This window comes from Rattus norvegicus, chromosome 6 (genome assembly GCF_036323735.1).
Source record: "Rattus norvegicus strain BN/NHsdMcwi chromosome 6, GRCr8, whole genome shotgun sequence".
In the NCBI taxonomy this organism is placed as follows: Eukaryota; Metazoa; Chordata; class Mammalia; order Rodentia; family Muridae; genus Rattus; species Rattus norvegicus.
In genome coordinates, this window is record NC_086024.1 from 138,130,559 (window position 1) to 138,418,916 (window position 288,358).

Genomic DNA, 288,358 nt, shown 5'->3' on the forward strand with positions numbered 1-288,358 from the left:
CTCTCTCACACACACACACACACACACACACACACCTGCCGAGTGACTCACTCTGTGCAGGGTTGGCCCTCGGGGCACATGCAAATGGATGTTTGTTCCATGCAGAAAAACATGTTTCTCATTCTCTGAGCCAAAAATAGCATCAATGATTCCCCCACCTGCAGCTGCAGGTTCACCCCACCCTGGCCAGGTTGACCAGCTTTGGGGATGGGGCTGGGGGTTCCATGACCCCTAACGGTGACATTGAATTCAGTGTTTTCCCATTTATCGACACTGCTGGAATCTGACCCTAGGAGGGAATGACAGGAGATAGGCAAGGTCCAAACACCCCAGGGAAGTGGGAGAGACAGGAAGGCTGTGTGTGCTCCAGGTCCTGGGTCTACCCAGAATCACGGGGATGGTGGGCAGTGACCCTCAGCCCAGTCACTGGCTGCTCCACTGGAAAAATCCTGGCCTGCCTCAGCCCAGCCCCACTCCGCAATCCCTCCACAGACAGGCTTGGCAGGCTGGGAGCTAGCCTGTGGCCACATGGACACAGGCCTGTGGCTCCAGCCTGTGGACTGTGGGGTAGAAACTGCACTAACCTGTCACCTCCCTGGCTTGTCACTGGGTCTTCCAAGATGGTGTCTGACCTGTCCCACAGGCTCTCCTCTGTCTCCCTCTCTGGCCACCCCTGCCTCTCCCAGCTTAGCCTCTGTCTCTCTCTGAGTGGGATTCTTTCTGCTCAGTCTGTTCCTCAGTTGCTGTATCTCTGTCTCTATCAAAACATAATGCTTTCTCCTCTAACACCGTGTCTCTCCTCTTTCTCTCCTCTCTCTCTCTCTCTCTCTCTCTCTCTCTCTCTCTCTCTCTCTCTCTCTCTCTCTCTCTGTATTATCTCTGCCTGTGCTTTCTTTCTCTAGGTGAGAGAGAACATCTTCAGGCATCTCTCTGTCTGTCTGTATTTCTGGCCTATTTCTCTGTCTTCCTATCTTTTGTCTTTTCTGTTTCTTGATTTTTTTTCTCCGTGTCTTTCTCTCTACTCTTCTCTCTCCCTCGTTGTTTCTCCATCTCTGTTTCTCTCTTTCTCTGTTTCCTGTCTCTCTCCTTGTATCTTTGTGTGCCTATCCATGTCTCTCTGCTGTCTCTTTTCTCCGGAAAGCAATTTACTAAAGGAACAATCATGTCTTTTCCCTGATGTCTGTTTCCGTCGGGCGTCTCCTTGTCTCTCCCTGCAATCCTGTGCTTTTCTCCCTTTGTCTTTCTCTGTCTCCATCTCACCTTTATTATGTCTCCCTGTCTTTCCTACCTTCCTGACTTTCTGTCTCTGGCCCTGAGTTCCTGGCCTGAAAATGGCCAAGAAGGGAAACACCACTCTGTGATCACACCTACAAGATCTGTCTACACAGCAGGAAGACAGAGAGGGGACACTCTTTCTAGAAAATTCCCCATTAGCAGACAAAGAGGAATAAAAGGAATAGAAGATGTTGTTGCATAAGGTTTTGTGAAATAACACACTAGGAAGAGAGGCCTTGGTCTACATAGAACTCTGGCCAGTGCCCTAAGTGTGTGCACTCTGTTGACCCCAGGCCATTCCTATATCTGAGGTCATGCCGATCAAGCATCTCTGGCAGCCACCGACACAGCAGCCGCAGTCACCAATACCAAGGAGCAGCTAGAAATGGGAGTGAGCCCAAGGAAGACCCCACTGACCCCTGACAGAGGGGTATGAGCATGCTTGTGCGTGTGGATGTGAAAGGCACAAGATTGTTGTGTGTGACAGTCTGAGACCACCACATTCCTTGCTCTCTGTGCCTGGCATGGTTTACAGTTGAGGACAGTGGTGGACCAGGGCAGAGCCTGTGTGAGCTATGAGAGTCAGGGAGAGCAAGCAAGGCAGGAAGACATCAGAGGCTCTGGTTTTCCAACAGTCTTCATGGTGATGATTCAGTGGGCACTAGATATGTGGCCCAAGCTAGGGCCATGAGCAGGGCCAGTATGGGTTAGGCCTATGGATGGACAAACAGCTTCAAGACCTCTTTCTGCTTGTCCCAACATGGAGGAACACTGCAGAGCTTGTCCCCCCCCCCCCCGTACTCTGAGCACCCTGTATACTGAACATGTTCTGCTACCCAGTATCTCAGGCCTCAGTCCTGAGACCCAGTCCCACAGCACAACCATTTTGATAAGCCCTCCAGAGTGATATGCTATGGGATGATGTGCAGCTCCATCTGAGGGCCTGTGGGAGCCAGGCCAGCCACCTCCACGTCCCCAGACCCTGTGGTCCGCTCAGCCCTGATTACTCTTTTCCTCTGTCTGGCCTCTGGGTGTCTTCCTCATGAGACAGCTGTCACAAACTCAGGCTCAGTCAGAGCACAGCCTAGACTCTCATCATACAGTCCCAAAGGCTCCTTCATGCCCCTGTCTCCCTGCCTTACCCTGTCCTGTGGCCCTGCATAGACAGTTGTTCCTGGGCAAGCATAGGAAGAGTGAATGCAGTCCCCCTTCCCACAGACCCTAGCCCTCCAGGCCTCTAGCTCTGTGACCTCCTGGTGCCCATCAGTCTCCTGGGGCCACATCACTCTGCATGTGTTTCTCACTGGCTGTATTGAAGCCTGAGACACCAGTGTTCCAAGGATGAGGCCCTGTTGTACTTACATACCTTCTACAGTCCCCAGGACTAGAGTCTTACCTGCCTCTGTGTGACTCCCTGATGCCCAGAGGCATGCCCTGCTATAGACAATTACAATGAATTGGGTAGAGGGTTGGTTGTGTTCCCACAGCTTTGAGAAGTGTAAGAAGCACACCTGGGATGTCCAGTAGCCTGGAGCAGCCATCACTGTTCTCTGAACAAAACTGACTAGCGCTCTCTCAGCTCTGCCCACTGTCTTCTGCACCCTTCACACTTGGGCCTGACCTGAAGCCTGCACCAGGGATAGAATGTGCCAGGCAGACTGTACCAGGGAGACTGTACCAGGGAGACTGTACCAGGCAGACTGTATCAGGGAGACTGTACCAAGGAGACTGTACCAGGGAGACTGTACCAGGCAGACTGTACCAGAGAGACTGTATCAGGGAGACTGCACCAAGGAGACTGTATCAGGGAGACTGTACCAAGGAGACTGTACCAGAGAGACTGTACCAGGCAGACTGTATCAGGCAGACTGTACCAGGCAGACTGTACCAAGGAGACTGTACCAGGCAGACTGTATCAGGCAGACTGTATCAGGCAGACTGTACCAGGCAGACTGTACTAGAGAGACTGTACCAGGCAGACTGTACCAGGCAGACTGTATCAGGGAGACTGTACCAAGGAGACTGTACCAGGGAGACTGTACCAGGCCGACTGTACCAGAGAGGCTGTACCAGAGAGACTGTACCAGGCAGACTGTATCAGGGAGACTGTACCAGGGAGACTGTACCAGGCAGACTGTACCAGAGAGACTGTACCAGGCAGACTGTATCAGGGAGACTGTACGAGGCAGATTGTACCAGAGAGACTGTACCAGAGAGACTGTATCAGGAAGCCTGTACCAAGGAGACTGTACCAGAGAGACTGTACCAGGGGGACTGTACCAGGGGGACTGTACCAGGCCCTGCTCTCAGACAACATCTTTTCCTGAATCATCACATGGGTTATAGGGCCAACAAGAGGTGGCCCTGTGCACGCTATGTAACCAGGTCCCATGGGAAGTGTCTAGGCTGAGCTACCCTCGGTGTGCTACTCTGAAATCAAAGGCCTGAAGGAGAGGGAGTGAGTTAATGGGTTTGGGATTTGGAACAGGGAGGCAGGTGATTTGTGTGTCTGCGGGGAACTGGGTGTGAGTGTTGTGGCTATGTCTCTGAGGAATGTTCACACATGTCTCTGTCTTCTGGTTCATGGCTTTCATTTGAGAGTGTATGTGTGTGTGTGTATGTGTGTGTGTGTGTGTCTGAGAGAGAGAGAGAGAGAGAGAGAGAGAGAGAGAGAGAGAGAGAGAGAGAGCGAGCTTCTGTGCTCCACATGCATGAAGGATCCTTCAGGGCACCCTGGAACTGGGATTGCAGTATGAGCTGCCATGAGCCTGCTGGGAATTGAATCTGGATTCTCTGTGAAAGCATCCAGTGCTCTCAACCCTTTTGGGGTCTCTGTCTCTTGCAGTGTCTCCTCTCAGACTCTGTCTTCTGGAGTCACTCTCTGTATGTATTGCCTCTGTGTCTCTCTCACCTCCTACCCATTGCTCTCAAAACTTCCCTGTCCCCTCTGTTCTCTGTGTCTATGAGTGTCGGTGTTTTGTTATCTCTGTCTGTCTGTCTGTCTGTCTGTCTGTCTGTCTGTCTGTCTGTCTGTCTGTCTGTCTGTCTGTCTGTCCGTGTGTTTCTCTCTGTCCCCTCAGTCCATTACTGTCTCTTTCAGTGGCCTGTGTTTCTGTCTTTCTCTCTCTGTGGAGCCCTGCCTGTCAGCATGGACTCTCCATGCTGCATCCCGGGGCCCTGCTGAGCTGACTACTCCAGATGACCTCCAGAAAAGGGCATCGAATCCTGTGCAGCTGGAGTTACAGATGGTTCTTAGCTGCCACGGAGGTACTAAGAATCAAGCCCAAGTCCTCTGCAAGAACAACGTGTGTGGTTAACCACTGAGCCATCTCTGCAGCCCCACAGTAGAAACTTTAAGGCCAGATGCCTGGATAGACAAAGTCCAAGTTCTGAAAGACCACATCTCTCAACCCAGGGTATTACACCCAGACAATGATTAAAATTCAAGGGGAAATAAAAGCTTCCCCTAGCAGAAACAGAAGAAAGGTATCTGTGACAGTAGGCAGCTCTCCAGAGGACATGGGGAGTAATGCCTCAGACTGAAGAGAAACACCCATACACATGAGGGGACATGGGCTAAATCAAGCGTGAGGAGGTGTGGGGATGGGAAGTGCTGGGTGGCAGGAGGCTTAGCCCCAGTGAAGGGTTCCTGCATTCAAATCTGCAAACCTCCACACAAGAAAAAAACAATATGAGGGGACATAGAACACAGGCAGCTTGAAAATGGAGGGAGGGGGATTTCAGATTTAAGTGGGAATAGGGGGATTGGAGGATTGGGGAAAAGAGAAGGTAAAAGTTGGATTAGGATCCATGAAGAAGCCTTATGGAAATCCACTATTTTGTAAATGAACTAACATTTATTAAGGAATTTTAACTCAGTGTATGGCTGGGTGAACAGTGTTGTTTCCAGAAGAAATGGGTTAGATTGTGTGTGGTGGCACAGGCTTTAATCCCAGCATGGATTAGAAGGCAGAGACAGGAGGATGTCCCAAGTTTGAAGCCAGCCTGGTCTACACAGGGTGTTCTAGGATACCCAGGACTACACAGAAAGCCCGTGTTATACATAGAGAGATGTAAGTTGTCACATGAAACATGGAGGCCTACAAGTTATTGATCAGGAAGTCTCCAGAGGAATCCAAACAAAGCAGGCTGTTCATTGACTATGTTCCTGGCTGTCCACCATGACTAGACAGTAAGACCTTACTGCTGAAGGTCCACTTAGTTTGATGCCGAGCAGAGACAATTCCACCTGCCCCATCCAGGAACTCTGTCCCTGCTGCCTGGCTTTCCTAGCATGGAGGCCGCTGTGCCTGCTGTTGTAGGGTGGCAGAGCTCAGTGCTCTCATCCAGAGCATGGAGTGTGGTGAGCCTTGGGTGGACTTCAGTCCCTACCTCAGCCTGTCCCCTCATGGGGACACTGTACAGCTTGTCCCCACCCGCACCCTGAGCACTCTACATTCTGGACACCTCTGTCACCCAGTGTCCCAGACCCCAGGCCTGGGCTCCCACCTCCCAACATCAGCCTTTCAGACAGATCGTCCAGTGTGAGAGGCCCATGGCATGGTGTGCTGAAAGACCTACAGCCACAAGTGGGACACCTCCTGCCGGTTAGTGAGAGCCAGGCCTGGTTCTCAGATCTGTGTCCATGAAGTACATGTCCAAATACAATGACAAATGGGTCATAGCTGCCTCTAAATCCTCAGATCCTGTGGTGCCCTCAGCCCTAGTTACTCCTTTCCTCTGCCTTACCTCTGGGTGCCTTCCCCATGAGGCAGCTGCCACAAACTCAGGCTCAGTAAAAGCACAGCCTAGTTCTCATCACACAGTCCCAAAGGCTCCTTCATGCCCCTGTCTCCCTGCCTTACCCTGTCCTGTGGCCCTGCTCAGCCTCTGCTCCTGGACATGGGTGGGAAGAACCTAAGCAGTCCCCCTTCCCACAGACTCTAGCCCTCCCGGCCTCTAGCTCTGTGACCTCCTGGTGCCCATCAGTCTCCTGGGGCCTCATCACTCTGCATATGTTGCTCACTGGCTCTCCAGAGGCCTCAAATCCCTGTGTCCTAAGGATGAGGCCCTCTTGTACATGCCTTCCCCTCTCAGTCCCCAGGTCTAGAGTCTTACCTGCCTCTGTGTGACTTCCTGATGTCCAGAGGCATGCCCTGCTATACGCAATTACACTGAAGTGAGTAGAGGGTCGGTTGTGTTCCCACAGCTTTGAGAAGTGTAAGAAGCACACCTGGGATGTCCAGTAGCCTGGAGCGGCCATCACTGTTCTCTGAACAAAACTGACTAGCGCTCTCTCAGCTCTGCCCACTGTCTTCTGCACCCTTCACACTTGGGCCTGACCTGAAGCCTGAACCAGGGACAGACTTTACCAGGGAGACTGTACTAGGCAGACTGTACCAGGCAGATTGTACCAGAAAGACTATACTAGGCATCCTGTGCCAGAGAGACTTTACCAGAGAGACTGTACCAGGGACACTGTACCAGGAAGACTGTACCAGGGAAACTGTACCAGAGAGACTTTACTAGAGAGACTGTACCAGGGAGACTGTACCAGGGAGACTGTACCAGGGACACTGTCCCAGGGACACTGTACCAGGGACACTGTACCAGGGACACTGTACCAGGCCCTGCTCTCAGACAACATCTTCTCCTGAGACATCACATGGATTACAGGGCCAACAAGGGATGGGGGCTGTGGACCAGAGATGCATGCTGTGTGTCCAGGCCCCTTGGGAAGTGTCCAGGCTGAGCTACCCTCAGTGTGCTACTCTGAGAACAAAGACCTGGAGGAGAGGGAGTGGGTCAATGGGTTTGGGGTTTGGATCAGGCAGGCAGGTGCTGTATGTGTCTGTGTGGAGCTGGGTGTGAGTGCTGTGGCTATGTCTCTGAGGAGTGTTCACACATGTCTCTGTCTTCTGGTTCATGGCTTTCATCTGAGAGTGTGTGTGTGCGCCACTGCCTTCATTAGAGTGTATGTGTGTGTGTGTGTGTGTGTGTGTGTGTGTGTGTGTGTGTATGTGTGTGTGCCACTGCCTTCATTTCAGTGTGTGTGTGTGTGTGTGTGTGTGTGTGTGTGTGTGAGAGAGAGAGAGAGAGAGAGAGAGAGAGAGAGAGAGAGAGAGAGAGAGCTTCTGTGCTCCACATGCATGAAGGATCCTTCAGGGCACCCTGGAACTGGGATTGCAGTATGAGCTGCCATGAGCCTGCTGGGAATTGAATCTGGATTCTCTGTGAAAGCATCCAGTGCTCTCAACCCTTTTGGGGTCTCTGTCTCTTGCAGTGTCTCCTCTCAGACTCTGTCTTCTGGAGTCACTCTCTGTATGTATTGCCTCTGTGTCTCTCTCACCTCCTACCCATTGCTCTCAAAACTTCCCTGTCCCCTCTGTTCTCTGTGTCTATGAGTGTCGGTGTTTTGTTATCTATCTCTGTCTGTCTGTCTGTCTGTCTGTCTGTCTGTCTGTCTGTCTGTCCGTGTGTTTCTCTCTGTCCCCTCAGTCCATTACTGTCTCTTTCAGTGGCCTGTGTTTCTGTCTTTCTCTCTCTGTGGAGCCCTGCCTGTCAGCATGGACTCTCCATGCTGCATCCCGGGGCCCTGCTGAGCTGACTACTCCAGATGACCTCCAGAAAAGGGCATCGAATCCTGTGCAGCTGGAGTTACAGATGGTTCTTAGCTGCCACGGAGGTACTAAGAATCAAGCCCAAGTCCTCTGCAAGAAGAAATGTGTGGTTAACCACTGAGCCATCTCTGCAGCCCCACAGTAGAAACTTTAAGGCCAGATGCCTGGATAGACAAAGTCCAAGTTCTGAAAGACCACAGCTCTCAACCCAGGGTATTACAGCCAGACAATGATTAAAATTCAAGGGGAAATAAAAGCTTCCCCTAGCAGAAACAGAAGAAAGGTATCTGTGACAGTAGGCAGCTCTCCAGAGGACACGGGGAGTAATGCCTCAGACTGAAGAGAAACACCCATACACATGAGGGGACATGGGCTAAATCAAGCGTGAGGAGGTGTGGGGATGGGAAGTGCTGGGTGGCAGGAGGCTTAGCCCCAGTGAAGGGTTCCTGCATTCAAATCTGCAAACCTCCACACAAGAAAAAAACAATATGAGGGGACATAGAACACAGGCAGCTTGAAAATGGAGGGAGGGGGATTTCAGATTTAAGTGGGAATAGGGGGATTGGAGGATTGGGGAAAAGAGAAGGTAAAAGTTGGATTAGGATCCATGAAGAAGCCTTATGGAAATCCACTATTTTGTAAATGAACTAACATTTATTAAGGAATTTTAACTCAGTGTATGGCTGGGTGAACAGTGTTGTTTCCAGAAGAAATGGGTTAGATTGTGTGTGGTGGCACAGCCTTTAATCCCAGCATTTATTAGAAGGCAGAGACAGGAGGATGTCCCAAGTTTGAAGCCAGCCTGGTCTACACAGGGTGTTCTAGGATACCCAGGACTACACAGAAAGCCCATGTTATACATAGAGAGATGTAAGTTGTCACATGAAACATGGAGGCCTACAAGTTATTGATCAGGAAGTCTCCAGAGGAATCCAAACAAAGCAGGCTGTTCATTGACTATGTTCCTGGCTGTCCACCATGACTAGACAGTAAGACCTTACTGCTGAAGGTCCACTTAGTTTGATGCAGAGCAGAGACAATTCCACCTGTCCCATCCAGGAACTCTGTCCCTGCTGCCTGGCTTTCCTAGCATGGAGGCCGCTCTGCCTGCTGTTGTAGGGTGGCAGAGCTCAGTGCTCTCATCCAGAGCATGGAGTGTGGTGAGCCTTGGGTGGACTTCAGTCCCTACCTCAGCCTGTCCCCTCATGGGGACACTCTACAGCTTGTTCCCACCCGCACTCTGAGCACTCTACATTCTGGACACCTCTGTCACCCAGTGTCCCAGACCCCAGGCCTGGGCTCCCACCTCCCAACATCAGCCTTTCAGACAGATCGTCCAGTGTGAGAGGCCCATGGCATGGTGTGCTGAAAGACCTACAGCCACAAGTGGGACACCTCCTGCTGGTTAGTGAGAGCCAGGCCTAGTTCTCAGATCTGTGTCCATGAAGTACATGTCCAAATACCATGACAAATGGGTCATAGCTGCCTCTAATTCCTCAGACCCTGTGGTGCCCTCAGCCCTAGTTACTCCTTTCCTCTGCCTTACCTCTGGGTGCCTTCCCCATGAGGCAGCTGCCACAAACTCAGGCTCAGTAAAAGCACAGCCTAGTTCTCACCACACAGTCCCAAAGGCTCCTTCATGCCCCTGTCTCCCTGCCTTACCCTGTCCTGTGGCCCTGCCCAGCCTCTGCTCCTGGACATGGGTGGGAAGAACCTAAGCAGTCCCCCTTCCCACAGACTCTAGCCCTCCAGGCCTCTAGCTCTGTGACCTCCTGGCGTCCATTAGACTCCTGGGGCCTCATCACTCTGCATATGTTGCTCACTGGCTATCCAGAGGCCTCGAATCCCTGTGTCCTAAGGATGAGGCCCTCTTGTACATGCCTTCCCCTCTCAGTCCCCAGGTCTAGAGTCTTACCTGCCTCTGTGTGACTCCCTGATGCCCAGAGGCATGCCCTGCTATAGGCAATTACACTGAAGTGAGTAGAGGGTCGGTTGTGTTCCCACAGCTTTGAGAAGTGTAAGAAGCACACCTGGGATGTCCAGTAGCCTGGAGCGGCCATCACTGTTCTCTGAACAAAACTGACTAGCGCTCTCTCAGCTCTGCCCACTGTCTTCTGCACTCTTCACACTTGGGCCTGACCTGAAGCCTGCACCAGGGATAGACTGTGCCAGGAAGACTGTACTAGGCAGACTGTACCAGGCAGATTGTACCAGAAAGACTATACTAGGCATCCTGTGCCAGAGAGACTTTACCAGAGAGACTGTACCAGGGACACTGTACCAGGAAGACTGTACCAGGGAAACTGTACCAGAGAGACTTTACTAGAGAGACTGTACCAGGGACACTGTACCAGGGACACTGTACCAGGGACACTGTACCAGGCCCTGCTCTCAGACAACATCTTCTCCTGAGACATCACATGGATTACAGGGCCAACAAGGGATGGGGGCTGTGGACCAGAGATGCATGCTGTGTGTCCAGGCCCCTTGGGAAGTATCCAGGCTGAGCTACCCTCAGTGTGCTACTCTGAGAACAAAGACCTGGAGGAGAGGGAGTGGGTCAATGGGTTTGGGGTTTGGATCAGGCAGGCAGGTGCTGTATGTGTCTGTGTGGAACTGGGTGTGAGTGCTGTGGCTATGTCTCTGAGGAGTGTTCACTCATGTCTCTGTCTTCTGGTTCATGGCTTTCATCTGAGAGAGAGAGAGAGAGAGAGAGAGAGAGAGAGAGAGAGAGAGAGAGAGAGCGCTTCTGTGCTCCACATGCATGAAGGATCCTTCAGGGCACTCTGGAACTGGGATTGCAGTATGAGCTGCCATGAGCCTGCTGGGAATCGAATCTGGATTCTCTGTGAAAGCATCCAGTGCTCTCAACCCTTTTGGGGTCTCTGTCTCTTGCAGTGTCTCCTCTCAGACTCTGTCTTCTGGAGTCACTCTCTGTATGTATTGCCTCTGTGTCTCTCTCACCTCCTACCCATTGCTCTCAAAACTTCCCTGTCCCCTCTCTTCTCTGTGTCTATGAGTGTCGGTGTTTTGTTATCTCTGTCTGTCTGTCCGTGTGTTTCTCTCTGTCCCCTCAGTCCATTACTGTCTCTTTCAGTGGCCTGTGTTTCTGTCTTTCTCTCTCTGTGGAGCCCTGCCTGTCAGCATGGACTCTCCATGCTGCATCCCGGGGCCCTGTTGAGCTGACTACTCCAGATGACCTCCAGAAAAGGGCATCGAATCCTGTGCAGTTGGAGTCACAGATGGTTCTTAGCTGCCACGGAGGTACTAGGAATCAAGCCCAAGTCCTCTGCAAGAAGAAATGTGTGGTTAACCACTGAGCCATCTCTGCAGCCCCACAGTAGAAACTTTAAAGCCAGATGCCTGGATAGACGTAGTCCAAGTTCTGAAAGAACACAGCTCTCAACCCAGGGTATTACACCCAGACAATGATTAAAATTCAAGGGGAAATAAAAGCTTTCCCTAGCAGAAACAGAAGAAAGGTATCTGTGACAGTAGGCAGCTCTCCAGAGGACACGGGGAGTAATGCCTCAGACTGAAGAGAAACACCCATACACATGAGGGGACATGGGCTAAATCAAGCGTGAGGAGGTGTGGGGATGGGAAGTGCTGGGTGGCAGGAGGCTTAGCCCCAGTGAAGGGTTCCTGCATTCAAATCTGCAAACCTCCACACAAGAAAAAAACAATATGAGGGGACATAGAACACAGGCAGCTTGAAAATGGAGGGAGGGGGATTTCAGATTTAAGTGGGAATAGGGGGATTGGAGGATTGGGGAAAAGAGAAGGTAAAAGTTGGATTAGGATCCATGAAGAAGCCTTATGGAAATCCACTATTTTGTAAATGAACTAACATTTATTAAGGAATTTTAACTCAGTGTATGGCTGGGTGAACAGTGTTATTCCCAGAAGAAATGGGTTAGATTGTGTGTGGTGGCACAGCCTTTAATCCCAGCATTTATTAGAAGGCAGAGACAGGAGGATGTCCCAAGTTTGAAGCCAGCCTGGTCTACACAGGGTGTTCTAGGATACCCAGGACTACACAGAAAGCCCATGTTATACATAGAGAGATGTAAGTTGTCACATGAAACATGGAGGCCTACAAGTTATTGATCAGGAAGTCTCCAGAGGAATCCAAACAAAGCAGGCTGTTCATTGACTATGTTCCTGGCTGTCCACCATGACTAGACAGTAAGACCTTACTGCTGAAGGTCCACTTAGTTTGATGCCGAGCAGAGACAATTCCACCTGCCCCATCCAGGAACTCTGTCCCTGCTGCCTGGCTTTCCTAGCATGGAGGCCGCTCTGCCTGCTGTTGTAGGGTGGCAGAGCTCAGTGCTCTCATCCAGAGCATGGAGTGTGGTAAGCCTGTAGATGGACTTCAGTCCCTATCTCAGCCTGTCCCCTCATGGGGACACTCTACAGCTTGTCCCCACCCACACTCTGAGCACTCTACATTCTGGACACCTCTGTCACCCAGTGTCCCAGACCCCAGGCCTGGGCTCCCACCTCCCAACATCAGCCTTTCAGACAGATCGTCCAGTGTGAGAGGCCCATGGCATGGTGTGCTGAAAGACCTACAGCCACAAGTGGGACACCTCCTGCTGGTTAGTGAGAGCCAGGCCTGGTTCTCAGATCTGTGTCCATGAAGTACATGTCCAAATACCATGACAAATGGGTCATAGCTGCCTCTAATTCCTCAGACCCTGTGGTGCCCTCAGCCCTAGTTACTCCTTTCCTCTGCCTTACCTCTGGGTGCCTTCCCCATGAGGCAACTGCCACAAACTCAGGCTCAGTAAAAGCACAGCCTAGTTCTCACCACACAGTCCCAAAGGCTCCTTCATGCCCCTGTCTCCCTGCCTTACCCTGTCCTTTGCCCCTGCCCAGCTTCTGCTTCTGGACCAGGCCATGAGGAGCTCAAGCAGTACCCCTTCGCACAGATTTACTCCCTTACACCTGTGGAACTGTTTTCTCTCGTGTGCTAGGGCTACACCCTATTAACTGGCTGAACGAACTGTTTTTGGGTGTAGGCTCTCATCTGTCCAGAGACTTATCCATTCTGCCTTTCTCCTTTCTTTCTTATCGATGGAGGCTGTCGTCTTACTGGTTCTGTGTCTTACTGAGGTTCTTAGACTTAGGTATAGTTACCAGCAACAAAGCAGAGACCTGGGTAGTTCCCCTTGACCTAGAGCTGAGATGAAAGGCCAAGCCTGGCAGCTGTAATGTTCCTCAGCCACCATATCCCTGAGCTCTATCCAGAGTGCTCCCATCTGCCATCTGATCTCCCCCATCGTCTTCTTCACTCTGTATTTGGACCTTAGTTGGACAAATCCTGATAGGGTTCTATCCCTTAGTACATGCTGACCACAGACGGTGTTTACTGCATTCAGTTAATTCCCTCTGAAGCATGACCTGGGGTACAGGGCCAGACAGTGAGAGCAACTGTGGACCCAGCCTCAGGCTGTTCAGTGAGCCCCAATCAGAAGTATCCCGACTGAGTTACCCTCAGCGTGCCTTCCTAAGGACAAAGGCCTGGAGGAGAGGGAGTGGGCAGACCTGTTTGAGGTTCAGACAGTTGTGCAGATGCCGTGTGTGTCTGTGTGGAGCTGTGTCTACGTGTTTGTAGGTGCATGGCTCTCATCGGAGTGTGTGCCAGGGCCTTCTTGTGAGTACCAGGTGGGCCACATTGCTGCACCTTTGTCTGTCTCTTCTCGCCTTTTCTTCCTTATGTCTGTCTCTCTTGCTTGCATGGGTCTTTCTGTCCCTGTGTCTTTCTCCTCTCGTCTTTGTGTCTCACCTTTCCCTGTGGTTACCTCTCATCTCTACATCCCTTACTGTCTTGTTTTCTCTGTACTTCTGTGTCCCTTGATCCCCTTTTCCATCTCTTACGTTTGTGTGTGTGTGTGTGTTAAGATCAAGCTGTACTCTGTTTTAAATTCCTCCATGTTGTGTCCCTTGCCCTGAGGGATTTCACTGTTTCAAATGGCCCTTGACTCCGTTTGGAAGATGGGCCGATGACTGGGCACCTTGGTGGCTATGTAAATAACGTCACCTTCCAAAGGCACAGCCTGATAAATAACTTATCCCTAAATTTGGTGTCACCCTATAATTTTATTAAAGATAATTAAGACTATAGAAACACATGGATCATTAAAAATCATACCAGGCCTGAGAATTTATTGTACACGTCCAACTAAAGGGAGGTGCCACATCCTCACCGGAACCCATGAAGGGGAGGACACCTGACACTGTGATGGCAATGGCTCCACTAGACTGTCACTTGATCACCTGGTATATACATCAGGAGATCCAGAGGCCGAGAATCTCCGAGTGTCCCAGAGCCTTCTTTGGCTCACTATCTGCTCTTGACATGGTTCATTATGTGAGATTGGACTGTCCACTCATTGGTCTGTCTGGACTCCATTCTGTCCATTGCCTGTATGGTCTTTAGCATCCTGAAGGTTGCTTCTGTACTGGACTCAATCCTGAGACTCAGTTTAGGTTTGATCTCTTGACTCTACAAAGAGACTCCACTGGGGCCTGTAGCAGACTTCTACTATCTATCTTCTATTCTATTCCGTAGATACTTCTGTTCTCTGCATAAAATTTCTTATCCTGTTATCTTTCTGCATGCTTATCAAGAAGTAGTCTAGAACCAACTGCAGTGTGGGAAACATTCAGGGAGGTCATATGCAGTGAGGGAGCCTATCTGTGGAGCCCTGTCTGGCAGGAATACACTCTCCATTTTGCATCACCAGGGCCCTGTTGAGCTGACTATTCTAGTTGTCTACTAGAATAGTTGTGTGTCCTTGGGTGATGCTGGCTGACCTCAGGCTGGCCTTGGCTGGCCTTGGTTGACACTCCTTGACACTGAATGACCCTGGGAAGACCAGACTTAATCTTAATTGGACTTGTTCTCATTGGGACAGAACATGGCCTCACTAAGGCATGACTGTGGATGGTTGTGGAGAACCTTGAGTGATGGGGGTTGGGGCCTTCTCAGTCCCTGTCAGGGCTCCCCTGGCTCTGACCCCTCATCCAGCCCCAGACCCACCTGGCCTGGTCCAGGGTGGTGTGATTCTCAGAACAGTAGCTCTGTTTTGAGGCACCTGGGCTGAGATAGGCTCAGGATGACTCAGCTGGCCTCAGCTTGGAGCTACTTTGAATGTTTCAGCAGGTGATAGAAAACAGAGACTTCAGAAGAAAGAAAAACAAGATGCTAATGTGACCATCCCTGCCCTACCCCCACACCTGCCCTGCAAACCTTCTCCACAATGCTGACCCCACATCTGTAGACCCCAGGCCAGAGGCTCCAGCTCACAGGGCCTGGGCCTGCTTTGTTTCCATGAGCAAAAGGGGTCACTGTCCCAGTTGCAGCCCAGTATGTGAACAGTGTGGTGGGGATTCTGGAACCTTCTGCAGGAATCCCCTGAAGAGATCTTCCTAATGAGAATGAGGCTTGGAATATCAAAGGGACTTCTTGCAAAATACCACTGATTCCTTGGGTCTCAGAGAATGGATGTGTGATGAGGACCAAGGTCCAGGACCAGTGTTGATAAGCAGAATTTGGGGCTAGAGTTCAGGCTTAGAAGTTGATGTTGAGGACCAGGGCCCAATGTCTAGGTCAGGGCCCATTGATCAGTACAGGACCTAGTTGTTAGAACCAGAACCCAGTACCTAGGACTAGGGCCCAGGGTCCATGCCCAGAACTCAGTGCCGTGGACTAGGGTCAAATGTCCATGACCAGGGCAAAGAGCTAGTGACCAGAATCAGGGCCCAGTTATCAGAATGTGAGTCTGATTATCAGAACCCAAGCAGACTGGTGGAGACCAGGGTTTAGTGATGAGGACTGGCACTTAGTGATCAAGACTGGATGTGGTGACAGGAATCAAAGAACACTGAGTTGGTCATAGGTGCCTCAGTAGAGAGAAGCTCACCAAAATGCTAAGCCTTCCTTTTCTGAAGGAGCAGAGGGGTTCATTCTTCTTGGAATAAAAATTAACCACAACTAGCCTACTGCCGTTACTTTATTCAAACATTATACAGAGTTAGTTGGGGCTGGGAAAGTTTTCAACTACCAAAGTCATCTTGCCCTTGCTGCGAGAGAGAGCAGACCACCCATACAACTCTCAGCCCTTTTCAACTATGGCTAGCCATAATCAAACGTAAGAGTTCTAAGTCTGCCAGGAGTGTTTAGGACCAAGGTGTGTGCAACTGCAAACCTTAATGTAGTACCAAGTGCAGATTGTCCAGGGAGACAACATTTCTTCAAGGTTCAAACAGCCTCAAAACCATTTCTCAGCCTTTCCTGACTAACCCAAAACATAGCAAAGGTCTGCCGAAACATTTCACTCAAAGCCAGATGCAAAGGTTTTACCATACATTTCACTACACATTGTTTAGAAACAGGGTTCAGTGATCAGTATCGCGGCCCAGTGATTAGGAATGGGGACTAGTGATCAGGTTAGTTGTTAATGATCAGAACCAGTGATCAGTGATCAAGACTAGGCTCAGGAATGAGGACCAAACCCATTGATCATGACCAGGATTCAGTGACCTGGACCAGGACTCAGGGCTCAGGACTAGGGACCAGTTATTGGAACGAGTGGCCAGGACCAGGGTTTCATGATCGTGACTGAGGTCAGGGATCAGGATTATGGTTCAGTTACCAAGATAAGGCTCAGTATTCAGGACCAAGGTTCACAACCAGGACCAGTGTTTGGCAAGGGTGTTCACAGAGGCCAAATGTTTAGAAGTCAGGTCCAGAGATCAAGCTAATGGCCTGGTATTGGGTCTGAAGAGGCCACAAATACTTGTTGAAGTCAGTCAGTGTTCATCTTGGCTACAGCTACACACGGTTGTCTCGGATACTAGACAGTGGTCACCCTGTGTCTGCCCTGCCCAATGCTGCCACATTCTATACCGTAAGCAACAGTTTAGCATGGCACCACCACACTATCTCTGACCCCCTCACCCAATCCTTTGTTAACTTTTGTTTTTGAGAGTAAGAAACTGTGCTTTTGCACCAGTTTATTGCTCAGCAAAGTATGGGAGTCGGGTGGGAAGCTGTCACATCAGTCTCTGAAACATAGAGGACTTTCTCCAAGCTTCATCCGTGCAAAGACACAAGTGGTCAGCCAGAGGGGAGGATCCTGGAGTTGGGTTATGTCTTTGCTTTTGCTGAGGTCTCAGCCTGGCTTCTGGAAGACTGGGTTAAACCCAGGAAGTGCTGCCATAATTTCCTTCTACTTCCTTCCACTTCCTTGATGTCTGTGAAGGGTTGCAAGGCCACATGTGGAGGGGCTGAGTAAATCCTCAAGGCCCCTGCCCCCACCCTGTACCCCACCGTCTCCATGACAGCCACCTGTGGCTGGCTCCTGGTCAGTACTGGGGGACCTCTTTGCTGCCAAATGGGCCTCGTACAGTTGTGACGGTGAGTGCTGTGCTGTAGAACAAGCTCAGTAGGAAGAGGGTGAGGAAGGTCACAGCGGTGGGCCACAGACTGGCACCCGGGGTCTCTTCCTCCAGGATGTCTTGTGACTGGTCCAGTATCACGTAGGAAGGTGGCTCTTGGCATTCTGTAAGACATAGATGACCTTCTAGATCCAAACCCATGGGGATGGGGGCTCAGGCTTAAGGCCTCTGTTTCTATGCCCCCTTGGGCTTTGGGGACGGTGGTGGCAGGGGTTCCTTATCTCTGAGAAGGGACTTGTTCTGGGATAATGAGAAGGCAGGGTCCCAGGTAAGGGGCTGGAATCCTTGAAGTTCTTGAGATGCCCCCCAAGACCTGACTCTCTCTCTTTCCCTCAGGGGATCTTAATTAGAGAACTATCATGGTAAGAGAGTTGTTTCTGTCTTTGAGGCTCTGAGAAGAGTTTGAGCCCAAGGCCACTTGTCTCAGACCTCTCTAGACATTTAGCAACACCTCACAAAAGCCCCAGTTCTTAGGTTGAACTTGGCCTGGGTACTAGGGTTCGGTAAGATCGGACACTCTCAAACAGATACAGGCCAAGGTGATTTCTGGGCCGAGGTTGGAATACCAAGGGGTGGACATGTGGTCAGAGGATTCTGTTGCATTATAAAGAACTTGGGGGGGGGTTAACCAACACTAAAGTCTCCCGGTAGAGACAACCCCACTGCCCTCAGAGTCTCCGCGCATAGAACTTTGATTTTAAGTGGAGGTAGGGACTGTGTGCCGATACTCAGTCACTCATATTTCTGTCACTGCAGCCATCCATCAGTCCATCCACCATTCCCATCATTCATCTGCATATCCACCCAACCTTGTTCCAGTCACTCACTCATCGCCTCACCCACCAGCCCCCCTCTCTCGACTATCGTGCTCCTCTGTCTTCTCTCCCTGTGTGTGTTCAGTCTTTCACCTATTGGCTCCTCCTTACTAGAATTCTGTTTTGGACCAGGCCTTGGGTTCCATGGGTGGCTATCGTGCTTTTCTGGGTCAGGTTTCCAAAGCTGGCCTGTCGCTTTTGCTATCCTCGGGGAAGTGGACTTTCAAGCTGGAGGGTATCCAGGGTGTGCATGGGCCTTGCTCTGACAGCAGAGGGAAGTTGCTAGAAACCAGGCCCCTGGAGAGGTTCTGAAGGCCCGTGAGACAGGAGCAGGGGCCCCACTGCCCTCTTGTGGGCATCTGGGTGCCAAGTGTACCTGGTTGTAGAACTTTGTGTTCTAGGGGTGCCCATGGAGGAGGCCAAGGCCTGTGTGAGAGTGGTCTCTATGGCCTGCTCCTGTCTTTTCCCAGCTTGCCACATACCCTGTTTCTGGTTTGTTATACTTGGGCTCAGGATGGGAAGGGAGACTTAGGTTAGAAAGGGGCCACCTGGAGGAGCTTATAGACTTGTCCATGAGTTGTCATGGTTGGGCTTGGGAGGGGACTCCCATTGCTTTCCAGAAGCTGCGTGTGGGCTGTGAACTTCGTCCTCCTCCAGGGTTCGGGTCTGTGTGAGTGTGCAAATGTATGTGCGTGTATGCCCATGTACCTGTATGCAGACCAGGGTGTATGCCCATGTGCATATATGCAGAGCAGGGTGCTGCTGAGGGCTGTCTGTGCCATGTTATGTCTCTTTCTCATGAGTCAGTGGTCACCCTGAGTGGCTATGCACGTCTCCATTCAGGGCTGGCCCACTGAGGGTGGGTGGCATCTTCTTCCCAGTGCCCCTTGGATTCATCTCCTCACTCCTCTACCGTTCCTATTGTGACTCCCAGGCAGTACCAGCCTTGGTCTTGCTACTCTCTTGCTCCATCTATCCCTTTCTTGTTTGGGACAAAAGCTGTAATCTTATACTCAGACAGCCACACCACCATTCAGAAGTACCATTCAGAGTACCTCTGCAGCAACCCACTGCTCTTGGGACTCTCCCCTGAGGTTTGCCTGTCTTGGCTGAATCTGCTCATCTCGGACTTCACCCCCATTCTCACCTCCCTTTCATTGCACATCCACCTGGCAGGTACACACACTATAGGCACACATGTTTCCACCAACATGAGCATACACAGATACGTGCACACTCATAGGCATACACAGACACACATGTGCTCACGGGGACACAGATATGCTCACACTTAAAGGCGTATGCACTTATGCCCATATACATACCTATATAAACCCGTAGGCACGCACAAACTCACTCCTCTCTTGTTACACACAGGTACACACGCAAAGGCACTCACTAATACGTATACATGCATACACATATACTCTAGGCATGTAGGTCCTTCAGAGTCTCTGAGGCCTTACAAGCTCAGGTGGTGGGGGTTCCTCCTTCCCTGGGCCCTGACCCCTCCCAGTGTTTTGTAGACCCTAAGGATGATGGACAGGCACTGGATGGAAGTGCAGGGATACTTTGGATGAGCACAGAGTTTATTTAAGGAGTAGGGGCAGGCAAGGTGGCTCAGTAGCAAATGCCATCTCCCTCTGACATGATCACAGACACGTTGACGTTGGTGGGTTTACCCGACAGACGGTCGATGGTCTTCTGGGTGAAGCTCATGGGCAAGGCCTCGTGGCCCACCATGCAGGAGTACTGGGCACCCTGCTTCCAGGTTTCAGCTGACACACGCAGCACGCTTGTCACCAGGTAGGTGATGGCTCCTTCGCCTGGCTCCCTCAGGGGCTCAAACACTAGGTAGCTTTCAGAGGGCAGCTCCTCATTCCCTTGTAGCCAACGCACCAGCACATCTTTAGGGTTGAATCCTCGCACCAGGCATGTCAGGGACACGAGCTCATTCAGGGCCAGCTCCTCCGACGGCGGCGGTAGCAGGTGGACCTGGGGTGGGAAGGTGTTTTCTGGAAGGTAGAAAGAAGAGTTATGGCTCAGACAAGGAGAGCAGAGACCTCTCTGCCCTTCCCTTCTGGGCAGTTCTTTGGATAGCTCCAGTTTCCCTCTGTGACACAAGGGCCTGAGCAGCTGAGCATCTGTATTAGAGGAAGAAAGCAGGTACGCAAGCAGGGAACATCATACAATGTCCCAGGTATGCATCTGGGCCCACCTGTGACTTTGGCAATTTCGCCGGTTAAGGGGGTCTCAAATTCAGGGTGGGTAGCTGTGCATGTGAAGGTCTCTCCATTGTTCCAGCGCTCGGCACAGCCAGGCAGGACGCTGGACACAGTGTAGCAGCCACAGGAGTCCTGCACAGCTTCCTTCTGCACTGCATCCTTCCCAGTGGTGGGCTGCCAGGTGAAGACGGCTCCCGTAGGCTCTTTCAGGCCTCTCAGAGTACATGTGAGGCTGGCCTCTGAACCCAGGAGCAGGTCCTCAAGGGCTGGCCGTTGCAGTGACAGGCGAGGGCGGCAGACTAAGGAGGGTTTTGGACCTGTAACATAGAAGTTTTAGCAAATCAGAATAGTCTCCTTTTCTCCTTTGCTGTCCCCTTTTCTGGATGTTCTGAGGCCTCTGCTCCCTCTGCCTGTTCACACCCCCTCCCCCCATCCCCCATGGGAGGTTTCTGAGTGGGATGTGTGCTTCAGAGGGGTATATGGGTCCAGATACCAGGTTAAGGTAGGACTTAGCCCACCCCAGACCCCCCCAACCTTCTTTACCAGGGCATTCCACACTCAATTCTCTGACGGGGCTTGTGTTATATTGAACATAGTATTTCACAGATGTTCCTTTTGGGCACTCTGCAGCTGGCAATGTCAACTGGCTGCACATGGTGTATGGCCCAGAGGCTGGGGCAGGTGGGAAGTTTATGACGCTTATATCCTTTCCACTCTTGCCCCAGGTCACATTCATAGTTCCGGATGGGAAGTAATTCTGAATTAGGCAGCCGATTGTCACTGGGTCGCTTGACGGAGATGGTGGGGGTCTCAGTGGGTAGATGGTGGGATCTTTCGCGGACTCTGGAACATAAAACATGAGTGAGATAGTAGTCCTCACACTGCCCATCTTGAGACAATCTCTGGAGAAAGGACCATGCCTTTTTCTTCTTTATACCGGAGAACCTAGGCCCAGTATCACATAGGGGTTGCATCATGTACCCGCAGTTGGAGCTGACCGACTGGCTGCATAGATTTTGAACGTGACCTGCAGGTTGTCTTTTTCAAGGATCTGGCTAGATGCCTCCAGCAGGGCTTGTACGCACTGTGAGTGTCTTTGTAAACATGGCTATGCTCCTGAGCAGTCTAGCGCCCCAGATTTCTGAGCCCCACTCCTGCTTGGGCAGTGGGTAGAGCCGTGTTCTCAGTCCCAGGTTAGGAGGTCCAGAACTGGTGGGCCTGAGCAGGGACGGCCAACCTCAGCCAGCACAGGGCAGGAATGGTTGGGGAACAGCTGGCTTGGAGGTTACACTGGGGGGTGGGGGCCATTTTGTTGTGTTTTTACTTTATACTTGCCTTGTCCTGGCTTCAGACCCACCACTCCAGCCACCTGCCCATCCACCCAGCAAGCAGTGGACCAAAAGGCCAGAGGACTAAATCTGAGCAGTGGTTCTGTCCATGTAGGCACTATCTACAGGTACATGTGAGTTTCCACCAGGTAATCAGGGAAGGAGAAGAGGGCATGAGAATTGGACACTGAGTGGCGTGGCTCCGTTCATATAAGACAAACTGAGGCCACAGTCTGGACCCATGAAACAAGAGTTGGTTCACATTTACTCCAAAGTCTTTCTATTACCTCAGCACTGAGGAGAACAAACCAGTAAAACTCAGACTAGAGCTGTGAAGACGTCCAGCCATGCGAACTCACCCAGGCTAGCTTACAGTCCAGTGTAGTTCAGCCAGCCTAATTTATGTTAGCTCATCTTAACCAGCCAAACCAAGTTTAGCCTAATTCCAGCCTAGCTCTGCCTCATTCTGGCCAGCCCAGCTAGACTATCCAGCCCAGCTCAGCCCAGCAAGGCCAACTGAACCCAGCTCAGTCAGTTCAGCCTATCCCTTCCCATCCCATCCTAGTTCAGCTCAGTGTAGCCCATTCCAGTCTAACTCTGCCCAGGCTACACTAAGTCAGCCCAGGCTAGACTAACTCCAGTTTGGCCCAGTCCAGCCCAGATCAGCAAGCCCGTTTCAACCTAGGTCACGTCATTACAACTAATATGGGCATATTAGGTCAGCCCAGACGGTATAGCTAGCCTAACTCAGCCCAGCTCAGACAACCATGTCTAACCTACCTCAGAGCAACTTTAGGTCGGCCCAGCCTAGCTCAGCTCAATTCATTCTAGCCTTACTAAGTTTATCTCAGCTCAGCTCAGCTCAACTCGGCTCATTCCAGCTCAGCCTGGCCTAGTCTAGCTCAGCCATTCCAGCCTACCTCATGCAGCTCACCCCGGCTCATCCCAGTTTAGTTTATCCTAGCCCAAGTCAACTTAGCCCAGCCCAGCTCAGCTCATCCCAGTATAGCCTAGCCAGACAGTTCAGTGCAGCCTTGCTTTGTCCAGGGCTTCTCAGCCCATTTCAGTCCAGCTCAGTCCAGCTCAGCCCAGCTCAGTCCAGCTCAGCTCAGCCAATCCTAACCTAGCTCAGCTCAGCCCAGCTCAGTCCAGCTTAGTCCAGTTTAGTCCAGCTCAGCTTAGCTCAGCCAATTCCAGTCTACCTTAGCTCACCCAGCTCAGTCCAGCTCAGCTCAGCTCAGCCAAACCCAGCCTAGCTCAGCTCAGCCCAGCTCAGTCCAGCTCAGTCCAGCCTAGCTCAGCTCAGCCCAGCTCAGTCTAGCTCAGTCCAGCTCAGCTCAGCTCAGCTCAGCCAAACCAAGCCTGGCTCAGCTCAGCCCAGCCCAGCCCAGCTCAGTCCAGCTCAGCACAGCTCAGTCCAGCCCAGCCTGGTCCAGCCCAGTTTAGCTTGGGTAGCCTAGTCTGGTTTACCTCCATGCAGCACAGCCAAGCCTAGCTGAGACCAGCCCAGCTCAGCTCATCCCAGTATAGCCTAGCCGGACAGTTCAGTGCAGCCTTGCATTGTCCAGGTCTGCTCAGCCCATTTCAGTCCAGCTCAGCCCAGCTCAGCCCAGCTCAGCCCAGCTCAGCCCAGCTCAGCGAATCTCAGCCTAGCTCAGCTCAGCCCAGCTCAGTCCAGCTCAGTCCAGCTCAGTCCAGCTCAGTCCAGCTCAGCCCAGCTCAGCGAATCTCAGCCTAGCTCAGCTCAGCCCATTTCAGTCCAGCTCAGCTCAGTCAATCCCATCCTAGCTCCGTCCAGCCCAGCTCAGTCCAGCTCAGCTCAGCCTAGCTTGGATTAGCCCAGCCATCGAGCCCAACCCACCCTAGCTCAGCCCAGCTTGGCCCAGCACAGCCCAGCTTAGTCTGGGTAGCCTAGTCTGGTTTACCCCCATTCAGCACAACCCAGCCCAGCTGAGACCAGCTCGGCTCAGTCCATTCCAGCCTAGCCCAGATCATCCCAGATTAGCTTAGCTCATCCCAGCTCATTACAGTTCATCTCAGTCTAGTTTAGCTCAGGCAGCCTATCTTAGACCGGTCTATTCCAGCCTAGCTCAGTGAGCCTAGCCTAGCTCATCCCAGCTTAATCTAGCCTATCCCAGCTCAGTCCGCCCCATCCCAGATTAGCTCACCTCAGACCGGTCTAGCTCAGTTAGCCCAGCCCAGCCTGGTTCAGTACAGACCGTCCCAGCCGATTTTGGCCAGTCCACTCTAGTTTATTCTAGCTTAGCACAGCCCAGCACATTCCAACCCAGCCAGTTTAGCTTACACTAGCCCATTCTAGCCCAGCTTAGCTTGGGATAGCCCATCCCATCCCATCCATCCCCTAAATATAGCTCAGGTCATCCTAACTCATCTCAGCCTAGTCCACCTATTTTAGCTAACCCCACTCCAGCCCAGCTTGACCTAGTCCATTTCAGCAAGCCTATCCCAGCCTACACCAGTTCAGATCAACTCAGCCTAGGTTAGGCCAGCCTAGCCAAGCCCAGGCTAGATAAGCTAAGCCCAGTTCAGGCCATTCCAAGTCCAGTTCAGCTCATTCTAGACTGGTTCAGTAAGCCAACACTAAGCCTATCTTTTTCCATCTCAGTCCAGTTTCCATCTCGAATTTTCTCAGCCTCACCCAGTCTACTTAGACCAGGACAGCATAGCTCATACTAACCTGGTCTAGCCCAGCTCAAATCAGCTCCATTCATGCCAACCAAACCCAGCCTGGTGTAGTAAGGTCAGCACAGCCCAGGCTAGTTTACTGTAGCTCAACTCAACTTAACCCAGCCTAGCCCAGCTTGGTCTGGCTTAGCTAGCGTTCCCACCCCAGGCCATCTTAAATCAGCATTCTAGTCCACCCTAGCTTAACCTAGCTCAGCCCAGTTTAGCCCAGTCCACCTCATTCTAACTCAGTCCAGCTCAGTCTAGTCCAGTTTGGACCAGTCTAGTTCAGTTTATCCAATTCTAGACTGGCTTAGTTACCCAAGTCAGGCCATCTTATCCCACCTCAGCCCAGTTTATCCCAGCTCAACTTAGCTCAGTTCAGCTCAGACCAGTCCAGATCAGACTAGCCCAGACCAGTCTAGACTAGCTCAGTCAGCCCAACTTGGCCTACCTTGTCCCAGCTCAGCTCAGCTCAGTCTCATTCACCTCAGCTAAGCTTAGTTCAGCTCAGCCTGGCTAAATCCAGCTCAGCTGAGCCATGGCAGCCCGAGTCACCCCCATTCTTTGTTGATGCCTCCTTATCCTTGCCTCAGTCTAGCCTGGGAGTCTCTTGTTGCTGCTTTCCAGGAAGCTGAGTTTCATCCATTTTTCTCTCTTCTCTGCAGCTCAGACCATGACCCCGCCTCGTGCCTGTGTTCATGTCCTGTATTCCTCTGGTTCTTGCTCTCCGAATCACCTTCTCCTTGCTAATGCTTCTCTGCCTTATGTTCTCAGGTCTGGCCTGGTTGAGATTCCCCAGTGCACCAAGGAGCAGAGCAGTCCAGATGGTACCGGGACCCACCTGCTCAAGGTTGTTGAGTGTCATTCATAGGGGAACAGCCAGGCCTCCCATGGCCAGGTGGTCCCACCCTGAAGGTCCATTCTCATGGCTAAAGGCCGTCTGCCCTACCGGAGAGAGCTTAGGACTGGGTGAAGCCTTGGCTGGAAACTGGTTTTCTCTGTGTGTGGTTGCCTGTGGATGGGTCAGACTGAGCGGTGAGGGGGCTGCACGACTGTGTGTCTGGCCCCTGGATGGGGTCCCTCACCCACTTCCTGTTCCACCTCCACATTGTGGCCGCTTACCTCCACGTCATGTCTGGCCTGTGGTCTGGCTGTGGTGGAGACAGGTGTGTCTGACCACACGGGCCTGGATGGGGCCAGGACTCCACATGCATGGCCACAGGGGTAGGTTGGGCAGGAGATGCAGGAGGGAATGAAATGAACATCTAGTTTCTCAGAGACTCCAAGGCAGAGATGGAGAGGGAGAGGACAATTAGGGGTAGAAGGGAGACCTGAGAGCTTGTTGTCAAGGAGCCAAAGTAACAGGGCTACTCCAGAGGGGTCCCTAAGCTGAGGGGGGCCTCAGAGAAGAGCTTTGAGGTCACAGGGTTGACAACGGGGTGAGGCAAGTGTCTGGAATGGCTTGTCACGAGCTGTGGCTACCTCCATGGCTACGTCCATGAGAAAGTGGGTGCCCCAACTTGAGGACCAACATGGAGGTCTGTAGGTCACAGTTAGGTGCTACCCTCATTTGGATCCCATCTGCCCTGAGTCAATTTCCTATCACAGCTTTCTCAGGATGGGCCTTTGACCTATGGAGCCTCTTGAAGATTGTCAGGGTAGGGCTCCACCCTTCATATGATCCTCTACACATCCGACTGTCCCCAGTGTCCTCTCTCCACAATGTCACTCTTTGTAGATTGTCAGGGTAGGGCTCCACCCTTCATATGATCCTCTACACATCCGACTGTCCCCAGTGTCCTCTCTCCACAATGTCACTCTTTGTAGCTTGCCTCTGCCACTGTGCCTCATTTATACAACAATAGGACTCTGGGCCCTCACACCACAGTCTTTGCCCAGGAATGGCCCTGTCTGGGAGAAAGGTTGTAAATCAGTGGGTATGGTCAGGTGTGTCAGTGGTGCTAAGTGTTGAGTTGGGGAAGTTAGCCTTTTCTGGGTTCTTGGATAGATACTTCGCAGAGGAAGGGCTCCTGCATCAGACTTAGAAAGTGTGGAATAAACTGATGTCCCCCTAGCCTTTTATCTGTGAAGCTAGTCAAAGATGTTGGGGAGGTAGAGAGGAGAAAGCTTGGTCCTGCCCTCCAGAGATCTGCCTGTCTCAAGGAGGCTCTGGAGGTCCTGTCATCAGGCCAAGAATGCCCTGGAGCCATCAGCAGTGGGGGACATTGTGGTTGCCTGTCTTAGTCATTTCTGTTGCCGTTAGAGAATACCACAGGCTGAGTGGCTGCCAGTGGCTTAGTCAGTAGAGGCTCAAAGGTGGAAACGTGAAGCAGGGTGCTGGTATAGTCTTTCTGGTTAAAGCTGCTTCCTAGTCCACAGAGGCTCATTTAACGCCATGTGTCCAGCCACGAGGCCGCTCTCGTGAACCAAGCACCTCCTTTTGGTCTTAGGGTTTGCCATCCCGAGTCAGAAGACACCCTCACAGGACATCGTGCTAACATGGCATCACTGGTTACAGTGTGTCATCAAGGATGTGACATGCACACTTGGACAGGTTATTCAGGCTGCAGCTGTCTGCGCACAGCAACGAGGTGGGACTGACGTTGAGCTGACGTCCCATAGGTACATTTTCTATGTAGGGTTACGGTGGCCGAGTGTAGGTTGTGGTTTTATCTAAGCACTTGTGCCTGCTCTTGTTAGGCAACCCCTCATGAGCCTCCCCCATTGGTCTTGACCAGTGTTGGGCACGGTACTTCTGTTTTGCTGCCATATTTCTGTTTTGACACTTTGATTTTGGAGAATGCAGGCCCTGTTTACCCCCTAGGTCCTGCTTCTGTCTCTTATGACTCTTGTCACCAGGTTAAAGTCCACTAGCTAGTCCTTGATGACCTCGTCTTGAGATAGTTACCTTGGTCACATTGATGAAGAACTATTCCCAAGAGGCTACATTTATGGGTTCCAAAATGTGATTATGTCTTTTGGGGTTTTCCATGTAGCCCTCCATGGTGGACTGATAATGTAGGAATAGAGAAGAAAGCGACCTCTTAGTCTCAGAAGGTCATTCATTCATGGTATGTAGAAGCCAGGGTCACTGTCTGGGTTGTCTAGAGTGAGTCTAGCTCTCTGTGGGACTTTCCTTCCTTCTAGTTGGGATTTGGTAGGAGTTCCTGCCACACCGTGTTCTTTGAGCTGAACCCTTGCTGCCCGTGTCCAGTGTCTATGGGGTCTCGTGGCTTGGAGGGATAGTGATTAGAAGAAGACACTGAGCTATGCCTCAGGGATGTTGGTCTAGGAGCTGGTTGAGGAAGAGGCACCTAGGCCTCAGCTTGGCAGGGGATATGGCTTAGGAGAATGTGGCAGGAGGACAGGGTGGTCCACACCTGGGCTTCCTGAGACAATGTGTGTCTAAGTACAAGACCGTGCAGATCTGTGTTTTAAAGCATCACGTGTATGTGTGGTCCCATGTGCCCACAGGCATGTGCCACATGAGTGGGTCTGCGCAAACTACGTGACTGTGTGCGTGGTATACATTTGATTGTGAGCAATGGTTTGCAGCATGAATGCACATTAGTAAGCTGGCCACACTAATGGCTTGGGACACATCCTAAACAGAGCCTCTTTTCTCATCAGAACAGTCATTCTCCCAGTCCTGGGTCTTCTGCACCCAGGAGGGGTAGCTTTCTGTGTCTTTGCCATCTGGGCCCTACTCCAAGGCCCGTAGAAGCCGGACTCAGCAGCAGAGGGCTCAGATGCCTGTGGACTATGGCCTGATCCCGGCTGGTTTATCCCTATCTTAGTTCCCCCAAAGTCCCCTGGTGCTGAGCTTGACACCCCAGTGTGGACCTCTTTGTGAGACTGTCACTTGTGATGACAAGAGTGTTTGGCCAACTGACCCTCAAAATGGTCTAAGTAGTTCTCATGCCTTTCTTTACCCAGGGCCCAGCAGGGCCACACTCACCCTAACATCCTTCTTTCTAGAAGTGTTCTCACCATTGAAGCATTTTCTTCAGGAAAAAAACAGTGACTGCTGGTTTTTCCGTCCCATGAAGAGGTCTTTCTTCTTAGTCCCTGAGCAATCATTATATATGAGAGAAGCCTGTCTTTTGTCATGTGAGATCATGTCTTGAGGATGGCACAACCCATTTTGGATGGTTCTTGTACACTTGCGTGCTGTTACCTAGTCCCTCTAGTGTCCCAGCTTGGGTCAGGGGACTGGCCTGTCAGTCTGCACTTACTGGGTGGGCAGATTGTGGTCTTGAAGAGTGACCTGCAGCCAGGTTCCCGGGGGCCCAGCCCTGATTCCACCTCAATTCCCCTGGGAGGTGAGTCTGGTCAGCAGGAATGATGGACCGGATGGAGACTGGGGCAGAACTCTGTGGTTTGAGGAGGATGGCATAGAGGTGGATGTTTAATCCCCAGGCTCTTACCATCTGGTCCTTGTCCATGTTCTTGGGACCTGTCATCACCATAATGGTAGCCTTAAATACCTTCTCAAAGCACTCTCAGGAGTTATGGAAAAGAACTTTACTAAAGAGACCAGAGACAAAGTAGGACTGCCAGGCTGGGGCTGGGGTTGATGGGGCCTCAGAGCTTGAGTCTGCTGCTGCCCTGTGGGAGGCTCCTTATCTGGCAGTAGGACGATCTGCCTAGGCCAGAGGTCTGTCTGGAAGCAGTGGGGCAGGATTCCTTCTGAGGAGCAAGGGTCTGGACTTTGGGTTGATTCTGAGTGTCCCAGCTTTGACTCTGTGCTCTAGGTGGGGCCTAGTGGGGACTCTAGGCTCTGGGTTCTTGTGCTTTTGTGGTTATTCAGTCAATATGGAGTGACCCTGATGCTGAAAGACCTGGGTGACCAGCATTTGATAGGTCAAATTGAGGCTCTTCAAAGTCCTGTCTCAAAGTATCCATGCGGGACAGCCCACATTGCTGCCCCAAGCCGCACCTTCTACATGTTGACATCTCACCAACTCTGGTGCCTTTAGGGGTCTCTGCTCCCACCTACCATCCAAGGCAAACAGGCACCTCAGGAGGCTCAGACACACATGGCTGCAGGCCTGCACGGGTGCTGGCATCGCATCTATGCCCTGGTCTGGAGGATGTTGGCATAGTCTTGGAAGGTCTGGGGTGTATCGTGCATCAGTGTGGAGAAGACCCACTTCACCTGGGGGAAAGGTGTATGTGAGGATGGCGCTGCAGCTTGGCCTAGACCTCCCTGACCCACCCACCGAGGTGCAGGATCCCACCTTGAGAACAGTGACAGTGGCCCCATAGCTCACACTGAGCAGGAACAGGCTGATGAAGATATAAGTGCTGGTCCACAGCTCTTCCAGCTCCTCGCCCTCCACCTCTTCGGTACATAGGTCCTGGATGTCTAGCTCTGGGATGGGGGGACCAGCCAGTTAGCGTCCCCAGACTCCAAGTGACAGTGTGGCAGGGTGGATCCCTCACTGGTCTCAGGCAGTCCTGGTGAAACTGGAGTGGCAGAGCTCCCCATCCCACTTGCTCTGGGACTGCTCCAAGTCTCTGTTCAGCCCTGGAGGCAGATGTCCTTTTCCCCTGACCCTGACTGCTCATTCCCTCTTTCTACTCCAGTGCCCACCATGACCCAGTATCTCCCACCCTCAAAAGGGCTATCGCTAGACAGCATGATGAAGGCTACCTGCGGGGTGTGTGTGTGTGTGTGTGTGTGTGTGTGTGTGTGTGTGTGTGTGTATGTGTGTGTGTGTGCATGCATGTGTGTATGCATGTGTGTGGGCATGTGTGTGTGTCTGTGTCTCTGTGTGTGTATGTGTGTGCATGTGTGTATGCATGTGTGTGGGCATGTGTGTGTGTCTGTGTCTCTGTGTGTGTATGTGTGTGCATGTGTGTGTGTATCTGACAGGATGCCTCTATACAGCCTACAGAATTGCCTTTTGTTCAGAGTGCCCAGGGCCCTCCAGGAAGGGCTCTAAGCTCCATTTCTAAGGCCTGCATGCACACTCTGGCTCCAGGAATCTTGGTTGTGATATCTGAGGAGCAAGTCAGGACACATGGACTCCCAGCCCAGACTTATAGGACTCTAAGGTAGACTACTGGCCTTGTAGGAGCTCTACTCCTGCCTCAGTCTCCCTATAATCTGGTTTACTACTCTCTCCATACAGACCATCTTCCTGTCTCTGGTTTTCCACAGCTCAGGCCTCCACCTCCTCCATCTCTCATGGCCTGCAGTGGGCCAAAGTATAAGGATTGGCCTGGAGGCTGAGGTGCTGGCCGACTCTGCCATTGGTGATCCTCAGAGGTATCTCAGACTCAGACACTTGTCTCTGGATATGGTGGATGTGTACGGGCTTGTGTGTGTGTGTGTGTGTGTGTGTGTGTGTGTGTGTGTGTGTGTGTGTGATGGGAGCCACTGGTCTCAGGTGTGTGAACCGTATGTGCTGGTGGTTGGTGGTTGGGCGTGGGATGGGCGTGGGTATGTCTTGATTCTGGTCTCCTCATCCCTCTGGGCCTGAGATGGATGCATAGCTTGCTTTGGGCTATTGCTAAACCAAAGAGCATGATGAAGCCTACTTGGGGTGTGTGTGTGTGTGTGTGTGTGTGTGTGTGTGTGTGTGTGTATGTATTTATGTTCGTGTGGGTGTATCTTACTGTCTTAGTGTTGTAGAAGGTAGGGAAGAGTGTTCTGGGAGCTGAGGCCACAGGAAGAAGACACTGGTCTCTCCCTCAGGGCGTAAGTCTTCTGTTTTTATTTTGGACTCAAGTGTAAAAGGTAAAGGACTGGAAACAGACTGAAGCCTAGCGCAGGCCACATGTGAACATGGGTGAGGTGTGTTGTTGTGTCAGGTGGCTGCAAGTGTGTGCTGTTGGTGGAGTCTCTTTAAGACTTGGTGGCCTGAGTGTTTGTGGCTCTGTGTGTGTGTGTGTGTGTGTGTGTGTGTGTGAGAACATGGCATAGATGGGAGAACCCAACTGTGTGAAGCTGGCTTCCCATTCTGGGCCTTGGGATGACTTTGGGTTGAAAGATGAGGAGCACCAGGTTCTGATCCGGGTCTGGTATGATCACATGGCACACAGGAGGTCAGGGCCGTAGGCTCAGCCTCAATGGCTGCTGAGTACAGAGGGAAGGAGCAGGGCCATGCTGACTTCTGCCTTTCCAGATGTTGACTTTGGCTGTTTCTCTACCTTAAGGAGTTCCAGCATCCAGGAATACCTGGGAGCAGGAGCTTGCAAGACTGAGGGGTGGGTGCCGAGGCCTCTCAGGTTGGTTCATTTTACCTACATCTCTAGAGACCACCTCTCTGGCTCTTTGGATCCCTTTCAGGTGCATGATACAGTGAAGGGCAGGAAGGACCAGGGTTATCTATGCTGAAGCCCTGTGATGTCCTATTTGTCAAATACCCAACACATAGACAGATGGGTGAGCCATGCTTCACTCCTGTCCCTCTCTTGGGGTTTCCCTTCTTTCAGGCCAAGATACTTCTGCCCACAACCCACCTTCCCCGAAGAAGGGCACCCAGGGCTCTAATCAGGCACTGAGTGTTTATTGGGGTGGCTTCCCAGTGTTACAACAGTGGGCAGATGTCTGCCATTCACCTTCCCCATCACAGCTACATGGAGGCCTGGGAGGGACGGAGGGAAGTGTTACCAAGGCTCTTGGATATTGTTCTCTCCAGCTTCCTGGGTTCCCGAAGTGCCTCATGGATCACTCGGCAGGTGAACTGTTTTGTCTGTGTCCAGAGTGCCTTGGTGACCTCCAGGCGGCTAAAGATGAAGAAGCGTTGGTTGGAGCCATTGTATTTCAGAGGTGTCGTGGTACTATGTTGGCTTTTGGGGATCAGCTTGCTATCCTGCAGCCACTGCACAGAGATATCCTCGGGGAAGAAATTCTGGATCAAGCAGGTGAGTGTTCGTTTGTCCTTCTCCTCCTCCTCCGGTGGCAGGAACACATATACCTCTGGGGCTGAGCGCTTGCCTGTGGGCAGACACGAGTTAACCAGTTAACCGTGCCATCTGAACACAGAGAAGGGCCGGCCCACTCTCCATCTCCTGTGCTCACCTGGGGCCTTGGTGATGGAACGCACAATGGGCTTGGGAAAGTGAGGGTGGTCCACTCTGCACTGGTAGCCTTCACCTTCGATCCAGTCCTTGGCATCCACTGGCAAGATGGAGGTGATACTGGTTGTGGCATTATGGTGCTTGGTACTCCTCTGGGATGCCGAACCTATAGACTTCTTACGCTCTCGGACCCACGTCACGGTGATATTCTCCTCACTTTCCAGGTCCAAAACCAGACAGGTAAGTTTGGGAGTCCCATTTTCATACAGGTCGAGGGGACTGGGTGGGATCAGGTAGGTAATCACACCCCGGGGCTCATCATCTGTAAGAGAGGAAGGGCTGCGTAAGAGCCTGCCTTCCCTTCAGAACTCTGAGGTCTCAGCATCAGGCGAGTGTGGGCCTACCTGAGCATCTCCGAGTGTGGGCCCAATAGTTCTCGCCTTGGGAGGTGACCTTGCAGGTGAAGGTGCTTTCAGACATCCATTGCTGCTGGGTGATGTTGAGTCTACTGTAGGTAGAGGCTAGTTTGCCTTCCTCCTTGATTAGGACATTTTGTGCATGTGTTTCATATATCTTCCGATCGTCCATTAGCCAGTGGATAGAGACATCATTTTGGATGTGGCCGTAAACAAAGCAGTACAGCTGGATGGTGGAGTGGAATGCGTTGGGGTCGCAGGATGAATGGAGTAGATCTACAGTGGGCTTGGTGATGTTGACAGGTCGAGCTAGGGCAGAGGCAGTGAGCTGTGAGTATCTCCCTAACCTTATGTCCCCTCAAGCCTCAAACCAGGCCCCTGAGTATGTTGGGTCCCCTGGCCCCCTGTTATAGGTATATATGAGCGGTCCTTTCTGCTCTGACCATGTTCCCTCTTGTGGTAACTGTAACCAGCTCAACCCTGCTTACCCCGGATAGTCAAGTCACTGACGAATGTGGATGGGGCATGTGTCACGTGGCAAGTGAAGTTCTTGGCTGACTTGCCCCAGCTGGTCATTTGGCTGGTGGTGGTCTTAAGATCAGAACCGATAGACGGGAAGTTCATGGTGCTCGTGTTCAGGGAGTCTGAATACCAGGTCACAGTCACCGGATCAGGGAAGTAGTCCTTTACCAGGCAGCCCAATGTCACCGAAGCCGTGTTTTCGCTGCTACAGGGCTTCAAGGGATAGAGTGAAGGGGCCTTGACAGAAACTGTGGGACAGGAAGGACCTAGGTTAGATTTGTTTAGATCACTGCATGCCTGCAGCATAGGGGACTGATTAGGGCAGCTGTGACAGGAGCAGGGTTCTGGGGATTCTCTTCCAGTCTAGGAGACAGTCTCCTTCTGGGTCTTGTCTTCATTCTCTAAACCCAAGCACAAACCCAGGGAGGCCCCTGATTATTGATGCTCTGCCAAGCTTTGCTCACTGCCCCTAGCTGGCTTAGCACAGGGGCTTCCAGGAGGGCTGGGTATGAGCTTTGGAGGAAGAGGCAACTTTGCTCTCTTTCTTGACTGAGAACTTTTGGGGATGTGTGTGTTAGTTATTTCCTGTCTGTCCTTTAAGCAGGGTGACAGTGGTATTATCTCTGATATGCCCATAAATGAAGCAGGAGAACTGGGTGGCAGACTGGAAGCCATTAGGTTCTCAGGGTGAATGGAGTAGCTTTAAGGTAGGCTGTATGATATTGCCAGAGGGACCAGGCTATACTTTAAATCCAAGACACAGGTACCCCAAAGGGCTTGGGAACCCAGAGATCCAGTGAATTACTTTTGTATCTTCCGTCCCCACTTTTGGGACCTGGGGATTCAGAGCTTTCCCAGGAGCACCAGTTCCTTGGCGAGACACATTAAATCTGTTTTGGGACACATTAATGACAGAACTGTGAGACCCTTGTTTCCTAGGGCTATTGGTCTCAGCCTTTCAGATTCATGGGGCTCTTGGCTTTACCACAGGCTAACCTGCAAAGTGTTCTGCCTCCTAGTGACCTCTGCAGATCCTAGACAGCACACAGTTAGAGAATACAACCACTTCAGAAGCCACCTTGATGGCTGCCTAAATTATTCTGGAGTGCCCGCATGCCCGTGACATTCTCCTGAGCCTGGGGCCCAGTTCAGCTCTGTGCCAGGCCCCCAGAAAGCATAGGATATTTCTGATAAACCTGATTGTCTCTACCTACCCTGATATAGTCTGGCTACTATATCAGGACAATCTTCTTGGAGAACAGTTAAAAACATCCATAAAAAATTTCGAGCAATCTATTTTTTTTTAAATTAATTTATTTTTTGGATTTTTTTTAAACTTACATTTCAAATGTTATCACTTTTCCCCCACCCAACCACCCACCCCTTTCCACCTCTCTGTCCTGACATTCCCCTACACTGGTGTGTGTGTGGGGTCCAGCCTTGGCAGGGCCAAGGGCTTCTCCTCCCTCTGGTTTGAGCAATCGATCTTAAACACAGTTCAGTTAAGCACCAGAAAGTTCAACTAGACCAAAAGACCTATAATAGTTTGGCCTAGTCCAGCTTGACTCCTCCTAGCCTGACCTATCCCAGCTTAGCCCAGTTGGTGTAGCTCAGGCCAGTCCATTCCAGCCTGTCCCAGTTCAGATCAATAAACTCATGCAGCCTGGCAGAGCTCAGCATAGCCTACCCCACTTAGCTCAATCCCACCCAGTTCAGGTCAACCCAGAACAGCCTGGAATGATCTAGAAGTACCCAATTCAGCCTAGTTCATCTCATAGCTCAACTTTGCTTAGCCCAACAGAGCTCAACCCCAGCCCAGTCTACCTTAGTCCAGATCAGACTAGAACAGTAATTCTAGCTCATCCCAGTTCAGCCTAGCTTAGCCTAGCTCAGTTGGGCCCAGTTGACTCTTATTCCAGCTAAACTCAGCCTAGTTCAGCCCAGCTCAACTAATTATAGTTAATCCAAGTTCAGCTCAGCACAGCTCAGTTCACCCTAGCAGAGTTCAGCCATCTTATAGAAGTCTAGCCCAGCTCATCTCAGCTAAATTCAACCTAAACCAGTTCAGCCCAGTTTAGCCTAGCTCATTCCAGCCTAGCCTCACTCAGACCCACTCAGCTCCACTCAACCCAGTTTAGCTCAGACAGTCCAGTCCAGCTCAAGCCACCTGATCCCAGATTACACCAAATCAGCTCAGCTTAGCCCAACCCAGTCCAGTCCAACCAACTCCAGCTCAGCCCAATTTAGTCTAGCTCAGCCTAGTCTACCCGAGATAGCTCAGCCCAGTTTAGCCCAACCCAACGTAGCTCAGCTCAGTCTAGCTTAGCCTTCCTTAGCTGAGTTCAGTTTAGTTCAACTCAGCATAGCCCAGCCTTCCTCAGGCAAGAATAGTCTAGTTCAGCCTAGATCAGTCCACCCAATCTAGCTCAGCCCAGTCCAGCTAAGCTAGATCTAGAGTGATCCAGGGTTGGCCCAGTGCAGCACAGCTCAGTGAGGTCCAGATAAGTTCAGTGTAGTCCAATTGAGTTCAGTCCAGCCCAGGTCAATCCACCTTAGACAAAACCAGCTCAGCTTAGCTCAGCTCAGCTCAGCTCAGCTCAGCTCAGCTCAGCTCAGCTCAGCCTGTTAAATTTAGTGTAGCTCAATACAGTCCAGCCCAGCCTAATTCAGCTAAGCTAAACTTAGCTGAGCTTGGCCTAGCTTGGTCTAGCTCAGATCAGGCCAGATTAGTCCTGCTTAGCCCACTTCACCCAAGTTAGCTTAGCATAGTCCAATGATGCTCATCCAAACTCAGTCCAGGCCAATCCAGTCCTTCTCAGCTCAGGGCAGCCTTACTTAGCTTAGCCTAGCCAATTTTAGGCCAATTTAGCCCATTCCAGTTTAGTTTTGTTCAGCTCAACCCAGTCCAGCTCAGTCCAGCTCATCCCAGCTCAGTCCAGTTCAGCCCGGCTCAATCCAGCTCAGCCCAGCTCAGCCCAGCTCAGCCCAGCCTGGCCCAGCTCAGCCCAGCCTGGCCCAGCCCAGCCCAGCCCAGCCAAGTCCCTCCTAATTTAACTCAGACCTTTCCAGCCCAGTCTTGCCTAGTTCAGTGTAGTTCAGCTTAGTTTAGCCCAACTAAAAATCAACCTAGACCATCCTGACTCAGTTTAGCCAAGCCCAGTTTAGCCAAGTCTAATCCAGCCAGTACAACCTAGTTTAGCCCAGTCTGGTTCAGCCCAGGTTAACTCAGTGTAGTCCAGCTGAGACCAGCCCTGCCCAGTTCAGCCCAGATCAGGACATCTCAGGTCAGCCTGGCTCAGCCTAGTCCAGTCCAGTTCAATCTAGCCAGACCAGCCCATCTCAGCTGAGTATACCCCCCATCTAGCTTAGGCTAGCCCGGCTCAGTCCAGTTCAGTCCAGACCAGACCAAACAATGTCAGCTGAATATACCCCACCTGGTTCAGTCCAGTCCAATCTAGCTCAGCCTTACCTAGCCAAACCTAGCTAAACCCAGCTAGGCCTACTTAGGCCTGCTGAGCCCAGCCCAGCCCAGCCCAGCCCAGCCCAGCCCAGCCCAGCCCAGCCCAGCCCAGCCCAGCCCAGCCCAGTCCAGCCCAGTCCAGCCCAGTCCAGCCCAGCCCAGTCCAGCCCAGCCCAGCCCAGCCCAGCTCAGCCCAGCCCAGCCCAGCCCAGCCCAGCCCAGCCCAGCCCAGCCCAGCCCAGTCCAGTCCACTCTAGCCCAGCTCTGTCCAGTCCACTCTAGCCCAGCTCTGTCCAGTGCAATTTAGCTCAGCCTAGCCCAGCCCAGTCCAGCCCAATCCAACCCAGTCCAGTCCACTCCAGCCCAGCTCTGTCCAGTGCAACTTAGCTCAGCCCAGTCCAGCCAGTCCAGCTCAGCTTAGCCCAGCCTATCCTAGATCAGACCAGGCTAGTGTAGCCCAGTTCAACCCAGCCCAGTTCTGCTTAGTCTAGCCTAGTCTGATTCAGTTAAGCCCAGCCTACCCTAGTTTAAGCTGGTTTAGCCTACCTATTCCAGGCCAGCCCAGCCCAACACAAACTAGTCCAGGCCAATTCAACTCAGTCCAACCCACTTTGCTTGGCTCATCCCGGCTCCTTCCAGCCCAGTGCAGCACAGATCCCACTCCTAGCTTAGCCCAGGTCAGCCCAGCTTTGTTGTTAGTTCATCACAGGGCAATTCCTTGCTGTCACTCGTTGGCTCTGTCACTTGTTATTGCCTCCTTGCCCTGATGGTTTGCAGGCAGATTCCTATTCAGCTTCTCCTGGCGTTTTCTGAGCTTCTCACGACATCTTCAGTTTCTCTTGGTTCAGCCATGTCTGGTTGAGATCCACAGTCCCCTGTCTTTGTGGATAGCGGTAGTAGTGTCTAATAACTGTGTGCCTTAATGCAGAGGAGTGACAGCTGAAGGACAGGCAATGACCAAGAGACTCTGTCCTTGTTAGAAGGCAGCCCAGGTGCCCCCTTCCCCATCCAGGACCCTGTAACCTGTTTGCCCATTCTCCTTGGGCAAACCCTTTGGCTCAGGGTCCCACAGGCTATGATACCTGAGGTCCGCTGGTAAGTGGCTGTGGCTAGCCAGGCTCTTCTCATCTGCAGCCATCTCCTGTCCCTGTGCAGGCTCCCAGACGTTGTGAATCTTTAGTAACCATTATTGCATTCGTGCCCAGATGGTAGTACCTAGGGGCCGCTCTGCCTCAGTGCCCTCAGCTAAAAGTGGGGTGGGAACCCCCGGCCTTAGCAGCCTTGGAAGTTCCCTTTTTTATTCTGTTCTTGGGAAGTTGACTAAGGGACAGTGGCGTCTCAGGTGAGGCCTCTTTCTAGGAGACACACCTGCACGCTCTGGTCAGGGCACTTTTCGTTGTCTGGTGTTCTGCACAGCTCTCACGTTAGAAACTTGCATGTTCCTGCAGTCACGATGCCTGCCCCTTTGGAGTGCTACTGCCCTGAAAAGGGACTGGACTCAAGCCATTGCCTTTTCTGTTCCCTTGGCAGTCCTTCGGGGCAGTGTGGCAGTCACGTTGTAAGTTATTAACGATACACAAAGAGGAACAGCCTGTGGGCACGATATGACACGCAGGGCCTCTGATAGAGGCCCCCTGGTTCCTGTCTCAGCTTTGGAGCTGGCATGCTAGAGACAGTGGGCTTCCCTGGTAATCACTCACAAGTGGCCGCCCTTCGGCTTGGGGTCCTCTACTTGCTACTCTGGCAAGGACAGAGCACATCTGGGGAGTAACTGGGTCTCATGGAACACCATAGAAACAGCTAACGTCTCTTCCAGGCCTGTGGTCTACGTCTGCACTGAGGGAAGGGGAGAGGGTAAAGATGGTGTGTGGGCCCAGCAGCTTCCCTGGGGTACTAGCAACATCCGTTTTAACTAACGCTTTGTAGAGCAAGTTCATCTTTTGAGTTCAGGGTTTCCCTCTACATTCTGACGTCTCTGTAGGCCCACAGTTCCCAGGAGTTCCGTGAAGACATACACATAAGCTATAGGAGCCACTAACTTAGCTTGTGAGTGTTGGATCTTGAGAGAGGCACACGGAGATTTGGGGAAGGGTATCAGCGCCCCATCCCTTGGACCCTGGGATGCAAGGGACTGGGGGACTTAGGCTTTGCCAAGTCTGACTTCCACAGAAGGGTGTTTAATTGTATTTGGAAGACATCAGAGAGCTAACTGACAGTGGAAGAACCAGGTAGGCCCCGGGCTGGCCCAGGAAAGTTAGTTAGGGACTTTGGGAACACGGGGTGTGAGATCTGAGGGAATTGGGGGTCTTGCCTGGTTTTATCTCTTTCAGATAGTCTGAGGTGACAGGCTTGGCCTTTAGCCTAACAGACCTGGGTGGGAATCTGAGGGGTAAATACAGAGTTTCCTGGAAAGACTTGTGGTTCTGAGGGAAAACACAGGGGTGAGGAGCCTTTGCTCCAACTGGATCAGGTGCTGCTGTCTGTGGTGTGCCCCGAATAGTGGGAAGGACTCCATCTCCCTCATAGCCTGAGGACCAAGAAACTTTGTGTCCAGCCTGCTTGGGCCTGATTCTTCTTTGACACTCAGCTTATGCTGGGCTGCTGGTTCTGAGTCCTCAGAGTGCTATGCTAGGTGGCAGTGGGTGGTCCTCTGGAAGGAGAGGAGGCAGTTGCAACTACTTAAGCCTTAGGGTTACACTGGGAGCTCTCTCTCCTTCCTGGTTCAGACTCCACGGTGACTCTTCTGGTTTTCAGGAATCATCCTCCCTCCCCCCTCCTGCCTACAGGCTGATCATTCCATTTCTGGCCATCAGTGTCCACAGTGGCCCCAGCAGCATAGTGGCTTTAGTGCCCTTGTCTTGCCCTACCTAACCTTTATTCCACCTCCTCCTGTGGGCCAGGACTCCAGTGGGATCCTCCTTTAGTCATTCCCTTGAGTGGTTCCTTAACTCAAGCGATCATGACAGATCTGTTCCTGAATGGGCCATGTCCAAGATGTGCTGTGTGTGTTAGTGTATGCGAACTCATATATGTGATGTGGGTGTGAACGTATCTTGAGGGCCAGGGAAAGGTCTTACTGCTACCCCCAACTCTCTAGTAGCTCTGTAAGTCTCAGAAGTGTGCCTTAGAACAGTGTTATTTTGGTGACTGGGTGGAGGTGAGATGGACGAGATTGCTCAGCTCTCCCTAGGATCATCTGCTAAGGGATGCCAAGGACCGTAGTGTAAATGTAACATGTCTTTATTGGGCATAGTGTAATGGTCACCTTTTCTTCATGTAAAATGAGCCATTAGGGGCCAGAAGGCTTGACCTTTTGATGTACTTAAGTTGGCCTTTTTCTATATCTAGTAGTCTTAGGTCTCTTTTAGAGACTGGTGGAAGTGTCATCATGGGATTCTAGGTGCTTTGAATACCTCACAGAGCCCTGAGGAGACCATATTTGAGCTGCAAAGTATACAACAATCATGGCTGCTGCTGAAACCACAGCCTTGTTCCAACTACTATGGCTCCAGCCTCTACCATGGCCTTAAAACTCCACTCCACCTATGACCTCCAGGTGACTTCACACACACAGCTCCAGAGGACCTTGGAATAGCAGCTCTCAAGGTCAGAAAGGAAGAAGAGCATCTTCCCTGGTGGCTCAAACCACCTGATTATTAGGGTTGGGAGATACACGGAGGGGGCACCACTGGCTCAGAGGTGAAAGGGAGAGGGGATGGGGGAAGGATCTTGGGAGGGGATGATGGGGAGAGGGGTAGTGAGTGGGATGTAAAATAATAAATAAAAAATGAATAAAATAAATAGAAATAATAAACACGCAAGCAAATTAAAAAAAATCCTGGTTATGTCAGAAAGAAAGGTGAACATATTTGAGACCTGCAATCTGTGCAAGGGCTGTGATGGGTTCATACGGGAGGGTTGTGATTGGTGAGACTGGAAGCAGAGCACATGCAGGGCTGTCTTTGTGGGGAGTATAATCCACGCCATCATGACCCTATACTGTCTCTAGATACAGTATGTTCCCCACTATTCCTTGAGGCTTCTCTCCAATGGATGACTCCTGATCCAAGTGTGCACCCATTAGGCCCTGATAAAGGCTTTCCCCAAATGGTCTCCAAGTCTCCTTATTTGTCATGGGTAGAGTAAGCTGTGTGGCTGTGCCAAGAGCAGACAAGGCTCCAGGTTTCCAGCCCTGAGGGCGACAGTGGCAGGAAGTAGTTGAGGAGCCAGTAAGCCATTGAGGGCAGCGTCTACAAGAATCTAAGGTGATGAGGGACAGTGGAAATATTGAGAAGACAAGCTGAGAAGAGTTGGATGTAGAGGGTGATACAGGAGAACGAGTTCCAAAGCTCAGGAGCAGTCACTTAGCTGCTGGATGTCAGCTTTCTCTATGCCAAAAGCAGCACGCCACCGGGTGTCCAAGTTCAGTGCCATAGCCTCTAGGTTTGCAAACCAGCAGGCAAGTCTCTTGAATGCAAGGCCATCAGTGCTAAGAGAACCATTCTTTAGCTGTCTGAAATTTCTCAAATAGCCAGTGGTTTGTGATGGAACACGGTAGAGGTGGAAATGCTTGCCTATATGAACCCTTTGGGTGACTTGGAGCTGGGAGCCAGGATGACCAGATACCTCAAAGAAACTTAAAGGGTGGGGGGCTTATGTGCTTAGGGCCATAATGACAGTGGGGTTGTGTGGAAGAGGCTATTTATTTCTTGACTGATGGGAAGTAGAGATAAAGGGAATGTAGTGTCCAGGGTCAGATGTAATGGCCCATGCACACCCCCAGTAATCTGCTTCCTCCACCTGGACTTCTTACTGTTCAGCATTTTTCTATAATGCCACCACATTCTCACTCCACCAAAGGGCTAAGTCAGAGCCCCCTAAGACCTAACACTTCTGGAAAGTCCTTCATAGACACCTCCACAGGCATTCATTCCTTAATCTAGTCAAGGCGAACCATAAAACTCTAAGTCTTTATGTGTTATCCCTCTGTTGTCTCTTACGTGTTATCTCCCTGTTGTCTCTTATGCGCTGTCCCTCTGTTGTCTCTTATGTATTATCTCTCTTCTGTCTTTTGTGTGTTATCCCTGTGTTGTCTCTTATGTGTTATCTCCCTGTTGTCTCTTATATGCTGTCCCTCTGTTTCTAACTACATATCATCCTAATTGTCCTCCAGCTCTGTTGTTTGTTGTTTATGGGTTCATCTACCAGCCCTCTCTCCGCCATCTCCCACTACTTGTGCTTCTCTGGAGAACTTATCTTCGAAACCCTGAAACAAAATCTAACATAGAATGGTATCAGGTACAGTTACTGGATACATTTACTTCAAGTGGAAGATCAGGATTATTACTATTTTTAAAGATAAGGTTGGTCTCTAATTTGCTATGTAGACAAGAATGACTTCGAAAGTCTCATCCTCCTGTGTACGCCTTTGGAGATTTGGGATTTGGGATTGCAGGCATGCATTACCACATTTGGTTTATTCTGTAATGGAGATCAGATCCAGGGCTCCTGCATTACAGACAAGTACTCTAACAATTGAACTATACCCTTAGCTCAAGACCAGAAATAAAGCATTTATTTTTGCTTTTGGGATTAAAATATGGTTATATCAATAAAGGCAGTAGAAGTCTAGTACAGGATACTTTTGGTTTCTACCTGCACCCGGAGCTGAACCGCTCCCACAGCTCTCTGTTCCCAAATCCTGTGGGGGAGAGAGATGGACTCTCAAAAGTGTGGACAGTCCTGAGAGCTCAGAGGAGACAACTACTTCTGCTGACATTCATGGACCAAGAGGAACCCACCTAGTGCCCTCTGTGCCCTCTGGACATAGGAAGCTAGGAGCAGTCAGGGGCAGAAATCTTCTGGTTTCTGCCTGTGTCCAGAGCTGAAAGCCAGTTGCCAGAAGTGCTGACACACCTGAGAGCAGAGGTAAGACCAACACTTCTGCTCCAAGCGACCTGCCTGGTGGCCTCAGGACACACAAACCCAGGAGCAGCTCTCTGTTCCCAGATCCAGCTGAAAGAAAACAGGTCTACAGGAGTGCTGACACACAGGCTTACAGGAGGGTCAAGCCAGTGTCAGAGACAGCAAGACAATCTAACACCAGAGACAACCTGATGGCAAGAGGCAAGCGCAGCACCTAAGAAAGAGAAACTAAGGACACTTGGCATCATTAGAGCCCAGTTCTCACACCAAAGCAAATACTGGATCCAAACACACAGGAAAAGCAAGATTTGGATTTAAAAATCACATCTCATGATGGTGATAGAGGACTTTAAGAAGGACATAAGTAACTTCCTTAAAGAAATACAGGACAACATAGATAAACAAGTAGAAGCCCTTAAAGAGGAAACACAAGTAGAAGCCTGTAAAGAGAAAATACAAAAACCCCTTAAAGAATTACAGGAAAACACAATCAAACAGGTGAAGGAATTGAACAAAACCATCCAGGATCTAAAAACGGAAACAGAAACAATAAAGAAATCACAAAGGGAGACAACCCTGGAGATAGAAAACCTAGGGAAGAGATCAGGAGTCATAGATGCAAAGAATCCCCAACAGAATACAATAAATAGAAGAGAGAATCTCAGGGCAGAAGATACCATAGAAAACAACCATCAAAGATAATGTAAAATGCAGAAAGTTCCTAACCTAAAACATCCAGGAAATCTAGGACACAATGAGAAGATCAAGCCTAAGGATAATAGGTATAGAAGAGAGTGAGGACTCTCAACTTAAAGGGCCAGTAAATATCTTCAACAAAAATTATAGAAGAAAATTTCCCTAACCTAAAGAAAGAGATGCCCATAAACATATAAGAAGCCTACAGAACTCCAAATAGATTGAACTAGAAAAGAAATTCCTTCCATCACATAAAAGTCAAAACACCAAATGCACAAAACAAAGAAAGAATATTAAAAGCAGTAAGGAAAAAAGGTCAAGTAACATACAAAGGAAGACCTATCATAATTATAGCAGACTTCTTACCAGAGACTATGAAAAGCCAGAAGATCCTGGGCAGATATCATACAGACCCTAAGAGAACACAAATGCCAGGCCAGGCTACTATATCCAGCAAAACTCTCAATTAACATAGATAGAGAAACCAAGATATTCCGTGAGAAAACCAAATTTACACAATATCTTTCCACAAACACAGTCCTAAAAAGGATAATACATGGAAAACTCCAACACAATAAAGGAAATTATGCCCTAGAAAAAGCAAGAAAGTAATCTTCTTGCAACAAACCCAAAAGAAGAAAGCCCCACAAATACAATTCTACCTCTAACAAATATAAACAGGAAAGAACAATCACTATTCCTTAATATCTCTTAACATCAATGAACTCAATTTCCCAATAAAAAGACATAGAGTAACAGACTGGACATGTAAAGAGGACCCAGCATTTTGCTGCATACAGAAAACACACCTCAGAGACAAAGACAGACACTACCTCAAATGGTCTGAAGAAGCAAGCTGGAGTAACCATTCTAATATTGAATAAAATCGACTTTCAACCAAAAGTGATCAAAAAAGATAAGAAAGGACACTTCACATCCATCAAAGGAAAAATCCACCAAGATGAACTCTCAATCCTGAATATCTATGCTCCAAATGCAAAGGTACTTACATTCATAAAAGAAGCCTTACTAAAACCCAAAGCACACATTGCGCCTCACACAATAATAGTAGGAGATTTCAACATCCCACTCTCATCAATGGACAGATAATGGAAACAGAAACCAAACAGAGACATAGAGAAACTAACAAGTTATGAACCAAATGGATTTAACAGATATTTATAGAACATTTTATCCTAAAACAAAAGAATATACCTTCTTCTCAGCACCTCATGGTAGCTTCTCCAAAATTGACCATATAATCTGTCACAAAACAGGCCTCAACAGATACAAGAAGATTGCAGTAATCCCATGCATCCTATCAGATCACCATGGACTAAGGCTGGTCTTCAATAACAACAAAAACAACAGAAAGCCCACATATACATGGAAGTTGAACAACGCTCTACTCAATGATAACTTGGTCAAGGAAGAAATAAAGAAAGAAATTAAAGACTTTTTAGAATTTAGTGAAAATGAAGGCCCAACATACCCAAACTTATGGAACACAAATGAAAGCAGTGCTAAGAGGAAAACTCATAGCTCTGAGTGCCTCCAAAAAGAAACAGGGGAGAGCATACATTAGTAGGTTGACAGCACACCTAAAAGCTCTAGAACAAAAAGAAGCAAATACACCCAAGAGGAGTAGAGGAGTTTGAAGAGCCCTTCAAACTCAGGGCTGAAATCAACCAGGTAGTAACAAAAAGGACTATACAAAGAACCAGGAGCTGCTTCTTTGAGAAAAGCAACAAGATAGATAAATCCTCAGCCAGACTAATCAGAGGGCACAGATAACGTATCCAAATTAACAAAGTCAGAACTGAAAAGGGAGAAATAACAGAATCCGAGGAAATTAAAAAAATCATCAGATTCTATTACAAAAACTTAAGTTCAACAAAACTGGAAAATCTGGAGGAAATGTACAATTTTCTAGATGGATACCAGGTACCAAAGTTAAATCAGGGTCAGATAAACCATCTAAACAGTACCATAACTTCTAAAGAAATAGGAGCAGTTATTAAAAGTCTCCAACTAAAAAAAAAAAAAAGCCCAGGAGAGGATGGGTTTAGTTCAGAATTCTATCAGACCTTTATAGAAGACCTCATACTAAACTATGCCCAAACTATTCCAGAAAATAGAAACAGAAGGAGCACTACCCAATTCCTTGTATTAAGCCACAATTATGCTTATACCTAATCCACATCAAGACTCGACAAAGAAAGAGAACTTCAGACCAACTTCCCTTACGAATATGGACGTAAAAATACTCAATAAAATTCTCACAAACCAAATCTAAGAATACATCAAAACAATCATCCATCATGATCAAGTAGGCTTCATCCCAGGGTTGCAGGGATGGTTTAATATACAGAAAACCATCAACGTGATCCACTATATAAACAAACTCAAAGATAGAAACCACATGATCATTTCATTAGATGCAGAGAAAGCATTTGTCAAAATTCAACACCCCTTCATGATAAAAGTCATGGACAGATCAATAATTCAAAGCCTATACCTAAACATAAAAAAAGTAATATAAAATGTAAAAGTAATATACAGCAAGCCAGTAGCCAACATTAAACTAAATCGAGAGAAACTTGAATAATCCCACTAAAATTGAACTAGACAAGGCTGCCTACTCTTTTCCTACTTATTCAATATAGCATTCAAAGTCCTACCCAGAGAAATCAGACAACAAAAGGAGGTCAAATAGATACAAATTGGAAAGGAAGAAGTCAAAATACCTCTATTTGCAGGTGATAAGATAGTATATAGTTAAGTGACCCGAAAAGTTCCACAAGAGACTACTTAACCTGACAAACAACTTCAGCAAAGTGGCTGGGTATAAAATTAACTCAAACCAATCAGTAACCTTCCTCTACTCCAAGGATAAAAGACTGAGAAAGAAATTATGACACAATAGTCACATATACCATAAAATACCTTGGTGTGACTTTAACCAAGCAAGTGAAAGATCTGTATGATAAGAACTTCGAGTTTCTGAAGAAAGAAATTGAGGAAGATCTCAGAAGATGGAAAGATCACCCATGCTCATGGATAGGCTGGATTAATATAGTAAAAATGGCCATTTTGCCTAAAGCAATCTACAGATTCAATGGAATCCCCATCAAAATTCCAACTCAATTTTTCATAGAGTTAGAAAGAGCAATTTGCAAATTCATTTGGAATAACAAAAAATCCAGGATGGCGAAAACTATCCTCAACCATAAAAGAACTTCTGGGGGAATCACCATCCATGACCTCAAGCAGTACTACAGAGCAATAGTGATAAAAACTGTGTGATATTCGTACAGAGATAGGCAGGAAGATCAATGGAATAGAATTGAGTACCCAGAAATGAACCCACACAAGTATGGTCACTTGATCTTTGACAAAGGATCTAAAATCATTCAATGGACAAAAATTAGCATTTTCAACAAATGGCGCTGGTTTAACTGGAGGTCAGCATGTAGAAGAATGCAAATTGATCCATTTTTATCACCATGTACAAAGCTTAAGTCCAAGTGGATCAAGGACCTCCACATGCAATCATATATATTCAAACTAATAGAAGAAAAAGTGGGAAGAACCCTCGAACACATGGGAACTGGGGAAAATTTCCTGAACAAAACACCAATGGCTTATGTTGTAAGATCAAGAATCGACAAATGGGACCTCATAAAACTGCAAAGCTTCTGTAAGACAAAGGACACTGTCATTAGGACAAAATGGCAACCAACAGATCGGAAAAGATTTTTTATCAATCATACATCTGATAGAGGGCTAATTTCCAATATATACAAAGAACTGAAGAAATTAGACTCCAGAGAGTCAAATAATCCTATTAAAATGGGGTACAAAGGTAATCAAAGAATTCTCAGCTGAGGAATATCGAATGGCTCAGAAGTACCCAAAGAAATGCTCAACATCCTTAGTCATCAGGGAAATGCAAATCAAAACAACCCAGAGATTCCACCTCACACCAGTCAGAATAGCTAAGATCAAAAACTCAGGTGACTGAGTGAGGTAACCCAATCACAGAAAAGCACACATGGTATGCACTCATTGATAAGTGGCTATTAGCCCAAATGCTTGAATTACCCTAGATGCCTAGAACAAATGAAACTCAAGACGGATGATCAAAATGTGAATGCTTCACTCCTTCTTTAAAAGGGGAACAAGAATACCCTTGGCAGGGAAGAGAGAGGCAAAGATTAAAACAGACACAGAAGGAACACCCATTCAGAGCCTGCCCCACATATGGCCCATACATATACAGCCATCCAATTAGACAAGATGGATGAAGCAAAGAAGTGCAGGCCGACAGGAGCTGGATGTAGATCGCTCCTGAGAGACACAGCCAGAATAGAGCAAATACAGAGGCGAATGCCAGCAGCAAACCACTGAACTGAGAATAGGACCCCCGTTGAAGGAATCAGAGAAAGAACTGGAAGAGCTTGAAGGGGCTCGAGACCCCAAAAGTACAACAATGTCAAGCAACCAGAGCTTCCAGGGACTAAGCCACTACCTAAAGACTATACATGGACTGACCCTGGACTCTGACCTCATAGGTAGCAATGAATATCCTAGTAAGAGCACCAGTGGAAGGGGAAGCCCTGGGTCCTGCTAAGATTGAACCCCCAGTGAACTAGACTGTTGGGGGGAGGGCGGCAATGGGGGGAGGATGGGGAGGGGAACACCCATAAGGAAGGAGAGGGGGGAGGGGAATGTTTGCCCGGAAACTGGGAAAGGGAATAACACTCGAAATGTATATAAGAAATACTCAAGTTAATAAAAAACAAAACCACAGGCTGAGCAAGCCATAAATATAGACCAACAAACAATCTTCTTCCATGTCTCTCTAAAAAAAAAAAAAAAAAACTCAGGTGACAGCAGATGCTGGCGAGGATGTGGAGAAAGAGGAACACTCCTCCATTGTTGGTGGGATTGCAAGCTGGTACAAACACTCTGGAAATCAGTCTGGAGGTTCCTCAGAAAATTGGACATTGAACTACCTGAGGACCCAGATATACTTCTCTTGGGCATATACCCAAAAGATGCCCCGACATATAACAAGGACACGTGCTCCACTATGTTCATTGCAGCCTTATTTATAATAGCCAGAAGCTGGAAAGAACCCAGATGCCCTTCAACAGAGGAATGGATACAGAAAATGTGGTACATCTATACAATGAATGCTTAGCTATCAAAAACAATAACTTCATGAAATCTGTAGGCAAATGGATGGAAGTAGAAAATATCATCCTGAGTGTGGTAACCCAATCACAGAAACACACACATGGTATGCACTCATTGATAAGTGGAAATTAGCCCAGAAGCTTGAAGTACCCAAGATACAATCCACAGACCACATGAAGCTCAAGAAGAATGACGACCAAGGTGCAGATGCTTCAGTCCTTCTTAAAAGGGGGAACAAAAATATGCACAGGAGGAGATATTGAGACAAATTTCTGAGTAGAGACTGAAGGAATGGACATTCAGAGCCTGCCCCACCTGGGGATCCAGTCCATATATATACACCCACCATAACTAGACATTATTGATTAAGCTAATAAGTGCATGTTGACAGGAGCCTGATATAGCCGTCTCCTGAGAGGCTTAGCCAGAGTGTGTCAAATACAGAGGCGGATGTTAGCAGCAAACCATTGAACTGAGCATGGGGTCCCTGTTGGAAGAGTTAGAGAAAGGATTGAAGGAGCTGAAGGGTTTTGCAACCCCATAAGAACAAACAATACTAACCAACCAGAGCTCCCAGGGACTAAACCACTACCCAAAGTGTACATATGAACAGACCCATGGCTCCAGCTGCATGTGTAGCAGAGGATGGCCTTGTTGGGTACCAATGGGAGGAGAAGTCCTTGGTCCTGCCAAGGCTGGAACCCCATCCCCCCCACCCCAATGCAGGGAAATGTCAGGGCAGGGAGGCGGGAATGGGGTGTGGTTGGAGAGGGGGAACACCCTTATAGAAGAAGGGGGAGGGAGATGGGACAGGGGGCTTATGGACGAGAAACCTGGAAAAGGAATAACATTTGAAATGTAAATATAAATTATCCAATAAAAATATGATTATATCATTTCCAACTTTAATTTCCTCCCTCTAACATCGTCTTTATTTTTTTACCTGTTGTCTCCACACACACACACACACACACACACACACACACACACACACACACACACACACAGACATTTCTAAATATGTATTTACAACCAGGACTGGCATTTTGATGACATCTGTTTTATATCTTTGCCAGGGATAAGTGTGGCAACAACCTTTGCCAGCAGAGAAACAACAGCACTGTGTTGTTCTTACTTCCGTGTCTACTATAGTGTCTGGTCTCTTTTCTGGGGTCTAGGTCAAAGGAACAAGTAGTTCTGGAACATGACATTTTGGGGCAAAAGAACAGAACTATATGGACTCACTCTGTGGCTGCTCTCATGTACATCCTGACTTGAGGCTGAGGTCTTCCTCCTATGGGCAGATGCTTGAGTATGGAGTGAACAATGAGAGAGCTGATAGTAGGATACATATGTGCTTGGGCAGAAAACAGGGAGGATGGCTTCCCTAAGTCCAGCATATCCTTTGTGCCCGGCAGCCTGACTCTCCCACACTTGCTATGTCAGCCTGACTCTCCCACACTTGCTATGTCAGCCTGACTCTCCCACACTTGCTATGTCAGCCTGACTCTCCCACACTTGCTATGGCAGCCTGACTCTCCCACACTTGCTATGTCAGCCTGACTCTCCCACACTTGCTATGTCAGCCTGACTCTCCCACACTTGCTATGGCAGCCTGACTCTCCCACACTTGCTATGGCAGCCTGACTCTCCCACACTTGCTATGTCAGCCTGACTCTCCCATACCTGCTATGGGGGGCCCATCCACTTGGTCTTCTTCCTCTATGTGGTGTCTGTACCCTGCCTTGGGGGAAAGATCTTATGGCTACATGGTAGGCGTGGGGAAGACTTTAGAGTTGAAGGGTCAGCACATGGACCTACTGGTCTGCACCATTGGCCAGCATCATATCCTACTTTGACCATCTACTTAGTTCCCAGCACATAACTATGCCAGATTAGAAGACTAGTTAGGGGGTGAGGGACTTGGTGTGACTTCATCACAGATGCTGAACAGTTGGATAGAACTGCAGGAACATGAATCTGGAGGGACGTTCTTGTCCCCAGAGCTCAAGCTTCACTGGAAGATGGACACACATGGTCACTGAGTGAACAAAGCTAGCACAGTAGTGGGGCGCCGTGCTAGGTGGGATGGGGGCAGTCATGGAAGAGAGGTGGGTGGTGTGCTGAAGGTAATGGGGTAAACACAGGAAGGGAATACAGTGGATCTGTGTGTGCAAAGCTTGAAGCATGGGAAGTGTGCTGGGCCAGGGTGGCCAGTGCTGAGCCTGAGGCCAGGAGTTCTGGGAACTGGCAGACATGTATGTTCTTGTAAGAACTTGTGTGACTGTGTCATGTATGCTGTGGCTACTACATGATACCACACTGTGATGCCCATGTGGACATGTCTGTGACCACACTATGATGCTCATGTGGATGTGTCTGTGTGTGTTTTCCGAGACACTTTTTCGTGTGGTTTGTGTGTACACATGTCATGTGTGTACACATGTCAAGTCTCATGCAGGCCCATGACCTGGTGCTACAATCGGCGTTTGTGTCATGTTATGATTCCCAGACTGTGACAGAATGCAAGTGGGTCAAGTGTCAGTAGCTGTCTGGTCAGTCATGGCTACTGGCTAGCACAGGTATTCTGCAATTGATGTCCCCTATAGAAGTCATAAAAGATATATATATACATGTCCACCACAGGCATCATGTGGGGATGTTTCACACACATATCATATGTGGTAACACACGGTATGACATACCTACGTGTTATGACACAGGACACACACCATGGATGTCACACTATAGAGGTCAGGAGGGCAGGACTCAGATAGCTTTTACCGAATGGACACATTCAGTAAAACACAGCCTGAGATCAGTTGGTCTCAGAGATGGGGGCGGGGTCAGAAGGTGTGTCCAGGGTTATGGCACTTGTGTCTATATGTTTATAGTGCTGATGGAGGTGTAAGGGGTGGGAGCTATGGTACGTCCTGCTGTGGGAAGCCCCTGCTGCAGGACACCAGGAGGTGGTGGGTGATGGTGCAGGGCCATACATACATACATACATACAGACAGACAGACAGACAGACAGACATGAGAGAAGGGTTTGGAGGTGGCGAATCTGTACTTTCTGAGACCATGCCGTCAGTTTTGGTTTGGGACCATCTTCCAGTAAGAGGTTGAGGCAGGGCTGGAGAAATGCCTCAGTAGTTAACATTTACTGGTCTTGCAGAGGATATGGGCTCAATTCCCAACATTTGCTCCAGGGAAGACAACTAGAGAAACAGAGCCAGACCTAAGAGGAAGCGTGGGCAGGATCTCACTGGTCTCACTGGCCAGTTGGTGTTGTCTGGGTGATTAGCCTGTCTGTGTGACTCCCATAGGAGTAATGCCATTCACGCAGCTCTGTTCCCTTCTGTCCTGGCTAAAACAGAACTGTCCCATGGAAGCCACAGTGGTGTTGGTCAGGTTGGCTCCTGTCTCTGCTGCAGCTTTGTTGACCTGATCCTTTTGTCCCTTGTCCAGTCCTTCATTCAGCCTCCACCATCACCTACACAGACCCAAACAGATAGAGTGTCTAACAGCCAAGGCCACAATCTGAAGATGTCTCAGCTACTAAATGCCACCTGGGAAATACTGGGAGATGATAACTGCCCAGCCAGCACCCGACTCCTGCTCTCGGAGATCAGTAAGCATCGGATGAGGAGGCCTTTGGTTGTGAATCATCCCATTTCTTCCCCTGCCGATGTCTGTATTTTCCATGTCCCGGGAGTATCTGGGCCCAAGCCCCTCCACCACAGTGCCACACAAAGATGTGGAACCTGTATCCCTTGATCTACAGAGTAGCATGGAATCCTGATGTCAACCATAACAGAAAACAGACATTGCAAACACCAGGCTACCTCTAGTAATCTTTTGCTTCTCCAACTCTGTGGAACCTCCACTTCTCTCTACAAATCCCTCACTCTCCCTTAGGAACTGTCACCTCAGTGTAAGTGGGAGGGGCCCCTGTTTGCCCTCAGCTTTCTTCTGGACAGCACATTATCAGTCTGTCCAGTTCATCACGGTATACGTCTCTCCCCTGTGCCTCTCTCCTGCCCCTTCCTCCTGGAAACCATGGCTGAATCCTATCTCAGGACGAACCCCACACGATCTGATCCTTACTTGACTAGCAGGCCTTTGGAGGTGACTTGGGATAGAGCTGAATGCTGGATGGGTGAGACTTTGGGATGTTGGCATGGGGAAGGGGCATTGTATGTAGGAAGCCCCAGAAGACTCACCAATTGACATTTAAATCACCAGGACCTCAGACTATGCCTATGTTTGCAGACAGGATCATAAACTGGTAAGTTATGATTAGGGCTAGGATGCACCTCTTCCGGCCTGACTGTGCACTTATGAGAAGAGGCTAGGACGCGCGCGCGCGCGCGCGCACACACACACATACACACACACACACAGAAAGGGGGGGGGCTCTGAGGTCACATGGAGGAGAAGACACCTACCAACCAAGGAGAGAGCTCTCCACCCTGTCAATGCCTGATCTGGAACTTCTCTGGACATGGCTTGAGACAATGAGCACCAGCTGTGGAGGTAGCTGGATCCATGTCCTTTGCTGACTCTGTAGCAGCCCAAGGCCAGTGAGAGGCACATGCTTCTCTGCTGTCATGGGACCTTTGTCTGGCTAGCCTAGGGTCTACCCTGGGCATCAGCCCTGCTCCACAGCCTGCCCATGGCAGCAGAGCAGTCTCCAGCTGGGGAAAAAAGCTGTGTGTGTGGAGGAATATGCCCAAGCTTTTTGTGGCTCTGGTAGGGCTGGAACCCAGCCATGAGGGACCCACTGAGGGAACCCTGGGAGGACAGGGTCAGGAGGGATGTGCATGGCTAATTGATCTGTTAACTGTGCCCTGTTCCTTGGTGTTAGGGCTAATCCATTAAGAAGGGACACCATGAGATACAAAATGTTAAAAGAATGTTTTATTGTTTAAAATGCCAAAACAACAGTGTGTGTGAGTGCACACACACACACACACACACACACACACACACACACACACACAGAGAGAGAGAGAGAGAGAGAGAGAGAGAGAGAGAGAGAGAGAGAGAGAGAAAGAGAGAGGGAGGGAATGGAGAGGAAAGAGAGTGCTTAAAGACATTCACAGTCTAGAAAAAAGCTGTTTTAAAGATCCAAGTTCTCTAAGCATTTCCTACCAGTCACAGAAACGCACACTCTTTCTTTCTGCCTGGATGCTCTGGCTTCTTATTGGCCATGAGAGGTAATGGAGAAGTAGATGCAGGGCTACTCTCCACTGGCCACAGCAGCCCTGGTATTCCAGGTCCACTCTCCTAGATGCTTACTGTAACTGTTGTTTTCTGCTGTAAGTGGTCCAGTCTGGAAAGCAGGCCTGCAGGGCAGATCTGCGGCACTGTGACTGTCTTCTAATCATCTGTTCACACCCTGCCCACTGTTCTTTCCCACCCGCCCCCCTCCCCCCATCCCATTTTTTGAGCCCAATATGAATCTTCTCATCAGGGCCCTCTCCTGGAGGTTTTCCTGCCTGGTCACCTCACCAATACTCAGTGGTCTGTGCACTTGTCCCTGCTAGGGCTTTGCGGAGGTTACACAAAGCAGTCCTCCTGTCCCTGCAGAGTGTGGATGGAGTCTCTATGGAGGTGACAGTGGCCTTGTCTTGAGGTTGCGTCGTCAATGGTGTCTTCGGATCGGATCCTGAACCCAAGAGTCCAGCATGTTGAGTGGGTTTCGGGAAGAGAAGACTGCACAAGGAGCTTCATCTCGGGGAGGCTCATCCCAACAGTTTGAGAAACATAAACCCCTTACTCAGCCCAGGGTTCACAGAAGTACCGGGAAAGAAGGTGTCCAGATATAACTGGTTCAAAGGCTACCAGAGTGAAGTGACTCTTTGGGGCTGTGGCGACCATGGTCTTCCTAGCAGATGTTTCCTTTCAAGGATCTGAAAACATTGCTCTTTCTGGGAAGACCCATTTCAGACACGGCTGATTCCCATGGAGCTCGACTCAGGCACCGTGGACTCCCAGCTCCTCTGAGGCAAACATCCTAGAGATGGTTCTTCTGGTCCCAACCAGTTAGTTTCCTGGCAACTGCTGTGGAGGTGCTGTTTGGGTCTGGGGTATAGCTCATTGTCCACATGATCCTCCAAAAGGAAGACAGTCTAGAGTTCTGGATCAGAGTCACAGGGCTAGAGGGTGGCACTGTCAGACGGCAGTGTGGCCTCCACATTAGGCTGCACAGTAGGATGGATGGGGTTGTGCGGGGCCCAGGAAGCTCATCCCAGAGGAAGTGGCCTAGGCTCCTTGACCAATCATGTTTCTGTAGTCAGGGGAGATTGTCTGCTTCAGCTCCACCACTGAGGAGAAGATCCACTTTACCTGTGGGGAGGTGGGAGTAAGTCAGAGAACACACCCATGCTTAGGCCCTTCAGCCCTGTGGGCAAGACAGAGGCCCGTCCCTCCTGCAGTTCCTTTCATACAGGCAGGAGACTGGGGATGGCAAGGGGTCAGGGTGACATAGACTAGGAGCCGGTGTGGAGACATCGTGGGAGTTGAGGTTGAGATGGTATGAGGATAGCTCAAAGAATACATGGTGAGGCTGATGGGGACACCCAGAGGGGTAGCATGGTAGATAGCAGGGACGTCATGAAGGGTAGTGTGGCATGCAAGGAGGTTTCGTAAGACAGTATGGAGATCACATAGGACAGCAAGAGAGATAGAATGTCAGACAGTATGGACGCCATGGGTAGCCACACAGAGCAATGTGGGACGGCTCAGGGAACGGTGGGAATGGTGTGTGGGGCAGAGTGGGGACAGCAAGGGAACATCCTACTACGTCAGGAGAGGAGTGTGAGGACATCGCAGGGTTGACACAGGCATCACAGCAGATGGTGGGGGATGGTGTGGCTGACCTTGAAGAGTGTGATGGAGGCACTGTAGCACACACTGAGCAGGAAGAGGCTGATGAAGATGGTGATGGTCGTCCAGAGCCCGTCCAGCTCCCCGTCCTGAGCCTCAGCACAATCATCATCCACTTCTAGCCCTGGACAGAGAGGGCAGTCAGAATTTGTCCCAATAAAGTGGGGGGCTGGGAGCAATTCCCCATGTGGCAGAGGAGAAAGCTCCATTTGGGCTGGGCCAGCAGAGTCTCCCTGGGAGACTTTCTACTCCCTACTTTCCTTTCTTTTCCCTCTGGGACATCAGTCTAAGTTCCCTCCGGCTGAGTTGGATAAGGCCTTGGGGTTTGCCAGACACAGTGGACCTCATGGCGGCCTGGATTGTGCAAGGGCCCTCTCTGTTTGCAGTACAGGAGAAGGTGAAGGGTCAGCAGGGCCTGTGACCCCAGTGGACAGTGGCTATACAGCTGGTCTGACCCTTTACCTGTCCCTCAATCACCAGCGGAGCCTGTGCCTGGTCTTGCCTGAACTTGAGAAAATTCCAGAGTGTGAAGTGACTCAGACCATTATGGCTCTGGGTTGTATAATTCATGTGGGGTTGAAGCGTGACCCTGAGGTACCAGAGACGGATCTGGCTTCAGAGGACTTGTGCTGAGCCTAGAATGCAGTGACCTTAGAAGGGGAAAGGTGTGTCTGGTTGTGATGGCAGAAACGTGGGCACTCAAGTGGTGGTTGTGGGTATCCTGATACACTGCTGGGTGTAGGTGCTGTGCAGGGCACACAGGCGGAGTCCTGGTGTGTTAAATGTGTGTGCACATGTGCACGTGGATACATGTGCTATACGGACTGGATGATGTTCGGCAGGCTGATTTGAATGGGTCAGGATTCAGTATGCATGTGGCTAACAGACCCTCCCTTTGGGCGGCAAGAGCCATCTGCCTCAGTCTCACGTGGCACAGGCATGAGTGGGCAGTCTGTATGGGTGTGCAGACCTAGCCCATGAAAAGCTGCCTGGGTTTAGTTGAGTGTAGGGATAGCAAGGGTCTCTGGCACGCCCATGGCCATGTGTGCAATAGACTCAGAGAAACCCATAGGCAGAGGAGTGGGACATGGGGATAGGAACAGGCAGAGGGTGGTGGAGTTTGTGTGTTTCTTCCCTTGGAGGTTTCCTAGGTGTATCTCTCCGTCTGGCAGCTGCTGGTTAGTTTGAAGTCAAGGAATAGGCACTTCCTAAAGCTAAGCCCCAACACTCCAGGCCCTGATGACTCATGAGCTCTGAGTCTGGCAGTGTGGAAACCTCACTCTCTTCCTGAAGACAACTCTGGCCTTAAACCCCAGCCAGACCTTAAAGCCCGTGACCTAGGCTCTATACCCCGGAAAGAACCAGGACAGTTTTGCAGGGTCCCAGGGCAGTGCTGGGTGCTTTATTTACACAAGGGAAGGGTGGAGATGGGTGTCAGTGTCCCTTAGGACCTGAGAGCTTTCTGGGTGCCGTGCTCATTTACCCGGAGGCCGGGAGATGCTCTTCTCCACGTGGTGATTGTGCAGACCCTCGTGGACCACGGAGCAGACGAAGGGCGCTCTGCTATCCCACCTGCTCCTTTCCACATTGAGCTTGCTGTACATGAAGAAAGAACCGTCAGAGTCCATCACTGGCTCGGTGTTCTTGTAGTTCTTTTCTATATGCCCGTTGCTGGTCCACTCCACACCGATGTCGTTAGGGAGGAAGCCTGAGGTCAAGCAGGTCAAACTGACCGTTTGCTCAGTCAACTGCTCTGTCGGTGGACCCATGACGTATACCTGTGGTTTTCTGACTAGCCCTGTGGGGATAGAAACAGACACAGAGGTCATGGCCGTCCACACGGGCATTCATTCTTATACCTATCCCAGTCCCCAGGCAGTCGGCCTGCAGCTCTCACCTTTGGGTTTTGAGATGGTTTTCTCGATGGGGCTTGGGAGGGCTTTGTTGTTGACCTTGCATTTGAACTCCTTGCCGCTCATCCAGTCCTGGTGCTGGATGGGGAGGGCACTGACCACTCTGAAGGTGCTGTTGTACTGCTCCTCACGGGGTTGTGTCTGAGCTGTGTGTACTTCTACGTTGTTCACAAACCAGCTGAACTGGACGTCCGGCTCCTCCTCGCTCACATCCACCACCACACACGTGACCTTGGCGTTCTGGGAGATCAAGAGGATGTCCTTGGGCTTTGGCGGGAAGATGAAGACAGATGGTCCACCCAAGAGTTCAGGAACTGATGAGGAGAGATAGAAATGGGTCAGTACGTGGCTTATCCTGCAGTGCTGGGATGCTTACAGCTCTTGCCATCATTGTGGAGCTGGGGTCCAGGTCTAGTGACTTACCTGGGCATTTGTGACATGTAGGGCATGTAGGGCATTTGTGTCCAATGCCGCCATTTCTGCGCTCTGTAGAGAGAAGACTGGATGTTACTGGGTTTTCAAGGAGAGAAGGCACCAAACCAGAGAGGAAAGTTTGTCCCTGGTATGATCCTATGCATGACACAGACATCTATACCAGAGGATCATGTCTTAGGGGGTGGGTGGCCATAGGCAGAGGCCTCCAGGAGGCCTCCAGGAGGGAGGCAGAGACAGTGTCTCCCGGGCTGAGGCCCCCTCCCTGGTGATGTCTGCCCACCCTGGTTGGTGTAGGCAATCTAATGCCTTATCCTCACGTCTAGTGAGCCCCTCGTCCCCTGGTTGTCCTCTCACCAACTTTCTTGTCCACCTTGGTGCTGCTGGCCGGGTGGGCTACGTTGCAGGTGACGGTCTGGCTGGGCCAGGTGCTGGAGGTCACTGAGCTGGTGAGAGTGTAGAGCCCAGACTGCAGGACAGCTGGAAAGGTGTGCACATCGCTGGACAGGGCTCCAGAGTTCCAGGTCACGGTGACTGGCTCAGGGAAATAGCCCTTGACCAGGCATCCCAGAGTCACCGTGGAGCTGGTTGTATCACCACATCCAGGAGCCAGTGGATAGACAGATGGGGCTGTTGTTTGGGCTGCAAGAGAGGAGGGAGTGTGAGCTTTTCCAACATGCGTGGCCTCAGATATTTGGAGAGGCTCTGGCCTTAGCTTTGCTCTAAAAAGACTGTGTCTTCTCAAGTTGCTCTGGGGTAAGTGGTGTCAGCAGCTTCCACTTCTAGACCCTGCACTCTGACCTTAATTTTTTTTTAGGTATTTTATTTTAGATGTATGACTATGTGTACTATGTGTGTGCCTGATGCCTGTGCTGTTAGAAGAGGGTATTGAATCTCGAGAAACTGGAGTTTCTTACAGATAGTTGTAAGATGCCATGTGGTTGTTGGGAACTGGACTTGGGTCCTCTGGAAGAGCAGCAACCACTGAGCCAACTCTCCAGCCCTAGGAGCCTTGATCTTTCAGTGATGAGGCCCTTCAGAAGCCCCTACTGAATCTACTAACATTACACAAACTCTGGCTCCTAAATCTGTGCCCTAGGTCTCTATCCGTGACTTTAGCTCTCCTTGGACCTTGCTCCCTGCTTCCTGGGGATTACTACCAACCCTCTACCCTACACCTTCTGTGTGTGGGCATCCTTTCTGTCTTGACCTAGCTGGCCACTCTTGTTCTACACAGCTCAGTGCCCCCTGATGAGACGCTGATGAGTGCAGACACCTTCCTCCCCCACCTCACCCTTCGCACTGCCCTGGGTTCTCTCTGACAGTGCTAATGTTACTGGGCACATCCCAGAAGTGTCCCTTTCTCTTGCCGGTAGCTCTTGAAATAGGAATGTATGCTGCATTATTCAGGAAGACATTTAGTCCCCTTTCCCTTTTGAATCTGGTTCATTCTTTTTTACTTTTAATAGCACATTCCCCCCCCTTCTATATATCAAAACTCACACTGAACAATGAGTTCTTGGTTGTGAAAGAGGATCAGTTTCTCATCTATCTTCCCTGCCTTTGCCTTCATCGAACCAAACCACACATAAATTCTTGATTCATTCTTACTCTGGGGACCTTTCTGGTCTTTCTGCCTCTCCTGTACACTACCTTCCTCAATCCCCTGCTCAAACTCTGAGAGTTACCTTGCTCTTCTTCTGTGGGCCAACACAGGCTACTTCGTGCTGTCCTAAGAGGTTTCACTTCCTGCCTTATGTTCCCATAAGCCCCTAGGATCTGAGCGAGGGGTTCTGATACTAGAACTTTAACCTGTAAGATTTGTCTGGGAATGTGAGCACCAGGGTCTTTTCCTGACTATGTTCCTGCTCAATCAGACACCTTCCTTGGCCCCCAGCATCCTGAAGCCAAGCTCTTCTGCCTGAATTCAGTAGAGCCCTGAGTCCTTTCCCATCCCTTTTCTCTTCTCTCCCTGTTGTCTCTTTTCTTTCTTATCCAGCTCACACACAGCTACTCTGTCTGCCTGAGCTCCTGCTCTCCTCCATGCCATGAGGTCTATAAGGGAGTTCCCAGGATGATCGCCATTCCCCAAAGAACTCCCAAGCAGAGCTTTTCACTGTTCTTCACTCTGAGATAAACTCCTAGACCCCCCGAGGATCTCACAGTCTCCCGTTCTCCCATGCTCTCCGCTGTGGGAGCTTTTTGCTCTACTTTGCTCATTTAACTGTTTTAGCCTCATTAGCTAACAGGTGCTTAGCCCCTTCAACACAGTCAGAGCAGACAGCCAGAATAGTTCCAGCCATGAGCTCTTGGCTTTCTTATTCTTTTGTCTGTTGCTCAGCCCCTGTCAGCATGAGGTCAGGGTGGTTAATTCACCCCTCTCCCACTAAGTTGCCCTTCTTGCTAGCCACCTAGCCTCATCCCTGTCTCTCACACCCTGCTGGCTACAGCTGCCCCATTCCTGTTGGTCTCCTTCCCTCCTTCCTGGCTGCTCCATTGGCCTGGACAGGATAGCTTGGAAACCTACCACCTCTCCTTCCTCTGTGCTTTTGATTCAGTGTCTGAACTGAGCTCCCAGATGTCCCTGCTGGGGTTACTTCCTGGGAGTTTCTTGGATCCCCATCAATCCTATCTTTCCTTGCTTTCTTCCAGGTGCTTGATTCCTTTTAACTTTGCCTGTTCCAGCTCCCCTGAAGATTCGCAATCCAGTCCCCTAAGTGCCTAGGGTTACCGTGGACCCCATTAGCCTGCCTCTACTCAAGCCCCTGAACCAAGCTGCTGGGTTTGGTACTGCACATACTGCCAAGGCTCCAACCTCTATAAACCTGCTGGGACTGTGTCCCCACACACCCCAATAACACCCCAGCTCTTCAGTGGCTACTTGGCTGGGTCTTTCATACTCCTGTTTTCTCCAGCTCTTCTGCAGCTACATGGTCTCCTACGATCCCACCAGCCCCAAGTCCACTGTAACTGCTCAGCTCCATCGCCAGAGCTTCTAGGGCTTCTCTGGGGTGCCACTCCCATCCGACCCAGAGCCCTGCCTCAGCCCTTCCACAGATGCTCGGCCTGGTCCCTCACACTCCCACCTTCTTCAGCTCCTCCATAGGACCTAGGATCTGTTTCAGCTCCACTACGGCTTCTTGGTACACTTGCCTATATTTCAAAGTTTCCCTATAACTGCTGCTTCTGGCCCCTCATATGTCCACATGCCCCAGCTCCCTTATAGGTGCCAAATCTGGTCCCCCACATCGCTACTTTCCCCAGGTTTCCCATGGCTGCTGGGTCTGGTTCTTTACACCCTGACAACCTGTTGCAGTTGCACCATAGCTTTTCAGCGTGCTCATCTACACTCCCAAGTTCCACCATAGCTACTGAATCTGGTCCCTTACACTCCCATATATCCCAGTTCCCCATAGCCACTATGTCTGCTCCCTTACACTCCTACCAGCCTCTGGACTGCATAACTGGTTTATCACATTTTTACCTGCTCCACTTCCCCCATAGTTTCTAGGTCTGGTTCCTTACACCCGCCCTCACCTGCCCCAGCTTCCCTCTAGCTGCTAGGATTTGCCCCTTTTCATCCTTGCCATCCCCAGCTCCTCCATAGCTCAAGGATTGTTTTCTCACATTCCCACCTGCCCCAGCTCCCCACAGCTGCGAGGACTGGTCCCCCACATTCCCACCATCCCCAGCTCTCCCTTAGCTGCTAGGACAGGTCCCCCACATTCCTATCATCCCCAGCTCCCCCACAGCTGCTAGGACTGGTCCCCCACATTCCCACCATCCCCAGCTCTCCCATAGCTGCTAGGACTGGTCCCCCACATTCCTACCATTACCAGCTCTCCCATAGCTGCTAGGACTGGTCCCCCACATTCCTACCATCCCCAGCTCTCCCATAGCTCCTAGGACTGGTCCTCCACGTTCCTACCATTCCCAGCTCTCCCATAGCTGCTAGGACTGGTCCCCCATACTACTACCATCCCCAGCTCTCCCATAGCTGCTAGGTCTGGTCCCCCACATTCCTACTATCCTCAACTCTCCCATAGCTGCTAGGACAGGCCTCCCACATTCCTACCATCCCCAGCTCTCCCATAGCTGCTAGGACTGGTCCCCCACATTCCTACCATTCCCAGCTCTCCCATAGCTGCTAGGACTGGTCCCTCACATTCCTACCATCCCCAGCTCTCCCATAGCTGCTAGGACTGGTCCTCCACATTCCTACCATCCCTAGCTCTCCCATAGCTGCTAGGACTGGTCCCCCACATTCCTACCATCCCCAGCTCACCCATAGCTGCTAGGACTGATCCTCCACATTCCTACCATCCCCAGCTTCCCCACAGCTGTGAGGACTGGTCCTCCACATTCCTACCATCCCCAGCTCTCCCATAGCTGCTAGGACAGGTCCCCCATATTCCTATCATCCCCAGCTCCCCCACAGCTGCTAGGACTGGTCCCCCACATTCCCACCATCCCCAGCTCTCCCATAGCTGCTAGGACTGGTCCTCCACATTCCTACCATCCCTAGCTCTCCCATAGCTGCTAGGACTGGTCCCCCACATTCCTACCATCCCCAGCTCACCCATAGCTGCTAGGACTGATCCTCCACATTCCTACCATCCCCAGCTTCCCCACAGCTGTGAGGACTGGTCTTCCACATTCCTACCATCCCCAGCTCTCCCATAGCTGCTAGGACAGGTCCCCCATATTCCTATCATCCCCAGCTCCCCCACAGCTGCTAGGACTGGTCCCCCACATTCCCACCATCCCCAGCTCTCCCATAGCTGCTAGGACTGGTCCCCCACATTCCTACCATCCCCAGCTCTCCCATAGCTGCTAGGACAGGTCCCCCACATTCCTATCATCCCCAGCTCTCCCATAGCTGCTAGGACTGGTCCCCCACATTCCTACCATTACCAGCTCTCCCATAGCTGCTAGGACTGGTCCCCCACATTCCTACCATCCCCAGCTCTCCCATAGCTCCTAGGACTGGTCCCCCACATTCCTACCATCCCTAGCTCTCCCATAGCTGCTAGGACTGGTCCCCCACATTCCTACCATCCCCAGCTCACCCATAGCTGCTAGGACTGGTCCTCCACATTCCTACCATCCCCAGCTTCCCCACAGCTGTGAGGACTGGTCCCCCACATTCCTACCATCCCCAGCTCTCCCATAGCTGCTAGGACTGGTCCCCCACATTCCTACCATTCCCAGCTCTCCCATAGCTGCTAGGACTGGTCCCCCACATTCCTACCATTCCCAGCTCCCCCACAGCTGCTAGGTCTGGTCCCCCACATTCCTACTATCCTCAACTCTCCCATAGCTGCTAGGACAGGCCTCCCACATTCCTACCATCCCCAGCTTCCCCACAGCTGAGAGGACTGGTCCTCCACATTCCTACCATCCCCAGCTTCCCCACAGCTGGGAGGACTGGTCCCCCACATTCCTACCATCCCCAGCTCTCCCATAGCTGCTAGGACTGGTCCCCCACATTCCTACCATTCCCAGCTCTCCCATAGCTGCTAGGACTGGTCCCCCACATTCCTACCATTCCCAGCTCCCCCACAGCTGCTAGGTCTGGTCCCCCACATTCCTACTATCCTCAACTCTCCCATAGCTGCTAGGACAGGCCTCCCACATTCCTACCATCCCCAGCTTCCCCACAGCTGAGAGGACTGGTCCTCCACATTCCTACCATCCCCAGCTCTCCCATAGCTGCTAGGACTGGTCCCCCACATTCCTACCATTCCCAGCTCTCCCATAGCTGCTAGAACAGGCCCCCCACATTCCTACCATCCCCAGCTTCCCCACAGCTGAGAGGACTGGTCCTCCACACTCCTACCATTCCCAGCTCTCCCATAGCTGCTAGGACTGGTCCCCCATACTACTACCATCCCCAGCTCTCCCATAGCTGCTAGGTCTGGTCCCCCACATTCCTACTATCCTCAACTCTCCCATAGCTGCTAGGACAGGCCTCCCACATTCCTACCATCCCCAGCTCTCCCATAGCTGCTAGGACTGGTCCCCCACATTCCTACCATTCCCAGCTCTCCCATAGCTGCTAGGACTGGTCCCTCACATTCCTACCATCCCCAGCTCTCCCATAGCTGCTAGGACTGGTCCTCCACATTCCTACCATCCCTAGCTCTCCCATAGCTGCTAGGACTGGTCCCCCACATTCCTACCATCCCCAGCTCACCCATAGCTGCTAGGACTGATCCTCCACATTCCTACCATCCCCAGCTTCCCCACAGCTGTGAGGACTGGTCCTCCACATTCCTACCATCCCCAGCTCTCCCATAGCTGCTAGGACTGGTCCCCCACATTCCTACCATCCCCAGCTCTCCCATAGCTGCTAGGACTGGTCCCCCACATTCCTACCATCCCCAGCTCTCCCATAGCTGCTAGGACTGGTCCCCCACATTCCTACCATCCCCAGCTCTCCCATAGCTGCTAGGACTGGTCCCCCACATTCCTACCATCCCCAGCTCTCCCATAGCTGCTAGGACTGGTCCCCCATACTCCTACCATCCACAGCCCCCCACATAGCTGCTGGGACTGGTCCTCCACATTCCTACCATCCCCAGCTCCCCCATAGCTGCTAGGAACAATCCCACACATTTCTACCATTCCCCAGCTTCCCCACAGCTGCTAGGACTGGTCCCCCACATTTCTACCATCTACAGCTCACCCATAGCTGCTAGGTCTTGTCCCCCACATTCCTACCATCCCCAGCTTCCCCACAGCTGCTAGGACTGGTCCCCCACATTCCTACCATCTACAGCTACTCCATAGCTGCTAGGACTGGACCCCACATTGCTACCATTCCCAGCTCTCAAAAACTGCTAGGTCTGGTCCCCCACATTCCTACCATCCCAGCTCCCCCCATAGCTGCTAGGACTGGTCCCCCACATTCCTACCATCCCCAGCTTTCCCATAGCTGCTAGGACTGGTCCCCAACATTCCTACCATCCCCAGCTCCCCCCAAAATTGCTAGGTCTGGTCCCCCACATTCCTACCATCCCCAGCTCCCCCCAAAACTGCTAGGACTGATCCCCCACATTCCTACCATCCCCAGCTTCCCCACAGCTGCTAGGACTGGTCCTCCACATTCCTACCATCCCCTACTCTCCCACAGCTTCTCAGAATTTTCCCCTAATCCCCTGGGCAGCTCTGAGACCCAAACTGTGACAACTGCTACCTTATCTTTACAGATGCCCAGCCTGTCTCCCCAACTCCTTCCTCCTCTAGAACTCCTGTAAAGCTCTTTCTGGTTCCTGGGGGTGCCCTGGACCTCTCTTAGCCACACCTGCCACAGCCCTTGCCCCCTCTGTAGCTCCTTAGCTTGTTTTTGTGCCTTCACCAGCCTCGGCTTACCTATAGCTCTTTGGCTTGGTCCTCCCAACTCCACCAGCCCCGGATTCCCTGTAGCTGCTCTGCCAGGTCTTCTGAGCTTTTGGAGTCATCATGGCTCTCTACTACTCTTACTGTCCTTAGCTTACCTGCAGCTGTACTGCCTTGTCCCCTCCTACAGATATACTACTGCCTGGTCCTCTCCTACAGATATACTGCCTGGTCCTCTCCTACAGATATACTACTGCCTGGTCCTCTCCTACAGATATACTGCCTGGTCCCCTCCTACAGGTATACTACTGCCTGGTCCCCTCCTACAGATATACTGCCTGGTCCTCTCCTACAGATATACTGCCTGGTCCCTACCTGCAGCTGTACTGCCTGGTCCCCTCCTACAGATGTACTACTGTCTGGTTCCCTCCTACGGATGTACTACTTATTGCCTGGTACCCATAGTTCCTCTGGAAGACTTTCTCTTGAGAAATTTACCTTCTTTCAGCTTTGTTCTTGGGATCTGCTATCCAATGCCGGGAGTCACAAGGGCATCCACTCTGACTCTAGCTCTTTCTAATAGGTGTATCAGTCCTCCCAGGTGAACGTTCCCCATCCCCTCTTTACCAACTCTCTCAATTCTGTATGCCTCTGCCCTTGCTCCACTGGGTTTTCTTTTCTCTGTTGGTTCAGCTGTCCTGGGTCCACCGGCCTCTAGGCCTGGCTAGACCCTCAGGTTTCCGGGTCTATCCCATTAACTCCTTGAGGCTTACTCTGGTTGTCTGTAGGTGGGCACGGCTTTAGTGGTCTTGGCTTCTGTCCGTGGAAAGTCTGGTGTCTGCCTGGTTGGCACCAGGTTGCAGGTAGGCACCTTTTCTTTGCAACAGACAGGCCCCTCTGTTGGGGCTGATCTGTCAACTCCTCATCCTCCTGTGTTCTGCCGTCTATTAGGTCTGGAAAAGCTCACTGCTCTCCCTAGGCTGTGGCTTTCTCCAGCTTCTCTGCTGACTACATTCACGTGTGGAACCTTGTGACTGCTGCTCTTTTTGCATTGGTGCTGGGCTGCTAACAGCCCAGCTCTGAGATCTGTCTCATCCTTCCAGGATTCACAGTCCTTGCCCCAGAGGTGTGAACATCACACTTCTCCCAACCCAGTACAGACTAAGAACAGGATCGAAACTGGGTGACACGGGACACTTCCTGAGGTTCCTCTTTCTTCTGTTGGTTTCAGTGTTTGGGGTAGGGGGAGACCAGGGGGAGTCCAGACATGGTCTGGGTTACCTCCTGTAGGGGTAGGTGAAGTGGTCCTCTTGAGACCCTTAGAAGAAGATGTAGAGACTAGCTGTCACCCAGTGTTCCTGGATTGCTTGGGGCTGAGTGATTATGTCCATTCTCCTGACCACCTTTTTGGAGAAGACCTTCTCTCAGGTCTGACCTCTAACCAGCCTACTTGGCAGCCTCTGCCATTCCCTCTCCAGCTGATGCAATCTCTCTAGAGCCCAGAAGTGTCTGTGGCTCCAGGAGGAAAGTGAAGTCTGGAGTGAGAGTACAGAGTGCAGAGTGAAGCCAGGTGGAGAGGAGAAAGGGAACTGGCGCTTCTGGCTGTGTTTATAAGCAGTGGGTCATATGGCTGCAGAGAGAAGCTAGGCAGGGGTCCAGAAGTAACTCTTTGCTAAACTGAGGGAGGCCGTGCACAGGGAGGGTCTCTGGGGGCTGGGATTCCATGGGTTTTATTTCTGGGGTTGTGGTCCACAATTCTGATCCTGGGGCCTCACAGGAACAGGGGAGAGTGGGAATGCTCAGGGGAGTTAACCCTATAGATTGGAAGGAAAGAACCCATTGGGACCAGATTCGATGCTGGCAGGGCTGGGGTACAGTGTAAGGATGGGGGTGAAAAGCAAGGTCCTGAGACTAAGAGTAGGGGCTGGGGTCAGAGAAAACAGAAACTGGCTAGGTTCGTGAAGAGTAGGAGCAGATCCCATCTTAGAAGACCCAGGGCTGCATGGAGAAAAAGACTTCTCCAGGCTGGACAGTATGTTCACATCTCTTCCCCCCTTTGCAGCAAGAGCCATGGCCCTGTCCATCTCTTTCCTGGTTCCCATGGCAACATGGGTTGTTTGGTCAAGGGCTACTTCCCTGAGCCAGCAATCATGTCTTGGAAGTCTGGAGCTTTGTTCACTGGTATGTGAAACTCGACATCTGTCTTATAGTTCAAGCTGTCTTCCTTCAGGAGCTCAGTGATCATGCCTGGCAGCTTCTGGACGAGCCAGGCTATTACCTGTGTGTGACCCATCTGGTCAGCAGTACCAAGATGGACAGGAAAACTGATGAGAGGATGCTCAGCAGAGGTATGGCCCATTGGAGGTCAGGCTTATGTCATTTTCTTCTCTAGATCAACCAGGATGAACAGTTGTGCCCAGGGAGAGGATCTCAGGTCAAAGCACTGGAATTTCTGTCTGTCTACCTTTGCCATGACCCTCTCTCCTCCTTGAGACTAGTTTTCTGGGCTAGATACCTATGTCTCTTATCTTGAAGACACAGAATGCAGAATTCAGAGCCATCAGATGACTCCAGTGCCTAGCAGTCTGATGACCATCGGTCAACCCACATGACATTTACACAGACTTGTACACTGGTGTGCATGAGCACAGACACAAGCCTTACACTCCGAGACCTCATAGGAGCTCCCAGTACAGAACTCAGACCCATCAAGGCACCAGGCCTTCTCTGAGGCTCTTCCTCACATCTGGCTCAGCTGAGACAGATAGCACTGCCAAAGGATTCCAAAGGCAACTTGTCCCACAATACACACTCTCTCATGCCATTCTGCTTCTGGACCTTCAGACCCATGCTTTCATCCCATAGAGATGACAGTCCCCTTCCCACATAGCTGAGTGGCCCAATTCACTTCCCAGTGTGGAACTCTGAAGGCCAGGCATCACTAGGCCTGGGGTCCACCATTACACTGGCTTTCTGGGCTTGGTCATAGGCAGAGGGTCAGTGGTCACAGGCTCTGATTCAGCCCAGACAGCCCCAAATCTGAGGAGTGGAGCAGGTGGGAAGGGTTCTTACACAGTCCAGATTGCCATCTTGTGTCTGGCTGAGTCCGGGACTTGGGTTGGAGCAGTTGGGAGAGTGTAGTCTGCTGGTCTGGAGAGGGCAGAAGGCTGGCCCCAGAAACAATCTACTGGCCCAGTCCAGTGGGTACCTCATTGCTGATGCACCTGCCATAGAGGGAATTGTCCCAGCCTTGTTGGGACAGAGACTGACTACCCTCTTTGTCCAGGGCTGGAACTGGACAAGACCTGTGCTGACTCCCAGGACAGGGAGCTGGACGGGGTCTGGACGGCCATCATCATCTACATCAGCCTCTTCCTGCTCAGTGTGTACTACAGTGCAGCTGTCACACTCTTCAAGGTCAGCCACAACATCTCCACAGTGTCCACACTGTCCTCACACTGTTCCTATACTGTCCCTGTGACGACCTATGCTGTCTACTCTTCTGTCCCCACCCTATCCTCACAAGACCCCACACCATCCCAATGCTATCACAATACTCTCATCATGCTGTCTTTCTAGTGTCCCCATGCTATTTCCATGGTGGCCCTTCTACCCACTTAGCACAGTGGTTCTTATGCCATGGGTAGCCACTCTGAATATCAGATATCCTGCATACCAACAAGTATTTCCAATATACTCCATAGCGGTAGCAAACTTACAGTTACAAAGTAGCAATGAAATAATTTTATGGCTGGGGGTCACCGCAACATGAGAACTGTATTAAAGGATACAGCTCTGGGAAGGTCGAGAACAACTGCTCTAGAGCGTCTCATGCTACTTCCCTCCTATACACTTAGTGTCCCACAGCTCCTCCCTTGCTACCCCATGCTGTCTTTCACACTCACGTGCAGTTCCCACAATATCTTCATAATGTCGTCACACCTTCCTTTGCTCTCCCATGCTGCGGATGCTGTCCTCCAAGTTCTTCTCACTGTCTACACTCTGTTCACACACTGTCCTCACAGTACCCTCCCTTACACCATGATCCCTCGTTGTACACCATTCTATCCCTGTATTCCACACCTCTAACTTCTCCCTGGTCCCCATACCACCGGACAGGCTCCTATGTAGCAGGAGCTGTCTTTGGTTCCTCCACAGAATTAAAGGGCCCTGGTCTTGGTTCTCCTCAACCACCCTGCCCAACAGATGAAGTGGATCTTTTCTGTGGTGGTGGAGTGGAAACAGAAGATGACTTCCAATGACAGTAACATGACTGGGCAGGGATCCTAGCGGTTCTTGAGGGCTCGGGGCTTGCTAGTCCACTTAAAATCTGCATATATATTCTGCATATAAACTGTATATATATTCTGCATATTAACTGTATATATATACAATATATACATATACACATATATATCCTACCTATCAACTGTATATATATCTTGCATATCAATATCAACTGCATATATATATCCTGCATATAAACTGAATATATATTTCCTGCATATCAACTGTATATATATATTTACATATATATACATATATATATATATGATAGGGACAGAGGGTGATGAGGATGGAGGTGATAGGCAGACAACAGGAACAGAGAAGGGAGATGGTTGACATAAACAACCGATAAATGACACACGCAAAATTTATGGCCACAGCTCCAATTGCGGAAGGATGGTTCTTTAGACAGATATGGACACAGATGCAGAGAGACTGGGGAGGGAATGAAGAGTTTTAAGGGACTAGCCATGCAGTTGGGTTGGAAACGTGGGTGTTAAGTCTGACATTCCTGGGACAAGGCAGCAGGATGGAAGCTGATGTCGGGACCCGGTAGTAAGATTCTTCATCCTCCGATGAGACGGTTCATTTGCTTGTCCCCTCGAGTGGATTAAGTGATGGGACTTCTGTCTATGCAGGACTTTCCAGAGACTGTGAGATCGTGAGTGCTCTGAACTAACCATCGGGTCAAGCCCTTGGTGATGGATCCAGAGCATGACAGTGTTACTGGGAGGTGGTGATGGTGGGGGAGGAGCTAAGAGAGGAAGCAAGTCACTTGGGTGTGAATTTGGGACTATATGGAAGAAATCAGTTCTCCGATCTTGGGTTCCTACCCTACGACGTTGATGGGAAAACAAGAGTAATTTTATGTGCCACCCATAAGTAACAACTCAAATGTGAAAGAAAAAAAATCTGGGACCCTTGCAGCAGCTTAATCCCACCAAGAGAGGTTTGTGGCCCTGGCAAGCTTTAGGGTACCAACCTAGAGACTCAGCAAAAGCTCCCAGAGGGCTTTGGAGTACTTTCCTGATAATCTCTCTTTCCAGGTTCTCCAGATCTCTTTCCTGAGTGATCCCATGAGAAGTCCCTGCCTTTCTTTGTGACCCAGGAGTGGCCATCACCCCCAATCTGAGCAGCAAACATCCAGTGCCCCCCTTTCAGGGCTCCAGTCTCTCCAGAGCATTGTCTACCTCCTCACATCCTTCCCACGGAGGCTGCCAAACTTCAAACCCCACCTGCTAGGCCCAGTTCTGCGTGAGCCCCACAGGTCAGTACAGACCTTTCAAAGCATCCATTGGTCATAGCAGCCTACCAAAGAGAAATGATTAAACCTCTGTAGGTACAGTTGACCAGGAGTGCTGGGTCTCTGCTACACCAGAGGCCCTGGCTGATCCCCTAAGGCTCCCAAACCAGTCCTTGGATCTTCACCCTTTGTAAGATATGGGCAATGTCTCCCGGTGCCCTGTCATCTGGCACTGCTCCCTCTCCTATGTGCCCATCACTGTCAATCTGCTTCCAATGCTGACTGCAAGGATTGGAGGGCCAAGGTTTCTCACCTCAGGAGAGCCAGATGGATGGAGAAATGACTGAAAGAATGGGCCAGTGTGGTGGCTCAGCGGGTAAGGCTGCCGAAGATCCGTATCTAGGACTGACCTGTTGAGAGAACTGACTTTTGCAAGTCCTCTGGTTTCTTTGTGTCCTGCGGCATGTGTTCTCTCTCTCACATGCACGCACGCCTGCACGCCCGCCCACACGCACGCAAGCAACGCATGCACGCACCGCACCGCACCGCACCGCACCTCACGCACGCACACGCGTACGCTCAGGCTCACGGGCACGCGCAGGCGGATGCACACTTAAAAAACAAACGCCTGCAGTAATGAGTAGACAAATGACCATGTTGGTCAGCAAGTGTTTCTCAGGGTCTTCCAGACCACTGGAGATACTGGATGGCACTTTCCGTAAGACTGTTTACCTCAGCCTACTGAAGAAAATCTTCCTGGAAGGATTGTGGCCACTGGGAGGTTGTGCCCAGATTCCTTTCTGGATTTTTGGCTTGATGTTTTTCATTAGAGACCACATACACACACCCCTGGGCGGTTTCGGAGGCCATAGGGTACCAAGGCTGGAGACTCATGGGCAGTTTTGGGGATGGAAGCTGCCTGGTTTTGTCCTGACAGTCTGTACTTGGGCTTTTCTCCACATAGAAGATGGAAATTGCACTACAGCAATGCTTGTGGTACCACTCCAGCAAACCCTTCTGTTGCCGGGATTCCCAAGCACAGCCCGAACCTTGCTACTTGAGTTCATCTATACCCAGCACCACAAAAGCTTCTTGGGTGGTAGAAGTGTTGACTGAAATCCATCTGCTCCAGACATGTGGTGACCTTGTGGCTCTGGAGTGTCTGTAGGACCTCTTGGTTGTTGTTTGCCCCAGCACTGAAGCCACAGTCTGTAAGTCAGCCTTGTCATGTGGGTTGCCGCGGTCGCCACGCTTCACGACTCTGCATCAACAGCCTCCTCGCAGGCAGCTTCTCAGCAGAAGCATCTGTTTCTAGCTGTGGTAACAAACAGGACACATGCTTGCCCACAGAGAGCAAGCACTCAGGCCTGCTCCATGGCCCAGCAGACTCGATTCCTTCATCTTGAGGATTGAAGCTCTAATTGAGCAGAAACCAGGCCACAGTGCCCAGCTGGAAGGATGGCCCAGTTCTTCAAATCTCTAGCTGTGGCTGTACTGGCTACGCTGAGCTACACTGGGTGTGCCCTATCTGAGTTCATTATGTATGACATACAAGACCTCAGAAGAAAGCTGGGGTGCTGGAGAGATGTCGGGGCAGTTAAGAGAGCATATTGCTCTTGTACAGGACCCTGATTTTGGTTCTCTGTAACTGGTCAGGTGGTTCTCAACCTCCTGTAATTCTCGTTTCAGGGATCAGATGCCTTTTCTGACCTTCACTCGCACCTACACACATGTCTCCCCCCCCCCCTCTCTCTCTCTCACACACACACACACAGAGAGAGAGAGAGAGAGAGAGAGAGAGAGAGAGAGAGAGAGAGAGAGAAACACAAACACACACACAGAAACACACACACAGAGAAAAAGACAGAGATATGGACAGAGAGAAACAGGGAGATAGATGAGATAGAATTGGTGGTAAAAGAAAGGGAAAGATGGGTTTTTGTCATTGTAAGGTCCAAACACAACTTCAGGACCCAATGACATCAATAACCAGAACAAAAGGAACTATGTGAAATGTATATATTCTCTGGATATAAATAAGTACTTTCTCAGAATATACCTACTCTAGGAACTTAAACAGTAAGGTGGACAGATTTGTCAGCAGAGGAAAGGATGTGGCATCTTTCAGGATAACTTACATGGATGCTGTGGGACGAGAAAGCCCAGTGCAGGGAACATTAAAAAGGGGGTAAGGACAGCAAGGATCCAGCTCATGAGGTTTCAGGGTGGGGAGACAAGATCTCATCAAGACCTGATGACCTGTATTACATTCTGGGAAAGTATCTGGCTATTTTCGGAAGGAATGGAATAGTTTATTTGGTGGAGGAACTTTTAAGTCAGCACCACACTGAGGCTGTGGCATGGTTATAACTCCTCATAAAGTGCTGTTTGGCAAGGATGGGAGCATGAAAACATTCAGCACCTCAGACAAGTGCCTGCAGAAAGATAGAAAAATGATGCAGTCCTTAAACATTATTATATTAGTGTGTTCTAGTGTGTGTGTGTGTGTGTGTGTGTGTGTGTGTGTTGGGGGGTATGTGTGTGTGGTGGTGCATGTATTTATGTGTTTTGTATGTGTGTGTGTGTGTGTGTGGTATGTATGAGTGTATGTGGTGTGTTGTATTTATGTTGAGTGTGTCCATGCATGATTGTGTGTGTTTATGTATGTGTGTGTGGTGTGTAAATATGTATTTTTTTTGTGTCTCTGTGTGTGCTGAGTGGTGTATATGAAGGTGTGTGTGTGGTATGTGTGTGGTGGTGCATGTATTGATGTGTTTTGTGTGTGTGTGTGTGCATGTGTGTGTGTATGTGTGGTATGTATGAGGGCATGTGGTGTGTTGTATTTATGTTGAGTGTGTCCATGAATGATTGTGTGTGTTTATGTATGTGTTTCGTGTGTGTGTGTGTGTGTGTGTGTGTGTGGTGTTGTGGTGTATGTACATGTATGTTGTGTTTATGTTGAATGTGTCTATGTATAATTGTGTACATGTGTGTGCGTGCACATGTCATGGTGCACATATGAAGGGCGGCTTCTGGGGTAAATTCATTTTCAGTGCACCTGGGCTTCACCATCCCTACTTCATAACCCACTGAAGAGCTTCACACATTGTACCTTCTCCTAATGAGCCGTTTGTAGCTCTCTTTATTGTTAGGGAATTTCATAATACATGTAATATATAAAATCCGTCCCTACTCCCTCTCCTCCATTTCCTCTTTTATCCCCACCAAATTTCCTTTCTAACGTCACGTGTCACTGGGTAGTGGGCACGTGCACACCCCTCTCTCTGTTCCTGATTGTGTGAATGACTGGCTGCCTCAAGTTCCTGCTCTCACTTTTCACGGTGATAGACTGTAACCTTAAACAGCAGGCTGAATAAAGTTGCTATTTTCAGGGTACTTTATCATTGCAACAGAAATGAAACTAAGACTCTTGCTGTGACAGACTGTACACTTGAACTATGAGATAAAACAAACATTTCCTCTTATCTGAGCAAGGAAACTGTCCCAGGCCTAAATGTTCTTTAAATTCACTATTCTATGTTCTTCTTCCCTCGCTTTGCAGGGAGGGATGTTTGGTCACACATTAAACAGAGGTTTGTGAAGAATTAAGTAACTTTTCTCAGGGTTAGTGCAGCTGTCCTCTTTGTAGTCTAGGTTCCACTGTCCTAACTCCCAAAGTGTGTAGCATTGTAGCGGCTGCCCAGTGTGCTTGGCCAAAGCCCAGGCTCCTTGCAGCTGTCTGCACATGAGCAACAAATCCCTCCGAGGTCCATCTCCCTATGGCTTCCCCAGCAGCAATACCACTCACAGGGATCTGCTGCTTCTCTGTCCGAGGAAAAGCATGTCTTTCCCTATACCAGAAACTGTAATGGCATTGGCCAGTTTGGATTCTGCCCCCCACCCAGCCCCTCACCACTGTAGCTGTGGTGACAGGATCTTCTCTTGACCAGTCCAGCCCAGTTGATTTCCCTCATATAGCCATCACTAGAGGTCATAATGGCTTGAACAGTCTCTAACAGTCAAGGATATACCTGAGGACATCTAAACACCATCTGAGAACTCAACTGCACACTTAGCACCTAGCTCCTGTTTTTGGGTCTTTGCTTAGGAGGCCTTTGTGTACCTTAGCTCTCCATTGGTGCTAACACTCCTACATTCCAGAAGCAAATTCTGGGCCCCTCTACGGTGCTATCTCAGGCCATGGAGCCGGTGTCTCCTTGTCTCCATGGGAAGACAGAATCCAACTCTAGTAGGGCACAGACACGCCCAGCAGAACAAGAGACAATTGGCAGCCCCTGCAGGTTCTTTTTCTTCCCTGACTCGAGTATTTCTTCTCTTTCTTATTATTTCACTTTCCATAGAATTGTTATCACTGAACTAGTATGAGAGGATCACAATGGGCTATCTTCTCTATAGCAAGGAATCAGTCTATAATCTGCCTTTGAACCTCAGCAACTGCTCAGATGGTCCTGGAATCTGCTCTGCGCTGACGGCCTAAACCTCTTTCCTGACAGTCATGGCTTGAACTTGATCCTGAATGAGTCACACCCACATCTCACACTTACCTAACTAGCAGTCTTGGAGGAGAATTGAGACAGAGCTGATGGTGGAAGGGTGAGACTTTGGGGTGTTTGTATGGGGTGAGGGACATTATATGTGGGAAGGATATGAACTTTTGGGGTCCATAGGGAGAGCTGATGTGGACTAAATTCTGTCCCCAGAAGATTCAGCAAATGACATTTAAGCCACCATGACCTATGTTTGCAGACAGGGTCATAAACTGATAAGTTATAATTAGGGCTAGGGTGTACCTCTTCTAGCCTGACTGTGTACTTATGAGAAGAGATCAAGACAGAGACACACACAGAGGGAAAGCCTGTGAGGTCACAAGGAGGAGAAGGCACCTACCAGGCAAGAAGAGCCCTGCTGAGAACCCGACCTTGTCAACGCCTGATCTGGAACTTCTCCAAACATACTTGAGAAAGCAAACATCCCTTATAATCTTTCTCTTCCCTGACTCTGGAGTATTTCTTCTCTTTCTTATTCCTTCACTTTTCCATAGAAATGTTATCACTGAGCCTGAGGTCACTGAGACACCTGCTTCTTAGTTTGTGTGGCTGGTGTGGGAGGCCATGAGTGGGCAACCTACAGGACAAAGGCAGCTTCTGGCTGGGAAGAAACTGCCCATAGGGAAGAAAGACGGAGGACCTATCTGGTATAGGATAGCAGAGCTGGCACACAGCTGTGAAGGGACCCTTAGAGGAGAACTGGTAGGACACAGGACCAGGAGAGGTAGTATGTTCTTCATGACTCACTGGTCTACTTAACAGTGCTGTTTCTAAGTACCAGGGCTGGTTCACATAGGAAGAACACAGAGATTGTGGAATGTTTGAAAAAACGTTTTATTGACCAAAAAAAAAAAAAAAAAAAAACCAAACCAAAAACAAACAAAACCAACAAAGCAGACAGAGACCTTAGAGACATCAATGATCCACAGGAAGTTAGAAGCCAAAGTCCTGAGTCTTTTGAGAACTTCCTGCCACTCACAGAAGAACAGGTGCCCACTTTTCCTTCCTGCCTTCATTTTTCTTCCTGTCTGGAAACCGATTTCTCATTGGCTGAGAAGTGATGGAGAAACAGGTATTGGAGCTCTGGAGTAGACCCACTCCACACTCCAGGAGCCTGGTGTTAGGGGGCATGGTAATTCCTTGGACTGCTGCCCCAGCTGTCATTAGCTAAGTCTCAGAGTCATGGACAGATGTCAGGTCTGCAAGATAAACCTGCTATACCATGGCTCTCTCCAGTGCCCTTCCACCTCTGTTGCTTTTCATCTTTTTCCTTCTGTCCCAGGTGGAATCTACTCATCAGATCCCTCTCCAGGAGGTCCTTGCTGGTCACCCAACCCCGGCTTAGGGGCCTCTGCACCTACTAGGGCTACACAGAGGCCATGAAGTCCAGGCCTTCCTCTCTTGTGCCTCCAGCATAGAGCTCAGAATTCCAGAGAGGTGGTGGTGTCTAGGCCTCAGGACTGGCCGGAGTTGTGTGTGAATTTTTTCCTTTATGTGAGAATCTAGTGTATTGTATTATACCCGTGACTGGAAGAAAGATCTACCTAAGGATCCCACCAATTAGACAGTTCTGTCCCAAGATCCCGAGAAGCACAGTTCTTTTCTGTATCCCAGGGTTCATGGAAGTGGTAAGAAGGAACCTGGCAAGACGATGTGAAGGCCACTGGAATAATTCAGTCAACTTCAGCTGGGCCATGATTGCCCAGGTCGTGGCCTGGTTGAAGTCTGTCTTACCCTGGGGATCCAAAATCTGCCATTTACATACTCAATTCTTGTGTTTTAGAAGATGATGCTGACAGGACTGGTTCCAAGGTTGGTCCCTTCCAAGCTGAACACAGGCAACTTGGGCACTTGTCACTTTTTCAGTGATTCTTCTGTCCCAACAGATTGGATAAACTAGTCAGGAAACTATGGTCCTTCTGACCCTATCTAGTGTCCTGGCTGCTGCTGTGATGGTATTTTAGGTCCTGGAGGCTGTGGCTTGTGGAAATCTAATGTCCACATAGTCCTCCAGAGAGAGAAGAATTGAGGGAGGTTGGGTCTCATAGACAGAAGATAGTGAAGTGAGCAGACAGTGTGATCTGAGTCAGACTGCTTGGCACATTGGACAGGGTCCTCTAGGGCGTGGGGAATCCTTTGCCATTATAGGAGGTGGCTTAGGGCCCTTGTCCAATCATGTTCTTGTATTCAGGAACCAGCGTCTGCTTCAACCCTACCACTGAGGAGAAGATCCACTTTACCTGTGGGACAGGGTGAATAAGATAAGATCAGGACTGCACTCTCACCTGTGTTTCCTCTCCCACCAAGAGAGGTAGCTCAGTCAGGCAGGTACCCATCCCTAGAGTCTCTAACCTGCTACATGGGTGTCTAGAGGATTGCATGTTGATCAGACAGGGATGGTATAGGGGGAAATGTGTGCATAGAGTGGGAATAGTGTCAGATAGATCTGAACTGCATGAGACCGGGATGAGGATACAACATGGGACAGAATGCAGACAGCATGGGCACTTCATAGGGACAGTGAATAGGGACAGTGTCGTGATAGAGTGGGGTTAGTACAAGGACAGAATGGGAGATGAGGTGAGACAGCATGGAAGAAGGTACACCTGGGAGAGAGTTCGTTAGACACTAACAGTGTGCAAACAACATGAGAATTCAGGGAACATAGACAAATGTGCAGGGATAGAGTTGGGGACCACAGGGAACATTATGGGACAGCAGGGTTTATTGTCCGGTTGTGTGCAGAGTGTGGGGACAATGTGGGAGCCAACATTGGCAGTATGAGACACTAGGGACAGTGTGAGGAGAGCATGAAAATAGAGACAACAGCCTGGGATAGCATACCAGGGAGGGATGGACAGTGTGGGGGCAGCATGAGGCAACACAGCAATAGAGTGCGGACATCTTGGGGAATTAGGGAGACTGCATGGGACACTGTGAGACTGTATCATAGAGAAGGTTAGGTGGCATTGCCCAGCATGTAAGACAGGTCAATAGCATGGGACAGTGTGGGGCATAGCTGATCACAGAGACAGTATGAGGAACAGTGTGAGGATGGTGTGGACACTGTGGAGATGGTGTGGCTGACCTTGAAGAGTGTGACAGCTGCACTGTAGCACACGCTGAGCAGGAAGAGGCTGATGAAGATGGTGATGGTTGTCCAGAGCCCGTCCAGCTCCCCGTCCTGGGCCTCAGCACAGGCATCGTCCACTTCCATCCCTGGACAGAGAGGGAAGTCAGCGTTTGTTTATCCCAACACGGCGTGACTAGGGCCATTCCCTGTGTCAGATGAGGTTGTGTGGAGTTCCAGGAGAAAGTTACAGCCTGACTGGGCCAGCAGACCCTCCCTGAGGCCATCTCTCCTTTCTGATCTCTCTCTGGACCAGAAACTTCAGTTCCCCAAAGTGCTGTAGTTTTGTCCCTGAGCTCACCAGACACCCTGGACCTGATGGTGGCCTGGCCTATACACTAGGTCATTCTGTGTGTGCTCCAGCCTTGAGTTCTGAACCTGGCTAGGCTGAGTCAGGGCCTGTGCCTCTCATGGGTAGTGTCTGTGTGGTCTGCCTGATCCTGTATCTGCTGATGACCGAGAACTGAGGGCCAGAGGGATTGCAGAGCTGATTCCCCATGATGCTAGGACTGCAGTTAAGATCCACAGTGGGAAGTGAGTAAGTTATACAGTTTCGGATGGGTGCCAACTGTGTGAGGTTGGGGCACCATCCCAGGGTCAGGGACAGATTGACCCCAGGAAACTCATGTGTGCATGAAGATGTCTGTGGGCATCCAAGGCAGAGAAAAGTTGTATCTGTCTCAGCTGGCCCACTTGTGAATGTTGGGATGATCCTGTGTGTAGACCTGGTTTCTTTTCATCTGGGAGTACTGCACAGGATGCCCATGTGAGGTTCCAGTGTGTGTGTGTGTGTGTGTGTGTGTGTGTGTGTGTGTGTGTGTCACTGTGCTGTGCATTTGAAGATGTGTGTGCATGCATACATATGGGCCTTTTGCCCTCAGTGTTGCTCATCAGGTTGTGTCTAATGGGTCCATGTTGATTCTCATGGGCAGTGAGAGAGCAGTGACAGCTATGTGCATCGTTACATTAGACTTAGTCTCTGGAACGCTTCTTGCATTGAGTGGTGGAATAGCAAGGGTCTGTCTGTGACCATATGTGTCCATTGAGTGCCTTCAGTGGGATCCTTGGCTAGGAAGAGGGGTAAAGGTGGACTAGGGAGGTGGAGTTTGGGTCGTCCTTACTTTCATGATATATTCTGTGCCCACTATAGATGTATTAGGTAGAGGAAGAGAAAGCAAGAGGGATTGCCTCGGGATAAAGCCTCCACTTTTCAGTGAGAGGTAAATTCTGTTCATGCCAGCAAATCAAAAGTGCTGTGTCTGGCAGTGTAGATCACCCTTTTTCCTTAGTCAAACCTCAGGCCTCAAACCCTGGACGCCCCTCAGCCCATGACCTCGCTGGACTCTGTATCTCAGAAAGAACCAGGACATTTTTGCAGGGTCCCAAGGCAGAGCTGGGTGCTTTATTTACACAGAGAAAGGTGGTAGAGGTAGGTTTTGGCATCCTTTAGGCCAAGAGGGGCCACTGACTCTGGGGTCATTTACCCGGAGAGTGGGAGAGACTCTTCTCAGTATGGTGGTTGTGCAGGCCTTCATGCAGCACAGAACACGTGAACGTGTTTCCCTGCTGCCATTTTTCCTTCTTCACATTGAGCTTGCTGTAGAGGAAGTAACTCCCATCTGTGTCCATCGTAGGTGGAGTGTTCTTGTAGTTTTCCTGTGGCTGCCCGTTCATCTGCCACTCCACATAAATGTCTGGGGGATAGAAGCCTTTTACCATGCAGGTGATACTGACTTCATTCTGGGTCATCTCTTCCTTGGTAGGTGACATGGTGTATACATGCGGAACTTGTGTTCTGCCTGTGGATACAGAGAGTGGTCAGCATGGAGGTCAGTAAGAGGGCAGAAGTCTAGTTAAGTCAAGCTCTGTCTATGGCCTACTGCAGCTTCTACACCACACACCCTGCAGCTCCCACCTTCGGGTTTGGAGATGGTTTTCTCGATGGGGGATGGGAAAGCTGCACTGGTGACCTTGCATCTGAACGTCCTGCCATTGAGCCAGTCCTGGTGCAGGATGGGGAGTTCACTGACTGAGCGGAAAGTGCTGTTGAACTGCTCCTCTGGTGGTCGAGTCTGAGCTGTGTGGACTTCCACGTCATCTACAAACCAGCTGAAATGGACCTCGGGATCGTCCTGGCTAATGTCTACCACAACACACGTGACCTTAGGAGTCAGAGTGATGGTGAGCACATCTTTGGGCTTTGGGGGGAAGATGAAGACAGATGATACTTCTGAGCCTGTAGATGAAGAAGAAAGGTGGAAATATGCCAATATCCTCCAACATGGGCCTCAGAGGACATTTGTTGGACCTGGGGCTGGAATTTAAGGCCTAGTAACTTACCTGTACATATACAAGGCTTGCAATCACCTCCACAGTTTCTGGGCACTGCAGAGAGAAGGCTGTGTGTTATTGGTGTCTATAGGTTAGAAGGCACCAGGTTGGTTCTGGTGTGGGATCATGGCAGGTTGTTCCTGGGTATGACCTTTTGCAGGTTGATACTCTAGTCTGCCTCTGTATGTCATGATGCAAGGGCATCTTACCCAGAATATTAATAAATGGGTGTAAAGGACATAGAAATCTCCAGAAGGGAGACAAAGGAGAATGTTTGGTCTCCCGGGCTGAGGCCCCCTCCCTGGTGATGTCTGCCCACCCTGGTTGGTGTAGGCAGTCTAATGCCTTATCCTCACCTCTAGTGAGCCCCTCGTCCCCTGGTTGTTCTCTCACCAATTTTCTTGTCCACCTTGGTGCTGCTGGCCGGGTGGGCTACGTTGCAGGTGACGGTCTGGCTGGGCCAGGTGCTGGAGGGTACAGTCACTGAGCTGGTGAGAGTGTAGAGCCCAGACTGCAGGACAGCTGGGAAGGTGTGCACACCGCTGGACAGGGCTCCAGAGTTCCAGGTCACGGTGACTGGCTCAGGGAAATAGCCCTTGACCAGGCATCCCAGGGTCACCATGGAGTTACTTTTGAGAGCAGTTCCAGGAGCCAGTGGATAGACAGATGGGGCTGTTGTTTCAGCTACAAGAAAAAGTATGCGTGATCATTTTGTCTGACAGGTCTGGACCCAAGCTCCTACAAGTCCTCCATTTTGTACCCTCCCCAAGTCCCTGGCTGTATAAATGGAGGATGCAACACCCAACCATTGGGCTTGTCAGTGTCAGCCTCACCAGGCCAGATCACACCTAATCCCTTTGAGCCCAGTCCCACTCCTAGTACACTTTTAGGAAAGGGCCCGAAGAGCCTTGCAGTATGGGTATCTGTGTTCCCCCACCATTGTCCAATGTGGGTATCTGTGTTCTAATGCTAAACCTCTTACCCATGGGCCATAATCTGCACACAGTTTGGACAACAGTGAAGCCCAAACTGAAGTCGGGTCATCCCTGCCGTCTTCTGTATTCTCCTGTCTTTGTCCACTCCTAGGCTGCTTTACCTGCCTTTGTCTGTTCACTAATGGTTCCTGATCCTAGGTTCTCTGAACTCTTCATAGTCCAAGATCTCTGGCCTTAGCTTCGTTTTGCTGGCCTTGTCCTTTCAGTTGGCTTTGATGTAAGTAGGTTTAGCACTCTCTATTCTTGGGTCAGGATTCACTTGTGGCTCATACGCAGCCCTCTTGGCTTTGCCACCACGTGTGTCCTGCATTAAGTCGGCCCAGCCTGCTAAACATGTGTCCTTTGACACACCTTTTACCTTGGTTCTCCTCCAGTCTCACAGTTCTTACAGGTCACCAGGTGCTCCCCTCCCCCACTGTCCAGGGACTCAGCATGGGCCTGTCTGGTGTGGCTGGGTGCTCAGCGCCTCCCCTCTCCTCGCAGTGTATTCTCACTAATGTGACCTCGGTGAACTCAGCCTTGGCTTCTCCTGTCTTGCAGTGTTGTCTTCACAGTGCCCTGGGTTCTGCCTTTGCACGGGGCTTGTATTGCCAAACCTCGGAAGTCCCTTTCCTTTCTCAGTAGCACAGGGCCCTAGAAGTTGGACAGCGCCACCATTTGTATAATGCTGGTCATCACCTCACCTCGCCCTCCTGTCCCTACTGTCCCTTGGGTCCTTCCCTCTATCCCCAGGGCCATGCTAGTCTCTGCTGCACCTGAGCTCTAACACCTCCACACACCTCCTCACTGCTCAGCCCCTGATCCTCACATCTCCTTCCTTTTGTAGGTTGACCGTGTGTCCCTGTATAGTTGGGACAGATTTGATCTTCCTGCTCTTCTGTTTCCACAATCTCGGTGGATCATATGCAGAGCCCCGGACTAACAACCCAAAGCCTGTGTGTTTCCTTTGTCTATGCCAACCCTTAGGATTCTCCCTGTCCCTTTCCCTTCTCAGCCAACAGTCCTTCCTCATGTCCCCCTATTCCCTAGATAATTTTTCTCTTAGCTCTCAGTTATTCTTGGTACCTGCATGAGCTCAGCGATTCCTGTGTCTTGGGCTCTGCCTCTCAGTCCTGAGCACCTCGGTTGGCTCCTGCTAGACCTGACCCGTTTTCCTATGCACTTCTTCTTTCCTTCCTGGGGACTTGGGCCTGCCTACTGCACATACAGCCTTTGCCCACCCCGATCTCTCCCAACACTGGACTTGTTGCTTGGGCACTCCCTCCACTGGGCACTTACTCTTTTCTAAAGACAGTCCCTTGTAGATTTCCCACTCCCTCCCATGACCTCCTGAACTTTCGGTCTTGCCCTCTTCTCCTGGTCTTAGATCCAGATGTGTCCTTGCTATGCTAGGCGCCTTTGTCTTGTTGCCCTGGCTCCTGGAGCCAAAAGAACTCAGTCCCGCCCCTCTCATCAGTGCAGAAAGCTGGATCAGCTCCAGCCTAGACCTCCTGGCTCTTTCCCTCCCTGCACTCCACCATGAATTAAGCATGCCTTCTCCTTCCTCTCTGCCATTGCCTCCCTGTCATGCTACCATTTCACCTCAGCCTTGTTCCTCAAACCCCTGGCCCTGGTCCCAGCAGAGTGATTTCTAAGGCCAGCTCATCGGCTCAGGGCATCATGTGGCCCTCAATCTCATCTGGACTTCTGTCTAGCTAGTTCCTCTACATTCCCACCTGCCCTGCTCCCATTCAACTCTTTAGTCAGAACCTCCTCTACTCCAACCTGTCCTCCTCCTCAGGAGCTGCACAACTTATTCCCTGCACCCCACCTGCCTTAGGTCTACTGTAGGTGCTTAGGGCTTCCAGAGGCTTCTCTGATGATCCAGAACTCTTACCTACCCTGGGTGACCTGTGAACTGCTCAGTCTCGTTCCCTACACTGATACCTGCCTCAAGTGCCCTGCATTTGCTCATTTCTGGAATCCTACACTTCCACTTCCCTTGGTTTCCCTTCAGATACTCAGCTTGGTCTCCTACAGCCTGCTAGCCACACTGTCCTTGTAGTGGCTCAGCACGATTCCCCACATTCCCATCCACCCCCAGATACTCTATAGTCCTTCAGTCTGCTACCTTTACACCCACTGGCTCTAGCTTCATGGAATTTGTTCACTTAGGACAATCCCACTTCCACCAGTCTTAGTTTCCCAGTGACCCCTAAGCCTGGAATCCTCCATGACCTTTGCTATCCTTTCTCTACACATCCTGGATCCCCACTCATATGTAGACTAGAACCTGCTCCCCTGTGTCTGCCTAGCCTGATTCTCTAGCACCATTTCCCTCAGCTACCCTCCAGCCCCTCTGCCTGGACCTCCACATAACTAGGGCTCCAGCTCTCATGTAACTGCTCAGCCTGACTCCATACGTTTTTGCCTATCCCTGATCCTCTATAGCTGCTCACCCTGTTCTCCCATTGACCGAGTCCCCACAGATTTCCTGGAGCTCATCAGCCTGGTTCCTCTTCAACCCGTCAGTTCTGGCTCTCTGTTACTTGTTCAGTAGGAGGCCCACGTTCCCACTGGCCTCCGTTTCCCTGTAATTTTATGCCTAGTGTATTTACTTATAGCTCCCCCAGTCCCTCCATGTCTACACAGCCTGGATCCCTAGAAGCTGACTAGATCCTGCTCCCCTGTGTCTGCTGCTTAAGCTGATTCCCCACATCTATCTCAGCTACTGAGTATCTGCTTGGCCATGATCCCTGCCCTCCCTAGTGTCCCATCTCTCCTGTAGCTCCTCAGCCTGGGCCTCCACCTCCACCTACTACAGCTTCCCTGGACCTACTCAGCCTGGATCCCCACACTCCCTCTTGCCTCTGTTTCCCTGCAGATGCTCAGTCTGGAGCTTAACATTCATAGTAGCTCCAGCTGTCATGGAGATGCTCAGCCTGCCTCCTTACACAGTTACCTATCCCTGATCCTGTGTAGTTGCTCAGCCTGCTCCCCCACACCCCATTAGCTCCAGATTCCCAGCAGCTTCTCAGCTTGGTACCTTATAACCCTTCAGCTACAGCTCTTTAGTGTTTGCTCAGCTGTGCCTGCCCCCCATGCCTGCATTCCTACTTGGCTCACTTTCCCTGTGACTGCTAAGCTAAGAATCCCCCACTACCACATGCACCAGTTTCCTTTCTACTGGTCTTCAGTGTTTTTTGACCTGGAACAGACAGTCTTACCTGCCTCAACTTCCCTGTAGCCACTCTGCCTCTCTTCCTGCCCTTCCACTTGCCACATTTCCCCTGTATCCTCTCAGCCTGCATCCCTCATTCTATTCTGCCCCTGTTCCCCTATAACTACTTAACTTCCACCTCTCCTGACACTCCTGGTGCTGCTCTGTCTGGGTCCCCACCCTTCCACCTGTCCTGGCTCCCCTGGAGCTGCTCTGCCTGGGTCCCCACACTTCCACCTGTCCTGGCTCCCCTGGAGCTGCTCTGCCTGGGTCCCCACCCTTCCACCTGTCCTGCCTCCCCTGGAGCTGCTCTGCCTTGGTCCCCACACCTCCACCTGTCCTGGCTCCCATGGAGCTGCTCTGCCTGGGTCCCCACACTTCTACCTTGTTGGCCATTGGTGGTGCCCTGCCTGGGTCCCCACACCTCCACCTGTCCTGGCTCCCCTGGAGCTGCTCTGTCTGGCTCCCTACCCTTCCACCTGTCCTGGCTCCCCTGGAGCTGCCCTGCCTGGGTCCCCACATCCCCACCTGTCCTGGCTCCCCTGGTGCTGCTCTGTTCTGGTCCCCACACTTCTACCTTGTTAGCCCCTGGTATTGCTCTGCCTGGGTCTCTCCACTTCTACCTTTCCTTGCTCCCCAGACACACTGAAGCCGCCCCATTTTTGTCCCCACACTTCCACCTGTCCTAGCTCCCCTGGAGCTGCTCTGTCTGGGTCCCCACACTTCTACCTGTCTTGGCTTCCCTGGCATTACTCTGCCTAGATCTCCACAGTACAACCTTTCCTTGCTCCCCTGGTGCTGCCCTGTTTGGGTTTCCACCCTTCTACCTGTCCCGCGTTCCCTGGTGCTGCTCTGCCTGGGCCCCTACCCTTCCACCTGTCCTGGCTCCCCTGGAGCTGCTCTGTCTGGGTCCCTACCCTTCCACCTGTCCTGGCTCCCCTGGTGCTGCTCTGCCTGGATCCCTACCCTTCCACCTGTCCTGGCTTTCCTGGTGCTGCTCTGCCTGGGTCCCTACACTTCCACCTGTCCTGGCTCCCCTGGAGCTGCTCTGCCTTGGTCCCCACCCTTCCACCTGTCCTGGCTCCCCTGGAGCTGCTCTGTCTGGCTCCCTACCCTTCCACCTGTCCTGGCTCCCCTGGAGCTGCCCTGCCTGGGTCCCCACATCCCCACCTGTCCTGGCTCCCCTGGTGCTGCTCTGTTCTGGTCCCCACACTTCTACCTTGTTAGCCCCTGGTATTGCTCTGCCTGGGTCTCTCCACTTCTACCTTTCCTTGCTCCCCAGACACACTGAAGCCGCCCCATTTTTGTCCCCACACTTCCACCTGTCCTGGCTCCCCTGGAGCTGCTCTGTCTGGGTCCCCACACTTCTACCTGTCTTGGCTTCCCTGGTATTACTCTGCCTAGATCTCCACAGTACAACCTTTCCTTGCTCCCCTGGTGCTGCCCTGTTTGGGTTTCCACCCTTCTACCTGTCCCGCGTTCCCTGGTGCTGCTCTGCCTGGGCCCCTACCCTTCCACCTGTCCTGGCTCCCCTGGAGCTGCTCTGTCTGGGTCCCTACCCTTCCACCTGTCCTGGCTTCCCTGGTGCTGCTCTGCCTGGATCCCTACCCTTCCACCTGTCCTGGCTCCCCTGGAGCTGCTCTGTCTGGGTCCCCACCCTTCTACCTGTCCTGGCTCCCCTGGTCCCCCCACTTCTTCTTTCTTTGGTTCCCTGGTTCGACTCTGCCTGTGACCCTACACTACCACCTTTCCTGGCTCCCCTGGTGCTGCTCTGGTTGGATCCCCACACTTCCACCTGTCCTGGCTCCCCAGATGCTGCCCTGCTTGGCTCTCCACACTTCTACTTTTTGACTCCTCTGGACCTGTTCTGCCTAGATCCCCACACTTATTCTTTCCTTGGTCCCCTGGTGCTACTCTGCCTGGATCCCCACAGTTCCACCTGTCCTGGCTCCCCTGGTGCTGCTCTGCCTGGGTCCCTACCCTTCCACCTGTCCTGGTTCCCCAGATGCTGCCCTGCTTGTGTCTCCACACCTCCACTTTTTGGCTCCCCTGGACCTGCTCTGCCTGGATCCCCACACTTCTTTCCTTGCTCCCCAGGTGCTGCTCTGCCTGGATTCCCACAGTTCCACCTTTCCTAGCTCCCCTGGAGCTTCCCTGTTTGGGTCCCCACACTTCTACCTGTCTTGGCTCCCCTAAAGCTGCTTAAAGTGTTCCCCACACTCTCATAGGCCTTAGCTCTTTTGCAGGTGCCCCTTCTTGGGTTCTGAGCTCTTGACTTCCCCTGATTCTCTGGAACCTCCACTTACCCTGATTCCCCTGAGCTTCTCAGCTGGTGAGTTTCTCAGCTGCTCAGCTCCCCTGAGGCTCATCTTGGCAGGGACCCTGTCCCTGGCTGCTACACCAGTCCCACTGCTGTTGGGCTTACACTTCTGGCTACTACTGCACTGTCTTCCCCAGGATGGTTTGATGCCTCCTTCCTTTTGTGCTGTCCTTAGATCAGAAGCCTGTTTGATGTGGGCTGTGAGACCTTAGATGTCTCTGCTGTGGGTGTCAGATCAACTTCTTACAGGGCACATAACTCTTTCGGTTGTTTGTATTTTATTCTGAATCTGCCACTGTCCTGGGTCTCCATTAACCCCATTTCTACATGCCAACCTGCCCGATCTGGTTCTGAAAGTGTCACTAACACCACCAGCTTTGTAGCTGCTCTGCGAGGTTCCCTAAGCTCCTGGAGGTACCTTAGGCATCCAGCATTTCTATCTACCCAAGGTCATCCTCAATTCCCCCTTTGGTCCCCCAATTTCTGTGTTTGCACTGCTAGCCCCAGTATAGCTGTCCCCAATCCCCAGGTCCCCTGTGATGCTCAGCTGTATCCACCACTCCTACCCACTCCATTTCCTCTATAGTTGATTAGAAGGTCTGGTCTTCAGAATTCCAGTGCCTTCTCATAGTTCTGCCATCAGCCCCAACTTCCCTTTTCCCAGTTTCCTAAGTTCCTAGTATCTGAACTGAACCCCCAGAACTCCCGTCTGTCCCAGTTTACTTGTGTACTGCAACCTGGATCACAGAGCTTCCAGAAATGCCCTGAATCACAGCACTTTTATCAGCTGTAGTTCCCATGGGCAGGTCAGCCTTGTGTCCTCAACTCTTAACTCCCACATGGTCCAATTCTTCCATAGCGTCTTCATTTGGTCACTGATACTGCCATCTGTCATAGGATAACCTATTCCGACAATCTTGCTATTGGACTCATGGGGAAGACCAGCCATCTTCTCCCAGGCCACCTCTCTGCCCAGCGCTGGTCATTCTTAGATCTCTTGGATTCCCACTTACCCTTGCCCTCTATGCAGATCAGCTTGGTGCCCCAGGCTTGCATATCCCTAAGTCCATGACAGCTGTTAAGCCTGTTCTCTCACCTTCTGGGTTTCTCTAGTCATCCAGACTCCTATGCAGGTTCTCCTGATCTGCTGGGCTTGCTCTGCCTTCTCCAGCACTCCTGTTCTCTCAGCTCACTGGAAGTTGTCCTGCCTGTTACTTTGAGTGGCTTGGGCTTCCCTCCACTTTTCTTTCTCTCCTTCAGCTCAGGTTTGCTTCTATTCCCTTAGTAACTCTTGAGTGCTGGGATGGTTCCTGGAACCCCAGGGTGCCTACTTTCTGCTTCTCAGAAGGCCTGAAGGCATTCCCAGGCATGCTCCTGGAAGCTCCCTCCCTCTGCCCTCCTGGTCACTTACCACAGGGCTCAGCTGCCTTGGTTCTATCAACCTGTGGTCCAGGCCAAACTGATTCCGCAGTCTTCTGGATATATTTCATCATCTCCTTGTGTTTCAGGCTTGTTGTCTATGGGGTTGTGCAGCTCTAGCTGCCCGTGATTGTCTCCCAAGCACTCGCCACAGTCTTCTCAGTTGACATCAGGCTGCTGGCAAACACATTTACTGTTGAACACACAGGCTTCCTCTGCTTGGGCTGGTCCGTCAACTCCTTCTCAATCTCCTGTGATAGGATGACTCAAAGATCTGGAAGGGCTACAGATGCTGGCTGTCTGTGAGGTCTTCTTCTTCTGCAGCTTCATTTAGTGCTGACCCCTTTGACATGTGGAAGCTGTGAAAGCAGATGTATTTGTTCCTGGCTTTCTCTTGTCTTTCCCAGAGTCACAGCCTTTGTTCCAGAGATGCGAATGCCACCCTATTTCCACCCTATGATTGAGTAAGAACATGATTGACAGTGGGTGGCATAAGGTATTTCCTGAGGTTCCCCTTTATTCTGGGGAGGTTTCTGTATCTGGACATGAGGGGGAGTCCAAAGCTGACTGAGATTAGTTCATGTGGATGTGTGGGAGTAGTTGATGTGGTACTCTTGAGACTCAGGGGACAAGGTAGGAAGCCTGGATGTGCTCCTACTCTGTGCACCTGGGCCTTCTGGGTCCCTGAGCTGGCTGAGGCTGAGTGATTATGCCCACTCTTTCCTGACCAGCTCATTGGAGAGGGTTCATAGCCTCTGGGCCTCTTGTTCATGTGTGATCTAAGTCCAGCTTTGGTGGCTAAACCTCTCTGTCCCTGTCTCTAGCTAGTGCTATCTCAAGAAAACACTGATAAGCCTGGTGTGCCATCCAAACTGAATCGGTTAAAGAAGAGGCTCGAGTCTCTGCCTGAGTGTCCAAGTAGAGGAAATTATGTCTTCAGACAGAAGCATTGCTGAGACTCAGGAGAATGCCTTGGATAAATTAAGAAGAGGCACGGACCAGAAGGTCTCTAAAATGGACTGCCATGGGAACCTGATGGTTTAGATTGTGGAATCAGGGATTCCAGTTCTGGTCTCAGGGGCTCATGAGAATACGGAATGAAGTAATCAAACCTGCTCTGGCACATGATACACAGGTTAGTGGATCCCCCAGAGTAGAGGAGCTCATTGCAGGTCTTTGCAGGAGGAGTTAGGTACAGATATTGGGAGAGGGTGACCTTCAGGGCCTCAGAACTATGTAGATGGGAACAAATTCTGAAGGGTCATGGGACTGGCCATCCTCACTAAAGTGAGGGTCCTTAACTTGAATGATTGGGACTGCTAGGAAAAGCCAGGTGTTTCTCTGGGTTTAGAGACACTGACAGTATGTAATGGAAGGGAAGGAAGAATGTGTTGTGAAGTGTCAGAGAAAGAGGTGAGGAGCCTGTAGGTTATGTGGGCCTCATCAGAAAGACTGCAATGTGGAGAACAAGAAGCAGATTGTTAATCAGGAAGGTTATGTCTGGTCAGAGGTGCCCATGCTGGGTAATTGTAGTGTAGGATGCTGGGGTGAACCTCTGTAAACAGAAGATCCACGTTATGAGGTCCAAGGCTCAGACCCAGGACACAGATTTAGGAGCTTGTGCTGGCCGGGGAAGAACATAGGTTAAGGAGGAGGCTTCTTGAGGAATATCTCCGGGTAGGATGTGGGTCAATACACAGGAATGGAGGGTGCTGTCTGTGTCAGTGCCAAGTTGAGAAGATACAGCTTTCAGAGCAAAGGCAGGCTCTAGGTCTGTGAGAATGTTGATACTCAGAGGACCTGAGATGAAGAACTATCATATCATAGTCACGTATGGAACCTATAAGCCACAGTGAGACAAGGTACCTATTAAAGAGCAATAACCAAGGGTAGACAGAGTTGACGACATGGCTGGAGAACCATGTGCTGATAGGGCTGTGGTTGGTCCCTGGATGCTCTCATGGATCCTCTCTTTGACCATGAAGCTCAGGAGGAAAAGGCATCAGAGTGGTAGGTAGAGAGGCTTCCTTGACCGCTGGTCCATCAGCATTCTGGATATAGACTAGCCATGGAGATGGGTTCAGAGTGCCACAGGCCTGATATAACCTGATGATCTGTATGTTAAAAGGTGTGAAGATGAGGTGGGTGGAGCTACAGGTGTGTATGTAATGCTCATGGACTGAGTTATGGATTCTCCTTCACATTTTTAGACAGTTAGGGCCCTGAGTGGGCTGTGTACTAAGTCTACAAGTGCCTATGTCTGTCATATACACTCTCTTTCTCTTGCACCAAGTGTCTAGTACCATCTATCTTATACCTGGCCAGCATATGGGGACATTTCTGGCTGTACAGAGACTCTTAGTTGCCTCATCATTGAGCGTGGCCTGGAGGTCAATAGCCAAGTCCAGTGCCCTTTTAATCTACCTTAAAGTATGTGCTCTCCTCCCTCAGCATCTCGTTGACTATGTGCACCAGTACCTAGTCTGCATGGGTCTCCGCAAACAGAGACAGCAGTGTAGGTCTGTGTGAATCAAGAAGTACGTTCAGTTTAATATGACTCAGTACCTGTGTTGGTTTAAGATACTAGCGTTTGATGCTGGGATGTTTGTTTTGGGCACATTCAAGTACAACATCACTTGGCAGAATGTTTCCTTTTGATAATTAGCTCACTTCTTTACATATCACAAAGCTTAAGGTACAACTACAGTCCTGGTTATAAAACCTTTCTAAAGTGCAAGCGACATCATTCCTATAGCGATGGACTCTAACGGTTGACTCTATTGATGTGACGTCTGAAGGGGCTTGGGGGTCGGGAACTGATGTGATCTCAGTCACACAGCTAATGCAAAGGTCAGCAGGCTGTTTACTGCCTGGAGTAAAACAGACTTCTTGGAGGAAAACAAGGTATAATATCTCTCTTGTCAGAGGCAACTCTGTGTGTTTAACATTCTAGATTCCCCATTGTCTGTGAGCACATGAACATCTCTATGCCCTACACCTGCCCAGTCAGACTGTCACCGGCAATGGAGTCCACCCAGCTAGGAGACTTTGGATTGATACCTGGGTCATCCAAACAACCAAGGAAGAATCCTAAGTCACGTGAAGGAAGAACTCCCTTTTTTCTCTCCTGGGGACCTCTGTTCATGCCCCTCTTGTTGGCAGCCCTTCTCTGTGAGAATCGCTCATGGGGTGAACCTTGGACTCAAGTGGTGGACTGTAGATCATCACCTATCAAGGGTACCAAGGAGGAGTCTAATCTGAGCCCGTGTCAGGGCCAAACTCTTCTTCCCTCAGTTTGATGCCTTGCATATCTCAGTAACATGGAACTTTGCCTCTGCATAGATGGAAGCTGTGGGCCCTGTACTTGCACAAGTGCCCTAAGTGTTCAGATGAGTTACTGTGCCTTGCCCTCCAGTGCCAAGGGGCTGGCGAGGGTTCCATGCATTCTTCCAGCGGAGGGTGTACCAATTCCTCACTCATCTCTCAGATCCTTCTAAAATCCTGTCTTCCTCTTTCCCATGCAAAGTCCAAGGATGTGGCTATGACCATACTGTACCCCAAGAACACATGTCATCATGGATGTGAGTCAGGGTGACCCAGATGCAGGTTAGCTGGTCCATAGGTGACAGGTAAATGCACACGACATGGATGAAGCCCTAGGAAGAGCAGTAGAACGGTCCTGATTTTCTCAAGGATGCTCATGCCAGATCCACGTGAACCAATTTGCTGAGCATCACGAAGTTTACATGTCTTGAGCATGCACACTCATTTGCATGCAAATGGACCCATGTAGCAGCATGGGTCTATGGCCACCATGTAGAGCATCAGGTCCACTCATAGAACCCTCCTCAATATGCACATGCTGGACATCTGAGACAGATACAAGCGTCACCTTCTAAGTGTTTCTGTGCCTTTCCATAACACATACAAATAAACACAGAGGGGGTCAGTCTATGTCTAGATGCCCTGACCAGTCCTTCCTCTGCTTACAATCATTGTTTCTTCATAGCTGAGCAGTATGTCCCTCCTCCCACTTGTCTTAGGGGTTTACTGCTGGGAACAGACACCATGACCAAGGTAACACTTATAAACAACAACATTTAATTGGGGCTGGCTCACAGGTTCAGAGGTTCATCCCATTATCATTAAGGCGAGAACAAGGCAGCAATCATTGTAGGCATGGTGCAGGAGGAACAGGGAGCTCTACATCTTTATCTGAAGGCTGCTAGGAGAATACTGTCTTCCAGGTAGCTAGGGTGAGGGTCTTAATCCCATGCTCATAATGACACAATTACTCCAACAAGGTCACACCTTCTAATAGTGCCACTCCCTGGGCCAAGCATATACAAACCATCACACCAATGCCTCTTTTGGAGTCTGGGTATCACTAGACATGGTCTCTGTCATCACTCTGATTCTCTGCACTTGGTTACAAATGGGCAGGCAGATGGTAAGGAAGGATGTACTGCCACTGTCCTGAAAAGGTCACAGACTCTCTCTCTCCATCTAGTCTGGTTTAGCACTGAGGTGGCAGACATATTAGGAGGGGTCTTCACAGTTCAGACTACTATTAGGTTCTGTATGTCTAGCTGAGCTCTGGGACAAAGATATGGCAACTTTGGGAACTACTGTCCCGAGGAGAGCGGAAAGCAGACCTGGCCCCCCAGAGAGGCCTGTTTGTCTAGCCTAGGTATTTTTTACCAGTCTTTCCTCCTTATCGACCCACTCTGCCACACAGAAAATTAAACCAGCCCTATCTTGTTGGTGCAAACACTAACTCCCCCCTCTCTGTGCAGAGCTGTGTAGAAGTTTTGTCCAGTTCTTCCTCCCAGTCTCATTTTCTCTGAATCAGTACTGAGACTCAAAATATATATTACAATATATATTACCTAGGCAATGTTGCTATGATTTTCACTTATCAGATCATAATTCAAATTATCCAATTTATTCCAGTCTACATCTGCTCTGTGGCTGAAGACCTGTGCTCAGTTACTATGAGTTTGTCTTATCACATTTCCCCACACTATTCTGCGTCACCTGAAACTATGCCTGGTTTCTTTCTGCCTCCAGATGCTCTACATTCTATTCTTCCCTTTTATATGGCCCATAGATTTTTTTTAACTTGATTGGTGATACATCCATATGATACACACGATATTCTCTCAACAGAGCTGGAACTGATGTGATCTATGCTGAGTCCTAGATGGGGAGCTGGACAGGCTTTGGACAGCCATCACTGTCTTCACAAGCCTCTTCCTGCTCAGTGTGTGCTACACTGCTACTTTCACACTCTTTAAGGTTGGCAATACCACCACCTCAATGGCATCTCACACCTGCATTCTGCATTTGCAATCCCTCAATAAAAATAATGCAAAATAAACCAAACAAATAAACTGAAGCTGTGGTGTGTTCCGATGCACCTCTACATTACACCCTTTACTCCAGACATCATTACTTGCAGTGAGTCAGGGGTATGTTTCCAGGTCTCTGACTTCTGCTGTACCATTAATACTGGATCTGCAGCAGGAACTCTTCTTGGATATCCTGTTGTTGTTCTGTGTCATGGAAATTCTTCAGCTTGCAAGGTGTAGGACCAGCTCCTTCATGTCCTCTTAGTAGTTGACAGACAGCTGATGCAATGTGATGTTGCCTTGCTGTTCTGGACACTATCCTCACCTTGACACATACTTGGAGTCCTCATTTTCCTTTGTATCATCTTGCAGTTTCCCATATGACTAGAGAGGCTAAATGGAGAAGTAGTCCCTGGCTTCCTTACTTGGATTGGATTTAATGGTCTCTGTAGGCTCACCTTAAATGGTTAGGCAGTGGCTTTATGAGTTGTGGTCTGGTTGGAGTAGGTATGGCCTTATTGGGATAGATGTAGCCAAAGTATAATTTTTCTAATTTCTTAGGAAACTCAGTTAAGCCATATGGACTTTTACTGGGACAGAAAGGTTCATGGACATTTTCTCGAAGAATAAATCATGTTTGGCTAAAGCAGATATGTGAATGAATGTTGAAGCAGACACAGGTGAGAGGATATTTTGCTGAAGCAAACATGTGAGCAGACATGTGATGTTTAGAAAGAATAAAATATGTCCCTACAGACAGGGGAGGAGCCTTAGGTCTTGGTTTGCCTCTCTGCCTCCTTAGCCTTTATTGAGGAAGCCCAGGCCTGGTTCACCTTGTGTCTCACTGCTGATCTTTGCTTACCGTGACTTTGTAGAGAATAACTTACAAAAAACTTCTTGTGATATTCTGGCAGTGCCTCTGTGGGCTTGGGCTCATTGCTGGAGCCTAATGGTTCCTTCTGGTTGTAACTGCCATTGATGATTTGCATTGGTGTTTTGCTAGAGGACTGGAAAGCTGACAACAATGATTGGAATAGCCCCCAAAGAACTATTTCTAAACAGGTTCAAAACCTCCATTTCCTATCAACCATTATTCCACTACCTCTGGGGTTTGGTGGGCTAGAAGGGAGGTTGAAGAGCTTCAGCAACCTTATTAAAGCACATTTTAAAAACTCTAATGTTACATGTGTCTTTATTGGAGGATGTGTGTCCCTGGGGTTTGCTTTGTGGTCCAAGTGACCAAGCCATGTCCATTGTTGCTATCTTGCTGCTGCCCGCTGCTCCATATGTAGAACTGCCATGTCTTTTTGAGCATCATGTCTGTCTACATGCTTCTATGGTTCCTACCATGCAGGTAATGTAGTAAGCCTCTAAATTTATACCAAACCCCAACTAAAGGTTTTTATTCTATCTGAGCTGCAGTCATCACGGTGTCTTTTCACAGCAATAGATAGTGATGAAGACAGAAGGTGATACCATGAGTGGGGTGTTAACGTACAGGCCTGGCCATGTTTCTTGGTGAAATGTAAATGTGCCAACTTTGGATGGGGAAAGCAGCCAAATGCTTCAAGTGGTGTTTAGTGAGTCAGCACAGCAGGGGCACGGAAGCCGGTGGTTCTGAGGTAATGAAGATTATGACAACTGGGCTCAAGTCATTTCAGAGGAGAAGAATATTTGGTCTAAGGATTATTCTTGCAATATTTTGGTGACGAATATGGCTGTTTACTGCCCTTTTCCTCTGGCTGGGACTAAATTAAAGCGTTTTGGATTAATGGCCTTGGCAGAGGAAATTTTATAACAGCCGAACATTGACCCTGTTTCTTGGTTATTAGTAGCCAGTCTTATGTACATCAACCATGAGAGGGACTCTCAGAAGCCATCTAAGAGAGACCTAGTATAGCAAGTGAATTTTGTGGAGATGGCCCACCATTTTTCATGGCTTCAATGGGTAAACTCTGAATTACAGGACCTTCAGAGATTTTTATCCCAGGATTGCTTCTTCCTGCTCATAAGCTTTTCCAGTCACTATTGCCTAATGATTCTTGAGCATTAACCTTTCTTTTTGGGCAGATTTTTCCCCAGATTAAGGAGAGATGTATTCTCATTTAACAAAGCTATGTCAAGAAATTAAGGATTTCATAATTCCTAATTATGATTTTATAGATTCCCTAATTTATATGAGTAATTTCAAGTCCTCTGCAACATGAAAGTTCTATGTAGAGCTCTATAAAGTTTAATTCTACCCGGGCTAAATTGCACTGAGGAGAGAAACAGGCCTGGGACAGATGTGTGATCAAGGAAAATAACTATTCTAGGTCCTTCATGTCCAAAAAAATCCACATGTGTGCACTCTGATAAAGCAAGGAGATATGAAACTGTTGCTTTGAACTTATAATGAGCTTAAACAATGAAGTTATAGAATGAAGTTATAGAATGAAAGTTTGTATTTACTATTGACATCCATGTGTAACTCCCCTTTCTGTAACATTTTATGTGTGAAGTAATTCTTTATCAAATAGAGAAAATTTTAAGTAAAATCTACATATGTAAAATGTACAAAGGGATGAAAGCAATAATAAAGTTTGAATGTAGTCGTTTCTTCTACGTACAAGAGTGTTTGTTTTTTTCTACATGGGAGACTCTCTCCTTTGTCTTCTACTTAATTTATCTCTTCTCTTTTTTCCTTGGTGCACACAGAGTTAATGGATTCTGGGCAGCTTTTCTGATCAGTGAGTAGCTACCAAGTTAATGAGCTTTCTATTGACATGTTTCTATAACTCCCTTTTTCTGTATCATTTTTTTGAATGAGGTTAATTGTTTCTTAAGTAGAGAAATTTTGTGTATAATCTATAAATGGCTGAAAGCAAGACTATGTTTGAATATAGCCATTTCTGGTACAGGCAAGAGTGGGTGTTTATTTCTTATTTTAGACTCTCTGTTGTCTCCTTTTCTCTTTCTCTTCTCTTTTTTTTCTTTTTCTTTTTTCCTGCCCAATTCACAAAGAATTAATGAACTCTAAGCCTCTTCCGTGATCATTGAGGAGCTATCCAGGAAATGAACAAAGAACCAGAGTAAGATAATTCCTTTACTTAATCTCCTGCTGTTTGTTAAATGGCAGGTGTCCTTCTTCAGAAGTCTGTAGATTGCTTCCTGGTTGCTGCTGTCTCGGAGAGCTCATAAGCAACACCCCATGAGCAAAGTTGAGCCTCGTGACCGCAGGTAAGACCAACTTTTCTGCTGCAAGCGACCTGACTGGTGGCCTTGGGACACACAGAGGCAGAATTCCTCTAGGACTGGATACTTCCGGTTTTTAGAGGGAGTCCCAATCTCGCGCTCCCTGCCTCCAGCTCACTGCTCCCAAACCCTGTGGGAGAGAGAGCTCACTGCAGAGACAGGTGGGCACTCCTGAGACTGCAGAGCGGAAGAGACCACCAACACTGCCCACCCCTGCCCACATCCCTGGCCCAAGAGGAAACTGTATACAGCCTCTGGGTTCCCTTGGATAAGGGCACAGGAGCAGGAAATCTGATGCGTCTGAGACACCACCAGAACCTGAAGGAAACAGACCGGATAAACAGTTCTCTGCACCCAAATCCCGTGGGAGGGAGAGCTAAACCTTCAGAGATGCAGACACGCCTGGGAAACTAGAAGAGTCTACAGTTGGCCCACATCTCTGACTCCAGAGGAAAATACCAAATGTCATCTGGAACCCTGATGCACGGAAGCTCCCGGAAAGGGCAGCGCAGATCTTCCTGGTTGCTGCCGCCACGGAGAGGTCATAAGCAGCACCCCAGAAGCAAACTTGAGCCTCAGGACCGCAGGTAAGACCAACCTTCCAGCTCCAAGCAACCTGCCTGGTGAACTCAAGACACAGGCCCACAGGAACAGCTGAAGACCTGTAGATAGGAAAAACTACACGCCTGAAAGCAGAACACTCTGTCCCCATAACTGGCTGAAAGAAATCAGGAAAACAGGTCTACAGCACTCCTGACACACAGGCTTATAGGACAGTCTAGCCACTGTCATAAGTAGCAGAACAAAGTAACACTAGAGATAATCTGATGGCGAGAGGCAAGCGCAGGAACCCAAGCAACAGAAACTAAGACTACATGGCATCATCGGAGCCCAATTCTCCCACCAAAGCAAACACAGAATAACCAAATAGACCAGAAAAGCAAGATCTAGTTTCAAAATCATATTTGATCATGATACTGGAGGACTTCAAGAAAGACATGAAGAACTCCCTTAGAGAAACACAGGAAAACATAAATAAACAAGTAGAAGCCTACAGAGAGGAATCACAAAAATCCCTGAAAGAATTCCATGAAAATATAAATAAACAAGTAGAAGCCCATAGAGAGGAATCACAAATATCCCTGAAAGAATTCCAGGAAAACACAATCAAACAGGTGAAGGAATTAAAAAATGGAAATAGAAGCAATCAAGAAAGAACACATGGAAACAACCCTGGATATAGAAAACCAAAGGAAGAGACAAGGAGCCGTAGATACAAGCATCACCAACAGAATAAAAGAGATAGAAGAAAGAATCTCAGGAGCAGAAGATTCCATAGAAATCATCGACTCAACAGTCAAAGGTAATGTAAAGCGGAAAAAGCTACTGGTCCAAAACATACAGGAAATCCAGAACTCAATGAGAAGATCATACCTAAGGATAATAGGTATAGAAGAGAGTGAAGACTCCCAGCTCAAAGGACCAGTAAATATCTAAAACAAAATCATAGAAGAAAACTTCCCTAACCTAAAAAAAGAGATACCCATAGGCATACAAGAAGCCTACAGAACTCCAAATAGATTGGACCAGAAAAGAAACACTTCTCGACACATAATAGTCAAAACACCAAATGCACAAAACACAGAAAGAATATTAAAAGCAGTAAGGGAGAGCAGCTCTCTGCTCCCAAACCCCGTGGGAGAGAGACCTCACCGCCTGATCAGGTGGGCACTCCTGAGGCTGCAGAGCGGAGGAGACCACCAACACTGCCCACCCCTGCCCACATCCCTGGCCCAAGAGGCAACTGTATAAGGCCTCTGGGTTCCCGTAGGGGAGGGCCCGGGAGCGGCAGGACCCCTGCGCCTGAGACACTGCCGGAACCTGAAGGAAACAGACCGGATAAACAGTTCTCTGCACCCAAATCCCGTGGGAGGGAGAGCTGAACCTTCAGACAGGCGGACACGCCTGGGAAACCAGAAGAGACTGCACTCTGTGCACATCCAGGCGCCAGAGGAAAACACCAAACGCCATCTGGAACCCTGGTGCACGGAGGCTCCTGGAAAGAGCGGCGCAGATCTTCCCGGTTGCTGCCACAGCGGAGAGGACTTAGGCAGTACCCCACGAGCAAACTTGAGCCTTGGAACTGCAGGTAGGACCAACTTTTCCCCTGCAAGAAACCTGCCTGGTGAACTCAGGACACACAGAGGCAAAATTCCTCTAAGGCCGGGCACTTCCTGTGTTTACCGGAAGTCCCACACCGGCGGATCCCGGACCGCAGCAGCTCTCTGCTCCCAAACCCCGTGGGAGAGAGACCTCACCGCCTGATCAGGTGGGCACTCCTGAGGCTGCAGAGCGGAGGAGACCACCAACACTGCCCACCCCTGCCCACATCCCTGGCCCAAGAGGCAACTGTATAAGGCCTCTGGGTTCCCGTAGGGGAGGGCCCGGGAGCGGCAGGACCCCTGCGCCTGAGACACTGCCGGAACCTGAAGGAAACAGACCGGATAAACAGTTCTCTGCACCCAAATCCCGTGGGAGGGAGAGCTGAACCTTCAGAGAGGCAGACACGCCTGGGAAACCAGAAGAGACTGCACTCTGTGCACATCCAGGCGCCAGAGGAAAACACCAAACGTCATCTGAAACCCTGGTGCACGGAGGCTCCCGGAAGGAGCGGCACAGATTTTCCCGGTTGCTGCCACAGCGGAGAGGACTTAGGCAGTACCCCACGAGCAAACTTGAGCCTTGGAACCGCAGGTAGGACCAACTTTTCCCCTGCAAGAAACCTGCCTGGTGAACTCAAGACACAGGCCCACAGGAACAGCTGAAGACCTGTAGAGAGGAAAAACTACACGCCCGAAAGCAGAACACTCTGTCCCCATAACTGGCTGAAAGAAAACAGGAAAACAGGTCTACAGCACTCCTGACACACAGGTTATAGGACAGTCTAGCCACTGTCAGAAATAGCAGAACAAAGTAACACTAGAGATAATCTGATGGTGAGAGGCAAGCACAGGAACCCAAGCAACAGAAACCAAGACTACATGGCATCATCGGAGCCCAATTCTCCCACCAAAGCAAACACAGAATATCCAAACACACCAGAAAAGCAAGACCTAGTTTCAAAATCATATTTGATCATGATGCTGGAGGACTTCAAGAAAGACATAAAGAACTCCCTTAGAGAACAAGTAGAAGCCTACAGAGAGGAATCGCAAAAATCCCTGAAAGAATTCCAGGAAAACACAATCAAACAGTTGAAGGAATTAAAAATGGAAATAGAAGCAATCAAGAAAGAACACATGGAAACAACCCTGGACATAGAAAATCAAAAGAAAAGACAAGGAGCTGTAGATACAAGCTTCACCAACAGAATTCAAGAGATGGAAGAGAGAATCTCGGGAGCAGAAGATTCCATAGAAATCATTGACTCAACTGTCAAAGATAATGTAAAGCGGAATAAGCTACTGGTCCAAAACATACAGGAAATCCAGGACTCAATGAGAAGATCAAACCTAAGGATAATAGGTATAGAAGAGAGTGAAGACTCCCAGCTCAAAGGACCAGTAAATATCTTCAACAAAATCATAGAAGAAAACTTCCCTAACCTAAAAAAAGAGATACCCATAGGCATACAAGAAGCCTACAGAACTCCAAATAGATTGGACCAGAAAAGAAACACCTCCCGTCACATAATTGTCAAAACACCAAACGCACAAAATAAAGAAAGAATATTAAAAGCAGTAAGGGAAAAAGGTCAAGTAACATATAAAGGCAGACCTATCAGAATCACACCAGACTTTTCGCCAGAAACTATGAAGGCCAGAAGATCCTGGACAGATGTCATACAGACCCTAAGAGAACACAAATGCCAGCCCAGGTTACTGTATCCTGCAAAACTCTCAATTAACATAGATGGAGAAACCAAGATATTCCATGACAAAACCAAATTTACACAATATCTTTCTACAAGTCCAGCACTACAAAGGATAATAAAGGGTAAAGCCCAACATAAGGAGGCAAGCTATACCCTAGAAGCAAGAAACTAATCATCTTGGCAACAAAACAAAGAGAATGAAAGCACACAAACATAACCTCACTTCCAAATATGAATATAACGGGAAGCAATAATCACTATTCCTTAATATCTCTCAATATCAATGGCCTCAACTCCCAATAAAAAGACATAGATTAACAAACTGGATACGCAACGAGGACCCTGCATTCTGCTGCCTACAGGAAACACACCTCAGAGACAAAGACAGACATTACCTCAGAGTGAAAGGCTGGAAAACAATTTTCCAAGCAAATGGTCAGAAGAAGCAAGCTGGAGTAGCCATTCTAATACCAAATAAAATCAATTTTCAACTAAAAGTCATCAAAAAAGATAAGGAAGGACACTTCATATTCATCAAAGGAAAAATCCACCAAGATGAACTCTCAATCCTAAATATCTATGCCCCAAATACAAGGGCACCTACATATGTAAAAGAAACCTTACTAAAGCTCAAAACACACATTGCACCTCACACAATAATAGTGGGAGATTTCAACACACCACTCTCATCAATGGACAGATCATGGAAACAGAAATTAAACAGAGATGTAGACAGACTAAGAGAAGTCATGAGCCAAATGGACTTAACGGATATTTATAGAACATTCTATCCTAAAGCAAAAGGATATACCTTCTTCTCAGCTCCTCATGGTACTTTCTCCAAAGTTGACCATATAATTGGTCAAAAAACGGGCCTCAACAGGTACAGAAAGATAGAAATAATCCCATGCGTGCTATCGGACCACCACGGCCTAAAACTGGTCTTCAATAACAATAAGGGAAGAATGCCCACATATACGTGGAAATTGAACAATGCTCTACTCAATGATAACCTGGTCAAGGAAGAAATAAAGAAAGAAATTAAAAACTTTTTAGAATTTAATTCAAATGAAGGTACAACATACCCAAACTTATGGGACACAATGAAAGCTGTGCTAAGAGGAAAACTCATAGCGCTGAGTGCCTGCAGAAAGAAACAGGAAAGAGCATATGTCAGCAGCTTGACAGCACACCTAAAAGCTCTAGAACAAAAAGAAGCAAATACACCCAGGAGGAGTAGAAGGCAGGAAATAATCAAACTCAGAGCTGAAATCAACCAAGTAGAAACAAAAAGGACCATAGAAAGAATCAACAGAACCAAAAGTTGGTTCTTTGAGAAAATCAACAAGATAGATAAACCCTTAGCCAGACTAACGAGAGGACACAGAGAGTGCGTCCAAATTAACAAAATCAGAAATGAAAAGGGAGACATAACTACAGATTCAGAGGAAATTCAAAAAATCATCAGATCTTACTATAAAAACCTATATTCAACAAAACTTGAACATCTGGAGGAAATGGACAATTTCCTAGACAGATACCAGGTATCGAAGTTAAATCAGGAACAGATAAACCAGTTAAACAACCCCATAACTCCTAAGGAAATAGAAGCAGTCATTAAAGGTCTCCCAACCAAAAAGAGCCCAGGTCCAGACGGGTTTAGTGCAGAATTCTATCAAACCTTCATAGAAGACCTTATACCAATATTATCCAAACTATTCCAAAAAATTGAAACAGATGGAGCCCTACCGAATTCCTTCTATGAAGCCACAATTACTCTTATACCTAAACCACACAAAGACCCAACAAAGAAAGAGAACTTCAGACCAATTTCCCTTATGAATATCGACGCAAAAATACTCAATAAAATTCTGGCAAACCGAATTCAAGAGCACATCAAAACAATCATCCACCATGATCAAGTAGGCTTCATCCCAGGCATGCAGGGATGGTTTAATATAAGGAAAACCATCAACGTGATCCATCATATAAACAAACTGAAAGAACAGAACCACATGATCATTTCATTAGATGCTGAGAAAGCATTTGACAAAATTCAACACCCCTTCATGATAAAAGTCCTGGAAAGAATAGGTATTCAAGGCCCATACCTAAACATAGTAAAAGCCATATACAGCAAACCAGTTGCTAACATTAAACTAAATGGAGAGAAACTTGAAGCAATCCCACTAAAATCAGGGACTAGACAAGGCTGCCCACTCTCTCCCTACTTATTCAATATAGTTCTTGAAGTTCTAGCCAGAGCAATCAGACAACAAAAGGAGATCAAGGGGATACAGATCGGAAAAGAAGAGGTCAAAATATCACTATTTGCAGACGACATGATAGTATATTTAAGTGATCCCAAAAGTTCCACCAGAGAACTACTAAAGCTGATAAACAACTTCAGCAAAGTGGCTGGGTATAAAATTAACTCAAATAAATCAGTTGCCTTCCTCTATACAAAAGAGGAACAAGCCGAGAAAGAAATTAGGGAAACGACACCCTTCATAATAGACCCAAATAATATAAAGTACCTCGGTGTGACTTTAACCAAGCAAGTAAAAGATCTGTACAATAAGAACTTCAAGATACTGAGGAAAGAAATTGAAGAAGACCTCAGAAGATGGAAAGATCTCCCATGCTCATGGATTGGCAGGATTAATATAGTAAAAATGGCCATTTTACCAAAAGCAATCTACAGATTCAATGCAACCCCCATCAAAATACCAATCCAATTCTTCAAAGAGTTAGACAGAACAATTTGCAAATTCATCTGGAATAACAAAAAACCCAGGATAGCTAAAGCTATCCTCAACAATAAGAGGACTTCAGGGGGAATCACTATCCCTGAACTCAAGCAGTATTACAGAGCAATAGTGATAAAAACTGCATGGTATTGGTACAGAGACAGACAGATAGACCAATGGAACAGAATTGAAGACCCAGAAATGAACCCACACACCTATGGTCACTTGATTTTTGACAAAGGAGCCAAAACCATCCAATGGAAAAAAGATAGCATTTTCAGCAAATGGTGCTGGTTCAACTGGAGGGCAACATGTAGAAGAATGCAGATGGATCCATGCTTATCACCCTGTACAAAGCTTAAGTCCAAGTGGATCAAGGACCTCCACATCAAACCAGACACACTCAAACTAATAGAAGAAAAACTAGGGAAGCATCTGGAACACATGGGCACTGGAAAAAATTTCCTGAACAAAACACCAATGGCTTATGCTCTAAGATCAAGAATCGACAAATGGGATCTCATAAAACTGCAAAGCTTCTGTAAGGCAAAGGACACTGTGGTTAGGACAAAACGGCAACCAACAGATTGGGAAAAGATCTTTACCAATCCTATAACAGATAGAGGCCTTATATCCAAAATATACAAAGAACTCAAGAAGTTAGACCGCAGGGAAACAAATAACCCTATTAAAAAATGGGGTTCAGAGCTAAACAAAGAATTCACAGCTGACAATGCCGAATGGCTGAGAAACACCTAAAGAAATGTTCAACATCTTTAGTCATAAGGGAAATGCAAATCAAAACAACCCTGAGATTTCACCTCACACCAGTGAGAATGGCTAAGATCAAAAACTCAGGTGACAGCAGATGCTGGCGAGGATGTGGAGAAAGAGGAACACTCCTCCATTGTTGGTGGGATTGCAGACTGGTAAAACCATTCTGGAAATCAGTCTGGAGGTTCCTCAGAAAATTGGACATTGAACTGCCTGAGGATCCAGCCATACCTCTCTTGGGCATATACCCAAAAGATGCCTCAACATATAAAAGAGACACGTGCTCCACTATGTTCATCGCAGCCTTATTTATAATAGCCAGAAACTGGAAAGAACCCAGATGCCCTTCAACAGAGGAATGGATACAGAAAATGTGGTACATCTACACAATGGAATATTACTCAGCTATCAAAAACAACGAGTTTATGAAATTCGTAGGCAAATGGTTGGAACTGGAAAATATCATCCTGAGTGAGCTAACCCACTCACAGAAAGACACACATGGTATGCACTCATTGATAAGTGGCTATTAGCCCAAATGCTTGAATTACCCTAGACGCCTGGAACAAAGGAAACTCAAGACGGATGATCAAAATGTGAATGCTTCACTCCTTCTTTAAAAGGGGAACAAGAATACCCTTGGCAGGGAATAGAGAGGCAAAGATTAAAACAGAGACTGAAGGAACACCCATTCAGAGCCTGCCCCACATGTGGCCCATACATATACAGCCACCCAATTAGACAAGATGGATGAAGCAAAGAAGTGCAGACTGACAGGAGCCAGATGTAGATGGCTCCTGAGAGACACAGCCAGAATACAGCAAATATAGAGGCGAATGCCAGCAGCAAACCACTGAACTGAGAATAGGACCCCCATTGAAGGAATCAGAGAAAGAACTGGAAGAGCTTGAAGGGGCTCGAGACCCCATATGTACAACAATGCCAAGCAACCAGAGCTTCCAGGGACTAAGCCACTACCTAAAGACTATACATGGACTGACCCTGGACTCTGACCTCATAGGTAGCAATGAATATCCTAGTAAGAGCACCAGTGGAAGGGGAAGCCCTGGGTCCTGCTAAGACTGAACCCCCAGTGAACTAGACTGTTGGGGGGGAGGGCGGCAATGGGGGGAGTGTGGGGAGGGGAACACCCATAAGGAAGGGGAGGGGGAGGGGGATGTTTGCCCGGAAACCGGGAAAGGGAATAACACTCGAAATGTATATAAGAAATACTCAAGTTAATAAAGAAAAAAGGATAAATCTTTAAAAAAAAAAGAGTAATTGTGGCTTCATAGAAGGAATTCGGCAGCACTCCGTCTGTTTCAATTTTGTGGAATAGTTTGGATAATATTGGTATGAGGTCTTCTATGAAGGTCTGTTAGAATTCTGTACTAAACCCGTCTGGTCCTGGGCTCTTTTGGTTGGGAGACCTTTAATGATTGCTTCTATTTCTTTAGGAATTATGGGGTTGTTTAAATGGTTTATCTGTTCCTGATTTAACTTTGGTACCTGGTATTTGTCTAGGAAATTGTCCATTTCCTCCAGATTTTCAAGTTTTCTTGAATATAGGCTTTTGTAGTAGGATGTGATGATTTTTTGAATTTCCTCTTATTTTGTAGTTATGTCTCCCTTTTCATTTCTGATTTTGTTAATTTGGACACACTCTCTGTGTCCTCTGGGTTGTCTGGCTAAGGGTTTATCTATCTTGTTGATTTTCTCAAAGAACCAGCTTTTGGTTCTGTTGATTCTTTGTATAGACCTTTTTGTTTCTACTTGGTTGATTTCAGCTCTGAGTTTGATTATTTCCTGCCATCTACTCCTCCTGGGTGTGTTTGCTTCTTTTTGTTCTAGAGCTTTTAGGTGTGCTGTCAAGCTGCTGACATATGCTCTCTCCTGTTTCTTTCTGCAGGCACTCAGAGCTATGAGTTTTCCTCTTAGCACAGCTTTCATTGTGTCCCATAAGTTTGGGTATGTTGTACCTTTAAATTCTAAGAAGTCTTTAATTTCTTTCTTTATTTCTTCCTTGACCAGGTTATCATTGAGTAGAGCATTGTTCAACTTCCACGTATATGTGGGCGTTCTTCCTTTATAGTTGTTGAAGACCAGCTTTAGCCCGTGGTGGTCTGATAGGACGCATGGGATTATTTCTATCTTTCTGTATCTGTTGAGGCCTGTTTTATGACCAATTATATGGTCAATTTTGGAGAAAGTACCATGAGGTGGTGAGAAGAATGTATATCCTTTTGTTTTAAGATAGAATGTTCTATAAATATCTGTTAAGTCCATTTGGTTCATGACTTCTCTTAGTCTGTCTACATCTCTGTTTAATTTCTGTTCCATGATCTGTCCATTGATGAGAGTGTGGTGTTGAAATCTCCTACTATTATTGTGTGAGGTACAATGTGTGGTTTGAGCTTTAGTAAGGTTTCTTTTATGTGTGTAGGTGACCTTGTATTTGGATCATAGATATTTAGGATTGAGAGTTTATCTTGGTGGATTTTTCCTTTGATGAATATGAAGTGTGCTTTCTTATCTTTTTTGATGACTTTGAGTTGAAAATTGATTTATTTGATATTAGAATGGCTACTCCAGCTTGCTTCTTCAGACCATTTGCTTGGAAAGTTGTTTTCCAGCCTTTCACTCTGAGGTAGTGTCTGTCTTTGTCTCTGAGGTGTGTTTCCTGTAGGCAGCAGAATGCAGGGTCCTCATTGCATATCCAGTTTGTTAATCTATGTCTTTTTATTGGGGAGTTGAGACCATTGATGTTGAGAGATATTAAGGAATAGTGATTATTGCTTCCTGTTATATTCATATTTGGATGTGGGATTATGTTTCTGTGCTTTTCTTCTCTTTGTTTTGTTGCCAAGGCGATTAGTTTCTTGCTTTTTCTAGTGTGTAGCTTGCCTCCTTATGTTGGGCTTTACCCTTTATTATCCTTTGTAGTGCTGGACTTGTAGAAAGATATTGTGTAAATTTGGCTTTGTCATGGAATATCTTAGTTTTTCCATCTAAGTTAATTGAGAATTTTGCTGGATACAGTAACCTGGGCTGGCATTTGTGTTGTCTTAGGGTCTGTATGACATCTGTCCAGGATCTTCTGGCTTTCATAGTCTCTGGTGAGAAGTCTGGCATGATTCTGATAGGTCTGCATTTATATGTTACTTCACCTTTTTCCCTTACTGCTTTTAATATTCTTTCTGTGTTTTGTGCATTTGGTGTTTTGACTATTATGTGTTGAGAGGTGTTTCTTTTCTGGTCCAATCTATTTGGAGTTCTGTAGGCTTCTTGTATGCCTATGGGCATCTCTTTTTTTAGGTTAGGGAAGTTTTATTCTATGATTTTGTTTTAGATATTTACTGGTCCTTTGAGCTGGGAGTCTTCACTCTCTTCTGTACCTTTTATCTTTAGGTTTGATCTTCTCATTGTGTCCTGGATTTCCTGTATGTTTTGGACCAGTAGCTTTTTCCGTTTTACATTATCTTTGACCATTGTGTCGATGATTTCTACGGAATCTTCTGCTCCTGAGATTCTCTCTTCTATCTCTTGTATTCAGTTGGTGATGCTTGTGTCTGTGGCTCCGTGTCTCTTCCTTTGGTTTTCTATCTTCAGTGTTGTCTCCCTTTGTGCTTTCTTTATTGCTTCTCTTTCCATTTTTAATTCCTTCATCTGTTTGATTGTGTTTTTCTGGAATTCTTTCAGGGATATTTGTGATTCCTCTCTATAGGCTTCTACTTGTTTATTTATGTTTTCCTTTGTTTCTCTAAGGGAGTTCTTCATGTCTTTATCTTAAGTCCTCCAGCATCATGTTCAAATGTGATTTTAAATCTAGATTTTGCTTTTCTGGTGTGTTTGCATATTCAGTGTTTGCTTTGGTGGGAGAATTGGGCTCTGATGATGCCATGTAGTCTTGGTTTTTGTTGCTTGCGTTCCTATGCTTGCCCCTCACTATCAGGTTGTCTCTGGTCTTACCTTGTTCTGCTATTCCTGACAGTGGCTAGGCCGTCCTATAGGTCTGTTTGTCAGGAGTGCTGTATACCTCTTTTTCTGTTTTCTTTCAGCCAGTTATGGGAGCAGAGTGTTCTGCTTTGGGGCGTGTAGTCTTTCCTGTCTACTGGTCTTCAACTGTTCCTGTGGGCCTGTGTCCTGAGTCCACCAGGCAGATCGCTTGGAGCAGCAAATTTCCTCTCACCTGTGGTCCCGTGGCTCAAGTTGCTTATGGGGGGCTGCTGTTGTGCTCTCCATGAGGACTGCAACCAGGTAGGCTTGTGCTGCCTTTTTCCAGGGCCCATGTGCACCGGCGTCCCAGATGGCGTTAGGTGTTTTCCTCTGGATTAAGAAATGTGGGCAGAGTGTAGCTCTTCTTGCTTCCCAGGTGTGTCTGCCCCTCTGAAGATTTAGCTCTCCCTTCCACGGGATTTGGATGCAGAGATGTGTTGATCTGGTTCCTTCAGGACCAGGTGGTGTCTGGATTGCAGGGGACCTGCCGCTCAAGTGCCTCTATCTTTCGGTTCCCAGAGGCCCTATACAGTTTCCTCTTGGGCCAGGGATGTGGGCAGGGGTGGGCAGTATTGGTGATCTCTCCCGTTCTGCAGTCTCAGGAGTGCCCACCTGTCTGGGCAGTGAGCTCTCTTTCCCAAGGGGGTTTGGGAGCAGTGAGCTCTGGGCCAGGATCAGTGAGGTTGGGGCTCCAGCTAGAAACTGGAAGTGTCCGGTCCCAGAGGAATTTTGCCTCTGTGTGTCCTGAGTCTACCAGGCAGGTCGCTTGGAGCAGAAAAGTTGGTCTTACCTGTGGTCCTGAGGCACAAGTTGCTCATGGGGGGCTGCTGTTGAGCTCTCTGTTAGGGCGGAAACCAGGAGGGACTGTGCCACCTCTTCCCGTGGGGACCCCCATTCCCCGGGGTCCCAAATGGCATTAGGTGTTTTCCTTTGGGGTCAGAAGTGTGGGCAGAATGTAGCTATTCTGGCTTCCCAGGCATGTCTGCCCCTCTGAAGGTTTAGCTCTCCCTCTCACGGGATTTGGGTGCAGAGAACTGTTGATCCAGTCCCTTCATGTCTGGGCAGTGTCTGGAGTGCAGAGGACCTGCTGCTCCAGTGCCCCTATCTTCCGGTTCCCCTTCTCTCAACTCTTAAGTTTACTAGTTGATTCTTGCCCATCACCTTGATTCGCCACTACTTGATTCTCCAACTGTTGTTGTAAAAATACAAAAATAAAAAAATGTATTGGCATCTTTTATCCTTCTGGATCCAACACCACAGTGCCCTTAGATACATGATAGATATCTTGGCAGAAACACATCCCAACTGGGCGCTGGCTCCGTGTCTCTTGCCACCACACAGTTTCCTACACTCAAACCGTCAGATAAACGAACACACAGCAAAATAACCTTCGATCCAATTGATAAGATACAATTGCCCACTTAAACATACAAAGCCTGGTACCATCCATCCCTTAGGAACATTGATAACAACCTGCAAATACACAGAGTAGAATCTTAATGTCACCTGTCATATTATCCTGCCTCGGCTGCTCTCCCTCGAATCCCTGATTTCTTTTTCAGCCATGTTATCATTTGTATACAGGAAGGCCACTGATTTTTTCCCCGCAGTTAAGCTTTTATTCAGCTACTTCATTGAAGTTATTTATCAGGTATTGGAGTTGGTAGAATTTTAGGGGGCACTTATGCATATTACTATCATATCATCTGTGAATACTGACAATTGACTTTTTCCTTTTCATATTGTAACCTCTTGATATCCCTTAGGTTTTTCATTGCACTAGCTATAACTTCAAGTACTATACTGGAGAGATACAGGGATACAGACCTGGCTTGTCTCTGATTTTAGTAGAATTGCTTTGAGTTTCTCCCCATCTAATTTGTTTTGATATAATTCCCCTTTATCGTGATTGGAAATGCCCCTTTTATCCCTATTTTGTCCAAGATTTTTATCATGAGGAGGCGTTTTTGTTAAAGACTTTGTATTTTGTTCATGTCTTTTTCAGCTTCTAATGAGATGATCATGTGTTTTTTTCCTTTCATTTTGATTATATATTATTTATTCCATTGCTTGATTGTTATAGTTTGAGCTATTCCTGTATCTGTGGCATGAAGTTACTTGACCACATTGAATAATCTTTTTGATGCATTCTTAGAGTTTGTTTGTGAGAATGTTGTTAATCGTTAGTGCATCCTTGAGGTTTTTGGGAAAATAAAGATGGATGGTCTGCCCACGACTTCAGGAACAGATGAGGAGAGACAGAAGGATGTCTGCCAATGAAAGGATGATTCTATAGAGAGATAGAGACTCAGAAACAGAGAAACTGGAGAGGGAACGAAGACTTCTAAGGTACTGGCCATGCATTTTGGCTAGAAGTGTTAAGTTTGATATCCCTGGGACAAGGCAGCCACATGGAAACAGAGACAGGAGCTTCTGTTGTGACCCTCTGGTAAGATTCTTCTCTGATATGACGGTTCTTTTGGTTATCCCCTTGAATGCATTAAGTGATAGGATTTCTGTGGAGGTGTCTATGTAGGACGTTCCAGATATTGTTAGATCTTGAAAGCTCTAAACTTATTATTGGATCAAGCCCGTGGTGCATTCAGCATATGATGTCCATATTGGGAGGTGGTGATGGTGGGAAAGTGCCTAATGAAGGAAGTACATCATTTTGTTGTGAAATCAGGACTATGTAGAAGTACGCAGTTCTCACATCTTGGGTTCTTTTAACACTGGTCTACTTAAGTGTGCCATGTTTTGTAGCCAGGGTTGATCCACATAGAAGAACACAGTGAGAGTAGAATAATTGAAAACTATTTTATTGACAAAAAACCCAAAATAAATGAAGAAAAACAACAAACCAGACAGAGACCTTAAAGCCATCAATGATCTGTAAGAAATTGACAGCCAAACTCCTTTGAGATCTTCCAGACAGACACAGGAGAGCAAGTGCCCACTTTTCCTTCCTGCCTTCATTTTTCTTCCTGTCTGGAGACTCCAAGTTTTAATTGGTTGAGAAATGATGAAGAAACAGGTATTCGAGCTCTGTAGTAGACCCACTCCACACTCTAGTAACCTGGTGGTAGGGGGTATGGGAATTCCTTGGACTGCTGCCCCAGCTGTCATTAGCTAAGTCTCAGAGTCATGGACAGAAGTCAAGGTCTGCAAGACAAACCTGCTATACCATGGCTCTCTCCAGTGCCCTTCCACCTCTGTTGCTCTTCATCTTTTGTCTTCTGATTGGAATCTGTTTATCAGGTCTCTCTCTAGGAGGTCCTTGCTGGTCTCTCAACCCCTGCTTAGGGGCCTCTGCTCCTGCTAGGGCTACACAGAGGCCACGAAGCCCAGGCCTTCCTCTCTTGTACCTCTAGCATAGAGTTCAGAATTCCAGAGAGGTGGTGGTGTCTAGTTTTCAGGACTTCAGGGTTGTCTGTGAATTTGCTCCTTTAAGAATCCAGTGTTTTGTACCCAGGACCAGTAGCATAATCTACAAAAGGATTCCAACCTTTGGATGGTTCTGTCCCAAGATTCGCAGAAACACAGGTCTTTTCTGTATTCCAGGGTTGATGGAACAGGTACAAAGGAACCTGACAGGATATAGTGATGTGAGGGCCAATGGAACAATTCATTCAGCTTCAGCTGGGCCATGGCTGCCCAGTTTTCCTTTTCTGGCCTGGTTGAAATATGTCTCTTCTTAGGGATCAAAAAACTGTGTCTTCTTTTATCATCATTGTGTTTTAGAAGATGATGCTGACAGGACTGGTTCCAAGGTTCCAAGGACTGGTCCCTTCCCAGTTGGATACAGTCAAGATAGACACTTATCTCTTCTTCAGTGATTCTCTAGCCCAACAGAATGGATAAACTAGTCAGGAGACTATGGCCCTTCTGGCCCTACCCAGTGTCTTGGCTGCTGCTGTGATGGTGTTTTAGGTCCTGGTGGCTGTGCCCTGTCGAATACTAATGTCCACATAGTTCTGCAGAGAGAGAAGAATTGAGGGAAGTTGGGTCTAATGGATAGAGTATAGCGAAGTGAGCAGACAGTGTGATCTGAGTCAGGCTGCTTGGCACATTGGACAGGGTCCTTCAGGGCCTGGGGAATCCTTTGCCATCATAGGAGGTGGTTTAGGGCCCTTGTCCAATCATGTTCTTGTATTCAGGAACCAGCGTCTTCTTCAACTCCACTACTGAGGAGAAGATCCACTTTACCTGTGGAGCAGAGTAAATAAGACAAGATCAGGACGGCACTCTGACCTGTGTTTCCTCTCCCACCAAGAGAGGTAGCTCAGCCAGGCAAGTATGCATCCCTAGAGTCTCTAACCTGCTACATGGGTGTCTAGAGTATTACATGTTGATCAGATAGGGATGGTATAGGGGGAAATGTGTGCATAGAGTGGAAATAGTGTCAGATAGATCTGAACAGCATGAGTCCGGGATGAGGATACAATATGGGACAGAATGAGGACAATGTGGGCACTTTATATGGACAGCGTGGTGATAGAATGGGGTTAGTACAAGGACAGAATGGGAGATGAGGTGAGACAGCATGGAAGAAGGTACACCTGGAAGAGAGTTCGTTAGACACTAACAGTGTGCAAACAACATGAGAATTCAGGGAACATAGTCAAATGTCCAGGGATAGAGTTGGGGACCACAGGGAACATTATGGGACAGCAGAGTTTATTGTCGGGCTGTGCACAGAGTGTGGGGACAATGTAGTAGCCAACATTGGCAGTATGAGACACTAGGGACAGTGTGAGGAGAGCATGAAAATAGAGACAACAGCCTGGGATAGCATACCAGGGAAGAAAGGAATGTGTGGGGACAGCATGAGGCAGCACAGCAATAGAGTGTGGACATCTTGGGGAATTATGGAGACTGCATGGGACACTGTGAGTCTGTGTCATAGAGAAGGTTAGGTGGCATTGCCCAGCATATAAGACAGGTCAATAGCATGGGACAGTGTGGGGCATAGTTCATCACAGGTACAGTATGAGGAACAGTATAAGGACAGTCTGGACACTTTGGAGATGTTGTGACTGACCTTGAAGAGTGTGACAGCTGCACTGTAGCACACGCTGAGCAGGAAGAGGCTGATGAAGATGGTGATGGTCGTCCAGAGTCCCTCCAGCTCCCCGTCCTGGGCCTCAGCACAGGCATCGTCCACTTCCATCCCTGGACAGAGAGGGAAGTCAGCGTTTGTTTATCCCAACACGGCGTGACTAGGGCCATTCCCTGTGTCAGACGAGGTTGTGTGGAGTTCCAGGAGAAAGTTACAGCCTGACTGGGCCAGCAGACCCTCCCTGAGGCCATCTCTCCTTTCTGATCTCTCTCTGGACCAGAAACTTCAGTTCCCCAAAGTGCTGTAGTTTTGTCCCTGAGCTCACCAGACACCCTGGACCTGATGGTGGCCTGGCCTATACACTAGGTCATTCTGTGTGTCCCAGCCTTGAGTTCTGAGCCTGGCTAAGCTGAGTCAGGGCCTCTGCCTCTCATGGGTAGTGTCTGTGTGGTCTGCCTGATCCTGTATCTGCTGATGACCGAGAACTGAGGGCCAGAGGGATTGCAGAGCTGATTCCCCACGAATCAGCTGGGACTGCAGTTAAGATCCACAGTGGGAAGTGAGTAAGTTATACAGTTTCGGATGGGTGCCAACTGTGTGAGGTTAGGGGCACAATCCCAGGGTCAGGGACAGATTGACCCCAGGGAACTCATGTGTGCATGAAAATGTCTGTGGGCATCCGAGGCAGAGAAAAGTTGTATCTGTCTCAGCTTTCCCACTTGTGAATGTTGGGATGATCCTTTGTGTAGACCTGGTTCCTTTTTATATCTGAGTGCTGCACGGGATGCCCATGTGAGGTTCCAGTGTGTGTGTGTGTGTGTGTGTGTGTGTGTGTGTGTGTGTCACTGTGCTGTGCATTTGAAGATATGTGTGCATGCATGCATATGGGCCTTTTGCCCTCAGTGTTGCTCATCAGGTTGTGTCTAATGTTTCCATGTTGATTCTCATGGGCAGTGAGAGAGCAGTGACAGCTATGTGCATCGTTACATTAGACTTAGACTCTGGAACGCTTCTTGCATTGAGTGGTGGAATAGCAAGGGTCTGTCTGATATCCTGTGACCACATGTGTCCATTGAGTGCCTTCAGTGGGATCCTTGGCCAGGAAGAGGGGTAAGGGTGGACTGAGGGAGGTGGAGTTTGGGTCGTCCTTACTTTCGTGATATATTCTGTGCCCACTATAGATGTATTAGGTAGAGGAAGAGAAAGCGAGAGGGATTGCCTCGGGATAAAGCCTCCACTTTTCAGTGAGAGGTAAATTCTGTTATGCCAGCAAATCAAAAGTGCTGCGTCTGGCAGTGTAGACCACCCTTTTTCCTTAGTCAAACCTCAGGCCTCAAACCCTGGATGCCCCTCAGCCCATGACCTCACTGGACTCTGTATCTCAGAAAGAACCAGGACATTTTTGCAGGGTCCCAAGGCAGAGCTGGGTGCTTTATTTACACAGAGAAAGGTGGTAGAGGTAGGTGTTGGCATCCTTTAGGCCAAGAGGGGCCACTGGACTCTGGGATCATTTACCAGGAGAGTGGGAGAGACTCTTCTCAGTATGGTGGTTGTGCAGGCCCTCATGCAGCACAGAACACGTGAAAGTGTTTCCCTGCTGCCATGTTTCTTTCTTTACATTGAGCTTGCTGTAGAGGAAGTAACTCCCATCTGTGTCCATCGTAGGTGGAGTGTTCTTGTAGTTTTCCTGTGGCTGCCCGTTCATCTTCCACTCCGTATAAATGTCTGGGGGATAGAAGCCTTTTACCATGCAGGTGATACTGACTTGACTCTGGGTCATCTCTTCCTTGGGAGGCGCCATGGTGTATACCTGTGGACCTCGTGGTGTGCCTGTGGATACAGAGAGTGGTCAGCATGGAGGTCAGTAAGAGGGCAGAAGTCTAGTTAAGTCAAGCTCTGTCTATGGCCTACTGCAGCTTCTACACCACACACCCTGCTGCTCCCACCTTCGGGTTTGGAGATGCTTTTCTCGATGGGGGCAGGGAATGCTCCACTGTTGACTTTGCATTTGAACGTCTTGCCATTGAGCCAGTCCCGGTGCACGATGGGGAGTTCACTGACTGAGCGTAAAGTGCTGTTGGACTGCTTCTCCGGGGCATGAGTCTGAGCTGTGTGGACTTCCACGTCATCTATAAACCAGCTGAACCGGACCTCGGGATCATTCTGGCTAATGTCTACCACAACACACGTGACCTTAGGAGTCAGAGTGATGGTGAGCACATCTTTGGTCTTTGGGGGGAAGATGAAGACAGATGATACTTCTGAGCCTGTAGATGAAGAAGAAAGGTAGAAATAGGTCAATAGCTGTGTCATCCTCTAACATGGGCCTCTGAGGATATTTTTTGAATCTGGGGCTGGAGTAATAGTCCTAGTGACTTACCTGTACATCCACAAGGATTGCATTCCCTTGGCACTGCAGAGAGAAGGCTGTGTGTTAGTATGGTCTATAGGTGAGAAGGCCCCAGGTTGGTTCTGGTGTGGGATCATGGCAGGCTCTTCCTGGGTATGACCTTTTGCAGGTTGATACTCTAGTCTGCCTCTGTATGTCATGATGCAAGGGCATCTTACCCAGAATATTAATAAATGGGTGTAAAGGACATAGAAATCTCCAGAAGGGAGACAAAGGAGAATTTTTGGTCTCCTGGGCTGAGGCCCCCTCCCTGGTGATGTCTGCCCACCCTGGTTGGTGTAGGCAATCTAATGCCTTATCCTCACCTCTAGTGAGCCCCTCATCCCCTGGTTGTTCTCTCACCAATTTTCTTGTCCACCTTGGTGCTGCTGGCCGGGTGGGCTACGTTGCAGGTGACGGCCTGGCTGGACCAGGTGCTGGAGGGTACAGTCACTGAGCTGGTGAGAGTGTAGAGTCCAGACTGCAGGACAGCTGGGAAGGTGTGCACACCGCTGGACAGGGCTCCAGAGTTCCAGGTCACGGTGACTGGCTCAGGGAAATAGCCCTTGACCAGGCATCCCAGGGTCACCATGGAGTTACTTTTGAGAGCAGTTCCAGGAGCCAGTGGATAGACAGATGGGGCTGTTGTTTCAGCTACAAGAATAAGTATGCGTGATCATTTTGTCTGACAGGTCTGGACCCAAGCTCCTACAAGTCCTCCATTTTGTACCCTCCCCAAGTCTGTGGCTGTCTACATGGAGGAGGCAACACCCAACCATTGGGCTTGCCAATGTCAGCCTCACCAGGCCAGATCACACCTAATCCCTTTGAGCCCAGTCCCACTCCTAGTACACTTTCAGGAAATGCCCTAAAGAGCCCTGTAGTATGGGTATCTGTGTTCCCCCACCATTGTCCAATGTGGGTATCTGTGTTCCTCGGCTAAACCTGTTATCTGTGGGCCATATGGCTGCACACAGTATGGACAACAGTGAAGCCCAAAATCAAGTTGGCACATCTCTCCTGTCTTCTGTCTCCTCCTTTCTTTTCCAGTCCAACCATGTTGGCTCTTGCCAAGTCCTAGGCAGCTTCTATCTTCCTTGGCCTGTTACTAATGGTTCCTGATCCTAGGTTCTCTGAACTCTTCACAGTCCAAGATCTCTGGCCTTAGCTTCGTTTTGTAGCTTGTCTTTTTAGTTGGCTTCGATCTACGTAGGTTTAGCACTCTCTATTCTTGGGTCAGGATTCACTTCTGGCCCTTACACTGCCCTCTTGACTTTGCCTCCATACGTGCCCAGCATCATGTCAGCCAGGCCTGTGAACATGTGTTTTTACCCACACTTTTTACCTTGGTTCTACTCAGATCTTTCTCCAAGTTGTTACAGGTCGCCAGCAGCCCCACCCCCACCCCATCCCCACTGTCCAGGGACTCAGCGTGGGCCTGTCTGGTGTGCGCTGGGTGCTCAGTGCCTCCCCTCTCCTCGCAGTGTATTCTCACTAATGTGACCTCGGTGAACTCAGCCTTGGCTTCTCCTGTCTTGCAGTGTTGTCTTCACAGTGCCCTGGGTTCTGCCTTTGCACGGGGCTTGTATTGCCAAACCTCGGGAAGTCCCTTTCCTTTCTCAGTAGCACAGTGCTTTTGAAATTGTAATGTACAACCATTTTTATAAAGCAGGTCATCACCTCGAGTCCCCTGTCCGTTCTGTCTCTCTGGTCCTTCCCTCTATCCCCAGGGTCATGCTAGTCTCTGCTGCACCTGAGCTCTGACAGATTCTGCTCAGCCCCTGATCTTCACACCTCCTTCCTTTTGTAGGTTGTCTGTCTGTCCTTATATAGATGGGACAGATTTGATCTTCCTGCCCTGTTTCCACCATCTTTCTGGATCACAGACAGAACTCCTGACTAACAACCCAAATCCTGTGTATTTCCTTGGCTCTATCAACCCTTAGGATTCTCCCTGTCCCTTTCCCTTCTCAGCCAACAGTCCTTCCTCATGCCCCCCTATTCCCTAGATCGTTTTTCTCTTAGCCCTCAGTTATTCTTGGTACCTGCATGAGCTCAGCGATTCCTGTGTCTTGGGCTCTGCCTCTCAGTCCTGAACACATCAGTTGGCTCCTGCTAGAACTGACCCGTTTTCCTATGCACTTCTTCTTTCATTCCTGGGGACTTGGGCCTGCCTACTGCACATACAGCCTTTGCCCACCCCTGATATCTGTCAACACTGGACTTGGGCACTCCCTCCACTGGGCACTTACTCTTTTTTAAAGACAGTCCCTTGCAGATTTCCCACTCCCTCCCATGACCTCCTGAACTTTCGGTCTTGCCCTCTTCTCCTGGTCTTAGATCCAGATGTGTCCTTGCTATGCTAGGCTCCTTTGTCTTGTTGCCCTGGCTCCTGGAGCCAAAAGAACTCAGTCCCGCCCCTCTCATCAGTGCAGAAAGCTGGATCAGCTCCAGCCTAGACCTCCTGGCTCTTTCCCTCCCTGCACTCCACCATGAATTAAGCATGCCTTCTCCTTCCTCTCTGCCATTGCCTCCCTGTCATGCTACAATTTCACCTCAGCCTTGTTCCTCAAACCCCTGGCCCTGGTCCCAGCAGAGTGATTTCTAAGGCCAGCTCATCGGCTCATGGCATCATGTGGCCCTCAATCTCATCTGGACTTCTGTCTAGCTAGTTCCTCCACATTCCCACCTGCCTTGCTCCCATTCAACTCTTTAGTCAGAACCTCCTCTACTCCAACCTGTCCTCCTCCTCAGGAGCTGCACAGCTTATTCCCTACACCCCACCTGCCTTAGGTCTACTGTAGGTGCTTAGGGCTTCCAGAGGCTTCTCTGATGTTCCAGAACTCTTACCTACCCTGGGTGACCTGTGAACTGCTCAGTCTGGTTCCCTACACTGATACCTGCCTCAAGTGCCCTGCACTTGCTCATTTCTAAAACCCTACACTTCCACTTCCCTTGGTTTCCCTTCAGATACTCAGCTTGGTCTCCTACAGCCTGCTAGCCACACTGTCCTTGTAGTGGCTCAGCACGATTCCCCACATTCCCATCCACCCCCAGATACTCTATAGTCCTTCAGCCTGCTACCTTTACACCCACTGGCTCTAGCTTCGTGGAATTTGTTCACTTAGGACAATCCCACTTCCACCAGTCTTAGTTTCCCAGTGACCCCTAAGCCTGGAATCCTCCATGACCTTTGCTATCCTTTCTCTACACATCCTGGATCCCCACTCATATGTAGACTAGAACCTGCTCCCCTGTGTCTGCCTAGCCTGATTCTCTAGCACCATTTCCCTCAGCTACCCTCCAGCAGCTCTGCCTGGACCTCCACATAACTAGGGCTCCAGCTCTCATGTAACTGCTCAGCCTGACTCCATACGTTTTTGCCTATCCCAGATCCTCTATAGCTGCTCACCCTGTTCTCCCATTGACCGAGTTCCCACAGATTTCCTGGAGCTCATCAGCCTGGTTCCTCTTCAACCCGTCAGTTCTGGCTCTCTGTTACTTGTTCAGTAGGAGGCCCACGTTCCCACTGGCCTCCGTTTCCCTGTAATTTTATGCCTAGTGTATTTACTTATAGCTCCCCCAGTTCCTCCATGTCTACACAGCCTGGATCCCTAGAAGCTGACTAGATCCTGCTCCCCTGTGTCTGCTGCTTAAGCTGGTCCCCCACATGTATCTCAGCTACTGAGTATCTGCTTGGCCATGATTCCTGCCCTCCCTAATGTCCCATCTCTCCTGTAGCTCCTTAGCCTGGGCCTCCACCTCCACCTACTACAGCTTCCCTGGATCTACTCAGCCTGGATCCCCACACTCCCACTGGCCTCAGTTTCCCTGAAATTTTATGCCTAGTATATTTACTAATAGCTCCCCCAGTTCCTCCATGTCTATACAGCTCAGCTAGGATCCCACACTCCCACTTGGTTTAGTTTTCCTGTGACTGCTAAGTCTAGAATCCTCCCTTACTACCTACCTCAGCTCCCTTGTGTGTGTTTGGCCTCGGTTTCTACATACCCAGTACATCCTGCTCCCTCGAGTGCTCTCAGACTCCTATCTTCCTAGCACTGAACCTACACTAGTTCCCATGGAGCTGCTCAGCCTGGTTCCCCACACTCTTCCTGCCACAGTTCCCATGTAACTCCTCAGCCTGGGCCTCCGCCTCCACCTACTACAGCTTCCCTGGACCTACTCAGCCTGGATCCCCACACTCCCTCTTGCCTCTGTTTCCCTGCAGATGCTCAGTCTGGAGCTTCACATTCATAATAGCTCCAGCTGTCATGGAGATGCTCAGCCTGCCTCCTTACACAGTTACCTATCCCTGATCCTGTGTAGCTGCTCAGCCTGCTCCCCCACACCCCATTACTCCAGATTCCCAGCAGCTTCTCAGCTTGGTACCTTATAGCCCTTCAGCTACAGCTCTTTAGTGTTTGCTCAGCTGTGCCTGCCCCCCATGCCTGCATTCCTACTTGGCTCACTTTCCCTGTGACTGCTAAGCTAAGGATCCCCCACTACCACATGTGCAAGCTTCCCTTCTGGTCTCCTGTGGCTTTTTTTTTTTTTGACCTTGTTCCCACAGTCGTACCTGCCTCAGCTTCCCAGTAGTCTCTCTGCCTGTGTCCCTTCATTTCCACTTGCCACAGATCCCCTGTATCCTTGTCAGCTGTACTTGTCATTCCCACCTGCCCCTGTTCCCCTATAACTACTTAACTTCCACCTGTCCTGTCTCACCTGGAGCTGCCCTGCTTTCATCCTCTCACTCCCACATTCCTGGTCCACTGGTGCTATTCTGCCTGCACTTCTACCTTTCCTTGCTCCCCCGACGCCCCCACAGCTGCCCCATTTGGTCCCCATACTTCTACCAGTCTTGGCTCCCCTTTTGCTGCCCTGCTTGGGTCCCCACACTTCCACCTGTCTTAGCTCCTCTCCTGCTACTCTGCCTGGATCTCCACAGTACAACCTTTCCTTGTTCCTCTGGTGCTGCTCTGGTTGGATCCCTCTACTTCCACCTGTCCTGGTTCCCCAGATGCTGCCCTGCTTGTGTCTCCACTCTTCTACTTTTTGGCTCCCCTGGACCTGCTCTGTCTGGATCCCCACACTTCTTTCCTTGCTCCCCAGGTGCTGCTCTGCCTGGATTCCCACACTTCTTTCCTTGCTCCCCAGGTGCTGCTCTGCCTGGATTCCCACAGTTCCACCTTTCCTAGCTCCCCTGGAACTTCCCTGTTTGGGTCCCCACACTTCTACTTGTCCTGGCTCCCCTAAAGCTGCTTAAAGTGTTCCCCACACTCTCACAGGCCTTAGCTCTTTTGCAGGTGCTCAGTCTTGGGTTCTGAACTCTTGACTTTCCCTCACACTCTGGAACCCCCATATACCCTGATTCTACTGAGATTCTCAGCTGGTGAGTTTCTCAGCTGCTTAGCTCCCCTGGATGCTCATCTTGGCAGGGACTCTGATGAGACCTCTGTCATCTGTCCTAGCTGCTACATCAGTCCCACTCCTGTTGGGTTAACACTCCTGGGTACTGCACTGTCCTCCCCAGGATGGCTTGATGCCTCCTTCCTTTTGTGCTGTCCTTAGCTCTGAAGCCTGTCTGATGCGAGCTATGAGACCTTAGATGTCTCTGCTGTGGGTGTCAGATCAGCTTCTGACAGGACACATAACTCTTTCAGTTGTTTTTAGTTTGTCCTCCTGAACCTGTCACTATCGTGGATCTCTATTAACCCCATTTCCACACGCCAACCTGCCTGATCTGGTTCTGGAACTGTCACTAGCACCATCAGCTTTGGAGCTGCTCTGTGAGGTTCCCTAAGCTCCTGGAGGTAACTTAGGCATCCAGCATTTTTACCTACCAAAGGTCATCCTCATTTTTCCATTTGGTCTTCTGATTTCTGTGGTTGCACTGCTAGCCCCAGTATAGCTGTCCCCAACCCCCAGGTCTCCTGTGATGCTCAGCTGTATCCACCACCCCTACCTGCTTCAGTTTCTCTGTAGTTGATTGGAAAGTCTAGTCTCCAGAATTCCAGTGCCTTTTCATATCTCTGCCAACAGCCTCAGTTTCCTTCTGGTACTCAGTCTGGTTTCCTAAGTTCCCAGTATCTGAACTGAACTCCCAGAACTCCTGTCTGTCCCAGTTTACTTGTGTACTGCAACCTGGATCATGGAGCTTCCAGAAATGCCCTGAATCACAGCACTTTTATCAGCCTCGGTTCCCATATACTAGTCAGCATTGTGTCCTCACCTCTTAGCTCCCACACAGACTAATACTCTGTAGCTTCCTCATTTGGTCCTTGATACTGCCACCTATCACAGGATAACCCATTCTGCCAATCTTGCTATTGGACTCATAGGGAAGACCAGCCGTCCTTTCCTAGGCCACCTCTCTACCCAGCCCCAGTCATTCTTAGATCTCTTGAATTCCCACTTACCCTCTCCCTCTAGCAGTTCAGATTGGGGTCCCACATTTGCACATCTCTAGGCCCATTACAGCTGTTAAGGCTGTTCTCTCAGTTTCTGGGTTTCTCTAGTCATCCAGACTCCTATGCCCTGAGTCCCGGTAGGTGTTTTGCTGGTTTTCCTGATCTGCTGGGTTTGCTTTGCCTTCTCCAGCACTCCTGTTCTCTCAGCTCACTGGAAGTTGTCCTGCCTGATACTTTGAGTGGCTTGGGCTTCCCTCTACTTTTCTTTCAGCTCAGGTTTGCTTCTATTCCCTTAGTAACTCTTGAGTGCTGGGATGGTTCCTGGAACCCCAGGGTGCCTACTTTCTGCTTCTCAGAAGGCCTGAAGGCATTCCCAGGCATGCTCCTGGAAGCTCCCTCCCTCTCCCCTCCTGGGTCACTTACCACAGGGCTCAGCTGCCTTGGTTCTATCAACCTGTAGTCCAGGCCAAACTGATTCCACAGTCTTCTTGATATATTTCATCATCTCCTTGTGGTTCAGGCTTGTTGTCTATGGGGTTGTGCAGCTCTAGCTGCCTGTGATTGTCTCCCAAGCACTCGCCACAGTCTGCTCGGTTGACACCAGGCTGCTGGCAAACACATTTACTGTTGAACACACAGGCTTCCTCTGCTTGGGCTGGTCTGTCAACTCCTTCTCAATCTCCTGTGATAGGATGACTCAAAGATCTGGAAGGGCTACAGATGCTGGCAGTCTGTGAGGTCTTCTCCTTCTGCAGTTTCATTCAGTGCTGACCCCTTTGACATGTGGAAGCTGTGAAAGCAGATGTATTTGTTCCTGGCTTTCTCTTGTCTTTCCCAGAGTCACAGTCTTTGTTCCAGAGATGTGAATGCCACCCTATTTCCACCCTATGATTGAGTAAGAACAGGATTGACAGTGGGTGGCATAACGTATTTCCTGAAGTTCCCCTTTATTCTGGGGGGGGTTTCTATGTCTGGACATGAGGGGGAGTCCAAAGCTGACTGAGATTAGTTCATGTGGACGTATGCGATTGGGTGAGGCAGTACCCTTGAGACTCAGGGGACAAGGTAGGAAGCCTGGATGTGCTCCTTCTCTTCACACCTGGGCCTTCTGGGTCCCTGAGCTGGCTGAGGCTGAGTGATTATGCCCCCCTTTTCCTGACCACCTCATTGGAGAGGGTTCATAGCCTCTGGGCCTCTTGTCATGTGTGATCTAAGTCCAGCTTTGGTGGCTAAACCTCTCTGTCCCTGTCTCTAGCTAGTGCTACCTCAAGAAAACCCTGATATGCCGGAGGCACAGAAGAAAGGCTGAGGGCTGTGAGAGAGTGTGCAATCCAAACTGAATGGGATATAGCAGAGGCTCGAGGCTCTGCCTGAGTTTCCAAGCACAGGAAATCTTGTCCAGGGACAAGCATTGCTGAGACTCAGGAGAAGGTCTTGGATAAATTAAAACGGGACCTGATGCAGAAGGTCCCTAACTTGGCACTGCCATGGGAATCTCATGATTTACAGTTGCAAAATCAGGGAGTCTTGTTCTGATCCCAGGGGCTCATGAGGATATGAAACAAACGTGCTGTTGCACATGATACACAGGGTAGTGGATCCCCCAGAGTAGAGGAAGGAACTCATTTAAGGTCTTTTCAGGGGCAGTGTAAGTACAGGTGTGGAAGAGGGAGGCCAGCAGGGCCTTAGTACTGACTGGATGGATAGGAACAAATTCTGAAGGGGATTGGGACTGGCCAGCTTCTGCAATACTGAGGTTCCACCCATCCTGAAGGACTGGGACTACTGGGAAGAATAAGATATTTCTCTGGGCTTCAGACAGTGACATTATGCATGGGAAGAGAAGGAAGACTGTTGCAAATGGTGAGGAGCTAGGAGGTTATTACAGCCTCATTAGAAAGACTGCTGTGTGAAGAACAAGAAGTAGAATGTCAGTGTGGGACTTTATGTCTGGCCAGAGGTGCCCATGCTGGGTAATTGTAGAATAGGATGCTGGGGGTGAACCTCAGTAAACAGAAGATCCACGTTATGAGGTCCAAGGCTCAGACCCAGAACACAGATTTAGGAGCTTGTGCTGGCCGGGGAAGAACATAGGCTGAGGAGGAGGCTCCTTGAGGAATATCTCAGGGTAGGATGTGGGTCAATACACAGGAATGGAGAGTGCTGTCTGTGTCAGTGCCAAGTTGAGAAGATACAGCTTTCAGAGCAAAGGCAGGCTCTAGGTCTGTGAGAATGTTGATACTCAGAGGGTCTGAGATGAAGAACTATCATATCATAGTCACATATGGAACCTATAAGTCACAATGAGACAAGGTATCTATGGAAGAGCAAAAACCAAGGGTAGACAGAGCTGAGGTAGGGGTTGGTTGTCCCTGTGCTGATCTGACTGTGGTTGGTCCCTGAATATGCTCATGGATCCTCTCTGTAATCATGAAGGTCAGGAGGAAAAGGCATCAGAGTGGTATTTAGATAGCCTCTCTTGACCGCTGGTCCAGCAGTGTTCTGTGGACTAGGAGTAGAGATGGGTTCACAGTGCCACAGCCCTGTCATAGCCTGATGATCCATAGGTTAAAAGTATGAAGATGAGGTAGGTGGAACTAGTCACGTGTGCATGTAATGCTCACAGACCCACTACTGGACCCCATTTCATATGTTTGTAGAAGGCTAGGGCCCTGGGAGACACTATGTGTACAAGTGCCTTTGTCTGGCAGTGTGAATGCGCTCTCTCTCTCTCTCTCTCTCTCTCTCTCTCTCTCTCTCTCTCTCTGTCTCTCTCTCTTACAGCAAGGTACCATTTATCTTATATCTGGTCCTGTGTATGGGGATGCGTTTGGCTCTTGGTTGCTTGGTAAGTGACCATGACCATGCCCTAGATCTGTGGAGTCATGTCCAATGACCTTTTCTCTTATCCTAAAGACTGTCCTGTACATCCACAACAGCTCAGTGGATATTCCCTCCAGCACCTGGCCTGTGGTGGTCTCTGTGAACACCATTGACAGCAGTGTCAATCTGTGTAAAGCAAGAAGGAAGTTCAGGTTAATGTGACTTGGTAGTCTGTTTGGTTTAATCTTCTAGGTTTGACACTGTGCAGTTTAGTTTGGGTACATGTAAGTACAAAACCATTTGGAAAAAATGTTTCCTGGGGATAATTAACTCAAGCCCACATGTACAATAAAGCTTAAGGCATGAATTTGTGGATGGATTTGAAATCTTTGTAAAATACAAGTGACTTCTTCTATAAAGATGGACTCTATTGATTGACCACATGTGACATCTTAAAGGGCTTGGTGGTGGGGATCTTGTGTGGTCTCAGTCATCTAGAGAGTGCAAAGGTCACCAGGCTACTCACTCACCAGCCTTCTAGGAGGAAAACAAGTTATACAATTTCTCCCTTGTAAGAGAAAATCTGTGTGCTTAACATTCCTAGTTTCTTCAGTGCTTATCTGTGAAAGTCTCAGTGCCCTACACTGGCCTAGCCAGACTGTCACCAGCAATGGAGTCCACCCAGCTAGCAAACCAAGGTAGACAGGAAAAATTATGAGAGAATAGTCAGGGAAAACAAGGGTTCCTTGGAAGTGATGCCTGGGTCATCCTCAAAGCAAGGGAAGAATTCTAAGCTAAGAAAAGCAAGGATTCCCTTCTGACCCTCCTGGATGTCTCTGCTCATGCCCCTCCTGCTCAAGTAGAGATCCTATGGGACATGTTTTGTACCTTGGACACAAGAGGTGTACTTCAGACCTTGACTTATCACCAAGGATAATATCCAGGAGGGGTCTAATCTGAGCCCCCTCTTCTTTCCTCAGCTTGATGACTTTTGTACACTACTAACATGGAGCTTAGGTCTGCCAGGCTGGAAGCTCTGGGCCCAGTACACACACAAAAAGTGTCCTAAGTGTTCAGATGAGCTACTATGCCCCAGGAGAATTGTGAAGATTCCATGCATCCCTACACTGGAGTGTGTCCCAATTCCAGACTCATGTCTCCTCACCTGCTACTAAAATCCAAAAGCACTATGTAGGAGGAAGGACATGGCTGTCTATGCATAACTGTTGGGGGCCCTGCAGCCCCAAAGCCATCTCCTGCAGGAGGACCTAATTCAGGACTACCTGAGAAACCAAGTATAGTGGACACAGACAATGTCAGTCAGTGGAAACTGACGTATAGAAGAGATGCTTTCTTCGGACCAATGGGACACTGGTGGAGGGTGTTAAAGGAGCTTGCAGAAGCATTCAGACTAGCTTGCTGCAGTATTTGTCATCTGCTCCTGGAGTCTGTGTCATTGATTCCCCGCCACCTCACCTCCAACCCCCAAGGGCAGGTCGGGTCGGGCATGAATAGTTCAGGACACAGGCAACATACTACCTGTCTTGATCTTCCCTAAAGTCCAAAGATGTACTTATGATATTCCTGACAGCCAAGAACACATTCATGGTGGTATTAGTGATGGCGACCTAGGAGTCCAGTTTTGCTGCTATAAAGGTGACACGTGACATAGATGAAGCCCTGGGAAGAGCAGTGTACCAGTACTAATTCTCCCCTGGATGCTCAGGATGGATCTGTGTGAACCAATCTGCTGAGCATAAACCAGTAAACACAGCATGTGCATTCACACTCTGCATGCACACCTAGCACCCTGGGTCCTCACTAGGGACACCTTGTAGAACATCAGATCCATTCATAGAACCCTCCTCAAAATCCACATGTTGGATATCTGAGACAGATACAATTGTCATCTTCTAAGGGTTTTATGCCCCTCCCATAACACATGGAAATGGACCTAGAGGTGCTCAGTTTATGACTGAACCCCCAGGCCTGGCCTTCCTCTCCTTACCATCACTGAATCTTCATAACTGAGCAGTCTGGCTCAGTTACTTCCTATTGGAAATCTCTTTTGGAATCCGGTTATCACTAGACACAGTCTCTGCCATCACTCTGACTCTCTGGGCTTGATTATCAGGGGACAGGCAGAAGGTAAGCCAGGATGTACAGCCACTGTCCTCAAAGGTCACAGACTCTATTTAAGTCTAGTCAGGTTTAGCACTGAGGGGGCAGACACGCAAGGAAGGATCTTCACACTTGAGACTACCATTATACGCTGTATGTCTGGTTGAACCCATGGACAGAGACTGAGTAATCTTTGGAACTGAGTCTGTAGACCTGGATGGGGGAGGGGCAGGCAGAAAGCAGGCCTGGCTCCAAAAAGATGTTTGCTCATTCAGTCCAGGCATTCTTACTTCTCCTGTCTCCTCAAACACCTACTCTGCCACATAGAAAATTACCCTAGCCCTACCTTGTTTGTGCAATCACTGACTCCTTCTTTGTGCAGAGCTGTGTAGAAGTTTGGTCCCTATTGCTCCCAGAAATATAGCTCAGACTCAACGTATGTTTACAAATACCTTAACCATGTAGCCAGACTTTTGTTTGGTGATTGCCTGTACTCAGACACTATGTGTCTGTCTTGTCACATTTTCCCCAGTAATTCTGCTCTGTCTAGCTCTATCCCAGAATTCCTTCTGCTTACATGATGTCTCACCATCTATTCTACCCATTCCTATAGTCCATAGGTCTTGTTATTGACAGGTGATGCAAAAGATATTCTCTCTACAGAGCTGGAACTGAATGTGTCCTATGCTGAGGCCTGGGATGGGGAGCTGGACAGGTTCTGGATGACCGTCACCATCTCTATCAGCCTCTTCCTGTTCACCATGTGCTACAGTGCTGCTGTCACAATTTTCAAGGTTGGCAATACCATCACCCTAGTGGACCCCTACTGTCCTGCAATGTTCTTACTGTCCCCAAGCTGTCTTCACACTGTTCCCACAGGGCTTCAAGCTGTTGCTATTGTATCTATAATGTTACTAGTTTGTCTCCACACTGTTTCCCATACTGTTCCTATGATTTCCTATGTTCCCAGTGTTCCAAGCTATCCAAAGGAGTGCCCTAAAGTGGAAACTTTAAGTGTTCTTTGGAAAGTCAGTTGCGTTGATTGGTGTTTTTCTTGGGCAAGCACATGAAGGAGTGTTTTCCTGAAGTGAACACAGATGTGAAAGGGTAAGCCAGAGTCATGAAGGAATGTTTTGCTGAAACAGACACAGGAGAAAGAATGTTCTGCTAAAGCAATCACATGAAAGAACATGTGATAAAGATTCTTTGCTAACCACATATATGTATTGGTCCACCTTATATTGTGTAGTTGAGCTCCATTTGTCTGGACTCCATAGAGAGAAAAGACAACAAAAAATTTCTGGTGGTGTGCTGCAGTTTCTTGCCACTTCCTCAGACTGATTGGCAGAGTGATGTCAGCTGAGACAGAACCATGTACTGAGGCAAGGCACATGCTGAGGCAAGACCCATGGAGGATGTATGAGTTTTAGAGGCTATAAATAGGACTTGATGGACAGTGACTGAGGCTGAGCTTGCCTTGCTTATAGAGCTAGCTGTGCGATGCTTGTTGGTCTCGAGTCTGAGTTGATCTTTGCTTCACTGAGAGGGGCACAGATGAGAAATTCTCTTGATGTTTTTCCTGCCTCCCTCTGTTGACTCATGCTGAGGCTGAGCCTGGCTGTCTCTACTAGACGGTGCCACAGCTTCTAATAGAAAAGCCTTGAACACATGGGCATGGGGGAAATTTCCTGAATAGAACACCAATGGCTTATGCTCTAAGATCAAGAATCGACAAATGGGACTTCATACGATTGCAAAGCTTCTGTAAGGCAAAAGACACCGTAATTACAACAAAAGGGCAATCAACAGATTGGGAAAAGATCTTTACCAATCCTTCATCAGATAGAGGGCTAGTATCCAAAATATACAAAGAACTCCAGAAGTTAGACTCCAGAGAGTCACATAACCCTATTAAAAATGGGGTACAGAGCTAAACAAAGAATTCTCAACTGAGGAATATTGAATAGCTGAGAAACACCTAAAGCAATGTTCAACATCCTTAGTCATTGGGGAAATGCAAATCAAAACAACCCTGAGATTCCACCTCATACAGTCAGAATGGTGGGATTGCAAGCTGGTACAACCACTCTGGAAATCAGTCTGGAGGTTACTTAGAAAACTGGACATAGTACTGCCTGAGGACCCAGCTATACTACTCCTGGGCATTTATCCAAAAGATGCTCTAACATATAACAAAGACACATGTTCCACTATGTTCATAGCAACCTTATTTATAATAGCCAGAAGCTAAAAATGAAAGAAAGAAAGAACCCATATGTCCCTCAACAGAGGAATGGATACAGAAAATGTGGTACATTTTCACAATGGAATACTACACAGCTATTAAAACAAAGACTTCATGAAATTCATAGGCAAATGGATGGAACTAGAAAACATCATCCTGAGTGAGGTAATCCAATCACACACACACACACACACACAACACATGGTATGTACTTACTGATAAGTGGATATTAGCCCAAAAGCTCGAATTTCCCAAGATGGAATCTACAGACCACATGAAGCCCAAGAAGGACAACCAAAGTGTGAATGCTTCAGTCCTTCTTAGAAGGGGGAACAAAGGACCGGACACTTCCGGTTTGTAACTGGAGCCTGAACCTCACTGATCCCAGCCCACAGCTCCCTGCTCCCAAACCCCGTGGGAGAGAGAGCTCACTGCCCAGAGAGGTGGGCACTCTTGAAACTGCAGGTGGGAGAGACCGCCAGTACTGCCCAAACTTGCCCACATCCCTGGCCCAAGAGGAAACTGTATAGGGCCTCTGGGAACAGGAAGACAGGGGCACTCAAGCGGCAGGTCCCCTGAGGTCCAGACACCACTCTGATCGGAAGGGACTTGGTCAACAACTCCCTTCACCCAAATCCCGTGGGAGGGAGAGGTAAATCTTCAGAGGGGCAGACATGCCTGGGAAGCCAGAAGAGACTACACTCTGCCCACATTTCTGACTCTAGAGGAAAACACCTAGTGCCATCTGGACCCCCTGTGTACAGGGACCTGAGAAAAGGCGGGGTAGGCACTTCTGGTTGCTACCTTCACAGAGAGCTGAAACACAGCCTCTGAGGAGCGACTTCAGGCCTGAGAAAAGAGGTAAGACCAACTTTTCTGCTCCAAGTGACTTGCCTGGTGGACTCAGGATAAACGCCCACAGGAACAACTGAAGGCCAGTAGACAGGAAAGACTATACGCATGAAAGCAGAACACTTTTTTCTCAAAACTGGCTGAAACAAAAGAGGAAAAGAGGTCTACAGCACTCCTGATACACAGGCCTATAGGACAGTCTAGCCACTGTCAGAAATAGCAGAACAAGGTAAAACAAGAGACAACCTGATGGCAACAGGCAAGCATAGGAACCCAAGCAACAGAAACCAAGACTACATGGCCATCAGAGTCCAATTCTCCCACCAAAGCAAACACTGAATATCCAAACACACCAGAAAAGCAAGACCTTGATTTTAAATCACATTTGATCATGATGATGGAGGACTTCAAGAAAGACATAAAGACCTCCCTTAGAGAAACACAGGAAAACATACATAAACAAGTAGAAGCCTATAGAGAGGAATCACAAAACATCCCTGAAAGAATTACAGGAAAACACAATCAAACAGGTGAAGGAATTAAAAATGGAAATAGAAACAATAAAGAAAGCACAAAGGGAGACAACCCTGGATATAGAAAACCAAAGGAAGAGACAAGGAGCCATAGATACAAGCATCACCAACAGAATACAAGAGATAGAAGAGAGAATCTCAGGAGCAGAAGATTTCATAGAAATTATTGACACAACTGTTAAAGATAATGTAAAATGGAAAAGCTACTGGTCCAAAACATACAGGAAATCCAGGACACAATGAGAATATCAAATCTAAGGATAATAGGTATAGAAGAGAGTGAAGACTCCCAACTTAAAGGACAAGTAACTATCTTCAACAAATTTATAGAAGAAAATTTCCCTAATCCAAAGAAAGAGAAGCCCATAAACATAAAAGAAGCCTACAGAACTCCAAATAGATTGTACCAGAATAGAAACTCCTGCTATCACATAATAGTCAGAACATCAAATACAAAAAAACAAAGAAAGAATATTAAAAGCAGTAAGGAAAAAAGGTCAAGTAACATATAAAGGCAGACCTATCAGAATTACACCAGACTTCTCACAAGAGACTATGAAAGCCAGAAGATCCTGGACAGATGTCATACAGACACTAAGAGAACAGAAATGCCAGCCCAGGTTACTGTATCCAGCAAAACTCTCAATTAACACAGATGGAGAAACCAAGATATTCCATGACAAAACCAAATTTACACAATAACTTTCTACAAATCCAGCACTACAAAGGATAATAAATGGTAAAGCCCAACATAAGGAGGCAAGCTACACCCGAGAAAAAGCAAGAAACTAATCGTCTTGGCAACAAAACAAAGAGAAGAAAAGCACACAAACATAATCTCACATCGAAATACGAATATTACTGGAAGCAACAATCACTATACCTTAATATCTCTCAACATCAATGGACTCGATTCCCCAATAAAAAGACACAGATTAACAAACTGGATATGCAAAGAGGATCCAACATTTTGCTGCCTACAGGAAACACACTTCAGAGACAAAGACAGACACTACCTCAGAGTAAAAGGCTGGAAAACAACTTTCCAAGCAAATGGTCTGAAGAAGCAAGCTGGAGTAGCCATTCTAATATCAAATAAAATCGATTTTCAACAAAAAGTCATCAAAAAAGATAAGGAAGGACACTTCATATTCATCAAAGGAAAAATCCACCAAGATGAACTCTCAATCCTAAATAGCTATACTCCAAATACAAGGGCACCTCCATACATAAAAGAAACCTTACAAAAGCTCAAAGCACACATTGCACCTCACACAATAATAGTAGGAGATTTCAACACCCCACCCTCATCAATGGGCAGATCATGGAAACAGAAGTTAAACAGAGACGTAGACAGACTAAAAGTCATAAACAAAGTGGATTTAACAGATATTTATAGAACATTCTATCCTAAAACAAAAGGATATACCTTCTTCTCACTACCTCACTGTACTTTCTCCAAATTGACCATATAATCGGTCATAAAACAGGCCTCAACAGATACAGAAAGATAGAAATAATCCCATGCGTCCTATCAGACCACCACGGGCTAAAGCTGGTCTTCAATAACAGTAAGGGAAGAATGCCCACATATAAATGGAAGTTGAACAATGCTCTACTCAATGATAACCTGGTCAAGGAATAAATAAAGAAAGAAATTAAAGACTTCTTAGAATTTAATGAAAATGAAGGTAAAACATACCCAAACTTATCGGACACAGTGAAAGCTGTGCTAAGAGGAAAACTCATAGCTCTGAGTGCCTGCAGAAAGAAACAGGAGAGAGCATATATCAGCAGCTTGACAGCACACCTAAAAGCTCTAGAACAAAAAGAAGCAAACATACCCAGGAGGAGTAGAAGGCAGGAAATAATCAAACTCAGAGCTGAAATCAACCAAGTAGAAACAAAAAGGTCTATACAAAGAATCAACAGAACCAAAAGCTGGTTCTTTGAGAAAATCACAAGATAGATAAACCCTTAGCCAGACAAAGCAGAGGACACAGAGAGTGTGTCCAAATTAACAAAATCAGAAATGAAAAGGGAGACATAACTACAGCATCAGAGGAAATTCAAAAAATCATCAGATTTTACTACAAAAGCCTATATTCAACAAAACTTGAAAATCTGCAGGAAATGACAATTTCCTAGACAGATACCAGGTACCGAAGTTAAATCAGAAACACATAAAACATTTAAACAACCCCATAACTCCTAACGAAATAGAAGCAGTCATTAAAGGTCTGCAAACCAAAAAAAGCCCAGATCCAGATGGGTTTAGTGCAGAATTCTATCAGACCTTCATAGAAGACCTCATACCAATATTATCTAAACCATTCCACAAAATTGAAACAGATGGAGCACTACCGAATTCCTTCTATGAAGCCACAATTACTCTTACACCTAAGCACACAAGGGCCCAACAAAGAAAGAGAACTTCAGACCAATTTCCCTTATGAATATCTGTGCAAAAATTCTCAATGAAATTCTTGCAAATGGAATCCAAGAGCACATCAAAACAATCATCCTTCATGATCAAGTCGGCTTCATCCCAGGGATGTAGGGATGGTTTAATTTATGGATATCCAGCAACGTAATCCACTATATAAATAAACTGAAAGATAAAAACCACATGATCATTTCATTATGGTGAGAAAGCATTTGACAAAATTCAACACCCCTTCATGATAAAAGTCCTGGAAAAAATAGGAATTCAAGGCCCATACCTAAACATAGTAAAAGCCATATACAGCAAATCAGTAGCTCATATTGAACTAAATGGAGAGAAACTTGAAGCAATCCCACTAAAATTAGGGACTAGACAAGGCTGCTCATTCTTTCCCTACTTATTCAATATAGTTCTTGAAGTTCTAGCCAGAGCAATCAGACAACAAAGGGAGATCAAGGAGATACAGATTGGAAAGGAAGAAGTCAAAATATCACTATTTGCAGATAATATGATAGTATATTTAAGTGATCCCAAAAGTTCCACCAGAGACCTACTAAACCTCATAAACACATTCAGCAAAGTGGCTGGGTATAAAATTAACTCAAATAAATCAGTAGCCTTCCTCTACACAAAAGAGAAAGAAGCTGAGAAAGAAATTAGGGAAACGACACCCTGCATAATAGTCCCAAGTAATATAAAATACCTCAGCATGACTTTAACCAGGCAAGTGAAAGATCTGTATGATAAGAACTTCCAGCCTCTGAATTAAGAAATTGAAGAAGATCTCAGAAGATGGAAAGATCTCCCATGCTCCTGGATTGGCAGGATTAATCTAATAAAAATGGCCATTTTACCAAAAGCCATCTATAGATTCAAGGCAATCCCCATCAAAATCCCAATCCAATTCTTCAGAGAGTTAGACAGAACAGTTTGTAAATTCATCTGGAATAACAAAAATCCCAGGATAGCTAAAACTATCCTCAACAATAAAAGGACTTCAGGGGGAATCACTATCCCTGAACTCAAGCAGTATTACAGAGCAATAGTGATAAAAACTGCATGGTATTGGTACAGAGACAGACAGACAGACCAGTGGAATAGAATTGAAGACCCAGATATGAACCCACACACCTTTGGGCACTTGATTTTTGACAAAGGAGCCAAAACCATCCAATGGAAAAAAGAGCATTTTCAGCAAATGGTGCTAGTTCAACTGGAGGTCAGCATGTAGAAGAATGCAGATTGATACATGCTTATCACCCTGTACAAAGCTTAAGTCCAAGTGGATCAAGGACCTCCACATCAAACCAGATACACTCAAATAAGGGGGTGGGGAGGATCATGTTTCAGTCCCAGCAAATGCAGAACTCAGCAGTCATGTGGCTCTGGCTTTAGAGTCAAGAAGAGAAGTGACTACTAGGACAGTTGATTCTAATTAGCTGGAGCTAAGAAATTAGTGGTAATTAAGAAGGGACCAGCATCACTGAGGTGAAATCTTCTGGGAAGTGTTTTTTGAGAGCAAAGAAGCTGTGTTCCAGAGAGAGCCAAGGTTGTACCTCATGCTGCAGCTAGACCTGGTAATGTGTAAGAGTCACCCAGGTAGTACTGATTTTGAAAGTATGGAGAGTAGCTGAGGCTTGGTACTGTGAGAGGCCAGGGAAGGCCATTGATGAAGGCCTCAGTTACAGTTCACAGCTGAGGAATGAAGGGTTCATGCAAAGAAGTTGATGTTTGGCACCATTAAGAGAGCCTATGACACTGGAAAAAATTTCCTGAACAAAACACCAATGGCTTATGCTCTAAGATCAAGAATCGACAAATGGGATCTCATAAAACTGCAAAGCTTCTGTAAGGCAAAGGTCACTGTGGTTAGGACAAAATGGAAACCAACAGATTGGGAAAAGATCTTTACCAATGCTACAACAGATAGAGGCCTTATATCCAAAATATACAAAGAACTCAAGAAGTTAGACTTCAGGGAGACAAATAACCCTACTAAAAAATGGAGTTCAGAGCTAAACAAAGAATTCACAGCTGAGGAATGCTGAATGGCTGAGAAACACCTAAAGAAATGCAACATCTCTAGTCATAAGGGAAATGCAAATCAAAACAACCCTGAGATTTCACCTCACACCAGTGAGAATGGCTAAGATCAAAAACTCAGGTGACAGCAAATGTCGACGAGGATGCGGAGAAAGAGGAACACTCCTCCATTGTTGGTGGGATTGCAGACTGGTAAAACCATTCTGGAAACCAGTCTGGAGGTTCCTCCGAAAATTGGACATTGAACTGCCTGAGGATCCAGCTATACCTCTCTTGGGCATATACCCAAAAGATGCCCCAACATATAAAAAAGACATGTGCTCCGCTATGTTTATAGCAGCCTTATTTATAATAGCCAGAAGCTGGAAAGAACCCAGATGCCCTTCAACAGAGGAATGGATACAGAAAATGTGGTACATCTACACAATGGAATATTACTCAGCTATTAAAAACAATGCCTTTATGAAATTCATAGGCAAATGGATGGATCTGGAAAATATCATCCTGAGTGAGGTAACACAATCACAGAAAAACACACATGGTATGCACTCATTGATAAGTGGCTATTAGCCCAAATCCTTGAATTACCCTAGATGCCTAGAACACATGAAACTCAAGACAGATGATCAAAATGTGAATGCTTCACTCCTTCTTTAAAAGGGGAACAAGAATACCCTTGGCAGGGTATAGAGAGGCAAAGATTAGAACAGAGACAGAAGGAACACCCATTCAGAGCCTGCCCCACATGTGGCCCATACATATACAGCCATCCAATTAGACAAGATGGATGAAGCAAAGAAGTGCAGGCAGACAGGAGCCGGATGTAGATCTCTCCTGAGAGACACAGGCAGAATACTGCAAATACAGAGGCGAATGCCAGCAGCAAACCACTGAACTGAGAACGGGACCCCTGTTGAAGGAATCAGAGAAAGAACTGGAAGAGCTTGAAGGGGCTTGAGACCCCATATGAACAACAATGACAAGCAACCAGAGCTTCCAGGGACTAAGCCACTACCTAAAGACTATACATGGACTGACCCTGGACTCTGACCTCATAGGTAGCAATGAATATCCTAGTAAGAGCACCAGTGGAAGGGGAAGCCCTGGGTCCTGCTAAGACTGAACCCCCCAGTGAACGTGATTGTTGGGGGGAGGGCGGCAATGGGGGGAGGATGGCGAGGGGAACACCCATAACGAAGGGGAGGGGGAGGGGTTAGGGGGATGTTGGCCTGGAATCCGGGAAATGGAATAACACTCAAAATGTACATAAGAAATACCCAAATTAATAAAAAAAAAAAAGAGAGAGCCTATGAGAGGCTATTGGTGAAGCCTAATTGCAGGAAAAGAACCCAGTGTATGGGAGATGCCACCCCATGGGATGAGCACCAAGCACAGCGGCAGAAGTGGAGTGGAGTCAACCAGAGCCTAGAATGCTACAGAGAGAAGAGCTGGAGAAGTGAGCCAAGCCCCTTGGAGGAGCTTGGAAGATTATGTCTGGATCCTGGACACTGGAACAAGAAGCTATGAAGATGAAGTTGACTTGGAGACCCAAAGATGCCAGAGCTCCTTGGGATATGTGCTAAGGAAAGCTGTTGACAGGTAGTAGAACCAGGTCAAGAAAAAGAAATTTGTCACAGTTAACAAACATAAAAAAGGAGTTGGAGATCTGAAGGAGATGTGGAGTTAAGAGTTTGCCCAGCTGCTTTCCTGTCTTAATTTGGGGATTACAGTTATGTGATTGGATGAATCTCAGAAGAGACTCTGAACTTTGGACTTTTAACATTGTTGAGACTGCTATAGATCATGGGGACTTTGGAGGTTGGAATAAATGTAGTTTTTTTTATTATGCTATGACTAGATATGGCCCTCATAGCCTCATGTGTTTGAACCAGCCTCTGAGGGTCAGGAAATGGAATGTGGTGGTTTGTGTATGCTTGGCCCTAGGATGTGTAGCCCTAGGAGTTATAGGTGTGGCCTTGTTGGAGTAGACCCTCATCCTAGCAGTCTGGAAGTCAATCTTCTCCTGTTTGCCTTCAGAACAAGATGGTGAACTCTCAGCTCTTCCTGCACCATGCCTGCCTGGGTGCTGCCATGCTACTGCCTTGATGATCATGGACTGAACCTCTGAACCTGTAAGACAGCCCCAATTAGATGTTGTTCTTATGAGAGTTGCCTTGGTCATGGTGTCTGTTCACAGCAGTAAAACTTGTTCTAGGAAGGTTTCTAAATGTATTAACCTTTCCTTTTTGGCTCCTGTAGTTCTGCTTCTGGCTAGCTGTTCTTGTTAACTAAAATTTGGCAACCCTCAACATAGTTTTGGAACTTAAAATATCACCCTGAGAAAGGTTCAGCGCTACACTGGAATCCCGAACACACAATGTAGTTGCTGGCTGTCTAATAAAGGCTTACTGTTGTCTTCTTTTCTTATAAAGGACAACAATTTTATTGAGCATTTTTGCATCGATATTCATAAGGGAAATTGGTCTGAAGTTCTCTTTCTTTGTTGGGTCTTTGTGTGGTTTAGGTATAAGAGTAATTGTGGCTTCATAGAAGGAATTCGGTAGTGCTCCATTTGTTTCAATTTTGTGGAATAGTTTGGATAGTATTGGTATGAGGTCTTCTATGAAGGTCTGATAGAATTCTGCACTAAACCCGTCTGGACCTGGGCTCTTTTTGGTTGGGAGACTTTTTTTTAAGTTCATAGCTTATTTATTTGCAATAGCAAGAAACTGGAAGCAATCCAGATGTCAACTGCAGAATGGACACAGAAAATGTGGCACACCCACACAGTGGGACACACTCAACCATCAAACACAAGGACATCAGAATGCATGGAACTAGAAAACATCAGCCTGGGCGATGCAATCCAGGTTCCAAAGGACATGCACAGCATATACTCACTGATACGTTGACATTATCCAAAATGATGAGAATAGGCATGATATACCCCAAACACTTGAAGGAACTAAATAAGAAGGAAGGCCAAATTGAGGATGCTTGCATTGCTTTTATAAAATATCAATCTGGGTTATTCATAGAGAACAATCCTGGGTTGTCCCACTGTTCTAATCATTGAGGTTTCACAGATCATGTCATTCATACCTGACATCTTATGAAAGCCTTCCTTTTGTGCTCTTAAAAGAAAAAAAATAATACAGACGTCAAGAGAGGGAGATTTTATTTGGAGGAGAGAAAAAGAACTCATACTTTGCCTATGAACCACTTTTAAGAGGCATTTGTCATCTGACTGTCCTTGGACGTGGATGTAGTTTTTTTTTTTAATTTATTTAATTTATTTTTTTTTTTATTAACTTGAGTATTTCTTATATACATTTCGAGTGTTATTCCCTTTCCCGGTTTCCGGGCAAACATCCCCCTCCCCACTCCCCTTCCTTAGGGGTGTTCCCCTCCCAACCCTCCCCCCATTGCGGCCCTCCCCCCATAGACTAGTTCACTGGGGGTTCAGTCTTAGCAGGACCCACGGCTTCCCCTTCCACTGGTGCTCTTACTAGGATATTCATTGCTACCTATGGGGTCAGAGTCCAGGGTCAGTCCATGTATAGTCTTTAGGTAGTGGCTTAGTCCCTGGAAGCTCTGGTTGCTTGGCATTGTTGTACATATGGAGACTCGAGCCCCTTCAAACTCTTCCAGTTCTTTCTCTGATTCCTTCAATAGGGGACCTATTCTCAGTTCAGTGGTTTGCTGCTGGCATTCGCCTCTGTATTTGCTGTATTCTGGCTGTGTCTCTCAGGAGCGATCTACATCCGGCTCCTGTCGGTCTGCACTTCTTTGCTTCATCCATCTTGTCTAATTGGGTGGCTGTATATGTATGGGCCACATGTGGGGCAGGCTCTGAATGGGTGTTCCTTCAGTCTCTGTTTTAATCTTTGCCTCTCCCTTCCCTGCCAAGGGTATTCTTTTTCCTCATTTAAAGAAGGAGTGAAGCATTCACATTTTGATCATCCGTCTTGAGTTTCGTTTGTTCTAGGGATCTAGGGTAATTCAAGGATTTGGGCTAATAGCCTCTTATCAATGAGTGCATACCATGTATGTCTTTCTGTGATTGGGTTAGCTCACTCAGGATGATATTTTCCAGTTCCAACCATTTGCCTACGAATTTCATAAACTCGTTTTTTTGATAGCTGAGTAATATTCCATTGTGTAGATGTACCACATTTTCTGTATCCATTCCTCTGTTGAAGGGCATCTGGGTTCTTTCCATTTTCTGGCTATTATAAATAAGGCTGCGATGAACATAGTGGAGCACGTGTCTCTTTTATATGTTGAGGCATCTTTTGGGTATATGCCCAAGAGAGGTATAGCTGGATCCTCAGGCAGTTCAATGTCCAATTTTCTGAGGATTCTCCAGACTGATTTCCAGAATGGTTTTACCAGTCTGCAATCCCACCAACAATGGAGGAGTGTTCCTCTTTCTCCACATCCTCGCCAGCATCTGCTGTCACCTGAGTTTTTGATCTTAGCCAATCGCACTGGTGTGAGGTGAAATCTCAGGGTTGTTTTGATTTGCATTTCCCTTATGACTAAAGATGTTGAACATTTCTTTAGGTGTTTCTCAGCCATTCAGCATTCCTCAGCTGTGAATTCTTTGTTTAGCTCTGAACCCCATTTTTTAATAGGGGTATTTGTTTCCCTGCGGTCTAACTTCTTGAGTTCTTTGTATATTTTGGATATAAGGCCTCTATCTGTTGTAGGATTGGTAAAGATCTTTTCCCAATCTGTTGGTTGCCGTTTGGTCCTAACCACAGTGTCCTTTGCCTTACAGAAGCTTTGCAGTTTTATGAGATCCCATTTGTCGATTCTTGATCTTAGAGCATAAGCCATGGGTGTTTTGTTCAAGAAATTTTTTCCAGTGCCCATGTGTTCCAGATGCTTCCCTAGTTTTTCTTCTATTAGTTTGAGTGTGTCTGGTTTGATGTGGAGGTCCTTGATCCACTTGGACTTAAGCTTTGTACAGGGTGATAAGCATGGATCGATCTGCATTCTTCTACATGTTGCCCTCCAGTTGAACCAGCACCATTTGCTGAAAATGCTATCTTTTTTCCATTGGATGGTTTTGGCTCCTTTGTCAAAAATCAAGTGACCATAGGTGTGTGGGTTCATTTCTGGGTCTTCAATTCTATTCCATTGGTCTATCTGTCTGTCTCTGTACCAATACCATGCAGTTTTTATCACTATTGCTCTGTAATACTGCTTGAGTTCAGGGATAGTGATTCCCCCTGAAGTCCTTTTATTGTTGAGGATAGCTTTAGCTATCCTGGGTTTTTTGTTATTCCAGATGAATTTGCAAATTGTTCTGTCTAACTCTTTGAAGAATTGGATTGGTATTTTGATGGGGATTGCATTGAATCTGTAGATTGCTTTTGGTAAAATGGCCATTTTTACTATATTAATCCTGCCAATCCATGAGCATGGGAGATCTTTCCATCTTCTGAGGTCTTCTTCAATTTCTTTCCTCAGTGTCTTGAAGTTCTTATTGTACAGATCTTTTACTTGCTTGGTTAAAGTCACACCGAGGTACTTTATATTATTTGGGTCTATTATGAAGGGTGTCGTTTCCCTAATTTCTTTCTCGGCTTGTTTCTCTTTTGTATAGAGGAAGGCAACTGATTTATTTGAGTTAATTTTATACCCAGCCACTTTGCTGAAGTTGTTCATCAGCTTTAGTAGTTCTCTGGTGGAACTTTTGGGATCACTTAAATATACTATCATGTCATCTGCAAATAGTGATATTTTGACCTCTTCTTTTCCGATCTGTATCCCTTTGATCTCCTTTTGTTGTCTGATTGCTCTGGCTAGAACTTCAAGAACTATATTGAATAAGTAGGGAGAGAGTGGGCAGCCTTGTCTAGTCCCTGATTTTAGTGGGATTGCTTCAAGTTTCTCTCCATTTAGTTTAATGTTAGCAACTGGTTTGCTGTATATGGCTTTTACTATGTTTAGGTATGGGCCTTGAATTCCTATTCTTTCCAGGACTTTTATCATGAAGGGGTGTTGAATTTTGTCAAATGCTTTCTCAGCATCTAATGAAATGATCATGTGGTTCTGTTCTTTCAGTTTGTTTATATAATGGATCACGTTGATGGTTTTCCGTATATTAAACCATCCCTGCATGCCTGGGATGAAGCCTACTTGATCATGGTGGATGATTGTTTTGATGTGCTCTTGAATTCGGTTTGCCAGAATTTTATTGAGTATTTTTGCGTCGATATTCATAAGGGAAATACGTCTGAAGTTCTCTTTCTTTGTTGTGTCTTTGTGTGGTTTAGGTATAAGAGTAATTGTGGCTTCGTAGAAGGAATTCGGTAGGGCTCCATCTGTTTCAATTTTGTGGAATAGTTTGGATAATATTGGTATGAGGTCTTCTATGAAGGTTTGATAGAATTCTGCACTAAACCCGTCTGGACCTGGGCTCTTTTTGGTTGGGAGACCTTTAATGACTGCTTCTATTTCCTTAGGAGTTATGGGGTTGTTTAACTGGTTTATCTGTTCCTGATTTAACTTCGATACCTGGTATCTGTCTAGGAAATTGTCCATTTCCTGAAGATTTTCAAATTTTGTTGAATATAGGTTTTTATAGTAAGATCTGATGATTTTTTGAATTTCCTCCGAATCTGTAGTTATGTCTCCCTTTTCATTTCTGATTTTGTTAATTTGGACACACTCTCTGTGTCCTCTCGTTAGTCTGGCTAAGGGTTTATCTATCTTGTTGATTTTCTCAAAGAACCAATTTTTGGTTCTGTTGATGCTTTCTATGGTCCTTTTTGTTTCTACTTGGTTGATTTCAGCTCTGAGTTTGATTATTTCCTGCCTTCTACTCCTCCTGGGTGTATTTGCTTCTTTTTGTTCTAGAGCTTTTAGGTGTGCTGTCAAGCTGCTGACATATGCTCTTTCCTGTTTCTTTCTGCAGGCACTCAGCGCTATGAGTTTTCCTCTTAGCACAGCTTTCATTGTGTCCCATAAGTTTGAGTATGTTGTATCTTCATTTTCATTAAATTCTAAAAAGTTTTTAATTTCTTTCTTTATTTCTTCCTTGACCAGGTTATCATTGAGTAGAGCATTGTTCAATTTCCACGTATATGTGGGCATTCTTCCCTTATTGTTATTGAAGACCAGTTTTAGGCCGTGGTGGTCCGATAGCACGCATGGGATTATTTCTATCTTTCTGTACCTGTTGAGGCCCGTTTTTTGACCAATTATATGGTCAATTTTGGAGAAAGTACCATGAGGAGCTGAGAAGAAGGTATATCCTTTTGCTTTAGGATAGAATGTTCTATAAATATCCGTTAAGTCCATTTGGCTCATGACTTCTCTTAGTCTGTCGACATCACTGTTTAATTTCTGTTTCCATGATCTGTCCATTGATGAGAGTGGGGTGTTGAAATCTCCCACTATTATTGTGTGAGGTGCAATGTGTGTTTTGAGCTTTAGTAAGGTTTCTTTTACGTATGTAGGTGCCCTTGTATTTGGGGCATAGATATTTAGGATTGAGAGTTCATCTTGGTTGATTTTTCCTTTGATGAATATGAAGTGTCCTTCCTTATCTCTTTTGATGACTTTTAATTGAAAATTGATTTTATTTGATATTAGAATGGCTACTCCAGCTTGCTTCTTCTGACCATTTGCTTGGAAAGTTGTTTTCCAGCCTTTCACTCTGAGGTAGTGTCTGTCTTTGTCTCTGAGGTGTGTTTCCTGTAGGCAGCAGAATGCAGGGTCCTCGTTGCGTATCCAGTTTGTTAATCTATGTCTTTTTATTGGGGAGTTGAGGCCATTGATATTGAGAGATATTAAGGAATAGTGATTATTGCTTCCCGTTATATTCATATTTGGATGTGAGGTTATGTTTGTGTGCTTTCATTCTCTTTGTTTTGTTGCCAAGACGATTAGTTTCTTGCTTCTTCTAGGGTATAGCTTGCCTCCTTATGTTGGGATTTACCATTTATTATCCTTTGTAGTGCTGGATTTGTAGAAAGATATTGTGTAAATTTGGTTTTGTCATGGAATATCTTGGTTTCTCCATCAATGTTAATTGAGAGTTTTGCTGGATACAGTAACCTGGGCTGGCATTTGTGTTCTCTTAGGGTCTGTATAACATCAGTCCAGGATCTTCTGGCCTTCATAGTTTCTGGCGAGAAGTCTGGTGTGATTCTGATAGGTCTCCCTTTATATGTTACTTGACCTTTTTTCCTTACTGCTTTTAATATTCTTTCTTTATTTTGTGCGTTTGGTGTTTTGACAATTATGTGACGGGAGGTGTTTCTTTTCTGGTCCAATCTATTTGGAGTTCTGTAGGCTTCTTGTATGTCTATGGGTATCTCTTTTTTTAGGTTAGGGAAGTTTTCTTCTATGATTTTGTTGAAGATATTTACTGGTCCTTTGAGCTGGGAGTCTTCACTCTCTTCTATACCTATTATCCTTAGGTTTGATCTTCTCATTGAGTCCTGGATTTCCTGTATGTTTTGGACCAGTAGCTTTTTCCGCTTTACATTATCTTTGACAGTTGAGTCAATGATTTCTATGGAATCTTCTGCTCCTGAGATTCTCTCTTCCATCTCTTGTATTCTGTTGGTGAAGCTTGTATCTACAGCTCCTTGTCTCTTCTTTTGGTTTTCTATATCCAGGGTTGTTTCCATGTGTTCTTTCTTGATTGCTTCTATTTCCATTTTTAATTCCTTCAACTGTTTGATTGTGTTTTCCTGGAATTCTTTCAGGGATTTTTGCGATTCCTCTCTGTAGGCTTCTACTTGTTTATTAATGTTTTCCTGTGTTTCCCTAAGTGTGTTCATGTCTTTCTTGAAGTCCTCCAGCATCATGATCAAATATGATTTTGAAACTAGATCTTGCTTTTCTGGTGTGTTTGGATATTCCATGTTTGTTTTGGTGGGAGAATTGGGCTCCGATGATGGCATGTAGTCTTGGTTTCTGTTGCTTGGGTTCCTGCGCTTGCCTCTCGCCATCAGATTATCTCTAGTGTTACTTTGTTCTGCTATTTCTGACAGTGGCTAGACTGTCCTATAAGCCTGTGTGTCAGGAGTGCTGTAGACCTGTTTTCCTCTCTTTCAGTCAGTTATGGGGACAGAGTGTTCTGCTTTCGGGCGTGTAGTTTTTCCTCTCTACAGGTCTTCAGCTGTTCCTGTGGGCCTGTGTCTTGAGTTCACCAGGCAGCTTTCTTGCAGCAGAAAATTTGGTCTTACCTGTGGTCCCGAGGCTCAGGTTCGCTCGTGGGGTGCTGCCCAGGGGCTCTCTGCAGCGGCAGCAACCAGGAAGACCTGTGCCGCCCCTTCCCGGAGCTTCAGTGCACCAGGGTTCCAGATGGTCTTTGGCTTTTTCCTCTGGCGTCCGAGATGTGTGTGCAGGGAGCAGTCTTCTGGTTTCCCAGGCTTGTCTGCCTCTCTGAAGGTTTAGCTCTCCCTCCCACGGGATTTGGGTGCAGAGAACTGTTTATCCGGTCTGTTTCCTTCAGGGTCCGGCGGTGTCTCTGGCAGGGGTCCTGCTGCTCCTGGGCCCTCCCCCACGGGAGCCCAGAGGCCTTATACAGTTTCCTCTTGGGCCAGGGATGTGGGCAGGGGTGAGCAGTGTTGGTGGTCTCTTCCCCTCTGCAACCTCAGGAGTGCCCACCTGACCAGGCGGTTGGGTCTCTCTCTCACCGGGTCTGGGAGCAGAGAGCTGCTGCAGGCCGGGATCTGCTGGTGTGGGACTTCCGGTAAACACAGAACGTGCCCGGTCCTAGAGAAATTCTGCTTCCGTGTGTCCCAAGCTCACCAGGCAGCTTTCTTGCAGCAGAAAATTTGGTCTTACCTGTGGTCCCGAGGCTCAGGTTCGCTCGTGGGGTGCTGCCCAGGGGCTCTCTGCAGCGGCAGCAACCAGGAAGACCTGTGCAGCCCCTTCCGGGAGCTTCAGTGCACCAGGGTTCCAGATGGTCTTTGGCTTTTTCCTCTGGCGTCCGAGATGTGTGTGCAGGGAGCAGTCTCTTCTGGTTTCCCAGGCTTGTCTGCCTCTCTGAAGGTTTAGCTCTCCCTCCCACGGGATTTGGGTGCAGAGAACTGTTTATCCGGTCTGTTTCCTTCAGGGTCCGGAGGTGTGTGGATGTAGTTTTATCCTGTGTGTTGAATTTTCAAATCAGAAATTTAGGGAGACCTTTTACAATAAAAATATGATGTACTATCTTATCATTAGACAGTAGCTGTGAAGTCTTCATTCATGTCTCATAAATGCTTAATATGAAAAATGATCATCAAATCACCATGCTATGTTACACTCATCAGAAAGGCAGAGGAAGGAGCAGAGGCATGGCCCATACTTTTGTATGTGATGGAGGTTTCAAGTCAAAGTTTGGAGGTGCAGAATAGTGTGTATACGTTTGCATGTGGGAGCCAAAGGACAACTTTGAATGTCACTCCTCAAGTGCTTTCTATCTTTGAAACAGGTTTACTCATGGGCCTGGAGTTTCACTAAAAATAATAAACTAACATTCCACTGAGTCCCCTGAGATCTGCTTCTACCTCACTTCCTTCTCTTAATGGGTTTATGAATATAAAACCAAATGCCCAGACATTAGACTAGATTCTGAAGGATCCAACTCAGATCCTCCCTCAATTACATGAAAAATATATTGTGAGTTAAGCTATCCCTCTATCCCTTGACTCAAAAGTTTTAATAAAATTTCCAAGACAGGATTGTTTTCAAAGTACCTTCAAATTATTAACAAAAATTTGGTATCCTCACCCTCACCAATATATTGAGGCTCTGTTCCTTTTTTTTTTATTAACTTGAGTATTTCTTTTTTTATATATTTTTTATTAACTTGAGTATTTCTTATATACATTTCAAGTGTTATTCCCTTTCCCGGTAACCGGGCAAACATCCCCCTCCCCCCTCCCCTTCCTTATGGGTGTTCCCCTCCCAACCCTCCCCCCATTGCCGCCCTCCCCCCACCAGTCTAGTTCACTGGGGGTTCAGTCTTAGCAGGACCCAGGGCTTCCCCTTCCACTGGTGCTCTTACTAGGATATTCATTGCTACCTATGGGGTCAGAGTCCAGGGTCAGTCCATGTATAGCCTTTGGGTAGGAGCTTAGTCCCTGGATGCTCTGGTTGCTTGGCATTGTTGTACATATGGAGACTCGAGCCCCTTCAAGCTCTTCCAGTTCTTTCTCTGATTCCTTCAACGGGGGTCCTATTCTCAGTTCAGTGGTTTGCTGCTGGCATTCGCCTCTGTATTTGCTCTATTCTGGCTGTGTCTCTCAGGAGCGATCTACATCCGGCTCCTGTCGGTCTGCACTTCTTTGCTTCATCCATCTTGTCTAATTGGGTGGCTGTATATGTATGGGCCACATGTGGGGCAGACTCTGAATGGGTGTTCCTTCAGTCTCTGTTTTAATCTTTGCCTCTCTCTTCCCTGCCAAGGGGATTCTTGTTCCCCTTTTAAAGAAGGAGTGAAGCATTCACATTTTGATCATCCGTCTTGAGTTTCGTTTGTTCTAGGGATCTAGGGTAATTCAAGCATTTGGGCTAATAGCCTCTTATCAATGAGTGCATACCATGTATGTCTTTCTGTGATTGGGTTAGCTCACTCAGGATGATGTTTTCCAGTTCCAACCATTTGCCTACGAATTTCATAAAGTCGTTGTTTTTGATAGCTGTGTAATATTCCATTGTGTAGATGTACCACATTTTCTGTATCCATTCCTCTGTTGAAGGGCATCTGGGTTCTTTCCAGCTTCTGGCTATTATAAATAAGGCTGCAATGAACATAGTGGAGCACGTGTCTTTTTTATATGTTGGGGCATCTTTTGGGTATATGCCCAAGAGAGGTATAGCTGGATCCTCAGGCAGTTCAATGTCCAATTTTCTGAGGATTCTCCAGACTGATTTCCAGAATGGTTGTACCAGTTTGCAGTCCCACCAACAATGGAGGAGTGTTCCTCTTCCTCCACATCCTCGCCAGCATCTGTTGTCCCCTGAGTTTTTGATCTTAGCCATTCTCACTGGTGTGAGGTGAAATCTCAGGGTTGTTTTGATTTGCATTTCCCTTATGACTAAAGATGTTGAACATTTCTTTAGGTGTTTCTCAGCCATTCAGCATTCCTCAGCTGTGAATTCTTTGTTTAGCTCTGAACCCCATTTTTTAATAGGGTTATTTGTCTCCCTGAAGTCTAACTTCTTGAGTTCTTTGTATATTTTGGATATAAGGCCTCTATCTGTTGTAGGATTGCTAAAGATCTTTTCCCAATCTGTTGGTTGCCATTTTGTCCTAACCACAGTATCCTTTGCCTTACAGAAGCTTTGCAGTTTTATGAGATGGTTGGGAGACTTTTAATGACTGCTTCTCTTTCTTTAGGAGTTATGGGGTTGTTTAAATGGTTTATCTGTTCCTGATTTAACTTTGGTACCTGGTATCTGTCTAGGAAATTGTCATTTCCTGAAGATTTTCAAGTTTTGTTGAATATAGGCTTTTGTAGTAGGATCTGATGATTTTTTGAATTTCCTCTGATTCTGTAGTTATGTTTCCCTTTTCATTTCTGATTTTGTTAATTTGGACACACTCTCTGTGTCCTCTGGTTTGTCTGGCTAAGGGTTTATCTATCTTGTTGCTTTTCTCAAAGAACCAGCTTTTGCTTCTGGTGATTCTTTGTATTGTCCTTTTTGTTTCTACTTGGTTGATTTCAGCTCTGAGTTTATTTCTTGCCTTCTACTCCTCCTGGGTGTATTTGCTTCTTTTTGTTCTAGAGCTTTTAGGTGTGCTGTCAAGCTGCTTATATATGCTCTCTCCTGTTTCTTTCTCCAGGCACTCAGAGCTATGAGTTTTCCTCTTAGCACGGCTTTCATCATGTCCCATAAGTTTGGGTATGTTTTACCTTCATTTTCATTAAATTCTAAGAAGTCTTTAATTTCTTTCTTTATTTCTTCCTTGACCAAGTTATCATTGAGTACAGCATTGTTCAACTTCCATGTATATGTGGGCGTTCTTCCCTTATTGTTATTGAAGACCAGCTTTAGCCCGTGGTGGTCTGATAGGATGCATGGGGTTATTTCTATCTTTCTGTATCTGTTGAGGCCTGTTTTATGACCAATTATATGGTCAATTTTGGAGAAAGTACAGTGAGGTGGTGAGAAGAATGTATATCCTTTTGTTTTAGGGTAGAATGTTCTATAAATATCTGTTAAGTCCATTTGGTTCATGACTTCTCTTAGTCTGTCTATGTGTCTGTTTAATTTCTGTTTCCATGATCTGTCCATTGATGAGAGTGGGGTGTTGAAATCTCCTACTATTATTGTGTGAGGTGCAATGTGTGCTTTGAGCTTTCGTAAGGTTTCTTTTATGTGTGTAGCTGTCCTTGTATTTGGAGCATAGCTATTTAGGATTGAGAGTTCATCTTGGTGGATTTTTCCTTTGATGAATATGAAGTGTCCTTTTTTTATCTTTTTTGATGACTTTTAATTGAAAATCGATTTTATTTGATATTAGAATGGCTACTCCAGCTTGCTTCTCCTGACCATTTGCTTGGAAAGTTGTTTTCCAGCCTTTTACTCTGAGGTAGTGTCTGTCTGAGGTGTGTTTCCTGTAGACAGCAGAATGCAGGGTCTTCATTGCGTATCCAGTTTGTTAATCAATGTCTTTTTATTGGGGAGTTGAGACCATTGATGTTGAGAGGTATTAAGGAATAGTGATTATTGCTTCCTGTTATATTCATATTTGGATGTGAGATTATGTTTGTGTGCTTTTCTTCTCTTTGTTTTGTTGCCAAGACGATTAGTTTCTTGCTTTTTCTCGGGTGTAGCTTGCCTCCTTATGTTGGGCTTTACCATTTATTATCCTTTGTAGTGCTGGATTTGTAGAAAGATATTGTGTAAATTTGGTTTTGTCATGGAATATCTTGGTTTCTCCATCTGTGTTAATTGAGAGTTTTGCTGGATACAGTAACCTGGGCTGGCATTTGTGTTCTCTTAGTGTCTGTATGACATCTGTCCAGGATCTTCTGGCTTTCATAGTCTCTTGTGAGAAGTCTGGTGTGATTCTGATAGGTCTGCCTTTATATGTTACTTGACCTTTTTCCCTTACTGCTTTTAAAATTCTTTCTTTGTTTTTTTGTATTTGATGTTCTGACTATTATGTGATAGGAGGAGTTTCTATTCTGGTCCAATCTATTTGGAGTTCTGTAGGCTTCTTTTATGTTTATGGGCTTCTCTTTCTTTGGATTAGGGAAATTTTCTTCTATAAATTTGTTGAAGATAGTTCCTTGTCCTTTAAGTTGGGAGTCTTCACTCTCTTCTATACCTATTATCCTTAGATTTGATATTCTCATTGTGTCCTGGATTTCCTGTATGTTTTGGACCAGTAGCTTTGTGCATTTTACATTATGTTTGACAGTTGTGTCAATGTTTTCTATGGTATCTTCTGCCCGTGTGATTCTCTCTTCTGTCTCTTGTATTCGGTTGGTGATTCTTGCATATGTGACTTCTGATCTTTTCCCTAGGTTTTCTATCTTCAGGGTTGTCTCCCTTTGTGCTTCCTTTATTGTTTCTATTTCCATTTTTATATCCTGAATGTTTTTTCCATTTCCTTTACCTGTTTGGTTGTGTTTTTCTGTAATTCTTTAAGGGATTTTTGTGTTTCCTCTTTAAGGGCTTCTATTTGTTTACTTGTGTTGTCTTGTATTTCTTCAAGTCAATTATCTATGTCCTTCTTAATGTCCTTCATCATTATCATAAAATGTGATTTTAAACCCAAATCTTGCTTTTCTGGTGTTTTGGATATCCAGTATTTGCTTTGGTGGGAGAACAGGGCTTTGCTGATGCCATGTCGTCTTGGTTTCTGTTGCTTAGGTTCCTTGCTTGCCTCTCACCATCAGGTTGTCTCTGGTGTTGGCTTGTCTTGCTGACTTTGAAAGTAGCTTGGCCCTCCTGTAGGCCTGTTTTCTTTCAGCCATATCTGGGAACAGAGAACTCTGCTCATAGGTGTGTAGGTGTTTTTGACAACTGGCTTTCAATTCTTGACACAGACAGAACACTGAAGGGTCCTTCCCTTGACTGCTCCTAAATCCCAGTGCCCAGGGGTCAGAGATGGCATTAGGTGATTTCCTCTTTCATCCGGAATGTGGGCAGAAACTATGTTTCTTTTGGGTTCTCAGGAGTGTCCACAGTTCTGAGGGTCCATCTCTCTCCACCACGGGATTTGGGTTCAGGGACTTGTCAACTTTCTATTGTCTTAAATCTATGTCCAAGCAACATTCTCTGTTGGCTATCCCACAACAAGATTTCATCAAAGTAGTGGTCCTGGGCTGTATCTTGATTGGTCCAGTACATGCCTACCAGTAGAATGCTCCATGTTTGAGCCCTGTCATCATATAAACTAGGTGTAGTGAATATAAGCCTGTATTTCCAGTACTGCATACGTGAAGGCAGATGGATCAGAAATTCAAAGTGATCTTTGACTACATAATAAAAAGTCAGAGGCCAACCTGGGATATACAAGAATTTACTCCCCCCCAAAAAAACCCCAAAACCAATACCAAATAAGATAGCATTCTGCTTGAAGCAACTATGTCTAGCCACTGTGGCTAAACATCAAGTTCAGGGTTTTTCAGAGTGTCAGAGATGAGTGCCCAAGGTCCTTCCAAGAAGTAGAACAAGTGGCAGATGATAGATGCATGATAGATAGAGGATAGATATAAACAGTAGATAGACATAGAGGATGGTAAAGATAGAAATGATATGCAGGCAGACAGCAGAGGGACCACAGATTTTAGACCTAGATGACAGATGGATGATACATAGAAATCTTGTAGCTACAGCTCCAGTTGCAGAAGGCTGGTTATTGTGATAGTTTGTATATGCTTGTCGAAGGGAGTGGGAGTGGCACTATTAGGAAGTATGGCCCTATTGGAGTAGGCATGGCATTGTGGGTATGGGCTTAAGACCCTCATCCTAGTTGCCTGGAAGTTAGTATTCTGCTAGCTGCCTTCAGATGAAGATATAGAACTCTCAGCTCTAATTGTACTATGCCTGCCTGGATGCTGCCATGCTCCTGGTTTGATGATAAGGGACTGAACTTCTGAACCTGTAAGCCAGCCCCAATTAAATGTTGTCCTTTATAAAACTTGCATTGGCCATGGTGTCTGTTCACTGCAGTAGAACCCTAACTAAGACAGTTATGTAGACAGATATAGACTCAGAGACTGGGGAGGGACTGAAGTCTTTTAAAGAACTGGCCACTCTATTGGAGTGTGCACTGGCTCATTTTTGTGTGTCACAAGCTAGAATCATCAGAGAGAAAGGAGCCTTACTTGAGGAAATGCCTCCATGAGATCAGCTGTAAGGCATTATTCAATCAGTGATCACTGGGAGAGGACCCAGCCTGAGATGGGTGGTGACATTCCTGGGCTGGTCGTCCTGGCTTCTGTAAGAAAGCAGGCTGACCAAGCAATGTGAAGCAAGCCAGTAAGCAAGACCCCTCCATGGCCTCTGCATCATCTCCTGTCTCCAGGATCCTGCCCTGTGTGAGTTCCTGTCCTGACTTCCTTCAGTGGTTATCAGCAATGTGGAAGTGTGAGCCAAATAAACTCTTTCTTCCCCGAGTTGCTTTTTGGTTCTGGCATTTCATCAAAATGTGAAAAACCTGAATTAAGACAGGTAGGAACTGTGAGTGTTAAGTTTGATATTCCTGGGACAAGGCAGCAGGATGGAACCTGAGGCAGGAGCTGATGTTGTGACCCCATGCAAGATTCTTCCTTCTCTGATATAATGGTTCATTTGCTTGTCACCTTGATTGGATTAAGTGGTGGCATTTCTTAGGAGGGGGTCTTCTCAGAGGTAATTAGATTTGAGAGCTCTGAACTAATCAGTTGGTCAACCTGTGGTCTGACAGATTGAGAATATGATGGCGTTATGGGGGGTAGTGAATGGTAGAGAGAGGACCTAGTAGAGGGAATCACTTAGGGTGTAAATTTGGAACTACATCTGTCCCTGGACACTTTCTAAATTCCACTTGTAGGTTATGAGCCAAGATATAGCCTTGTCATGAGAAAGAATGTTGAGGAAACTGGCTTGTTCCTGGAACAGGGGCCAATATCCAGGATCCAGGCCTACCCTGAGTACAGGAGCCAGTGTTCATGGAAGTGGCTATTGATGGCTGAAGAGCAAGATCTACTTGCTACAATAGACACTCCTTGCCTGTGTGTCCAAAGCTTGGCAAATATACAGCCATGTGGACAGGAATAGTGTTACTCCTTGGCCCTGGTTATACCCTTATCTCTCAGATTCCTGTCTGTAGCAAGTAACAAGACACTGGCACATACCACCACAGAGCTTCCCATATCTGCATTGTCTTCACAGTGACAGACCGATGTCTCTTAAAATGTGAGCCAAAATAAGTCACTTTTTGTTTCCTGTCATGTATTTGGTTACAGTAGTAAGTTTTAAAGTCCTAAGCTCAGGACACTGATATATGTGTACATTTGGATACCGAGTTGGACACTGGATCAGTCTAGGGTATCAAACACAGTAGGAGGAGGTCCTTGGAGAGGGGCAGTTTGTACACAGATGCACACACAGGGAGGAGACTGTAACAATTAGTCAGTGGATAGTGTATTGCTTCTACAAGACAAGGGATGGCTGAATGCTATGACTGCACAGCTAGGTGGGGCACAGGACTGACTCTTTCTGCAACATGGAGAAATCTAACCTCAGATGCCATATCCCAAATTCTTGGCTTCCACAGTTGGCAGAGAATGGAGTTCTGCTTTTCAAGCAGCCTATGGAAACTGGTATTAGAAGTTGAATGGCGGAAGGCCCTGGTGTAGGGACCGGAACCAGGGAAGATGCAGAGCTGAAGTGGCGTGTACTGCTCCTTGGCCAAGAAAGGCCATTTCAATCGGCTACCTCATGGCCTCAAGGGGCTTCTTCAGTTCCTTTAAGAACTTATTCAGATCAACCAATTGATGCCGATGTAACAGTGATAGGTTCTGGTCCTGGAGGATATGTTGCTGCCATTGAAGCTGCCCAGTTAGGCTTTAAGACAGTCTGCATTGAGAAGAATGAAACACTTAGAGGAACATGCTTGAATGTTGGTTGTATTCCTTCAAAGTCTTTATTAAATAATTCTCGTTATTACCATTTGGCCCATGGAAAAGATTTTGCATCTAGGGGAAGTGAAATACCAGAAGTTCGCTTGAATTTAGAGAAGATGATGGAGCAGAAGCGTTCTGCAGTAAAAGCATTAACAGGGGGGAATTGCCCACTTATTCCAACAAAATAAGGTTGTTCATGTCAATGGATTTGGAAAGATAACTGGCAAGAATCAGGTTATAGCTACAACAGCGGATAGCAGCACTCAGGTTATTGGCACCAAAAACATCCTTATAGCTACGGGCTCAGAAGTTACTCCTTTTCTTGGAATCATGATTGATGAAAGCACCATAGTGTCTTTTACAGGAGCTTTATCTTTAAAAAAAGTTCCAGAGAAGTTGGTTTTTATTGGTGCAGGAGTAATCGGTGTGGAATTGGGTTCAGTTTGGCAAAGACTTGGTGCAGATGTGACAGCGGTTGAATTTTTGGGTCATGTGGGTGGAATAGAAATTAGCATGGAGATATCTAAAAATTTTCAACATATTCTTCAAAATCAAGGATTTAAGTTTAAACAATATACAAAAGTTACTGGTTCCACCAAGAAGTCAGATGGAAAGATTGATGTGTCTGTCGAAGCTGCTTCTGGTGGGAAAGCTGAGGTCATTATGTGTGATGTATTCTTGGTTTGCATTGGTCGATGGCCCTTTACTCAGAATTTGGGACTAGAAGAGCTTGGAATTGAACTAGATCCCAAAGGTAGAATTCCAGTCAATACCAGATTTCAAACTAAAATTCCAAATATCTTTGCTATTGGAGATGTGGTTGCTGGTCCAACGTTGGCTCACGAAGCAGAAGATGAAGGCATCATCTGTGTTGAAGGAATGGCAGGCGGTGTTGTCCACATTGATTATAATTGTGTGCCGTCAGTGATCTACACACATCCTGAGGCTGCTTGGGTTGGCAAATCAGAAGAACAGTTGAAAGAAGAGGGTGTCGAGTTCAAAGTTGGAAAATTCCCATTTGCTGCCAACAGCAGAGCTAAAACAAATGCTGACACAGAAGGCATGGTGAAGATTCTTGGATATAAATCAACAGAGAGAGTACTGGGACATATTCTAGGACCAGGTGCTGGAGAAATGGTGACTGAGGCTGCCCTGCATTGGAATACGGAACTTCCTGTGAAGATATAGCTACAGTCTGCCATGCACATCCAACCTTAGAGAAGCAAACTTGGCTGCATCTTTTGGCAAACCAATCAACTTTTAATTAGAGGATTGCTTTTATTAAAATCTGGAAGCTTTTGTCAACATTACATTTTTGAACAGGATTAATCTCCCAGTCCCAAGAATTTGTAGGATGAAATTATGAAACTTCTGGAAGGTATTTAGTAGGGTTCGAACAGAATGGAATAAACTTGTATACCTATGTAGCAAGAATTTTGTTCCAGTGCATTAATGCAAAGAGAAAGCGACATATACTAGCATCCTGGGAAGTTTTTGACCTGTTTTCATACTGTCTATGAGATTCAACATCACTGAACTAGCACTCATAGATTTTACCTCTAATTTTGTGGAGGTGAGTCTGTTGACAAGGAAGGAGTTGGAGAATACATGTGAACAACTTGAGGAGAACTGGCCAAGTTACTTTAAATTTGGTTTTCATATTGGAAACGAGTCAGTGACTAGAACAAGATTCAAATATGTACAAACAACTTACATAAATAAAGGTGATTGTCTCTCATTTTATTTAACTTCCAAATTCCTGGCAGTTTAGAGGTAGAACTACGTGTTTAAACATTAAGGTTATAGGTCTGTAAGTCTAAATGAAGATTCTGTCTACAGAACTATTAAGTGGAGACTTATGATTATACCAGGGAATGAAGATACCAAAATAAACATGTCTTAAATAAAAAAAAGAAGTTGAATGGCATAAAACTACAGAGGAGCCTAGCCCAGGTGCCCTGGAGAGATGAAACACGATGGGTCTCTTGCAGCTCAGCTTTCTTAGCCGTGGAGTGAACAGTTTTTAACCTGACTGTACTTTTCTCAGTCTGCCAGAGAGGTCCAAACGTCCCCAAGAAGCAGAAGGGAGATGCCTGCTTTTACTGTGGGGTCTCAGGGAAGTTGCCTGCCTTGCCAGTATCTCGAGGCTTAAATGTTATCAACTCAAAGCGCTTATTCACCTGTCTTGCATACTTTAGAGCGAGGCTGGTTTGGTCATATTTTGGTCCTGAGATATATAGAGACACGGTTAGCTCTTGAAGGCCTAGGACAGAGACATTCCCTTGTACTCCAGGTTCCACTGCTCCTCATAGTAACTATAACTATGTTCCAAGCATCTGGCTTTAGCTCAGCTTCTCAGCAGGTCTGGACCCAAGCCCAGATTCTCTGCAGCTCACTGTGCAGTAGGTACTGGTTATGAGTCAAATGGCACACTTTATTGCCTGTCATTGTGTGGCTCCCAAAGCAGAAATGCCACTTACAGGAATCAGATGCTTCTCAGTCCCAGGTAGAACGCTTCTCCCACAACAGCAGAAGCTGCAGTTGCATTGCTAGCCAGGTCCACACTGCTGCTGCAACTGCACCAGATTTTGTGGCTAGTCCAGTCCCTGAGTCTCCACCACACTCCTCTGCCAGGGCCTATGTAGACCTGCATCTTAGGATGTTCCAGCTACAAAACTACGCCTTGGGAATGCAGTGAGAACAGACCACCCTGACACTACTGAGCTCCATCTTTCTTTCCCCAGCCCCCCGATCTGCCTCAGAAAGTCTGTTACCCTGTACCAGCGCAAGTGGAGGCCATTTCCACCAGACTGTCTTCTCTACTGCAAGTTATCAGGCTATAACCCTCACTCAAGCTACAGCATCTGTTCCTCTCATATGGGTGGTTCCTATCTTTTGCTTCCTGACTATCCCTCCCTCATGGCCACCATGGCCTGCAAATTCAGAATGACTCCCAACCATAGATCATCCCCACTTGATTATGGGATAGTTGGAGGGGACTTGAGCTGAGTGGTTTGTGCTTTGGGAATGTTAGCATGTTTTGTGTGTGGTGTGTGTGTGTGTGTGTGTGTGTGTGTGTATGTATGCATGTGTGAGTGTGTGTGTACATGTGTATGTATGCATGTGTGAGTGTGTTTGTGTACATGTGCATGTATATATTTGTGTGTGTGTGTGTGTGTGTGTGTGTGTGTGTGTGTGTGATTTTTGTATAAGGAGAGTGGGGGCTGGTCCACACAGGAAGAACAGAGCGAGTTGTACAATGTTGAAGGATGTTTTATTATTATTTTAAAAAGATGAACAGGGACCTTAAAGACATGACTGGACTCCAGAAAATTTAAAGAAAAAGCTGGCAAAGCTAAGCTTCAGGTCAGTGAATATCTCTTGGAGTCCCCTAAGCGCCAAGAACTCCCCCCAAGCCCCCCACCCCCCGCTTTCCTTCCAGAGTTTCTCCTTTGACTTTGTTGGGGAACTCTGGCCTGGCATTTGCCTTGATATGAAATGGAGAAACAGTCACGGCGCCTCTCCAATGCCAGCGGTCAGTCAGCCTCAGTGCCCCAGGCCTGGGCTCTCTCCTTGGATGTTTACTCTAATTGGTGTTCTCTGCTGTCAGTGGCCCAATCTGGATGCCGGGCTGCAGGAAAAGCCCACTCCTGCCTGGCTTTCAAAGCATCCTCTCTTTTCCCCCATGTTGCTCCTGGACCACCTTCTGGACTGATCAGGGTGTGTTCATCATGCTCTTCTCCTACAGACTTTTCTGTGTTGCTCAGCCACTGCTCAGGGGCTCCTGCACCTGCTAGGGCCCAACAGAGACTATGAAGCTGAGTATCTCTCTAGATCATCTGGTGAGGTAACAGGGTCTTCAAGCTGTGGAGTCAGCAGTGTCTCCGATGGGATTTTATATCTGGGAATTCATCACATCGCATGGATGGCAGGAAGAGGCATCTTCACAAGGAGCCCCATCTTACAGTCCAAGAAGTGAGAGTTCACTTAGGTGTCAGAGAAAAACATGGCAAGGCACTGGTCGGGTGAAGGCCGTTAGAATCACCTTTGGTAGTCTTTCCCAGAGAGGTCCCTTTGGGGCCTTCTCAGTCTCAGAGATATATGGAAAGTCCTCCTCTCCCAGAGAAGCATGTTTTTTCAGAGGACTGTGTAGACAGGATTGGCTCTAAGGCTCATCTGCTTCTAAATGCATGCAGGTGATGCAACCCCTCCTGGGAGAGTGCCTGGCTGAGAGCTAGACACCATGTAGAAGAAACACAGCAATTTTGGCCTATCCATTGTTCTGGCTGTGGTAGTAGTACTTGGGTCCTGTTGGCTACCGTCTGTGGTAAAGCCTGCTCTCCACATGCTCCTTCCAATGTGGAAGGGATGTTGATAGCAGAGTGAGAGCCATAAGATCAAAGAATGCTGAGATGAGAAGGCAGTATAACCTGTGTGTCTGGTTGTTCAGCAGCATGGGCTTGGTCCTAGAGGGCTAGCAAGCTCTGGCGCCTTCTGTAGAGACAAGCTAGGCACCTTGCCCAATCATGTTTCTGTAGTCAGGGACCATCGTCTGCTTCACCTGCACCACCGAGGAGAAGATCCACTTCACCTGCGAGGTGCAAAAGTGAGATGTTATGTGCCTGACCTCACTCTCCTCCGTCTTGTACACCAAGACAGGGCAGTCCCCAATCTTAGGGTGTCATACATCTAGAGTGAGGATAAAACAGTGAGATCACAGGGCGTGCTGTGAGTGGAGTTTTGGGATGGCTTATAGCTATAGCAAGGGGGACATTGTAGGGACAGCATAGGGATCTGGTGAGGACCAGGTGTAGAGTGGGGATCAGCCACAGGAACAGTGTGCAGCGAGTATTGGAGACAGTGTAAGGATAGGGTGGGTGACAACTTGGGGGAGCATCAAGACAAATTAGAGACAACATGGACAATGTGGTTACAATATAGAACAGAGGGACAAGGAGGGAGTGGCATGAGTACAGCATATGACTTTGTGGAAGATATCATATGATGATGAGAGAGAGCTTGAGACGGTATGGGACAGGTAGGGACATCATGGGTCACTATGGGGATGGCTTGGGTATAGTGTAGATATTGTGGGGATGGTGGGGGAAATGGGGCTGACCTTGAAGAGTGTGACAGAGGCGCTGTAGCACACACTGAGCAGGAAGAGGCTGATGAAGATGGTGATGGTTGTCCAGAGCCCGTCCAGCTCCCCGTCTTGGGCCTCAGCACAGGTTTCATTCAGTTCCAGCTCTGCACAGAGAGGGCAGTCAGTCCTTGCCCCAACAAAGTGGGGCTAGGGCCATTCCCTGTGTGACAGGAGGCTGTGTGTAGACCCAGGAGAAAGCTGCAGCCTGACTGGTCCAGCAGACCCTCCCTGGGGCCATCTTTCTTTTCTGTTCTCTCTAGATCAGAAACTCCAGCTCCCCAAAGTGCTGCAGTTTTGTCCCTGAGCTCACCAGACACCCTGGACATGATGGTGGTCTGGCCTGTACAGTAGGTCATTCTGTGTGTCCCCACCTTCAGTTCTGAGCCTGGCTAGGCTGAGTCAAGTCTTGAGACCCCTGTAGGTAGAAGCTCTGCATCCTGCCTGATCTACTGCCTGTCTCCTGGTGACTGAATTCAGAGGGCCAGAGTGAGGGTAGAGCCCGTGTTTGGTGATGCCTGGGCTTCCTAGAAGGTCCACATTGGGAAGTGAGCCTGGTTATACAGCTATGGGAGAGTGTTAACTTTAAGGGATGAAAATAGGGAAATAGGGATAGAGGGTCAAACTGGGTTTAGGGGTACTTGTGTGTGTTAGGGGTAAATGGTTAGGTGTCCATGAGAGATCTTTCATCTGCACTGGTCCAAATGTGGACATTTAGATAGTGTTTAAGTATATCCGGACACTAAGATGGACTTGGTGGCTATACAGGTTGCCTAGGTGAGGTATCAATGGGTGAATGTATGCTTGGAGGTACCATGAGGTTTGAGTGATGCTTAGCAGGCTGGTTCTAATAGTTCTATGTGGGTATCTGAGTAGCCACTTCCTTGGGAGCAGCTAGAGTCACAGGTCTCAGTGTCTTGGAGCTTAGGTCTGAACGGATGTCATATGGGAGGTAGTGTCCTTCAGAGAAGTCATCCCTATCCCTATCTCTGGAGGTCTGGCCGAGATGAATGGACTTCATGTATGACTAAGACTCTGTCAGTGTCACAGCTTGCCTATGTAATGCACACAAGACCTCCTTGGTCAAGATAGGTGAGTTGTGGTAGAGGGAAGGACAGACAGACGAAGGTGGGGTTTGTGTTGAGGTGGGAGGCATTCCCTATGCTGATTTTTTTGGGATATTTTCTATAGTTATTTCCAGTCCCATCACAGAACAGTTGCTGGTTGTGGGGAAGAGTATGGAGAGGGCCCCTTGGGCCAAACTTAGTATCCAGAGAGGGAGGATCTCTGGCAAGGCCAGGTACACTTGCATGCTCTGGGTCTGGCAGTGTAAGACCTTGTTCTTTCTTGGAGGGTAACTTACACCTTGAACCCTGGCCAGACCCCACAGCCTGTGGCTGAGGCATATCGTGAACTATATACCATATAAAGAACCAGGCTAATCTCACAGGGTCCCATCTCTGGGTGCTTTATTTATAGGATCAGGGGTTAGGGCTGGTGTCAGTGTCTTGTAAGACCTGGGGTGTGGCTAAGCACTGTGCTCATTTACCAGGAGAGCGGGACAGGTTCTTCTGTGTGTGGTGGTTATGAAGAGCCTCGTGCACCACAGAGCAGGTATAAATGTCTCCTCGCATCCAACTGTCCGTGTCCACACTGAGCTTGCTGTAGAGGAAGTAGGACTCATCTGAGTCCAGCACGGGTAGGGTGTTCTTGTAGTCCTGCTCCAGCTCCCCATTCCTTTCCCACTCCACACTGATGGATGCGGGGTAGAAGCTGGTGACCATGCAGGTGAGGCTAACCTTATTCTTGGACATTTGTTCACGAGGTGGAGGAATGGTGTATACTTGAGGTGTCCGGGCTTTTCCTGTGGGGTTAGAAGCAGACACAGAGGTCATGGCCGTCCACGCAGGCATTTATTCTTACGCCCATCCCAGCCCCCATGAAGTCAGCCTGAAGTTCCCACCTCTGGGTTTTGAGATGGTTTTCTCGATGGGGCTTGGGAGGTCTTTGTTGTTGACCTTGCATTTGAACTCCTTGCCGCTCATCCAGTCCTGGTGCTGGATATGGAGGGTACTGACCACTCGGAAGGTACCGTTGAGCTGCTCCTCATGGGGTTGTGTCTGAGCTGTGAATACTCGTACGTTGTCCACAAACCAGCTGAACTGGACGTCTGGCTCCTCCTCGCTCACATCCACCACCACACAGGTGACCTTGGGGGTCAGGGTGATCATGAGTATATCCTTGGGCTTTGGGGGGAAGATGAAGACAGATGGTCTACCCAAGTTGTCATCACCTGGTGGAGAGAGATAGGGTGGGTCAGCAACTGTCCTCCATCATTTGGCTGTTTGGGACGATCATGTCTTGGAACTAAAGGATACTTAAATGACTTACATGAACAGATATCTGTGGGGGGTCTGGGCTTGGGTCTTCTGGGCTCTGCAGAGAAAAGACTGGGCATTAATGGGGCCTGGAAGGGAGAAGGCAATAGTCTGGGGAGGAGAACGATGGCCCTAGTGTTGTCTCAGGCCAAGGTGTTCCTGGATATGACCATTTACAAGTTGAGACCCATGTCCACTTCTGTGTGTCCCTGATGTGAGCTACTGGTAGTCATTCCAGAGGACCACTTTCTGAGTGTGAGGAACACAAAAAGAAGTTTCTAGGAGGTAGACACAAAGGAAGCCCACTGCCCTGATTGGTGTTGTCTCTCTGCCAAGGTCTGTTCAGTTTGGTTGTTCTATACAAGGGGTTGACCCCAGCCTGACCTCCTGATTAAATATTATCTCCCTTGGTCACCCTCTTACCAATTCTCTTGATCAAGTTGCTTTTGGTGGCTGGGTGGGCTACGCTGCAGGTGACGGTCTGGCTGGACCAGGTGCTGGAGGGAACAGTCACCGAGCTGCTGAGGGTGTAGAGCCCAGACTGCAGGACAGCTGGGAAGGTGTGCACACCGCTGGACAGGGCTCCAGAGTTCCATTTTACGGTTACCGGCTCAGGGAAATAGCCTTTGACAAGGCATCCTAGTGTTACCAAGGATCCAGATGTGCCACTGCATCCAGGGACCAAGGGATAGACAGATGGGGCTGTTGTTCTGGCTGCAAGATAGGAAGATGTGTGAGCTTATCAGACAGGGCTGGATCCAGGCACCTGGAGGAGTTCTGTCCTTGGTCCTACAAGGATGCCAGGCTTCTGCAAAGAGCATGCATATCACCTAGACCAAGGCATCACCTTGACGGTTCCAACTGCCTTACCTTAGACCCTCTCCACCCCAGGATCACCAGCTAGGCTTGGCCAGTTGAACTTCTGAGCACAGCTCTATTCCAAATGCATTTTCAGAAAGCTGGTGGATGAGTTCTCCATGTGTTTCCTATGTCCCGCTCTAGAGCCTCTTGCATCTGTGTCTTGAGGCTGTGCACGTCATTCGTGTTTCCCTTCAGTGAGTCTTCATTGCCTTCCCTGGCTCTGCCTGTCCTGCTATGCTGCCTCTTGCTGTCCTGGTGTTCCTTTGCTCCCTCTCCTGTGTCACTGGTGCCAGCTTATGTGTCTGGCATCTGTTTTTAATAGGCCTTGTTTTTAATTTGTGGCCCTGGTCTCAGGTCTTTCACACATTCAGGTCCATGACCTTGGTCATGCAGGCTAAGCCTTCAGAGTTGGGTTTGAGCTAAAGAGAGTGAACAAATCCCACTCCTAGGCTCCTGACTCTTGAGTCTACACTGACTGCACGATGTATGGGACACTTCCTCAGCCTCTGGGTTACTTCAATTCCTAAATCTGGGCTCTGGGCTCTGCTTGACCTTGGTACTCTTTGAATCTTCTTCCTTGACTTCTGAGGTTCAGCAAGCCTGTCATGAAGCTTCCCATCATGGGCATCCCTGGTCTGCCCTGTCCTGATTTCTCTGGATGTCTCTGTGCTTCTTGTCCTCTGCAGCGTGTTTTTCTAATGGATATCTAATGAGCTCAGCTCTAGTTCCCCTACTGCCTCTTCTCTTATCCTGAACCCCACACTCATCCCTGCCTTCTCCTGTGTCACTGGCGCCAGTGTCTCCAGATCCCAACGAGTCCCCCTTTTCTTTCTAGAAGCTTTGAGCCCCTGAGTTTAGGATATGCTGCCATTCACGAGGAAACTGGTTGTCAGGCTACATTCTCTCCAGCCCAGGTCTCCTTCTCTTAGCTTCAGGATCATCCTTCTTTTAACCATAGCTGCTGGCTCCTACTGCTCATACCCTGATATGCCCCCCGCCCCCGCCCTGTGCATCCAACTCTATACCTAACTTCTGTAAGAGTTTGACCTTCCTACGGTATGTTCCTCTTCATCTCCAGAAACTAAAATGGGCCCCCAGTTGAGAACTGCTGTCTATATTGTTCCTCGGAAATTGTTAGCTGCAGGGACTTTCCCTGCCCTGCTTAGCCAAGGCCCTTCTTGTCCCTCATTATCGATTCTCTCTTGCCTGTGAGTTAGACAGGCCCCGGGCACTTTCCCTTTCTCTTTCTCCATCATTTCCCCCTCCATCTAGTCCTTGCTCACAGTCCTATATCCAAACCCAGCTCTTACTATTTTCTTGCTAATAGGTATATACAGATACGAGGTGCAGAGCGGCTATAGGAGCGCTGACACAGCAGGGAGGTGAGATGACCAGTTTCCCTAAGCTGTCTCCTGTCCTCTCGCCTCACTGGATTCCCAAGCCCTCAACTGTCACCTCCTGACTCATCTCAGGTCTTCAAAGGCCCTGGGCTGGTTCATGTTTACTCTCCTGCCACAGCACTCCTAGTCGCCCTGGCTAGAACTACTGTGTTCCTGTGCTTGATCTGGTATCCTAGCACTAAAACCTGCCTCAGTACACTGTGGTCATTCACACTGGCTTCCCACACAACCACATGTCCTGGTTCCCTGTAACAACACAGTCCACTTTCCCACACTCCCATCTGCCCCAGAACCTTAGCAAGTGCTTGATCTGCGCCCCGTCCCCACCCCAAACTTCGACGTTTCCCAATCACCTTGTACATACTCAGCCTGGTCCCTCCAATTCCTACCAACCCATTCCCCTGTGGCTGCTCAATCTATCCTACCTGCTTGGTTCCTCTGCTCAAGAATTACCCCCTACCCTGACTCAGAAGCTGTATAACCTGGGACCTGTGATCTGACAGCCCTAGCTCCCCTGTGGCTCATCAGAAAGGTTATTCACATTTCTACCCACCTCAGTTCCCCAGAGGTGCCCAGCCTGGTCCCTACACTCCACCTACCCCAGCTCAGCTGCAGCTACTCTCAGCTTGATATCATATACTTCCACTTACCCCAGCTGCTCCAGAACTACCCAGCCTGGTCCCCACACCCCCACATATCACAGCACTCCCAGAGCTGCCCAGCCTGGACCCCACACCCCCACCTACCCTACCTCCCCAGAGCTGCCCAGCCTGGTCCCCACAGCCACACCTACCCCAGCTCCCCAGAGCTGCCCAGCCTGGTCCCCATAGTCACACCTACCCCAGCTCCCCAGAGCTGCCCAACCTGGTCCCCACACACCCACCTACCCCAGCTCCCCAGAGCTGCCCAGCCTGCTTCCTACACACCCACTTACCCCAGCTCCCCAGAACTGCCCAGCCTGGTCCCCACACACCCACCTACCCCAGCTCCCCAGAGCTGCCCAGCCTGGTCCCCACACACCCACCTACCCCAGCTCCCCAGAGCTGCCCAGCCTGGTCCGCACAGCCCCACCTACCCCAGCTCCCCAGAGCTGCCCTACCTGGTCCCCACATTCCCACCTACCCCAGCTCCCCAGAGCTGCCCAGCCTGGTTCCTACACACCCACCTACCCCAGCTCCCCAGAACTCCCCAGCCTGGTCCCCACATTCCCACCTACCCCAGCTCCCCAGAGCTGCCCAGCCTGGTCCCCACACACCCACCTACCCCAGCTCCCTAGAGCTTCCCGGCCTGGTCCCCACATTCCCACCTACCCCAGCTCCCCAGAGTTGCCCAGCCTGGTTCCCACACTCCCACCTACCCCAGCTCCCCAGAGCTGCCCAGCCTGGTCTCCATAGTCACACCTACCCCAGCTCCCCAGAGCTGCCCAGCCTGGTCCCCACAGCCTTGCTTAACCCAGCTTCTCACAGCTTCCCAGCTTGGTCCCCATAGCCACACCTAACCCATCTCCCCAGAGCTGCCCAGCCTGGTCCCCACACACCCACCTACCCCAGCTCCCCAGAGCTGCCCAGCCTGGTCCCCACACTCCCACCTACCCAGCTCCCCAGAGCTGCCCAGCTTGGTCCCCACAGCCACACCTAACCCAGCTCCCCAGAGCTGCCCAGCCTGGTCCCCACAGTCACACCTATCCCAGCTCCTCCAGAACTACCCAGCCTGGTCCCCACACCCCCACATATCACAGCACTCCCAGGACTACTTGGCCTGGTCCCCATATCTCACCAACCCCAGCTTCCAAAGAGCTGCCCAGCCTGGTCCCCATACCCCCACCTACCCTACCTCCCCAGAGCTGCCCAGCCTGGTCCCCACACACCCACCTACCCCAGCTCCCCAGAGCTGCCCAGCCTGGTCCCCACAGCCCCACCTACCCCAGCTCCCCAGAGCTGCCCAGCCTGGTCCCCACAGCCACACCTACCCCAGCTCCCCAGAGCTGCCCAGCTTGGTCCCCACAGCCTCACCTACCCCAGCTCCCCAGAACTACCCAGCCTGGTCCCCACAGCCACACCTACCCCAGCTCCCCAGAGCTGCCCAACCTGGTCCCCACACACCCACCTACCCCAGCTCCCCAGAGCTGCCCAGCCTGGTCCCCACAGCCACACCTACCCCAGCTCCCCAGAGCTGCCCAGCCTGGTCCCCATAGCCTCACCTACCCCAGCTCCCCAGAGATGCCCAGCCTGCTCCCCACAGCCACACCTACCCCAGCTCCCCAGAGCTGCCCAGCCTAGTTCCCACAGCCACACCTACCCCAGCTCCCCAGAGCTGCCCAACCTGGTCCCCACACACCCACCTACCCCAGCACCCCAGAGCTGCCCAGCCTGGTCCCCACACACCCAGCTACCCCAGCTCCCCAGAACTGCCCAGCCTGGTCCCCACACACCCAGCTACCCCAGCTCCCCAGAGCTGCCCAGCCTGGTCCCCACACACCCACCTACCCCAGCTCCCCAGAGCTGCCCAGCCTGGTCCTCACACACCCACCTACCCCAGCTCCCCAGAGCTGCCCAGCCTGGTCTCCATAGTCACACCTACCCCAACTCCCCAGAGCTGCCCAGCCTGGTCCGCACAGCCCCACCTACCCCAGCTCCCCAGAGCTGCCCTACCTGGTCCCCACATTCCCACCTACCCCAGCTCCCCAGAGCTGCCCAGCCTGGTTCCTACACACCCACCTACCCCAGCTCCCCAGAACTCCCCAGCCTGGTCCCCACATTCCCACCTACCCCAGCTCCCCAGAGCTGCCCAGCCTGGTCCCCACACACCCACCTACCCCAGCTCCCTAGAGCTTCCCGGCCTGGTCCCCACATTCCCACCTACCCCAGCTCCCCAGAGTTGCCCAGCCTGGTTCCCACACTCCCACCTACCCCAGCTCCCCAGAGCTGCCCAGCCTGGTCTCCATAGTCACACCTACCCCAGCTCCCCAGAGCTGCCCAGCCTGGTCCCCACAGCCTTGCTTAACCCAGCTTCTCACAGCTTCCCAGCTTGGTCCCCATAGCCACACCTAACCCATCTCCCCAGAGCTGCCCAGCCTGGTCCCCACACACCCACCTACCCCAGCTCCCCAGAGCTGCCCAGCCTGGTCCCCACACTCCCACCTACCCAGCTCCCCAGAGCTGCCCAGCTTGGTCCCCACAGCCACACCTAACCCAGCTCCCCAGAGCTGCCCAGCCTGGTCCCCACAGTCACACCTATCCCAGCTCCTCCAGAACTACCCAGCCTGGTCCCCACACCCCCACATATCACAGCACTCCCAGGACTACTTGGCCTGGTCCCCATATCTCACCAACCCCAGCTTCCAAAGAGCTGCCCAGCCTGGTCCCCATACCCCCACCTACCCTACCTCCCCAGAGCTGCCCAGCCTGGTCCCCACACACCCACCTACCCCAGCTCCCCAGAGCTGCCCAGCCTGGTCCCCACAGCCCCACCTACCCCAGCTCCCCAGAGCTGCCCAGCCTGGTCCCCACAGCCACACCTACCCCAGCTCCCCAGAGCTGCCCAGCTTGGTCCCCACAGCCTCACCTACCCCAGCTCCCCAGAACTACCCAGCCTGGTCCCCACAGCCACACCTACCCCAGCTCCCCAGAGCTGCCCAACCTGGTCCCCACACACCCACCTACCCCAGCTCCCCAGAGCTGCCCAGCCTGGTCCCCACAGCCACACCTACCCCAGCTCCCCAGAGCTGCCCAGCCTGGTCCCCATAGCCTCACCTACCCCAGCTCCCCAGAGATGCCCAGCCTGCTCCCCACAGCCACACCTACCCCAGCTCCCCAGAGCTGCCCAGCCTAGTTCCCACAGCCACACCTACCCCAGCTCCCCAGAGCTGCCCAACCTGGTCCCCACACACCCACCTACCCCAGCACCCCAGAGCTGCCCAGCCTGGTCCCCACACACCCAGCTACCCCAGCTCCCCAGAACTGCCCAGCCTGGTCCCCACACACCCAGCTACCCCAGCTCCCCAGAGCTGCCCAGCCTGGTCCCCACACACCCACCTACCCCAGCTCCCCAGAGCTGCCCAGCCTGGTCCTCACACACCCACCTACCCCAGCTCCCCAGAGCTGCCCAGCCTGGTCTCCATAGTCACACCTACCCCAACTCCCCAGAGCTGCCCAGCCTGGTCCCCACAGCCACACCTACCCCAGCTCCCCAGTGCTGCCTCAGCACTGCTGTTGGTGCTCAGGTTTTCCTGAGCTCCATGACCACCCTCCCTCCCAACTCCCCCTCACCGAATACCTCTGGGATCCCTGGAGGTGTTCAGTCTGGTTGTCCGAGTTCCCACTTACTTCAGTGTCCAGGTAACATCTCATCCTGTTTTCCTAAACTCCTAGGACTGTCCTGAAGCTGTGGAACTGCCACCTGGCTCCCTGTAGATTCTCAGCTTGGTTCCCCATATTGGTACCTGCCCAAATCTCCTTTAGCTCTCATCCTGGTACCACACACTCTCACCTATCCCTGTTATCTTTTAGCCTCTCAGCTTGGTCTCCCACCCACCCAGCTTCCTCAGCCCCACTATGGCTGCTCACTCAGTTTCCTTAAGTTCATTCTCCTCTAGTTCTCCCGTAGCTGGTCAGTCTATTTTCCCATATTTCCAGCTACCTCGGCTCCTACATAATGGTTTATTCAGGTCCCCTAAGCTCCCACCTGCCCCAGCTCTCCTGTGGCTGCTCAATCTGGTACCTTAAAATCTTAGGTACCTCAATTCCTCTCTGCTGTTTCATAATTCCCAGAGCTTCTGAGTCTGTCTTTGTCCTCCCAAATGTCCAGCTTTCACAGCTCACCTGTAGCTGACTCACCTGATCCTAGGAGTTTCTTAGACTTCTTCCTGCCAATCTTGGCCTATTTCAGCTCAAGTTTGCCTCTGCTTCTCATCTCTTCCACACTGAGCTTGATTCCCAAACCTTAGAGATACCACTCTTGGCTTTGCCAGCACGCCTTAGTGTCCCTCTTGGATGAACTATCAACTCACCTTTGTCAGCCCTAAAGATTTCTGCTGCAGAGCTCTGGCTCCTCTGGACACCTCCTCTCTGCTGATTTAGCTGATGTGGTCCTATAAGCTTCCAGACAGACCAAGTTCATCTCACAGGCCTCCTGATGTAGCCCATCATCTCCTTGAGGCTGACTCTGGTGGTGGTGGGAGTATTAGTAGTAGTTATTGTTGTGTGTGTGTGTTCAGATCCACTGGCCCATGTTCCACCCTGTGGCATTCCTAGACCCCTGTCTGGTCAATGTTCTTCAGGCTGTCTTACCTATACAGCAGATGGAACCCCTCCACAGTCTTGTATCTCAACTCCTTCCCACTCTTCCATGGGTTGTTGGTTGTTCCGTTCTGCTGATATTCACCACTGACCCAGACCTCCCACTGTACTCTCCTTTCTCTGCTGATACAACTCTTGCGTGGGCAATATAAAAGTGACTGCCTCTTTTCTTGCTTTGGCCCATGTCTGCCAGGAGCTTAGCTCTGGGATCCTTCCTCTCAGGAGCTGCAACCAAATTGTCACAAAGGTCTGAATGCCACCCCATACCCATCTCTGCAAGGCTAAGAACAGGATTGAAACTAGGTGTCAGAAGGTACTATCTAAAGTTCCCCTTTTTTAGGGGTTTCTGTGTCAGGGGATAAGGGGAGCCTAGATCAGGTCGAAGCTGCATCACGTGGATGGGTGGGGGTGGATGAGGTAGTACCATTGAGACCCAGGGGAGAAATCAGGAAGCCTGGCCCTTACCTGCTTCTCTGTGTTCATAGCCTCCTTAGGTTCCTGGGCTGGCTGAGTCTGTTCTCTGTCTTTATCATCTCTCTGCATAGGGAGGCTTTTTATTCAGGTTAAAGTCCAAATATGGTGGCAGTGTCTCCCAGTTCTCTCCAGACAGTGCTTCCTTAGGGGAATCCCAACCAATCTGTGGTTTAGGAAAGAGAATGGGGGCTGACAGCAGGTGGATAGAACACAGAGTATGAGCCTGATGGTGACCAGAACGTGTTAAAGACTTCAGCTCACATTCAGGAATAGCATAGCTACAGAAGGAACCTGTGCTAGTGGCCAGGAGGGGCCTTTGGTTATACTTTGAGAAGACCTAGGCAGGGAAGGTCCCTGGGGCTGGCTAATATGGCCTGTCCAGAGGACAGGGAATACACTGAGACAGGGAAAGGAAAGAGAAAAACTGGTACAGCAATGTGGTGTGCACAGGGCAGTGGATTGCATGGGGAGAAGGGAGGGATGATGTCATAGAACCAGACAGGCATGTGTCAGAGGGTGAAGTGCAGGTTAGAAGAGGGGGGCAAGGTCTGCAGGGTTCTGGGACTGAAGGGGATGCACCAGGATCACAAGGGATAGGAATATGGCCATCTTCTTCAAGAATGGTGGTAGACTCTAAATTTGAAGGCTGAGGGTTCCTGGAAAGAGAGAGTTCCTTGGGAGTAGAGACAGCAGCACCAGTGACACAGGAGAAGGCAGGGGTAAGTGTGGGGTTCAGGATAAGAGAAGAGGCAGTAGGGGAACTAGAGCTGAGCTCATTAGATTTCCATTAGAAAAACACGCTGCAGAGGACAAGAAGCACAGAGACATCCAGAGAAATCAGGACAGGGCAGACCAGGGATGCCCATGCTGGGAAGCTTCATGACAGGCTTGCTGAACCTCAGAAGTCAAGGAAGAAGATTCAAAGAGTACCAAGGTCAAGCAGAGCCCAGAGCCCAGATTTAGGAATTGAAGTAGCCCGCAGGCTGAGGAAGTGTCCCATGGGCATCGTGCAGCCAGTGCAGACTCAGAGTCAGGAGCCTAGGAGTGGGATTTGTTCACTCTCTTTAGCTCAAACCCAACTCTGAAGGCTTAGCCTGCATGACCAAGGTCATGGACCTGAGTTTGTGAAGAGCACATGGGAACTGAGAGCAGGCACCACTCATCGGGCCACACACCGGCTAAGTTGCTTTGTGGTTGTTGGGATAAGACATCACGTCTAAAGTAACGTATAAAAGAAAGCATTCATTGGGGGTTGATTGTTTCAGAGGGTTAGAGTTCATGACTGTTATGGCACAGTGCATGACAGCAGGTAGGGAGGCAGGAAACTCAAATAGTAGCTGAGAACTTACATCTTGATCCACAAGCCTGAGGCACAGAGAACTAACTGGGAATGGTATGGATTTTTGAAACATCAAAACTTATTGCCGGTAACACAGTCCCTCCAACAAGGCCACAGCTCCTAATCCTTTCCAACTGTGGACCAAGTATTCAAACATATGAGTCTAAAAGGATCATTCTTATTTAAACCACCAGATAGGCTCCTGGCCCTCGTGTGTTCCTGGCCATATCAGAGTGCACTATACATTCAGCCCTGTGATAGAAGTCCCTGTAGACTTTTAAATTCTCAGCACAATTTAAAAGTCCAAAATCCAAAGTCTCTTCTGAGACTCAAGGCAATGTCTTTATCGTAAGCCCCATAAAGTACTAAAGAAAATTACATACTTTTATCATACAGTGATACTGAAAAATATATTACCATTCCAAAAGTGAGGAATGGGGACATATTGAGGAAATACTCAACCAAAACAAGAGTGAAGCCAAGCGGAGAAAACTCCAAATCCTGTAGCCTTTTATAACTTTATCCAATGGCCTACCAGTGACTCCACACAGGGAGCCCGTCACACACTTGGCCTCATGAACTCTTCAGCACAGAGGAAGATCCTACAGTCCCTTTACTCATGTATCCTTCATGACTCTAAAGCCATAGCCATATAATTAATAATGCAAAGTTTAGCTGTCCACTTGGTATAGAGCTTGACTCCCTCCTGGAAATTATAACCAAAAATAAGAAATTCCTAGCATGGTCAGGCCTCTCACAGCAATAACACACTCCTTGATACCAATTTCTTTCTTAGTTACTTTTATATTTCTCAATTAGATGATATGATCAAGTTAACTTATAAAAGAAGACATTTATTTAAGGGTTTACAATTTTAGAGGGTTAGAGGGCATGGTCACCATGATTGGGAGCATGGCAGTAAGCAGGTAGGCATGAAGGTGAAGCCGTAGCTGAAAGCTTACATCTTGATCTACAAACACGAGGTAGAGAGAGCTAACTGAGAATGGCATGGGCTTTTGAATCCTCAAGACCTGCTTCCCGTGACACAGCCCCTCCATCAAGGTCACACCACCTGATCCTTCCCAGACGGTTCTACTGATTGGGAACCAAGGATTCAAACACGCATCTACAGGGGCCATTCTCATTCAAACTACTCTGGACAGTAACAAGTCAGGGAAGTAAAAAGGGAGATACAGGACTGCAGGAGCCTAGATGGCAGGGAAGGCAAAGTTGACAAAGAGGATGGAAGGTCAAAGGAGGGAACTTCACAAAGACACGGACTAGTCAGGAAACCTTACAGTGGAGTGGGGTCCAGACAACGTAGGTGAGTAATTCAAGTGAGCATCTGCTGCTAACAAGCCCAGTTTCTGAATTTTGCCTGATCTTCGCAAAGGGCCAGGGAGGGCCCTGGGAAGGATTAGGAAGATGTCTTCCAAGGTCTTGGGTCCACCTATGTCTGATAGGGCACTCACATATTCCTCCTATATTGTAGCCAGAACCACAGCCTCATGCTTTCTTTCTGGATCCTGGCTGTGGGGACATTTCTGACTCCATGGTGATCTGGGGATGCCTAGTCAAAGGCTAGTTTCTTGAGCCAATGACCATGTCCTGGAACCCTGGAGCCCTGTCAGGTGGTGTGCCTGAACAAATGTCTATGTCCTAGAACCTCTGTTTCCTGTTCAGTGGTGTATAATCTTCCTACCTGTACTGAAGTCTGGATTCTACTCCCGCAGTGGCTCAATGACTAATCCTGGCAGTGCCAGGGCTAACAAGACCGTCATCTGCAATGTAGTCTACCTGGCCAGCAAGACCAAGTGGACAAGGAAGTTGGTAAGAGGGTAGCTTTGGGATTGAGGGGTTCACTGATCAGACTAGATCAGACTCCTGCCTAGACAAATCAGGTTGGGCAGCCTTTACCAGGGAAGGTAACGTAGTTCAAGTTGATAGGAGCTCCTGTTTGTATGTCTTTTGGAGTCTGTTGATGTACCTTTCATTCAAGGAGTGAACCCTCATGTTGGAGGCTTACATGCCATCTTCTGGTCACCCTACTTGTCAAAGATCATATTGAGAAGCAGCCTGACCTGAACTTACATTAGAGTCAAGCTCTTCCCCTCCGTGGCTTGGTGCCTTCTCTTTTTCAGACCTCATTACTTCCCACTCTTCCTTTTAGAATATCTGGGGGCTCTGAGGCCAAGATCATCAAGTGTCCCATGTGTCCAGATGAATCACTTAGCTTTGCTTCCCAGCTCCAAGATGAGGAAGAGTACCCAGGCTGTAGGGTGTCTCAGGTCCTGAGCCATCTCCACTTTTCATCACCAGCTCCTGAACTCCTAGGGTGAGAAAGTCTATCTTCAACTTTCATCCAAAGTCCAAGGATGTCTCTGACTTCCAAGATCATATATATGGCCCTGAGCCAGGAGGTCCAATTCAACTGGTTCATGAATGATAATCAGGTGCACATGGCTCAACTTGCAGGCCTGCAAGGAGCAATACAACAGAACCTTCCAGGTAATCAGCATTTTTAGCCAACATTGGCTGAAGGGCAAGGAATTCAAATGCAAGGTCAAAAGTGGACCCTTCTCAGTCTCCATTGATAAAAAAAAAAAAAACCCACATGATCATCTCATTAGATGCTGGGAAAGCATTTGACAAAATCCAGTAGATTGAAGTATTTTTTGGGTATATTGCCCATGAGTAGTATAGTTGCATTTTGAGATAGAGTGATTCTCATCTTTCTGAGGAACTGCCATACTGATTCCCATAGTTGCCTTACAAGCTTGTGTTGCCACCAGCAATGAATGAGTGTTCCTCTTTCTCCACAGCATCACTAGTATGAGCTGTCATTGTTTTTGATATTAGACATTCCGACAAATGTAAAAACGAAACCTCAGAGTACTTTTGATTTGCATTTTTTTGATTACTAAAAATGTCGGACATTTCTTTAAATGTTTCTCAGCCATTTGAGTTTCTTCTTTTGAGAATACCGTTTAGATAAGTACCCCTCTTTTAAGTTGGGGTTACTTTTTTTCTTGATGTCCAGCATTTTTCAGTTCTTTATGTATTTTGGTTATTAGTCCTCTATCAGATGTGTGGTTGGTAAAACTGTTTTCCCATTCTGTAGGCTGTTGCTTTGGTCTGAGTGACAGTGTCCTTTGCCATTCAGAAGCTTCTCAGTGTCATGAGGTTCTATTCTTCTTTTTCTTTTTACTTTTTTAATTAGATATATTTTTATTTACATTTTAAATGTTATTTCCTGTACATAAGTCCCTTATACCCTCCCCCTCCCCCATACGGGTGTTCACCCCCATCCACCCCCTTTACCGCCCTCCGACTTTCCCCTGCACTGGGGGTCAAACCTTGGCAGGACCAAAGGCTTCCCCTTCCACTGGAGCCCAACAAGGCCATTCTCTGCTACCTACTCAGTTGGAGCTCTGGGTCAGCCCATGTATAGTCTTTGGGTAGTGGTTTAGTCCCTGGAAACTCTGGTTGGTTGGCATTGTTGTTCTTATGGGGCCACAGCCCATTCAGCTCTTTCAGTCCTTCCTCTGATTCCCCCAAAAGGGGGTCCTGTTCTTAATTCAGTGGTTTGCTGCTAACATTCACTTCTGTATTTGACATGCTTTGGCTGTGTCTCTCAGGAGACATCTATATCTGTTCCCTTTCAGCATGCACTTCTTAGCTTCATCCATCTTATCTAGTTTTGGTGGCTGTACATATATGGACCACATGTGTGTCAGGCTCTGAATGGCCATTCCTTCAGTCTCTGCTCTAAACTTTGCCTCCATATCCCCTCCTATGGATACTTTTCCCCCTTTTAAGAAGGAGTGGGGGCATCTGCATTTTGGTCATTCTTCTTGAGCTTCCTGTGGTCTGTGGATTGCATCTTGGGTAATTCAAACTTTTTGGCTAATATCCACTTATCGATGAGTGCATACCAGGTGTGTTTTTCTGTGATTGGGTTACCTCACTCAGGATATTTTCTAGTTCATTCCATTTCCCTTTGAATTTCATGAAGTCATTGTTTTGATAGCTGCTCAGTACACCATTGTGTAAAAGTACCATATTTTTTTGCATCTATTTCTCTCTTGAAGGGCATCTGAGTTCTTTAGAGCTTCTGGCTATTATAAATAAGGCTGCTATGAACATAGTGGAGCATGTGCCTTTGTTGTATGTTGGAGGATCTTTTGGGTATATGCCCAGGAGAGGTATAGCTGGGTCCTCAGGTAGTGCAATGTCCAATTTTCTGAGGAACCTCCAGACTGATTTCCAGAGAGGTTGTACCAGCTTGCAATCCCACCAACAATGGAGGTGTGTTCCTCTTTCTCTACTTCCTCCCTGGCATTTGCTGTCACCTGAGTTTTTGATCTTAGCCATTCTCAGTGGTGTTAGGTGAAATCTCAGGGTTGTTTTGATTTGCATTTCCCTGATGACAAAAGATGTTGAACATTTCTTTAGGTCCTTCTCAGCCATTTGATATTCCTCAGCTGAGAGGTTTTTTTTTTTTTTTTAGCTCTGTATCCCATTTTTAAAATAGGATTATTTGTCCCCCTGCAGTCTAACCTCTTGAGTCCTTTGTATATTTTGGATATTAGCCCTCTATCAGATGTAGGATTGGTAAATATCTTTTCCTAATCTGTTGGTTGCCGTTTTGTCTTAATGACAGTGTCCTTTGTCTTACAGAAGGTTTGCAGTTTTATGAGGCCCCATTTGTCTATTCTTGATCTTAGAACATAAGCCATTAGTGTTCTGTTCAGGAAAATTTCCCCAGTTCCCATGTGTTTGAGACTCTTTTCCATTTTTTTGTATTAGTTTGAGTGTATCTGGTTTGATGTGGAGGTCCTTTATCCACTTGGACTTAAGGTTCGTTCAGGGAAATAAGAATGGATTGATTTACATTCTTCTACGTCCTGACCTCCAGTTGAACGAGCTCCATTTGTTGAAAATGCTATCCTTCCACTGGATGGTTTTAGCTCCTTTGTCAAAGATCAAGTGACCATAGGTGTGTGGGTTCATTTCTGGGTCTTCAATTCTATTCCACTGGTCTATCTGTCTGTCTCTGTACCAATACCATGCAGTTTTTATGACTATTGCTCTGTAATACTGCTTGAGGTCACAGATGGTGATTCCCCCAGAAGTTCTTTTATTGTTGAGTATAGTTTTCGCTATCCTGGGTTTTTTGTAATTCCAAATGAATTTGCAAATAGCTCTTTCTATCTCTATAAAGAATTGAATAGGAATTTTGATCAGGATTGCATTGAATCTGTAGATTGCTTGAATTGCATTGAATCTGTAGATGGCCATCTTTACTATATTAATCCTGCCAATCCATAAGCATGGGAGATCTTTCTTTCTTCTGAGATCTTCTTCAATTTCTTTCTTCAGAGACTTGAAATTCTTGTCATATAGATCTTTCACTTGCTTGGTTACAGTCACACCAAAACATTTTATATTATTTGGGACTATTGTGAAGGGTGTCATTTCCCTAATTTCTTTCTCAGCTTGTTTATCCTTTGAGTAGAGGAAGGCTATTGATTTATTTGAGTTAATTTTATTCCCTGACACTTTGCTGAAGTTGTTTATCAGGCTTAGTAGTTCTCTGGTGTAACTTTTGGGGTCACTTAAGTATACTATCCTATCATCTGTGAATAGTGATATTTTGACTTCTTTCCTTCCAATTTGTATTCCTTTGACCTTCTGTTGTCTGCTTGCTCTTCCTAGGATTTCGTGTACTATATTGAATAAGTAGGGAGAGAATGGGCAGCCTTGTGTAGTCCCTGATTTTAGTGGGATTGCTTCAAGTTTCTCTCCATTTAGTTTGATGTTGGTTACTGGTTTGCTGTACATTGCTTTTACCATGTTTATATATGGGCCTTCAATTCCTGTTCTTTCCAGGACTTTTTATCTGGAAGGGGTGTTGAATTTTGTCAAATGCTTTCTCAGCATCTAATGAAATGATCATGTGGTTTTTATCTTTGTTTGTTTATATAGTGTATTACATTGATGGATTTTCATATATTAAACCATCCCTGCATCCCTGAGATGAAGCCTATTTGATCATGATGGATCATTATTTTGATGTGTTCTTGGATGCGGTTTGCAAGAATTTTATTGAGTATTTTTGTGTCAGCTTTCATAAGGGAAATTGGTTTGAAGTTCATTTCTTTGTTGGGTCTTTGTGTGGTTTTGGTATGAGAGTAATTGTGGCTTCATAGAAGGAATTTGGTAGTGCTCTATCTGTTTCACTTTTGTGGAATAGTTTGGACAGTATTAGTATGAGGTCTTCTATGAAGGTCTGATGGAATTGTGCACTAAACCCATCAGGTCCTGGGCTCTTTTTGGTTGGGAGACTTTAAGTAATTGCTTCTATTTCTTTAGGAGTTATGGAATTGTTTAACGGTTTATTTGTTCCTGATTTAACTTTGGTACCTGTTATCTGTCTAGAAAATTGTCCATTTCCTCCAGATTTTCAAGTTTTGTTGAATATAGGCTTTTGTACTAGGATCTGATGTTTTTTTGAATTTCCTCAGATTCTGTTGTTATGTCTCTCTTTTCATTTCTGATTTTGATAATTTAGATACACTCTCTGTGTCCTCCGGTTAGTCTGGCTAACGGTTTATCTATCTTGTTGTTTTTCTCAAAGAACCAGCTCCTGGGTTTGTTGATTCTTTGTATAGTCCTTTTTGTTTCTACATGGTTGATATCAGCCCTGGTTTGATCATTTCCTGCCTTCTACTCCTCTTGCGTTTTTTTTTATTTGCTTTTGTTTTAGAGCTTTTAGGTGTTCTGTCAAGCTGCTGACATATGCTCTCTCCTTTTTTATTTTGAAGGCACTCAGAGCTATGAGTTTTCCTCTTAATACCACTTTCATTTTGTCCATAAGTTTGGGTATGTTGTATCTTCATTTTCATTAAATTCTAAGAAGTCTTTAATTTTTTCTTTCTCTTCCTTTACCAAGTTGTCATTGAGTAGAGTGTTATTCAACTTCCATGTATATGTGGGCATTCTGTAATTATTGTTGTTATTGAAGACCACCCTTAGTCCATGGTGATCTGATAGGATTCATGGAATTATTTCTCTCTCCCTTTGTATGTTGAGGCCTCTTTTGTGACTGATTATATGGCCAATTTTGGAGAAGATACATGAGGTGCTGAGAAAAAGGTATATCCTTTTGTTTCAGGATGGAATGTCCTATAAATATCTGTTAAATCCATCTGGTTCATAATTTCTGTTAGTTTCTCTATGTCTCTGTTTAATTTCTGTTTCTATGATATCTCTATTGATGAGAGTGGAGTATTAAAGTCTCCTAATATTATTGTGTGAGATACAATGTGTGATTTGATCTTTAGTATGGTTTCTTTTATGAATGTAGGTGCCCTTTTATTTGGAGCATAGAGCATAGATATTTAGGATATATATATATATATATATATATATATATATATATATATATATATATATTCATCCTGGTGGCCATTTACTTTGATGAAAATGAAGTGTCTTTCCTTATCTTTTTTGATGACTTTTGGTTGAACGTCAATATTATTTGATATTAGAATAGCAGCTCCAGCTTGTTTCTTCAGACCATTTGCTTGGAAGGTTGTTTTCCAGCCTTTGTCTCTCAATGTCTGTCTTTGTCTCTGAGGTGTGTTTCCTGTACGCCTGGGTCCTCTTTATGTATCCATTCTGTTAGTCTATGTCTTTTTATTGGGGAATTGATACCGTTGGTGTTGAGAGATATTCAGTAAGAGTGATTGTCGCTTCCTGTTATTTTCATTGTTTCAGGTGGAATTATATTTGTGTGTCTCTCTTTTGCTTTCATTTCAAGGAGATCACAGTCTTCCTTTTTGTATGGCATAGTTTCTCTCCTTGTGTTGGAGTTTTCCATCTATTGTTCTTTGTATTGCTGGATTTCTAGAAAGATATTGTGTAAAGTTGGTTTTGTCATGGACTATCTTGGTTTCTCCAAGAATGTTAATTGAGAGTTTTACTAATTGTTAATTGAGAGATATTGTAGCCTGGGGTAGCATTTGTGTTCTCTTAGGGTCTGTATGACATCTGTCCAGGATCTTCTGGCTTTCACAGTCTCTGGTGAGAAGTCTGGTGTAATTCTTATTGGTCTGCCTTTATATGTCACTTGACCTTTTCCCCTTACTGCTTTTAAGATTCTTTCTTTGATTTGTGCATTTGGTGTTTTAATTATTATGTGACAGGAGTTATTTCTCTTCTGGTCCAATTCATTTGGAGTTCTGTAGGCTTCTTATATCTTTCTGGGCATCTCTTTCTTTAGGTTAGGGAAGTTTTCTTCTATAATTCTGTTGAATATATTTACTGGCCCTTTAATTTGGGAGTCTTCACTTCCTTCTATACCTATTATCCTTAGGTTTGATCTCATTGTGTCCCGGATTTCCTGTTTACTTTGGGCTAGGAGCTTTTTTGTTTTACATTATTTTTGATGGTTGTGTAGATGTTTTCTATGGTATGTTCTGAATCTGAGATTCTTTCTTCTATTTCTTGTAATCTGTTGGTAATGCTTGAATCTATGACTCCTGGTCTCTTCCTTAGGGTTTCTCTCTACAGGGTTGTCTCCCTCTGTGCTTTTTTTCTTTTTTTTTCACACTTTCCCCCATATTTATTAACTTGAGTATTTCTTATTTACATTTCGATTGTTATTCCCCTAACCCCTCTCTCTCCCCTTCTACATGGGTGTCCCCCTCCCCACCCTCCCCCCATTACCGCCCTCCCCCCAACAATCATGTTCACTGGGGGTTCAGTCTTAGCAGGACCAAGGGCTTCCCCTTCCACTGGTGCTCTTACTAGGCTATTCATTGCTACCTATGAGGTTTGAGCCCAGGGTCAGTCCATGTATAGTCTTTAGGTAGTGGCTTAGTCCCTGGAAGCTCTAGTTGCTTGGCATTGTTGTTCATAAGGGGTCTCGAGCCCCTTCAAGCTCTTCCAGTTCTTTCTCTGATTCCTTCAACGGGGGTCAGTCTCGTTCTCAGTTCAGTGGTTTGCTGCTGGCATTTGCCTATGTATTTGCTGTATTCTGGCTGTGTCTCTCAGGAGAGATCTATATCTGGCTCCTGTCGGCCTGCACTTCTTTGCTTCATTCAACTTGTCTAATTGGGTGGCTGTATATGTATGGGCTACATGTGGGGCAGGCTCTGAATGGGTGTTCCTTCTGTGTCTGTTTTAATCTTTGCCTCCCTATTCCCTGCCAAGGGTATTCTTGTTCCCCTTTTAAAGAAGGAGTGAAGCATTCGCATTTTGATCATCCATCTTGAGTTTCATGTGTTCTGTGCATCTAGGGCAATTCAAGCATTTGGGCTAATAGCCACTTATCAATGAGTGTATACCATGTGTGTTTTTCTGTGATTGGGTTACCTCACTCAGGATGATATTTTCCAGTTCCAACCATTTGCCTATGAATTTCATAAAGTCATTGTTTTGATAGCTGAGTAATATTCCATTGTGTAGATGTACCACATTTTCTGTATCCATTCCTCTGTTGAAGGGCATCTGGGTTCTTTCCAGCTTCTGGCTATTATAAATAAGGCTGCTATGAACATAGTGGAGCACGTGTCTTTTTTATATGTTGGGGCATCTTTTGGGTATATGCCCAGGAGAGGTATAGCTGGATCCTCAGGCAGTTCAATGCCCAATTTTCTGAGGAACCTCCAGACTAATTTCCAGAATGGTTGTACCAGTCTGCAATCCCACCAACAATTTAGGAGTGTTCCTCTTTCTCCACATCCTCGCCAGCATTTGCTGTCACCTGAGTTTTTGATCTTAGCCAGTCTCACTGGTATGAGGTGAAATCTCAGGGTTGTTTTGATTTGCATTTCCCTTATGACTAAAGATGTTGAACATTTCTTTAGGTGTTTCTCAGCCATTAGGCATTCCTCAGCTGTGAATTCTTTGTTTAGCTCTGAACCCCATTTATTAATAGGGTTATTTGTCTCCCTGCGGTCTAACGTCTTGAGTTCTTTGTATATTTTGGATATAAGCTCTCTATCAGTTGTAGGATTGGTAAAGATCTGTTCCCAATCTGTTGGTTGCCGTTTTGTCCTAACCACAATGTCCTTTGCCTTATAGAAGCTTTTCAGTTTTATGAGATCTCATTTGTCGATTCTTGATCTTAGAGCATAAGCCATGGGTGTTTTGTTCAAGAAATTTTTTCCAGTGCCCATGTGTTCCAGATGCTTCCCTAGTTTTTCTTCTATTAGTTTGAGTGTGTCTGGTTTGATGTGGAGGTCCTTGATCCACTTGTTCTTAAGCTTTGTACAGGGTGATAAGGATGGATCGATCTGCATTCTTCTACATGTTGCCCTCCAGTTGAACCAGCACCATTTGCTGAAAATGCTATCTTTTTTCCATTGGATGGTTTTGGCTCCTTTGTCAAAAATCAAGTGACCATAGGTGTGTGGATTCATTTCTGGATCTTCAATTCTATTCCATTGGTCTATCTGTCTGTCTCTGTACCAATACCATGCAGTTTTTATCACTATTGCTCTGTAATACTGCTTGAGTTCAGGGATAGTGATTCCCCCTGAAGTCCTTTTATTGTTGAGGATGGCGTTAGCTATCCTGGGTTTTTGTTATTCCAGATGAATTTGCAAATTGTTCTGTCTAACTCTTTGAAGAATTGGATTGGTATTTTGATGGGGATTGCATTGAATCTGTAGATTGATTTTGGTAAAATGGCCATTTTTACTAAATTAATCCTGCCAATCCATGAGCATGGGAGATCTTTCCATCTTCTGAGGTCTTCTTCAATTTCTTTCCTCAGTGTCTTGAAGTTCTTATTGTACAGATCTTTTACTTGCTTGGTTAAAGTCACACCGAGGTACTTTATATTATTTGGGTCTATTATGAAGGGTGTCGTTTCCCTAATTTCTTTCTCGGCTTGTTTCTCTTTTGTATAGAGGAAGGCAACTGATTTATTTGAGTTAATTTTATACCCAGCCACTTTGCTGAAGTTGTTTATCAGCTTTAGTAGTTCTCTGGTGGAACTTTTGGGATCACTTAAATATACTATCATGTCATCTGCAAATAGTGATATTTTGACCTCTTCTTTTCCGATCTGTATCCCCTTGATCTCCTTTTGTTGTCTGATTGCTCTGGCTAGAACTTCAAGAACTATATTGAATAAGTAGGGAGAGAGTGGGCAGCCTTGTCTAGTCCCTGATTTTAGTGGGATTTCTTCAAGTTTCTCTCCATTTAGTTTAATGTTAGCAACTGGTTTGCTGTATATGGCTTTTACTATGTTTAGGTATGGGCCTTGAATTCCTATTCTTTCCAGGACTTTTATCATGAAGGGGTGTTGAATTTTGTCAAATGCTTTCTCAGCATCTAATGAAATGATCATGTGGTTTTGTTCTTTCAGTTTGTTTATATAATGGATCACGTTGATGGTTTTCCGTATATTAAACCATCCCTGCATGCCTGGGATGAAGCCTACTTGATCATGGTGGATGATTGTTTTGATGTGCTCTTGGATTCCGTTTGCCAGAATTTTATTGAGTATTTTTGCGTCGATATTCATAAGGGAAATTGGTCTGAAGTTCTCTTTCTTTTTTTTTTTTTTTCCGAGCTGGGGACCTGAAGTTCTCTTTCTTTGTTGCGTCTTTGTGTGGTTTAGGTATGAGAGTAATTGTGGCTTCATAGAAGGAATTTGGTAGTGCTCCATCTGTTTCAATTTTGTGGAATAGTTTGGATAGTATTGGTATGAGGTCTTCTATGAAGGTCTGATAGAATTCTACACTAAACCCATCTGGACCTGGGCTCTTTTTGGTTGGAAGACCTTTAATGATTCCTTCTATTTCATTAGGAGTTATGGTGTTGTATGAATGGTTTACTTGTTCCTGACTTAACTTTGGTAACTGGTATCTGTCTAGGAAATTGTCCATTTCCTCCAGATGTTCAAGTTTTGTTGAATATAGGCTTTTGTAGTAGGATCTGATGATTTTTTGAATTTCCTCTGATTCTGTAGTTATGTCTCCCTTTTCATTTCTGATTTTGTTAATTTGGACACACTCTCTGTGTCTTTTCGTTAGCCTGGCTCAGGGTTTATCTATCTTGTTGCTTTTCTCAAAGAACCAGCTTTTGCTTCTGTTGATTCTTTGTATGGTCCTTTTTGTTTCTACTTTGTTGATTTCAGCTCTGATTTTTATTATTTCCTGCCTTCTACTCCTCCTGGTTGTATTTGCTTCTTTTTGTTCTTGAGCTTTTAGGTGTCCTGTGAAGCTGCCGATATATGCTCTCTCCTGCTTCTTTCTGCAGGCACTTAGAGCTATGGGTTTTCCTCTTATCACAGCTTTCATTGTGTCCCATAAGTTTGGACATGTTGTACCTTCATTTTCATTAAATTCTAAGAAGTCTTCGATTGCTGTCTTTATTTCTTCCTTGACCAGGTTATCATTGAGTAGAGCATTGTTCAACTTCCATGTATATGTGGGCATTCTTCCCTTATTGTTATTGAAAACCAGCTTTAGGCTGTGGTGGTCTGATAGGACTCATGGGATTATTTCTATCCTTCTATATCTGTTGAGGCCTGTTTTATGACCAATTATATGGTCAATTTTGGAGAAAGTACCATGAGGTGGTGAGAAGAGGTATTTCCTTTTGTTTTAGGATAGAATGTTGTATAAATATCTGTTAAGTCCATTTGGTTCATGATTTCTCTTAGTCTGTCTATGTGTCTGTTTAATTTCTGTTTCCATGATCTTTCCATTGATGAGAGTGGGGTGTTGAAATCTCCTACTATTATTGTGTGAGGTGCAATATGTGCTTTGAGCTTTCATAAGGTTTCTTTTATGTATGGAGGTGCCCTTGTATTTGGAGCATATCTATTTATGATTGAGAGTTCATCTTGGTGGATTTTTCCTTTGTTGACTATGAAGTGTCCTTCCTTATCTTTTTTGATGACCATTGGTTAAAATCGGTTTTATTCGATATTAGAATGGCTACTCCAGCTTGCTTCTACAGACCATCTCTTTGGAAAGTTGTTTTCCAGCCTTTTACTCTGAGGTAGTGTCTGTGGTACATCTACACAATGGAATACTAGTCTCCTATCAAAAACAATGACTTTATGAAATTCATAGACAAATGGATGGAACTGGAAAATATCATCCTGAGTGAGGTAACCCAATCACAGAAAAACACACATGGTATGCACTCATTGATAAGTGGATATTAGCCCAAATCCTCGAATAACCGTAGATCCACAGAACACATGAAACTCAAGAACGATGACCAAAATGCAAATGCCTCACTCTTTCTTTAATAGGGGAACCAGAATATCCTTAGGAGCAAATAGGGAGGCAAAGTTTAGAATTGAGGTAGAAGGAACCCCCATTCAGAACCTGCCCCACATGTGGTCCATACATATACAAACACCAAACTAGATAAGATGGATCAAGCAATGAAGTGCAGGCTGACAGGAACCGGATGTAGATCTCTCCTGAGAGACACAGCCAGAATACAACAAATGCATAGGCGAATGCCGTCATTAAACCACTGAACTGAGAATGGGACCCCTTTGAAGGAATCATAGAAAGGACCGAAAGAGCTTGAAGGGTCTTGAGACCTCATATGAACAACAATGCCAACCAACCAGAGCTTCTAGGGACTAAGCCACTACCCAAAGACTATACACGGAATGACCTTGTGCTCCCACTGCATAGGTTGCAAAGAATAGCCTAGCATGGGCACCAGTGGAAGGGGAAGCCTTTGGTCCTGCCAAGACTGAACCCCAATTCAATGTGATTGTTGGGGGGAGGACAGCAATGGGGGGAGGATGGGGAGGGGAACACTCATAGAGAAGGGGTGGGGGAGGAGTTAGGAGGATTTTGGTCCGGAAACCGGGAAAGGGAATAACAATTGAAATGTAAATAAGAAATACCCAAGTATTTTCCGAAAGAAAAAGAAAAGAATTTGGAAACCACCCAGATGCTCTTCAACAGTAGAATGGATACAGAAAATATGGTACATCTACACAATGGAGTACTATTCACCTATCAAAAACAATGACTTCATGAAATTCATAGCCAAATGGGACTAGAAAATATCATCCTGAGTGAGGTAACCCAATCACAGAAAAACACACATGGTATTCACTCACTGATAAGTGGATATTAGCCCAAAAGTTCCAATTACTCAAGATAACAATCCACAGACCAATGAAGCTCAAGATGAAGGACAACCAAATTGTGAATGCTTCAGTCATTATTAGGAGTGGAAACTAAAACATTCATAAGAATGTCTATGGAGTCAAAGTTTGGGTTAATGAGTGAAGGAATGGCCATTCAGAGCCTGCCCCACATGGGTATACAGCCCATTTATATACAGCCAGCAAAACTAGATAAGAGTGATGAAGCTAAGAAGTGCATGCTGACAGGAGCCTCATACAGCAGTCTCCTGAGAAGTACAGCCAGAACATGTCAACTACATCGGTGACAACTAGCAGCAAAGCATTGAAATGAGAACAGGATCCTTGTTGGAGTTATTAGAGAAAGGATTGAAAGAGCTGAAGGGGCTTGCAACCCCATAAGAATAACAATGCCAACCAACCAGAGCTCCCAGGGACTCAACCACTATCAAAAGACTATACATGGACAGACCCATGGCTCCAGCTACATGTGTAGCAGAGGATGGCCTTGTTGGGCACCAATGTGAAGAAAAGCCCTTGTTCCTGCCAAGGCTGGACTTTTCAGTGTAGGGTAATGTCAGGGTAGGTAGGCGGGAAGGGGGCTTCGTTCCCCTTGTAGAAGAAGGGGGAGGTGGATGGGATAGGGGATTTATGGATGGGAAAGCAGGAAAGGGGATAACATTTGAAATGTAAATAAAAATATCCAATTAAAAATAGTAAATGATGAAGAAAGTGTCAGAAATAGAATATGTTATTAAACTCCCATCACCATTGAACATTAAACATCTCCTACCAGGAGTGATTTCCTTCCTTCACAAATTGCAGGAAGCTCCAACTATATGTGTAGCAGAGGAAGGTCTTGTTGGGCACCAATGGAAGAAGAAGCCCTTGGTTCTGCCAAAGTTGGAACCCCCAATATAGTGGAATGTTGGAAAGGCTGAAAGGGGGGGTTGTTGGGGAGAGGAACATCCTTGTAGACAAAGGGGAGGAGGATGGGATAGGGTGCTTATGTCTGGGAAATCAGGAAAGGGAATAACATTTGAAATCTAAATAAAAAATTCAATTAAAAGAAAACAAAACAAAAAAACAAGGACTTCATGAATTTTTTTCAGGCAAATGAATGGGACTAGAAAATATCATCCTGAGTTAGGTAACCCAGCCCCAGAAGGGCATGCATGATGTGTTCTTGCCTACAATTGTATATTAGCCATAAAATACAGGACAACCATGCTGCATTCAACAGACCCAAAGATGTCAAATAACGGGGAGGTCCCAAGGGAGGATATTCAAATCTCATGCAGAATGGGAAGTAAAAGTTATCTGAGGTGAATGGAGGGAGTGAATTGTATAGGAGAGAGGATGGGCCAGGGAACAGGCAGGGGTTAGATCATGTGTCGAGAGAACTGGGGAGAGAGAAGGGAATTAAGTTGTTTGCAGGGGAGCGGCATCTCTAGGGTGTTCCAGAGATCTGGGGATGGGGAGGCTTTAGGGAATCTATGGGGTTGAATCTAGCTTAGACTCCTAGCAATGGCACATATGGAGCCTGAAATGGTCATCTCTGTACACTGGGAGGACTCCCAGTGGAGGGATTTAGAGAGTATCCCACCCACAAAGCCTCCACCCAAAACTTGTCCTGCCTATAAGATGTGGAAGGACAAAGATGGAGCAGAGACTGAGGGAATGGTCAACCAATGACTCGCCCAAATTGAGATCCATCCTATGGGCTAGAACCAATCCCTGACACTGTTACGATATCCTGTAGATTTGCAGAAAGGAACATAGCATAACTGTCCTCTGAGAGGCTCCACCTAGTAACTGACTTGAACTGATTCAGAGATTTCCAGTCAAACATTTGACTGAATTTTGGGGAGTCTTGTGGAAGAGTTGGGGGAAGGATTCGGGGAGTGGATAGAAACTCCATAAGGGGACCAACAGAGTCAACTAACTTGAAACCTGGGGAGCTTTCAGAGATGAAACCACCAACCAAAGAGCATACAAGGGCTGGACCTAGACCACTCCTCATTTGTAACAGGTGTGCAATTTGTTCTTCATGTAGGTCACTGTCCCAGACTCTGTTGCCTTTCTGTGGATCCTGTTCCTGTACTTGGACTGCCTTGTCTGGCCTCAGTGGTATAGAATGCAGCTAGTCCTTCAATGACTTGATGTGCCATGGTGAGTTGGTACCCAGGAGTCCTCCCTCTTGTCAGGGTAAATAGGGAGGAGTGTTAGGAGGAAGGACGTTTTGTGTGAGGAGGACTAGGAGGAGGCGGAGGAGGGGCGCTGTGTTCAATATGTAAACTGAATAACTTTCATCTGTGGTTAAATATGTCTCTTACTTTATTAAATCATGTTTTGGTGTTCTCAGAAAGTGCTTATTCGTGCAGAAACAATAAACATATTTCCTAAAATTCCTGCTAGTCTTGTTGATTCTCCAAGACTTAATTTACTTTTTGTAGTTATGGTAAGGACAGAAACTAATTTCACTGGAGCTTTTTCATCCTCCATTCTACTTGAATTGTACACTCCAGAATAAATTCAGCCAGGGCGTTAGTAGGGTGGCCCAGCTGTGGTCTGCAAAGCCACATTTGGGGACTTGCAGGTCTGTATATACTTTTTACTGCACACTGAAGTCTATCTTTTGCTAGGCACTAGACTCTCAGTCCTCAAGCTGAGAGGGGTCAGCTGAGTCCCAGACTGGTGGCAGGTGAAGGCTTTGGTTTCAGTGTGGGTAGGAGTGTGTCCTGTTTGTTATCATAGCTGGAAACAGATGCTTCTGCTGAGAAGCGCCTGTGAGGAGGTTGTTGGTGGGAATGAGCTGTGAACTCCCGCCTGAGTGATAGGACTGATTTATAGCTTGTGGCTTTGTCTGTAGGAATGGTATCAACCTATGGGTTGACAGTAGTCCAGGGGCCACAAGTGTGTCACGTGGCTCCACTGGGTAGATTTCTGTAGTGTAGTGGTCTAGGATAATCTGATATTCCCCAAACAAGTGGAGGAGAGGCACGGGAGGCATGGGAAACATGAGAGGCGTGTCCTGGGTGCAGGTTATGAGCTCTCATGGCAGGGCTGGTTACGTGCTGTGTGAGTTTTGGCTCGTTATGCTTGACAATGATCATGAACATCAAGGTGTAGTTTTCAGAATGAATTTTAGATTTAGAAAAGCTGCAATAAACCAAACAATTCAGACTCCTAGGAGAGGTACAGGGTTTGGGCCTTGGATTTTGGCATCCCATATTTTCTCCAACACGCAGTGGATTATTGATCAGCTCTACTGCAAACACAAAGCCAGAAAAAAACCCTCGGAGCCATTACTTGGTGACAATGGGAGTGGTGACAGTTATTGTTCTAGATGGCTTTTTCTAGAAGGCTGGGATGGGTAGTTTCAGGGGGACTGTGAAGCCAATGCCTTTTGTAGCTCACAGACCTCCTTAAGGTCACTAGTGATTCACTCATGCTCTCATTTATTCATCCTCACACAGCCTTCAGACTCTCCTGAATTTGCTCTTTGTGTCATGGAACCAGAGTAGAAAACCAAATGGACAGGTGAGAAAGAGGATAGTGTCAGACATGATGCCAGGGAATAAAGAGGTCACATTGCAAAGAGAGTTTGGATGCTGGTTTTGAAAGTATGGGAGCCTCAGAGAATAAGCAAGACCTACAGTTTAAAAGTTGCTTAGATCTCTAGGCCATTGGGCCTGCAGGATTTAATTTCTGGTAGGTTTAATTTGTGGTGAGTTGCCATGACAGATGGGCACTTTGAAAGTACCACGTTGACCTGTGGGGCATCTACACACCAGGAGTTTAAGGGACAATGGCTTAAAGTTTATGGTTTCCATGGCAGCATGGTCACTGGAGTCTTGCTGAGTGGCTTGGTAAGTGATAGTTGCTGCTGGACCAGAGAGAGAGAGAGAAAAAGAATCTCCTTAGAGAATTAAGCAGAGAAGAGATCTATGGTGGGGATGGGAGGCTATGAGGAAGATATGCCTATGATCTCAACGTGGGGGCATTCTAGGAGCCTCACAGTTGTTCCTTCCTTGAGTTAATTACATGCTGAAGTCTGGAGTCAGCATAGTACACTCACAGGGACGGTGGGGCAAGAGTTCTGCTGCACTTAGGGTAGTCAGTTGACTTCAAACAAGTGGGCCTATATGATGCTCGTCATGGGTTGTGTATACTTGGGAAGAACAAGGGCTGTATGTGCTATGTGCACCCCAAGAGCAGGTAGAGGCAAGAGTAGGAAAGTTGGGGTTGGTTGGGTGCAGGTTATGAGAGGGTTAGGGTTTTCATTGTTGTGATAAAATACCATGACCAAGTTGGGGAAGAAAGCATTTGTTTGCCTCATACTTCCCAAGTTGTGATCCATCACCAAAGGAAGCCAGGACAGGAATTCAAGTAGGGTAGGAATCTGGAGGCAGAAACTGATGCAGAGGCCCTACTGGGATGCTGCTTACTGCCTTGCTCCTTGTGGCTTACTCAGTTTATTTTCTCATAGGACTCAGGACCACCACCACAGTAGGGTGGGCACTCTCAAATTAATAAGTGATTAAGAAAATGCTCCACAGGCTTGCTTTCAGCCCGATCTTATGGAAGCACTTTTTTAAAATTAAGGTTCATTCCTCTCAGATGAGATTAGCTTGTGTCAAGTTTTCATACAAGGGTCCAGCACTGGGTCAGAATCAATGTCCTGGGTCTTCATTAAGACTTGCTTCCATGACTGAGAGCAAGATAGCTGTCTAGGTAGACTGAGGAAAGAAAGTGGGATCTGCTGAGAGGGCAAAGAGAAGCAGAAAATAGAAAGGGAAGGAGGTGTGCTCAGAGTTTGTGCAGGATCCTGGATACCTAGAAGGATGGGATAAGTCAATGGACAGAAGGTGAGGGTGTTCTTTACAATGGCAGTTTTTTTTTTTTTTTTATTAACTTGAGTATTTCTTATATACATTTCGAGTGTTATTCCCTTTCCCGGTTTCCGGGCAAACATCCCCCTCCCCCCTCCCCTTCCTTATGGGTGTTCCCCTCCCAACCCTCCCCCCATTGCCGCCCTCCCCCCATAGACTAGTTCACTGTGGGTTCAGTCTTAGCAGGACCCAGGGCTTCCCCTTCCACTGGTGCTCTTACTAGGATATTCATTGCTACCTATGGGGTCAGAGTCCAGGGTCAGTCCATGTATAGTCTTTAGGTAGTGGCTTAGTCCCTGGAAGCTCTGGTTGCTTGGCATTGTTGTACTTTTGGGGTCTCGAGCCCCTTCAAGCTCTTCCAGTTCTTTCTCTGATTCCTTCGACGGGGGACCTATTCTCAGTTCAGTGGTTTGCTGCTGGCATTCGCCTCTATATTTGCTGTATTCTGGCTGTGTCTCTCAGGAGCGATCTACATCCGGCTCCTGTCGGTCTGCACTTCTTTGCTTCATCCATCTTGTCTAATTGGGTGGCTGTATATGTATGGGCCACATGTGGGGCAGGCTCTGAATGGGTGTTCCTTCAGTCTCTGTTTTAATCTTTGCCTCTCCCTTCCCTGCCAAGGGTATTCTTTTTCCTCATTTAAAGAAGGAGTGAAGCATTCACATTTTGATCATCCGTCTTGAGTTTCGTTTGTTCTAGGGATCTAGGGTAATTCAAGCATTTGGGCTAATAGCCACTTATCAATGAGTGCATACCATGTATGTCTTTCTGTGATTGGGTTAGCTCACTCAGGATGATATTTTCCAGTTCCAACCATTTGCCTACGAATTTCATAAACTCGTTGTTTTTGATAGCTGAGTAATATTCCATTGTGTAGATGTACCACATTTTCTGTATCCATTCCTCTGTTGAAGGGCATCTGGGTTCTTTCCAGCTTCTGGCTATTATAAATAAGGCTGCGATGAACATAGTGGAGCACGTGTCTCTTTTATATGTTGAGGCATCTTTTGGGTATATGCCCAAGAGAGGTATAGCTGGATCATCAGGCAGTTCAATGTCCAATTTTCTGAGGAACCTCCAGACTGATTTCCAGAATGGTTTTACCAGTCTGCAATCCCACCAACAATGGAGGAGTGTTCCTCTTTCTCCACATCCTCGCCAGCATCTGCTGTCACCTGAGTTTTTGATCTTAGCCAATCGCACTGGTGTGAGGTGAAATCTCAGGGTTGTTTTGATTTGCATTTCCCTTATGACTAAAGATGTTGAACATTTCTTTAGGTGTTTCTCAGCCATTCGGCATTCCTCAGCTGTGAATTCTTTGTTTAGCTCTGAACCCCATTTTTTAATAGGGTTATTTGTTTCCCTGCGGTCTAACTTCTTGAGTTCTTTGTATGTTTTGGAAATAAGGCCTCTATCTGTTGTAGGATTGGTAAAGATCTTTTCCCAATCTGTTGGTTGCCGTTTTGTCCTAACCACAGTGTCCTTTGCCTTACAGAAGCTTTGCAGTTTTATGAGATCCCATTTGTCGATTCTTGATCTTAGAGCATAAGCCATTGGTGTTTTGTTCAGGAAATTTTTTCCAGTGCCCATGTGTTCCAGATGCTTCCCTAGCTTTTCTTCTATTAGTTTGAGTGTGTCTGGTTTGATGTGGAGGTCCTTGATCCACTTGGACTTAAGCTTTGTACAGGGTGATAAGGATGGATCGATCTGCATTCTTCTACATGTTGCCCTCCAGTTGAACCAGCACCATTTGCTGAAAATGCTATCTTTTTTCCATTGGATGGTTTTGGCTCCTTTGTCAAAAATCAAGTGACCATAGGTGTGTGGGTTCATTTCTGGGTCTTCAATTCTATTCCATTGGTCTATCTGTCTGTCTCTGTACCAATACCATGCAGTTTTTATCACTATTGCTCTGTAATACTGCTTGAGTTCAGGGATAGTGATTCCCCCTGAAGTCCTTTTATTGTTGAGGATAGCTTTAGCTATACCATGGCAGTTTTAAGTGTCACTTAGGTGGGACAGATTCATTTCCCTCCATTTTCACCTCTGGTACTACATTTCATGTTCTGTGGCCTGTTGGTCCATTCTCACAGCCAGCAGCACAGCCTCTGACTTTGGTATCACATCTTATGGTATCATGTCTTCCATAGTCTGTCACGAGAACTCTTGTGAGCACATTCAGGACCACCTGTGACTTTTATCTCTAGGTCCTTCAGTCAATCTCATCTGTTTTTGCCCACACTAGGCCCCCAGGTTCATAAATTCAAGATCCAGGACAATGATACCTCTGAGTGCCATGACTCAATATACTTGCATATACAGGCATATACTTGTATATACAGGCATTCCACTTTGGATGTCTTAAATAGGAAATACAAAGCTGACCTCAAGGCCAATATGTGGAATGTGAGACCAAGTGCACTGAGCTGTGAGTACAGCTGCTAATAGGGTTCAAGTTCATCAAGGGAGATAGTGAGAGGAATAGCCAAAATGGTGAAAGGAAAGCGTCTCCTAATGTGTAATCACTTCTACTCTCCACACTGGTTGATGATAGAGTAAGGGAGTAAGATAATTGGGCTGACCTTGAGATCCTTCCCATCACCCTATGCTACCATCTGTTGATGTAAGTCATGAACCTAGGTCTCGTTTTGACTATCATACCAAAGGATGTTGGCTGATGTCTTGGTCTACTTGGGTGCCTATAAAAATACACCCTGCACCAGGTGAATCATAAATAACAGAGATGTACTCATCATCATTGTGAGTCTGAAGGTCTAAGACAAAGGTTCTAGCAGTTTCCATATCCTACAGGACTCATTTTCCACATCTATGGACAGCCCTGTTTCACTGTGTCTGGGCAAAGGGTCTTTCTGGTTTGTTTAACAAGGACACTAATCCCAACTATGAGGACTCTTTGTGATCTCCTTACCTTCTGGAAGGCCTACCTTCTGATACATTGACATAAGGATATCAGCAAGAATTTTGGGACACACTCAACCCACAGCAGCCAACAGGAGGGTGCCACTTACCACATGTTGCCTAGTTGTGACTTCTCTGAGTTCCTTTCATATCTGATTTCATCAACCCATCTCAGTTTAGGTATGTGTATACTGTTAATGTTTGTGATGGAGAAAGTAGAAATACAGGCATTCAGGGTCTTACATAGGTAGTAAGACGAGGAGTCAGAACAAACTAGGAATTTGCATGTGGAATATTCCCTGTCTTAGTCACTGTTGCATTGCTGTGAAGAGACACCATGGCCACAACAATTCTTATAAAAGAAAGCATTTAATTGGGGCTTGCTAACAATTTCAGAGGTTAGTTCATTATCATGTTGGGGAGCATGGTGGTATGCCAGTGGACATGGTGCTGGAGAAATAACCTAGAGTTCTAAAGAGATAACACAGAGACACAGAGAGACAAACAGACATTGGTCCTGACATGAGCTTTTGAAACCTGAAAGCCTTCCTGTGCTCCAGTGACACACATTTCCTACAAGGACATGCCTCCTAATCCTATCAAAGAGTTCCACTCCCTGGTGACTAAGCATTCCACTATATGAACCCATGGAGTCTATTCTTATTGAAATGACCACAGTCCCCATTGCTGTCACCTAAGGCCCTGGTGTAAATTTGTGTTCATCTGAGTAGGTATGCATATGCACTCATGTACATCTGCTTCTGTAATCATGCATGTGTGTTCATTTTGTTTGAGGGACTGCGATGTGAACACATGCATGCATGCGTGTGTGTGTGTGTGTGTGTGTGTGTGTGTGTGTGTGTATTCTTATGTGTATGTGAGAAGTCAACTGTGAGTTTAAGGTGGGAGGAGAGTATCCTAGTTCACTGAACAGTTTTCTTCAGTGTGACCCTGATACTCCTCCCTAGTGGCCTCTCCACTGTTTGCCTCAGATTGCATGCACTTTGAGTTTATTTAAACCACAGAAACAAACAAACAAACAAACAAACAAACAAACAAACAAACAAACAGGAGGCAGGTGGGGTGAACCACAGCAAGCTTATGGGATGATGGGGACTTGGAGGGAGACAGGGAACAGGGATGAGTAGGACTGGGTCAGCAGGACACCTTCTTTGCCTATAGCCGAGGATGACAGGCATTTTGAGTCTGGGAGGCCGGGTGGAGAGCGAGGACTGAGAGGAGGGCTTGGAGCTTCTCTCTGCATAGAAGGCATCCTCTCTGTGGGCTTCATGTTGAGGGAAAGCACTTTTCTTTGTAGTTGCAGGATTCTGTTGTCCTGATCTACTTCACCTGCCAGAGAGCCCTGAGGTCATACAGAGGCTGTTGTCTGAGAAACAGGACAAGTCCCTGGAGCTACATAGGGCCCAGAAGCTGGACAGTGACCATGGTCTACCAATTACTGGGACACCCCTCAGCCCCCCTGATTACTGGTGCACCCCTCAGCCCCCTGATTGCTGGTGCACTCCTCAGCCCCCCAATTATTGGTGTATCTTCTAGCCATTCCAGAAGTGATGATGGGTTTCAGAATGGCCCTTGATGGCACCTTACTTGTGCCCAGGAAGGATTCAGAAGGAAATGGTAGGAGGCCCACCTTGATGAAGGTGACAAAGCCACTGTAGAGCAGTGTGAGTAGAAAGAGGGCCACGAAGGTGCACAGTGTGGGCCACAGGCCGTTCTCCTCCTCTATGTCCACGTAGCTGTCAGTTTGCTCATCCCTGATGCATGAGTTTGGGATGGTGTCCACCATGCCTGGGGAAGAACTAGTGCTCATGAGAAGGTCTCCATCCTACAGAAGGACCATTCCTTATTAACTTGGCCTCCTGTCTACTGAACCTGAAGATACAGCTTTCCTGTTTAGCAGCAACCTTTTTAATCATATGCCCTCCTCCCAATAGTACTTACCACTTCCCATCTCAAGTGCCTACTAACCACTTTGCCACACAGAACCCTACCCCCAACCCCTGCTCCAGCCTTCTGGGTTCTGAAATCTCACACACAAATTGATCTGAATGGGATTAGCAGACCTGAACCCAAACCTGATATGACGTTAGGCCAATGCCACCTGGATGGCATAGGAGATGGGTTACTACTTAAGAAGACCTAGAAAGAGCAGCTAGACCAGGTAGGCTTTCTCAGAAAGATGTATCATGAAAAAGGCAGAGAAGGGTGAGCAACATTTTAAGAAAAGACAGTGTTCATGATCTACACACTGGTAAAGAGTACTACTCCAGAGTCAGAAAGAGCCCTGAGCCCTTGCAAGTGGAGGGAGAGATTGTAAAGCATCGTAGCCATGGTAACATAATCTTAAAGGTCATAGGAGGGACTAGATGTTAAAGATGGTTATGTCATAACTAAACACACATATGAAAATCTCAGCTGGAGACGGAAGTGTGGTCTGAGGTCAGAAAGGGTGGTGGCTGATGTACAGACCTAGGGAAACTGCATTTCCATAGAAAACACAACTCAAGGCATGGAAGTTCAAGGCAGCTGGGAAGAATAAAGGAAAATGCCATGGGTCACAGGGCTGCCTGGGTGTCTATTCCACAAGTGCTATTTGAAATCATACATATGCTCAGTGGGAGTCACTGTGAAATCTGTGGATGGGCTGACCTAAAGGCATTTCACCATATCGAAGTACTAAATACTGAAATCAGGTGTGCATTATAGACCATTGACTCTAAGCATAATAAGAAACACTTGGCAGTCTCCTTTACCCATAGTTTCCAGTTTCAATTACCTATGATTTAAGCCTTATTACTAGTTCTGGCTGATATTTTATAACTTTTGAGCATATTTTAAACAAGAAACACGCTGGTTTTAAATCACACACTTTGGAACAGTGTGATAGGCTCTCGCTTTGCCTGGAATGTCAGCCTTTGTCTAGGCTTCAAGTTGTCTACATGGCTGTCTGTTTGTCAATCCGGCTCTACCTTGGCCACAGGTTGATGGCTGAAGTAACACATGGCATGGCAGCATTAATGGTTCAGGCATCCACAGGGGGCCTTTGGCCAGGTCCCACAGAGATAAGAGAGGTTCATGTTTGTTTGTTTCATTTATTATTGTTCACTTCTTACTGTAATTTACAGAAGTGCTTTTCTACAACATAATGAGAAGTGGAAAGGCAATGGTTTTTGCTTTTATGAAGCAACTTAACACAGAGGCAAATAAGCTAAGCAGACACAGAAAGGTCTCAGGGAAAGGCAGGACCATCAGGTCTCCTGGGAGGGCCGTCGGACTCAGGCAGGAGGTGGTAGCATCCTAGAATCATGGGAAAAACTCAGATAAGTGATAAATAGTGGCAGGTGGCTGGGAGAAAGGGTTCTCTAGTAGGAGAAGCAGCTTTGAGAAGGCTTGCCAGTGGGGGAGTTTGGGATCTGCTCATACTCTGCAAAGTTCTGGGACTCTTATAGTAAGGGAACCTCTGCATGCTTTCCCAACATTTCCTATACCTCAGGTCTAAATCCCTGTACTGTTTTTGTCTTGGTTATCAATCATTTCATATCATGTAATTAATTGATTACATGCCAGGCACTGTATATACATGGATTATAGAGTCTGGGGTGAAATGCCTGTTCTTCGGAACTGGGGACTGAACTGCCCTGGAGCTGAGGTATCATAGTTGACTTCTGGCTCTAGGTGCTTTGGCGTAATCCTTAGATTCAGCAGGCCTTGGAGCTGGTGCAAGATGGCGATTCTGCTAACACACCACACTTCCAGGTGTTCCTTGCATGTCCTACACGGGAGGTTAGGTGAATGGTGATTGGCTCAGAATTTGGGACTCTCCTGTGTTCTCATCCTTCTTGGCAGCTAAGGTGTTTATTAAAAATTTGGCTGAATTCTTGGTGATTATAAATGTCCTACTGCCTATCTGTGCCTAGGATGGGATAAAGTAGTCATCTCCTCTTGCCTGGGAATTTAGTCTCCCTGGGCTTTGCTCAGCCCTCCTCTCTCTAGTAGTTTTGAATAAAATGATGATGTTAAAAGTTTACTTGGTATTTTCCTTTCACCACAGCCTACATGGCTAATCAAATGTTCTTCCACATGTACGTAGAAACAGGATGTGTTTCGCAGAGAAACAGAGAGTGCTTTGGCAACAGGGTGATGAATGGGTGGGAGGGGCAGAAGTGGTTTCATAGATACAAGTCAGGAGGTGTTAGTGGACAGAACTCAGGACATTATTGCTCTCTGGAGTTGGGGTGATGGAGAAGTGTCATGTGGAACTCAGGCAGATGTATCTACCTTGTGACATGTGAGACACAGAGTAGGGTCAGACCAACAGGCAGGACAAAGGGAAGTGGGAGAGGAGATAGAGAGGCAGGTGGGAACAATCTAGTGAGGATGATTACAGAGCATGTCCAGGCTTCCAAAGTGTGCTGCGTGAGTGTGGGCAGAGGGTACCAATGCTGGTCTGACTCCAGCTCTGAGGAGTGACCTGAGAAAATCTGTAGGGAGATCCTGAGGGAGTCAAGTAAGAGAAACCCTTAGTGTCCTTCGAGGAAGCAATGCCACGGGGAAAAGGAAAGGTCAATTTTGGGCAAATGTAGGCCAGGCTCCTTTCAGCACTAGTGAGGCACCACTTGAGGGGAGCAGTTCTAGCCTTCCCTACCGGGTAGGAGGTCCACCATGATAATCAGTGGAGCTGTAGCCTCTGTTCTTAGTCAGTACACTGCAGCTGGAAACAGGCATGACCTCTGGATGACTCTCTCACTGCTGGAGGCCTGAGGATCCTGAGGCATAGACAACAGACCAAGCTTTCAAAGCCTGGAGCCAAGGCTGGTATACTGGCAGCTTGGCTGGGCCAGGTACAGCCTCATGTGATTGCTGCAGGCCCTCTATGTTCCTCCCTCCATTTTGTGTGGGTGGAGGTTGTGGACATACTGTGGTATTTCGGAGTCTAAGTGGGGAAGTGTGCCTGATTTGGGCCTAGGCGCTGAAGGCCATGCTGAGGACAGGACTTACCTAAAATTGAGATGCTGGGGCACACATCTTTACAGGATATGATGATGTCTGAGGTTGCCCGCCACAGCTGGCTCCATCCCCACCACACTCATACTTAGGGCCCCTCAGGTGGAGCCTGTCTGACACTTTTCAATCCCAAGTTTATGTCAAATTTATAGCGGCCCTTGGTCCTGAAGGCTCTCCAGCAGAAGAGAGAAAGAAATGAGGCAGACAACTCCTGGACTTAGGCCTAAGGTATCAGAGAAGCTAGCATCGTTTATGGTATGAGATGGTTTGCTTCTAGTTGTAGTAGTTGCTGTTTACTCCCTGCTAGGGGGTGATAGGAACTTCTGCTGCCAAGTCTGAGCTATCTGAGAGTGGGGGATTTTTGGAGCAGCCCTTGGCTGACCATCTTCTTTTACATGGTATGAGGTGGCAAGCCTCCTTGAATTGGACCTCCAACATATGGTTTCATTCAAATGGATTTCAGATTAGAGATGATACTGCAGTCCTAGAAAGTAATACATGTAGGATGGCGTAGCAAGCCAGCTGTGGCACGCCAAGGCTCAGCTGTCTGCCTAGAAAATCTCGCTCATATAACGCAGGAGTACAATGGAAAAAAGATGCACAGATGCTGCCTTCTACAGTGTTCTCTGATTCTGAAGGAAAAAGAGAGATTATGATGGAGATGCTGTTGTCTCTCAGAGCAGGCAGGGGATAAAGGAAAAGACAGGACAGATCAGATTTGTACTAAAGAGCCGATCCTGTGATTTGAAAACTTGGAACCGATGAAGACAATAAGGAAGCAAAGAGGGAGAAACAGGTCAGATTCCTTTATAGCCCGGAGACACCGGACATGGAAGAGTCTAGAATCAGCAGCATGGAGTAGAGAATCAGATGTAGAACCATCCATCCTTCCTTGAGACAAAGGCTTCATTTATCTAAGGAAATACATGGGAAATCATTCCATCAAAATCTAGCTCCTCCTTCACCCCATGACCCAAGAGAGAATGTTTTAACTCAAAGGAAATAGCCGCACCACAAGGGAAGGAGAATACCAATTAGACCTGTGCTAAACAGCTTTTCCTGGCACACAAACAACACAAACAGACAAACACCTTCACAGCAGAGATATTCAGTTATTACTGGCTGAGGGACCCATGAACATCAGATATGACTGAAAGATAATTTAAAGTCTTATCAAAAAAATCCAAACATGTGAGAAGTGGCATTCAGTGCCCACTGAAGTGGGTAGTGCTGCTTCTGCTGGGGAGTCCTGCCTGAACAGGACTAACACAAACGTTAGTGGCTTTGTTGGGCTCCATTATAGGGTGTGATCTTTATGAGTAGCTGAGACTCTGATCGACTTGAATGATTATTTAGAAAAATGTGTAGGTAGTGTATGTGAGGTGGTGAGACATTTGGGATGATATTTTTAAAAAGGATGAAAGAGAAGACAGTGGGCATTATACAGGTTACCCAAAAAAAAGTGACAAGATTTGTGTTAAGTCAAAGTTTCTAGAGAAAAAGGCTGACAGAAAATCAAATTCTGCTGTGAATCTTTGAAGGCTGGAAAGTAATGAGAGCCTCTGGCATTCTCGTGATATATTCTGATTCTGCCCGCTTCATGAACAGGTGAGGTCTGTTCTTGCTTATGACATCAACGCATGGATGCATGATGGGCAAGTACACAAGTCTACCTGTCCCATATGTCTGGCAGACTTCATGAAGGCCTAAGCGTCTCAGTGAGGAATGTGAATGTGCCCTCACCTGTGTGGATATTTCCACAGGCCTCTCCCAAGCAGTTCTATGGAAGCAACCAGTGGGAAAAGCTGACATTAAGGGTTTCACCCAACCCAGTGTTATACATAGGCTCTCATTGAAAATCGACATTAAAGGAGGCAGTCATTTCACAAGCATTGATAGGAAGAGTGTAATTGAGGACAGCTGGAGCCAATGATGCTTCCGCCTGCCTTACAGCCTTATAGTGGCTGGGTTGATAGAAAAACCCCTCAGTGACTCATTAAGAGTTAAAACAGGAAGCACCATGTGAAGGTGGGAAAAGACACTCCCTCAATTCAAAGTTTGTTTAATGGAAGCCTCAGTGGCAGATATGGGCTACTTCTGCATGAGTTATTGTTCAGGGAGGCCCCCAAGGAGCCACAAGCTGCAAAAGTTATCACTATTGATTTTACTTACACACCAGAAGTAGATGGTAAATTTCTACTGCTGGAGACTTCACAAACTTTGGCTGTAAGACATAGAGAACAAGGGCTAGGACTGAGGTGGAAGCTGCCTTCCTGCTGCCTTTTTTTTTGCAGTGCTGGGAGATGTTTTATAGGCTATTGCCAACATTCTCTCATGAGCATGGACTTTGAGTGCTACATTAATCATCTTGTTAATAAGATGTGCTTACTGGTGAAACAGTGGTACAGCAGTTATTGGTACAACCAACATCTTTCCTATTGAATTTAAGCTCTGCTCTGCAGTAGGGAAAAACTTATAGCTGGGGAGTTCATAGGCTCCAGTAGAGAAATAACTGCTATTGTTTGTTAAATGGATCTCACGGACTTGTACAATTGAACTGCAGGCATTTGCATGTATGTCCACAGCTTTTGCCTTTACTTATGAAGGGAAGCTCCATCTCACAGTGTGCAGAAATGGTTATTGGGGGAAAATTCACACTTGGTCAAGCTTCTGACAATAAGTGACTGTTTCTGTTGAATACCAGCCCTAGAATATGAATAAACACCTATATATACTTCCTTCAGGGTTCTTTAAACACCATAGAGGAGAGGACTGAAAAAAAAGTAAAAGTTGTAGAAAGGGTTAGAAAGTGTTGTAGAAAGTGTTATGCAGTTTTGTCTTCTAAACTGAAACAGACAAGCACAGTGTTCCTCTCATCTAGACAATACAGACCTCTACTCCCCAAACAGGAGTATTTGTCTATCACATGTACCCAGGGCTCTGCTTGCTTGACTCTCTTACCCAGCTGTGACTTACCACTGATTTCCAGGCTCTTGCTGGCATTAAGCTTGGTCTGTGAGGCCTCATGTTCCACCACGCATGTGTAGGTGTCAAGTGAAGGGCTCAGAGCTACTGGCAGTCTCAGGACACTCCAGATCTGGAATTTGTCCCCAGACTGGCGGACGGGTTGTGCAGTGACAAAGTTTATCGGGTCCATTTTAGTTTGGGCACTCAGCCACCAGAGGTGGATATCTTCGGGGTAGAAGCCGGATACTTCACACATGAGCCAAGATGACATTTCGTGGTGGGTGAATGTGGTCAGGATGTTCACATTGAGGTTGCTGGGTGCCATAGCCCCTGCAGGGAGAAATGGTAAGAGGCTTATCTTGTCATGCTTGGGCTGGGGGTATCTAGAGATGTGTGAAAGGACAGAAGAAATTCCCTTTCTTATCTGACTATAGTTATGGCTTGGACACTGTTAGGGAAAGGACATATGGTTAGGCAGGGGCATTGGACAGCCTTGGGGTGGGGTGGGAATAGGTTTCATCTAGAAAATGAGGCTGCCTTGCTTGGGGCCCAAGGACTTGGTGAGGAGAGGCCTATGCTGGAGACATTGCTTCTCCTGGTCACTGCCTAGCTCATAGGCATGCTCAGTGCCTCCTGAGCAGACCCATGTTTTGTTTCTGTGTGGCTTTTTGTTAGTGCAGGTTTCTTTGGTGCCCCGTCTATTCTCTAAGTCTTCTATCCTATATTCTGAAGGCGAGGCAAATCCTAGGCTTTCTATCTTCCAATCTAGCTAGCTAGCTAGTGTGTGTGTGTGTGTGTGTGTGTGTGTGTGTGTGTGTGTGTGTGTGTTTGTTACCAGTGAATCAGTGGCTTGAGATGAAATAGGGGTTCTTCCTTCTCTTGTGTTTATGGGACACATGTGTTATGGCCATTCCTAGAGGTGTGGAGACTTTTTTTCCTCCATTTTTATTAATTTGGGTATTTCTTATTTACATTTCAATTGTTATTCCCTTTCCTGGTTTCCAGACCAACATCTCCCTCTCCTCCCCCTCCCCTTCTATATGAGTGTTCCCCTTCCCATCCTCCCCCCATTAACGCCCTCCCTCCAACAATTACATTCACTGGGGGTTCAGTCTTGGCAGGACCAAGGACTTCCCTTTCCACTGGTGCTCTTACTAGGCTACTCATTGCTACATATGCAGTTGGAGCCCAGGGTCAGTCCATGTATAGTCTTTGGGTAGTGGCTTCGTCCCTGGAAACTCTGGTTGGTTGGTAGGATAAGCCCTTGAGTCTAGGTGTGATAGTCCTTAGCCCTTTAATGAGATTCTTATGCATCTCAAAGATGTCCTATTGTCTGTCTGGTCATATGCCTGCAGAATCCAGGAGGATCTCACAGTCTGGTTCAGATATACAGAACTCAGGTCCTATGTGCCAGGAAGGTCTTTGTACTTGTCCTTCCTCTGTTTAGCATTAGCTTAAAAAGGGATGACGACTTCACAGGTTCATATGGTGGAATTCGTTGGTGCTTGGATAGGGCCTGGCTTGCAGAAGGCATATTAGTAACCCTTTCTACCTAGGATGTACATTGACAGCTCAGAGAAATAGTCATGGAGGGTTTCCAGGGGGAGGAGGAGGAGGAGGAGGAGGAGGAGGAGGAGTAACGTTGAACAAATGAGTTGGTGTAAGATACACTGGACTTCTTACCTACTATGTTTTTGGTGGCAGTAGGCTTGGTGGCTTCTATGTAGTGATTCTTTGCTTGGGGAGTTGGATTGGCTTTCTTGGAGGACTGAGAATTCCTTGTCTCTGGAGTCAAAGAAGATGGACAAAAGGTGATGATGAGAGCAGAGTATTCTGAGGAGCCCAGGGGGATGGAAAGCAGTGAGAGAAGAGGACCACAGGATGGAATGGTTCTGGTGTGGAAGGACAAAGCAGAGCTAGTGCCTTCACTCACCCAGCTGCCTCCTTTCACAGTTAGTACAGGGTTTCTGAGGTGTGGATGCAAATGTTAGATTGAAGAGGCAGCCAAGGAAAGGAAGGGAATGAATGGAAGAAGAATAAGGAAGGGAGGGATCAAAGGTGTAGGGTGGTCTTGCTTCAGTCAATCTATGGGGATTAGCTGAATGTGGGTATGGGAAACCCCCCAAGGCCCTTCTGCTTGGTTCAGGGATACTCACCAGGCAACTTGAATGTCTTGCTTTTCTTTTTGGATGTGTTTGTTATGGTGCAAGTGAGGTTGGGGCTCAGATTTGGGGCCGGCACAGAGACCTGAAGGATCGTTATATATTCGTCTTTGTTTGTACCAGAGAAGACAGTACTTGGAAGCGTTGGCTCCCAGGCCAGAGTCAATGGTTGCACTCCAATTGCCATACAGCTCACGTTCACATGTTCATTTTGATTTGGGGCTTTGCACTCTGAGGAGAGGAACAAGTCAGGTTCCTTTTCAGGAGCTGCAAGACAGATAGTGAAATTCTGAGGACATGGAACCAGGGACAAAGGTGAGGTCTGGACAGTATCACTTTTCTTGCCAGACTCATAAAAATGACTCAGTACCAGGCAGACAGGGAGAAGGGCTTTGAAGCCCCATGACCAATCTCGGGAGCCTGTCTCTCTGTCACCACCATCTTTTCCTGAAACTCCTTCAGGCTTCTTGGGAAGAGACCTACCTCCTACTCTTCTAAGCACCAATGATCTCCCCCACCTCCTTTATGGATATAATTCTGTGACTTTGACAGTAACAGACAGCCTTCTATATTCTCATAGCCCCTTGAGCAACTTGGAGCACCTGAGCAGAGCAGCCTGACTTCTTTCCTCAAGCTGTGCTCTGGTTCTGTCTGCTCTGCTCTTCCTTCTCACGTTCTGGGATGTCAGATATTTTCAGTGTCCCACTTTATAGAATTCCAGAAACAAGCAAAGTACACATAGGTGTAGACCTGTGACCCCTCACAGACTTGCTTGCTGAAGTTTTAAGCACAGAATACCAACATCCATGTGGGGATATCAGGGTTCATCGCCCAATTCCAAAGTCACCTCTGCACCTTACGTCATATACTAACATCTATGTAGCTCTCTTGGGCTGCTGGGGCAAAGTGCAACACGTGGCAGTTTGAGTAACAGAACTCTGTTCTTTCACAGTTCTAGAGGCCAGGAGTCTGGGCTACAGCAGGCTAGTGTCCTCTGTGCAGCAGGGAGAACGTGTCATAGACTTCTAGCTCTGAGGTCGTAGTGGGTGGAATCTGCCTGAGATGAACTTGTGCTGAATGAGGGTGGGCATCAAACCCAGCAGAACTGGGTTCGTGAAACGTGGCAGTAAGTACAAAGGAAACACACATGGGGATGGGCTATGCATTTGAAACAGTAACTGGGGTGTTGGTGCCAGGAGACAAGTATTAGTCAAATGCTATGGCTTCAGAGCTGGAAGTCTGTGACACATTCTCCCTGCCGCACAGAGGAACCAGCCTGCTGAAGCCCAGAATCCTGGCCTTTAGAACTGGGAAAGAACAGAGTTCTGTTGCTCAAACTGCCACATGTGGCACTTTGCACCCGCAGCCCAGGGAAACTAAAACAGATGCTGGTATGGAAAGTAGGGTATTGAGGTGAATGCCTAAAATATATCTGGAATTTGGTGGTGGGCCCTATCGTCTTTACAGTGTTTTCTCAATAGATGCTTGTTGCTCTCCTGCAGCTACCCACTAGAAACCCAACTCAGAAAGGGGCCATCACCAAGGTGCTACCATACATGCTTATTTAAAGACTCTCTTTAGGACCCTGGCATCTACACAGTTCCCTCCCACTGTCTGATATTCTTTCTTATGCCCTGCTCCCAGGTCCTGCTCTCAATGTAACCAGCTAGTCCCACCTCTGTGAGGTTCCTCCAGCCATCCACACGGTGAACAGCAGAACCCCTAGCACTGCCCTCACCTTGTATCTGCTGTGCTTCCTCCTCTGAGCTGAAGTACATGACCTACCTCCCTTTCCTTTCCTGCTGTGTGAGCAGGCCTTTAGCTGTCCTTCTCCAGTGACCACAGCAGTTGTTATAGACAGAGGGTTTGAGTCCTCAAGTTATGGGCTAACCCCTAGGGCTTGTCATGTTGCAGAAGGGATACAAACATCCTAGAGATCTCAGCCAACTCTCCCAAGGCACACCCCACATACCACAAAGGTTTGGCTAACACCAAAGTATTGCACTAGCTGGAAGCAACGCCAGCCCAAGAGGGTGGGCTGAGGGATGGAGCAGACACCCCAGGCTAGAGGCTACTTTTCAGATTCGGTTGCTTTTGTGAGATCAGGCCTGGAGTTTTCTCTGCCCTACTTTCTTCTATCAGGGTGGATAAACCAGACTGCTACCCATTGGCTGCCTGTGCTATACTTTGCTGTCAGGGTGGTTTCTCTCTCTCTCTCTCTCTCTCTCTCTCTCTCTCTCTCTCTCTCTCTCTCTTCTTCCACACCTCCTTTCCCTCTTTCACTCTTAAGCCCCATCAGACTGTTCACTTCAAGTTCCCAGGCTCTATTTAGAGAGTCTTTGGGATGTCAACACCACAGGAAAAGTTTGAAAACAAGAACAAATTCCTTCACAATAGAGTGGGTTCGCAAGGTGAAGTATTTATTTCAAAGTGACATTTGTATACAGCACAGCTGTCTGTGGTTCCAGACATTGTTCCAGGTTGCACAAGTGGACAAAGTCTTTGGCCAGTCTAGAAAGAAGCCCGTCTCAGAGATCAAAGCTGGAGGGCAACACAGGAAAGATGTGGGAATAAGTTTACTAGTCATACAGGCAGGAACCCCAGGCCCAGAGGTAGTGTCCCTGTGGGAGGGTCTCTTGCTCTCTGATGTCCTTCCATGCTGAGAGTCATTTCACCTGCAGGTGACAGAGACAGTGTGAATTGCTGTTCCCTTTTACAGAGTAGAGGTAGGGGCAGTGAGGAGTGGTGACTCCCTGTCTCTGCCCTGTGTCCTCAGCCCCACCACACACACTACCTTGAACAGGGTGACAGTGGTGCTGTAGAAGAGGCTCAAGAGGAAGAGGACGATGAAGGTAGAGGCGGTGGTCCATAGGTTCTCAAAGCCTTCCTCCTCAGCATTCACCTCCCCCTCTGTGAAGGGACACACAGAGGGAGGGTCAAGCCAAGCCTTGGGGTGATTGAACATTTGCCTCAGGGTTGGGGGTGTTCTGCTGGTTCTGGAGAATTGACTGGCCCCCCTAATAGCTCAAGCTAGACAGAGACAAAGCACAGGTCAAACTGGAGGAGGCACTAACTTGGGGCCTTGTCCCAGGAACTCTGGGGCAGCAGAGCAAGCAAGGCAGATGCAACATACGGACATGGGTAAAGGCAGACTCAGGAAATGTGGCATAATGATTTTTGTGTTCTTTGGACTTTCTCTGAGCAGGTGGCACCATCGGGGCTGTTAGACTGAGAATTCAGAGCAGGTTTCCCTTCTCCTGGGCTTTGGGAATAAGAGTAGGCATATCAGAGGTTATCCCTCCTTACTTCCTGAAGGACCCAGGCATCTCATGCCTCTCTTTGATCAGAGTTCCTGTGTGTTGATTGTTCTACCCCTGCCAGCAGTGTTGAGTCTTGGTACCAAGAGATAGAGAGGCTGTGGGACCAGGGCATTTATTGGGATCTCTGACCTCTGTAAAGATGAGCCCTTGGGGATTTCTAAAGCCCAGGTCCCAAATGGATATGAATATGAAGAATGTCCAGGATGTGAATCCAAAGAGGCAATGTTATTGGGTGGTGACTCCTTATAGAGGTTCCTTTGTTGGTGTGTGTGTGTGTGTGTGTGTGTGTGTGTGTGTGTGTGTACAATTCTTTTGGACAATTGCATTGTGTCTTCTGCATCTGGACTGGGAAGTGAGTGGGTCAAGCGCTCTCTCATTGATCTCCTGAGGTATTCTATTAATGGAGACACAACCAAGGCTAATTTTCTGTCATGGGTGGTTAGTGGGGTATCTTCTGCCCCATGGTGTTGAGCCAAAAATGCACATTTTGCTCCTCGGGCTATTTCCCCTAATCATAGAGTGGGACCCTGAGGAGTATCAGTGCCACCCAGCCTAGTATGGACTCTCTGAGCCCTGAACCCTGGAGATTATGGTCCTGGTCAGAGACCAGGTGTAACTGTGTGCCATGTCTGTCCACATGTTAGTGTACACATTTCAAGATGTTTCTTTACATGTCTGTGTATGCATGTCTTCATGTCTATGTAGTTCACTTGTCTATATTTGCCTATATTCTGTTTTGGTGCACACATGATCATGTGTGTTTGTGCCTGTTTCCATGTGTGGTTGTGTGTCTGTGCATATTTGTCTCTGAAGGTGTTTGTATTTGTCCATGCACGCATGCGGAACCTCTATCTGTGTGTCTATGAATACATATTCGTGCATGTATCTATACATGTCCATCTCTAGATCTATGTATAAATGCATGTCTGTCTCTGTGTGTCTGTGGATGTGCCTGAATGCTGCCTGCACCAAGGTAGGCAAGCTTTCAGCCATATCTAGAAGTAGCTGGAGGAATGGCATGCTCACACTCTGTTGTAAGCCTTTCTGAGTTCACACACAAGGATGTAACTGGCAAGGTAGAGGAAGGGCCAAGGTGGAGGCAAGTATACAGGGTGTGTGCAGGACAAGCATAACACAACAGTTGCCCCAGCAGGCATGAGCATCGGACAATCAAAACCAGTGACATTTGAATGGATTTTTTTTTATTTCTAATTTTTATAAAATGCAACATCTCACTCTGACATGGTTAGTTTGCATACACAGAGCAACTCGACCCCCAGGGCCTGCCTGGTTGAGCGCTAGCATGGTCAATAGCAGGTGCCACCTGTGTCAGACATGATCAGCGATACATTGTACAGTGTGGGTTTACCAGTGGACTTGTCCACGGTCCTCTCGGTCACCATGTGTGGCAGGGCCTCGTGGCCTACAACACAGGTGTAGGTCTCTCCGGAGTTCCATTCCTCCTCTGTCACAGTCAGGATGCTGTGGGTGAAGTACAGGCCTGGAGCCCCAGGCTCTGGCATTGGGGCACTGGTCACATACTTGTCTGAGGACAAGGGTTGCCCTCTCTGAAGCCACTGTACAAAGATGTCTGCAGGAGAGAAACCCTTCACCAGGCAGGTGACTGTGGCCGACTCCCTCAGGATCAGTTGTTCACGGGCTGGCGGCAGCAGGTACACAGCAGGTGGATGTTTGGCCACCTCTGTAAGCAAAGATAATAGTGAGGATAGGGTAGAAGGGGACCTGCCCTCCCTGTGAGGTACAGGGTATGCTCTGGAATTGGAGGGGAAGGAAAGGGGGATACCTACCATTGGGTTTTGAGATGAATTTTTTCTGTGGTGAAGGCAGGTCCCTGTGAGTCACAGTGCATACAAATTCCTTCCTGTTATCCCAGTCTTCCATACAAACACTAGCCACACCCACAGCACTGAAGGTGCCATTGGGGTGACTTTCCATGATTTTAGTGTTGGTCTCCAGTGGTTCACCACTTTTGGAAGACCAGGAGATATTCAGGGTGTCATAGGTTGCCAGGTTTGTGACCAGACAGGACAGCTTAGCAGACTTGGTGAGGAAGATGTCAGCAAAGGAGGGGGGGATGGGGAAGGCTAGGATGTCTGTAGATGGACCTGCAGTCAAGAGAACACTGTGTTAGGTTGTGATGTGTCTAGTTGTGAAGTTGGATAAAAGCTCAGTCTCCATCTTCCAAATCTGCTTAAGGGAAGATGCTGATTCCCTCCATCTGACTCTCATCCCCCTGCTGCCTACTGCTCATCCTTGGCCTTGGCCACTGTTGGAAGCCAAGGCTCAAGAAGCAAATGACCATGTCTGGGTGGCATTGGCCACAACCGTAGGAGGACTGCTCTAATGTGGGAGGGCTAGGCATTGGGCTTAGCACAGGCTACTCACTGGCAGCGCATGTGGAGGACACGTTCTTCCAGAAGGTGAGACCCCTGTGATCCACGCGGCAGGTGAACACATTCAGGTTCAGCCAGTCGCTTTCAGTGATGGTCAGTGTGCTTATGACCTTGTAGGTTTGGGGTCTGGATCCTTTGGCCTCGACAGTCACTGGCTCTGTGGTGAAGCCAGATTTCACAGGCTTCCCATCCTGTAGCCAGGATACTGTGATCTGTTTGGGACTGAAGTTGGTGGCCTCGCAGATGAGTCTGGACTTGCGGGGTGCAGGGCCAGAGAAGGCATCACGTGGTGGAATGAACACACTCACATTGGGGTTCATCTCAACGACAGCTGGAATGAAAGGTTGAGGTGTGAGCTCAGGCTGGCTTAAGACCCACTCCACTGCTCCCTCTGGGCCATGCCTGGGCCTGCCCCCTCTCCCCATCCCCTCGGGAAGGGTTGGTTCTTACCTGGAATCGGCACATGCAGATCTTTGTTTTTGTTGCCATGGTGGATTTTGCATACCAAGTATTCATCTGAACCTTCAAGGACATTTTTGGCGGACAGTAACACCTGCGAGGTAGCTGTGTATTTGTCCCCTGTCCTCAGTGTTGGGAAGGTTCTGACACCCTGCATGACTTCAGTGTTGTTCTGGTAGTTCCAGGAGAAGGAAATGGAGCTGGGCAGGAAGTCCCGGGCCAGGCAGCCCATGGCCACCAAATTCTCATCAGACAGGGGGCTCTCGCAGGAGACGAGGGGGAAGACAGTTGGGGAGGACTGACTCTCTGAGGACCAGAGAGGGATAAAAGAGAAATGGACGAGTAAGAATCCATCTTCTTGCCTCCTGCCAGTCAGGAGATCTCTCTACACTCTGCTGTCTCCATGTTGCTGCTCTTAAGGTTGGCAGGACTAGATAGTAGGTAAGTTTGGTCTATGGGACAGAGCCACAGCAGGGCTGCCTTCTAACCACAGGAATGTCTTTGGAAGACTTCACAGACAGCGAGAGATGCCTCTAGAGTAGGTGGTTCTGGCCCTTCAGCCACCGGCAGCCACTCCAGGGGCATGAACATCTGCTCTCAGGGACAGGCCTAGGTCCCGGCTTCCCTTTGAGACATTCGCTGAGATAACCTTGCTCATTCCAAAGCAATAGGTAGGTGGTGGTGGAAGGGGGATGGGCTCAGGCTTCTGTATCAGCACACAAAGATTAGGTTTACACACCAGACAGGTATATGGGGTAGGAGAAACGTGGGTTATGGTGGGGGAACTCTTATGGCATCATCATGAAACTCCACCATAGCACACGGTCTGCCCAGGACAAGGTCCTTAGCCTAACTGGTCCAGGCCTGGTCAAACTCATTCAGTTCACCCTGGCTGTGTTTGCTACACTTCAGATCTGCCCATCTCAGGCTAGTTAAATTAGTTCATCCCAGTTTGGCCCAACTTACCCCATCTAGAGTAGCGAAACTAATCTGAGCCTAGCTAAGTCCAGTTTAGTTTAATGTAGCCCAGCTTGGCACAGGCTAATACATACTGCTACAGTTTGGTCTAGCCTACCCTAATTAAGCTGATCCAGGCCTGGGTAGACCTAGCTCATCTCAGCCCAGTTAAGGTTATCCAGTACATCTCTTTCCAGTTCAGCTCAGGTTACCATACCTTATCTCAATTCAGCTCAGCTAGTGTAATTCATCTTAGTTCATCCCCTACCCCTCTAGACTCCCTGTTGATCTTAACTCAGTTTAGACATGGCCAACAAAGCCTGGCCCAACTCAGGCCAGGTTAGTGTAGCTCAGCATAAGCAGTCTAGCCTTGCTCAGTCTAGCTCACCCTTCCTCATCTAAATTCAACTCAGCTATGCCGGCCCTGCAGCAGGTCCCCTCAGCTCACCCAAGTCCAACCAGTTCAGTCTGGCTCATTTAAGTCTTGACAATCCCCAATTCATCCCAGCTCAGCTTAGCATAACTCAGGCAGTCCATTCTTAGCCCAACCCAGTTTAGCCCAGTTTATCCCAGTTCATCCTGGCTGTACTCAGTGCAACTCGATTCATGTTCTCCCAGGCCACCTCAGCCCAGTTCATGGTAGCTCATCTGAGCCCAACTTATCCCAGCTCATCCCAAACCACCTCACCTAAGCCCTGCTCAGCCTAGCTCATCTGAGCCTAGTTCAACCTCTCTCATCCTGCCAGCTAGCCCAGTTTAGTCCACATCATCTTGCAAAGCTCAACCAGCCCAAGTCAGCCGGGTCCAGCTCATTCATGTCCAAACCAGCTCAGTCATGCTCATCCTAACTCAGCCTCACCATCATCCACATCAGCTAGCCCAGTTCAGCTGAGCTCATCCCAGCCCACTTCAATCACAGCTCATTTAAGTACAGCTCACCCCAGCTCTATTTAGCTCAAGCTAGCTTATTTAGCCTACTTCATCCCAGCTCAGCCCAGCCAACTCAACTCATCCTAGCTCAGCTAAACCCTGCTCAGCTCACCCAAGCAAAGCTGACTCCAACCCAGATCCTTTCAGCTCAGCTCACCCAGCTCAGGCCAGCTCACCCATCCCAGCTCACCCAGCTTAGCTCACCCAGCCCAGCTCAGCCCAGCTCACCCAGCCCAGCTCAGCCCAGCTCACCCAGCCCAGCTCAGCCCAGCTCAGCTCAGCTCAGCTCAGCTCAGCTCAGCTCACCCAGCTCAGCTCAGCCAGCTCAGCTCACCCCAGCTCAGTCCAGCTCAGTTCAGCTCACCCCAGCTCAGCTCACCCAACTCAGCTCACTCAACTCAGCTCACCCAACTCAGCTCAGCTCAGTTCACCCAGCTCAGCTCACCCAGCCCAGCACAGCTCATCTCACCCAGCTCAGCTCACCCAGCCCAGCTCACCCCAGCTCACCCCAGCTCAGCTCAGCTCACCCCAGCTCAGCCCAGCTCAGCTCACCCAGCTCAGCTCACCCAACTCAGCTCAGCTCAGTTCACCCAGCTCAGCTCACCCAGCCCAGCACAGCTCATCTCACCCAGCCCAGCTCACCCCAGCTCACCCCAGCTCAGCTCAGCTCAGCCCAGCTCACCCAGCTCAGCTCAGCTCACCCCAGCTCAGCTCACCCAGCTCAGCTCACCCAGCCCAGCTCAGCTCAGCTCACCCCAGCTCAGCCCAGCTCAGCTCACCCAGCTCAGCTCACCCAGCCCAGCTCACCCCAGCTCACCCCAGCTCAGTCCAGCTCAGTTCAGCTCACCCAGCTCAGCTCACCCAACTCAACTCAGCTCAGTTCACCCAGCTCAGCTCAGCTCACCCCAGCTCACCCCAGCTCACCCAGCTCAGTTCAGCTCACCCCAGCTCAGTTCACCCAGCTCAGCTCACCCAGCCCAGCTCAGCCCAGCTCACCCCAGCTCAGCTCAACCAGATCAGCTCAGCCCAGCTCACCCTAGTTTAGTTCACCCAGCCCAGCTCACCCCAGCTCAGCTCACCCCAACTCAGCTCACCCAGCTCATCCCAGCTCAGCCAGCTAATCCCAGCTCAGCTCACCCCAGCTCAGCTCACCCAGCTCAGCTCACCCAACTCAGCTCACCCCAGCTCACCCCAGCTCATCCCAGCTCATCCCAGTTCAGACCTGTTCAGCTCATCTCACCCCAGCTCAGCTCACCCCAGTTCAGCTCACCTAGCCCAACTCACCCCAGCTCAGTCCAGCTCAGTTCAGCTCACCCCAACTCATCTCACCCAGCTCAGCTCACCCCAGCTCATCCCAGCTCAGCTCACCCCAGTTCAGCCCTGTTCAGCTCATCTCACCCAGCTCAGCTCATCCAGCCCAGCTCACCCCAGCTCACCCCAGCTCAGTCCAGCTCAGTTCAGCTCACCCAGCTCAGCTCACCCAACTCAACTCAGCTCAGTTCACCCAGCTCAGCTCAGCTCACCCCAGCTCACCCAGCTCAGTTCAGCTCACCCCAGCTCAGTTCACCCAGCTCAGCTCACCCAGCCCAGCTCAACCAGATCAGCTCAGCCCAGCTCACCCTAGTTTAGTTCACCCAGCCCAGCTCACCCCAGCTCAGCTCACCCCAACTCAGCTCACCTAGCTCATCCCAGCTCAGCTCACCCCAGCTCAGCTCACCCCAGCTCATCTCACCCCAGCTCAGCTCACCCAGCTCATCCCAGCTCAGCTCAGCCCAGCTCATCCCAGCCCTGCTCATCCCAGCTCAGCTCAGCTCAGCCCAGCTCAGCCCAGCTCAGCCCAGCTCAGCCCAGCTCAGCCCAGCTCAGCTCAACCCAGCTCAGCTCACCCAGCCCAGCTCAGCCCAGCTCACCCAGCTCAGCTCACCCCAGCTCAGCTCACCCCAGCTCATCTCACCCAGCTCAGCTCACCCAGCTCAGCCCAGCTCAGCTCAGCTCACCCAGCTCATCTCACCCAGCTCAGCTCACCCCAGCTCATCCCAGCTCAGCTCACCCCAGTTCAGCCCTGTTCAGCTCATCTCACCCCAGCTCAGCTCACCCAGTTCAGCTCATCCCAGCCCATCCCAGCTCAGCTCAGCCCAGCTCAGCCCAGCTCAGCCCAGCCCAGCCCAGCCCAGCTCAGCTCAGCCCAGCTCAGCCCAGCTCAGTCCAGCTCAGCTTAGCCCAGCCCAGCTCAGCTCAGCCCAGCTCAGCCCAGCTCAGCCCAGCTCAGCTCACCCAGCTCACCCCAGCTCAGCCCAGCTCAGCCCAGCTCAGCTCACCCAGCTCACCCCACCCCAGCTCACCCCAGTTCAGCCCAGCTCAGCCCAGCTCAGCCCAGCCCAGCCCAGCCCAGCCCAGCCCAGCTCAGCCCAGCTCAGCTCAGCCCAGCCCAGCTCAGCTCAGCCCAGCTCAGCCCAGCTCATCCCAGCTCAGCTCACCCCAGCTCAGCCCAGCTCAGCCCAGCTCAGCTCACCCAGCTCACCCCACCCCAGCTCACCCCAGTTCAGCCCAGCTCATCCAGCTCAGCTCACCCCCAGCTCTGCTCACCCAGCTCAGCTCAGCTTACCCAGCTCAGCTCAACTCACCCAGCTCAGCTCACCCAGCTCAGCTCAGCTCACCCCAGCCCAGCTCAGCTCAGCTCACCCCAGCTCTGCTCACCCAGCTCAGCTCAGCTCACCTCAGCTCTGCTCACCCAGCTCAGCTCAACCACCTCAGGTCAGCCCAGCTCACCCCAGCTTACCCCAGCTCACCCAGCTCAGCTCAGCTCACCCAGCTCAGCTCACCCAGCTCAGCTCACCCCAGCTTACCCCAGCTCACCCCAGCTCAGCTAACCCAGCTCAGCTCACCCAGCTCAGCTCACCCAGCTCAGCTCATCCCAGCTCACCCCAGCTACCACAGAGTAGCTCATGCTAGCTCAGCTCACCCCAGCACAACACAGCCCAACACAGCTCAGTTCAGAGCAGTCCAGTAGAGTTTAGCTCCAATCAGCCCAGATCAAGACAATTCATTCCAATTTGGCTATCTTGGTTAAGTCAGCCTAGTTTAGCTTAGCCGGCCTAGCTCAATTCAGCTCATTGCAGTCTACCTCGTTCCTGCTCAAGTCCAGCTTTGGCTACCTCAGAGTAATCATCTCAGCTTAGCACATTTTTGAAGGGCTCAGGGAAGCCTACACATCTCAGTCCAACTGTGCTTAACTAGAGCCTAGCTTCCTAGCCAGGCTGTCAACCTTGTTCACTAAATTTTGCTCAGCAAGCTTTATTAATCTGGCCTTCTCTTTATTAATCTGGTTCTTTGCTATGGCTGGAAAGAGTCCGGCTGATCTGCTTGCCTCAGCAGCAGGTCTCCATTCTTTTTCAATTCTATCCAGCTGTGGCCTTCCTTCTGTATATCCACAGCCCAGGCCCTGTCCTCTCACACTGACCTCAGATCCAAGCACTGATCCATTTGATAATCATTCCTTAACAACCAGGAAGTATATTTACCAGTAACTTCAAAATTCATTAGACCGTCTTGAGTTGTAGATCAAGAATGGTAGTAGTGTTTTCTATAAAAACTAAAACCATCTTTTCTTTCAGAATCCTAGGATTGCCTTCTTAGCCTGGGTCCCTCCTTACTGATTCTAAATTAGCCTCCAGTTTAAATTCCTTCTAGATTAAAACCACCGTTAAAAACCAGTGAGTGTATCCACTGTATCTATACTTGGTGCTTAAGAAGAGACAAAATAGATTCAAAATTCAAAACCACATGTATAACTGAAGTAGAGACAGCGCCAGTACCCCAACTAATACACTTCATTGAAATAATTCCAGACAACTGTATACATTTTTTTCTAAGATTTTCTCAAAGTATCACGAGCCCTGTAGTTAATGGTTAACAGGCAACGTTTTTCTCTTATAAGTTTTTCAAGGAAAGTTAAATGCGAGTGACCCAGACAATGGTACTCAAAAGACACAAATGTCTCTTTCTCCTCCTAAAGCAATGACTTAAGACTCAATCAAGCAGAAACAATTACAAGGTTTAAGGACAGCGGCCACAGCTGTGGCTGCCGCTGGCTTACCGTTTGCAGTGCCTGGTTTCAGGGAGGTCCAGAGTCTTTGTGTGGAATCATTCCTTCAAAGCCATCAAGACTGGCTGGTTCATGAGCAGCCAGGTGGATGGGTGGCAGAAGCCACAACCATACATCCCCAGGTCTGGGCGGTACTGGGAGACCAAAGTCCAGGCCTTCCCAGCAGCAGCCTGGTCTCAGACCTCTGGCCAGTTCTCCAACAAGAAGCAGGGCCAGAGGGAGTTCACCCAGGAATGTCTCTGTGGACTGGCTTACAGACCTTCTGCACTGACTGAGTGTCCTCTCAACCACCAACTAACATGTTTAACTGAAATAATTCTAGATAATTGCATTCATTAAAAAAAAGATGTCTTTCTCCTAAAAAGTGGCCTTGAAAAAGATTTATGAAGCCACTTCGACCAGAATGCTAAAGTCTTAATAGTAAGGCAGAAAACAACTAACTTAAAAAAAATTATGAACAAAGTCACTGTAAATGCTTTGGGTACTGGGAAAAGAATTGAACAGAGACCAATAATCAGAGGGAAGAATAATAAAGTAACTTTAAAAAGTTTTCTAAATACATTAGAAATTAAAGACACTGAAGTCCTTCAATTTTTTTACATAACTTAATTTTGAAAATGAATATATTTTAGAAGTCGATAAACTTAAGTTTGAGGGAAACTAGAACTTCTCAAGCTAAAATTAAAAGATTGAACTCACTAAGTTAAAAGAGGACCTTTCCAGTTTCGACTGAATCCTCAACTTATTTTAGAAATGCAAATTATCCAGGTGTTGTTTTTCTCAGCCTGGACTTTCAGTTCTGCGTGGCTGGACAGAGCATTTCAAAACCACTTCTTCAAACCACAACTAGAAGTTTACCTAGTGGTTTTATTTTCCCTTCCCAAAATAGCCTTGCCACATGACCTGCTTCCTGCCAGCTGCTGCAGGTGTCCTGGTCCTGATCGGCCATCTTGACTGCAACTCAACATTGCTCAATTTGTTTAAAAACATTTTAAACTTAATTTATTATTGTCAAAAGTCAGTTCTGAATAGGGTGTGAAAGAGCCTCATTCCCATTCTTTGGTTAAACTTTCAACAATATCAATTCTGTACAAACCTGACTTCAAACTGACAAAATTTTTTCGTACTTGGACATTTAAAAAAAAAAGTGAATACTTGAAAACTCTCTCACATAGTAAAGTCACAGTATTCTAACTATCATAGGAACCACTTTAAGGGTAAAAAAAAATCTTCTAATTTTCCACATGCATACTTCTGCATTCCTTTGAAAGCTAGACTTTTGCAGGCTTATCCAGATTCCTCTGGATATCAGCTACCCTTTTGAGACTGAGCCTTCCTTCCTTCCTTGATTGATTCACTAAAAGTTCTCTTTTCAACAAATGATGTTTTAAACAATCTACTCAGAACATTCCTCACAAATCTGAAGAAAGTGTCCCACTCCACTCTTTGTCCCTGTGCATCAGATACTGTACAGATGCTGTCTCAGAGGGTCCTGAATTATATTTCTCAGCTAACACTATTACTCTAAATACTGAAAATCTCCAACCACAGCCCAAACTATCCCTTTAGCCATGGAATCTTTTTAGCATCTCCCTCAAATGAGGCTCCAAAATCCCTGCTCCATCATTTAGGGACTCTACCAACACCATCAAAGAGATTCTTAGTTTATCCCCAAGGCTCTGAGATCCCCTAGGCAGTTTAGTCCCTAGCTTCTCCCGGCCAGCTTGACACATCTCCGGGGTTAGTATGCAATACTCTGAAAACTCCATAGGCAAAGATTAAAAATAAAGACCTGGAGAGGCCATTCTTACCTGAGGAGACAGTGACTGAAGCTCCTTGACCCCAGGCATCCATAACATAGTAATCACAATAGTGGATTTTCCCTTCATACCCCACAAAAACCCCAGAGAATGACTAGAATAACCCCTGGGCAACTCAAGACACCGTGCTGTCTCCTAGTGTCATACAATAATCAACCATTTAAATCACTGTCCCATACTCTGTTCCCTGCCTGGGCAGAAAGGTCCCTGGACCCCTTTTTAGCCTTTAATGTGACCCATATTCCAGCCTCACCTCTGAGAAAAAAAGACAGTCACTGACTCTCGAATTATTATTATAAACTGTCAGCCCCTAATTCTCATAAGAGTCCAATAGACTCTGGACAGGAGTCTGCCCCAGACTTCAAGCCTCAGTTCTGGCAGACCCTTCATCACACTCCAGTTCTGGTATAACCACAGACCAGCAGGTAGAGATACCTGACCCAGACCCGTGTCTCAATATGGGACAAAGGGGTCGAATCTTGGCTCCCATTTGCAGGGAGTCTTGGTCCGGAATGCTCAAAGTTCCCCCAAATGCATTTAGAATGAGAGAAGTTAGGACTCACCTGAAGAGACAGTGACCAGAGTGCCTTGGCCCCAGTAAGCAAACCAATTGTCACATTGCGACAACCATGATAAGACCCCAGACAATAAATGGTCCTTGGCTAGGGCTCCAGGATTATCTCAGATGGAGCCCAGTAAGGGACAAAGGTGGCATAGAAGAAAGGGTTCTAGCGGCAGTGGTGGCCAAGATCCCTATAAATCTCTGACCATAAACTCTGGGAGCTGAGAATATCTGTCTGTGTCAGCCGAGGCCCCCAAAGACCCTTCCTGACTCCCAAGGTGTCCCTAGTCCTTCATGACCTGAAATTCAGATACACACATTTCCCCTCCCCGACAAATGCAGTAAAATCTGTCTAAGCTGAATAGAAGAGAGAGGTTGTAAGGACTTACCTGAGGAGACTGTGACCATGACTCCTTGGCCCCAGTAATCAAAGTAGTCACACTGTCATAGACCCCTTTAGTGGGTGTACAAAAACCCCTAGGTCTACCCATTCAGCCTAATAATGTAAAAGCCCATTTTCTATGATTGTTACTCTCCCACAGGTGGCTAGCCTCTGCCTGACTCTTTCTGGGAGTAATGACCCCATCCTTACAGAAAAATTTCTGCAGGATGTGGTGTCCAGATGGCCAGACATGGGGAAATCTGGGAACATCTTTCCCAGTTTCAGAATGGGAAGTGCAGAAAGAAAGGTCTTACCTGAGGACACGGTGACCATGGTTCCTGGGCCCCAGAAGTCAAAGTACCAGTAGTAGCACAGTCTCTGTTCTGCCACTGTTCCTGTACTAAAACTCTCACTACAGCCTGCCTTGGCCCATCTGAACTCCACAGTCCCCAGACACAGGACTCACCTGAGGAGACAGTGACCTGAGTTCCCTAGACCCAGTCATCAGAGTAACTATAGACACAGTTAAGTAGCCCTCCATCCAGGGCCATATAAAACCCAGCCCAAAGTTCCTTGGGATCCCCTGTGGGGTCCAAACCTCAGAAACTCAGCTGTTTGGAGAGATCTCCACCTTAACTCAGCTGGATGGGCACACCTGAAGGATGGTATCTTTCAGGCTAGCCTTGGCTAGCCTAGCGAGACCCTGTAAAGAGGGAAGAGGAGAAGGAAACAGGAGAAGGAGCAAGGAAAGGAGTGAGGGAGCTGCCCCAACCCTGTACTCTCAGTAAATCTTACCTGCCTGCTCTGGCCTGGGATCCTCTTGGCAGTTCTTGGCAGGACACTGCACCCACCCTCCTGATGCCTATGTTTGCTCATCCTTTCCCCACTCAGGACTTGTCCACAGCACGTTGTTCTCCTCTGTACTGTCTCCTGCCCTCCAGAAAGCTCCCTTTCCTCTCAGGTCCGCTCTTTTCTTCCCCGGCTTTCTCAAGCCCCTCTACTTCCTCATAGCTCAGGCTGCCCCTGAAAAGCTGCAAACAGAAGGTTTTTGTTGAGCCACAAGTCACTGTGCTCCCAGTTAGCACTGTGATGCTTTGCTTAGTCAAAACCACCTACCAGTCACAGACCACAGGGACTCTGGGTCTCAAACCTCACACTAGGCGCAGAGTATGGATATCCAGGCTCCCAAACTGTCAATCATCTCTTTGGTCAGGGACCAGTGATTTTTCTCAAAACGGAAAGTTCTGGAGCCGGGGTGGGGGGCTTTTCTTCTTTTTAAAATAAGAGCAGATAGAGGTCCATCTGTCATTCACTTGTATCTGAGTTGTTTCTCAACTATGGAGAAAAGTCTGTGAGGGTGGTGGTGGGCAGTGCCCCTCCCTGGGTAGCCATAGAGGTGGATCTTATCCTCCGTGTGTGTCCATCTATAGTGCACCTGGGGGCCTGTCAGGCACTCAGACTGCTCTTTGCTTTCTCTACAGCAGAAAAAAGTGACCTAAATTAAAGTCTAAAATGTCACTCTGCTGTCGTGATGGGGAAACATCTCTGGGGCTGTGTTTCCTGTGCCCAAGGTGGATGTGTCCACTCCTGGTCACTGCCAGAACTTTGGTTATCAGCAGGGGGTCTCAGCTCTGTCATTTGTTGTACAGGGGAGGGGTTCAGTGCGCTAAGAGAAGGTTCTTTGGCAGTGGTCTTCTCATGACCCAGGGGGCCATCCCAAGACAGGGGACAGTCCATATTCACTTATGTGAGTTGGTTCGAAGCTGGGCCTTACAGGTCAGCAGTAGGTGCTTAAGGAATATAGACGTTTGTTTCCCCAGGCTAGGCAAAAGACTCCAGTAAGTAAGCATCTAGGGGGCATAGATGTGGTAGGATGAGCAGAAGAGGTGACTATGTCCCAGGATCCTAGGGACGTAGAAAGGTGGGTAAAGGGGCTGGGGATTTAGCTCAGTGGTAGAGCGCTTACCTAGGAAGTGCAAGGCCCTGGGTTCGGTCCCCAGCTCCAAAAAAAAAAAAAAAGAAAAGAAAGGTGGGTAAATAGGACAGGTGGTATCTGTGGCCCTGGGGACATGGGAAAATGGGGTGAGTAGGAGGGGGTCTAGAGGCTCCCTTCCGTATATACTGTGTTTTAGAGATCTAGGAGTAGGGGAAAGGAGAGGGCCAGCCTTCCTTGTTTTCTTGGCTAGGATCCTGTTCTGTAGATAGCTCTAGATCTTAGATCCTCAAGCCCCATCTATTCCCAGAGTCTCTGTTCTCTCAGGTCTATATTAGGTGGTCTCTTGAGAGAGGGAGGAGTAGGGTTGTCTCAGGCTTTCTAGGGAATACCTGCTTCTGCTGTAGTACCTCAGTTACTGACGGGGCATGACAGGTAATTTCCCAGCCCACAGTCTGGGCCCTCACAAAACTTTCTTCCTCATTCACTGGAGAGGTCTAGTTAAGTTACAGGCACTATTGCCTGCCTGGGTCTTAGTCCTCTCCTGTGGTGCAATAATGCCTTGTTGGCTACAGTATGACAGGATCTGACCTCCCTTTGGCCCTTTCTCTAGCTCCCTAGCTGTGCAGAGCTACTTGGATCACGATCATACAATAAGTCTACCTATCTACACTTCTGCTCTCTGTGTGGCTCTTCTGTTGTATCCATGATCCAGGTCTGAAGATCCTTTCTGCACACCACATGGGGATGTGCCAGGAAAAACATATACGTGTTCTAGTTTGATTTTCTCTTGCTGTGATAAATATAACAACCAAAAGCAACTTGACAAAGAAAGGGCTTGTTTTGCCTTTTAACTTGCAACCCATCACTGACAGAAGTCAAGACAGAAACATAGGTAGGAGCTGAAGGAAAAGTCTCGGAGGGATGCGGCTTATTTGGCTTGCTTTCTCTGGCTTGTTCAGCCACCCTCCCCCCTCATCTATCTATCTCTCCATTCATTTATTCACTTAACATCATCCCAATTGCAGTTTCTCCCATCCCAGCCTCACAAGTCCCTCTCTCCATTACCCCTTGCCCTTCTCCTCAGAGACAGTGAGCCCCCCTTGGGTATCAACTTGTTTAGGGACATCAAGTCACAGCAGGACCAAGAACATCCTTTCTCACTAAGGCCAAACAAGGCAACCCAGGCAGGGAAAGGAGATCCAATGGCAGGCAAGAGACTCAGAGACAGCTCCTTCTCCAATGGTTGGGGGATCCACAAGAAGACCAAGCTGCACATGTGCTATAAATGTGTAAGAAGCTTAAGTCCAGTCTCCAACATGGTTGGTAAGCCCCCATTGGCCCAGGTTAGTTGATTCTGTAGATATTCTTGTGGAGTCATTGATACCCCCAGCTTGATCAATCCCATTCTCCATTATTCAACATGACTCCCATAGCTCTGCCTGAGGTTTGGCTGTGGGTCTCTGCACCCGTTTCTGCCCACTGCTGGATGAAGCCTCTCAGGAGACAGTTTTACTAGGTTCCTGTCTGCAAGCATAGTGCAGTATCAGTAGCATCAGGAGAGCTCTCTCCCATCGGATGACTCTCCAATTGGGGCAGTCATTGGTTGGCCATTTCCCCAATCTCTGTTCCGTCTTTGTCCCTGCACATCTCGTGGGCAGGAAAAATTTTGGGTTGCAAGTTTTGTGGATGAGTTGGTGTCCTTATCCCTCTACTGAAAGTACTGCCTGGCTACAGGAGGCAAACACTTCAGTTTCCATGTCTTCTGCTGCTAGAAGTTTCAGATAGGTTCACCCCCAGAGACTCCTGGGAGCATCCCCCATCCCATGACAGAAGTCATCTAGGAAAGGCTATGGCAAGCAAGTGAGTTTCCTAGAGATGGCCCACTATTTTTTTTATTGGATTTTTTTTGTATTTACATTTCAAATGTAATCCAATTTCTCCCCATCTCCCTTTCCCCTTCTTTCCCCTGCTTCTCTGAAGATGCTCCCATTACCACCCATCCACTCCTGCCTCAACACCCTGGCATTCTCCTACACTGGAGAAATGAGCAGGACCAAGGGCTTCTCCTTCTATTGATGCCAGACAATGCCATCCTCTGTTACATATGCCGCTGGAGCCATGGATCCCTTCATGTGTACTCATTGTTTGGTTACTTAGTCCCTGGGAACTCTGGGGTGTCTGGTTGGTTGATATTGTTGTTCTTCCCTTCAGCTCCTTCAGTCCTTTCTCTAACTCCTCCATTTTGGTCTCCTTGCTCAGTCCAATGGTTAGCTGCAAGCATCCTCCTCTGTATCAGTAGGGTCCTGGCAGAGCCTCTCTGGGGACATCCATATCTGGCTTCTCTCAGCAAGCACTTCTTGGCATCAGCAATAATCACTGGGTTTGGTGGTTGCATATGGGATGCAATGCCAGGTGGGGCAGTCTCTGCATGACCTTTTCTTCAGTCCCCACTCCACTCTTTGTCCCTGTATTTCCTCCCATGAGTATTTTGTTCTCCCTTCTAAGAAGTACTGAAGCATCCAGTTTTGGTCTTCTTTCTTGGGCTTCACAAAATCTGTGAATTTTTTCTTAGGTATTCCAAGCTTTTGGGCTAATATCCACTTATCAGTGAGTGCATACCGTGTGTGTGTGTGTGTGTGTGTGTGTGTGTGTGTGTGTGTATGTGTGTGTGTGTGTGTGTGTGTGTGTTTTGTGACTGGGTTACCTCACTCAGTATATTTTCTAGATCCATCCATTTGCCTCAGAGTTTCATGTAGTCCTTATTTTTAATAGTTGAGTAATATTCCATTGTGTAGATGTACCACATTTTCTGTATCCATTCCTCTCTTGAGGGACATCTGGGTTCTTCCAGCTTCTAGCTATTATAAATAAGGCTGCTATGAACATAGTGGAGAATGTGTCCTTGTAGTATGTTGGGGCATCTTTTGGGTATATGCCCAGGAGTGGTATAGCTGGGTCCTCAGGAAGTACTAGGTCAAATTTTCTGAGGAACCTCCAGACTGATTTCCAGAATGGTTTTACCAGTCTGCAGTCCCACCAACAATGGAGGAGTGTTCCTCTTTCTCCACATCCTCCCCAGCATCTGCTGTCACCTGAGTTTTTGATCTTAGCCATTCTCACTGGTGTGAGGTGGAATCTCAGGGTTGTTTTGATTTGCATTTCTCTAATGACTAAGGATGTTGAACATTTCTTTAGGTGCTTCTTAGTCATTCTGTATTCCTCAGTTGAGACTTCTTTGATTAGCTCTATACCCCATTTTTAATAGGGTTATTTGGCTCTCTGGAGTCTAACTTCTTGAGTTCTATGTATATTTTGGATACTAGCCCTCTATCAGATGTAGGATTAGTAAAGATCTTTCCCAATCTGTTGGTTGCCGTTTTGTCCTTATGACAGTGTCCTTTGCCTTATAGAAGCTTCGCCGTTTTATGAGATTCCACTTGTTGATTCTTGATCTTAGAGCATAAGCCATTGGTGTTCTGTCCAGGAACATTTCCTCAGTGCCCATGTGTTCAAGGCTCTTCCCAACTTTCTCTTCTAGTAGTTTCAGTGTATTTGATTTTATGTGCAGGTCCTTGATCCACTTGGACTTGAGCTTTGCATAGGAGATAAGAATGGGTCAATTTGCATTTTTCTACATATATGCAGACCTCCAGTTGAACTAGCACCATTTGTTGAAAATGCTGTCTTTCTTTCCACTGGGTAGTTTTAGTTCTTTGGCAAAGATCAGTGACTATAGGTTTGTGGGTTCATTTCTGGGTTTTCAATTCTAACCCACTGATTTACCTGCTTTTGTATATAGTATAGGCTTTGGTAGTAGGATCTGAGGAATATTTGAATTTCCTTTGAATTTGTTGTTGTCTCCCTTTTCATTTTTTCTTCATCTTTATTAACTTGGGTATTTCTTATTTACATTTCAACTGTTATTCCCTTTCCCGGTTTCCAGGTCAACATCTCCCTAACCCCTCCCCCTCCCCTTCTATATGGTTGTTCCCCTCCCCATCCTCCCCCATTACCCCCTACCCCCAACAATCCCGTGCACTGGGGGTTCAGTCTTGGCAGGACCAAGGGCTTCCCCTTCCACTGGTGCTCTTACTAGGCTATTCATTGCTACATATGCAGTTGGAGTCCAGGGTCAGTCCATGTACAGTCTTTGGGTAGTGGCTTAGTCCCTGGAAGCTCTGGTTGGTTGGCATTGTTGTTCATATGGGGTCTCAAACCCCTTCAAGCTCTTTCAGTCCTTTCTCTGAATCCTTCAACAGTGGTCCCGTTCTCAATTCCATGGTTTGCTGCTGGCATTCACCTATGTATTTGCCGTATTCTGGCTGTCTCTCTCAGGAGAGATCTACATCTGTTTCCTGTCAGCCTGCTCTTCTTTGCTTCATCAATCTTATCTAGTTTGGTGGCTGTATATGTATGGGCCACATGTAGGGCAGGCTCTGAATGGGCGTTCCTTCAGTCTCTGTTCTATATTTTTCCTCCCTACCCCCTCCCAAGGGTATTCTTGTTCCTCTTTTAAAGAAGGAGTAAAACATCCGCATTTTGGTCATCCTTCTTGAGTTTCATGTGTTCTGTGCATTTAGGGCAATTCAAGCATTTGGGCTAATAGCCACTTATCAATGAGTGCATACCATGTGTGTTTTTCTGTGGTTGGGTGACTTCACTCAGGATGATATTTTCCAGTTCCATCCATTTGCCTATGAATTTCATAAAGTCATTGTTTTCATAGCTGAGTAATATTCCATTGTGTAGATGTACCATATTTTCTGTATTCATTCCTCTGTTGAAGGGCATCTGGGTTCTTTCCAGCTTCTGGCTATTATAAATAAGGCTGCTATGAACATAGTGGAGCATGTGTCTTTTTTTTACATGTTGGAGCATCTTTTGGGTATATGCCCAAGAGAGGTATAGCTGGGTCCTCGGGTAGTTCAATGTCCAATTTTCTGACGAATCTCCAGACTGATTTCCAGAATGGTTGTACCAATCTGCAATCCCACCAACAATGGAGAAGTGTTCCTCTTTCTCCACATCCTTGACAGCATTTGTTGTCACCTGAGTTTTTGATATTAGCCATTCTCACTGGTGTGAGGTGAAATCTCAGGGTTGTTTTGATTTGCATTTCCCTTATGACTAAAGATGTTGAACATTTCGTTAGGTGTTTCTCAGCCATTCGGCATTCCTCAGCTGTGAATTGTTTGTTTAGCTCTGAACCCCATTTTTAATAGGGTTATTTGTCTCCCTGCAGTACAACTTCTTTCCCCCCCCATCTTTAATAACTTGAGTATTTCTTATTTACATTTTGATTGTTATTCCCCTTCCCGGTTTCTGGGCCAACATCCCCCTAACCCGTCCCCCTCACCTTCTATATGGCTGTTCCCCTCCCCATCCTCCCCCCATTACCATCCTTCCCCCAACAATCCCTGGGGGTTCAGTCTTGGCAGGACCAAAGGCTTCCCCTTCCACTGGTGCTCTTACTGGGCTATTCATTGCTACCTATGAGGTTGGAGCCCAGGGTCAGTCCACGTATAGTCTTTGGGTAGTGGCATAGTCCCTGGAAGCTCTGGTTGGTTGGCATTGTTGTTCATATGGGTCCTCAAGCCCCTTCAAGCTCTTTCAGTCCTTTCTAAGATTCCTTCAACAGGGGTCCCGTTCTCAGTTCAGTGGTTTGCTGCTGGCATTTGCCTAAGTATTTGCTGTATTCTGGCTGTGTCTCTCAGGAGAGATCTACATCCAGCTCCTGTCTGCCTGCACTTTTTTGCTTCATCCATCTTGTCTAATTGGGTGGCTGTATATGTATGGGCCACACGTGGGGCAGGCTCTAAATGGGTGTTCCTTCTGCCTCTGTTTTCATCTTTGCCTCCCTATTCCCTGCCAACGGTATTCTTGTTCCCCCTTTAAAGAAGGAGTGAAGCCACCAGTGAGAATGGCTAAGATCAAAAACTCAGGTGACAGCAGATGCTGGCGAGGATGTGGAGAAAGAGGAACACTCCTCCATTGTTGGTGGGATTGCAGACTGGTAAAACCATTCTGGAAATCAGTCTGGAGGTTCCTCAGAAAATTGGACATTGAACTGCCTGAGGATCCAGCTATACCTCTCTTGGGCATATACCCAAAAGATTCCTCAACATACAAAAGAGACACGTGCTCCACTATGTTCATCACAGCCTTATTTATAATAGCCAGAAACTGGAAAGAACCCAGATGCCCTTCAACAGAGGAATGGATTCAGAAAATGTGGTACATCTACACAATGGAATATTACTCAGCTATCAAAAACAACGAGTTTATGAAATTCGTAGGCAAATGGTTGGAACTGGAAAATATCATCCTGAGTGAGCTAACCCAATCACAGAAAGACATACATGGTATGCACTCATTGATAAGTGGCTATTAGCCCAAATGCTTGAATTACCCTAGATCCCTAGAACAAACGAAACTCAAGACGGATGATCAAAATGTGAATGCTTCACTCCTTCTTTAAATGAGGAAAAAGAATACCCTTGGCAGGGAAGGGAGAGGCAAAGATTAAAACAGAGACTGAAGGAACACCCATTCAGAGCCTGCCCCACATATGACCCATACATATACAGCCACCCAATTAGAGAAGATGGACGAAGCAGAGAAGTGCAGGCCTACAGGAACCGGATGTAGATCGCTCCTGAGAGACACAGCCAGAATACAGCAAATACAGAGGCGAATGCCAGCAGCAAACCACTGAACTGAGAATAGGCCCCCGTTGAAGGAATCAGAGAAAGAACTGGAAGAGCTTGAAGGGGCTCGAGACCCCAAAAGTACAACAATGTCAAGCAACCAGAGCTTCCCGGGACTAAGCCACTACCTAAAGACTATACATGGACTGACCCTGGACTCTGACCTCATAGGTAGCAATGAATATCCTAGTAAGAGCACCAGTGGAAGGGGAAGCCCTGGGTCCTGCTAAGACTGAACCCCCAGTGAACTAGACTATGGGGGGAGGGCGGCAATGGGGGGAGGGTTAGGAGGGGAACACCCATAAGGAAAGGGAGGGGGGAGGGGGATGTTTGCCCGGAAACCGGGAAAGGGAATAACACTTGAAATGTATATAAGAAATACTCAAGTTAATAAAAAAAAAAAGGAGTGAAGCATTCGCATTTTGATCATCCTTCTTGAGTTTCATGTGTTCTGTGCATCTAGGGCTATTCAAGCATTTGGGCTAATAGCCACTTATCAATGAGTGCATACCATGTGTGTTTTTCTGTGATTAGGTGACTTCACTCAGGATGATATTTTCCAGTTCCAACCATTTGCCTATGAATTTCATAAAGTCATTCTTTTGATAGCTGAGTAATATTCCATTGTGCAAATGTACCACATTTTCTGTATCCATTCCTCTGTTGAAGGACATCTGGGTTCTTTCCAGCTTTTGGCTATTATAAATAAGGCTGCTATGAAATAGTGGAGCACGTGTCTTTTTTATATGTTGGGGCATCTTTTGGGTATATGCCCAAGAGAGGTATAGCTGGGTCCTCGGGTAGTTCAATGTCCAATTTTCTGACGAATCTCCAGACTGATTTCCAGAATGGTTGTAGCAATCTGCAATCCTACCAACAATGGAGAAGTGTTCCTCTTTCTCCACATCCTTGACAGCATTTGTTGTCACGTGAGTTTTTGATATTAGCCATTCTCACTGGTGTGAGGTGAAATCTCAGGGTTGTTTTGATTTGCATTTCCCTTATGACTCAAGATGTTGAACATTTCTTTAGGTGTTTCTCAGCCATTCGGCATTCCTCAGTTGTGAATTGTTTGTTTAGCTCTGAACCCCATTTTTTTTCATTATGATCATAGCAGCTTTATTCATAATATTCATAATAATGTCCTTCAACTGAAGAACAGATAAAGAAAATGTGGTCCATTTACACAACAAAATATTATTCAGCTATCAAGAACAAAGGCACTATGAAATGTGCAGGCAAATGGATAGAACTAGACACATGCCCTCAGTGAGGTAACCCAGGTCCAAAAGGACATGGATGGTATGTACTCATTTACAAGTTGACATTAGCCATAAAGTACAGGCTACCCAAGCTATAATCCACAGGCCCCAAGAAGCTAATTAACAAGAAGGGCCCTTGAGAGGATGCTTGAATCTCATCCCATGCTTGCCCATGGGATGGGTCTCAAGTTGGGATGGTTATTGGTTGGCCATTTCCTCAGTCTCTGCTCCTTCCCCTGTCCATGCATTTCTTGTACACTGGGTAAATTTTGGGTTGAAAGTTTCGTGGGTGGGTTGCTGTCTCTATAGCTCCTCTGGGGATCCTGCCTGGCTACAGGAAGCAGCCTCTTCAAGTTCCGTATTCCCCCATGCTGTGAGTCTCAGCTGAGTTCACTCCATTGATCCTTGGGTTCCTTCCTTATCCAAGATCTCTGTCACATCCTAGAGATGCCTTCCCCACACCTCTTCACCTCTGCCAGTTGCAGATTTCCATTTGTTCTTATGGTCATCTGGTCAACCCTCCTATCTGTCCCCACACGTGATCCTGAATGCCCCCATCCTCCCATTACCCTCCCCATCTCCTCTTCCACTCAGTTCCCTCCCTCCATCTGCCTCTTATGACTATTTTATTCCTCATTCTAAGTGAGATTGAAACATACTCACTTGGGCCTTCTTTCTTGTTTAGCTTCTTTGGGTCTGTGGAGTGTAGCTTATTACCTTGAACCCCATTTTTTAATAGGGTTATTTGTCTCCCTGCGGTCTAACTTCTTGAGTTCTTTGTATATTTTGGATATAAGGCCTCTATCTGTTGTAGGATTGGTAAAGATCTTTTCCCAATCTGTTGGTTGCCGTTTTGTCCTAACCACCGTGTCCTTTGCCTTACAGAAGCTTTGCAGTTTTATGAGATCCCATTTGTCGATTCTTGATCTTAGAGCATAAGCCATTGGTGTTTTGTTCAGGAAACTTTCTCCAGTGCACATGTGTTCGAGATGCTTCCCCAGTTTTTCTTCCATTAGTTTGAGTGTAGCTGGTTTGATGTGGAGGTCCTTGATCCACTTGGACTTAAGCTTTGTACAGGGTGATAAGCATGGATCGATCTGCATTCTTCTACATGTTGACCTCCAGTTGAACCAGCAACATTTGCTGAAAATGCTATCTTTTTTCCATTGGATGCTTTTGGCTCCTTTGTCAACAATCAAGTGCCCATAGGTGTGTGGGTTCATTTCTGTGTCTTCAATTCTGTTCCATTGGTCTATCTGTCTGTCTCTGTACCAATACCATGCAGTTTTTAATCACTATTGCTCTGTAATACTGCTTGAGTTCAGGGATAGTGATTCCCCCAGAAGTCCTTTTATTGTTGAGGATAGTTTTAGCTATCCTGGGTTTTTTGTTATTCCAGATGAATTTGCAAATTGTTCAGCCTAGCTCTCTGTGGAATTGGATTGGTATTTTGATGGGGATTGCATTGAATCTGTAGACCGCTTTTGGTAAAATCGTGATTTTTACTATATTAATCCTGTCAATCCACGAGTATGGGCGGTCTTTCCATCTCCTGGGATCTTCTTCAACTTCTTTCTTCAGAGGTTTGAAGTTCTTATCATACATATCTTTCACTTGCTTGTTTAAAGTCAAACCAGGGATTTTATTTTATTTGGGACTCTTATGAAGGGTGTCGTTTCCCTAATTTCTTTCTCGGCTTGTTTCCCTTTTGAGTAGAGGAAGGCTACCAGTTTATTTGAGTTAATTTTATACCCATCCACTGTACTGAAGCGGTTTATCAGGTTTAGTAGTTCTCTGGTGGAACTTTTGGGATCACTTAAATATACTATCATATCATCTGCAAATAGTGATATTTTGACTTCTTCTTTTCCAATCTGTATCCCTTTGATCTCCTTTTGTTTTCTGATTGCTCTGTCTAGAACTTGAAGAAGTATATTGAATAAGAAGGGAGAGAGTGGGCAACCTTGTCTAGTCCCTGATTTTAGTGGGATTGCTTCAAGTTTCTCTCCATTTAGTGTTATGTTAGCTACTGGTTTGCTGTATATGGCTTTTACTATGTTTAGGTATGGGCCTTGAATTCCTATCCTTTCCAGGACTTTTATCATGGAGGGGTGTTGAATTTTGTCAAATTCTTTCTCAGCCTCTAATGAGATGATCATGTGGTTTTTATCTTTCAGTCTGTCTATATAGTGAATTATGTTGATGGTTTTCCGTATATTAAACCATGCCTGCATGCCTGGGATGAAGCCTACTTGATCATGTTGGATGACTGTTTTAATGTGCTCTTGGATTCGGTTTGCCAGAATTTTATTGAGTATTTTTGTGTCGATATTCATAAAGGAAATTGGTATGAAGTTCTCTTTCTTTGTTGGGTCTTTGTGTGGTTTAGGTATAAGAGTAATTGTGGCTTCAAGAAGGAATTCGGTAGCGTTTCATCAGTTTCAATTTTGTGGAATAGTTTGGATCCTATTAGTATAAGGTCTTATATGAAGGTCTGATAGAATTGTGCACTGAACCCATCTGGGTCTGGGGTCTTTTTGTTTGGGAGACCTTTAATGACTGCTTATATTTCTTTAGGAGTTATGGGGTTGTTTGAATGATTTATCTGTTCCTGATTTAACTTCGATACCTGGTATCTGTCTAGAAAATTGTCCATTTCCTCCAGATTTTCAAGTTTTGTTGAATATAGGCTTTTGTAGTAGGATCTGATAATTTTTTGAATTTTCTCTGATTCTGTAGTTATGTCTCCCTTTTCATTTCTGAGTTTGTTAATTTGGACACGCTCTCTTTGCCCTCTAGTTAGTCTGGCTAAGGGTTTATGTATCTTACTGATTTTCTCAAAGAACCAAATTTTGGTTCTGTTGATTCTTTGTATGGTCCTTTTTGTTTCTACTTGGTTGATTTCAACTCTGAGTTTGATTATTTCCTGCCTTCTACTCCTCCTGGGTGTATTTGCTTCTTTTTGTTCTAGAGCTTTTAGGTGTGCTCTCAAGCTGTTGATATATGCTCTCTCCTGTTTCTTTCTGCAGGCACTCAGAGCTATGAGTTTTCTTCTTAGCACAGCCTTCATTGTGTCCCATAAGTTTGGGTATGCTGTACGTTCATTTTCATTAAATTCTAAGAAGTCTTTAATTTCTTTCTTTGTTTCTTCCTTGACTTGGTTATCGTTGAGTAGAGCATTGTTTAACTTCCATGTATATGTGGGCATTCTTCCTTTATTGTTGTTGAAGACCAGCTTAGCCCGTGGTGGTCTGATAGGACGCATGGGATTATTTCTATCTTTCTGTATCTATTGAGGTCTGTTTTATGATCAATTATATGGTCACTTTTGGAGAAAGTACCATGAGGATAGAATGTTCTATAAATATCTGTTAAGTCTATTCGGTTCATGACTTCTCTCAGTCTGTCTATGTCTCTGTTTAATTTCTGTTTCTATGATCTGTCTATTGATGAGAGTGTGGTGTTGAAATCTCGTACTATTATTGTATGAGGTGCATTGTGTCCTTTGAGCTTTAGTAAGGTTTCTTTTATGTATGTAGGTACCCTTATATTTGGAGCATAGATATTCAGGATCGAGAGTTCATCTTGGTGGATTTTTCCTTTGAAGAATATGGAGTGTCCTTCCTTATCTTTTTTGATGACTTTTGGTTGAAAATTGATTTTATTTGATATCAGAATGGCTACTCCAGCTTGCTTCTTCAGACCATTTGCTTGGAAATTTGTTTTTCAGTCTTTCACTCTGAAGTAGTGTCTGTCTTTGTCTCTGACGTGTATTTTCTGTAGGCAGCAGAATACAGGGTTCTCATTCCATATCCAGTTTGTTAGTCTATGTCTTTTTATTGGGGAGTTGAGACTATTTATGTTCAGAGATATTAAGGAATAGTGATTGTTGCTTCCTGTTATAATCGTATTTGCATGTGAGATTATGTTTGTGTGCTTTTCTTCTCTTTGTTTTGTTGCCAAGACGATTAGTTTCTTGCTTTTTCTAGGGTGTAGCTTGCCTCCTTATGTTGGAGTTTACCATTTATTATCCTTTGTAGTGCTGGATTTGTAGAAAGATATTGTATAAATTTGGTTTTGTCATGGAATATGTTGGTTTCTCCATCAATGTTAATTGAGAGTTTTGCAGGATACAGTAACCTGGGCTGGCATTTGTGTTCTCTTAGGGTCTGTATGACATCTGTCCAGGATCTTCTGGCTTTCATAGTCTCTAGGGAGAAGTCTGGGTGCTTCTGATAAGTCTACCTTTATATGTTACTTTACCTTTTCCCTTACTGCTTTTAATATTCTTTCTTCATTTTGTGCGTTTGGTGTTTTGACTATTATGTGACAGGAGGAATTTCTCTTCTGGTCCAATCTATTTGGATTTCTGGAGGCTTCTTGTATGTTTATGGGCATCTCTTTCTTTAGGTTAGGGAAGTTTTCTTCTATGATTTTGTTGAAGACATTTACTGGTCCTTTGAGCTGGGAGTCTTCACTCTCTTCTATACCTATTATCCTTAGGTTTGATCTTCTCATTGAGTCCTGGATTTCCTGTATGTTTTGGACCAGTAGCTTTTTCTGTTTTACATTATCTTTGACCGTTGTGTCAATGATTTCTATGGAATCTTCTGCTCCTGAGATTCTCTCTTCTATCTCTTATATTTTGTTGGTTATGCTTGTATCTACTACTTCTTGTCTCTTCTTTTGGTTTTCTATATCCAGAGTTGTCTCCCTTTGTGCTTTCTTTTTTACTTCTATTTCCATTTTTAATTCCTTCACCTGTTTGATTGTGTTTTCCTGGAATTCTTTCAGGGATTTTGTGATTCCTCTGTATAGGCTTCTACTTGTTTATTTATGTTTTCCTCCATTTCTCTAAGGGAGTTCTTTATGTCTTTCTTGAAGTCCTCCATCATCATGATCAAATGTGATTTTAAATCTAGATTTTCCTTTTCTGGTGTGTTTGGATTTTCAGTGTTTGCCTTGGTGGGAGAATTGGGCTCCAATGATGCCATGTAATCTTGGTTTCTGTAGCTTGGGTTCCTGTGCTTGCCTCTCGACATTGGTTTTCTCTGGTGTTACCTTGTTCTGCTATTTCTGACATTGGGTAGACTGTCCTATAGGCCTGTGTGTCAGGAGTGCTGTAGACCTATTTTCCTTTTTTCTTCTTCCAGTTATGGGAACAGAGTGTTCTGCTTTTGGACTTGTAATCTTTCCTGTCTACCGGTCTTCAGCTGTTCCTGTGGGCCTGTGTCCTGAGTCCACCAGGCAGGTTGCTTGGAGCAGAAAAGTTGGTGTTATATGTGGTCCCATGGCTGAAGTTGCTCCTGGGTGGCTGCTTTTGAGCTCTCCGTGAGGGCAGCAACCAGGAGGGCCTGCACCACCTTTTCCTGGGTTCCCAGTGCACCGGAGTCCCAGATGGCGTTAGGTGTTTTCCTCTGGAGTCAGAAATGTGGGTAGACTTTTCCGTCTTCCCTGGCATGTCTGCCCTTCTGAAGGGTTAGCTCTCCCTTCCAGGGGATTTGGGTGCAGGGAGCTTTTTTTGGCTTGTGTGCTTTAAAAAGTGACTGAGAGAACATGAGAACTTGTTTAGTCTGATGTCTTGTGGGTTTCAGGTAAAGATGGCCAAGTAAATGGTTTCAAAGTGGCTGTGGAAGGCTGTCTGAGCCATGCTTGTAGTGTTTCCCATGTTTCCCTTAGAGAAAGATCATCAGGGCCCCTCCTTTTCAAAGGAGGCATTTGTCTGTGTGGAGAGCTGAGTAGTTTTCTGTTGGTGTTCTTGGGCTGTGGTTGAGATGTTATTGGTATCTGACTTCAGGGTGCTTTTACTTCTCTGGGGTCATTCAGAAAAGCTGTTTGTTGAGTAGCATCTGTTACTAGGCCTCAGTGATGAAAAGTCAATTATAGACCCTTAGGTGCCAGCTCTTCTAGACCAGTGATTTAACCTGAAGTATGTGCTGGGGAAAATAGGTTTTTGCTGTTGGACGTACCACTGTGGTGATAATAACCATCATAGTAATAAACACAGTAATAAATCCCTTCACAAAAAGCTGTACTAAGATGGGGTCTGGTTCTGCAGTGGTAGCGTCTAAGGGTGTGGGAAGAATAGGAAGAAGTACACAGTCTCAGGAGCCATCCTGATTTGAGGTTCAGCTTTTTCCTTCTTAGACTCTTATTTTCTTCAGGAATGTCCTAGGCATGAGGCAGGTACTGGGGTTTCCACGTGACTGACATGCTAACACCCCTCATTCTCTCAATGCCTGGATGGGAGTTGCTGAGAAAGAGGTGATAAGAAAAACTGGAAAGATTTGTCTCTGGGTGACTTCCTGATTGACATGCTGCCTTCCTTCCTCTTCCTGTGGGAGGCAATGCGGTGATGCGTTGAGAGCCTTACATGTGGGCAGAAATGAGTAACGGCAGAAGCTGCAGACTGTGTCAAGAGAAGCTGGGCTTTGTGCTCTGAGACAAGGCTGACCTTTTCTCTTTGAAAGTCTCACAGACTGTGTAGATCTTTCCTATAAGATTGGCCGTCTGCTTCTGTGTCTGCTGCTCTGTCTGACATTCTCTGTTCCTTGCAGTTCTTGTTCTTCCCATCAGAGACACTTGTGTGATGTCATGATGGTTGTGACCTCATCTTCTCTCCCTAGTGCTTCTTGTTCCTGATGGGCACCCTGGCATTTTCCGCATCCTGGGATTGGGGGCTGGGACCTCTCAGCACAGGGCGTTACACTTTTTCTTCTCATCACCTAAAGAGAGAGTGAATTTTGCTTGTTGGGATTTTGAGAGAGAGGGAATCCTGCTGAACATTTTCCTTTTTGACTTGGTCCTTCCTTTCATCAGCATTGAAGGCATTAAAAACATCATTTGTGAGACCTTCTACTTTTATAATTCTTTCCTCTTCCCAATTTGTTTATGCTTCCTTTTAGGGGCATGTGTTCTGATACCTGTTTTTGGGCTGTTGTAGCATTGCTGTTCTGTGACTTTTTTATTTTTTTGCATTTTCTTTATTTTTTTTCCATTTTTTATTAAATTGGGTATTTCTTATTTACATTTCAAATGTTATTCCCTTTCCCGGTTTCCTGTCCATCAGTCCCCTAACCCCTCCCCTCCCTTTTAACATGGATGTTCCCCTCCACATCCACTCCCCCATTACTGCTCCCCCCAAACAATCCCCTACACTGAGGGTCCAACCTTGTCAGGACCCAGGGCTTCCCCTTCTACTGGTGCACTTACTAGGCTATTCATTGCTACCTATGCAGTTTGAGCCTAGGGTCAGTCCATGTATAGTCTTTGGGTAGTGACTTAGTCCCTGGAAACTCTGGTTGGTTGGCATTGTTGTTCTTATGGGGTCGCAAGCTTCTCCACCTCTTTCAGTCCTTTCTAAGATTCCTTCAATGGGGGTCCTGTTCTTAGTTCAGTGGTTTGCTGCTGGCATTTGCCTCTGTATTTGACATGTTCTGGCTGTGTCTCTCAGGAGAGAACTGTATCCAGTTCCTGTCAGCATGCGTTTCTTAGCTTCATCCATCTTATCTAGTTTTGGTGGATATATATATCCTCTTTTGTTCCTCTTTCAAAGAAGGAGTGAAACATCCTTATTTTGCTCATCCTTCTTGAGTTTCATGTAGGCTGTGCTTTGCATCTTGGATAATTCAAGCATTTGGGCTAATATCCACTTATCAACAATTGCAAAACGTGTGTTTTTCTGTGATTGGGTTACCTCACTCGGGATGATATTTTCTAGTTTCATTTGCCTATGAATTACATGAAGTCATTGTTTTTGATAGCTGAGTAGTACTTCATTGTGTAGATGTACCACACATTTTGAATCTGTTACTCTGTTGAAGGGTATCTGGGTTCTTTCTAGCTTCTGGCTATTATAAATAAGGCTGTTATGAACATAGTGGAACATGTGTCTTTGTTGTATGTTGGAGCATCTTTTGGGTATATGTCTAGGAGAGGTATAGCTGGGTCCTCAGTACCCCATTATTTAATACAGTTATTTGGCTCTCTGGAGTCTAACCTTGTGAGTTCTTTGTATATTTTGATAATAGCCCTCTACCAGATGTAGGATGGGTAAAGATCTTTTCCCAATCTGTTGGTTGCCCTTTTGTCCTAATGACAGTATACTTTGGCTTATAGAAACTTTGCTTCTTTATGAGATCCTATTTATTGATTCTTGATATTAGAGCATAAGCCATTGAAATTCTGTTCAGGATATTTTCCCCAGTGCCCACTTTTCCTTCTATTAGTTTGGGTGTGTCTGGTTTGATGTGGAGGTCCTTCAAACACTTCAACTTAAGTTTTGTACAGGGCGGTAAGAAGGGATCTATTTGCATTTTTCTAAATGCTGACCTCCAGTTGAACCAGCAACATTTGTTGAAAATGCTATCCTTTTCCTTTTTTTTTCTTTTTCTTTTTTTCTTTTTTTTCGGAGCTGGGGACCGAACCCAGGGCCTTGCGTTTGCTAGGCAAGTGCTCTACCTCTGAGCTAAATCCTCAACCCCGACAAGGGAGCCAAAACCATCCAATGTTGGCTCCCTTGTCAAAAATCAAGTGACCATAGGTGTGTGGGTTTATTTCTGGGTCTTCAATTCTTTTCCACTGGTCTATTTGTCTGTCTCTGTACCAATACCATATAGTTTTCATCACTATTGCTCTGTAATACTGCTTGAGTTCAGGGATAGTGATTCCCCCAGAATTCCTTTTAATGTTGAGGTAGTTTTAATTATCCTGTGTTTTTTGTTATTCCAAACGATTTTGCAAATTATTCTGTCTAACTCTGTGAGGAATTGGGTTGGAATTTTGATGGGGATTGCATTGAATGTAGATTGCTTTTGATAAAATGACTATTTTTACTGTATTAATCCTGCCGATCCATGGGCATGGGAGATCTTTCCATCTTCTGAGATCTTTTTCAATTTCTTTCTTCAGAGATTCAAGTTCTTATACAGATCTTTCACTTGCTTGGTTAGAGTCACACCGAGGTATTTTATATAATTTTGGGACTACTGGGAAAGGTGTCATTTCCCTAATTTCTTTCTCAGCCTGTTTATCCTTTGAGTAGAGGAAGGCTACTGATTTGTTTTACTTAATTTTCCACCCAGCCACTTTGCTGAAGGTGTTTATCAGGTTTAGTAGTTCTCTGGTGGAACTTTTGGGATCACTTAAATATATTATCATATCATCTGCAAATAGTGATATTTTGACTTCTTCCTTTCTAATCTGTATCCCTTTGATCTCCTTTTGTTGTTTGATTGCTCTGGCTAGGACTTCGAGGAATATATTGAATAAGAAGGGAGAGAGTGGGCAGCCTTGTCTAGTCCCAGATTTTAGTGGGATTGCTTCAAGTTTCTCTCCATTTAGTTTAATGTTAGCTACTGGTTTTCTGTATATGACTTTTACTATGTTTATGTATAGGCCTTGAATTCCTGTTCTTTCCAGGACTTTTATCATGGAGGGGTGTTGAATTTTGTCAAATGCTCTCTCGGCATCTAATGAAATGATCATGTGGTTTTATTCTTTCATTTTGCTTATATAGTGGATTATGTTGATGGTTTTCTGTATATTAAACCATCCCTGCATACCTGGGATGAAGCCTACTTGATCATGATGGATGATTGTTTTGCTTTGTTCTTGAATTCGGTGTGCTAGAATTTTATTGTGTATTTTTGTGTAGATATTAATAAAGGAAATTGGTCTGAAGTTCTTTTTCTTTGTTGGGTCCTTGTGTGGTTTAGGTATAAGGGTAATTGTGGATTCATAGAAGCAATTCGGTAGTGCTCCATCTGTTTCAATTTTGTGGAATATTTTGGATAGCATTGGTATGAGGTCTTTTTTTTTTTTTATTAACTTGAGTATTTCTTATATACATTTCGAGTGTTATTCCCTTTCCCGGTTTCCGGGCAAACATCCCCCTCCCCCCTCCCCTTCCTTATGGGTGTTCCCCTCCCAACCCTCCCCCCATTGCCGCCCTCCCCCCATAGACTAGTTCACTGGGGGTTCAGTCTTAGCAGGACCCAGGGCTTCCCCTTCCACTGGTGCTCTTACTAGGATATTCATTGCTACCTATGGGGTCAGAGTCCAGGGTCAGTCCATGTATAGTCTTTAGGTAGTGGCTTAGTCCCTGGAAGCTCTGGTTGCTTGGCATTGTTGTACTTTTGGGGTCTCAAGCCCCTTCAAGCTCTTCCAGTTCTTTCTCTGATTCCTTCAATAGGGGACCTATTCTCAGTTCAATGGTTTGCTGCTGGCATTCGCCTCTGTATTTGCTGTATTCTGGCTGTGTCTCTCAGGAGCGATCTACATCTGGCTCCTGTCGGTCTGCACTTCTTTGCTTCATCCATCTTGTCCAATTGGGTGGCTGTATATGTATGGGCCACATGTGGGGCAGGCTCTGAATGGGTGTTCCTTCAGTCTCTGTTTTAATCTTTGCCTCTCCCTTCCCAGCCAAGGGTATTCTTTTTCCTCATTTAAAGAAGGAGTGAAGCATTCACATTTTGATCATCCGTCTTGAGTTTCGTTTGTTCTAGGGATCTAGGGTAATTCAAGCATTTGGGCTAATAGCCACTTATCAATGAGTGCATACCATGTATGTCTTTCTGTGATTGGGTTAGCTACTCAGGATGATATTTTCCAGTTCCAACCATTTGCCTACGAGTTTCATAAACTCCTTGTTTTTGATAGCTGAGTAATATTCCATTGTGTAGATGTACCACATTTTCTGTATCCATTCCTCTGTTGAAGGGCATCTGGGTTCTTTCCATTTTCTGGCTATTATAAATAAGGCTGCAATGAACATAGTGGAGCACCTGTCTCTTTTATATGTTGAGGCATCTTTTGGGTATATGCCCAAGAGAGGTATAGCTGGATCCTCAGGCAGTTCAATGTCCAATTTTCTGAGGAACCTCCAGACTGATTTCCAGAATGGTTTTACCAGTCTGCAATCCCACCAACAATGGAGGAGTGTTCCTCTTTCTCCACATCCTCGCCAGCATCTGCTGTCACCTGAGTTTTTGATCTTAGCCAATCGCACTGGTGTGAGGTGAAATCTCAGGGTTGTTTTGATTTGCAGTTCCCTTATGACTAAAGATGTTGAACATTTCTTTAGGTGTTTCTCAGCCATTCGGCATTCCTCAGCTGTGAATTCGTTGTTTAGCTCTGAACCCCATTTTTTAATAGGGTTATTTGTTTCCCTGCGGTCTAACTTCTTGAGTTCTTTGTATATTTTGGATATAAGGCCTCTATCTGTTGTAGGATTGGTAAAGATCTTTTCCCAATCTGTTGGTTGCCGTTTTGTCCTAACCACAGTGTCCTTTGCCTTACAGAAGCTTTGCAGTTTTATGAGATCCCATTTGTCGATTCTTGATCTTAGAGCATAAGCCATTGGTGTTTTGTTCAGGAAATTTTTTCCAGTGCCCATGTGTTCCAGATGCTTCCCTAGTTTTTCTTCTATTAGTTTGAGTGTGTCTGGTTTGATGTGGAGGTCCTTGATCCACTTGGACTTAAGCTTTGTACAGGGTGATAAGCATGGATCGATCTGCATTCTTCTACATGTTGCCCTCCAGTTGAACCAGCACCATTTGCTGAAAATGCTATCTTTTTTTCCATTGGATGGTTTTGGCTCCTTTGTCAAAAATCAAGTGACCATAGGTGTGTGGGTTCATTTCTGGGTCTTCAATTCTATTCCATTGGTCTATCTGTCTGTCTCTGTACCAATACCATACAGTTTTTATCACTATTGCTCTGTAATACTGCTTGAGTTCAGGGATAGTGATTCCCCCTGAAGTCCTTTTATTGTTGAGGATAGCTTTAGCTATCCTGGGTTTTTTGTTATTCCAGATGAATTTGCAAATTGTTCTGTCTAACTCTGAAGAATTGGATTGGTATTTTGATGGGGATTGCATTGAATCTGTAGATTGCTTTTGGTAAAATGGCCATTTTTACTATATTAATCCTGCCAATCCATGAGCATGGGAGATCTTTCCATCTTCTGAGGTCTTCTTCAATTTCTTTCCTCAGTGTCTTGAAGTTCTTATTGTACAGATCTTTTACTTGCTTGGTTAAAGTCACACCGAGGTACTTTATATTATTTGGGTCTATTATGAAGGGTGTCGTTTCCCTAATTTCTTTCTCGGCTTGTTTCTCTTTTGTATAGAGGAAGGCAACTGATTTATTTGAGTTAATTTTATACCCAGCCACTTTGCTGAAGTTGTTTATCAGCTTTAGTAGTTCTCTGGTGGAACTTTTGGGATCACTTAAATATACTATCATGTCATCTGCAAATAGTGATATTTTGACCTCTTCTTTTCCGATCTGTATCCCTTTGATCTCCTTTTGTTGTCTGATTGCTCTGGCTAGAACTTCAAGAACTATATTGAATAAGTAGGGAGAGAGTGGGCAGCCTTGTCTAGTCCCTGATTTTAGTGGGATTGCTTCAAGTTTCTCTCCATTTAGTTTAATGTTAGCAACTGGTTTGCTGTATATGGCTTTTACTATGTTTAGGTATGGGCCTTGAATTCCTATTCTTTCCAGGACTTTTATCATGAAGGGGTGTTGAATTTTGTCAAATGCTTTCTCAGCATCTAATGAAATGATCATGTGGTTCTGTTCTTTCAGTTTGTTTATATAATGGATCACGTTGATGGTTTTCCGTATATTAAACCATCCCTGCATGCCTGGGATGAAGCCTACTTGATCATGGTGGATGATTCTTTTGATGTGCTCTTGAATTCGGTTTGCCAGAATTTTATTGAGTATTTTTGCGTCGATATTCATAAGGGAAATTGGTCTGAAGTTCTCTTTCTTTGTTGTGTCTTTGTGTGGTTTAGGTATAAGAGTAATTGTGGCTTCGTAGAAGGAATTCGGTAGGGCTCCATCTGTTTCAATTTTGTGGAATAGTTTGGATAATATTGGTATGAGGTCTTCTATGAAGGTTTGATAGAATTCTGCACTAAACCCGTCTGGACCTGGACTCTTTTTGGTTGGGAGACCTTTAATGACTGCTTCTATTTCCTTAGGAGTTATGGGGTTGTTTAACTGGTTTATCTGTTCCTGATTTAACTTCGATACCTGGTATCTGTCTAGGAAATTGTCCATTTCCTGAAGATTTTCAAGTTTTGTTGAATATAGGTTTTTATAGTAAGATCTGATGATTTTTTGAATTTCCTCTGAATCTGTTGTTATGTCTCCCTTTTCATTTCTGATTTTGTTAATTTGGATGCACTCTCTGGGTCCTCTCGTTAGTCTGGCTAAGGGTTTATCTATCTTGTTGATTTTCTCAAAGAACCAACTTTTGGTTCTGTTGATTCTTTCTATGGTCCTTTTTGTTTCTACTTGGTTGATTTCAGCTCTGAGTTTGATTATTTCCTGCCTTCTGCTCCTCCTGGGTGTATTTGCTTCTTTTTGTTCTAGAGCTTTTAGGTGTGCTGTCAAGCTGCTGACATATGCTCTTTCCTGTTTCTTTCTGCAGGCACTCAGCGCTATGAGTATTCCTCTTAGCACAGCTTTCATTGTGTCCCATAAGTTTGAGTATGTTGTATCTTCATTTTCATTAAATTCTAAAAAGTTTTTAATTTCTTTCTTTATTTCTTCCTTGACCAGGTTATCATTGAGTAGAGCATTGTTCATTTTCCAAGTATATGTGGGCATTCTTCCCTTATTGTTATTGAAGACCAGTTTTAGGCCGTGGTGGTCCGATAGCACGCATGGGATTATTTCTATCTTTCTGTACCTGTTGAGGCCCGTTTTTTGACCAATTATATGGTCAATTTTGGAGAAAGTACCATGAGGAGCTGAGAAGAAGGTATATCCTTTTGCTTTAGGATAGAATGTTCTATAAATATCCGTTAAGTCCATTTGGCTCATGACTTCTCTTAGTCTGTCGACATCACTGTTTAATTTCTGTTTCCATGATCTGTCCATTGATGAGAGTGGGGTGTTGAAATCTCCCACTATTATTGTGTGAGGTGCAATGTGTGTTTTGAGCTTTAGTAGGGTTTCTTTTACATATGTAGGTGCCCTTGTATTTGGGGCATAGATATTTAGGATTGAGAGTTCATCTTGGTGGATTTTTCCTTTGATGAATATGAAGTGTCCTTCCTTATCTTTTTTGATGACTTTTAGTTGGAAATTGATTTTATTTGATATTAGAATGGCTACTCCAGCTTGCTTCTTCTGACCATTTGCTTGGAAAGTTGTTTTCCAGCCTTTCACTCTGAGGTAGTGTCTGTCTTTGTCTCTGAGGTGTGTTTCCTGTAGGCAGCAGAATGCAGGGTCCTCGTTGCGTATCCAGTTTGTTAATCTATGTCTTTTTATTGGGGAGTTGAGGCCATTGATATTGAGAGATATTAAGGAATAGTGATTATTGTTTCCCTTTATATTCATATTTGGATGTGAGGTTATGTTTGTGTGCTTTCATTCTCTTTGTTTTGTTGCCAAGACGATTAGTTTCTTGCTTCTTCTAGGGTATAGCTTGCCTCCTTATGTTGGGCTTTACCATTTATTATCCTTTGTAGTGCTGGATTTGTAGAAAGATATTGTGTAAATTTGGTTTTGTCATGGAATATCTTGGTTTCTCCATCAATGTTAATTGAGAGTTTTGCTGGATACAGTAACCTGGGCTGGCATTTGTGTTCTCTTAGGGTCTGTATGACATCAGTCCAGGATCTTCTGGCCTTCATAGTTTCTGGCGAGAAGTCTGGTGTGATTCTGATAGGTCTCCCTTTATATGTTACTTGACCTTTTTCCCTTACTGCTTTTAATATTCTTTCTTTATTTTGTGCGTTTGGTGTTTTGACAATTATGTGACGGGAGGTGTTTCTTTTCTGGTCCAATCTATTTGGAGTTCTGTAGGCTTCTTGTATGTCTATGGGTATCTCTTTTTTTAGGTTAGGGAAGTTTTCTTCTATGATTTTGTTGAAGATATTTTCTGGTCCTTTGAGCTGGGAGTCTTCACTCTCTTCTATACCTATTATCCTTAGGTTTGATCTTCTCATTGAGTCCTGGATTTCCTGTATGTTTTGGACCAGTAGCTTTTTCCGCTTTACATTATCTTTGACAGTTGAGTCAATGATTTCTATGGAATCTTCTGCTCCTGAGATTCTCTCTTCCATCTCTTGTATTCTGTTGGTGAAGCTTGTATCTATAGCTCCTTGTCTCTTCTTTTGGTTTTCTATATCCAGGGTTGTTTCCATGTGTTCTTTCTTGATTGCTTCTATTTCCATTTTTAATTCCTTCAACTGTTTGATTGTGTTTTCCTGGAATTCTTTCAGGGATTTTTGCGATTCCTCTCTGTAGGCTTCTACTTGTTTATTAATGTTTTCCTGTGTTTCCCTAAGTGTGTTCATGTCTTTCTTGTAGTCCTCCAGCATCATGATCAAATATGATTTTGAAACTAGATCTTGCTTTTCTGGTGTGTTTGGATATTCCATGTTTGTTTTGGTGGGAGAATTGGGCTCCGATGATGCATTGTAGTCTTGGTTTCTGTTGCTTGGGTTCCTGCGCTTGCCTCTCGCCATCAGATTATCTCTAGTGTTACTTTGTTCTGCTATTTCTGACAGTGGCTAGACTGTCCTATAAGCCTGTGTGTCAGGAGTGCTGTAGACCTGTTTTCCTCTCTTTCAGTCAGTTATGGGGACAGAGTGTTCTGCTTTCCGGCGTGTGGTTTTTCCTCTCTACAGGTCTTCAGCTGTTCCTGTGGGCCTGTGTCTTGAGTTCACCAGGCAGCTTTCTTGCAGCAGAAAAGTTGGTCTTACCTGTGGTCCCGAGGCTCAAGTTCGCTTGTGGGGTGCTACCCACGGGCTCTCTGCAGCGGCAGCAACCAGGAAGACCTGTGCCGCCGTTTCCGGGAGCTTCAGTGCACCAGGGTTCCAGATGGTCTTTGGCTTTTTCCTCTGGCGTCCGAGATGTGTGTGCAGGGAGCAGTCTCTTCTGGTTTCCCAGGCTTGTCTGCCTCTCTGAAGGTTTAGCTCTCCCTCCCACGGGATTTGGGTGCAGAGAACTGTTTATCCGGTCTGTTTCTTTCAGGTTCTGGCGGTGTCTCAGGCCGGTGTCCTGCCGCTCCTGGGCCCTCCCCCACGGGAGCGGTATGAGGTCTTGTATGAAGGTTTGATAGAATTCTGCACTGAACTCTTTTTTTGATTGTGAGACTTTTAATGACTGCTTCTATTTCTTTAGGAGTTATGGGGTTGTTTAAATGGTTTATTTGTTCCTGATTTAACTTCAGTACCTGTTATCTGTCTAGGAAATTTTCCATTTCCTCCAGGTTTTCAAGTTTTGTTGAATATAGGCTTTTGTAGTAGGATCTGATGATTTTTTGAATTTCCTCCGATTCTGTTCTTATGTCTGCCTTTTCATTTCAGATTTTGTTAATTTGGACACACTGTCTGTGTCCTCTGTAGTCTGGCTAAGGGTTAATCTATCTTGTTGATTTTCTCAAAGAACCAGCTTTTGGTTCTGTTCATTCTTTGTATAGTCCTTTTTGTTTCTACTTGGTTGATTTCAGCTCTGAGTTTGATTATTTCCTTCCTTCTACCCCCCTTTGGTGTATTTGCTTCTTTTTGTTCTAGAGCTTTTAGGTGTGCTGTCAAGTTGTTGATATATGCTCTCTTCTGTTTCTTTCTGCAGGCACTCAGAGCGATGAGTTTTCCTCTTAGCACGGCTTTCATTGTGTCCCATAAGTTTGGGTATGTTGTACCTTAATTTTCATTAATTTGTAAGAAGTCTTTTCCTTCTTTCTTTATTTCTTCCTTGACCAGGTTATCAATGAGCATTTTTCAGCTTCCATGTATATGTGGGCATTCTTCCTTTATTCTCATTGAAGACCAGCTTTATCCTGTGGTGGTCTGATAGGTTGCATAGAATTATTTCTATCTTTCTGTATCTTTTGAGGACTGTTTTGTGACCGATTATATATATGGTCAATGTTGAACAAAGTACCATGAGGTGGTGAGAAGGTATATCCATTTGTTTTACGATAGAATGTTCCATAAATATCTGTTATGTTCATTTGGTTGATGACTTCTGTTAGTCTCTCTATGTCTCTTTTTAATTTGTGTTTCCATGATCTGTCCCTTGATGAGAGTGGGGTGTTGACATCTCCTACTATTATTGTGTGAGGTGCAATGTGTGCTTTGAGCTTTAGTAAGGTTACTTTTATGTATGTAGGTGCCCCATATTTGGAGCACAGATATTTAGGATTGAGAGTTCATCTTGGTGGATTTTTCCTTTCATGAATATGAAGTGTCCTTCTTTATCTTTTTTGATGACTTTTGGTTTAAAATCGATTTTGTTCAATATTTGAATGGCTACTCCAGCTTGCTTCTTCAGACCATTTGCTTGGAAAGTTGTTTTCCAGCCTTTCACTCTGAGGTAGTGTCTGTGTTTGTCTCTGAGGTGTGCTTCTAGTAGGCAGCAAAATGCTCTGTCTGCATTACGTATCCAATTTGTTAATCTGTGTCTTTTTATTGGGGAAATGAGTCCATTGTTGTTGAGAGTTATTAAGGAATAGTGATTGTTGTTTCCTGTTATCTTCGTATTTGGAGGTGAGCTTATGTTCCTGTGCTTGTCTTCTCTTTGTTTTGTTGCAAAATGATTAGTGTCTTGCATTTTCTAGGGTGTAGCTTACCTCCTTATGTTCGACTTTACCATTTATTATCATTTGTAAGGCTGGATTTGTAGAAAGATATTGTGTAAATATGGTTTTGTCCTGGAATATCTTGGTTTCTCCCTCAATGTTAATTGAAAGTTTTGCTGGATACAGTAACCTGGGCTGGCATTTGTGTTCTCTTAGGGTCTGTATGACATCTGTCCAGGATCTTCTGGCTTTCATAGTCTCTGGTGAGAAGTCTGGTGTGCTTCTGGTAGGTCTGCTTTTATATGTTACTGGACCTTTTTCTCTTCCAGCTTTTAATATTTTTTTCTTTGTTTTGTGCATTTGGTGTTTTGACTATTATGTGACAGGAGGAATTTCTTTTCTGGTCCAATGTATTTGGAGTTCTGTAGGCTTCTCCTATGTTTATGGGCATCTCTTTCTTTAGGTTAGGGAAATTTTCTTCTATGATTTTGTTGAAGATATTTACTGGTCCTTTGAGTTGGGAGTCTTCACTCTCTTCTATACCTTTTATCCTTATGTTTGATCTTCTCATTGAGTCCTGGATTTCCTGTATGTTTTGGACCAGTAGCTTTTTCTGTTTTACATTATCTTTGACCGTTGTGTCAATGATTTCTATGGAATCTTCTGCTCCTGAGATTATCTCTTCTATGTCTTATGTTCTGTTGGTTATGCTTGTATCTACTACTCCTTCTCTCTTCCTTTGGTTTTCTATATCCAGAGTTGTCTCCCTTTGTGCTTTCTTTTTTACTTCTATTTCCATTTTTAATTCCTTCACCTGTTTGATTGTGTTTTCCTGGAATTCTTTCAGGGATTTTGTTATTCCTCTGTATAGGCTTCTACTTGTTTATTTATGTTTTCCTCCATTTCTCTAAGGGAGTTCTTTATGTCTTTCTTGAAGTCCTCCATCATCATGATCAAATGTGATTTTAAATCTAGATTTTCCTTTTCTGGTGTGTTTGGATTTTCAGTGTTTGCCTTGGTGGGAGAATTGGGCTCCAATGATGCCATGTAATCTTGGTTTCTGTAGCTTGGGTTCCTGTGCTTGCCTCTCGCCATTGGTTTTCTCTGCTGTTACCTTGTTCTGCTATTTCTGACATTGGGTAGACTGTCCTATAGGCCTGTGTGTCAGGAGTGCTGTAGACCTATTTTCCTTTTTTCTTCTTCCAGTTATGGGAACAGAGTGTTCTGCTTTTGGACTTGTAATCTTTCCTGTCTACCGGTCTTCAGCTGTTCCTGTGGGCCTGTGTCCTGAGTCCACCAGGCAGGTTGCATGGAGCAGAAAAGTTGGTGTTATGTGTGGTCCCATGGCTGAAGTTGCTCCTGGGTGGCTGCTTTTGAGCTCTCCGTGAGGGCAGCAACCAGGAGGGCCTGGACCACCTTTTCCCTGGAGTCCCAGTGCACCGGGGTCCCAGATGGCGTTAGATGTTTTCATCTGGAGTCAGAAATGTGGGCAGAGTGTAGTCTTTTCTGTCTTCCCTGGCATGTCTGCCCCTCTGAAAGTTTAGCTCTCCCTTCCAGGGGATTTGGGTGCAGGGAGCTTTTCTTTGGCTTGTGTGCTTTAAAAAGTGACTGAGAGAACACGTTTAGTCTGATGTCTTGTGGGTTTCAGGTAAAGATGGCCAAGTAAATGGTTTCGAAGTGTCTGTGGAAGGCTGTCTGAGCCATGCTTGTAGTGTTTCCCATGTTTCCCTTAGAGAAAGATCATCAGGGCCCTTCCTTTTCAAAGGAGGCATTTGTCTGTGTGGAGAGCTGAGTAGTTTTCTGTTGGTGTTCTTGGGCTGTGGTTGAGATGTTATTGGTATCTGACTTCAGGGTGCTTTTACTTCTCTGGGGTCATTCAGAAAAGCTGTTTGTTGAGTAGCATCTGTTACTAGGCCTCAGTGATGAAAAGTCAATTATAGACCCTTAGGTGCCAGCTCTTCTAGACCAGTGATTTAACCTGAAGTATGTGCTGGGGAAAATAGGTTTTTGCTGTTGGACGTACCACTGTGGTAGTAATAACTACCATCATAGTAATAAACACAGTAATAAATCCCTTCACAAAAAGCTGTACTAAGATGGGGTCTGGTTCTGCAGTGGTAGCATCTAAGGGTGTGGGAAGAATAGGAAGAAGTACACAGTCTCAGGAGCCATCCTGAGTTGAGGTTCAGCTTTTTCCTTCTTAGACTCTTATTTTCTTCAGGAATGTCCTAGGCATGAGGCAGGTACTGGGGTTTCCACGTGACTGACATGCTAACATCCCTCATTCTCTCAATGCCTGGATGGGAGTTGCTGAGAAAGAGGTGATAAGAAAAACTGGAAAGATTTGTCTCTGGGTGACTTCCTGATTGACATGCTGCCTTCCTTCCTCTTCCTGTGGGAGGCAATGCGGTGATGCGTTGAGAGCCTTACATCTGGGCAGAAATGAGTAACGGCAGAAGCTGCAGACTGTGTCAAGAGAAGCTGGGTTTTGTGCTCTGAGACAAGGCTGTCCTTTTCTCTTTGAAAGTCTCACAGACTGTGTAGATCTTTCCTATAAGATTGGCCGTCTGCTTCTGTGTCTGCTGCTCTGTCTGACGTTCTCTGTTCCTTGCAGTTCTTGTTCTTCCCATCAGAGACACTTGTGTGATGTCATGATGGTTGTGACCTCATCTTCTCTCCCTAGTGCTTCTTGTTCCTGATGGGAACCCTGGCATTTTTCACAGCCTGGGATTGGGGGTCTTCACTCTCTTCTATACCTTTTATCCTTATGTTTGACTTTCCCATTGTGTCCTGGATTTCGTGTATGTTTTGGGCCAGTAGCCTTTTCCATTTTCCATTATTTTTGACAGTTCTGTACATGATTTCTGTGGAATATTCTGCTCATGAGATTCTCTCTTCAATCCCTTGTATTCTGTTGGTGATGCTCACATGTACGACTCCTGATCTTTTCCCTACGTTTTCTATCTCCAGGTTTGCCTTCCTTTGTGCTTTCTTTATTTTTTCTATTTCCATTTTTAACTCCTTGACAGTTTTGTTTATTTTCTTCTCTTATTTGTTTGTTTATTCTAGTAGTTCTTTAAGGGATTTTAGTATTTTCTCTTTATGGGCTTCTACTTGTTTACTTGTGTTGTCCAGTAATTCCTTAAGAGAGTTATTTATGACTTTCTTAAAGCCCTTCATCATCATGATAAAATGTGATTTTAAATCTAGATCTTGCTTTTCTGGTGTGCTTGGATGTCCATTGTTTGCTTTAGTGGGAGAACTGGGCTCTGAGAATGACAAGTGGTCTTGATTTCTGTTGCTTGGGTTCCTGTCTTTGCCTGTCACCATCAGGTTATCTGTGGTGTTAGTCATTCTTGTTGTTTCTAATGGCAGCTTGACCTTCCTGTGGGCCTGTGTGTCAGCACTCCTGTAGACCTGTTTATCCTGTTTTCTTTTAGCCAGTTATGGGAACAGAGTGTTTTGCTTTCAGGTGTATAGTCGATCCTGGTGGCTGGCTCTCAGCTCTTCTTGAGGGCAGCAAGCAGAAGGGTCCTGCCCCTACTTCTCCTAGGTCCCTGTATGCAGGGATGGCACAGATGGCACTAGGCGTTTTCCTCTTGAGTCCGGTATGTGGGCAGAGAGTAGTCACCTCTGGTCTCACAGGAGTGTTCTCACTTCTGAGGGTCTAACTTTCCTCCCCACGGGATTTTGGTGCAGAGAGCTCTTTAGCCAGTTCAGTTCATATCCGTTTGAGTCGAGAATATGAGCAGAGTTCTTAGGAGTGTCTACACCTTTGAGGGTCTAGCTCTCTCCCCCCCACATGGGATTTGGGTGCAGGGAGCTGTTTGCCTGGTACAGTTCAGATCTAGGCAAAGATCTGGACTGCTGGCTTCCTCCAGCAGACTGCTCCTATAATCCTGTGTCCAGAGGCACTATGTAGTTTCTTCTTTGGCCAGGGATGTGGGCAAAGATAGGAAGAAGTGGCCATTTTGTGACATTTTTATGCAGAGGATTCTAGGGCACATTTGGGGTTCATTGCTAACATACAGTGCTTTCAGTTTGCCCAGAAGCACTGTCCAGAAATTCCAGTTGAGCTCCATCTTTTCTCTTCAGAAACATGGATGATCACACAGCTGCCTCTTTTTGGTCCTGTGTTTGAAAGGTCCCTGTGGGAATGATGGTCAATATCTCCAGGCATTTCATGCCTAGGAGGCTCAGGAAAGGGCTTTATTTTTGTGCTGGGGAGAGATGGGAAGTCAGTCCTCATACCCACTACCTTGCCAGTAGATGTATGTGACCACACAGAAGTGGAGATGCACCAAACCAAAGACTCTTGGAAGGGCATGTTCAGCGTGGCATCGTTGGGCATCCACAAAGTTTTACTAAAACTGTGTGAACACCTCCTGCCTTTGCCAAGCAGAAGAGAGAAGGATGGTCCAGAGTAGCAATGTTGTTGGCACAGAAAACAGGCTCTTACAACTTTGTGAAGGGATTCTAATCCTGTTTTTCCATTGTTAATATTAACTAACACTGGTATTGACATTCTTGCTCTTACTTTTCCCCTCCGTACCTCCCCCTCCTCTGTCTCTGTCTCACTCTGTCTGTCTCTGTTTCTGTCTCTCTCTTATTGAGTATGTGTGTGTATGTGTGTGTGTGTGTGTGCGCGCGCGCGCTCACATGTGAGAACATGCATATTTGTGTGCATCATCTTACTTCTGCATACCTAGTGTTATAAAGCTCCTGGGAACAGTGCTGACCAAGGGAATCCTGAAACTAATGGAGGACTTTGCCATGGGAATGACCATGGCTGACTATACATGTCTGAAGTGGCACATATGTTTTTGGACCACTGCTTTGGTCTGGGTCTTTGTGCCAGGCAACTGTCTGTGTGTCCACCTACTCTGATTGCTGCTGTGTGAACAGTTGCTTGTGTAGTCTTTCTGAGTGGATTTGTGGTTGAAATTGACATCACAGTGCTATTTCTCATGAATATTCATGCCAACTTCCCTTCTAGACCTGACTGTAGGACAGAGTAGGCAGATCGTTGGTTGCTAGATATGTGGAGCAGATGTCAGTCTGGGGTCTTGGAGTCATGGTGCTCCAGAGGCTGTGTGGTGTCTGTTGCTCTTGCAGTATTTACTGGATGCCACAGACTCATACCTGTAGTCACCTGCCATGGTGGTAAGGACTGGCTGATCCTGTCTGCATGTAGGTTCTCCCCTCCAGATCACCTATGGTGGAGAGTCCTGAGCCAAATGAAAGGGTAAGGATGGCCTACCCCAAGTTATACAGGACTGTGGGTAATGCAGGAGCGCTTGGGTGTATATACACATATACATGCACACACACACACACACACACACACACACACACACACACACACACAAAGTGTCATGCAGGGAATGGGTCTTGGGGATGAGTTTTGGAGGGGAGTTTTAGTAGCAGATTTTCCTACAATGGAAGCCCAAATATACCCACCATGACAGTACCTAGTTCAAAATCCTCTCAGAACGTTCTTGGTGAGTAGTGGACATGCATGTGTAGGTTTCTCCTGTGGGCAGAGCTTCTCTGAGCACTGAGTTGTTTCAGAGCAAGTTTTTGTTTTTTTTATTAACTTGAATATTTCTTATATACATTTCGAGTGTTTTTCCCTTTCCCGGTTTCCGGGCAAACATCCCCCTCCCCCATACCATTCCTTATGGGTGTTCCCCTCCCAACCCTCCCCCCATTGCCGCCCTCCCCCCATAGTCTAGTTCACTGGGGGTTCAGTCTTAGCAGGACCCAGGGCTTCCCCTTCCACTGGTGCTCTTACTAGGATATTCATTGCTACCTATGAGGTCAGAGTCCAGGGTCAGTCCATGTATAGTCTTTAGGTAGTGGCTTAGTCCCTGGAAGCTCTGGTTGCTTGGCATTGTTGTTCATAAGGGGTCTCGAGCTCCTTCAAGCTCTTCCAGTTCTTTCTCTGATTCCTTCAACGGGGGTCCTGTTCTCAGTTCAGTGGTTTGCTGCTGGCATTTGCCTCTGTATTTGCTGTATTCTGGCTGTGTCTCTCAGGAGAGATCTACATCTGGCTCCTGTCGGTCTGCACTTCTTTGCTTCATCCATCTTGTCTAATTGGGTGGCTGTATATGCATGGGCCACATGTGGGGCAGGCTCTGAATGGGCGTTCCTTCTGTGTCTGTTTTAATCTTTGCCTCTCTATTCCCTGCCAAGGGTATTCTTGTTCCCCTTTTAAAGAAGGAGTGAAGCATTCACATTTTGATCATCTGTCTTGAGTTTCATTTGTTCTAGGCATCTAGGGTAATTCAAGCATTTGGGCTAATAGCCACTTATCAATGAGTGCATACCATGTGTATTTTTCTGTGATTGGGTTACCTCACTCAGGATGATATTTTCCAGTTCCAACAATTTGCCTACGAATTTCATAAAGTCATTGTTTTTGATAGCTGAGTAATATTCCATGTGTAGATGTACCACATTTTCTGTATCCATTCTCAGAGCAAGTTTTATTCTCTTTCTTTTCTTTCTTTTTTGCTTCTTTTAAGAATAGGTTTTCTTGATGTGGCCCTGGCTGAGCTGCCGTCCCACTTAGAGATCTGACTGCCTTTGGCTTCTGAGTTCTGGGATTAAATTCCTGTGCTACTATGCCCAGTGATGTATGATGTGTATATGACCTCGTGGCCTCATTCACTAGCATAGATAACCACAGTGCCTCATCCTGGCAAAAATTCCCCTCCATACTGTGACTACTTCCAGGTCTCTTTAGAATAGGTACTCCTGGTTGTAACATCAACACTATAAGGCTTTTTCATTCCACTATGTACAGGTTAGTTTGAGTGGGGAAGTCTTTGGGCTCTTTCTTGTTGTGACATTGTGTATGTTTGTGTGTGTGTGTGTGTGTGTGTGTGTGTGTTTGTGTGTGTGTGTAGTGTGTGTATGTGTGCATGTGGATGTATATGTATGTGGGTACACAAGTGCATGTGTAAATGCATGTGTATATGAGTATACATATGTGTTTGTGTGTGAGTGAGTGCCTCTACAAGTTTGTGTGTGTGGGACATGCATGTTCATGAATATGTGCATGTGTGTGTGTGTGTGCGTGTGTGCATGTTTTTATGTGTTTAAGTTCATGTGTAACTGTGTGCAGTCCTGGCTCATGCCCTACTTGGGTTGTTCCTGTCCACTTGGAATGGAGGGTGAGGAATTGATCTCTCCAGGACATATCTGCTCACTCGAATAGCCTTGATTCTTTCCAACAATTATGCTGGATATGTTTTTGTATAATTGATTGACACCACGGTACAGAGTATACCAAACTAATCGTGGCACAGACTCTTGAAGAAACTTCTTGTCCTGTGATCCCTTTAGTTTTGCAGGACACAGTGTCCTCTGGGGCCTATTTGACCTTGCAGTGTGTGTGGGTCTTTACAGCCTAAGTTTTTCTCTGCTGAGATCTGAAAACTTCTAGTCCCAGAGAAGATGTCATGTTGGATTGGGGATACTGCAGAGGCCTGATGTCTGAAGCCACCATGGGTACTGATATTGATGTCCTGAGAGTATAGCTAGACTAGAACCTGGGACTATCAACCCTAACTTCATGGAGACTCCCTAGGCTCAAAGCTGAGACTCCAAGCCACGCATAGGTCCCACACATCTTGTCTAGCTAGCCACAGTTGTTGAGGGATCAGGTTTCCAGGGCTTTTGGGACTATGTATCCCACAGTGAGAGAGGCCCACAAAATACTCCTCCTGTGGTCTTCCTGCAATTGATGTGATGTAAAACAGTGAAAAACCCTCTTCAGGTATACTGTGTTGTTCCTGTACCTGAACTATATCAATATTTACCCTGTGACTCTAGCAGAGATGTAATATAAGAATGGTTGATATCATATGACCAGGCATTACCCAGATTTGCAGGAATGATGCAATAGGCCCTGAGAGTTAGTTCATCAAAGAAACAGGACCTTGTGTTGTCTCTCTCCTAGTGAGACAGACACTGTAGCTTCCCACTGACACAGCCAACACTACATAGCACAGATGTGACATGCTCACACTTACCTTCCCTATGTCATTGTGGCAGGGAAGACATAGGGAGAGCAGAGGAGATGAAGGACTGAGGACTAGGGTTCTGCAAGTGGCTGCTGAGGACAGAGACCCCTGAAGAGAATGTAAATGGTCTAATTTGTTCCCAACAGTAATCAGAAGAGGACTGGTATAGCTCTCTCTGATCTTTCAGAGTAGGCAAAGGCAGTGTCTTTGGACTTGGGGCTGTAGGATATTTACTCTGGCCTATTGTCCCTTAACAGATCCATCATGGTGCATGATGTGGGGAATAAAGAAACACAATGCCTTCCACCCAAACCAAGAACCTTTCTAGGTCAGCAGAAGGTCAGGAGGTAGTTCTGTCATTTGGATTCTCCACTAGGACACTGGGAGCTCCTAGGTATCTGATGTCAGGCTTGGCTCCAGCAAGATGATCCTGGTAGTCTTCCATAGATCTTGGTAGAATTCGTGGTCTACCAAGTGACTGAGAGAACATATTTAAGCTGTGCCTGAGGTATTGTTGTCTTGTTGGTACCACATAAAGATGGCCAAATCAAAGGTTTCCAAGTGGCTGTGGAAAGCTCTCTGAGTCATGATGGAGTGTTTCCCAAGTTTCTCTGAGAGAAAGATCTTTAGGGCTCTTCCTATCGAAAGGAAGCAGTGGTCTATGTGGAGAGCTAGGTAGTTTTCAGCTGGTGAATTTGGGCTGTGGTTGAGAGGTTATTGGGATCCGACTCTAGGGTGCTTTGATTTCTCTGTGTTCATTTAGAAAAGGTATTTGTGGGGTATCATCCATTACTGGGCCTCAGTCATCAAAACTCAGATATAGACCCTTAGCTGACAGCTCCTCTCGACCAGGGTTTTAACCTGAAGAATCTGCTGGGCAAAGTGGGTTTTTGCTACTGGATATAACACTGTGCTCACTATACCCTCCGTAGTTAACACAGTAGTAGATCCCTTCACAAAAAGCACTGCTGAGTAAGGGTTCTGGTTCTGCAGTAGTAGCATCTGTCGAGGGCATAGGCAGCAGTACAGACTTTCAGGAGCCACCCTGAGTTGAGGTCCAGCTTTTTCACACTGGGCTTCCCTAGGGAAAGTCGTAGGCAGCAGACAGGGTCTGGGGCTGCCACAAGACCGACTGGATGGAGGCTGCTGAGGGAAGGATGATCAGAACCACTGGAATGATTTGTCTCTGGGAGGTTTCTTAATTGACATGCTGCCTTCCTTCCTCTTCTTGGGAGAGGCAGTGTGGTGATGCCTGGAAAGCCTTTCATGTGGGCTGAGAGGAGCAAGTGCAGAAGCTGCAGGCTGTGTCAGGAGCAGTCGGGCCGTGTGCTTTGAGGCACGGCTGCCCTTTTCTCTTTGAAATTCTCACAGACTATGTAGATCTTTCCTATAAGACTGACTGTCTACTTATGTGTCTGCTTCTCTGTCTGCCATTCTCTGCTCCTTGCACTTCTTGTTCTTCTCATCATGGGCACTTGTGTGATGTGATGGCAGTTGTTACCTCACCATCTTCTCCCTAGTCCTTGACTGTTCCTGATGTTCCTGTTCCCTGACATTTTTCACAGCCTGGCACTGGGGTCCTGTAACTCTCAACACAGGGGCTTTCAGTTTCTTTTCTCATCTACTAAAGAGAGAGTGAATTTTGCTTGTTGGGATTTCGAAGGAGAGGGAATCCTTCTGAACATTTTTCTTTTTGACATTGTCCTCCTATTCTCAGTATTGAAGCCATTAAAAGCATGTTCTGAGTGATATTCTTCTTTTATAATTCTTTCCTTTTCCCAATTTGTCTCTACTTCCTTTGAGGGGCATGTGTTCTGTTTCCTGTTTTGGGCTGGTGCAGATTTGCTGTTCTGTGACATTTTTATGTAGAGGGTTCTGGGGCATATTTTGTCCTGGCATACAGTGCTTTCACTTTGCCCAGTGGCACTGTCCGGAAATTCTGGCTGAGCTCCGTCTTTGCTCTCCTGTCAGACAAGTTCTACTTCCTGCTTCAGAGCTCTACATTCTGGAGAATGTCTGCAGGTCTTCCTTTCAGCCCCTCCTCCTGATTCTTTTCATTTTTGTCTACATTAATTTTTAAAATTTCCATTACAAGGTGATGAGTTGGGAATGGAAATGCAGCACAGTGGTAGAGCATTTACCTGGCACACACATGTGCCTGGGCTCAATGTGCAGCACAGCAACAGTCACACAAGTTAGGTACCAAGAACAGGGGCTACATATGTTATAAATGCAAGGTGGCTGAGTAAATTGTGTGCATTTCCCACACATGCTCACCTTGGCCCACACTCCTTTGATGACCTGCAGTATTGCTTGCCATTCCTACACAGAGCTGATGGCTTTTCAAACTGTGCTACCACTGCCATTTGCAGAATGGCAGTTTGCTTGTAAGGTGGTTGTACTGTCTGGTTTTGTGTACCAACCTGACACAAGCTGGAGTCATTACAGAGAAAGGAGCATCTCTTGAGTAAATGCCTCCATGAGATCCAATTGTAAGGCATGTTCTCAATTATTGATTAATGGGGGAGGGCCCATTGTGGGTGGTACTGTCCGTCAGCTGGTAGTCTTAGGTTCTATAAGAAAGCAAGCTGAGCAAGCCAGGGGAAGCAAGTCAGTTAGTAACATCCCTCCATGGCCACAGCATTAGCTCCTGTTTCCTGAGCTGCTTGAGATCAATCCTGACTTCCTTGGGTGATGAAGAGCAATGTGGGAAGTGTAAGGTGAATAAATCCCTTCCTCCTCCACTTGCTTCTTGGTCATGATGTTCTGTGCAGGAAGAGAAACCCTGACTAAGACAGTGATAAAGGTCCCTAGCTTCAACATTTTGGTTGCAATAGAGCAGGTCCTTTGTTCTGTGTTTTTCTATCATTCTATATGAGACATCTTAGATCAGTGAGGATTTTTACCCTCACATTGGCAGATGTTATTTCATGATCCTGGTCCCACTGTCTTTCTTTGGGGGTGGTATGGAAGTACCAGGGCCAGTGTCACTGTGAAAAAAGCAAAAGCTCATCCTTATGTAATACAAGCTCCCCCACTCCAAGTCCTTGGTCCCATCTTTGTGTACACTGTGTGGTTTAGGGATTCCCTTGCAGTGGAGATGCTATTGTTGCTGATGTTTTATTCTGAAACATAGAACGAGTCAGAGTGAATGACTCAGACCTCTGTGCAGCACTCCCGATAGGCTACTGGCTGGTTCTGGGGCTGCAATTGATCTAGCAAGGGAACTCTTGGTGCACTAAGCACAGTCATCATTCTGTATCACTTTAGTGTCTGATAGCAGCACACTTGGATAGTTTTCTTCTTTTACAACTGTTCTGGGAACATTGATCTTCTCCACCGTAATTCAGTCCCATGTATCCTCTTTCAGTTAACATGGCCTCTAGATGTCCAGCAAGGACTTTTCCTTTCTTCTACCAGTTGCTTCTGTGCTGTGCTTAGACCCTCAGTATTTCTGTCAACTCTGACTTCAGGGCATGAGTGGGTGACACAGGCTCAGTGAATACAGATACATCAGCTTTCAATTCTGATTTCCAACTGTGGGCTGGATGATCACATAGCTGCCCCTTTTGGTCCTATATTGGGAAGGAAATGTCTCTGTGGGACTGAAGGTCAATATCTCCAGGACTTTCATGTCTAGGTAGCTCTGGAAAGGCCTTTATTTTGGTGCTGGGGAGCAATGGGAAGTCCATCCTCCTACCCCTCTAATGCACTACCTTGCCAGTTGATGTATGTGTCTACACAGAAGTGGAGATGCACCAAACCAAAGACATTTGGAGGGGCATGTTCAGGGTGGTATTGTAGGGAGTCCAAAAGGTTTTGCTAAAATTGTGTGAACAGCTCCTGCCTTTGCCATGCAGAAGAGAGTAGGGTGGTCCAGAGTAGCCATGTTGTTGACATAGAAAATAGGCTCCTACCACGTTGTGAAGGGATTCTAAACCTGTTTTTCAATTGTAAATATTAACTAACACTAGTTTTATACTCCTGCTCTCACTTTCTCCCTCCCTCCCTCTCTCTTTTTCTGTCTGTGTGTCTGTCCCAATTTCTCCTCCCCCCTCTCTCTTTCTGTGTGTGTGTGTGTGTGTGTGTGTGTGCTTGCATGTGTGCACAAATGTGTATATCATCTCTAATTCTGAATACCTAGTGCTGTAACTCTCCTGGGAGCAGTGCTGTCCAGGGGACCCAGGGCTGGAGGGAAGTGAGTGATATTTTGAGTCTCCACTCCTGAAACTAATGGACGACTTTGCCAAGGGAATGACCATGACTGGCTGCAGGTGTCTAAAGGGGCACATGTGTTTTTGGACCATGCTTTGACCTGGGCCTCTGTGACAGGCATCTCTCTGATGTGTGTGTGTGTGTGTGTGTGTGTGTGTGTGTGTGTGTGTACTCGGTCTGACTTGTGCTGTGTGAACAGAAGCTTGTGTAGCCTTTCTGAGGGGATTTGTGGTTGACATTGACACCACAGTGCTGTTTCTCATGAGTATTCAAGAAAACTTCCCTTCTAGACCTGACTGGAGGACAGAGCAGGCAGATCCTTGGTTGCTAGAAATATGGAGCTGATGGCAGTTTGGGGCCTTGGTGTCATGGTGCTCCAGAGGCTGTGTGGTGTCTGTTGCTCTTGCAGTTTTTGAGGATGTCACAGGCTCATCCCTGTAGTCACCTGCCTATAGCCATGGTGGTAAGGACTGGCTGATTCTGTCTGCATGTAGCTTCTCCCCTCCAGATCACCTATGGTGGAGAGTCCTGAGCCAAATGAAACGGTAAGGATGGCCTACCCCAAGTTATACAGGACTGTGGGCAATGCAGGAGCAACTGGATGCTGGAGGAAACATACACATGTACATGTACAAGTGTGCACACACACACACATACATTTGCTGGTGCATACGGTGTGAGGCAGGGAATGGGTCTTGGGGATGAGTTTTAGAGGGCAGTTTGAGTGCAGCTTTTCCTACAGTGTTACCCCGAATTATACCCACTGTGACAGTAACTTGTTCAAAATCCTCTCAGAGCCTTCTTGCTGAGTAGTGGGCATGCATGGGTAGGTTTCATCTGTGGACAGAACTTGTGTGACCTCTGAGTGAATTCATGGTAAGTTTTATTCTCTTTCTTTTCTTTTTTGCTTTTTTTAAGGATAAGTTTCTTGTTGTGGCCCTGGCTGTGCTGCACTCCAACTTAGAGATCTGACTGCCTTAGCCTTCTGAGTGCTGGGATTAAATGCCTGTGCTTCACCCTTCACCATCCCTGTGAAGTTTTATGTTTGATATATGTAAGACCTTGTGGCACCATCCAGTAGTATAGATAACCACAGTGCCTCATGCTGGCAAAAATTCCCCTTTATGATGTGACTACTTCCAGGACTCTTTATAACAGGGCCTCCTGGGGGTCACATTAATACTATAAGCCTTCTTCATTCCAGTGTGGATAGGTTGGTTTGATTGGGCAAGTCTGGTGAGTTCTTTCTGGTTGATCCATTGTATATGTTTGTCCGTGTGTGTGTGTGTGTGTGTGTGTGTGTGTGTGTGTGTGTGTGTATGTGTGTGTGTGTATGTGTGTGTGTGTTTTGGAGAGTGTGTATACAGGCATGTGAATGTATTTGTGTATATGTGTGTACAAGTGCATGTATACATGTAAATGTAAATGAGTATACATATGTGTTTGTGTGTGTATGCATGCTGTTCATCCATATGTGGATGTGTGTGTGTGTGTGTGTGTGTGTGTGTGTGTGTGTGTGTGTTTGAGTGAGTGTATGTGTAACTGTGTGCAGTCCTGGCTCGTGCCCTACTTGGGTTGTTCCTGTCCTCTTGGAATGAAGAATGAGGAGTTGATCTCTCCAGGACGTATCTGCTCACTCGAATAGCCTTGATCATTTTCAACAATTGTCCTGGATATGTTTCTGTGTAATTGGCTGACGCCATGGTACAGAGTACTCCAAAATCATCATGGTACAGACTCTTGCAGAAACTTCTTGTCCTGTGATCCCTTTAATTTTGCAGGGATCAGTGTTCTCTGGGGTCTATATGACCTTGTAGTGTGTGTGTGCATCCTTCCACCCTAAGTTTTTCTCTGCTGAGATCTGAAAATTTCTGGTCCCAGAGCAGATGGCATGTTGGGTTGGGGGCACTTCAGAGGCCTGCTGCCTGAAGCCACCATGGGTTGTGATATTGAAGTCCTGAGAGCATAGCTAAACCAGAGATTGGAACTATCAATCCTAGATCCAGTGGGGCTCTCTAGGCTCAAAGCTGAAACTCAAAGCTAAGTTTAGGGTCCACATATTCTGCCTGGATAGCCACTGTGGTTGAGGGATCAGATCTTCCAAGGAATTTGGGACTGATCTATATCACTTTGGTAGGTATCCCACAGTGAGAGGGACCCATACGGAATCCTCCTCCTGTGGTTTTCCTGCCATGCTGTGATGGCAGATGGAGAAGAACCCTCTTCAGGGGTACTCTGCTGGTCCTGTACCTTATCTATGTCAATATCTTCCCCATGGCTCTAGAAGAGATGGAGTATGAGAGAAGAGGATGTCATGGGACTAGCCCTAGCACAGACTTGCAGGATAGTTCATGGGTCAGTTCATCAAAGACATAGGACCTTCTGGTGTTTCTCCCCTAGTGAGAAAGTCACTGGGGCTTCCCAGTGATACGGCCAATACTTCATGACACGGATCTGACCCACAGTTACCTTCCCCGAGTCTTTGAAGCAGGCAAGACAAAGAAAAGGCTCAGCTTCAGAAACATGGCCCTGGTATTTCCCACAGATCTTGGTAGAACCTACCATAGGCTTGTGTGATTTATAAAGTGACAGAGAGAACACGTTTATTCTGTGGCTGAGGTATTGTTGTCTTGTGGGTTTCAGATAAAGATGTCAAAATCAAGGGTTTCCAAGTGGCTGTGGAAGGCTGTCTGGAGTGTTTCCCAAGTTTTTCTGAGAGAAAGATCTTTAGGGCCCTTCCTATTGAAAGGAGGCGTTCATCTATGTGGAGAACTGAGTAGTTTTCAGCTGGTGTCATTGGGCTGTGGTTGAGAGGTAATTGGAATCTGACATTAGGGTGCTTTGACTTCTCTGTGATCATTCAGAAAAGCCATTTGTGGAGTAACATGTATTACTGGGCTTCAGTGATCAAAACTCCATTATAGACCCTTAGGTGCCAGCTCTTCTGAACGAATAATTTAACCTAAAGACCCTGTTGGGCAAAATGGGTTTTTGCTGCAGTATATATCGCTGTGGTAGTTGTTATAAACACAGTAGTATATTCCTTCACAAAAAGCTGTGCTAAGTAAGGGCTCTGATTCTCCAGTAGTAGCATCTGGGTGGGTGGGAGGCTACAATAAGGTGTCTCTGGAGCCATCCTGAATTGAGGTCCAGCTTTTGCTCTCCCAGACTTTTGTTTTCTCCAAGAACGTTCTAGGCATGAAGCAGGCACTAGGGTTGCCACATGGCTGACATCCTAACATCCCTGTTTTCTCAATGCCTGAATGGAGGCTGCTGAGGGAGGGGTGATAAAAACAACTGGAAAGATTTGTCTCTGGGTGTCTTCCTGATTGACATTCTGCCTTCCTTCCTCTTCTTGTGGGAGGCAGTGTGGTGATGCAATGAGAGCCTTTCATGTGGGCAGAGAGGAGCAAGGGCAGAAACTGCAGATTGTGTCAGGAGAAGGCAGGTGTTGTGCTTTGAGGCATGGCAGCCCTTTCATCTTTGAAATTCTCACAGACTATGTAGATCTTTCCTAAAAGACTGGACGTCTACTTATGCGTCTGCTTCTCCGTTTGACATTTTCTGCTCCTTGCAGTTCTTGTTCTTCCCATAGGGGACACATGTGTGATGTCCTGATGGTTGTTACCTCATCCTCTTCTCCCCAGTCCTTCTCTCTTCCAGGTGGGCACACTGGCAATTTCCACAGCCTGTCAGTGGGGGCCAGGTCCCTCCACCACAGGGTCTAGCACTGTCTCTTCTCATCTCCTAGAGAGAGAGTGAATTTTGCTTTCTGGGATTTTGAGAGAGAGAGAATCCTGCTGAACATTTTATGTTTCGACTTATCCTTCCTATTCTCAGCATTGAAACCAATAAAAGCTTGTTCTGTGTGATATTCTTTTCTTATAGTTCTTCCCTCTTCCAGTTTGTCTCTGCTTCCTTTGAAGGGCATTTGTTTTGTTTCCCATTTTGGGCTGCTGCAGTTTTGCTGTTCTGCGACATTTTTATGCAGAAAATTCTGGGGCATATTTGGGGTTCACCTCTGATATACAGTGCTTTCAGGTTGCCCAGTAGCACTGTCCTGAAATTCCGTTTGAGCGCTGTCTTTGTTCTTCTGTCAGCAAATTCTACTTCCTGCTTAGGAGTTCGAGAATTTCTGCAGCTCTGCCTTTCAGCTTCTCCTCCTGATCCTTTTCATTTTTGTCCACATGAATTTTTAAATTTCCATTACAAGGTGATGAGTTGGGAATGGAAATGCATCATAGTTGTAGAGCATTTATCTGGCATATGCATGCACCTGGGCTCCATTTGCAGCACAGCAACAGTCACACAAGTTAGGTATCAGGAAAAGAGGCTATATTTTTTTTTACAAATGCAAGTTAGATATGTAAATTTTATGCATTTCCCACACAAGTCCATCTTGGCCCACATTTCTTGGTTGACCTGCAGTATTGCACACAATTCATACACAGAGGTGAACGCTCTATGTGTTGTGCTTCCCCTGTCATTTGCAGGTTGGTAGTTTGCTTGTAAGGTGGTTGTACTGTCTGGTTTTGTTTGTCAACTAGACACAAGCTGGAGTCATCACAGAGAATGGAGCATCCTTTGAGAAAATGCCTCCATGATATCTGGTTTCAAGGAATTTTCTCAATTAGTGATTGAGTGGGGAAGGCACCTTGTGGCTGGTACTGTCCCTGGGCCAGTATTCTTAGGTTTTATAAGAAAGCAAGCTGAGGAAGCCAGGGGAAGCAAGCCAGTAAGCCGCATGCCTTCATGGCCTCTGCATCATCTCTTGCTTCCTAACCTGCTTGATTTCCTTTGATGAGGAAGAGCAATGTGGAAGTGTAAGCTGAATAAACCCTTTTATTCCCAACTTGCTTCTTGGTCATGATGTTCTTTGCAGGAATAGAAACCCTGACTAATATAGTGGTTGAGATTCACAGCTTCAATCCTTTGGTGCAATAGAGGAGGTTCTTTGTCCTGTGTTTTTCTATCACAGTATATGAGATATCTCAGCTCAGTGACTATTTTGACACCTCCTCTTGGAAGATGTTATTTCAGGTTCTTGTCCTGCTGTGTTCTGACCTGTCCAGCGGGTCCAGTTATTCAGGGTCCCAAAGAGGCTTTCTACCTGTAGGTCAATGGGGGTGAAGAGATGAAAGGAGACCAAGCAAAAGTTCTGTTGTCAAGGTCTCGTTTATTGGGGTGAGCATTACAGCTTTTAAGGCTTTCAGGTAGGGAGAGTGACCTTTGTGAAACACAAAGAAAGGAGGGTTGAGGGTATAGGCAATGATAGCAGGAGGCAAAGAGGTCAGGCAGTAGATGATGAGGTCAGGCGGTGGAGACGTCTAGTGTTTGCTCAGGAGACATCTGGTATTTACTCGGGCTGAAGCATCCCGTGGTTGTTATCTTCTTGTGCTGTAAATTCATGGGAGAGGCTTTTGTCCAACAATCTTAAGGCTTTGTGGTAGTCATTTCAAGGTTGAACATCTGTGGCCATGCAGCCAAGAGTCATGTAGCCACTTTGAGCCATACAGTTACAAAGCGGCCAGGCCCAAATCCAATATGGCTCCCTACAATGTTCCATTAGGGGTTGAGTGGGAAGATCAGGGCCTGTGTCACTGTGAAAATAGGAGAAACTCATCCTTACTGTGGTACAAGCTCCCTCCCTTCAAGTCCCTTATCCATGGTAAAGTCTTTGAGTATACTGTGTGGCTTAGGGATTCACCTGCAGTGGACATGCTATTGTTTCTGATGTTTTATTCTGAAATGTAGAATGACCCAATGTGGAATGACTCAGATCTCTGTAGGTCACTCCTGATAGGCTCCTGGCTGGTCCTATGGCTACATCTTGATCTAGTGAGGGAACTCTTGGTGCCCTAGACACAGTCATCTCTTCTGTATCATTTTGGTGTCTGATAGCACACTTGGATATTTTTCTTTTTTTTTACAACTGTTATGGCAACATTGATCTTCTGCACCTTAATTCAGTCCCATGTACCCGTTTTGGTTAACATGGCCTCCTGATGTCCAGAAAGGACTTTTCCTCTCTTCCTGCAATTGCTTTAGTGCTATGTTTAGACTCTCAGTATTTCTGTCAACTCTGACTTTGGGGCATGAGTGGGCAACACAGGCTCAGTGAATACAGATAAGTCAGCTTTCAATTCTGATCTCCAACTGTGGGCTGGATGATCACATAGCTGCCTCTTTCTGGTCCATGTTGGAATTGTCTCTGTAGGACTGATGGTCAATATCTCCAGGCCTTTCATGTCTCGGGAGCTGTGGAAAGGCCTTTATTTTTGTGCTGTAGATAGATGGGAAGTTCCTCCACAGATCCATTTGATGCACTAACTTGCCTGTTGATGTATGCAACTACATAGAAGTACAAATCAACCAAGTCTCTGGAAAGCTCATGTTCAGGGTGGACAGATAGAGCCACCATTATGTTTTGCTGGCGGTGTTTGAATATCTCTTGCCTTCGCAAAGCAGAAAGGAGAAGGATGGTCCAGATTAGCCACATCACTGGCATACAAAACAGGCTCTTATCTATTTGGGGAGGGATTCTAAACGTGTGTCCCATTGGCAACATTAACTACTGCTAGTTTTGACTTTCCTGCTCTTGCTTGCTCTGTCTCTGTCTCTGTCTTTCTCTGTGTCTCTCTGTCTGACTGTCTTTGTTTCTGTCTCTCTCTTTCTCTATTTCTTTGTGTGTGTGTATGTGTCTGTGGCCATGTGCATGTGCATGTGCATGTGCGTGTGTGTGTGTGTGTGTGTGTGTGTGTGTGTGTTATGTGCTCGCATGTATGCACAAATGCGTGTATCATCTCTACTTCTGAATACCTGGTGTTGTAAATCTCCTGGGACCAGTGCAGTCCAAGGGACCCATGACTGGAAGTGAGTGAGTGATAGTCTGAGTCTCTACTCCTGAAACTAGTGGAGGACATTTCCATGGGAATGACCCAGACTGGCTGAAGTTGTTTTAAGGGGCACATGTGTTTTTGGACAATTGCTTTGGCTTGTGCCTCTGTGCCAGGCTGTCCTTGGATGTGTGTGTGTCCACTCAGTCTGACTGCCAGTGTCTGAACAGAAGCTTGTGTAGCATTTCTGAGGGGATTTGTGGTTGACATTGACACCACATTTTTGTTTCTCATGAATATTCATGCCAACTTCCCTTCTAGACCTGACTGTAGGACAGTTCAGGCAGATCCTTGGTTGCTAGAAATGTGGAGCCAATGGCAGTTTGGGGCCTTGGTGTCATGGTGCTCCAGAGGATGTGTGGTGTCTGTTGCTCTTGCAGTATTTGAGGATTTCACAGACTCATACCTGGCATCACCTGCCTATAGCCATGGTGGTAAGGACTGGCTGATCCTGTCTGCATGTAGCTTCTCCCCTCAGGGTCACCTTTGATGGAGAGTCATGAGCCAAATGAAAGGGTAAGAATGGCCCTCCCCAATTTATAAATGAGGAGCTGGCTGCTTGAGAATATATACACATGAACATGCAGATGTGTGCACACAGACACAAACACACACACACACACACACACACACACACACACACACGAGTGCATAGGCACACACACATACACACACATACAGTGTCTGGCAGGGAATGTGCCTGGGGGATGAGTCATGGAGGCTGTTTTGGTTGCAGCTTTTCTTACATAGTAACCCCGAATTACACCCACTGTGACAGTAACTAGTTCAAAATCTTCCCAGAGTCTTCTTGCTGATTAGTGGACATGCATGGATAGGCAGATCCCTTGGGTGGAAACATTGATACTATCAGTCTTCATTCATCCACTCTGAATGTGTTGGTTTGAGTGGGCCAGGCTAGTGAATTTTTTCAATGCTTGACAATGTGTGTGTGTGTGTGTGTGTGTGTGTGTGTGTGTGTGTGTATGTGAGTGTGTGTGTTTCTCTTCATGTACTTGTATGTGCATGGGTGTTTAGAAGTGCATTTGTGCATGAATATGTGTGCATACCTGTGTGTGTGGATGTGTATGTGTGTGTGCTGGCCTGTCCACCTGTGCATGTTTATGTGTATGAGTTTGTAGATACATGTGTAGGTCCGTTTGTGTGTGTCCAGCATGTTCATGCATATAAATATATATGTCTATTTGTGTGTGAGTGCACATATTAATGTGTGTAATCCTAGGTCATGATGCCCTGTTTGGATTGTACCTGTCCTCTTGCAATGGGGAATGAGGAATTGATCACTAAGGACATTTCTGCTCACCTGAATAGCCTAGATCATATTCTAGAATTGTCCTGGATATGTTTCTTTATCATTGAGTGCCATCATGGTACTGAGTATCCCAAATTTTAAGAGAAACTTCTTGGCCTATGGTCCCTACAATTTGGCAGATATTGGTTTGCCCTAGGTCTTATTTGACTCTGTAGTATGTGTGTGGGTCCTTAAACCCTGAGTTTTTCTCTGCTGAGATCTGAAACTTTCTGGTCCCAGATCAGATGGAATTTTGGGTGGGTGCAATTAGAGGCCTGCTGCCTGAAGCCACCATAGGTACTGATATTGATGTCCTGAGAGTATAGCTAGACCAGAGACTGGGACTATCAATCCCAACTCCACTGGGGCTCTCTAGGCTCAAAGCTGAGACTCCTAGCCAAGCGTAGGTCCTACATATACTGCCTAGGTAGCCACTGTAGTTGAAGGATCAGATCTTCCATTGCTTTTGGGATTAATCTAGACCACTGTGCTAGATATCCCACAGTGAGAAAGGTCCATTCAGAATCCTCCTTCTGTGGTCTTCCTGCCATGCTGTGATGCCAATTTGAGAGAAATCCTCTTCAGGGTCATTCTGCTGTTTCTGTACCTGATGTATGTCAACATTTCCCTGTGACTCTAGGAGAGATGGAATATGTGAAAGGTTGATATCAAGTGACAGACCTTGCCCAGATTTTTAGTAATGATTCAATGGGCCCTTAGGGCCCTTCATCAAAGATACAGGACTTTCTGTTGTCTCTCCCCTAGTGAGAAAGATACTGTAGCTTCCCAGTGACACAGCCAGCACTACATGAGTGAGATGTGTCATGCTCACACATACCTTCCCTGAGTCTCTGTGGCAGGGAAGACAAAGACAAAGCAGAGGAGAGGGAGGATTGGGGACTAGGGTTGTGGAGGTAGCTGCTGAGGACAGAGATGCCTGAAGGGAACACAAATAACCTAATTTGTTCCCAACAGTAGTCAGAGGGAGACTTATTTAGGCCTCTCTACTGTCTTTCAGAGTATGCAAAGGCTGTAGTATGTTTACCCTGGTCTTCTTAATAGATTCATCATTTTCCAATATCTAGGAAATAAAGAAACATAGAATCCCCCCTCCCCACAAAGCAAAAATTCTTTCTAGGTCAGCAGTAAGTCAGGAGCTAGTTTTGTCATTTGGATTCTCCACCAGGACACTGGGAGCTCCTAGGTATCTGATATGATATGAGGGTCAGCTACAGAAAGATGGTCCAGGCTGTCTTTCACAGATCTTGGTGGAACCTACCACAGGGTCCTTGAGGTCTACCAAGTGACCGAGAGAACATATTGAAACTGTGCCCGAGGAATTCTTATCTTGTCAATTTCAGGTAAAGATGGGAAAATCAAAGGTTTCTAGGTGGCTGTGGAAGCCTGTCTGAGCCATGCTTGGAGTTTTCCCCAAGTTTCTCTGAGAGAAAGATCTTTATGGCCCTTCCTATTGAAAGGAGCCATTGGTCTATGTGGAGAGCTGGGCAGTCTTCTCCTGGTGTCCTTGGGCTGTGGTTTATAGGTTATTGGGATTCAACTTTAGGGTGCTTTGCCTTCTGTTTGGTCATTCAGAAAAGCCATTTTTTTTTCGGGTAGCATCCATTACTGGGCCTTAGTGATGAAAACTCAATTATAAGCCCTTAGGTGCCAGCTCCTCTAGACCGGTGATTTAACCTCAAGACCCAGCTGGGCAAAATGGTTTTTGCTGCTGGATATTCCACTGTGGTAGTTATACCCATAGTATGTACACAGTAGTGTATGCCTTCACAAAAATCTGTGCAAAGTAAGGGCTCAGGTTCTGCAGAAGGAGCATCAGGGTGGGCAGGGTGGGGGATGACGAGCAGCAGTGCAGATGTTCAGGAGCCATCCTGAGTTGAGGTCCAGCTTTTTCCCTCCTAGACTTCTATTTTCTTCAGGAATGTCCTAGGCATGAGGCAGGCACTGGGGTTTCCACGTGACTGACATCCTAACATTCCTAGTTCTCTCAATGCCTGGTTGAGGGATACTCAGGGAGGGGAGATAAGAACAACTGGAAAGATTTGTCTCTGGGTGACTTCCTGATTGACATGCTGCCTTCCTTCCTCTTTTTGTGGGAGGCAATGTGGTGATGCCTTGATAGCCTTTCATGTGGGCAGAGAGGCAGGGCAGAAGCTGCAGTCTCTCGGAAGAAGCTGGGCTTTGTGCTTTGAGGCATGGCTGCCCTCTTCTCTTTGAAAGTCTCACAGATTATATCGCCCTTCTGATAAGACTGGCCGTCTACTTATGTGTCTGCTGCCCTGTCTGACGTTCTCTGTTCCTCGCAGTTCTTGTTCTTCCCACTGCGGATGCATTTGTCGTGTCATGATGGCTGTTACCTCACTCTCTTCTCCCTAATCCTTCCCTGTAGGATATTTACTCTGGCCTACTGTCCCTTAACAGATCCACCATGGTGCAATATTTGTGGAATAAAGAAACACACAATGCCCCCCACCCCAACCAAAAATCTTTCTCGTGTCAGGAGGTAGTTCTGTCATTTGGATTCTCCACCAGGACAGTGGGAGCTCCTAGGTATCTGATGTCAGGCTCGGCTCCAGGAAGATGCTCCTGGCAGTCTTCCACAGATCTTGGTAGAACCTAACACAGGGTCCTTGTAGTCTAACAAGTGACTGAGGGAAGATATTTAAGCTGTGCCTGAGGTATTGTTGTCTTGTTGGTAGCAGGTAAAGATGGCCAAATCAATGGTTTAAAAGTTGTTATGGAATACTCTCTGAGTTCTGCTTGGAGTGTTTCCCAGGTTTCTCTGAGAGAAAGATCTTTAGAGCCCTTCCTATTGAAAGGAGGCATTGAAGGTTGGACCCCCCAGTGCAGGGGACTAGGGTGGGGGCCCAGTAAGGGGCATGTATGGGAGGAATATCTGTATGGGGGAGGGGATGGGAGAGGATGGGGGTTTATGAACAGAAATCTGGGAAGGGAAATAACATTTGAAATGTAAGTAAAGCAACATATCTAATAAAAAATGAAAAAAATGAACAAAAAAGGAAAGGAGTCTTTGGTCTACAAGAAATGATCAGTTTTATCTGGTGGTGTTTCTTGACTCTGGGTGGAGGCTATTGGGATCTGATTTTTAGGATTCTTTGATGTCTCTCTTGCCAGTCAGAATTGTTATGGTTAGGGTAGTATCAATTTAAGGTCCTCTATGGTCAAGGCTTAGATGTAGACACTTAGGTGCCAATTCTTCTAGTCTCACTGTTTTGATCTGCTGGGCACAATGGGTTTTTGTTGCTGAATATTCCACTGTGGTAGCTACTGTAGTTAAAAACACAGTAGTAGATCCCTTCACAAAAAATCCTGGCAAGCAAGAGCTCTGGTTCTGCAGGAGTAGGGCCCTGTGGAGACACAGGAAGCAGTGCAGAGTCTTAATGGCCCCCCTGAGTTGAGTTCCTGCTTTTTCCCTCCTAGAATTTTATTTTCTTCAGGAATATCCTAGGCATGAGGCAAGCACTGGGGCTGCCACCAGGCTGACATCCTAATATCCCTTATCCTCTCAATGCCTAGATGGGGCTGCTGAGGGAGGGGTGCTAAGAGTTACTGGAAAGATTTGTCTCTGGGTGACTTTCTAATTGACATTCTGCCCTCATTCCTCTTCTTGGGGGGGAGGCAGTATGGTGATGCCTTGAGAGCTTACATGTGGACAGCAAGGAGCAAAGGCAGAAGCTGCAGTCTGTGTCAGGGGAAGCTGGACTTTGCTTTGAGGCATGGCTGCCCTTTTGTCTTTGAAATTCTCACAGACTACGTAGATCTTTCCTATATGCCTGGACATTAACTTATGTGATGCTTCTCTGTTCGACATTCTCTGCTCCTTGCAGTTCTTCTTCACAGAGGGGACACATGTGTGATGTCCTGATGGTTGTCACCTCATCCTCTTCTCCCTAGTCCTTCTCTCTTCCGGGTGGGCACACTGGAATTTTCCACAGCCTGTCAGTGGGGGCCAGGTTCCCTCAACATAGGGGCTTGCACTCTCTCTTCTCATCTCTTAATGAGAGTGAATTTTGTTTTTGGGATTTTGAGAGAGAGGGAATTGCTGAACATTTTTCTTTTTGACTTATCCTTCCTATTCTCAGCACTGAAGTCATTAAAAGCTTGTTCTGTGTCATGCTCTTCTCTTCTAATTCTTTCCTCTTCCAGTTTGTCTATTCTTCCTTTGAGGGGCATATGCTTTGTTTCCCATTTTGGGCTGCTGCAGCTTTGCTGTTCTGTGACATTTTTATGCAGAGAATTCTGGGGCATATTTGGGGTTCATCTCTGATATACAGTGCTTTCAGGTTGCCCAGTAGCACTGTCCTGAAATTCTGTTTGAGCGCTGTCTTTGCTCTTCTACCAGCAAATTCTACTTCCTGCCTAGGAGTTCTACGTTCTGGAGAATTTCTGCAGCTCTGCCTTTCAGCTTCTCCTCCCGATTCTTTTCATTTTTTGTCCACATGAATTTTTAAAATTTCCATTACAAAGTGATGAGTTGGGAATGGAAATGCATCATAGTTGTAGAGCATTTATCTGGCATACACATGCACCTGGGCTCCATTTTTAGCACAGCAATAGTCACACTAGGTAGGTACCAGGAGCTGGCACTATATTCGTTACAAATGCAAGTTAGATATGTAAATTTTATGCATTTCCCACACAAGCCCACCTTGGCCCACATTCCTTGGTTGACCTGCAGTACTGTGCAGCATTCATACACAGAGGTGAAGGCTTTGTGTGTTGTAACTCTCCTGTCATTTGCAGGTTGGTAATTTGCTTGTAAGGTGGCTGTACAGGCTGGTTTTGTGTGTCAACTTGACACAAGCTGGAGTCATCACAGAGAACAGAGCATCCTTTAGAAAATGCCTCCATGATATCTGGTTTCAAGGAATTTTCTTAATAAGTGATTGAGTGTGGAGGGCACCTTGTGGCCGGTACTGTCCCTGGGCTGGTATTCCTAGGTTTTATAAGAAAGCAAGCTGAGCAAGCCAAGTGAAGCAAGTCAGTAAATAGCATTCCTCCATGGCCTCTGCATCAGCTCTTGCTTCCTGACCTGCTTGAATTCTAGTCTTGACTTCCTTTGGTGATGAAGAGCAGTGTGGAAGTGTAAACTGAATAAACCCTTTTATTCCCAACATGCTCATTGGTCATGATGTTTGTGCAGGAATAGAAACTCCGAGTAACACAGTGGTTGAGATCTACTCCTTTGGTGCAATAGAGGAGGTTCTTTGTCCTGTGTTTTTCTATCACAATGTATGAGACGTCTCAGCTCAGTGACTATTTTGACCTCTCCTCTTGGCAGATGTTATTTCAGGGTCTTTGTTCTGCTCTGTCCTTATGGTGGGGTGGTTGGTGGGATCAGGGCCAGTGTCACTGTGAAAATAGGAGAAACTCATCCTTACTGTGGTACAAGCTCCCTCCCTTCAAGTCCCTTATCCATGGTAAAGTCTTTGAGTATACTGTGTGGCTTAGGGATTCACCTGCAGTGGACATGCTATTGTTTCTGATGTTTTATTCTGAAATGTAGAATGACCCAATGTGGAATGACTCAGACCTCTGTAGGTCACTCCTGATAGGCTCCTGGCTGGTCCTATGGCTACATCTTGATCTAGTGAGGGAACTCTTGGTGCCCTAGACACAGTCATCTCTTCTGTATCATTTTGGTGTCTGATAGCACACTTGGATATTTTTCTTTTTTTTTACAACTGTTATGGCAACATTGATCTTCTGCACCTTAATTCAGTCCCATGTACCCTTTTTAGTTAACATGGCCTCCTGATGTCCAGAAAGGACTTTTCCTCTCTTCCTGCAATTGCTTTAGTGCTATGTTTAGACTCTCAGTATTTCTGTCAACTCTGATTTTGGGGCATGAGTGGGCAACACAGGCTCAGTGAATACAGATACATCAGCTTTCAATTCTGATTTCCAACTGTGGGCTGGATGATCGCACAGCTGCCTCTTTCTGGTCCTGTGTTGGAATTGTCTCTGTAGGACTGATGGTCAATATCTCCAGGCATTTCATGTCTCGGGAGCTGTGGAAAGGCCTTTCTTTTTGTGCTGCAGATAGATGGGAAGTTCCTCCACAGATCCACCTAATGCACTAACTTGCCTGTTGATTTATACAACTGCAAAGAAGTACAGATCAACCAAGTCTCGAAAGCTCATGTTCAGGGTGGACAGATAGAGCAACCATTACGTTTTTGCTGGCAGTGTTTGAATACCTCTTGCTTTCACAAAACAGAAAGGAGAAGGATGGCCCAGATTAGCCACATCACTGGCTTACAAAATGGGCTTTTACCAATTTGGGGAGGGATTCTAAACCTGTGTCCCTTTGGTAACATTAACTACTGCTAGTTTTGACTTTCCTGCTCTTGCTTCCTCTGTCTCTGTCTCTGTCTCTGTCTCTGTCTCTGTCTGTCTGTCTTTGTTTCTGTCTCTCTCTTTCTCTATCACTGTGTGTGCATGTGTGTGTTGTCCGTGTGCATGTGTGTGTGCATGTGTGTGTGCTCACATGTGTGCGCATATGTGTGTATCATCTCTACTTCTGAATACCTAGTGTTGTAAAGTTGGAGCCAGTGTTGAACAAGGGACCCATGACTGGACATAAGTGAGCAATAGTCTGATTCTCTACTCCTGAAACTATTGCAGGACATTGCCACGGGAATGACCATGACTGGCTGAAGTTGTTTGAAGGGACATACGTGTTTTTGGACAACTGCTTTGGCCTGGGCTTCTGTGCCAGGCACCTATCTGATGTGTGTGTGCCCACTCAGTCTGACTGCTGTTGTCTGAAAAGCTGCTTATGTAGCCTTTCTGAGGGGATTTGTGGTTGACATTGACACCACATTTTTGTTTCTCATGAATATTCATGCCAACTTCCCTTCTAGACCTGACTGGAGGACAGAGCAGTCAGATCATTGGTTGCTAGAAATGTGGAGCAGAGGGCAGTTTGGGGGCCTTGGTTCATGGTGCTTCACAGGCAGTGTGGTGTCTGTTGCTCTTCCAGTATTTGAGGATGTTGCAGGCTCATCCCTGTAGTCACATGCCTATAGCCATGGTGGTAAGGACTGGATGATCCTGTTTGCATGTAGCTTCTCCCTTCAGGATCAACTTTGGTGGAGAATCCTGAGCCAAATGAAAGGGTAAGGATGGCTCTTCCCAAGTTATGAAGGAGAAGCTGGGTGTTTGGGCATATATACACATCAACATGCACATGTTTGTACACAGACACACACAAACACACACACATGTACACACATATACACACACATACAGTGTCTGGCAGGGAATGGGTCTGTGGGATGAGTCATGAAGGGCAGTTTTCGTTGCAGCTTTTCCTACAGTGGTACCCCGAATTATACCCACTGTGACACTAACTAGTTCAAAATCCTCAAAGAGTCTTCTGGCTGAGTAGTGGACATGCATGGGTAGGCAGGTCCCTTGGGAGGAAACATTGACACTATCAGTATTCATTCCTCCACTCTGAATGGCCTGGTTTGAGTGGGCTAGGCTAGTGAAAAATTTTCAACGTGTGACAAGGTGTGTGTGTGTGTGTGTGTGTGTGTGTGTGTGTGTGTGTGTGTGTTTCTATGCATGTACTTGGGTGCATATTTGTATGTGCGTGAGTGTGTAGAAGTGCATTTGTGCATGAATGTGTGTGTATAACTGTGTGTGGAGATGTGTATGTGTGTGTGCTGGCCTGCCCACCTGTGCATGTTTATGTGTATGAGTTTGTAGATACATGTGTAGGCCTGTGTGTGTGTGCCGGCATGTTCATGCATATACATATGTCTATTTGTGTGTGAGTGCACATATTAATGTGTGTAATCCTAGGTCATGATGCCCTCTTTGGATTGTACCTGCCCTCTTGCAATGGGGAATGAGGAATTGATCACTAAGGACATTTCTGCTCACCTGAATAGCCTAGATCATATTCTAGAATTGTCCTGGATATGTTTCTTTATCATTGAGTGCCATCATGGTACCGAGTATCCCAAATCCTAACAGAAACTTTTTGGCCTATGGTCCCTACAATTTGGCAGATATCGGTGTCCCTGGGGTCATATTTGACTCTGTAGTATGTGTATGGGTCCTTAAACCCTGAGTTTTTCTCTACTGAGATCTGAAACTTTCTGATCCCAGAGAAGATGGCATGTTGAGTGGGTGCACTGCAGAGGCCTGCTGCCTGAAGCCACCATAGGTACTGATATTGATGTCCTGAGAGTATAGCTAGACCTGAGCCTGGGACTATTAATCTTAACTCCACTGGGGCTCTCTAGGCTCAAAGCTGAGACTCCCAGTCAAGCTTAGGTCCCACATATCTTGCCTAGCTATCCACTGTAGTTGAAGGATCAGATCTTACAGTGCTTTAGGATTAATCTATAACACTGTGATAGGTATCCCACAGTGAGAAAGGCCCATTCAGAATCCTCCTCCTGTGGTCTCCCTGCCATGCTGTGATGCCAATTTGAGAAAAATCCTCTTCAGGGTCATTCTGCTGTTTCTGTACCTGATGTATGTCAACATTTTCCCTGTGACTCTAGGAGAGATGGAATATGTGAAAGGTTGATATCAAGTGACAGACCTTGCCCAGATTTTTAGTAATGATTCAATGGGCCCTTAGGGCCCTTCATCAAAGATACAGGACTTTCTGTTGTCTCTCCCCTAGTGAGAAAGATACTGTAGCTTCCCAGTGACACAGCCAGCACTACATGAGACAGATGTGTCATGCTCATACTTACCTTCCCTGAGTCTCTGTGGCAGGGAAGACAAAGACAAAGCAGAGGAGAGGGAGGATTGGGGACTAGGGTTGTGGAGGTAGCTGCTGAGGACAGAGATCCCTGAGGAGAACGCAAATGACTTAATTTGTTCCCAACGTTAGTCAGAGGGGTACTTTTTCAGGTCTCTCTTTTTTCTTTGAGAGTATGGAAAGGCATTGTCTTTGAATTTCGGGCTGTAGTATGTTTACCCTGGTCTTCTGTCCCTTAATAGATCCATCATGTTCCAATATGTCGGAAATAGAGAAACACAGAATCCCTCCCTCCCCTCAAAGCAAAAATCTTGCTTAGGTCAGTAGTAGATCAGGAGATAGTTCTGTCATATGGATTCTCCTCCAGGATACTGGGAGCTCCTAGGTATCTGATGTGAGGCTTAGCTTCAGCAGGATGATCCTAGCAGTCTTCCACAGATCTTGGTAGAACCTACCACAGGGTCCTTGAGGTCTACCAAGTGACCGAGAGAACATATTTAAGCTGTGCCTGAAGTATTGTTGTCTTGTGGGTTCCAGGTAAAGATGGCCAAATCAAAGGTTTCCAGGTGGCTGTGAAAGACTGTCTGAGCCATACTTGGAGTGATTCCCAAGTTTCTCTAAAAGAAAGATCTTTAGGGCCTTTCCTATTGAAAGGTGGCATTCTTATATATGGAGAGCTGAGCAGTTTTCTCTTGGTGTGCTTGGGGTGTCATTGAGAGGTTACCGGGATTCAACTTTAGGATGCTTTGACTTCTCTTTGGTCATTCAGCCAAACCGTTTGTTGGGTAGCATCCATTACTGGGCCTTAGTGATGAAAACTCAATTATAGGCCCCTAGGTGCCAGTTTCTCTAGACCGGTGATTTAACCTGAAGAACCTGCTGGGCAAAATGGGTTTTGTTGCTGGATATTCCACTGTGGTAGTCATACCCATAGTATGAACACAGTAGTGTATGCCTTCACAAAAATCTGTGCAAAGTAAGGCCTCGGGTTCTGCAGAAGGAGCATCAGGGTGGGGGGTGATGAGCAGCAGTGCAGTCTAAGGAGCCAACCTGAGTTGAGGTCCACCTTTTTCCCTTCTAGACTTTTCTTTTCTTCAGGAATGTCCTAGGAATGAGACAGGCCCTGGTGCTACCCCATGGCTGACATCCTAACATCCCTTGTTCTCTCAATGCCTGGATGGGGGCTGCTGAGGAAGGGGCGATAAGAACAACTGGAAAGATTTGTCTCTAGGTGACTTCCTGGTTGACATTCTGCCTTCCTTCCTCTTCTTGGGGGAGGCAGTGTGGTGATGCCTTGAGAGCCTTTCATGTGGGCAGAAAGGAGCAAGGACTGAAGCTGCAGACTCTGTCTGGAGAAACTGGGCTTTGTGCTTTGAGGCATGATTGCCATTTTCTCTTTGAAAGTCTCATAGATGATGTAGATCTTTCCTGTAAGTCTGGCTGTCTACTTATGTGTCTGCTGCTCTGTCTGACCTTCTCTGCTCCTTGAATTTCTTGTTCTTCCCTTAGGGTACACGTGTGTGTTGTCATGATGGTTATGACCTCACCCTCTTCTCCCTAGTGCTTCTTGTTCCTGGTGGGTACCCTGGCATTTTTCACAGCCTGGCATTGGGGCCTGGCCCTCTCACAGGGCCTTACACTTTCTCTTCTCATCTCCTAAAGAGAGAGTGAATTTTGCTTGTTGTGATTTTGAGAGAGAGGGAATCATGTTGAACATTTTTTTTTTGAGTTGGTCCTTCATATCCTCAGCATTGAAGCCGTTAAAAGCCTGTTCTGTGTGATACTCTTCTCTTATAATTATTTCCTCTTCCCAATTTGTCTATGCTTCCTTTGAGGGCCATGTGTTGTGTCCTGTTTTGGGCTGTTGCAGCTTTGCTGTTCTGTGACATTTTTAATCAGAGGAATTTGTGGCTTATTTCGGGTTCATTACTAGCATACAGTGCTTTCAGGTTGCTCTGTAGCACCGGCTGTTTTTTTTTTATTAGAGATATGAAGTGATTTTACATTTATTTCCTTCACATTAAGCCAATAATTAAATTTCATAGTGTTTTCTGGGGTGGGGCAGAAGGAAGGTGTCATTCAGAGCGACGGAGGCCGTAGCCTGGTTGGCCTCACTTGGAGAGCTGGAGGAGCACGGACTGCCCTGCTGGCAGATAGATGATATTCCAAGAGCAGGAGAGCTGGCAAACAATTCCTCTACAGCTTCCAGCTTTCGCAGCTCGATCAAGCCATCACCGGCAGTGGACAGTGAGTTGGCCATCCGCTCGGCTGCCTTGGAGTCCCCCTCAGCAGAGATGATGGCCGCCTTCTTCTGATGCTCAGCCTTTTCCACTACAAATCTGGTTCTCTCTGCTTCCTGCTGAGCCACCTATTTGGCCTCCACGCCTCTGTGAACTCCTTCCCGAAGGTCAGATGTGTCAGGGACACGTCATCCAGGATGAGCCCAAATGTTGCTGCTCGCTCGCTCTGTGAGGTCATCGCTCACCTGCCTGGAAACCAGCTCTCGCTGGGTACTCAATTCTCCAGCATCGAATCGAGCTACCACCGACTTGAGGATCTCTGTGGTGATAGACGGCAGCACCCGCTCATCATAGTCCTCGCCAATGCTGGTGTAGATACGAGGAAGCTGACTGGCCACCGGCCGGAAGAGGATGCGTAGTGTGATGTTGACATTCTGTAAGTCTTTGCTGCCAGTGATGACCGGCACATTCCGTGGTCGAGAGCGGTAAAGATGATAGGCTTCTGTACCCAAGGGATTAGAAAATGAGTCCCTTCCCTTACCACAATGTCCTGTACACAACAGCTCTGTGTCCGGCATCCACTTATATAAAGCAGAGTTCACCACGCCTCCTGCAACTGCTAACGCTAGGCTGAACTTTCTGATGGACTTAAACACTTTGGTAGCCATGACTCCTTCTGTTGCTTCCACTCACACCTGTTTTCACTCTGACCTCCACATGAATTCCCCCAGCACTGGCTGTTAATTCTGGCTGAACTCGTCTTTGCTCTTCTGTGAGGCAAGTTCCACTTGTTGCTCCGGAGCTCATCATTCTGAAGAATTTCTGCAGACCTACCTGTCAGCCCTTCATCCTGATTCTTATCATTTATGTCTAGATTAACTTCAGATTTCTATTGCAAGGTGATGAGTTGGGAATGGAAATGCAGCTTAGTGGTAGAGTATTTTCCTGGCATACACATGTACCCGGGCTCAATTTGCAGCACAGCAACAGTCATACAATTTAGGTACCAGGAACAGGGGCTAATATGTCATAAATGCTAGGTAGCTATGTAAATTGTATACATTTTCACACATCCACACCTTGGCTCACACTCCTTAGATGACCTGCTACTGCATTGCATGCCATTTTACACTGAGCTGAAGACATTGCATTTCCCTGTCATTTGCAGGTTGGTAGTTTGCTTGTAAGGTGGTTGTACTGGCTGGTTTTGTGTGTCAACTTGACACAAGCTGAAGTTATCACAGAGAAAGGAGCATCCTCTGAGAAAATTCCTCCATGAGATCCAGTTTTAATGCATTTTCTCAATTGGTGATCAAGTGGAGAGGACCCAGCCCCTAGTGGGTGGTGCTGACCCTGGGCTGGTGGTCTTGGGTTCTATAAGAAAGATAGCTGAGCAAGCCAGGGGAGGAAAGCCAGTTAGTAACATCCCTCCATGGCCTCTGCACCAGCTCCTGCTTCCTGACCTGCCTGAGTTCCAGTCAGGACTTCTTTGATAATGAACAGCAATGTGGAAAGTGTAAGCTGAATAAACCCTCCTAACCCCTCCTATGGGTATTTTTGCTCCCCTTTTAAAGAAGGCATGAAACATTCGCATTTTGGTTATCCTTCTGGAGTTTCATGTGGTCTGTGCATCTAGGGTAATTTGAGCATATGGGTGAATGTCCACTTATCAATGAGTGCATACCATGTGTGTTTTTCTGTGATTGGGTTACCTCACTCAGGATGATATTTTCCAGTTCCATCAACTTGCCTATGAATTTCATAAAGTCATTGTTTTTGATAGCTGAGTAGAACTCCATTGCATAGATGTACCACATTTTTTGTATCCATTCCTCTGGGATCTTTCCAGCTTCTGACTATTATAAATAAGGCTGCTGTGAACATAGTGGAGCATGTGTCTTTGTTGTATGTTGGAGCATCTTTTGGATATATGCCCAGGAGAGGTATAGCTGGGTACTGAGGTAGTGCAATGTCAAATTTTCTGAGGCACCTCCAGACTGATTTCCAGAGAGGTTGTATCAGTCAGCAATCCCAACAACAATGGAGGAGTGTTCTTTCTCCACATCCTCGCCAGCATCTGCTGTCACCTGAGTTTTTTATCTTAGCCATTCTGACTGGTATGAGGTGGAGTCTCAGGGTTGTTTTGATTTGCATTTCCCTTATGACTAAAGATGTTGAACATTTCTTTGGGTGCTTTGCAGCCACTCAATATTCCTCAGCTGTGAGTTTTTGTTTAGCTCTGTATCCCATTTTTAATATGGTTATTTGTCTCTCTGCAGTCTAACTTCGTGAGTTCTTTGTATATTTTGGATATCAGACCTCTACCATTTGTAGGATTGGTAAAGATCTTTTCTCAATCTGTTGGTTGCCATTTTGTCCTAATGACAGTGTCCTTTGCCTTACAGAAGCTTTGCAGTTTTATGAGATCCCATTTGTCGATTCTTGATCTTAGAGCATACGTTATTGGTGTTTTGTTCAGGAAACTTTCTTGAGTGCCCATGTGTTTGAGACTCTTCCCCACTTTTTCTTCTATTAGTTTGAGTGTATCTGGTTTGATGTGGAGGTCCTTGATCCACTTGGACTTAAGCTTTGTACAGGGTGATAAGCATGGATCAATCTGCATTCTTCTACATGTTGACCTCCAGTTGAACCAGCACCATTTGCTGAAAATGCTATCTTTTTTCCATTGGATGTTTTTGGCTCCTTTGTCAAAAATCAAGTGACTATAGGTGTGTGGGTTCATTTCTTGGTCTTCAATTCTATTCCACTGGTCTATTTACCTGTCTATGTACCAAAACCATAAAGTTTTTATGACTATTGCTCTGTAATACTGCTTGAGATCAGAGATAGTGATTCCCCCTGAAGTCCTTTTATTGTTGAGGATAGTTTTAGCTATCCTGGGTTTTTTGTTATTCCAGATGAATTTGCAAGTTGTTCTGTCTAACTCTCTGAAGAATTGGATTGGAATTTTGATGGGGATTGCATTGAATCTGTAGATCGCTTTTGGTAAAATGGCCATTTTTACTATATTAATCCTGCCAGTCCATGAGCATGGGAGATCTTTCTTTCTTCTGAGATCTTCTTCAATTTCTTTCTTCAGAGACTTGAAGTTCTTATCATACAGATCTTTTACTTGCTTGGTTAAAGTCACACCGAGGTATTTTATATTATTTGGGACTATTATGAAGGGTGTTGTTTCCCTAATTTCTTTCTCAGCTTGTTTATCGTTTGTGTAGAGGAATGCTACTGATTTATTTGAGTTAATTTTATACCCAGCCACTTTGCTGAAGGTGTTTATCAGGTTTACTAGTTCTCTGGTGGAACTTTTTGGGTCACTTAAGTATAGTATCATATCATCTGTAAATAGTGATATTTTGACTTCTTCCTTTCCAATATGTATCCCTTTGACCTCCTTTGTTGTCTTATTGCTCTGGCTAGAACTTCAATAACTTATTGAATAAGCAGGAAGAGAGTGAGCAACCTTATCAAATCCCTGATTTTAGTGGGATTGCTTCTAGTTTCTCCATTTAGTTTAATGTTAGCTACTGGTTTGCTGTATATGGCTTTTACTATGTTTAGGCATTGACCTTGAATTCCTGTTCTTTCCAGGACTTTTATTATGAAGGATGTTTAATTTTGTTAAATTCTTTCTCAGTATCTAATGAAATGATCATTTGGTTTTTATCTTTTAGTTTGTTTATATAGTGGATAATGTTGATGGTTTTCCATATATTAAACCATCCCTGGATCCATGTGATGAAGTCTACTTGATCATGATGGATGATCGTTTTGATGTGTTCTTTGATTCTGTTTGCAAGAGTTTTATTAAGTATTTTTGCATCAATATTCATAATTGGTTTGAAGTTCTCTTTCTTTGTAGGGTCTTCGTGTGGTTTAGGTATAAGAGGAATTGTGGCTTCATAGAAGAAATTTGGCAGTGGACTGTATTTGTATGAGGTTTTCTTTGAAGGTCTGATAGAATTCTACAGTAAACCCATCTGGTTGGGAGACTTTTAATGACTGCGTCTATTTTTTTAGGAGTTATGGGGTTGTTTAAATGATTTATCTGTTCCTGATTGAACTTTGGTACCTGGTATTTTTCTAGAAAATTGTCCATTTCCTCCAGATTTTCAAGTTTTGGTGAATATAGGCTTTTATAGTAGGATCTGATTTTTTTTTAATTTCTTCTGATTCTGTAGTTATGTCTCCCTTTTCATTTCTGATTTTGTTAATTTGGACACACTCTCTGTGTCCTCTGGTTAGTCTGGCTAAGGGTTTATGTATCTTGTTGATTTTCTCAAAGAACCAGCTTTTGTGTAGTCCTTTTTGTTTCTGCTTGGTTGATTTCAGCTCTGAGTTTAATTATTTCCTGCCTCTACTCCTCCTGGGTGTATTTGCTTCTTTTTTTTCTAGACCTTTTAGGTGTGCTGTCACCTGCTGACGTATGCTCTCTCCTGTTTCTTTCTGCAGGCACTCAGCACTATGAGTTTTCCTCTTAGCACAACTTTCCTTGTGTCCCACAAGTTTGAGTATGTTGTACCTTCATTTTCATTACATTCTAAGTATTTAATCTCTTTCTCTATTTCTCCCTTGACCAGGTCATCATTTAGTAGAGCTTTGTTCAACTTCCATGTATATGTGGGCATTCTTTCCTTATTGTTATTGAAGGCAAGCCTTAATCTGTGGTGGTCTGATAGGACGCATGGGATTATTTCTATCTTTCTGTATCTGTTGGGGTCTGTTTTGTGATTGATTGTATGGTCACTTTTGGAGACAGTACCACGAGGTGGTGAGAAGAAGTTATATCCTTTTGTTTTAGGATAGAATGTTCTATTAATATCTGTTAAGTCCATTTGGGTCATAACTTCTGTTGTTCTGTCTAGGTCTCTGTTTACTTTCTGTTTCCATGATCTGTCTGTCCCTCTGAAGGTCTAGCTCCCCTACCTGCCCATGGGATTTGGATGCAGGGAGGTGTTTTACAGGTTCAGTACAGATCCGGTTGTAATCTGGACTGCAGGCCTCCTGCAGCTTGAGAGACTGCAGTCTCTTCTGCCATGCAGTCTCAGGATTGCCCGCACTTCTGGGTGTTCAGCTCTCTTTCCTACCGGGTTTATGAGCAGGGAGCTGTGGGCCGGGATCAGCGAGGTTTGGGCGACAGCTAGAAACCAGAAGTACCTGGTACCATAGGAATTCTACCTTTGTGTGTCCTGAGTCCACCAGGCAGGTCACTTGGAACAGAAAAGTTGGTCTTACCTCTGATCTCGAGCCTGTAGTCACTCCTCAGGGATGGCTATCAGCTGTACATCAAGGCAGCAACCAGAAGGGCCTTCCCCCTACTGTTCCTAGGTCCCTGTGCGCAGGGCGCCCAGGTGGCACTAGGCATTTTCCTCTTGAGTCAGGAATGTGAACAGAGTTCTCAGGGGTGTCTACCCCTCTGATGGTCTAGCTCCACCCCGCCCCAGGGAATTTGGGTGCAGGGAGCTGTTTGACTGGTTCAATTAAAATCTGGGTGCATTCTGGACTGTGGGGCTCCTGCAGCTTGACTGCTCCTATATTCCTGTGTCTAAAGGCACTATGCAGTTTCCTCTTGGGCCAGGGATATGGGCAAAGTGGGCAGAAGTGGCTGTCTCTCCTGCCCTGCAGTCTCAGGATTGCCCGCACTTCTGGGTGTTCAGGTCTCTCTCCCATGGGGTTTGGAAACAGGAAGCTGTGGACCTGGATCAGCCAGCATTCATCATTTTCAACAATTGCCCTGGATATGTTTCTGTATAATTGACTGACACCATGGTACAGAGTACTCCAAACTCATCGTGGTACAAACTCTTGCAGAAACTTTTTGGCCAGTGATCCTTTTAATTTGGCAGGGCCCAGTGTCCTCTGGGGCCTATGTGACCTTGCAGTGTGTAGGGTTCTTTTCACCCTGAGTCTTTCTTTGCTGAGATCTGAAACTTTCTGGTCCCAGAGCAGATGGCATGTTGGGTTGGGGGCACTGCAGAGGCCTGCTGCCTGAAGCCACCATGGGTTGTGATATTGAAGTCCTGAGTGTATAGCTTGACTAGAGACTGGGACTATCCATTCTAACTCCACTGGGGCTCTTTAGTCTCAATGCTGAGACTCAAAGCCGAGCTTAGGGCCCACATATCCTGCCTGGCTAAACAGATAGTTGACAGATCAGATCTTCCAGGGCTTTTGGGACTGAACTATACTACTATGGTAAGTATCCCACAGTGAGAGAGGCCCATACAAAATCCTCCTTCTGTGGTCTTCCTGCCATGCTGTGATGGCAGAGGGAGAAGAAACCTCTTCAGGGGTACTGTGCTGGTCCTGTATCTGATCTATGTCAATATCTTCCCCCACGGTTCTAGCAGAGATGGAGTATAAGAGAAGAGGAGATCATGGGACTAACCCTGGTCCAGCATTGCAGGATGGTTCATAGGTCAGTGCATCAAAGACACAGGATTTTCTTGTGTTTCTCCTCTAGTGCAAAAGTCACTGGAGCTTCCCAGTGACACAGCCACCACTACATGACACAGATATGACCCACAGCTACCTTCCCTGAGGTTCTGTGGCAAGGAAGAGAAAGAGAAATCAGAAGAGATGAAGGACTGAGGAGTAGGGATCCGAAGAGTGTGCTGAGGACAGAGATCCCTGGAGAGAAGGCAAAAGGCCTAACATGTCCCCAACAGGAGTTATAAAGACACTCTGTGAGGGTCTCTCTCTGATCTTCCAGAGTAGGCAAAGACAGGGTCTTTGGATTTGGGGCTGAAGAGTGGTCATCACTAACATTCTGTCCTTAACAGATCCATCATGTTCCAGTAAATGAGGCATAAACAAACAAACAACTTCCTTAAACCAAAAAACCTTTTTCAGGTCAGCAGTAGATTGGGAGATATTTCTGTCCCTTGGATCCTCTACCAAGATACAGGGAGCCCCCTGGTAGCTAAAGTCAGGATCAGCTCCAAGACTTGCTCCTGGTAGCTTTCCACAGATCTTGTTAGAACCTCCCACAGGCTTGCGTCATTTAAAAAGTGTCTGACAAAAATTGGACATTGAACTGCCTGAGGATCCAGCTATACCTCTCTTGGGCATATACCCAAAAGATGCCCCAACATATAAAAAAGACACGTGCTCCACTATGTTCATCGCAGCCTTATTTATAATAGCCAGAAGCTGGAAAGAACCCAGATGCCCTTCAACAGAGGAATGGATACAGAAAATGTGGTACATCTACACAATGGAATATTACTCAGCTATCAAAAACAATGAGTTTATGAAATTCGTAGGCAAATGGCTGGAACTGGAAAATATCATCCTGAGTGAGCTAACCCAATCACAGAAAGACATACATGGTATGCACTCACTGATAAGTGGCTATTAGCCCAAATGCTTGAATTACCCTAGATGCCTAGAACAAATGAAACTCAAGACGGATGATCAAAATGTGAATTCTTCACTCCTTCTTTAAAAGGGGAACAAGAATACCCTTGGCAGGGAATAGGGAGGCAAAGATTAAAACAGAGACTGAAGGAACACCCATTCAGAGCCTGCCCCACATGTGGCCCATACATATACAGCCACCCAATTAGACAAGATGGATGAAGCAAAGAAGTTCAGGCCGACAGGAGCCGGATGTAGATCTCTCCTGAGAGACACAGCCAGAATAGAGCAAATACAGAGGCGAATGCCAGCAGCAAACCACTGAACTGAGAATAGGACCCCCGTTGAAGGAATCAGAGAAAGAACTGGAAGAGCTTGAAGGGGCTCGAGACCCCAAAAGTACAACAATGCCAAGCAACCAGAGCTTCCAGGGACTAAGCCACTACCTAAAGACTATACATGGACTGACCCTGGACTCTGACCCCATAGGTAGCAATGAATATCCTAGTAAGAGCACCAGTGGAAGGGGAAACCCTGAGTCCTGCTAAGACTGAACCCCCAGTGAACTAGACAGTTGGGGGGAGGGCGGCAATGGAGGGAGGGTTGGGAGGGGAACACCCATAAGGAAGGGGAGGGGGGAGGGGGATGTTTGCCCAGAAACCAAAAAAGGGAATAACACTCGAAATGTATATAAGAAATACTCAAGTTAATAAAAAATAAAAATAAAAAGTGTCTGAGAGAACATGTTTAGTCTATGACTGAGATATTGCTGTCTTGTGGGTTTCAGGTAGAGATGGCCAAATCAATGGTTTTGAAGTGTCTGAGAAAGGCTCTCTTAGCCCTGCTTGGAGTGTTGCCCAAATTTTTCTGAGAAAAAGATCTTTAGTGCCCTTCCTATTGGAAGGAGGCATTGGTCTATGTGGAGAGTTGAATAATTTCCTGCTGGTGTTCTTGGGCTGTGGTCAAGAGGTTATTGGGATCTGACTTTAGGGTGATTTGATTTCTATGGGGTCATTCAGACAAGCCATTTGTTCGGTAGCATCCATTCCTGGACCTCAGTGATGAAAACTCAATTATAGACCCTTAGGTGCCAGTTCCTCTACACCAGTGATTCAACCTGAAGTACCTGCTGGGCAAAATGGGTTTTTGCTGCTGGATATACCACTGTGGTAGTAATAATCCGTAGTATACATAAACACAGTAGTGTATCCCTTCACAAAAAGCTGTGCTATAAGGTCTTGGGTTCTGCAGTAGAAGCTTCTGTGGGTGGGATTTGGGGTGACAGGCACCAGTGAAGAGGCTCAGGAGCCATCCTGAGTTGAGGTCCACCTTTTTCCCTCCTAGACTTCAGGAATTCTTCAGGAATGTTCTAGGCATGAGTCAGGCACTAGTGCTGCCCCCTGGCTGACATCCTAACATCCCTTGTTCTCTTAATGCCTGGATGGGGGCTGCTGAGTGAGGGTGATAAGAAAAACTGGAATGATTTGTCTCTGAGTGACTTGCTGATTGACATGCTGCCTTCCTTCCTCTTCTTGGTGGAGGCAGTGTGGTGATGCCTTGAGAGCCTTTCATGTGGGCAGAGAGGATCAAGGGCAGAAGATGCAGGCTGTGTCAGGAGAAGCCAGGCTTTGTACTTTGGGGCATGGCTACCCTTTTCTCTTTGAAAGTCTCACAGACTGTGTAGATCTTTCCTATAAGTCTGGCTGTCTACTTCCATGTCTGCTGCTCTGTCTGACATTCTCTGCTCTTTGCACTTCTTGTTCTTCCCACACAGGACACATTTGTGATGTCATGATGGTTGTTACCTCACACTCTTCTCCCTACTCCTTGCCTGTTCCTAGTGGGCACTTTGGCATTTTTCACAGCCTGGCATTGGGGCCTGGCACTCTCTTTTTTCCCATCTTTATTAAGTTGGGTATTTCTTATTTACATTTCAAATATTATTCACTTCCCTGGTTTCCAGGCCAACATCCCCCTAGCCCCTTCCCATCCCTTTCTATATGGGTGTTCCCCTCCTAAACCTTCCCCCATTACCACCCTCCCCCCAAGTAACCCATTCACTGGAGGTCCAGCCTTGGCAGGACCAAGGGCTTTCCCTTCCACTGGTGCCCTTATTAGGCTATTCATTGCCACCTATGCTATTGGAGCCCTGGGCCAGTCCATTTATAGTCTTTGGGTAGTGGCTTAGTCCCTGGAAGCTCTGGTTGGTTGGCATTGTTGTTCATATGGGGTCTCGAGCCCCTTCAAGCTTTCCAGTTCTTTCTCTGATTCCTTCAACGGGGGTCCTGTTCTCAATTCCGTGGTTTGCTGGTGGCATTCACCTATGTATTTGCTGTACTCTGGCTGTGTCTCTCAGGAATGATCAATATCTGGTTCCTGTCAGCCTGCTCTTCTTTGCTTCATCCATCTTATCTAGTTTGGTGGCTGTATATGTATGGGCCACATGTGGGGCAGGCTCTGAGTGGGCGTTCCTTCAGTCTCTGTTCTAAACTTTACCTCCCTATTCCCTCCCAAGGGTATTCTTGTTCCCCTTTTAAAGAAGGAGTGAAGCATTCACATTTTGATCATCCGTCTTGAGTTTCATTTGTTCTAGGCATCTAGGGTAATTCAAGCATTTGGGCTAATAGCCACTTATCAATGAGTGCATACGATGTGTGTTTTTCTGTGATTGGGTGACTTCACTCAGGATGATATTTTCCAGTTCCATCCATTTGCCTATGAATTTCATAAAGTCATTGTTTTTGATAGCTGAGTAGTATTCCAGTGTGTAGATGTACCACATTTTCTGTATCCATACCTCTGTTGAAGGGCATCTGGGTTCTTTACAGCTTCTGGTTATTATAAATAAGGCTGCTGTGAACATAGTGGAGCATGTGTCCTTGTTGTATGTTGGAGCATCTTTTGGGTATATGCCCAAGAGAGGTATAGCTGGGTCCTCAAGTAGTTCAGTGTCCAATTTTCTGAGGAACCTCTAGACTGATTTCCAGAATGGTTGTACCAGTCAACAATCCCAACAAAAATGGAGGAGTGTTCCTCTTTCTCCATATCCTCACCAGCATCTGCTTTCGCTGGAGTTTTTGATCTTAGCCATTCTGACTGGTGTGAGGTGAAATCTCAGGGTTGTTTTGATTTGCATTTCCCCTATGACTAAAGATGTTGAACATTTCTTTAGGTGCTTCTCAGCCATTCAGCATTCCTCAGCTGTGAATTCTTTGTTTAGATCTGAACCCCATTTTTAATAGGGTTATTTGTCTCCCTGCAGTCTAACTTCGTGTTTTCTTTGTATATTTTGGATATAAGTCCTCGATCAGTTGTAGGATTGGTAAAGATCTTTTCCCAATCTGTTGGTTGCCGTTTTGTCCTAACAACAGTGTCCTTGCCTTACAGAAGCTTTGCAGTTTTATGAGGGACCTGGCACTCTGAACACAGGGCCTTACACTTTCTCTTCTCATCTCCTAAAGAGAGAGTGAATTTTCCTTGTTGGAAATCCTGCTGAACATTTTTCTTTTTGACTTCGTCCTTCCTATCTCAGCATTGAAGCCATTAAAAGCCTGTTCTGTGTGATACTCTTATAATTCTTCTTCCCTATTTGTCTAGGCTTCCTTTGAGGGGGATGCGTTCTGTTTCCTGTTTTGGCCTGTTGCAGCTTTGCTATTCTGTGACATTTTTGCAGAGGGTTCTTGGGCATATTTGGGCTTCATTCCTGTCATACAGTACTTTCAGTTTGCCCCCTAGCACTGTCCTGAAATTCCAGCTGAGCTCTGTCTTTGCTCTACTGTTAGGTAAGTTCTACTTGCTTCTTCAGAGCTCTTCATTCTGGAGAATTTCTGCAGGTCTGCCTGTCAGCCTATCCTCCTTATTCTTTTCATATATGTCTATATTAACCTTTCAATTTTCCATTGCAAGGTGATGAGTTGGGAATGGAAATGTAGCTTAGGTGTAGTGCATTTTCCTACACCCGCACCTGGGCTCAGTTTGTAGCACAGCAACAGTCACATAATTTTGGTACCAGGAACAGGGGCTACCTATGTCATAAATGCAAAGTAGCTCTGTAAATTGTATGCATTTTTCACACATTCTCACCTTGGCCCATACTCCTTGGATGTACTGCAGTATTGCTAGCCATTCATACACAGAACTGAAGGCTTTGCATGTTGTGCTTCTCCTGTCATTTGCAGGTTAGTAGTTTGCTTGTAAGTTGGTTGTACTAGCTTGTTTTGTGTGTCTTCCCACAAAAGCTTGACACAAACTGAAGTTATCTCAGAGAAAGGAGCATCCCCTGAGAAATTACCTCCTTGAGATCCAGTTGTAAGGCATTTTATCAATTAGCAATCAAGTGAGGAGTGCCCCTTGTGGGTGGTACTGTCCCTGGGCTGGTGGTCTTAGGTTC

At 46.8% G+C, this 288,358-nt stretch overlaps 1 long non-coding RNA gene, 1 other non-coding gene, 2 pseudogenes and 5 gene segments (V, D, J or C); 1 reads left to right on the top strand and 8 right to left on the bottom strand.

The window, feature by feature from the left end:
• Positions 1–29,496: 29,496 nt before the first annotated feature.
• Positions 29,497–55,913, bottom strand: LOC134479158 (immunoglobulin heavy constant epsilon-like). The segment is given in 9 exon segments: positions 29,497–29,580; positions 29,645–29,796; positions 32,044–32,370; positions 32,455–32,775; positions 32,858–33,178; positions 33,358–33,639; positions 54,956–55,025; positions 55,559–55,689; positions 55,895–55,913. Coding segments are annotated over 9 exon segments (1,707 nt in total).
• On the bottom strand, positions 31,923–55,913 carry LOC134479507 (immunoglobulin heavy constant epsilon-like). The segment is given in 7 exon segments: positions 31,923–32,370; positions 32,455–32,775; positions 32,858–33,178; positions 33,358–33,639; positions 54,956–55,025; positions 55,559–55,689; positions 55,895–55,913. Coding segments are annotated over 7 exon segments (1,509 nt in total).
• A 1,022-nt stretch (positions 55,914–56,935) lies between these two features.
• On the bottom strand, positions 56,936–217,782 carry LOC103692723 (Ig gamma-2B chain C region-like). The segment is given in 5 exon segments: positions 56,936–57,363; positions 57,463–57,792; positions 57,902–57,964; positions 58,268–58,552; positions 217,689–217,782. Coding segments are annotated over 5 exon segments (1,020 nt in total).
• Positions 59,383–59,507, bottom strand: LOC120093476 (small nucleolar RNA SNORA40). Its single transcript, XR_005486522.1, has one exon. It is a non-coding gene; the product is annotated as a small nucleolar RNA SNORA40 (small nucleolar RNA).
• Positions 77,491–81,521, bottom strand: LOC103690146 (Ig gamma-1 chain C region-like). The segment is given in 6 exon segments: positions 77,491–77,589; positions 78,438–78,568; positions 79,964–80,278; positions 80,395–80,715; positions 80,820–80,864; positions 81,204–81,521. Coding segments are annotated over 6 exon segments (1,125 nt in total).
• On the bottom strand, positions 111,523–114,103 carry LOC120093225 (uncharacterized). Its single transcript, XR_005486345.2, has 2 exons — positions 113,764–114,103; positions 111,523–112,928 (listed from the first exon to the last, which is right to left on the bottom strand). It is a non-coding gene; the product is annotated as an uncharacterized LOC120093225 (long non-coding RNA).
• Dld-ps1 (dihydrolipoyl dehydrogenase, pseudogene 1) lies at positions 153,478–154,990 on the top strand (annotated as a pseudogene).
• Positions 205,132–218,642, bottom strand: Ighv (immunoglobulin heavy chain variable region). The segment is given in 8 exon segments: positions 205,132–205,407; positions 205,527–205,642; positions 207,422–207,754; positions 207,861–208,178; positions 208,459–208,797; positions 208,917–209,231; positions 217,996–218,384; positions 218,477–218,642. Coding segments are annotated over 7 exon segments (1,449 nt in total).
• Positions 218,643–274,479: 55,837 nt separating this feature from the next.
• Positions 274,480–277,259, bottom strand: LOC134479264 (prohibitin 1-like; annotated as a pseudogene).
• Positions 277,260–288,358: the final 11,099 nt, after the last annotated feature.